Below are 275,202 nucleotides of genomic sequence, written 5' to 3'. Positions count from 1 at the left end.
ATCCAAACACCCACGACACCACTATCATCAAACTGCAGCACCCGGTGTGTCCCTCCGTCTTATTGTCTCCTCCCCGGGTCGTCCGTTCTTCTCTTCGCCGCCTCCAAAAGCCGCGACACTAAACACGAGCCATTCCAGCGACTTTGCGAGGTTCAGAAGTGCCTCCTCTCCTCGCAGCATTCTACGGCCTCCCGTGAATTTCCTCCTCAGCAATAAATAGTCTCTGTTCTTACAACCTTGATAAATAACAGCAGTGCTGAATCTCCACTGTTTCTGTTGCCGCTCACCGCTGCATCCAATGCGTAAAGAAAAAAAAGGAGAGAAAGTCCTGCTGGGAGACAGATAAACCTGATTTGTTGTGAGCTTTTTTTCCCCCTCCAGTTCTTTATTGCATCCAATATGCTGCAGCGCACAGAGTATAAAGCTTAAAGAATATGAAGTTATGCATCATAAACCAGTTGCGGCGTGTTTTAATGCGCCGCCATCAACTAACGCCGGGGCGCACACAGTAAAAAGGAGTTTTCCTCCAAATTATTGATCAAAATGTCCTTGAGCTGGAAATGTTGATACACACAAACACATACACGCACACACACACACGCACGAGCGCTTGGACCCACATAAAGGAAACAATTTTAGTGGTGATTTACTGCCAGTCTGGGAAATTAACACAGCCAGAAGCCAAATGCAGCAAAACTTTGACCGCCTCTGACGGAATTTACCTGAAAGCCTCAGCAACTCTGGCAGACGGCCAAGTGTTTCACTGTCTTTACCTTTCAATAACAGTTTGATGTGTATAAATATTGACAATAATGAGAGTTTTTGGCTTCAGACAGAGGTGGACTCTTCCTCCCTGTCCTCTCTCTTCTTCATCCTGGCCTGTGAACAATCTGGAGCAGCGTTTGGGAGCGAGCCATGAGAGATCACATCCCCTCTGAGCTGATGGGAGTGAAACACACAGCATGACTCATCACACTGACCTGCAGAGAGGCCGTGTGGAGATGCAGAGTTGAAACTGGATCGCTGCTTTATTTGACTCCATTTGGATTCATGACTCAAAGATACGTCGCTACTTTGAAGTCAGGAAATAAACAGATCTCTCCCGTGCGTCAGTCTCTCTCGCTCCCTCTCTCCTCTCTCCCTCTCTCCTCGCTCCCTCTCTCCTTACTCCCTCTCTCCTCTCCCAGCACATGTTTGCTATCAGAGAGCAGACAGATTGTTCCCTGGCTCCGTCCACCTTGCTTGTTGTTGCCTGTCAAGTTCGTAATCTAGAAATTAAATCTTACAAATCTGACAAGAAATGACTCAAAGTATCTCATCATCTTCTTACTGAACTCAGGAAGAGTTACAGGCCTGTGTGTCATTATAGGACATGATAAGACTGACTGGATTGCTCGCTCTCTCTCTCTCTCTCTCTCTCTCTCTCTCTCTCTCTCTCTCTCTCTCTCTCTCTCTCTCTCTCTCTCTCTCTCTCTCTCTCTCTCTCTCTCTCTCTCTCTCTCTCTCTCTCTCTCTCTCTCTCTCTCTCTCTCTCTCTCTCTCTCTCTCTCTCTCTCTCTCTCTCTCTCTCTCTCTCTCTCTCTGAATGGCATGAAAGAGGAGACCTTCATCTTCTTTCCTTTTCCTTTCCCTCCTGAAAGGATCTAAAAGAGAAGCCAAGCCTCGCTCAATCCGCTGGAACGGCCTTTTCTGCTCCGTCTCGGGAGTGACGCCGCATCCTGTGCCCCCTCTCCTCCTCTCCTCCTCTCCTCCTCCTCTCCTCCTCTCCCCTTCTCTTCGCACTCGCACATTTCCTCACATTAAAAACGAATCTGTGGCTCAGCCAAGCCAGATGCACTCTCCAAACTGTGCTATTTGGGAGGAAAACTGCACAAAGAGTTTTTTTTCGCCCCCTCTCCTGTTGAATAACTCAGACAGCTGGCCTCTTTTGTTTTGGGCAGCGTTTAGACTTTTTAACTTAGGGTGGTATGAGTAAACAACTCCCTCCTTCCAGTTTTTTATGAATAAGCAATACAAATCCATTCTGCTCTGCCACTTGCAACCACGGCCCAATCAGGCGGGCTGGCAGAGGGACACACACGGGGTGGGACTCTATGGACCTAATGGACCACTGCTCCGGTCCAAATGGCTCCGGCATGTGCAAGCTGCTCCTGCTCATTTGGACTGATGATCCCAAATGCATTCCCAAGTCTGAATCTTAAATTTAAACAGATAAATAATAAAAAGATGCAAATTTGAATCTATTATTCCTTGACTAAATCCAAATTCAGTTTCTCTGGATACAAGAGGTGCAGCTTCTCTTCTTCTCTTCTCCTCTGAATGCATGGACGTAATTCATCAGGTCAGAATTGAGTAATTATTCAAACCCCCTTCAAAGTGATCTATCCCTGTAAGCCCCCTTATATCGATGAAAATCTGTAGTCTTCCTCTAAAAACACTTCCAGACCTGCATTTTCTATTTCAAACGACTCATCATTCTTTTGGTGTGTGTGTCCTTATCATGGCAGCGTGAGCACTGACGGGAATAGGTGAGAACACAAACAAACAAAGACACAAACAAAGCACACAAGAATCAGCCCCAAACAGAACGTGCACCGTGCCTGTCGCGTTCCACCCATCACACACACACACACACACACACACAGACACAAACACACACAGACACACGCGCACACACACGCGCACACACACACACACACACACACACACACACACACACACACACACACACACACACACACACACACACACACACACACACACACACACACACACCACGAAGGCGTCAACCTTAAACTTTACATGATCATGCACGACAGACAGATGGACAGAGAGACAGACAGACAGATGCGGGGAGACGCAGCATGCAGCTTGATACGGAGGCGCACTCACCGCTGAAGGGCAGTAACCGAACAGCAGCAGGAACAGCAGCGGGTTCAGCACCGCGGACAGCGCCGGCATCCTGGCTCCTGTTTGGATTCGCTGCTCCGCCTCTGAACACCGGGGGGGAAAGACTCCCACGCCGAAGTTTGCGCTCTGCACCCAGCGGCCCCGTTACGCGTCTGCGGAGACCCGGACGGACTGGACAGGGCGCGTCGATCCACGCGTGGCCGTTACGCGCGCCATGTGTGCGGGGCAGCGGGACCGTGGAGGAAGGAGCCTCGTCACTGAGGCGAAGGAGGCGCGGCGGGCGGGTGGAGGAATGGATGGAGGAGGAAAAAGTTTTTCAGAGTCGCGGCCGGCGTCTGCGCGGATATGACGTCATCCGGCTGCACTCCACTCGGCTGGCATCAATTGATCCCGGTGATTGTCTGAGCTGCGCGCGCGCGCCGACAAAAGTTGCAGCTGGCGGTATAGAGGCGAGAGGCGTGTGTGTGAGTGTGAGAGTGTGTGTGAGTGTGAGAGAGGGAGAGAGAGAGAGAGGGGGGGAGAGAGAGAGAGAGCGAGGAAGGGAGAGAGGAAGGTAGAGAGAGAGGCAGAGAGGGAGAGAGAGAGAGAGATCATGGAGCTGTCCTCCAGACCATATATGGGCTTTGTGGGAGCTGTACATTAATATTTCATAAGGAGGCAGTGAGGCTTAATAAGCAAAGCAGGACCAGAGTCCATCAACATGCAGAGGAATCTGACATCCGTCACCTTATTGCAGCTAATGACGACGTTACACTCAAACACTCTGCGTGTGTATGTGTGTGTGTGTGTGTGTGTGTGTGTGTGTGTGTGTGTGTGTGTGTGTGTGTGTGTGTGTGTGTGTGAGGGGTTAAATGGTCGTGGAGTGACCACACATACAGATACAACTGTGCCGGACTGTTTGCTCAGATTTAGGAATCCAAGCTGCTTCGTGTCATTTAAGATTAATACAGGAGTACAGTGGCCAAAATGAAACACACACACACAGATACTGTTTGGATGAAGACGGAAGACAGAAAATGTGTTTTGAAAATATTCCTTCTGGCCTATTTCATTTGGTCGTTTATCTCCTTTTTCCCCCCCACAGTTATTTTTTGGCAGCGTTTTCTGCTGCATTTCAAGAAATAACACACCGACATCCTGGGGGAAAATAAAACTTCAACATGTGTGAGAATGATACAGTTTGCTTGATCAAACTGCAGGGAAATGAAAGGTAACCTCCATCTTTCCCCTCTGATGCATTCCTGGAAAACCTCCTCCTGAGGGGTCTTGAGTGGTTCCTGCTCTCTGGTTGCCTCCCACTCGCCTCTCTATGCACTCATGCAGCACACATGCAGGCAGGCTGCAGCTGGAGTTTGTCCTTGACAGCAGGAGTCACCTACACCCTACCTGGAAGCTTTCCCACTTTGGTCTGCCAATCAAAGTTCCCTGTCTTAAGAAGCCTCCTGTCAGGTTCTCATCCTCTAAGCCGGCGCTCGGTCGCGGTACAGGGGAGCTTCACAATTGAACTTTCTGTGGGAATGCTGCTGAAAGCTGAGAGTCAAAGAGCAGAGCCATTTTACATTTGTGGAGCAAAGGCGACGTCTCCACGGCTCCATCCTGAGCCGCGGGGCAGAGGTGGGATCTGACGGTGGGTTGGAGCAGTGACTCACAGCATACTGTTGGAGTCTTTCCCAGTGAATCACCAAGGAACGCTCGAGCCGAAAGAGCGTCTTGGACCGGGCACGGAGAGAGAAGTTTCTTGGCACACTTGAACAAAGGCCTTTTTTTTGTTTTTTATAAAGCTCTGACCTGCATTGCTGATGAGAATCTCCCATGCAGCAATAACGCCGGCTGCTGCTGCTCATCACAATCCGGTTCAAATTGGTTTCTACGCACGAGCGGCTCAGGCCTCCGCAATTCAAATCCTCCCACGGTATTGTTCCAAAGAATATATTTATTTTAACGGGTAATGCTAAATATATATGTGTATATAGCAACCTAGACATCGATGAGCTACCAAGGAGATGAGAGATAAGAGGCCTTTTCCTTTCTCTTGAATCCACTGACAGAGTTTCACTGCTGGGAGTTTTCTGGTCCTGCGGTCATAAAGCGGTTCTTCTGAAGCAGTCGGAGGTAAAGTGGCTCAATCAAGAGCAGCTTGACGTTATTAAGCTGCTCAGATCTTCCCTCCATCTGTCCATAAATTAAAACCACTCCTGCTCCAGTAACCACTTCAGACTTAACTCTCCTTTTCTTTCTCATGTAAGAACAAAAAGCAGCTCCCTGATATCATTTAATTTTCCTTTGATTTGTAAGGAAAAGGACAAAACCCAGGATCCATCCAAACTCCGAACCAGGAGTCTATCATGTGTGTGTGTGTGTGTGTGAGTGTGTGTGTGTGTGTGTGTGTGTGTTTTCTCCTTTAGTCCAAAAACAAACTTAGAGGAACCTGAGGAAATGTGGCTTTGTGTCTTGGCACGTCGGTCCTCAGACAGGAAGTAAACATCCAGGAAGCTTTCTTGCTTTCTGTCCAATGTATCTGTGAGGGTACATTCTACATCCTAACAAGACAAACTCTCCTCTCCTCTTCCTCTCCTGGTGCTTCTCCTCAGTATAATTGATGCAGCCACAGACACACACACAAACACACACACACACTCCAAATTGAGCGGGTTCAGACGCGGATCAGAGTCGTTAAGGTTATTGTCTCCCCCATTACACTGCAGTCGTGTTCTCCTTTTAACAGCAAAACTTGTTGTTCTGCCTACAGAGACAGAAACAGGTGGCCTTGTATTTACACAAATAAATAAAATCTGTTGTGACCATTGGCCATCAGCCCTCGCAAAAACAAATACCAGGCCCGCAAAGTGATTAGTCATCACCATATGTGCGCTGGCTGCATGGTGACAGCAGCGAGGGGTTAATAATCACATGCACAGATCCACCAGCAGATGTAATGACTCACACACACACACACACACACACACACACACACACACACACCTAAATAAAACAGGGGCTTTGGAACGTGAACACCGTCGACACCAAAGAGGCTTCGTTAAAAGTCAACTTTGTTTTCCTGCGTTGGTTCAAAGCGTTGCCGAGCTGCGACACATGACAACGCTGAGAAACACATTTACTCACAATTTGTTTACTAAACCAACAAAGACAAATACAGCTTCAATACTACTCACTTCCAATGTTTCTTATCCGGTATGAACACAACTGAGTGCAGTGATAATGTATTTAAATGTTATATCTGTACTTTCATAAACACAAAGAGAGCTGAAGTACAAAGCCTCAATAAGCAAACAACAGGCGCCACAACACTAGTGATGTAATGTGTGTTGGAACTAAACTTGCTTAACATACTGTGTCGAGTGTGAATGTATTGTTTAATGAACAGACGGCGAATTGCGCAATCTGGTCTGAGCATATCTCCAAAAATGTGTGTGGGTGTGTGTAAGGGACGTAAAGGAAGTCAAGATACCAAATTTTGTATTTCTGGACAAGAGAACAAAGCTTGTTGGTCTTATCAGCTTTCACCTGTCCAGAACCTCCAACACCACAAAATTCAGGTCTTTTGTTACTATTTTCCCTCTTTTAAAACGTTGCACTTACTTTTCCGGTAAATATGTTTGTGCCCCAAATCCCATTAGATTCACAGTTTGAATGATTCATCATCATCATCATCATCATCATCATCATCTGTTCCTGGCTCTTCCCTCATAGTAAAATGACAAATTCACCGTTAAGAATTCATTCAATTCTCAATTTGCATTTGCCGGAAACCCTTATGGAATTAAGTGGACATAATGAATGATTATGTAATGTGTCGTAGATTCCCTCGATGCCCATAAACGTTTCATTTCCCCTTTTAAAATTAAATCAGGACATTTAAAGGAAACTCTGAGATGGATGCAGGATGGCTGTATGAATGTTTTAAAGCTTAAATGCTAATATTGATACCCTGCGCTTGGATATCTGTGCTACAGGAGGCGTTGCTCCAGTTTGGGAGTGTGGAACAGGTTAAATGTTAAGTCTTTATCAGCCACTACATGCAAAGATCAAGCATGTATTGATCGATTTGACTCAGTTCCCCTCACTCATGAGCGTCATCTGTAATAGAATGCAAACCATTGCAATGTGCATTTGGCAAGGGACCAAACATTTATTTCTGCTTTACATAGATTTTTAAACATACTGTAGTTACACAGGTTTGAAAAAGCGGCTCGGCTGGCTGGCTGGCTGCAAGCAAAGGAGACGGGGATGCAAACAGATCAAAGTCAAATCTGAGTCAGAAAGAGAGAGAGGGAGAGGGAGAGACACTGGAGGAGATCACACTGCTGCCTGCGGTTCTGGAGAATCACACACACGTACAACCCAAACACTACCATGGAATCCTCCTCCTCCTCTTTAAGTTACGGTGGAAAGGAAAACAATCAGCATAAATCAGCATGGAAGCACAACAAAGCGCCGTGTGACTAAACTCCTCTGCACTCAACAATACAGACATTCAACCCAACATCTTTCAGAATCCAGTTTTAATCGTTTTGATTGAACAATCCAAGGCACATGGAAACATTTCCTCATTGTTACAAATAAAAAATATGAACAGGGCACTTTTCTCTTTTGTTTTGAAATGAATCTATGAAAGCAAACTGGACAAACTGAGCTACATAGACGCTTCTCTTCTCATCACTCACTGATATAGACTGAATTGTTTAATCCAGATATAAACATGTGTAAACACGTGTCCACGTTTGGAAGAGACTGAGGTATAGCAACTGGGTGGATAAAGAAAAATAAGGCCTCTCTTACTGCAATATTATATTACTATGTCACTGTTGCCATGGCTTCATCTCCTAATGGGCCCATCAAGAAGTGTGTGATTAAAAAATAAGAAAGAAAAGATCAATCGTTCTTTGAATCAGGCGTCGTGTTCCACTTTGGTTTTGTTCAATGATGAAGTGTTTATTATTTACAAAAGGAACTTTTTTATACGTACATATTTGATCTTTGTGTCAAATGAATGCAAATCAATAATCCTTTCAAAAAAAACAAACAAAATATATCTCATCAAATTCCATCAGAAGAGTTGTCAATATATTTATTACAAATTTCCTTCTATAAAGTTGACCAAACACTTATCTCGACCTTCAGGAGGGGCACATGCAGGTTTGTAGAGTGGATTCAGAAAGGAACACTATTGTACAAAATATTAATAATAATAATAATAATAATTACAGTTTTATCAAAAAGCACTTTTTTTGTAGCACCTTCAGTGTTTTGTGATTCGGCACAAAAGCACATCTGTGGTTGTATTCAGAGCAGCACCTGCAGCGGCCGGAGAGGGAGGCTGGGGGGGCGGGGCCAGGACGAGGGAGGGCGGGGCTCGGGGTGAGTGGGTCCTCTCTCCGCTGCCAGGAGTGCGCCACTGTCCGCCACGGCATCAAATGTCCTTTTCCTGATGTAACTCCCAAATACTAAAGTAAAAGTCATGTGATTCTGGCCCTACAAGGGCGAGGAGTAGTTTCCCCTGGTCAATGCTTCCGTGACGGGGCCGGGGGGCACTCTTCATCTCCAGCCCCCGACCTTCTCCCTCGCCAAAGAAAAACGCGGTGGGTTTGCTTGGCGAGGAGAGAAGGTGGAACGGTCAGATCTCAGCGTGGGGGTGGTAAGATGTACCCTCTGACCCCGTCCTTCAGCGGGGGGTAGGGGGTGTGTCTAGCCCAGGAAACAGACGGAGCCCACCTCAAAGCCAAACCTCTGGTTGGGGTCTCCAAAGTCATTCAGCATGACGTCGATGATGGGCAACTGGTCAATGCGGGGAGTGTTGATCTCCATCACTGTCCTAGAGTAGCCCTGCTTCAGCTGGGAGAGGAGGAGGAGGAGAGGAGAGGAGAGGAGAGGAGAGGAGAGGGGAGGAGAGGAGAGGAGAGGAGAAGAAGAGAACAGGAGAGGAGACATTTAACTTTAAAAGAAAAAAATCCTTTCATCATGGACCTCCCATTTGCGCTGTGGGGCCATAATAACATGCTTTATAATTTGATCAATAGCAGGTATCAGATGCACACTTGGCTCGGTGCCACGACCCTGAATAGAAACGAGCCCGCACGGAAAATGGATTTGTGAATGAAATGGAAGCTGTGCCGAGCATCCGGGAGCAGAGACGCCATGTTGTTGCAGCTTTATGTGTCTCACCAACCGCTGGAAATCTACTCATTTTTTACCGTTTTCAATTTAGCTCCTGTATAAATGTGAAGCAAAAAGCTGCAACCCTGTCAGACATTATACGGCCCCGCATCAAATAAAGGCCCTGACACCCAATCGATAGGAAACTACAGCAGGTTTGTTTAGGCCAGATGAGATTGAATCCGACCCCAAAACGACTCTGGCATGCTCACACACACGCCAACATTTGACTTTGTGCATCAGTGTGTTCTGTCTAGACACACTGGAGCGGAAAATAGAAGATAAAACTCTCCAATGACGAAAACAACAAGTGTTCCTCAAAGCACTTTAGGTGTGATATTGGCAAACGTGCGTCGATATTCCGGCGGCGCCTCGCGAATGGAGAATCGAGGAGGACGGCTTACCGAGCAGCCGTCCATCAGGGCCTTGATGAAGGGGTTGTTGTCGTAGGACAGCTCCTCGTCGTTGGAGCCCAGGAAACGCAGCGCTTTGTCATAGCTGTCGGCCTTGGCGTCGTACCAGGCCACGGACTGATGGCAGATGTAGGTGAAGTTCTGCCGCGCCGAGGAGCTCAGCAGCTTCAGGAAGGTCATCTGCACCGTGTTGATGGTGTTCTCGGCGGCGTCGACGTAGTTCAGCTGGAGGACAGACGGGGCGAGCGACAGGGGGAAGAAAGGGAGAGGGAAGTGGGAGCAACGGGAGAGACGGGAGGGGGGAGGGGGTAAAGAGAGAGAGGGAGAGAGAGAGAGATGAATAGCAAATGAGTGCGCAGATCAAATGATACAAGAGCAGAGTTGAGGAACGACGTGAGGCTGACTTACGATTTTACCACGTTTGAATTCGCTGAACCATGAGCCTGGAGCCTCTTTGGGCCAGTTGGATATTCTGACCTACAATAAAATAAAGAAACATTCATGAATCCGTCGCTAAAGCAAAGACCCTGCGTGCAAACATCAGCCGCCGCCCCCTCGTCCTACTCACTCCTGCTGACTTCTTATCCGGGTGGATGCAGGTTTCTCCTCCTGCTGTGAAGTTGCAGAACACTTGGATGGAGTCGCCTATGCACCCTTGGTTGGGATCGATCCAGTATTCACCTGGGGGGGGGGAACAACGAGAGATTGAGGACCGAGCGACCGAGCGAGCAAACACACTCCAGCCTTCTGATAAGTTCCTCTATCAGACTGGACAGGATATACTGAGGAGGCCACACACACACACACACACACTCACACACACACACACACACACACACACGAGTTACTCCTCCAATAGCTTTACTCGGTCGAAACTGCTCCAGAGGCTAAACTTTACAATGAATACACTCATACAGTGTGTGTGTGTGACCCGTGTGCCTGTGTGTGTTCTCTGGGCCCCAAAGGTAATATGTCACTGTGCTGGCTTGTGTCATGTTTTGTAATAAAGGTCCGTTCTGTGGAGGGAACTTCACACCTTTAAGGGCCAAACTCTGCTTCATTCCCACTCAGTTGATGATGATGATGATGAGTTATCCCACTTCTTATTAAAGTTATTAACACGTTTTTAAAGTGGCCACGTCAGACACATCTCTTCTGTGTGACTCACGGCTGCTAACATTTAAAAATAAGTGGACAAAAGCTACAATAGAGCATAATTGTGACCTTTTAAATGGCACTGAAGAGTTCTCACAAAGCTCAAACTCATAGTTCCTCTGCAAACTGGAGCTGATTTGCTGGTGGATAAAAATGATGTCATCAGTGTTTAAATGACTATAAGCAGAGGAAGATTATCCTTTACTGCGTCTCTGTCCTACCGTCTGGGTAGTCGGGCTGGCTGAGGTGCAGGTCGTTGCAGGTCCTGGCCGGGTTGTCTTGGGTGCCCATGGGGAACTTCATCCTCTCGATGTCTTGTTTCAGGTGGTTGAGGGATCCAAAGACGTCTCCCATCCCCTCCATGCCCATGTCCGCACCGTAGTCTGACATAGCCTCGTCTCCCTGCATCTCCGCCTGCCGCCTGGTCTTTCTGGAGCCCTGATGCATGGGCAGTGGCTGGATGACATCAGCAGCTGGACCCTACAGCAAAGGTCAAAGGTTAAAGGTGAAAGGTCGTAGCGATAGGATGAGATATTTGAGATAATGCTGGTCCAATATTAGTCTGTGATATGTTTCTTACCGGTGGTCCAGGCGGTCCGATCATTCCAGGATCTCCCTTCTGACCACTTCCACCCTGAGGACAAACACAAGTTCATGCACGTACGTTCAGGAGGAGCCGCTCAGATGAAGTATGAGCATCAAAATCATGAAATCAGATGGAGAGCTCACTTACGTCTGAGCCCTTGGATCCCTTCTGTCCTTGGGATCCCTGAAGATGAAGAAGAATTAAAGAGAGATGAACAACATGATGCCAAACAACGGGGGAATACAGTTTTGTGGTTCTGAGAGGAAGTGGAACTTACAGGGATACCAGGAGGACCAGGAGGGCCGAGAGGACCTTGGAGACCACCGATACCCTGAAGACGGACATTAAAGGAGACATCAGTCAGAGCAGATAAGCAGCTAGATGGATGTTCTGCTCCAAGTGATGATGTTTTAAAAAGCCGGTATGATCACAACACATCCTTACAAAGTCACCCTTGCCTCCTCCAGTACCCTGAGGTCCGGGCAAACCTCTGTCTCCCTTCTCTCCGGCCTCACCAGGGGGTCCGATCAGACCGATGAGACCTGGATGACCCTGGAGCGCGAAAACAAGAAGAAGAAGAAACAAACAAAGAGTCAAAACAAAAGTATCGCCCCCAAAAAAACTTACTTTCACATAAAGTCCAGTTTGTGCCAAAGATAACCGGGGACTGTTTCAAAATTAAACAAATATGCTAATTAGCCTGCAAGTTTATGAAATTGTCAAGGTCTTAGCTCTGCCTATAAATAATTAGTGTGTTTATAGAAGCTGTCATCTTTAACAATGGTGGTCCGCCTCGGCGCCCGCTGCCTGGCAGAGTTACGGCCCTCTGCGTCTCTGCGTCTCTGCGTCTCTGACTCTGACTGCTGCATGCTGGCGCCGGACCAACCATCATTACACAGATGATATTATTGGACTTATACATATTCATCCCCCTGCAATAAATCAACTGTGCGGAAAACTCCACACGGATCCAAAAGCGTTCCTTCATCTCCGCCGACACGAGGCCCCCCCCCAGATGTTTGCTCACTTTGGAAGCTCCAGATAAAAGAGCGGCAGCCGATAGAGAGAGAGAAACACACACACACACAACAGAGCAATTTGAGATTAGAATGGTAATAATGTCTTGCCTTCTCTCCCTTGTAGCCGGAGTCGCCTTTCATACCGGGAAGACCTGGGGGTCCCTGAGGAGAGAGAGAGAGAGAGAGAGAGAGAGAATCAAGTCAGTCAAGGCAGAGTGAAATGGATTGATATTACTTCCTGGTGGCAGAGCAGAACTCGGCTGCTCTCTCTCCCTCTCTCTGTCTCGCTCTGGCTTTCTCTCCACGTCTCTCAGGCAGGAACGTTGTAAGCAGTACTTGAATATTTTGTCGGGGACTTACCAGAGGTCCAGGTGGGCCGTCTCGACCGGAAGTACCAGGAAGTCCTTGCTCGCCCTGAGAATACACAAAAGCTCCTTATTATCTGCCAGTGTGAGAGGGATTTTCAGCGGTGAATGATATGAGATGTCCAGGTGCTGAACCGTACAGATACATAATAATAATACAACATAGGAACTTATGATTTGTCTTTTTCAAACGTATTCTTCCAAATCAAAACCCATCTACTCACAACAGGACCAGGAATTCCACGCAAACCATCGGGACCGGACTTCCCAGCGGATCCCTGAGGTCCCACTGGTCCGGTTTTCCCCACGGGTCCTTCTGCTCCAGCTTCTCCCTGTAGGAACGGGAGAGTTAGAGCGGGAAAACAACAGCGGCTCACACACTCTGGCCTCAGCTTGGGGGGGGGGATTTAGGGATTTGTAACACAGGAACGGTCTAAACATTTGTCACTTGAAGTTCTAAAGACGTCATATCAATTTAGGCGAGAGGAGGGAGGGGATTAAATCGTCCCGGCAACCAATTAAGGCCCGTGTTTGACACAGTGGGATCACAGCGTCGGCTTTGTCTCGTCTCTGTCGAGTCAACGCTAATCCTTTACCTCAGTGAGGATGGAATGTGGACTTGTGTGGGCGACTGTGTGTGTGTGTGTGTGTGTGTGTGTGTGTGTGTGTGTGTGTGTGTGTGTATGTGTGTGTATGTGTGTGTGTGTGTGTGTATGGGCAGCGAGCAGGAACTTAAGAAACCCACTGATTGGGAGACAGAAAAACATTTTCTTCAGGCTTAACAGATTTATTTTTTCAGATGTGAGGCTCCTCCGCGGTGTAAACAGCGGCGTGTTCCGGGTTTGAACAAAGCAACGCAATCCTCTGAAACCACACAGCGTCTCCACTGAGACTAATTAGCCAAACGTTGCCAATTACTAGCGTCCTGGCTGAGCTGAAACAAAGGATGTCAGAGGAAGAGGAGGCTGCTGCGGTCTTTATTGTTTGGACTCTTTTCATCACCACAAACCAGCGTGAGTTGTACAAACACAGGGCTGACGGCGGCGTGATCTCACCTTGGATCCCTTCTCTCCTTGCCTTCCCTCCTGGCCTGCTCGTCCGAGGGGTCCCTGAAGAAGAAGGGGAAGAAGAGTTACGACAACAAATCAAACGCTGTCGTAATTCTGCGCGATGAAAACTCACATCACTGCAATTAAACGCTTTATTTACGACTGGCTGGGTTCGACATAACAAGCCCCAAGTGTTGAAAATCAATACTGCTTTAATACTGACCACAGTGCTTTGATGCTAATGAGTCCTAGAATAACGCAGTTTGATTTCCTAAAACGTTATCGTGACTCACAGCCTGGGTGTCGACGCAAAACCCTGGGAAACGGAGGGATTATCTGCTATCTGCTGACAAGTGGCGTCTTTGTGTACCTGCTAATTGCCGGGCTGATGCTGGCTCTCACCTTGAGTCTTTGTGAGTGAGAGGGCGAGCGGGGCACCCGGGGACAGCGCCGCATCAGAGCGAGCCGGCTTCGGCCTGCATTCCGCACAGACGGAGCTAAAAGCACATCAGCGCTTCTATCAAACCGCCTCCGGGCCAAAGCTGCTACGTGCGGCGCCTTTAGAAACCCAACACTAATAGAGCCGACCGATGACTGACCTAATAAAGCCTGTGTGAGTGTGTGTGAGAGCGAGCAGCCGCCGCATGCATCAGCGAGCAAGCGAAGCCCCCCGAATCAATTCCAAACAGCGACTAAACCGGAATGCATCTGGCGGGAAGATGAAACCCTCGTATTTCTCTTCTCCCTCCTATCTCTAAGTTCATTAACATGGACATGAGAGCGGGGTCTAATTTGCTCGGCAGCCTCAGTCACCTGGATGCCGTCACTCAGAATGCAAATGCCGCGGCCTTGGAAGAGCTCGGCGCCCGCATGCTGTTTTTCAAAAATGCATGATCAAGCTATCAAGCCCCCTTATTTAAATCCCAATCCCGAGACGCGTGCGTGGAAATCATGCAGATGAGGCTCGGCTCTCTGCTCTGCTGTTATTGTGACAGACTTACATTAACGCTGTTCAAAAACACTGAGACCGCAAACGTAAAGGAGCCTATGGCGGTAAGATGAAGTCTCAGGATGAAGCAGCCGGTGTAACATCCTTCTCCTTTGCAGTTGTCGTTGTGTTTGTCACATTAATATTAACTCAACATCCCAGGTTTATGATAATATCCCCAGGTAACACTCTGCACTGGGTAACAGCTTAGTCAGACGTATTAAAAAACCAGAGAGAGAGAAGCTCAGGAGCCGGAGGGAAGCGTCGGCTCGGGCACACACTCACCCGTTTGCCGGGAGGTCCTGGTACTCCAGCTTCGCCAGATGGACCTGAAGGGCCCTAGGTAGGAGGAGATGGAACACTTGAGTCAGCTTTAGCAGAGATGGAGTGTTTTGCAGGATAATGAGACGCTCCTATATGTGTGTTATCCTTTTTTATGTAAATAGGAATCTGATGGTTGTCAAGGTTTAATAATAGTCTTACAGGTTGACCGGGCTCTCCATCGTCTCCTTTGTCACCAGCTGAACCGTCAATACCCTGAGAAAAATACAGACCAAAGATACAGATGAAATTATTCAATTACAGAAGTTGGAATCCTGTTTCCAGGTTTTTGTGCTTTTGATTGTGTTTACTGTTTGAGTGTAGCACTTACAGCAGCACCAGCCTCACCAGGGGGTCCAGGGTCTCCCGGGAAGCCGACGGGTCCCTGCAGGCAGAAGCGACACAGTGAGAGAGAAACTCAGACATTTGACACGCAGCATCGATCAACAGGAAGCGACGCAGCTGAGAGATCTGACATGGACACTATCACGTGTTGCGTGCGTGTGTGTGCGGCTGACGTACAGGGTTACCCTTGGGACCGTCATCTCCAGAGGGACCGCGGCCGCCGGCGGGTCCTGCAGCTCCAGGGGGACCTGACTCTCCCTTCTCGCCAGTCTCTCCTCGCATGCCCTGAGGGGAGAAGACCACATAGGGACGGTCGTCACGTCTAAATTAAGGCGCAAGACAGATGTGTGATCGAACGTGTCGCTCCTACTCGCATCAACCGGTGTCACCACATGCTGAGCAGCACGTAAACATCAGAGATCACGACTGAAACACGAAGCTTTCAGGCCAAACACACACACACACACACTCACACACACTCAGCAGCTTCCTTCTTTAATTTCATTCAATTCCATTTTTGATCCATTAAGCTTTTACACCAACAGCCTTTTGATTACAATCTTACATTTCTTCGCTCTAGTAACGGTGGAAGCAGCAACCTACGGTGTTGGCAGTGACTCAGAGCCGAGCAGCCGAGGCGTAATTACAAGCCCCCGCGCTTAAGAGAGATCGTTAGCCGGCCCATTAGAGCAGAGCTGTTCTCCGCTTGATGCCAGCGTGGCACCTTTCAAATTGACCTCAATGTGCCGGGCAAACGTCGAGTCTATCTGTCACTGTAAACAGATACACAGATACACGCAGGCACACGGGGACGTCAATACGAGCTGATGGACTGGGGGACGGTTGAGGGGAGGAGGGGGGGAGGGGGGCAGTGTGTACATTTAACTGAGGTGCTTCTCCTGCTGCACACAATCAGCTTCCCTCTCACGGATCGATGTCTCTGCTCCGATTTGAGATAAATAAGCCCGGGGTGCCAAGTGTGCGTAGTTTATTTTGATTAATACTAAACAAAACCAGCAGCTTTACGGTGGGCAAACACAATATGGCGCTTTATGAAACAGACGGACACTTAAATTAATGTTGTGTGTGTGAATTACAAGGAAGGAAACACATTTTTCTGAAATTAGCAACGCTGCGTCTCGCCGTCCGTCATAGACGATAACTCTGATCCTCTGATCCGAGCCTCTGTAAGGAGCCAGGAGAGGTTGATGAGTGACACCATCACACTTGGAGGTGGCTAATCATCATACTGAAAGCCCCCCCGGGGGTGCTGATTTTGCTCCACACCGGGAAGACCCAGAACAAACTGTCAAACTGTCAAACAGCACACAGATTAATTAGCAGCTGATATTCACAGACACGCCGTCGCAATGAATGTTAACGCCAGGGAACAAAGATAAACAAATATTTATGCTTCTTCCTGTTTTGTCAGGATGGAGACGAGAGCAGGAATCATCATTTCTCGTTTCTGAGTTTGCTTTACTTACTCCGGTACCGGTCTCTCCGGGTGATCCTGGGTTGCCGGCCTCGCCGGTCTCTCCCTGTTGACGTCACAGAGGAAACGCTCAGAGTGAACAATCTGTACGCATCAGCTGACCGATGAATGGATCGGTGCGTTCACAGTCACGTCTCCCTTCTTACCTTCTCACCAACGCCTCCCATTGAGCCGATACCTCCAGGGGGACCTTGTGCACCCTGTGGATAAGACACAGTGGAACACATCAGCAAACACACACAGACAGTAGAGAGCGACTAAAGCTCACACAAAGTCGTAATGAAGAAGGAGCAGTACTTACGCTGGCTCCGCCGGGGCCTTGGGGGCCTCTGGGGCCAGGAGGACCAGGTGGACCCTGTTAGGAGAGAGGGGATTTCATTTTCAAGCACATACACCTGACTTCCTTTATTTAATGCACAGAGCCAGACAGGATTCATGTTTGACCTTTCAATGAGAAAAATAAGGATTACACTTCCTCCAGACTCACAGTGCTCACACACAGCTGATACTATCGCTGTCTGTGTGTGTGTGTGTTAGGAAAGAAAATATCAACTTGTATAATATATAACTACTTGGGAGCGTCCTTCAGAATAGCTTGGTGTTGCCGCGGGTTACTGTGCATGGTGAGATGAGGATGAAGGGCAAGGCAGAGAAATGAGCACAAACTATTACATTTAAAAGAATACACACGTTACATCCTGTATTCTACTGAGTCATGCAGTTTGCTTACGTTGTGACAGCCTCAGTTCTTAATGCTGATTAAGGTGAAATCAGAGGTGATCTCACACTAAAATCTAAATCCTTTGAAGTATAAACTCAGATTGATGAGTTTAGTTTTCCAAGTAAATAATTTAAAACTCAGAACTTCAGAAACCTCCTGCAGACGGCAGGTAGAGATTCTGAGCCAAAACCTCAGAACAATCACAACCGCTGTGTGTGTGTGTGTGTGTGTGTGAGAGAGAGAGAGCAGCCACACTCACCATTTGTCCTACATCTCCGTTCTCTCCCTTCTCACCTGGGGGGCCGGGCAAACCCTGGAAACAGCAAAAACATTCTTCAGAACAAAGACAAAAGGTCAGACGAGGCGAGAAGAAAAAGAAAAGTCAGACGCACCGCCGCTGTGCTGCTCATTAGCAAATACTTCCAGGTGATTTGAAATGTGGGTCTGTATGCTGCAGTGTGAGGAGAATACATGAACACACCCCGAAGCCCGCAGCACAAACACACAATTACTCAAAAGGAACACCTATTGTAATTAAAGGGAAGGAGCCGCACGGCCGTAATCAAGCTTGTGTAAATTGCAGGGTGGGAACTCCATCCATCTGTGTCCAGGGGGGGAAAGTGGAAACAAAGGGGACAGTTTGGGGATTCAATCATGCCTGACTAAAACAGTCTGAATACAGCCGGAGAAGGTGTTGGATCATACGGGACGTTAATTGAAGAACCCTCGCTCTCGCCCGTCGCCTTTTATTGTCCGTGCGCACAATCAGCCCCGGCCTCATTGTTCTCTGTACTGTGTGGTTAAACTGCGGAGATGAGGCGTGCATAAAGTGGGCGGAGAGGAGAGGAGAGGAGAGGCGGCGGCCGTGATAAGTCACCGTGAAACTCAAATGACAAGAGTATCGATCAGCGCCATCACATGTGTGTGCTTTCAGACTACTCTGTTGATTGACTGTACCTGCAATGGCACAGACGGCCAATTCATAACATTCTGACTAGAGCCTCAGTCACCGTAATAAAGAATATGGGTACAAGAATAGAGAAATGAAGGGCACTTGTAAGGGAGGTTTGTAAAATTGTACGTACTGATGGATTAGAAGGCGGATTATGATATAATGGGAGGGAGAGAGAGAGAGAGAGAGAGAGAGAGAGAGAGAGAGAGAGAGAGAGAGACAGAGACAGAGAGAGAGAGAGAGAGAGAGAGAGAGAGAGAGACATAGAGAGAGAGAGAGAGAGAGAGAGAGAGAGAGAGAGAGAGAGATTTCTCTTTGGTAACACATAATTAGATAAGCAGATCAGAACAGATCAATATAAATGTGTACTTATGACTCGGCATTTTGGCCGTTTTCCTCCATTTCCCACATGAGCCTCCCTCTGTAAGGACGCTGATGTTTACTCTCCTTCACGTCCAAACCTTAACCTCTCAATCAGCTGATTTGCTCGGCCTTCAATACGCCACTAAAAACAGAGCTGGGAATGACGGAGGGCTTTCAAATCAGAGCTGTGCGTTACCCAGAAGTTCCAAAATCATTAATGCCACAGATAATTGCATCGAAGCGCTGAGCTCACAGCGGCGGCTGCCATGTATTGAGGGGCAGCTTAGCTAAACATAATTAAAAGAGTGGAGTTGGGAGTGCATTATGCCCAATTAAAAGCCAATCGCACTTAATAACAACGTTATCTGGCCCCATTGACCAGCGGGGCTTCACTCTCATTTCATCCTTAGTGAGTCCTTGGATAATTGACTTTGAGATATTCCAAAGTGTTCCATTTCTTTATCCACTGCCACCAAAGCGAGTTTCTTCAACTTCAGCTCATTGGCTTAAAATGGGCCGACCATCTGTCCTGTCGCTCGCTATTCACTCTGCTGCGGCGTGGAGGGAAGGAGATTAGAGTAATCCTGGGCCACATCCTGTTAGAGGACGGGGATTATATCCTCAGGAGAGAAGAGAAGAGGAGAGAGGAGAAGAGAAGAAAAGAGAGGAGAAGAGAATGGAATGGAATGGAATAAAATAAAATAAAATTCCTATGGAGTGGCCCTGACTCTAGCCTGTCTCGGTCTCTCATTGGGGTGTGTGAGGACTGCAGGAGAGCCGTTTACCGCATGATGATGATGTAGTATGAGTGGAAAACCAATGGCTGCCTTCCCGCCATTAACGCCGCGGCAAAATGCCAAACGCAAGAATGTGAGCAATGTTGATGGATTCTCAGCAGTGTCTACGCTATGGGAGCAGGCTGAAGGGGGAAAAAGCATTATTTGCCTGGGAGCGATACAAAACGTTATTAAGGAGGCGAGGCCGCATTAATAAATGATGTTTTGTTTTGATGTAAAGGAAATGATGTAAGGAGAGGAAATGTTGTGGGTTTAAGAGGAGCAGAGGAGGAAATCACTCGGCTCGGAGCGACGTGATTGGATTTCCACGTGTTCCGGCGGAAGAGAATGATCTGTAGCATGTGTACGTGTGTGTGTGTGTGTGTGTGTGTTAAGAGCACCAGGATGTGAGTTGGAGTCTCACCTGCAGTCCGATGGGTCCTGGTAAGCCGGGGAATCCTCTGGCTCCTTCATCTCCTTTCTGGCCAAACATTCCCTGTTGACCTCTGGGTCCAGACTCGCCATCGCTGCCCTGTGGGAGGTCAGAGGTCATCAAATCTCAGTTATAATCCCCATTAGATGGAGCCTAGGCGACCACTAGTCCATATACACACACACATCTGCTGTGTGTGTGCTTTTTCTTATGGGATTTTCTCTAAAAGGTGGATGGACAGTTTATATTTGGGGTCCTTTCATACCAGAACCCACTGCTCCTGGCTACCTCTTCTTCTTCTTTGTGATTGAGGTCATTAGGGCTCACAGCTGGCTGGTGAGGACACAGCAGCCAGCCTAGCAAAGCTCCTCATCGGGGGGATATAGGCTGCTCTCTATTACAGCACAGCCACAGGGCTACGGATGAAGGGTGGAGGGTAAAATATGCTGACTTCATCTGTGAAATTAGTGGTGCAATGGGGGCTTTAGAGGAGAACGCAGGGAGAGGAAGAGGAGAGAGTGTGAAGTGCTGACAAACTGGGGGTTTCAGTTCAAACATGTCAGCAGTTGAAAGTGCTTGTGGAGCTCTTGCTGAGCCGTGGGACGTGCCGCCTCCAGCCCCGGCCCCCTGAATGCAGAGTAGTTTAGGAAGGTAAGCTTAGGTGATTGCAGGTGTGAGTGTGTAAAGCTTTGAAATGAGGCGTTCAGGAGCGTCGGGAGGCGAGGTGGACCAAAGTTTAAAGTAACTACTGCAACTGAAAAGTCAGAAATGGGGCCCGGAGTTTGAGGCGATAAGAAGCAGGAACGGGTCTGGGTCTTGGTTGAGCCTGGTTGAGCTTCTATGATCTTAGCTGAGAGGAAGATTATCTAATGAATTCATCTTTTGTGCACAGATACACTGTAGGAGAAACAACTGCTTAATTGTTGTTATTCAGCCCGACTTCCTGCTAGCAGCGATCCATCTCTCCAGCTCTACTTCAGCCCCTGCAGACCGCCGCAGATGTAGAGTTCCTGCTCCAGAGGTTGTTAGGCTCTGATAATTTACAGCAGTGAGCCGCTAGTCGCCCTCAGACCATCCGTTACTACAGGAGCAGGACTCGTTGTCCCGTGGTGGTAATAGATGGACAAGGTTGTCCTTCGGAGAGGAGCAATCTTTCCAGCAACGTCTGCCTTTGCAAATCACAGCAAATTGCCAAACCTCACCTGAGCAATCCTGAGCAAATTAAGGTACACATGTGGATCAACACTAAAACTGCTCATTCCTAGTTGTTGTGCGTCCGTAGAACATCTGGAGACAGTATTCAGAGAGAATTGTGATACTTACAGCTGGACCGGGAGCTCCGAGGACACCCTGGAGACCGCTGGAGCCTGGTGGTCCCTGTGTGCATCCAGAGCAGAGACATGTCAACCTGACTGCTGCATCAAATTGAAAAATGTTAAAATTCCACTTCCACGATTTTCCGGCCCTTCAATCAAATCACTGAAATAAATGACATTTTCTGAAAAATATCAAATTCAATTTTAAAAAGAAGCCCAAACACTCCTGACCCTGGTTCATGTCAGTGTTTCTACTGTTTGGGGCCAACGTGACCTTCAGATGATTCATCGGTGTTTATTCTGTTTATTTGAGATTCAGCAGCTCGGTTGGAGATAAGATGAGAGTTCTGACTGAATTATCACGGATTATCTGCAATACAAACCCGTTGCCTCGGAGTTAAAGAAAGCAATTAAAGAGTCGAGAGAGTCAAAGGAAGGAAAAAAAAACATCAAACACTCACAAGTTCACCCTTGTCTCCTTTGCTTCCCTTCTGTCCCGGGCCGCCAACTTCTCCCTGCGATGAGAATCCAAAAACGCCACAGCTCAGTCAAAGTCCCAAACCTCATGATGTCACCTTTGTCGTGATCAGACGCTAAACATCACTCGTGCAGAATCAAAACCCGCAAAGAATTTCATTGATTATCTATAGAGGATGAGGAGTGAGGTGGAGAGCGAAGAGGCGTGAGGGTTGCCGATGTTAACACATGCAGATCTATGGACGGGGAGGATGTAGGATGGATCTGCTGGCCGGGGGGACAGACTGTTGCATATTTCACTATATTGTGTTTGTTTGTTTGTCTGCTTTCCTGTGAAATATGTTTTATGCATTCCAGACCTTTGCTTGTTTGTGTGTGTGTGTGTGTGTGTGTGTGTGTGTATTTTGGGAACCGGCTCCCCGACCTGTCATGGATAATGTGTTCTGTCATTACTGGCCTCAGGCTAAACAAAGTAACTGTACTATGCAAAACTATACGTGTGGGTGTGTGTGTGTGTGTGTGTTTCCTCTAGTATGTAGCCTCTTGTTCTGTCTGATGTCCATCATACATGTGGACAGTTAAACATGGCTCCTCCACATGCCTGCGCTCCTGTCCTCATTAGGAGGAATCAGATGTTAATGAGGACATTCCAGATCAAGTCCTTTAGTACTCCACCTTGTCACCATCCTCTCCGGGGGGACCCTGAGGACCAGCTGAACCAGGAAGACCAACAGGACCTTGGATTCCGTCTCGACCGGCAGGACCCATGGGACCTTTCTCTCCCTGAAGGTAAACACACACATGAAGGATGACATCACGGCTCCATCTCGTGCCTGAAAATCAACTTTATCAGAGAGATACTCACAGGTCCTCCTTTTTCTCCAGCGGGGCCTGGGGGTCCCTGGGGGCCGTTGCGTCCTGTCAGACCAATAGGACCACCTGGGCCAGCAGCACCTCTCTCTCCAGGAGAACCCTGTCAGCCAGCAACACATACCCATCAATCACTGCTGCAAGCCAGCTGGAGAAGTCACACTCACACTCTCATCAAGTAACAGGATTCTCTCAGACGCCATCTTGGAGCACGGCGGCCTTATGAGAAGTCTTCCTCACACTCATAATGTCTTGTTACCCGTCTGTGTGCCCAGCTGCACCTCAGGGCGCAGGAGGCCCAAATCACATCAATCCTGATTCCATTTTTGATGGAACAGACCATTACTGCAGCAGCGTCCTACACACTGGGGGAAGTTGCTCTCAAACACGTATTAAGTGTGTGCAGGACAGAGAGAGAGAGAGGGAGAGAGAGGGTGAGAGAGCGAGAGAGAGAGAGAGAGAGAGAGGGTGAGAGAGCGAGCGAGCGAGCTGCCACCTGGCTCTCATGTGCCCATTTCATGACAGACACTGACGATGACACAAACACACACACACACACACACAGCTCCAAACTGTCATCCTCAGGCTGCCAGACCGCCTGCCAGGACACACACACACAAACACAAAACCTACACACACTCACGTACACAAACGTGCATCACATTATATACCTCCACTAAAACTCGTCCTCTCACTCACTCGTTCCTTTAATCACTTTCTCCTCCACTTGTACAATAAGCAGGATTCTGGGATTCTTTCCTCATCATCTCACCTGTGTCTCCCTCAAAGACACACACACAGCGACACACACACACGTGTCACAGAGAGCGAATATGAAATGGCAACACAGAGCAGTGGCAGTCTTTCCCACAGCACAACAGCAGCTCAATCTCTGGCAGGAAAATCAATGGAGGCAAATAAGCGGATCTCGTGTGTGTGTGTGTGTGTGTGTGTGTGTGTGTGTGTGTGTGTGTGTGTGTGTGTGTGTGTGTGTGTGTGTGTGTGTGTCTGTGTGTGTGTGCCTGCATCACTCACTGGCCTCTTTTTCAAGGAGCTTTTCAAACAGTAGGAAATCACATCACACGTTTTCTGCCAATACCTCACTTTCAAGCCAATTTAGGGAGAAACTATCTCATTTTGCCATTGGAGCTTCTGTGGCTCCGTCAGTCAACGCCCCTCGTCTTCCTCTCTTCTTCTTCTTCTTCTTCCTTCATCATCTTTCAGGCGTGCGGCGCATATCCGCCGTCTAATGTGGCGTTCCTCTGTCTCCTCGCCGTGCCGGGGCAATTATCAGGAACACTCCAACAAAAATGTCAAGACGGTTCAAAGCTGCCTGTCAATCAAACTCCCAGCACAGATTTCGCCACCGCTGAGGAGGAGCGCCGAGACAAAGAGAGGGAGGGAATAAAAGATTCATTTGCTTCTGCTGCTCCATTTCAGGGACCTAAACGATGCAAGTGCACACACAGTTTGATACTGCAGAGCACACAGATAGAGCTATTAAACCCTGACGGGGCCTTTACCGTAATTATGGGTGTATAAGTGATAAACACGGAGTTATACAGGGTTGTTTTGTTCCTGAATGTAGGAGGCAAACAAGGAGAAAATGTCAAGTTTGTTCCTTATACTGAATCGTCTACATGAAGCAGCAGGATGCATTTACTGTCAATCAGCCTGTAAACTAAAGATCTATGAATAAATGCATCTTAAAATCATTAAAGTTCAACTATAGGAATCCAAAGTAAGTTAATTAATCTTTCCAAAAAAAGTGTTGATGATATTCCAAGCACATAGATCTGAAGGGATGGAACCTTCCTCCTCATTTGTGCTTCTTGTTTTGAAGAAATAAAAGGCGATTACACACACAGCAAGAATCTGGACAAGTGTGACCGTCAGCTGTGACTCGGAGCACTGAGAGGGTGAGTCACCGGCAGTACACACACACACACACGCACACAGAGGCACACACTCAGGGACTGAGTCACAGCACAGCAGGGCAAACTCACTCCCATCACATGAACCTGAACAGCACAGAACACAGAGCAACAAAAAGGTGCCGAGATGAAGATTACTTCTTACGTTTGTAACCGTAATCACCAATAATGTCCTCCAATGCAATTGTATTTTAGCACACTTGAACTATTTCTTTCTATTTCTTGACTATAACACCAATTTCAGCTCTAATCAGAGTCGTTTAGGTGTGTGTGGAGCTAAATGAAAGGAAAAAATTGCTCTGGACACAGCGTGAGCAGCTCCATCTTCCAAGAACCACAAGTCACTTTTCTCTGTTAACTCAGGTAGTGGCAGGAGAGAATGAGGTAACCATAGTAACGGGGCTACTTACAAGGGGGCCGGGGGGGCCCTGAGGGCCTTCTCCTCCCTTTAAGCCACCTGGACCCTGAAAGCAGAAGAAAGGAGAGGGTGAGATCTGCTGCTCAATGACATTCAAAAAGCACCGCTGTCAAATGGGCCCTTAAATGTTACTCTGCCTGTGTGTGTGTGTGTGTGTGTGTGTGTGTGTGTGTGTACCTATTTACAGGAGAGTGTGAGAGTGTGTGTGGGGATTATGGTATTGGATCTAGACAGAGATCTATACGGTACAGTGTAAGTGGCTCTATTTGCATATGATGACAGTTCATCAGAGTTTGGTCCGACGTTTGCATTTGAATATAAAGTAAAGTTTACTCTCTGTATATTTGTGAGCTTTGCTATGCATGAGCGATTGAGGCGCATGACACAGATTACACAGTCAGGTGTCGTCCATCCTTCCCTGGGCCCGCTGTCACTCCCCGAGCCTTGAAAGTCCCCAATCATTACACTGAATCATGGCACCGGGCGGCTCAGATTGCATATGAAAAACACAGCTCGCCAGAGGCTGCAAAGACTTTCATTATAATAACTAATTTACTGGCTCCCGACAGAGCCAGGGGGGGTTGCAGACGCTGGCAAGCAGGCTCGCCGCCGCCGCCCGCCTGCCGCCGCCCCAGCCTCCGCATTTTACCACGGCGCATTAGAAGGCGAGAAGGATCCTTCTTGCTGGGCACACAAAAAGTTATTTATTAGCTCATATATCTTTACTGTGACTTTGCCCAAGACTGAGAAATGGAATGAAACGTGTATATATGTGTGTGTGTGTGTGTGTGTGTGTTTGTGTGTGTGCAAGGCTAACCAAAAGAGAAAAATAAAACCAGTCTGTGTGAGATTGCTTGCACTGTGTGTGTAAATGTGTGTGTGTGTGTGTGTAGGTGTGTGAAAGTATATGATTTTGTTCAAATGTGTGTGTGTGTATTCCTGGTACGAAAACAGGTCAGTTTCACACATGGGACAATCGTTCTGTGTCACCTTGAACTTACACTCACACTGACCGAGCAGAGTGTGTGTGTGTGTGTGTGTGTTTGTTACACTTAAACAGAGAGTAAAATGTGCTCTAATGTTTACATCCAGGTGCCGTCCATGCATTTGGGTTACAAGTATGTCAACATGGAGGCTGTTAGGAGTTCAACCCATCCTGTTCCTCCTCTGTGTGCCAGCTCCAAACCCATCAAACCGCTCGCTCCGTCTCACAGCCAAGTCGGCCATTTGGTCCAGCAGCAGGTGGTTAGACTGCTAATTGGGGCTTCGGAGCTAAATTCAGGGTGTGTGTGTGCACAGGATGTGTGTGTGTGTGTATGTTACCATGCCCCCTGGAAGACCTCTTGTCCCTTGGAAGCCCCTGATCCCAGGAGGACCTGCTTTGCCGCTGTGGCCTGAAGGACCTGGGTCGCCCTGCAGAGGGAGAGAGAACACAGCACCATGACATCTGGTCCTACCTGCAGGCTGTCAGCTAATGTTGACTGACGCTCGGTCGAACACGCTCTCTGAGACGTGAGCTGCATCGCAAACCAAGAGGCATTCTTCTGCATTTTGCTTTACCTTTCCACCCTCCTTTCCAGCAGAACCAGGCAGACCTTGCTCACCAGGAGGACCAGGGGAGCCAGGATGTCCTCTCTCTCCGCTGGGTCCCACCTCTCCAGTTGGACCCTGACAATAGAGAGGTCAGTGTGAGGTCAAAAAGTGGCTTCCATGTAGATTTTAAACATATGCTCTATTTGTTTACGCTGAATTTAATTAATTTCCTAACACAGAAACACCACATCTCTCTCTCTCTCTGTCTCTCGCTCTCTCTGACTCTCTCTCCTTCTCTCTCTCTCTCTCTCTCTCTCTCTCTCTCTGTCTGAAGGAGTCCAAGATTCTGAAGCTTTTCTTAAATTCCATCCGGTCCCTTGTGATGTCTCATTACGCCTCTAATTTACTGTCTCTCAGTCTAAACCGGAGCTGAATCTGTCAGTATGAGATCAAGCAGCAGTTTGAATCTACCTGTGGTCCAACAACACCACCAGGTCCTGGGGGTCCAGTTTTTCCTTGGAAGCCCTGAAAGGGATACAAACACAGTACATCAGTCTGAGCTAGGTTACATGTTTAGTTTCTGTGTGTTTCTTGATCGAGTGTTGTGTGTGTGAGACGTTCAGGGTCAAACAACACGACACACAGAGTTTATTCGTGGATGAATCTACCCTACCGTCTCTCCTCTCTGTCCTGGGTGTCCAGGCAGTCCATCCTTCCCTGGTGGGCCCTGAGGGGGAGCAGGCAGGCGGTTATTTATAAAAATCAAGACGTGGGGCGATAACATGCATTAATATTTAAAAAGCTTATGTGTAAAATGTCAACACAAACTGGCTGCAAACTCAAAGACGGTTTTGACAGCAGGGGCAGCTTACGTTGGGTCCTTTAGGTCCGGGGAAGCCGACCGGTCCCTGTGGTCCTTGAGGTCCCTTAGATGAGAGGAAATGAGCAGAATGATGAATTAGTAAAGAGCGAGCGGAGCGCAAATCCATCTGACTTCATCCAGGAGGAGAAGAGATGAAAGTGAGGCGGGTACTGACCCTCTCTCCTGGTGGGCCGCCTGCTCCATCATTGCCTGAGGTTCCCTGAGGAGAAGCAAATGGCAGAGTTCAGTCAAACATGGCCGACCTTGTCACAAGAGTCACAACACGAGAATCAAATCTATACACTCCCCCAGGTGCTCATATGGGCATATCGATACAAATATAAATGAATGTCCAGTATAAAGAACACACACACAAAAATCTCCCTCACCTTTGCACCTGGCTTCCCGGTTGGTCCTCGTGCACCTCGCCCACCACGTGGACCCTGCAAAGCAAAACCAAATCTTGAATCTCTTTATTTTCTAATTAGAAAATGGACTATAACAGGCGAACAGACGTGTGTTGTTGCCTCTGCCACCTAGAATGCAGCACACAGCCGCACACGGCGATCGCATTTGAACACAATCTATCATTAATGTGCTGGAGCTGGAGTCGTCAGATGCTCAGATTGCTCACCGTGGGGCCGCGTTGACCTCTCGGGCCGGATTTGCCGGCGATTCCCTGAGAGAAGAAAAGCATTTCGATTTAGGAGAAGAAGAAGAAACAAAAACATCAGCTAACTTTGGTTCTATTGTTCAATTTTGCAGAAGGAGAAAGAAAGAAAACACACTCGGAACATCGAGGCGAGAACTCAGGCGGCTGGCGGTCGGATCAATCAGAATCGAAGGTGTTTGAGTCGGGAACGGAATGGAATTGATGCAAACATCTCTCGGCAAAAATAAAAATAAGTAAATAATCAAATTGCTGCGGTAGGTGGAGAACCAAATGCTCCCAGCAGCTCGGACTACCTGTCAGATCTGGAACGTGGAGGTCCAGCAGGTGTTTTACCTTCTCTGCATTTGACCGGGAGCAGAGAAGAACGCGTTTCTTCAATACTAACCCAGCAGCCGCTCCACGTTCGCCCCCTCAGACCCTCATCCATTATACTTTTCTGCTGGATTTCTCCTCTAATTGCACAACCAAAATGAGGAACAAGCTCTCTGGGCCATAATAAGCATGTTTGAGCACAGTGTTACCTTCGGAAAAATGCAGAATAGAATAGAATAGAGGTTCCTATCATAGAATCCAAAAAAGAAAACGGCAGAAAAACCTTGGTGTTTGTGTAAGAATCATTAAAAAACTGTCCGAGAAAGAAGAAACCTTGGATGCGTTGGTATTAAATTGCAGAGGAGAGCGCCGCCTCGCTTGTTTGTGCCTCGTAAATCCACACACTCATTAGTGCCCCGCAGACACACACTTAGGAAAGGCCCTCAGATGGATACTCTGTTGTTATTACTGCCTTCGTTTGATGGCGGAGGAGAGGACGGAGAGGGAGACGGGCGACACGCAACAAAACAACCCTAGCCACACCGCAATTAGGGGCGCCAGGGGCTCGCCGGATAAGATGGGTCAAAGCTATTGTGTATGGGGAAAGTCCAAACTGTGTAAACGCATCTTTAACAGGAAAGAGAAAGAGAGAGAGAGAGTAATTAAACTCGACTTACCCTCGTCCCCTTCTCTCCGTTTGCTCCCGGGAATCCAGGGAAGCCGTTTGACCCCTGTGAGCGTAAAGAAGAGAGAGAGAGAGAGAGAGAGTGAGTGAGGTGATTAAAGGTACGCAGAGTATAACACATCTGCCGTCGGCGAGGTTCTGTAATGAAATCACAAAGGCGTCCAAGAGAAAACAGCAGGATTTGCACTTTTTTCCTGACCGAAGCCTAATTAATGGAGAAGCTGAGATCTCCTTAAGTACCGTCAGGCTCTGCAGAGATGACGGCACATTATTACTACTGGGCTTCGGTTGAGCATTTTTGGATTCCCATATAGATACAGTATATATATAGAGAGAGAGAGAGAGCAGATATGAGCCACCTGTTCCACTAGAAACGCAAAGGAAAACACAGAGGGAAAAATGTCCTCCAAGCCACTTCCTGACTTTCTTTTGACACTTTTATTAGCGGCGTTACAAAGCGACAAACAGTAAGATAAATAAGGAGGCGAGCAAATAAAGATGAGGGGGATTGTGGGAGCGGTTGATCCTCTTTGATACCCATCAGCAATTTCACTTATTTGGCTTTCGCAGGCTTTTGCACTCCGGCAGCCACGGTGCCACTCAAACAAATACTGGGAGGGCAAATCCTGTTTAGAGCCAGGAGCAGGATATATTTATATAAATCAAGCCAAATCATTCTGTACACACACTGCACACTTGATGGAGAGGGATGGAGGTCACAGCTTTGACCTTTTTCCCCTCTGCAGGACTAAACAGAGAATTCTTAAAGCTGATGTAGTGTAAGTCTGTCTGTGTTGTGTTTAATATACAACTAAAAACACTTTATTTCTGACTTTGTGAACCAATCTTTGACAAAAGCGCACAAAGAGGAGACTTGAATTATAGATGGAACGTCTGAAGAAAACTCTACAACCTGTGAGCATTATAAGTTTGAGCACACGGCTTCTAAAATTCTAAACTCCCTCAAATGCACCCTGGGGAGAGTTAAGATGTCTTTCATCTTCAGAAAAAAAGACTGGGGTGGCGTCCATCAGAGGACAGGCTTTGTCTTTGTAGTGGCGTCGGTCGTCTTGTCTTTTTGTACAGTCAAGTCACCGTCCTCGCTACACACACACACACACACACACATACGCTGAAGGAACTGACTAAGAAATTATCGGCAAAAGAATCTAAGATGCTGCTGACGTGAGAGAGAGAGAGAGAGAGAGAGAGAGAGAGAGAGAGAGAGAGAGGGAGAGGGAGAGGGAGAGCACGAGAGTGAGAGTGAGAAAGAGAAAGAGAGTGAGAAAGAGAAAGAGAGAGAGAGAGAAGGTGAGAGAGAGAGAAGGTGAGAGAGTGAGAGTGAGAGAGAGAGAGAGATGGAGACTTTGCCGACTTACCCGCACACACACACACACACACACACACACACACACACACACACATTATTCTGAAGGTGCAGAGATAAGAAGTGGGTCGTACCATTATCAAAACATTTCTATCGAATCACGTCATTGGTTTGTTTGAACCTGTCTATCTCAGTAGGTGACGCCTCCTCCTTCTGTTTGTCTTATTAGTGTGTTATTTGTGTCGATGCAGAGAGTTTGACACTGACTTATTATCCACAGTGTGATTCCTCTGGTCCCGACCTCTGAACTCAGGCTGAACCAGAGGTGTGCATAAACAACACACTCTCTCTCTCCCTCCCTCCCTCCCTGCATGAGTCGGTGTATAATACATTATTAATGTCATCACCTACCTTGGAGCCTTGTCTTCCAGGGTACCCGGGCAATCCAGGCACTCCGAGTTTTCCCTAAAAACGAGAGAGAGAGAGAGAGAGAGAGAGAGAGAGAGAGAGAGAGAGAGAGAGAGAGAGAGAGAGCGAGAGAAGAGCGGAGATGCTGAAATTTAATTGTGTCACAGGAGATTTGGAGCCATGGTAAAGTTCAAGGAAGTATTGCAGCAGAGCAGAAAAACACAGTTAGACGTCTGGTTTGGGGTTTTTAAATAAATATTATGATATGCGTAGAGCTTGTTTTAGATTTAAATATGCCTGCTATAGACTCTGCATCTGATGTAACTATCACTCCTTCTTAAGCATCTCTGGAAAATGATGCACCATGTCGGCACTCAGTGGGATTAGTGTGTGTATGTGGGGAATATAAAGCAAGTATTAGTTAAAATATTGATCTAATTCTATGTTTAGATGTTTTAAACTGGTTTTAATCTCTCCTATATTGTATTCAGCGACTCAGTGGACTATGAGCCTTTTGCAGGTTCTTTACCTTTTCTCCAGCCAGTCCCAGGGGTCCAGATTCACCGTTAGGTCCTGACTTGCCCTTGGGGCCCTCGGGTCCGTCTTCTCCTCGGGATCCTAACACGCCGAGTTCACCCTGGATGTAGGAGACAAACACACACACACACACGCTGGCTGTGGTTTCTCCTTCACTCAGTAATCACTCTTTCTCGCTGTACAGGAAGGAGACGCAGACATCAGGATTCTCTTCACAGGCGCCGACTCACCTTGTCACCCTTCAGACCCATGTCTCCTTTGAAGCCGGGGAAACCATCTTCTCCCTGAAAATGAAAAGAAAACAAACGGTTGTAGTGTGTTTGTGTGTTTGAGCCGGTTTGGACCGATTTGTTGCCACAGAAACAGGCAGCTAATTAATCTCTGTAATTACATAATAAAAGCTTCAGATTATTATTTAAATACTGGCAGGATTATTATGGCAGTGATGGAAAGAATAACGCTGACATCTAGTGGACACTTGGCTCAATCAAGGGTTTTCAGGCTTTTCCTCTTTTACTACGTTAACAAATATGTGTGTGTGTCATTCGGCAGCACACGAGAAGGTTCGATTACGACATGCATTGCCGTTATACTGACATCTGCTGGTCAAAGCTCAGAAGGCAGTTTGCAGTTTTAATATTTGTGCTGCATCAATTTAAAAGGATTCAATTTTAATTAACATTTTCAGAATAAAACCAGTAAAATAAAACTAAAAATATAATAAGAATAGAAAATAAAATAACAATATACCCTTATTTAACTGTAATTACATTAGAGTATATTTAATAAATATTAATAAAAATAGTTTTTAAGATTTTTAGAGTTTTAAGATAATTTTGGTCACGTTTTTGCCTTCTCAGCACTTTGGCGTTAAATTGGCCCGATCCATCTGAGCCGCTATAAGCTTTATTTGACCACAGCAACCCACATAAACAACAATGGCAACAGATCAATCTCCACTCAAACTACCCTACAAACGGAACTCATTCTACTTTAATGTTCCACACTCCATTACTGCTAACTGGCACGGAGACTTTACTGCCAGCCTGATGGGCTTTTAAGAGTTTTTCCACTTTGCCTGGATTCAAAGGAAGCCTCATTTGAGAAGGAATTACAGCTATGATGGGTCCGTTTTTAGAGGAATGACATCTGTCAGCCATGTTGAGCGAGAGCAGGAAGCTGCCGAGGCGTTTACCTTTTCTCCTTTGCCACCTTTTAGGCCTCTGATGCCCTCAGCACCCTGGGTAGAGAGGGAAATACAGGCCAAAGTGAGGGGAAGTTGAAATTCATCATGTGCAAAGTGGCATGAGTGAGGGGGTTTACCTTAACACCACGGGGCCCAGGGTAGCCTATAGATCCCATAGGACCAGAATGACCCTGAAAGGATGAGAGAAAAAGCCGGTTTATGAAAACAATTACACATTTGACCTTTAAAACCAATTACCAAGTGAATCAAATGTTACTTACGCCAGCTCCTTTCTCGCCTGCAGGACCTTCCTTTCCTGGATGACCCTGAAAGACAAGCAGAGACGAGATGAGATGAGATGAGATGATTGAGGTTAGTTTGGACAGAGTCACAGGTAAAGCAAGAAATAAGAGAAACAGAGTGTGTTACTGTTACGTACAGGTGGACCATCAGCACCACCCAGGCCGCCCAGACCCTGTTTACCTTGAGGACCCTAAAGAGAGAGAGGGAGAGACTTGACTCGAACTGTAACAACCATCACCAGGTTCTTGTTCTATTTGGAAATATTTCCAATCGAATATCCGCAAAAACCACTGACACAATACTTTCAATGAGCCAAAGTAAGTGTTTGTACAGAAGCAGTCGTTGTATGCTTGTGGTGTGTGTGTGTGTGTGTGTGTGCGTGTGTGTCTTTGTCCTTCAACCCTGAAGCAGAGGAGCTAGTAAAAGCCTGTAGCTGCGTCAGACAGCAGCGTATCTGCAGAATCACTTATGAAGCCTGATGGGCTGAGACATTGCGGGGCTGTAGAGCAGAGAGCAGCACTTACTTTCTCACCCGGCGGCCCGATCGGACCTTGAGGACCGATGAGACCCTGGAAGAGACAATTGATAACAGATCAGGTTATGAGACGAGTCATTTTCCATATCGACAACTTTACAAAACGTCGACCCTGAGAGGAAATCATCGCCTAAGCCTGGGGAAGCCTGAGGAAGCCTGCATCTGATTTTCACCTTATCCTGCATTTGCAATTCATCTAATTTGTAATTTGCTCAGATAAAAGACTACGCCAACCGTCGGCTTTGTTGTTTGGCTGCATCACTCTTCTTCTTAAGGCCTTCTTCATTCAGCTGTGAAAACTGAAAAGGGCTCATATTCCAAAACTCTTTTTTACTCGACGCCCCCAGATGAGAATAAAGCAAAGCACAAACAGTCAAAACAAGCCAGCTGTGTTATTTTTCATTAGCACCGCTGGCTTCCCGGGAGGACTGGGATCTGCCTCTGGCCAGGTAGAGAAGTCGAAGGATGAATTTATATATTAAGCCTCCGTACCACCAGGATGGTTGCTAATACTTTCCAAAAGAGCCCGGCGCCGTCTAGGCTGCTCTGTGAGTGTCAGCAGGTCTGAGAGTCTCACCTGGCACCGATCGTTCACCCCTGGCCACAACACAGGCTGCACTGTTTTGTATTAATGATGATTCTAAAATGGAATATTCTCTTCGGAGCCATCGATCGGAAAACAAAATTGGGTTAAGTTGTATCAAATTGGTACAATGTGCGGCATGTGGACGGGACAGAGAGGATATTGTTGTGCGATAGCGAGACGGGGGCGATGATGTCGGTGAACAACTGTGATTTCAAGGAATGATTGACAGGAGAGAGAGGGAGAGAGAGAGAGAGAGAGAAAGAGAGAGAGAGAGAGGACAAAGAAAGGCGAGCGAAAGGAAAATATGCCAACGGAGGTTTTTGATTAAGAAAACAGGCGTGTGAGCGGTCATCTGAGCTCCGAGCTAATCCCCGAGGAAACAACGGACTTGCAAAGGGCAGCGAGGAAAATGGACAAAGAGGGAGAGAGAGAGAGAGAGAGAGAGAGAAAGAAAGAGAGAGAGAGAGAGAGAGAGGGAGAGAGAGAGAGAGAGACTGGAGGGGTTTGAACACAGATAAGCAGCAGAGAGGGTTGGAGAGAAAAGATAGAACATAAACTTACATGTGGACCAGAGAGACCCTGCTGTCCAGGAGGCCCTGATTCTCCTTGTGGACCCTGTATGGAGCAAAGAAAGAGAGGAGGAGATGCATTACTGCTTCCTATAGAGTCTTTCAAAATAGTCCTCGCAATTTAGAGTGTAAAGGTGAAGGAAGTGGAGATTTATGATGAATTCAGGCTTGAGACAGACGCGTCAAAACGGCGCCAAAACAGTGGTTAGGCAAGAGCTATGGAGCGATGGAGCGATGGAGCGATCTCCCGGGCTCGGCTGGATCATCACGTCCAACCGAGTCGAGAACCAAGAAGCAGAGAGATGTTGACACGGGACGACACTGGATACACTGGCTGCTGACGCCCGGCTCTCTCTTCTCTGGCACGCCTCAAAGCCTAGGTTTTATTCTTTATCAAACGGCGGCCCAGAATGTGGTGAGCTCTAAAATCTGTGTGTGTGTGTGTGGCAAATCTGTGGTTTGGATTTGGACAAAATAGCTAATGCGACGACCAGGAATGAGGGCTCATTTGTCTATCCCGTGCTGAGGAGTTGGTGCGTTACAAAGCAAACACCTCTGTGAGCGCTCGGCTCCAGCTGTTACAACAAACACCGCGTAAACACTCACTCATTCAGATAGTGTTTGGTTCCCTGACAGTGATTGTAAACAGGCCTCTGACAGCTAAATGCTAAATTGCTCCAAATGTGGGTGTTTTCCTCCAAGATTCAGGAACACAATTTGCTTCCTCACCAGTGTTACATGAACGCTCATCTATCAGAGGAATGTGGAGGTGCAGCTCATGAACCCTTCTGTGAGTCTAGTCGAACAATACGACTCCAACCAGGGACGTATTCTTAATTTATGTATCCTCCTGTCTTCAACACATGCTTGCTTCTCTGGTTGAGTGACTCAGCGACCACAGAGAGAGTGTGTGTGGGCTCGTCCAGCTGTCTGGACCAATGATCCATTATCCTCACTCACACATCCCACTGAGACTCTCTTTGGAGACTCTTATCTGTTACTCAAACTCCCGGCCTCGCAAATGAGCTTTGACCTCCATTCTTTTCTAATTGTGGAGAGGTTAAAGGTCACTGACTTGCAATCAGACTCAACCCAACTCGCATTCTAATTGCTTGGGTAAATGTGTGTAACAGACATCAACTTTCCATAAATTAATATTCATGAAAATGATAAACACTTCTTACCATATTTCCTTTAGGACCAGCTTGACCATCAAGACCACCAAGACCCTGCAGGAACAAAGAGTTTGACCATGAGAGTTGACATAACAAGCAACCAGAGCGCAACTATTGAGTATTTAAGCACACATATGAAGTGTTGTAGAGGAGGGAACGTACACGCTGTCCTCCAGGACCTGGAGACCCTCTGGGGCCGAGCAGACCTCTAGGACCCTGTATACCAAGACAATAACAAGTTAAAGACAAATAAAAGCCTCACACAGCAGCGTGTTTATGTATGATATGTTGTTAAAGTGAAGTGTGAAGGAATCAATAACTGCTATGATAAAAACTAGATGCACTGAAAATCCTGGGAAGAGTTTGAGCAAAGTTTGTGAAATGCTGACCTCGTGTGGTGAAACAAGGTCAGTGCAGGTGAAATCCTCTTATCACCAAAGTTTGAGTCAAGCTCTTAAAATCAATACATTTCCTGTGACATCTCACCCAGTGGAGTAGCTATGTGATGAAACAGCGTGGGACTTTTCCATTAAATGGGTAAACTAGTTTGTGTACGACAGGGAGCAAACTCTTCCTCCACGGTCCATTTGGAGCGAACCAGGCAGAATATAGCGGTTTCCCATGGGCGATGGCAGAGGAGCACATTCCTCGTTTCTACTTTCTGATCTATTATGCTCAGCCGTACTGTCTTGGCAAGGTTGAGATTCCAAACACATTGGGCCTCGCAGGCAGGAGTGTTGTTACACGAGTTACAAATACTGAAGCAGCACGAGGCCCCGTGTTTTAATCATTGCCAAAATCGGTGACAAGAGAGGGATTACAGATTTGGCCTGGAGCGCTTGTGTGTTGTGCATTGTGTGAGATTGTGCGCTTGTGTGTGTGTGAGAGAGAAGGGAGTCTCCAAATCTTCATCACACGCTTATCTGTGATGATGTTGAACAATCCTTACACTCTCTCCGGCCATGCCTCCCTGTCCAGTCTGACCATCATCTCCCTATGGATAAAGATGGAAAGATAAAAGAAAATAGGTTATTAGAGGATTCAGATTCAGTTTGGAGTCTGCTGAGAACACAACAGGGGTACATGTGAAGTGATAGAACACTCACTCTGGGGCCGTCCTCTCCTGGAGGTCCTGGAGAACCTGTAGGACCTAAGTCTCCCTAGAAAGGAAGGGAAGAAAAGAAGGAAATGATCAGCAGAGTATCAACAAAGTCTGGGAGTGGCTGTATCTCACAGCAGTTTTCAAAAAATCCAAAAAAACGAAAACTGACATGCTCTAAAATCAAAACTGGTCATGGCATGGGTCAAAAATGATGAAAATATAAAAACAAGCTGTAGAGGGAGAGAGTCAACAAAACAGCTTTAATCTAAGCACGGCCACCACCCTGGATCTGGACCCGATACTTACAGAGCTCTATAAGGACAAGGCTCCCTGTAATTACACACTATAGAATGGAGAATGGCAGCATTTTCTAGAAATACCTCTCTGTGATCTCTGTCCTCTCTCCTCCTGACCCCACAGTCCACAAATCACCCACACCCGGCAACTCCGCGTCGGGCCCCCTGTCTGCTTTTAAAAAGGCGGCCCGGGTGGTTCTGGAGTCAGTCCCACTTCTGGTAAACCGGCTTGAAATTAACCTAATGAGTCCCACTGGTTCAATCGCGTCCGTCTACTCTAGATAGAACACGAGATGGATGGGAGGCGACCTCGAGCGGAGCCACTAATCAGGCTTCACGCTGATGTAAAGACAGGCCGACTGTCATTAGTGGTGACGTTTAAGACGAGAAATAAGAGAGGAACTGATTCTGATCAATTATAGCCGTGCAGAGTTTCCTTACTCTGTGTCCCTTCTCTCCAGGAAGACCGGGGAGGCCGTCGAAGCCGCGATCACCCTGGAACAGCACAGGAAGGGAAAGTTAGACTCTCAGAGAAGATGAGGATGAAACGTATAGAATGATGTCTCTTTAAACACAGTAAAGTGAAGGCGTGGGGTCGTGTCTGCAGCACACACACTCTTACCTTGCCTCCCGACTCTCCTGGCATTCCTCGTGCACCGTCGGCTCCGTTGCGGCCCTACAGGACACCGAACGCATCACGTCAGGCCAGAGAAACGGCTTCAGATATACGTTAAATACATTAAATTAACTTAAATGGTCCCGGAGAATAAACACGGCAGCTAACTTGATCATTCTTCTAACTAGTTTACAGAGGGATAAACATGAGGCTTTATGAATTTACACTACACACAGAGATGATTATTGGATGCAGCTGAGTTTTTTGACATGCAGCCATTTTCAAACCAACACATGCTCATCATCTCCTCTCATTGGATCTGATGAGCGACAAAGTGAAGAGCTGTGCAAACTATGAGCCGGTGTGGAATGTAGTGTCTTACCCGTTTCCCTAATTTCCCTGTTGGACCTGTAGAACCCTGAAGACCTCTGGGTCCCTACAAGGGAAAAACCACAACGTTGGAATCTGATCAATACAACGTGTTTAAGTGGGAAAAGAGATGAATCTGTTACATCGTTTGAGTCTCACCTGTGGGCCGGAATCTCCACCGTCACCTTTCAGTCCAGTAGCACCAGGACCTCCCTATGGAACACACACACACACACACACACACACACACAGTGAGTGGGTGGGTATATACTGTATATCTTCACTCAAGCCAAATATTTTGTCATCGCAACATTTTTTTTTTGGCACTAAGGAATTCCTGGAGGAGAACTTAATGTAACTCTAAACAAAGATAATGTCAGATTTTAAAGTTGGAAAATGAATATAGGACAGAGAGTCGATCCAGAGCGTCTCTCTGTATACACACACACACACACACACACACACACACACAATCTCTCCAGTATATGCAAGAGGAGCAAGAAAGATGAGTCATTGAAGAGTTCTGAATATTTGTATTAAAATACCACAGAAGAAGAGTATGTGTGTGTGAGTGTGTGTGTGTTTGTGAGTTGGATAGAAATAAATAAGCCTTCCACCAACTCAGGCAGTTTCTCATCAGCTGTGACATGAATTGGGATAGTAGGTTGGAACAATTGTGTGTGTGTGTGTGTTAGTGTGTGTGTGTGTGTGTGTGTGTGTGTGTGTGTTGTTTGTTTTGGGGGCCTAGAGGTTTCAAAGCCACTCACCAGAGGACCAGATCTTCCCGTCAAGCCCGCCGGCCCCGGAGAACCTCTCATGGCCAGCTGCACATCAGACACACACACAGGGAACACAGTCAGTCAGTCAGTCACTTGAAAAGCTGGCGTTCATTCTTGTCGACACCGATTACGGCACAAGCGATATTTATTGTCCGCACAGCAGGAATTTGTATGATGCGTGTTTCAAATTAGCGGAGCGGCTCGGTCTGGACGCTCTGCAGCATCCTGTAGAGCGATGGCGGTCCCTGCATCTGCTCCTGCTCTGATTGAGACTTTTGAGAATATGACAGAGCTGCTAGTCTTGCCTGTCGCTCTGTCCCATCACTGCAGCATTCCGACGGACTTTCCTGTTCTTCCTCATCACCTGACACACTCCCCCCGCTCTTATCACAGCAAATTCTATCCATTTCTCTTATTAGAATGTGACTCCTGCATCGTTTCCTGCCTCTGCAGTACGGATGCTTACACTTCAGCACTTTGGTCTTTGTTGTCGTTCGTTAGTTGACCACAGTCTGGCCTTTCTTTGCTAATAAGGCAACACGCTACCTCGACCGTACTGCGCCATTAACACGCAATTAGCTCATTTCCATGGCGATGGTTACAGGCAGGAGGTGTAAGCCTGCAGCGTGGGAGCAGATGTTTACTTTCCAAACCTAACAGCTCTTCCTAATATGATCAACAAACACACACACACACGCCTCTCGGTTTGTCTCTATACTTCGCATAAAAACAAACTCCCAACACTTTTCCCGCCTGCTGCTAAACATCTGGAATACTACCAAACATATAAAGGTGACAAGTAGTTTCTAGACATTACTAAACGCTACTCTTGGCACTCCTCCAGCTTGACGGAGCCCCTTTGTGTGTCCCTAATGCTCTCCACATGCTCCACTGTACTCTCACCTCCTGTTTTCCCCCACGTTATTGTGCTCACCGAGGTCCCTGAGTGAGTGTGAACATCCGCCGCGGCCTTATTACCCAACCTGACACCTGTTAAAGGGGTTTCCAGTCGACGCCGAGGTCCTTATTTCGCAATATAAATGATTTATAGGATGCGTGAGACTTGTTAACGCGGAGAAATTGATGTAGTTACTGAAAAAATGGCATTGATCACTTTATTTGCTGTTTATTAATGAAGGCAGACTTACCTTGGCCTGAGACAGGATGGCCTGAGCTTGAGCCTCCTGAGCTGAAACCACAGGTCCTTTGTGCGACTCACCGCCAGCACGGAACTGTCAACACACACACACACACACGCAAAGAAATGAACTTGTGCCTTTTCTGCAGAGTGACACATCTAATGGCCGTCCCGCTACAAATGAGTGCGTACAAGCCTCTGCTGTTCTGTTAAATATGTAAAGCCGCCACTTTGTCACTCACACACACACACACAGACACACATGCTCAGACACACACTTTCAAAGGCTCAGTCGCCAGTTCCACTCCATCGCCCTGGCTGACATTTACAAGCCAAGTGATTTGTGACCCAAAGCAAATAAGGCGGCGATGCTTTGGGTCGAGCGGCGACGCTGAGAGGTAAACAGGCCGGGGTGAAGTGAGCTCATGCCTGTCAGCGCCGGACACGGAGGGACACGTGTGTGTGAGGGGGCGGGGGGACTTACCGGCAGCATGAGGATGGTACCGGCAGGACCGGGAATGCCGTCTGAACCGGGAATGCCGGCACGTCCTGAGGGACCCTGGGGATCAGAGGAGAGAGAGAGAGAGAGAGAGAGAGAGAGAGAGAGAGAGAGAGAGAGAGAGAGAGAGAGAGAGAGAGAGAGAGAGAGAGAGACATAGAGAGATAACATCATGGAGCTGAATCCAAACACATGACTCAACTGACTTTTCTAAATCACAACAGGGAATTGTTGCTATTTTGTGTGTGTGTGTGTGTGTGTGTGTGTGTGTATCTTCTTGAAGCACAGTGTACAATCACACAGAGGAAGAAAACAAGGCTGAGCTCTGAATCGTTACAATCGGACCTTAGCACCGATAACAGGGGGGTTTCCATGGTGATCAAAGGCCGTCGCAATCAATGGAAAGTTCCTGCTTAATTACAGGAAAGCGGGGAATAATGTAAACAAACTTTTCCTAAAGATCAAACCTCCATAAAGGCCGCAGTGTTGCTGCAGGCCTCTGGAACTCTTCAGCACGTTTGTCACATGCAAAAGACACAAACTCCGGCTCAAATCGATGCCATGTGTTCCATTCGCTTCTTTTCTTTTCCACTCAGAACTCCTCTGCAGGTAGAGCGCCATCTAGTGTTAATGACATTCTTGGCACAGGGGGGTCGGGGGGTGGGGGGGGTCGGGAAGAGGCGTGTTTGTGAGTGGAAAAGGGAGAAATGTGCTGATCAAACGCTGGATCCAGACGGATACTGCGCAACGGAAAACCGCAGGAGTACAGTAAGGAGTCGGCCGTAATGGCTCTGTCAATGCTCAGCGAGGGCCGCCTCTCTGGGGAGGAAACGGAGCGGGGGAGGGGAGGGGGGGAGGAGGAGATGATAGCCAACATGTTTTTTTCTTTTTGTTGATCACATTGACCCTTGTGGAACAATAAGAGGTTTTGTGTAGCAGCATGTGTCATCTTTGGGGGAATTTCAGTCTTGCTATCGAGTAAAGGGTTAACCCAGCAGCCAGAGCAGGACGAGTGATGAAGGAAGCAGAAGTCCAGCTTCATAAGGGGGGTAGGGGTGGGGGGGTCGTCCAATCAATCGCGCAAATGAGCGGAATGTTACGGGATTTACTGGAAACTGATAAACCTGGCAACCAAACTCGACACAAACGCTCCTCAAATGTCCTCTCTGTCTGTTTATTGACAGTTTATGGCTATTTATCATTCATACCCCCCTCCCACACACACACACACACACACACACTCCGTGCTAATTGCTAATCCCCGCGCCGCAGTAGCAAGATGTGTCCAATTGTATTATTCATTCCGTGGCAGCGACGCCACATTTTACAGCTTTCCAATAAAAAGCAGAAGAAGAAGGAGAAGACAGCAGGATCCCATAATCCGGACTGTTTATAGAAATGCTGACTCACGTCTTTTTTTTCAGAGGCAGATGAATGGATGAGGTTAATCTGGGCACTTCTGCTGCATCGTTTACGACCAACCAACACTCACATTTGACGTGTTTTGATTCCTGTGCGACATAGTTGGAAGATTTTCTCCCCACCTCCTCGTTCCAAATCTGCTTCTTTCTGCCCATTTTCCCTCACAAATGGTGCGAGACGAAACTCAGCGACGTCTTGTTACCAATTCAATGAAGGTGATACGTACACACATACACACACACTCAAACTTGAGCTAATGTCTTTGTCCAAGGTCTCACTTACCCTCTCACCAGGATCTCCTGGGGTACCCGGGGGACCCTGCAATCCTGGGGCACCGGGGCTACCCTGAAATCACACACAGACACAAACACATTGTAGACTTGGCAATATGATCTGAATCTCAATCTGCTGCTCACTAACATTTCACCTTCACGGGCGAGAAAAGAAGTTTATTTCAAAGCAAATGGGCTTCAAACTAAGACCAAACGTTCAGTCTGACTCTCTCTCTGTACACACACACACACACACACACACACACACACACACACACACACACTTCCACTGTCTCTCCCAGCTCAAGCCTCACTGGCGATCGGGGCTGACGCTCTTTCCATAAAGGCATTTTTTCCCCTCTTTAGCTGTTCTCCATGTGTGAGAGGCAGAGACAGAGAGTGTGGGAGAACCTGATACTCACTCCTTGGCCGGGGGCTCCTTGGGGTCCATCTATAAGCATCCCCTGCACAAAAAAAGAGAAGAGAAAAGGGTTAGACGTGGATACGGTAGCGTTATAGGGAAGCCTGCAAATCCACAGGCCGTGAAGAAACGGGGAAGAAAAGCCAGCGGGGGGAATTTTGGGTTTGAGGTCCGGGCGTTTACTTTTAGCTTGCAGCTAAAGTTAACAATGCTGCAGCTCACGCATATATACCATATTCTATAATGTGTGTGTGTGTGTGTGTGGTCGTGGATTTGGCTGATGTGCTGCGGCGATGCAGATGGCGCGGGAGGAGGGAGACATTGGAAGCAGCTGCCGGTTCGGCGGGTGTTTAGGGTTGCAGCGGTGCTTGCGTGTAGGAAGCGTGTATATACGATGAGACAGACGGAGGAGATAGCAGCTGTGTGGCCCCTCTTCAGGAAGGACGAGAGGGTTTGGGTAAACAAGCCGGCGGAAATTTAGAAATGGGGGATAAGGTACAAAAAGCGAAGACGCGCAAAGATATCGGTGCTTGAAGAGATGTTGAAGAGTTCACATAAGAGGACGCACGTGGACTCGGTGAGGAAATATGCTGAGTGTGATTTAAGGCGCATAAATCAGAGCCTGCAGCTCTTTGGTGTGAACGCCGTCCAGTCATAAATTTCACTTTGACGGGGGAGTTCTGCCACTGGGCCTGAAGCGGGAGCGTGTAGGTACGAAGCCTGACGTAACGTTTCAGCCCAAAGAACATCTGAGCTGGAACTGATCCTCTCATCCAGACGCCTTTTCTCTCCTCCATTTGGCTATTTAGCAAAAAGTCTCACGCCAACTGTATCCTTCCCCCCCGATTCCTCCAATGTGTTTCTAATACAGTTTGAGCCGCGGAATCTTCACGTCTGCTGGATCCACATTTGCGTGATAAGAGTGAATCTCACACAAACACACACACACACGGATGATTGGATCACGTAGAGGGAGTTTGGTTGCGGTCGGGGCGGTGCGATGGTGGACTTACAGGCTCGATGACGGCGGGTTCACCCTTCTCTCCTTTTTCTCCCTGGTAGCTCTGACCTCTGGCCACCTGCAAAACACAAGACAAAGACTTAAAAAGCAAACCAATGGACTTCTTCTTCTACTTCTTTCTCTCTTTTCGGCTTCTTAATACACCAATAGAACTGCTCAGTAAAGTGGAGGAATATGCTGACTCCTGCTTTCTATGCTTGAAAGGTTTCAGGCTGCACTTTAGGCGAAAAGCAACCTTTTTTTTTCTCCTCCTGCCTTCTGGAAAAATCAACCTCAACAGCCATTTTGCAAGAAGCTATAATTTAGTCTTTGGTCAGACTCCTATTTAATAAACTTCCTCAAAGCCAGTGGCTGCTGCCGCTAAAAGAAAAAGACCCCAACCGTGCGTGAATGTCGGGGTGGTTACCTGACACTATCCACACAATGACTTCACATGAGAGGAATTCACACACCACCTACGGCGCACCGCGTCCCCCAAACCGCCGCACCGCCGAGGAGAAAGAGGGCGGCGGAGAGCGAAGTGGGTCTAATGCTGCGGTGGGGGACTCAAACCGAGACGCAGACAGATCTCCAGCCAACATCCAGACTGGGATCGTGTCACTTCCTGACTCGGAGACGCTGGATCCAGACTGGGAGGGGGGGGGGTGGGGGGGTGAGACGTGGACCGGGCTGATCCGAGTGTTCCTGACCCAGATAGAACAGAAGTGTGTCTTTGGGTCTTTGATAAGACAGGAGAGTTCACTGGGGTCAAAGGGGTTATTGGTGAGGGAGGGAGGGGGGTGTGTGTGTGTGTGTGTGTGTGTGTGTGTGTGTGTGTGTGTGTGTGTGCTGACAGCTGGGTCACCATCTGTGTATTTGTTAAGACTTGGGTGGACAAGGTGTGTGTTTATGCTTGTGTGGGGACAACTTGATACTCTGAGAAGCAACAAACAAAGATGGCACCAACAAACATCCCGTTCCTGCCCCACCACATCTGTCCGCCCCCCCTCTATCCGCCCCCACCCTCCCCAACCGGCACTTACGTTGCTCTCACTGAAGTCCGTCTCCGCGGGGACGCCGGGGCCAAACTCCTCCTCGTACGTGGCGGACGTAGGTTTGCCGTCAGTGGGGCCGTAGTCTCCGTAGTCGCCGTAGTCGTACGGCTTCTCCTCCACCGCTGTGGTGTCGTACTCCTTCAGGTCGTATTCCCTAAATTCGTACGCGTCAGGGTTGACTTCCGCTTTGGTGTCCACGGCGGCAGTAGCTTCCACGGCGACGGTAGGGTCGGCACCGACCTCCTCCACGCCGGTGATGTAATCGTCGACTATCTCCTCCTCGTAGTTCTGGGATGAGGGAACACGGAGGTTTGGTTAGTTAAAGGAACATTTCAGGTGTTTGCTTTATGACCCGATTAACAATTAAAGCAATAAAACACAGCACTTTACTTAAATCTGTGCTTATTGGACCAAGTAAGTGAAACTTTCCTCAAGAATTTCCCGTTTACTCGTACACAAGTCCATGTGTGTGTTGTTAAACTGGTCTAATCTGACATTCCTGCTGTTAGAACAATTATTTAAGGCCCAAATGAGTGAATATCAAAGCTCAACGCGTAGAAATGGCCAAAGATGAAACGAAGAAACCCAAGCCAGAGTTTTTACGGGTGAAGGAATCTGCAGCTCTGCCAGGAGTTTCACAGCAATCTGAGGCGAGAAGTGAGTGATGGAGGCTCGTGTTTTCATTTGCACACGCTGTAAATCAGGTGCAGAGTTTGGAGCAACAACGCTTCGCAGTTCACAAATTCGACATCCATCCACACAAAACACTGGAGATACACTGAAGGAAAACCACTAATATCATGTTTGTGTTGCGTCCGTCAGCCATCTTGTCCAGAAAGCATCGCCGTCCCACAACTGATCCTCTATTTATGTTTCCCTGGTTTGCGCGTCGGCTTGTGGTTTTTCTTTTAACGAACGCGATGTCTCTCTCGCCGCGTTCTTCGCCCCCGAGGTGCATCTCAACGTCTGGCGGAGCACACAGCCGTATTGTTTTAGTTTAACCCCGCGAATGTTCCTCATTAGGTTTTATGTGATGGTTTAGCAGAAATTAAGACAGGATCTGCCAACTTCAGGATACATGCGGGAGACACTGGGGGAGGAGGGGTGTGTGTGTGTGTGCGTCCGTCTGCTGATTTTCCATCGGTTTACGGTTCGTTAGACGATGAAGCTTTATCCGGTGTCTCGTGGAAATCGAGGAATTGCAGCAAAGTGAAGCCATGTTGGATGTAGGAATGATGAAGATTCAAAGTGCAATCATGAAACGTATTCTAATTTTCGTCAGACATCGTTTCCAGTGAAACATGGCTGAACCCACAACCATCATCATGTATCTCACCGGGCCGGGTCCTGTAGACTCCGTAGGCGTCTCAGGCTGACCTCCATCCACTGTGTGGTAGTCGTACTCCTCGGTGTAATACTCTGCTTCCACATTTGTCTGAATCCGGGAGAGACACAGCCGGAAAAAAAGGGAATTATTACATCTTTGCCTGCAGAATTCCTCCAGAGTGTCAACAATCAAATAGCAATCGTGACACAGAAACAGAAGAATAAGAGACAGGAAGTGGAAGACAGTGGGGACAACATCCTGGTCGTCATGGTGTTGCAGTGTAAGGTTACCTCAGCCTTGGCTCCTTCAGTTGGAGCTGGTGGAGCCTCAGTGAATAGCTCTCCCCCATTGTAGTCGTAGTTGTAGTCGTAAGGAGCATACTGTGCGGGGAGAAGGGAAACACGTAAATAAGGGAGGACAGTGTCGGACACGGTTGCCTCGGTTCTGTCATCGATGGTTTGACACATGGATGAGCTGAGCGTGTGTGTAACATCTGTAACCCTGCAAACAGCTGTTAAGATCCCTGTTAAGATCCCTGTTTGCTTCCCAACAGGATGTGAGAGACTTAATGTGACGCCCGTTAAAACTCATCAGCCGCCAACGCTTAACCGCGTATATGCCAACAATGTCCCGCCAGCGTTCCTTAATGAGGCCTTTAAAGAGCCTGTCTTTACTCCAGCGATGTATATAACGTATGGGCCCGAGTTCCGGGGGGGCTGAATGATCATTAAACAGAGAGCAGGCAGGAGACAGACAGTGTGTGTATGAGAGGAACATGTGGGAACACTCTGGGAAAACACAGGGAAAACACGGGGAAAGAAAACGACAATTATATACCTTAAGTGAGAGACGCGATGTGCAGTATAGAATGTTTCAGTCTTTTATCCAGGCTAGGGGTTCGCAAACTGTGTGGTGCGACCCCCCAGCTCCCACTCCCGGGGTTAATGTTTGGACAAAAATGTGAGATGCTGGCCGGTAAAGTTCTTTTCTGGACTCTTGGATAATTAATGTCTGTATTTCTGCTCCATTGCTCTCAAACTGACGCCGTATTTCAGCCTTTTTCCGCCTTTTTCCGCCCCGTGAGTGTTGATTTCTGCTGCTCCGCTTGTTTGTTTAAGTTCTTTTAACACTGTTCAAATAGAGCGCGAACAGTCAAAACACAGGCCCAGGCAGATTAAGTTAACAGACCTGGCCGGCCCCCTCATCCCCCTCCTCCTCCTCCTCCCCCTCCTCCTCCTCTTCATCCCCCTCCTCCTTCTCCTCCCCGCTATTTATGCTTTTGCTTCTATCAGCACTGGGATGAATATGAGTCCCTGGACAACTGCTAAACTCATAAAAATAATCCAAAGAATCACGGGCCTGCTACGCTGCTGGCTTGGCCTCCATTCAGTAGCCTGGAGAGAGGTCAGAGGGGGGAGAGAGAGAGAGTGAGAGAGAGAGAGAGAGAGACAGACAGACAGAGACAGAGAGAGAGAGATTTATAGAGTTGAACTGCGTTGCGTGTCTGAACGCCTTCAGCAGATCAAAGTCTGCTTATCTGAGTCGCTCATCCTCTCTTAACCTAAACGCAGACAAAGCGTTGAGGTCGTTGAGGTCAAAGGTCAAAAGCAAAACATCTGTCCTAAGTACCCGTTTAGCAGAGAGAATCGAATCAAGGCTAAGTGTCGGACATATCCAGGGATTATTTACCTGGAATGTGGGGAAAACATTCTTGTAACAACTGCAGAAAAACAGACGTCAATAAAGTGGATTTACAATGTTCCTGCTGCTCCCTGCTGTCCCTCCTGCTGGAACCTAAAAGCAAACCTGATGTCGGAGCAACATTTTCCAGCGCTGGTACCGGCTGTACAGCCAAGGACTTTTTTTTTTCTCAAATACAGAACCGAGTTTCGACTCTTCGGCTGAATTTTCACGACCCAAAGAATCTAAGAATCGACTTTTCCAGGTACTGAGGAGTGAGGAGCCGGGGAAGGAAAAGCTTAGATTTCCCTGGGAGTCTGGGCAGAGCCTGCAGAACTCGTTAGTGATATAAATCACGGGGCCACTCCAAAGTGGGCTCAGACTTCGTGGCAGGGAAAAGGGAAAAGTTTCCAGTGTGAGCTCATCAGTTATTTAGCTGAAATACTGAAGGAAAATGTCAGCCGGCATGGAGGGAAAAAAAACAGAGGAATAACTCCCTGATGCAAAGAGAAATATCTTTTAAATGAAGCGATCTGAGCCGAGCGGGATGAAGCTCAGAGATGCACTTTGATATGCGAGCAAGTCTCCTTAAACAGAACGCACACACGCACACACGCACACACACACACGCGCACACACACACACACACACACACACACACACACACATGCAGGAGACAGATCGGCCCGTCGTTAAAATGCTATTTTGCCCGAGAATAGATTGGCTCTAAAAATATTACTGCTATCAACCTGCTGCTATTAACTCTCACGGCCCATTTGCTCACAAAGGTACTTTAGGATTAATGTGAAGAATTAAGAAGGAGCATTAAATCCCAAAATGGACAATCAGGCATAATAACAACTTCACTTTCACCTTCTCTGAGCGGGACTCATTATTTATTCTAGCTCAATCCCTCTCTTCCTCTCTCATATCGATCAGTTTGATACTTTTCTCTTCCTCTGTTGTAAACTTCTTCTTCTTCTTTTGTGTCCTATGTTCTATTGAGACACCGACGTCCCAAGGCATTTTTCCAAACTGCTGTTATCATCCTCACTACATCTCAAGCCTTCACTCCGGCTCGCACATTCTCTCCCTCCCCCACTCCCTCTCTCCCTCCCCCACTCCCTCCCTCCAGGTCTTTCTTCCTCCACCCATCTCTCCTTCTTCCCCCTCCAGATACTGACCTCTTCGTCGGGTTCCTGGGCCTGCGGGGTGTCTTGGTGGCTGGGGGTTTCACAGTCGGGGCTGTAGTGTTCACAGTAGTCGCGGGCCGCCCGGGGGTCCGCCACGATCAGCAGCTGCTGGATGTCACCCTGGAGGAAGAAGAAGAAGGAGAAGAAGAAGAAGACAAAGAAGAAGCAGGATGAGTGTGAGCAGCAGACATTGTCGCCAAACTTCTCGGGCGGATTGAGGCGGCAATCAGACAGCCTTTACTCCAGAGATGAACTGTCTGATTGCAAATAGAAACCAAATGTTTGTATCCGTGACCTGCGGCTCGTCCCTCTCACGCGCTCAGATTACGGCGGCACTTTGCTCAGAATGATATGTGACAGTGAAACAACGCAGCAGATGTATGGCACAAGTCACAGCAGTCACTTTAAAGAGCCACAATCTCAAATCAAGCTTTTAATATTGTCAGTTTCCCTTTAAACTTAAATGCAAACACTTCACTGTGTTTAAACTATAGGGGGTTGAACTTTGCACACGTTCAGAATGGAGCATAGGCAGCAGCTGGGAGTCTTTCCAGCGGCACTATTGTACAGCTCAGCCATTAGGGACAGCAAGTCCTATTTCACAGCCGCATCCCTCTTTACCACTGAAGGAATGGGAAGATAAATAACCAAAGTCTGCACTTATGCGAAATATCTGAGGCCGTCTGTTTTTCATGAGCTTTTGGAAAAGGAAATGAGATCCCCGCTCCCCACCCCTCCACCAGCCAAAGGCTCTCTTTGCATGATCGTCTCCCAAGGAATTTTTTCTTAAACCAGGAACTGCTGCACGGCACTAATGTGGAGAGTTTGACTGCAGCCACCAACCACACACGGGTACCTCAGCTGACCTGCGTCTACCTCACAGGGGGGTTTGAGTCTCCCTGGTATAGGGCGAGTAACAAAGAGGATGAACGGATGGAGAAGACGGTGGCCACGGCGGCGGCGATCAGGGTGGTCGCTTAAGAGGAAACACATCCATGTAGATTGCGTTAAATTACAAGAGGTAACATCTGCACCAGCTTAGTCCTCCGCTGGAACGCATTAGACAAACGACGGCTGGTGTTGCTATGATACATGGTTGGGAACGGTCTCAACGGGGTGTCAGACGATGCGAAAGGCAGCTACGGGTAGAAGGTTTGAGAGTTTAGACGAACGCGCTTATTAAAAGAGATCAGATGAGTCCAACAGCGTCTAACTGTGGTGTTCTTTCACTTCCTGCCAAGTGTCAAGAGGTAAGATAGCGAATCCGCAGGCAGGATGAGGACTTGTTGTTGGACGTTGTTGTCCCCCCGTTGTCTGTCAGGTCGGATTCGGTCTCTTGGAGCCTCTCAGCACATCACTGTGATGTCTTGGCAGGAAATGTGGGACACGTCAAATCCGGGAGAAATAGCTTCCGCCTGGTGGACGTGACATGAAGAAAGTTCTAAAGCTAACATTTAGTTTTGCCGAGAATAACACCAAACGGCTCAACTTTCCAGCAATTTGTCAGCAAAAAAGCCTTGTATGTAGTCCATTAAGAGCAGGAGGCTACGTGCAAACTGCAGACGCTCGTCGTTCTCACGCGGTTTTAATGGGATTCCAAGGTTGAGTGTAAGAACATCTCCCGGGAGAAGACGCCTACAGTGCTGCTGACCCCCTGGATTAAACCCAGACGTCCCTCTGACCCCCCTGCTACAACATCACAATGACAAACTGCAACCATAAACAGACGAATTGGAATTTATATAACAGACGCAAGGATTTACACTCACACACCCAAACGTCCTTCTCGTAATTTAACTCCAATGGTTCCAGTGTCACAGCGACATATGGAGGGCGAGCACATTCTGCTTCCCTCTCCATGTTTTCCTGTCTTCATATACAGGAAGAATTAGTATCAGTTAATCCCCCCCTTGATCGCCCCCTTCCTCCTCACCACTCCCTCCCTCTCCCTCCCTCTCTCCTTTGACCATTATTTTCTCCCTCATCTGCGTCCTGGCGGTCTTCCTTGACGTTATCGTCCCTGGATTGCTCTTTGGAATCAGCTGAGGTTCCTCCTCGGAATTCCACAAATCATCTACGGCAAAGTCCTGGCTCACACACACACACACACACACACACACACACGGATAAATCATCCGTCTCACCTACAGTAGGATCAATCTGTTATTGGGTTTGTAGGATAATAATGAGCTCGTAAACACAATGTTCCACTAAATCTCAACGTGTAACGATCACAACAAGAACGGGAAAGTTTTTCTACTCAAAAACGCAGATTTAGTTTCCGATTTGAAGCTTTGAGATCTACAGCAGCTGAGAGGAAACCATGGCTTCGCCGCGAGCTTGGTGACCCTGAGGTCGACTATGCATGGCGTCCCCTCCCAAGATCCCGACCCGCCCTCCCGTCCTCGCCCAAGGAAAACAACCGTCCGACGTCTCCATCCCCTAATTGTTGGTGATATTACACTTCCTTCAGCAGACCGTGAAATCTGGACTTGGAATAACATTGTCCACAACTCCAGCTTCTGAATGCCACTCGGGAGGATGGAAGTCGGAATGGGGGGTGCGGGGGAGGATGAGGGGGGGTTTGATGAAGGCGAGCGTTGACACAGGATTCTGAGCACGCCATTACCTCATCCCCTTGGACCCCCGAGACACATGGCTGACCTCACAAACCGGAGTGACTTTGATCAGATTCCGCTGGCTCTCGCCGCGCTCGGATCGGCGATGACGGGAGACGCAGGGGTTTCCATGTCCTCCGCTAATTGGACCAATGTTGGACAGTATAAACAAAGCTGCAGCGACATGGAAACGGAGACGGTTGCCGTACTTACGCCGGATTTAGAACGCTTACATCTCTCAGAGAACGCTTTTCGCTATTCTCTGGAGGAACGCCACCCCCTGGGTTTTGTTTTTCGGTTTCTCCCTGACCCGGTGGACTTTCAGTGACCTTGGTTACTTGTTGGCAGACCATGAAGCATCCACGGCCACAACACTACACTCACATAACCCATCCATGACTTCATTTAATTGGGAGCACTTGTTATGGGCAGCGGATGGAAATGCTACCTAAGTTGTTTAGTTCGGCGGCCTTCAGCTATTTTCAAAGCGCGCACATGCTCAGCGTAGCCTTTGGGATAAATGAAAGGGACAGACGGGATTTACGAACAAAGAACAGAACGATTCCCACATAAGCGCTTATGAGCAAACACATGAGAAACAGGCAGCGATGAAATATCGAAGTGCGTAAAAAAGCAATGAAGCAGAGGAAGAAATCGAAATCGCATGTGTGTGTGTGTGCAGTGTAAGTGTGTAATTAGCCGGGTGAGTTATTATTGTCTGTGTCCAGGTGCAGCGGCCGAGTACAGGTCAGTTTTTCAGCAGAAGAACAGCTGGTGGAGATTTGAATGCACCTGGAAGCCACATTTGGAAATCTGCTGAGAGCATCTGCAGTCTGACCCAGTGAAACACAAACGCATGAACGCACAAGCCAGACAATAAAACAACAACAAACGAGAGGAAATTACAATCACAGACTTTAACGTATTCATGCCATAGATTTATACTTTAGGGATTCCGGGTCTAGAGCCAAGTCCAGAGTTTCTACAGGCTTCAACTTCGACTAAAGGAGACGTTTTATGAGAGAAGGTAAAGAGAGAAATGAGGAGATGTTGTTCCTAGACAACCTATGTTCCAACCTTTACCGATGGTGGTGAGCTCTTAATATTGTACGAAAAGGAAATGAGATCATGGAAGAGGACAAAAATGAGCTCGAACTTCAGGAGAAGAAGTTCTGGAACGCTCCTTCAAAATGGAAAAAAGCTTAGTAGGATCCAGTTCCGGTAGATTCCAACTGGGAGGAGCCCGAGGAGCAAACCCAGAGAGAGTGCGTTTAGTCTTTACATCTTTCCTGTGACCTGTGTGTGACTCTGACCTCCCACCTCCCCTGGCCACATGCTGCGACACACACTCAGGTTACACAGATCAGCAGTTTCTCAGGTGCTACTCTCCACTCTTTACGAGCAGCAGATGTTCATTACTGATTTACATTTCATTCCTAACTTCCATCACCTGAAACGCTTCGGAACTTCGCGCATGTTTTCCTCATTTTGTTTATTTTATTTCCCTCGTCCAAAGTCTGCGCTAAAGAACCTGACACACTTCTCGTCTGGAGGAGATTTCATCCTCTTCTCCAAACTCTGGGAGGGAAACGAATCACGGAGGAAAACGAACAAACAGACGGATGGAATTTCAAAACTGTACAAGGACAACAATTAACCAAGCACCACAGAAGAAGACGAAGAAGAAGAAGAAGAAGAAGAAGAAGAAGAAGAAGAAGAAGAAGAAGGGGGAGAGGGGGGTCTGGGTGTAATACTCTCCAGATTTCTCGCAGCCTTTCATCAGATGCGGGCGGCGTGGTGGAGGGGGCGGGGTCAGGTTTCGTTTTAGTGGGGGGTGGGGGTGAAATATTAACAGTTCTGCCTGCCAGTAGCTCATAAAAGTGTCGAACTGAGTGAACCGTCTGCTCGCTCGCCCGTCTGCCCTTTCCTCACCTCTCTCTCCACCACTATTTGCCTCCCAACTTTCACTACTTCCACATCTCGCCTCTCTGAGGAGGCATCTAAGGATCCGCATGTTTGCAAAGAGTCGCATGTGCTCCCATAGCGGGCGGGACGACGTATTTGCTCCATCGCCGCTGCCATCAAATCCATATGGAATCCATATTGGAGCAGGAAGGGAATGCAGAAGCTGGGAGGAAACTCACAAAGCGTCAAGGCGAGAATCAGACAAAAGCTGAAGACTGAAGCGTTTAGCGAGGAGTAAAACAGACGGTGACAGACAGGGGGAACAAGTCGAGCAAACCATTCCCCCCCTGCCCCGCCCACCCCGCCTGGCCTGCCGCCGCCAATTTCGGCTATAAACATGATTCATATGGAGACGAAGGGCCCATCAGAGTCTCGTTCAGATTCATTCGCCAAAGACGCAGCAGCTCGTGGGACAACGTGTTGGATCGAGACATAAACAAACCATCATCGCCTCGCTCAACCCTCCCATCTCTCTCTCTGCACATATATGAACTCGTATCTGCTCGCCAATAATGCCCCAACTTACATAAAAACACATAAAAAGGAGAAAAAGGAGAGGAGAAGAGAAGAAAAGGGGGGAGATTGTAAGTTTGAGTCTCACTCATGAAGCGTACAGGATCTCTTAAACAGCTGTGCGGCCCGAGCCAAGGCTGGAGCGCACACATCATATCCCCCCAGCCCCAGCTTTCACCCCCGCGTTTCCAGACCTCCACACCTGCTTATATCATCTCAAGGTGGAAGCAGCCGAGCGCTCACAGCTGGGAATACCTGCAGCCAATCCACAGAATGAATTAGGCAAAGGATCAATAGTTTATCATGAGGAATAAACACACAATCTCTTCTGTTTATTGATGCACAGGTTTATATGTTTAATCCTCTGTGTGTGTGTGTGTGTGTGTGTGTGTGTGTCAGTCTTGAATTTCAGCTTTTGAGCTAGTCCAGGTTGTCGTCATTTGTTTGTGTTTCTCTTGTTTCTCTCTGTCAAACAAAACAACCCGTCTTTTCTTCCATCTGTTTTTTGAAACGACTTTTGACGAACAGTCGGTTTGGAATCGGCTTTTTGGAGAGAAAATATAGAAAATCTAATCACCCGTTCTAATCTAATCATTCCGTCCTTTTCACTAACTGATCCCACTTCAACAGTATTCAGAAACTCTCCAAACAAACAAACAGATCAGAATAAACTGCTTCTTCTTCAATAGCAACAATCCTGAAAAGGGTTCAAATGTACATTCAATCATAATCGCAGGTGCCTCGATGTCAAATTGATACATTTTGGCGTTAAAAAGATCTTGGAAAAACCTGGTCTGAGTTCCAGTTAGCGTGGCCTCAGAGGCGTGCTGCTTATTTATGAATGCAGCTGCTCATTTAGAGCAGAAACACATCTATTACAGCAGTTTCCATGAGAGCGTTGTCAACATTTTACAGGTCGCACCTTTGCGATCGATAAACCTACGGGTGCCTGTGATCCACTTTCAAACTAATGAAAAGCCTCCGCCCCTCATAGGCACAAAGGAGTCATTGACCTGGAGAAGAAGAGGAATACTTGCTCTGTTATGTCACACGTTCTGCCTCATAGAAGCTCAAACTAACCATTCAGCATTTAAAATAGCTACATTTTTGACACTAGAATCCTAAACTTGTCTCTCGCTTTCGCCCCCGTCGATCAATCACTCAACCGTCTCATTAGGAGCCGCTGCTGAGTGAGGAATCGATCAGTCAAACACCAGGGACTGTCCTCGCCGACCTCTGCGTGTCCACATGTTTTCACCTCGCCGCAGAGGAGCCGGCGGCCGAGACGTGTGCGATCTGATTTTTCAAGTGGCTCCTTTGTGGAAAGAAGTTTTTGTGAACCTGCAGGCGAGCGTTTCGCAGGCTGTTCTACTTAGCAAGCGCTCCACATGCAGACATCAAAGCCTCCTTATTGTCTCCTACGCTGACATTCAGCTCACATTTTTCCACCGAGCTCCACGTTACCTGAACCTCACAGCTCCGTCCTCCGCACCGGTCACCATGTTTGAGAATGATTGACAGCAATGTGTTTTCTAGGTTTTTTTTGATGGAATAATGACATTGCCTCATATTTGGATGGCTTAATAACTCCGTCTGTGGTTGTTTTCATGTCGCTCCAGTCAGGCAAACCTAAGTAGTTCTGAGTAAAAGGCGCTTTGAAGCACACTGTGATGCCTCTCCACACACTTTGCCCGCGGCTCTGGCTGGCTACACAAAGCCAATATTGTCGTTCTGGCCAATAAAAATGACGTTTACGCAAAAATCTAATGACATAAAACATCTCGCCCTGCAGCGCCTAAATCCGGACTATTAGACAGCTGAGTTCTCCCTTTCAAACAATAGTAAATGAAATAGAGCAACATGTGCGTCCGTTTACATCCGAAAATTATCGGAACGAGTTACACACACGCTTTAACGAGGCGTTTGCGTCCAAATCGCCTCAACTCAGCGGAAAACGGACTCAATGCATCGAGGAAAAATATTGCGTAAGTGACATAAAGCATCATTAAGACACACAAAGCTTTTGCCCTGAAGGTTTAAGCCGATTCACAATGAATGCTTTTGTCCCAAACCCGTGGAGTCTTGTGGTTTTCGACAGCTGTGATTCTGTCAAAACATCGCTAACGACCCTTCAAGCAAAGGCCAAATATTTCGTTACCAACCTGGCTGCAATAGCAAACCGCATCAGACCGAATTTGGCAGGTGGAGAAGACAACACAGAGATATGAAGAAGATGAAGAAGAACGAGAAGTCTGAAGCCAAAACAGACAAACATGGAAGAACCAAGAACCATCGCAGAAGAGAAGGAAACGAAATCTCTTTGTGGTTGCGGATCAACCGTACAAAACCACGATGGCGACTGAGCGATCCCACCCAGGAGAAGAAACATGGCCGCCCTTACCTCAAAGACTTCCTCATCCAGGATTCTGGTGCCGAAGACGGTGATGCCTTCCGTGTTGATGACGGCGCGCTCGCTCCTGTTGAGGGGTCGCGTCACCTTCTTCTTACAGTCCACGAATATGGTGACGCTCTTCTTCTCCACGCTGATGGCAACGCGATGCCATCTGTGCCGCACAAGACGGGACAGAAGAAGAAGAAGAGGAGGAAGAAGAAGTCAGAGAAATTAGCTTTTTGGAGTCAATATCTCACAAATCAACACTTCTTCTTGAGCGAGTGTTAATCAAGACATTGGCGAGACGACATTAGAACGGCGTAGAAACCCAATCAAAGCAAAAGAAGAAGAAATAAGTGGAGGTATTGCTGCTTTCAATCCCATCTGTCCTGCCTGAAGCCATCACAGACGGCCTCTTTTCATATGGAATCATTTTAGAGCATTTCACTTCACAATTGTTCCAATGGATCTTGGCAAGTGGGACAATGTTTTGCGTTACACTCATTAGACATCTAGACGACGTGACTCATGAGGGTCCCGCCCGTCAAGCTGCACATCAGTATAGCACCGCTGTAAATAATCTGGAAACTCCAACCCCCCAAAAAAAAGTAAAGGATCTGTCGTCAATTTGTTGCCAGCAATCTATTTTCCATTACTGTCTGACATGTTCCATATGGTACAAATGAGTGAGCAAACATATGAGCGTCATAAATCACCAAAGCCGCTTGGCTCAGAAGGCCAGAAGCTCCAGGTACAGATGGAATTCTTGACTTAATACGTAAAGTAGAGTGAGTTTGTATTAAATATGAGTAATAACTGCGATCTGGATCCGATCAGGAAAACGAGACAAACATGAAAACACCTGAAGAAGCCAAAGGTCTAGAAGAAGAATAAGGAATCCTCCGTTTTTCCATCACTTACTTGCCGTCGGCTAGGTTGACTGCGCGGAACAGAGGGTACTCCTCGGGTGGTGGCTTGCCGTTCTGGTCCTCGTAGAGGAAGACCGGGGCGCGGCCCACCTCCACCCCCAGCTGCTGGATGCCGTTCTGGTTGTACACGGACAGCAGGAAGGATTGGAGACCGGTCTTGGGCTTGATGGTAAACAGGATGGAGAAGTCTTCTGGGAAAACTCCCCCTTGAGAGGAAACAGAAGGCAGACATGTTGGTTGGTTGGTCAGGTTGGTTTGTTGTGGAGGAGCGTGTTTGAAAAGCAGGCGTGAGATTTTTGAGGATTAAAGCTGGATTGTGCTCCCGAAATACAAACGTTTTGAGGTTTGGCGTGTCTGATGAGGTCGCCCATAGCTGCACCCAGCTGATGTAGCCACCTGACCTCACGCCTCCAGTGTTTACACCTCCGTCTACCACAGATGTCATTAAACGTGTGATGGTATTGTAATGACTCAATTGAATAATGACACGTTGTTACCTCCCTCGTTTACTCCTTCGTGCGTTTAACACACACACGTCTAGACGAGCGGACTTGGAGAGCTTTTCTACCGAGGAAGCTTAGAGGAGCTGGCGTGAGCTGAAAGGCCTGGAGGCCCATGATGCACGCCACTTAAATATTAACGAGCGCTGTAAATAGAGCAACTCAAACCCAAATAGAGCTCCGCTTAACGACAAAATAACAGGCAATTGCAGATTAAATAAATATCAAAGTATTCTGACAGAGGACATTTTGACACCTTGTCTCCATGACAGCCGCGACTCCGCAGCTCTCCGCGTCTCAAGCTTAATTAAATTCTTCAAATTTCCACTAGCGCGACGTGCTGACAAACTTCAGCCAACACTCACAGGAATGACTTTCCTAATAACTCGGGCTAGTTTGCACTTTCTGCGGCGATGCGGTCCAACTTGACACACCTCCAAGAAACACACACCAGTACAATTTATTTAACAACACACACTCACTAATACATTTGCGAACGAAGCCTCTTGCCAAGTTAGGTTAAGTAAGCAACCGGGGACTTCTTGTACCGATGCGTCCTCGCTATAATAAGGAATTCACAAGGCCGCCGACGGTCGTGAGGGTTTACTGTTGTATTCTATTGTGCGTTTACAACTTCCTGCATATGGCAAGATTGTGAAATTGCTGAAAAAAGCTTTTTCATATCTGTCAACAGCAACAATAAAGTGTTTATTGTTCCATCTGTGGATTAGGCGCTGAGCAGTAAGCAGGCGGTAGCAAACCTGATGGCTGCAACTATCAAACGCCGCGCTGCTTCTCCTGCCTAATGCAATAAATATGAGTTTATTTCTCACAAGCAGACACTGTGACAGTTTGAGTCAGGCAATGTGCGTCCAATATGGGAACACTGCTACATTTCACCGCCTCAGCCAAACACGCAAAGCTGCCAGTAATCAAAAAGTGCAGCGAGGCGACTGTCCGCACAAACGTCACATGCAATATTCCCGTCACCGATGTCAACAATGATCCTTTGTTGTAATAAATTCTTGGTTTACCGCAAATACCATATGTCAAAATAAACGCCGTTTCCTTTCTCTCCTGACTCGTAAGTTTACTTTAGAATCGTACCTATAATCTGTAACAAGAGGCCTGGAACTTTAAGGCCTGGAATATTAAACACATGTGCGTCTTCTGGGAGGATTTCCGTCATTCTTCAAGTCTCCTGCAGGTGTTTGGAACCGAGCGGACCTCATTGTTAAACACGTTCCATCAGTCTGGAGGAGGGGGAACGTTGACTTGTGGTGACTTCATCTTAATGAAGTAGTTTGAGGTAGTAAACAGCCCGAGGAGCGTCGAGGAGCTTCACTTTCATCCTGACAGTTATTTATCTCAGCAGGAACCTGTATATTAGCCCCAAAACGTGGATTCTGCCTCTCTGGTTGCTTAATTTGACATCATTTGTCCAGATGAGACTCTTGTATTAACCAGGAAGGTCCAACTCAAAACCAAATAAGGACATTTTATGCAGGATTCTGTGCATTCTTTGTGTTACACGTGAGTTTACCTGGGAAGAACTGTTTGGTCGGAGCGCTAATCTGAGCCTTCTTCCCCACTCGGTAGGCCACGTCGGGTTTGGATCCTCTCCGAACGGAGCAGAAGCCCGTTGTTTTTCGTACTCCTTCAGGGGAGCTCTGGAAGTCTAGAACCTTCAGAACATCCACGGGTTCAGCTGAGGGAGGAAGAACAGAGAAGGAGTTAAAAAAAAATCTAATAATCTGCATCAACTCTGAATAAATGTAGAAATAGAAATGGCAAAATGAAGACGACGTGGGTTCTAATGAAATTAAAGGCTAGAATGACTTTAATATAACAGCATAATTAGAGTACGATATTGTAAAAGCTGAATGTAATTTTTAAAGTGCACTGTAAACATATTTCAGCTGTTAACAGAACATTTAATAGGATTTGGCATTTTGATGATAAGTCAACATTTACACCGGCACACACACACACACCCCCACGCGCGCGCACACACACACTCCTCGTCTGGCTGCTCACCGTCGGCCAAACCTGTCAGTCGAACCAGTTGTTATTTTATGAGCTTCGTTGGCAGAGGAGCAATAGAAATGTTAGGGACCATTCAGCACACATAATTACACCCACCCACACACGTACACACACACACACACCACCACCATCCACACGGCTCCAGCATGTATGGATGATAAAACCCTGTTGCTGCTGGTCACTGGGTCTAATGGGAACACGGAGGGGGGGCGGCGCTTTACAAGCAGCTTAACACCGCCAGCGCAAACACACTTTCTCCTATCAATGGAGCTGGAAATGACTACACACTACACACTACACGCACACACACACACACACACACACACACACACTCCCTCTCTCTCTTTTCAACAGGAGCCCCGGCGTCCATCGTGACCTCACTGTTGATTTAAAGCCTTGTCTGCTTGAGGTGCCTTTGCTGCTTTGAAAAAAGGAGTAGCGGCTATTAATTTGCGGCCATCATGGGCGCGGCGACGGATAGAAGAGTAATTGTAGCGCAGACAGATGTAGGACATCTGCGGACGGGCCAGGAAAAAGGTGCAAAAGCTTTATTTCTATTCTATTTCTGCTTTTACCTTGAAAACCTTTCCTGGACCTGGCAACTTGACTAGAAACACACAGATTCATCGCTGTTACAGCTGCAGATATGATTCCTACACGTACTCATAAACCACCAACCTCATAATCTGATGACTCCACCTCACTGTAATAATAATATACATAAATGAAAGCGTTATAATAGAAGTCATTGCTGAAATCTACACCCCTGGTAAAGAACTACAGTAGATCTATAAACCTGACAGCTGTTGTGTCACTGTAAACACGCTGGAGACAAATGTGATGACTCAGCATGAGATCTCCACTCGTAAACTCGATCCAAGTGCACAACAAGTCTTAAGAGCGACTTCTTCAACAATAGCAACAGACCACAGCAGCATAAACCAGGATAAACAGCGTCTAGACGTCAAGTCAAGTGTCACTTTCTCACTAAGTCACCATGACGCCCAGGAATGCTAAACAACCAAGAAATGCGGCTAATTGCTAATTGATCAATTAGCTTCATTCTGACACTTAAGACGGTAAGAAGGCCTTTAAAAGCGTCTCATCTGCCGTCTCTAACACCAAAGAGGAAGAGTGATGCGTAACACACAGGGTCTAATCTCTTCAATCTTCTCTGTAAATCCGTTAACATCAACCCACAGTTAAGTCTAATGGGATTTCATTAAAGAGAAAAAAAAAGTCTGTTTACATTTCATTTGTTTGCGAGTCTCATGCCAAGCCGAGACAGGAAGTGCTGATTGTGCAGTTCCTGTTCACTCGCGGCGACCGGGATGGAGGTTAGGACGGGGATGGAGATGGGCGGAGCTACGGCTTCCACATGCTGAACCCATTATGGAGCTGGCACCACTCCCTCAACCAGCCCCCCCCCCCAACTAAAACATACATCAGAGTAAGCTGAGAAGGCCTCATCCTATAGCTCTCTCTCTGGCTGTCTCTCTCTCCCTCTGTCTCTGTCTGTCTCTCTCTCTGTCTCTCTGATGACCAGGAGAGTAACAGCTGCGGATCAAACTCCCCTGATTCGAACGCGCACTTGGCAACCGCAATCTTTATTTTTTTCCTCCGATTTGACGGCGTGCAGATCTGCTGCCGAGGCGACGATGGAAAGAACTGGGAGTCATTTGCGCTGACATGAATCCAGCTTTTAACACACATCTGAAGCCACACATCATGAATTGAAATTGTTCAGAGCATTAGCGGCAAGCAAGCGAGCGAGCAGCGCCGCTGGGAAATCAAGCAGAGCTGAAATTTGTTTGTTTTTTTCCTGTCGATTCCTAGAAGATTTCAGTCCCACAGTGAATTTAACCTCCGGATAAAAGCTGTGGCTAGGTGCTGGAACAATAAACCTCACGACTCACTGGAGCCATTTGCACACTCGGGCTTCACTTTGTCCTGAAAACTACGACACTAGAATATAATATCACAAAATAACAACTAATTTTAGCCACATAACAGCTTTATTTTCTTTTAAACCTCAGACAAATGCCTCATAAAAAGGAGAATAGCCTGCGTCTCCTCTGAATATTGTCCCCAGTTCAGAGCTACTGGTTCCTGATTTTACAAAAACACACCCGGACTCTAAAGGTCTCTTTGTGAGTTTGAGAATGCCTTTCTGCATTACTGCATACCTCAAGGCCTCATATATTCCAGATGTGCTGAATAGGCCAGGAACAACCCTCCCTCCCTCCCCACACACACACACACCCACCCTCTCTCTCTCTCTCTCCCCCGCTCTCCCCTCATCCACCCCCGACTCCTCCATCCACCCCTCCACCTTCTACAACCACCATTTTTCACAGAAGCCCTGAAAAAACCGGCAATATCCCAAAACCATTAAGACCCCAAATGAGCGTGTGTGTGTGTGTGTGCGAGAGAGAGCGAGCAGCTTTTAAAAGCATTTGAGCCCCTCAGAGCCAGACTGCTGCGTCCACAATAGAGTCTGGAAAAAAAAAAGACCCAGTCGTCCTCAGAAGGAATCGACCGTATTTCTAATAGGGATGAAACCACAAGAGAGGCGGCGCTGGTTGGATCGGGGCCCCCTCTCCTCGCAGCACCGGCAGGATCGCAGCACCAGCAGATCCACAGACTCGGCGGCTCAGGGGGTAATTTGTCAGTCTGGCTGATTCTCAACGACACATTTCTCCGGCTGCTGTCGAGGACGTTTGATATACTATCTGCCGTGTCAACAAGTGACTAACACGCCGGAGATGTGCTTTGAAGCGTGTGCCGACATGTGAGACCTCTGCTAAAGCAATTAGAGGGGGTTTATCCCATCACAGACTGATGGGACTACAATTTGAAGATATATGTAGGCCAAATTTCCAGAATATTCCATCCCGTATTAGAAATCAGCTCAATATAGAGTTTCCTAAAAATCTGTCACGTTTGGACTTCATGGCTCTGCTGCGGCTTTCAGTTGCACCGTTGCACGTTGGCAGCATAGGCGGCAATTAAAGTAAATGTTTGCGAGCACATCATGCAATTATGGCGAGCTTAAATATCAGTCGGAGTGCGGCGAGAGGGGCAAGACGTGCCACCGTGGTATTCGCTTTTATCATCGTTTCATTTCTGATTCGGCCTTTGATGGGCAGATCGGTGATTTATGTCAGTGTGTGTGTGTGTGTGTGTTTAATGCTCAGAGCCATGGGTGGTGGCTGTTGAAAGAGGGCGGGGCTTCAGACAGGAAATGTCCACAAATGAAATTCCACAGATGACCTACAGTATTATTATCTTTGGTCACGTATGATCACCATCTGCTGAGGAAAATAAGAGAGACTGTAAAAACTGTGTACTTCCTATTTTTTATGGATTTCTTTATGACTGTATAGACAAAGAAATACACTAAAAGACTAAAGGAGCAGTTAATGTGACCCACATCTGTTTTCAAAGCAGTGAAAATACTCTGGAGGGCTTCTCTCTCTCTCTCTCTCTCTTTCCATCACACCCTTCTTGGACTTAATCTGGTTTGTACTTCAGGCCAGAATAGGAATTTCACTCTTAGAACTCTTCCAAATCCAGAGTGCTGCCTTATATAAAACACCTATATGCTCACTGATACGCTGAGCTACAGACAATTGATGACAGCTGTCAGATCAGATCGGTAAAGGAATCTGTGGATTTAAGGAATCAACAACTGTGGGGAACAAAGGCTACAAAGGTTTCAAGGAGAAACTCATTTTGAGGAAGAAACTTTTTAGTAATTTCACATCTTATTTTTTCCTGCTACATTTTAAACTCAGACAAATAAAGAAAACGTGAATTACACCTGCATCTTCACCTCTACAGAGCGACCTCAAGCTTTTCCTCTTTTTATTTACACACGCTCAGTAGACCACCAGAGTATTTAGGTCAACACATCAGCCCCTCTGACCACAGCTGGATGTCAGAGTGGACCCACGGTGACACAGAGGGCAAAGCAGAGAGGGAAAGAGGCAGAGAAGTGTGTGTGAGAGTGTGTGCGCGCCCATCACTCAGTTCAGGTTCTAACTTTCCAACTTTAAACTACAAAAAATGTGACAGTGATGGAAAGTTGGCCGGGCGCCGGCTCAGTATCTCTGTGTCATGATGTACTTGTAAATAAAGCAGTAGACGGACCGTGATGACCTCCAGTGCATGTCAGCGTTCAGGGGGGGAAAAGGAGTCTAACGTGTCAAATCCAGTGCTTAAAAGTCAATAAAAAAGTGTACACATTTGTTTCTGTATATGACAATTAATCGGGAGAGTGTGTGTCCTGAGCTGATGACTTAGATGTCCCCAAACTGTCCCCGGTGCCCAGGATTGGATCACCCCGCCTCTTACCTGCTGTGACACTGGCTGCTTGCTGGATTACAGTGAGTGTGATGAGCGCAGTGATTATCGTTGAATCCCATTGCCACCTTTTCGTTTTCCACCTGGTGGACCACCTTTGCATCTCCATGGTGATCGCCCAGCAGCTTCAACGGGGGCGAAACCGGGGGGCGAGTAGAAAAGGAAACAAGTAAAAAATAACCGGGGGTCCCTTTCCAAACAATCCACCCAAAAAAAAGAAAGAAAGAAGAATAAATTGTCACTACAGAGCCATGAGTGTGGACGTGTAGGATGCTTCTTTATAGCCGAACCGGGCCCCTGGAAGATCCGCTCCCAGCTTCAGCTCCAGCTTCAGCCCAGCACTCACACTGAAGCTGAAGGGCTTTTCGTGGAAAGAGGGAGAAAAAAAGTGCAAAGCATTCGGTTCCCTGAGAGTTGAGTTGCTGCACACAGGCAGGAGGAGGCTGGACAACACGCCGCGACGCTCCACCTGAACCCAGTCTGACGCTGGAAAAGACTCCGATCATCGAATCATCGCTCGGGAAAGTTGAATCGAGTCCCGCCCCCCTCTTCCTCCTTTTCCTCCTTCTTCTTTTTTTGGTAACTTTTGCAAAAGCTTCAATCGGAGCGCCGCCGCATCCCTCTGCTGCAGCTCAGTGTGGAAGCATCATCATCCCAGGGGCGCACAGGCACTTTCTTATTTACAATCTTATAAATGAAGCGTGCGATTCATGCGTAATTAATGAGGTAAATAAAGCAAATCAAGTCACATTTATTCCCTTTCTTTGCCAGGAAGTGGGTGATAGAATCTGGGATTGTGAGGAGGGGGGGAGAAGGGGGGCGGGGGGGGGGGGGGGGGGGGCACAGGCTTCTAAATTTAAATGCAGATGAAGCGGTTGGGTGGAGCCGTTAGTTTCTGAACATTTCCTGAAAGCCTGAGAAAGTGTAAAGTGAGAGTGAGTGGCGTCTGCATGTGGCTCACATATATGAAAAAGCATCAGTGGCCAAATTGAAAATGTCTTCCAGATTCTCAGAGTTTCCTCAAGGAGCCTCTCAAGATTTAGATTTTTTTTGGACAGCCAAGTCTCCCGAGGCCTAAGGATAATTAATAGTAAAGGATGACTGGAACCCAGAATGGAAGCACAGGTGGTAGCGATAGAGCCCTCAGCCCCTCCGAGTTGATTTTCCTGCGTCTCTGAATGATGAAAGAAGGATTCAGCAATGGCAGCCATTGTCACACACAAACCTAAAAGTGTTTGCGTGTGTTATCGCAAAGCAGGAATGAGAGCCGTCCTGAGGAGATGATCGGCGTAACGAGATTTAGATGGTGTTGGGTCGTTGCGTAAGGCTCATTTGGAGCCTTTGATGTTCAGAGTATCCATTCATATTCATGAAGAAGGCAAATCTGTGGTTAAGCTGCCTGGGTTTCATTTTAAAATATGGTTCTGATAAGTTGTTTTGGACTCTAGTGTGTACAGGACTAATGGTTTGATTTATCAGGGCCATGCAAACTTTAATCCTTTATTTATCTGTTGAAATATTGCTTTGAAAGTTTGTATAGTCCAACCCGCAGCCGAGCAGTTGCACTGGACAGAGTGCATGTTTGGATGATGAGCACTTTGGTGGCAGCTGCTGACTTAATGATTTTCTCAGATCACTTTTAAGGCCAATGAATCTCCTTGAATTATAGTCAGAAGAGGCAAAGAAGAAGATAACGCTAAGTGGAATAGAATGAGGAGCACAGCTGATAAACTCATTCAGGGACGTTGGGCTATATCGTATAAATGTATTAAGTTAACCATGACCCGAGGTTACGACCTTACACTGGCGCGGCCGGAGAGCCTGTTCCTTGAACGCAGCCTCGCTCTGCGCTGCGGTTAGCTGACTGACGGTTGACTTCATCTTGTTTTGTAATTTCATTTTTCGTTGTTTTGGTAGAGAATGTCCGAACCTCTTCTTCTTGTTCCTCGCTGGGATCGCGGCCCAAAATGTTTGGTTTAATTTCAGGATCCCGCCGCCTGCGTACGCTGGCACGAGAGGAAGTCTAAATAAGAGTAGCTGAAGTCTCCTTGCTTTGCTTTGAAACAGCTGTTTCCCCGACCTACACAGCAGACAAAATGTACCGACGGCGTCCAACTTACACTGCGTCGGCCCGCTCGTGTTTAGGGACGGTCTACAATTTTCAGGAAGATTTGACTTTTAAAGCCACACACTTTGTAGTTGAAGCATATTATTACAACTGATGCGTTTGCTGCCAGCATGTACCAAGAACACGTTGTATAATTATTCTATAATAAGTATCTCATCCACGCACGGCTCTGCCCAGAGCAGCTATAAAAACACAAACTTCTTGAACATGTTGCCCGGTGGCAAAAGACGCAGCTTTTAATTAGAGTTCTTTGAAATTTCATGAAAAAAAAAAACGCTTTGTACCACTTTCGAAGAAATAGTATAGAGGAGAGAGTGAGAGGTTAACGTTGCTATAGTTACTGCGCTTGATTTCCTCCAATTTTCCAGTTTGTGTGCTACATCTATGAGAGCATTGGTGAGCATCAGTGTGTGACCTCATTGATCTCATCAGTACAAAAACATCTGGACCATCAGACCATCGTCCTATCAGGTCACAAGTCCATGTAAACTCGAGAGCTCCCGTGTGTTAACATACATAATTCAGCCCTAAAGTGTGTGTGTGTGTGTGTGTGTGTGGCTGCTCGTGGGTGGAAAGGGGCGCACACTAGACATTACAGACAGCATAACCGCTGAGTGGAATGTGTGTGTCGTCTGAGCGTGCTTATTATAGGTGGAGGTGGTACCCAGTCAGGCTCACCTAATGGGACTGAGAAAGTGAGTCGGAGTGTATTTACCTTTAATTGCATGATTCATCAGTCAGGACTCTCAAAGGATAAAAGGAAACAGCAGACACCAGAGAAGAAGAAGACGTCTGGCAAGATACAAGTCAACATCAAAGTTTGTGTAAGAGCAAATTTGGTAGATCCATGGTTTTGACTCGACAGTGATTCATAGACTGAGCGGCGAAACTGTTGCAGTATTTCAAACATTTCGAGATTTTAAAAACAGCTGACACGACCGTAAATCCACACAACTTGCCATCCTTCTCTCTATTTATCCATCTATCTATCAAAATTGATTGATTTGGTGTTGTGTAGTTACAAATCTGAGGGAGTCTGCCAACCAGTACCAGAAGAGTGACAGTGATGAAGAGAATCCATCCTACTTTCATGTTTCTTGTCAAAGTGTGTGTGATGAATGCCTTTCCTCTTAGGAGTGAACACAGTGTTATGGCCAGTTAAGTGGAGAGGTCTGTGATAATGTAAACATGCCCCGAGCATCTCATATTTCACGAGCCAAAGTCTCCCCGAGCCCTGTCTCCAGTCGTCAGCAGTAAAAAAAACTGATAGCAGATCGGGACTGGCTGACACCGAGCGCACTGGAGCACAAACACAGCGCCGCCACGGACCAGCCCAGTCAAAGCCGCTTGCTAAGTCACGTCCTGTTATCATATTTGGAATTAAAACGATGTCAAGCAGCCAGTAGTTTTGCATGGGGATCTGCTGACTTAGGGGTTCTTCAGTAAAAAAAGAGATTAGATCAAAGCCGGAAAGAATGCGGAGAAAAGGCAGAGAAAGACGAGAGACGGAAGGAGTGGGAAGTCTGCGACCAGGACGAGACTCCGATAGATGAGTCATGTGAGAAAATGAGAGAAATGAAAGTAAATAAAGGACAGAAAGAGCGCCGGGGGCCGAGGGCGATGCAGACATCTTGGCAGAGCGCCTGTAAAGGGCACGCAGGCTCCTGCAGGGAAGATGTTGATCAGTGAAAGCCGTGAACTTTACGAGACTGGGTACACTTTGGGAGTCGGCCGTGGATGTTCCTCATTACTTTTTGATGTGGTGATGCATAAATCTCTGGCTCGTGTTTCCCACACTGAGCCTTTATTTACAGAAATCAGGTTCAATTTGTTATTTGCACACTAGTGACAATGAGCCCCAGTCTCTATTCTCTTACAGGCTTATACAGCAAATCACAGAAAATAGTAAAATGTCTGTGTGTTTGTGCTGCAGAGACGATTCAATGTTGTGGTTCTTTAATCAGATCAAGCAGGAGTTTGCAGGAGGGGACATCAACATTGTGGTTTGTCCAGATTCACAAGGAGGACCATGAGCCTCTGCTGCATTTACTAGACCAAGGTTAGTGACGAAGCACACGGGTAGATTCCCTCTGATATCTTAATAAGTGGGTTGTACAAGTGGGGTTTCCACTCGTAAAGTGACTCAGTGAGTGGAAACTGTTTTCTGACGATCCTTTTATGATAACAGCCAATGTCTGCATGAAAGTCTCCCTCTCCCTCTCTCTCTTTCTCTCAGGTGAAAGATGTTGGGTTTGGCTCTGGTTTAAGTTGCATTTTGGTCATTTTTGCAGATTTTCAGTGGCTGTGCTTGAATGGAAACACGTCCCCACAGGTCTGTACAGAGAACTGCACCAAACAGTAAAGAAGCCTTCATCACACAAGCCGTCCTATCACATGAATGCACAGTCACGGTTCATATTATGTGATTTCAGGGCAGACAAACTACAAGGGCACCAATCAGAGCTCCACGTCTGAACCTGGATAAGCCGAAACAAAAGTTTGGGTCCTCATCTGGATCGGATCAAATTGCACCTATCACAGGATCAATACATCGGTTTGTCTATTTTTGTGCTTTGAGATGATTGGTGAATTAGTCTAGAAGAGTTTCAGTAAAGTATAAACTAAAGTAACAAGCTTTAGTTTGCTGTGTCCCTGGATTTGGACATCAAAAATGAAAAGCAGCACAATCTGGACTCCAAAACAAGTCAACTGTGGTCTCCATAAAGCAGCACTAGAGCCCCTGATCCAAACGTATGGAGACTAAAACCCAAAACAGCAAGAGAAAGACTGAAACCGCTGAGTGATTACTGATTAGGACAGGATGAAACACAAGCTCTCTGCGGCGTTTCATCCTGGCAGCACGTCTCACTCACCAAACTGCCGCTCTGAGGGATTCACTTAGACGTTCTAATTCATCTCATTTGCTGTGATGTTTGACTTCGTCTGCTTCTGTCACACTCACAGGTCTGAAACTAAATGAACACTTCAGTTAGATGAAATAAAAGGTCAGCCACGACGTGCAGCAGAGGCTCGGAGCCGCGCTGGCATTGGAAGGCCTCCGAGGCATCAGGAATTTAAAATTGTGACTTGGCATCTGAGCGCAGCATGGATCACTGTCCAGCTCGGGCTGTGTGAGGAAAATGTTGCAGGTTTGAGAGTCAGATTTCTAAACTAATACTTGTAGTACATATGAAGTGGCATCAAACCGTCCGAGTCATCTCACTGCTGCAGGAATCAGTTTGATCCCTTTGTCTTATTGTGATGTTAAGCAAATAAGACACTGATATTAAGGTTAAAAGTATTAAACAATGAACCGTCAGGGACAAACTCACGTAGGAGAATTGTGGACAATGTCACAATAGAAAGTGTCCACAATGAAAACCAGGTTTGCTTAATGCCTTGATTATTCATGTGTGTGTGTGTGTGTACTGCCATGGAAGAGCAAAGAGGCAACATGTGGCTGAGGGTTTGGGAAAAACACATGAAGAAGATTATAATGGACTGAAATCATATCACCCACAACAGGGAGAATATGAAAGGGCCGTTTTGTTCCACTTAGAATGAGGCCCCCCGACCGTAGCTTTAGCTTTCACTGATGCCACTGTACAATGCTTTGCTTAAGTACAGAAGAAAACATCATAAATCAGAAAAATGGCCTCGCTGCAACCTGGATATTAAAAAGCATTTAAACGGACAGTCACAGTGGAAAAGGTACATGTAGTAGCGGCAGCAGCAGCTCGCTATTTTTCCGTGTTCATCACCTCCCTCGATTCAGGGATTGGGTGATATCCAACACGGTGGTTTGGGTTCCAGAAACCGCCAGCTGGCTGCAGCGCTGTTTCCATAGCGCCTGTAAGTGCAGAGCCCGTGCGTCCCTCTACAGACGCCCCTAACGAACCAATCACAAGCTCTCGTTCTGAGACACAGTTTGGGGGGGGTATGTATGTGTGCGTATGTACGTGTGTGTGTGTGTGTGTGCGTGTGTGTGTGTGACAGAGAGAGAGGGTGGAGTTTTCCATAGGTAGATGCCAAAGCAACTTCATTGTGCTGTCTGAGTATTGAACAACTCACTCACTGATGAAGACACTAACCAACAATGTTATCCCTATACTTAAAAACAATATTAAATTAACTTCATTTTTACGCTATTTACGTACATATAATAACAACATCACAGTGTATATTCATAACATCTTCATCACAAAGAAATATGAACTAAATCTAAAGGACAGGTCTTTGTGTGTGTAGTTCAGAACAGAGTGATGCTGCCTCGTTTGCCCATGGAGAGAGAGAGAGGTGTGTATCACCTAACACTGTTCCTGAGGCACTCCAGGCAGCGAAAACAAGAAGAGAAAGTTCCACCTTCAACATCTGGCTGTCAAATAATTCTGAATCCTGGCTGTGAGGAGAGAAAGCTGCTGGGTGGACCTCCCAATAATATGAAGGACCATTACGAACATTTTTGACTGACGTTGATCCATTGCCTTTTCCAGTGGAGGTACGGCGTTTCTGTGAATAAGAATCAAATAAGGAGGTGACCCAGCAGCTGAGTTTACATTTGCATAACCCTCTGTTGCTCTACTTATGGCTTAACGTAATAACAACTCACAGACAAGTGATGCTGCCTGTGACAAAGCGTCACGGCCCGCTCCGGCTCAGATCAGACGAGACCAGCGCCAAAGGTTTAGAGACGTACAGCATGAGTACGACGTGTGAGCGTGTGATTGTATACGTGCTGCGTGTGTGTGTGTGTGTGTAGAGGTGTGCACGTGCTCGCCTGTGCACTGGTGTAAACTGGATAGAGAGAGAGAGAGGAGAGCATGTCTGGAATCATTTAAGCGGAGTGAGAACACATTCCCGCATGTGGAATCATTTCTCCCAATAGGAGTGTCATTGTTTCCAAAGACGGCTTTGCTTTTGCCATGATTCAGGTAACATTTTTTCCTATACGTTTCATTCATCCTGTCAGCTATACGCATCTCTACCAAAAATTCAAGGAGTGAATGCCAGGAAGAAAGGAATTCTGATGGAGGATCCAGCCCTTGGAGTCGTGCTGAACACTAATCTATTTGCCTTATTGATAAGTGCAGAGTGTAGAGCTGAGCAGAGACTGAAGAAACTAACAGGGCAGAGACTTCATGTAGGAAAACCGTCAAGCAACATACATTTGCACTAAATTCTTAACCTTATATGCCTCGAGCTCAATGATGGCTTGGATCGGTTGTATATAAACAATGTATTGATGAATGAATACACTCCACACTCACAATCAGTCATAATATGCTGAGTCATACTAAGAGTGTAACTGTAAGTGCACCTGAAACATGACTGCAGTGTTTACATCTCCTGCTTCATCTTGGTTGTGCTGTCCTACTTAAAAAATCTGCCACAAAACTAAAACAAATTGGATGAAAATGAATATAAAAAACATGGAATCAAAAAAGCAGCGGAGGTGTGGAGTTCTGCTTCCATCTGTAGGCCAGTAGAGATTGCGAAACATGGAGACTAAATTGCGGAGAATGAAGATGTCCAAACAGGAATATTACATTAGCTAATTACATTAAAAACTCAACCAAAAAATTTGCAGCTCAAAGAGGCTTTGAAATCCGACAACGAAGGGGCCGAATGCAGTTAGCGGCCCTCTGCGTCTGGAGTTGTAGTAACCGGTCAGTGACTCACAGGAGGCAAATGTATGGCTCTGCTTGCGGCGGCACGGGCGGCCAGCCACATAGTTGCCTGCGGTGAATGCCACTGCTCAAGGAGCCCTGGAATAGAAGTTTATTACGGGCCCGCGAGGCAAGCCGGGCTCACCAAATTGATGCTTTGGAACAAATATAACGTAGAAAATCACATACGCGCATAAACTGTGAAGGGAACGCACACCCATGAGCGCTCCACACACAGGCACACACACACCGAGGCCGAGGCTATACTTTATAATTTCCTGTTTAGATGTCAGTGGGTGAGAAATGTGGGCACATTGTTCGGTGTCTAAGAAAAGAGAGAGGAGAGAAGACTATAATAAGGTTTGAGATTGGATGGGAAAGAGCAGGGACGAGGTCATCTGCACGTAAAACGATAATGGAAGAGGTCATGTGTGTGTGAAGGGAGCTTAGCGCTTATAGATTGCATAGAGGACAAGATTCATTCAGGAGAAAATAATGTTTCTGTTCTGTAGGATATCACTGAAACTAAAAAAAACGTCTAATCTCAGCGTACTTGAATGCATCTGCGTTTCTTTACCATCTCCATTCAACAGAAACTGCTGTTCCGCTAAGTTGCCAGCGTTGCGTGGTTTTCGTCAGGCCAGCTCCAGATATAGGCTACACACACTTAATAACGGTCCGCGCTCAGGTTTGGCTCTGCGCTCGCTTGGCTTAACTTCGATCACACTCAATAAAGAAGCCAACGCGTCTTGACTGACAGAAGCGTTTCATCGCCGCGTTCAGCACTCTGTAACAACGAGTAAACTCTGACGACTCCAGACCCCATTTGCGATACAAACCGTGAAAAGCTTCACACATCTGAAAAACGCCGTCGTGTGAAAGTGTCGCCTCCAATAAAGTGTCAAATAAACGTTCAGATTTGATGATATTCTCAGTGTGGGAGTGTGTGTTTGGCCGTGTTTGCACTCTGAGGGGGGGAAGAGATTAGGATTTCATATATGGGAACACATTGAATATGATGGATACTTTTATTAGCTGTAATATGTGAGTTTACTTTGGTTTGGATTGAGCTTAGAGGGAGAAAGAGAGGGGGAGAGAGAGAGAGAGAGAGAGAGAGAGAGACTTTCCTCCCTCCTGCTGTTTGACAACTTAAACATCTCATGCAGGCTTGTGTAATTGCTGGTTTGTCTGGTGAACAATTTGAATCTCATGAATCCCTAGAGAGCCCCCTAGTGTCAGAAACGAGGAAGTGCAGCCTCCATGCAGCTCCATGAAAAGAAAAGCCAACAAACAGAGTTTATGATGTGTGTGAGTGTGTGTGTGTGTGTGTGTGTGTGTGATGGTCCTCGGTGACAATGATGTGTTTAAGGATGAGCAGATATGAGACAGGAATAGACACCCGGGGACGTGTTGGACGGGGCGACTCTGGTTCAGCTGTGAACTCTCACAGCTCTGGAGGCTCTAATTTGATTTGGCTGGAGGTTGGATCTTTCCAGAATGCCTCGTGGACGTCCTCCAAAATTAACTTCCTGGCTATTCTACAGGGCCTCTGTGTCTACACTCATTCTCATGCCCACGCCAGCCAACTTTCTGGTGGTGGTTTGTGCATCTGTGCATTAGCGCCTGTGTGTGTGTGTGTGTGTGTGAGAGAGAGAGAGAGAGAGAGAGAGAGAGAGAGGGAGAATAAATGAGAGAGAGAGAGAGAGAGAGAGAGAGAGAGAAAGTGGGTTAGGAAGACAACAGAGGAAAGTTACAGTCCAAGGTGAAACATTGAGATGGTGATGATCAAGGATGAAGATTAAGATTTCACATTAGCTGTGTTTAGAGTTGCTCAGCTTTTGCCAAAATACGCAGTGATTGATCTGTGATGATTCATAAGTGGGTGGGGTTTGATGGCTAACATCTCCTCCACCCATCTTTCAAACAAATGCTCAGAATGATAAACATCTTTATTCAATATTGACACTACAAACTAACTAAAACATCACAGAGTGAGGTTTGGATGTTGAGCAGAACTCATTTGGAAATAAATAAATACAGCATATAGTAGTTTATAGTTGATACGTCGCCTCTATCAACGATGCTATCAGGCGACTCCAAGAAAAACTGGGTCGCTCTTTTTACAGTATGGAACTTTATTACTCCCCCTCCCCCTTCTCTCTCTCTCCTTCTCTCTCTCTCGCTCACTCTCTCTCTCTCTCTCTCTGTGTCTTTGTCTCTCTGAGAAAGACGGCATTGTGTCTTGATTAATACACGGCGGGTCGAGGGCAGATAGGACTACAGGAAGTGAAAGGGTGAAGTATTACGGCTGAGGAGATCCCAATCGTGGTTGAGTCACAATCCGTGTTCTATATGACTCAGAACATACAGCATGTGGTCATGTTCACATTTAAAGAGGAATGCTCACTTATTGGCACACATTCTATCAATTAAAACCCCACACATGCCAGAGAAGAGGAGAAAGGATACAGTTCTGTGTTTATGGTCGTTGCATTTCATCTGTCTAGATTTGAAAGGCTGGATGGACTAGTTACTGTCTGTCACACAGCACACACCCAGGATCAATACAAGCCTATCTGCCTCTCCCTGGGGCTTGTGGCGGCATGGTGAGCTCGCTTTACGGGCTGTCGGCCAATCAGCAGGGAGTGAGTGACCTCCCCGCGTGAGCTTGGCTGGCATTCATAAAGTTACAGTGCAGGGAAACCCACTGGGACTGGAGCCAGTGATAAAAGCTCTGCGACCATATATGGCAGTGGGGGGTGGGAGATTCCTGTGTGTGTGTGTGTGTGTATGTGTGTGTGTGGGACCCCTTTGGGGAAAGCAGGAGAGCGAGTGGAAACGTTTAAAAGGGGCTCCCTGTAGCATGCGTACCTCCATCAGGGCCCGACAGTCCTTCAGTTATCTCCGTGACGAAACGACGAGACGGGAAGCAACATCAGCTCGACTGCTCACATTAGGACCCAACGCCTTGAAATAAAAGAAGAAGGGGAAACGTGAAAGCTTTAAAATAAATCATCCACAAGCTAGATTTTACAGCTTCAGTGATACATCAGTGCCTAATCAAATGCAACTTACATCGTCAAAGCTACAGAAGGATGTGTGTGTGTGTGCCAGCGCATTGGACAGGGGGAGATGCTTGGCTACTGTTATGGCAGAGAATACGGGGTCGCAGCCAGCTGACGACAGGAACTCGGGAGAGATTTTGGCGCCTGCAGGGGCTACGCGAGTCATAACTGCAATCAAATACGTGAAGTCTACAGAGGACAAAGCGTGGACGCTGAGCTCCTGTGTACAAAAGCTCATTAGTCTGAGATCAGGTTGAGGTTTACACCCAACCTCTCCCCTCTAAGTACCGACTGTACAGCCTGTTATTATTTCACGTAGCCTTTAAGTATAAGCCCGAGACCGACAGCGCTGCATCCTCGCCTTTTAAAGACCAGTTTCTATTTTTTCTCCCCGGGATAAGAACGTTTTAAGAGATGATTTCAGCGCTGTAATGTAACGTTTGCCTCCTTGTGCCACATGCAGACATCTGTCCGGCAGATTGTGTACCCAGGATGTTCATCATCTGGTGAGCGTGCTGAGATCCCCGCCTATTAAACGCCTGGATTTTCTATTCAGCTAAATGTTTCATGTATGTGTGTGTGTGTGTGTGTGTTTGTGTGTGTGTTTGTTGGGAAGTAGGGGGGGGGACAACCAATCTGAGAATGCCGTTCAGAGACACACCTGGCAAGCCTGCAGAGCGAGAGTGAGAGTGAAGCGATAATGGAAGATGTGTTGGGGGCTAATGCGCCTGGTGGATTGAGACAGGGACTCCCACGTGTGTTTTGATGAAAGCGAAGTCGGTGCTGTGATATTTGAAAGATGTCTATCTGTGTCTGTTCTACCATCCCACCTCCACCTCCACCCCTCTCTCTCTCCCTCCCCAAGCCTCTTCTCCTCCGCCTCCCTTCGTTCTCACTCTGGAGCAGCACTGGAAAACAAAAGAGGCTCTCACTCTCTCTCTCTCTGTCTCTGTCTCTCTCTCGGTCTCTCTCTCTCTCCATCTCAAAGCCAACACGGTGATATCATGGAAAAGGTTGAGTGTTGTGAAGAGGCCTGGCTGACAGTTAGACAGGTGTGGGAGAGAGTCAAAGGGATTAGAGCGACTGACACAGAATTCTGATTCGGTCCAAGTTTATTTTTACAAACTCGTCCGTATGTGGAATTCTCCCCCTGTTATTCCACCTCAAATTTCTATTCTCACCTGAATCTGTGTGTACAAAAGAATCTACATTGTCGCACAGCTTCCACGCTAAAACCGCAGGGAAAGAAAGTAAAAGGTAGAAAGCATTTTGAAAGTACTTCACAGGGAGGTGTTCAGGAACATTTCTCACAGTGAAGCTCTTTGTCGGCTCAGAACCACGAAAGCCGAGCCCTCCTTTCCCGCTGACTACTGTGAAAGACGATCATAAAATTGGCTCCATCTGTAATTTTATGGTTCACTCTCCTGTCACAAACGGCATTCCTGCTATTCTGTTAAAAAGAAGGTGAGTATTGAGACTTGGAAAGCTTAAATCAGGGGAGATTTGATTAGAAATGCACTGTACCCCTATTATACTGGAGACCCTGTTGCCCTATTTGGTAGGAGTTGTTGACATAATTCACATGGCACCAGCTGTAAAGAACATGTGGAAGAGAGCTGTTTACGTGCGTTTGTTTAATGTCTCAGCATGAGAAGCCAGAGCGGGTGTGTATGTGTGTGTGTGTGTGTCTCCTCAGAGTGGATGGAGAGCATGTGTAGGATGGAATGAAAGAGAGAGAGAGAGACAGAGGAGAGAGAGAGAGAGCAAGAGAGCGAGAGGGGATTCGATGACTTGTCTTCAAATGCAAAGGTGTGTGAGTGCGCTTTTGTTTGTGTGTGTGTGTGCGTGCGTGTGGGTGTGTGTGTGTCTCCTGGGGGACTTCCGCTGCTGCTGTTATTCTTTGCAGTGAGATGGAAAGCTTTTCCTCACATCTGCACAACATATCATCATGGCAGAGAAAAGGGGGGGGGAGAGAGAGAGAGAGAGAGAGAGAGAGAGAGAGAGAGAGAGAGAGAGAGAGAGAGAGAGAGACAGCGAGAGAGAGAGAGGGCTGAAACTTTCCATTGGACGAGGAGCCTGTTGGATTTGACTTTATTGGACTTTTCCTTCTGGTATGCCCAGTTTAGCAGAGAAAAACCTGATAAGTTCCCAAAAACTGATTCATTTATTGAGACTTTGCGAGGTAAAAAGGGGAAAATGTGGTTGCATATACTTCTCCACAAACCAAGAAACCTCATTGAAATCATTAAAGAAAGCTTTGCAGGCAGTAAATTTTTGTTGTAGCCGTGCAGTGGAGCTGACAACGATTCTACTTCAGCCCCCGTTAGCACACTGTAAACATTGTTGTAGCGTTTAATCGACACCTTTTCATCCAAACATTTAAGGACCTTTACTAATACAAATGCATGGAAACACACTCATTCACGTTCTACGTCCCCTGAATCATTCATAGTCCTTACTGGAACATGTTGGTGATGTTATCCTGTTCCATTATGACTTTAAGCAGAGCTGTACGTCCAAGAATGCGACGCACAGTTTCTTTCCCCTCCTTTATGCTTTTTACTCCTCCCTCTTTTTTTTCACTCGCTCCCCGTTTTTCCTTGTTTGCACTCTGACTACAGCAGCAGCATCCCCGATTCCCACTCTCACGCTTTTTCCTTATTTTGTCCTCAACTGCTCAACACCACACACCCATTCCCCCCTGTCCCCTCTCTCTCTCACACACCATACACATCAATAGAACCCAGTGGTGACTCGACACCGCAGAGAAGGAACAATTTGTAAAATAAAGTTTCCCATAAGGACAGCATGACGGCACAGAGTTTGACAGGGTAGGAATGGGAGGAAGACTTTTGGCTATGGAGAGAAATGAATCAGCTAGATGAGATAATTGTACTCGTCGCCACAAACGGGTGTCTATACAAACAATTTTAACTTCAGAACACTTTATCCTAGAATGTGGGACATGTCAGGGCCGCCTCCTTGTCCCTACGTTGGTTGTTGAGCTTCTGGCCATCTCATTAAAGTTCTCCACTCTATTTAAAGATGTAAGTCAAAATGGTGTCAGATATCGATTACCATTCTAAGCAGACTGCAGCAAACTGACCCTGCCTCTTGTCTCTCTGCCGTTCTGCCTATCTTACAACAAGTTCTCCATAAGGGGAGTCCGTATGGAATTCTTTTTGTAGAAGAAAAAGGGGGAGAGGAAAATTGGAATGGTTAAGGGTGCAGTGAGGGGGGAAAGGGGGACAGGGAAAGTGGGTCGAAGAGGGAAGAGGAAAGGAAAAAGTGAAAAAGAAACAAGAGGCAAAGAGAGGAATGTTAAGTGGAAAAGGAAAAAAGGGAAGGAACGGAGAACGTAAAGAGAAAGGGGGGAAAAGGGACATGAATGCACACACACGCACATAACGCACACTTTTTTCTTCCCTCTGTCTTCAGTCAACACTCACTCCTCCCTTCTTCACTTTCTTTATTCTGTTTTCCCATGACAGAGCCGTGGGCAGGGATCGAATGACCGGCTTCTCTGCCTTCACCTGTGATCCCACTTTAGGCTGTGAAAGAGAGCTTTGTGCCTCAAACCCTTCATCCCCTCTGGAGGTGTCCATCTATTTTCTACACATACTCAAGGAAACTCACCAACTCTGTAATCAAAGTCACTTAGGCTGGAGCTGGAAGGACAGTCGCATCATTACACACACACTCTACTGTGTGATCAGGTCCTTACTACATAAATTGAGTGTCGGCAAATGTTGTCTCGATTTGTTTCCACACAACAGGCTGGTTCTTTTCTGCACGGATTAAATGGATTCTGAGGCTGGATAAATTGTTAAAGCTCTGTAACAGATATGCCACATTTCTGAAGATGCAATAACAGAAGCAGTGGGGTGTTTGGCACATTCACATTCTCATCTTAGCCAGTAAGGTCACACGCCTCATATTTGCCTGCTTTGACTCTACTTTGCTACACAAGGTTGAGGAACGTGTGAGAAAGAAGCAGCTGTTTCACAACAACGATGATTGAAAGCCTCCCATTCATGGCCGTGGCCGGGGTTTTGAGATTGCTTAAATTTGAAGGTTGTTTTCTGTATTTCTGGATGATATAAAGACAATGTAACACAATATGAAGAACACAGACAACTAAATTAAACTACACAGTACACAGACTTCCCCATTCTGTTCATTATCCCAGAGAGAAACTTCTTTCACATTCTTAACAACAACTTATCTTTACCTTCTACGTGATCTCAGGCCAGAAAGATGGAGGAAGGTGCAGCGGGAAGCAGATCCAGGTTGGGGGTGACGGCCACGCCCACTTCAAGATCAGCAACAGAGATGAAGACTTATTAATGCTGATTCCAAGCTGTAAACACCAATTAAGACTTTCAATAAAGCTTATTAAGCAATTAGATATTTGTGAGCTGAATGAGACACACTTGGCTTTTGCATCAGTATTTTCAAATCTATGGTAAACATTAGGAATACTGTGGGAACTTGCTGGCCATGCGGGAAGTCCATGTTCTGTTCTTTTAATGGAAAAGGGAAAAAGAGAGGAGGGTGGGAAATGGGAAGTGTAAAGGGAAAAAGGAAAGGACAAGGTAAAGAGAGAGGAGGAGAGGGAATTTAGGAGGACAAGGATTTCCTGATGACGTGTGTAAAAATGCACATGCACTCCATCAAACACACACACACAGGCGCATGCGTGCAGACTGTCTTCCTCCCTCATGTCTTCAGTCAACACTCACTCCTCCCTTCTTCACTTTTACTATTCTATTTTCCCATGACACAGCCATGGGCGGGGATCAAATGACCGGCTTCTCTCCCTTCACCTGTGATCCCACTTTGGGCTGTGAAAGAGAGCTTTGTGCCCCAAACCCTTCATCCCCTCTGGAGGTACGTCCTGTGATGTCCATACAGGAAAAGGTCCTCAAGTCTGGCTGGAAATCTTGAGGCCCAGGGGAAAATGTGAGCAGCAGCCGGTCCAGAGTCTCCTGCTGACATGTCTCCCCACAGAGAGAGCGCTGTGTCATCAGGGTGGGAAGCTGCAAACCTCACACCAGAAACAGGAAAGGAGTCTTGATGTTGTAGCGTTGTTGCTTTAACACAGCATTTAAATTCCCCCAGGTTTTTCTGTGTATATATGCTGCCCTACAGAATGACCAGCTTCACCCTGTCATACAAGAAAAAAAAAAAACACACACACACACACACACACACACACACACACACACACAAAGGGAAGGTTTCAGATAATACAGCCTCTCTATTGTCTGGACAGAAACTCCCACCTGCGCCTGTGGAGAACGTTAGCGCATACACTGCAACAAGCGCTGTACTTTGAATAAAACAATCTTTCCCCTATTAGTCCTTCTGTGTCACCGCTCGCTGTCTGCACATTGATGAGGTAATGAGACTTTCCACCATAAACATGTCAGCGCTCTGTCACGTCTACGCGACCGTGACCTAGAGACTCGCTGGGAGAAGTGACCCGGAACGACACCCGGGAAGGCAGATCAATGTGTGTGTCTGACACGTCCTCTGTGGGGGAGTGTGTGTGTGTGTGTGTGTGTGTGTGTGTGTGTGTGTGTAGGGAGGGGGGAGGTAGGGAGGGTAGCAGGAGGCAGGGTCAAGATGGTACACAGGTGTTCGCCCTTATTTACAAAAGCTTCTACATCTTTTTTTGGCCCGTTTATGCAAAATACCCACATTGTCACAACAAGTACAATGTTTTCATTTAATGAGGTTTGCTCGTGACAAACTAATTGTTGATATAGCAGTAATTAAATTAGAAGTTTAGAAGGAAATATGTCTACAAACAAGTATGAATACCAGTATATGCGGTATTATTAGAGTTTAACTGCATAATGCACTCCAGGACTCATTTCACAGAGACATAACAGTGGAAAATTGTTTTCTTTTAATGTGTCAGTTACTCTTTAAAGCCATTGGGGGAGCTGGTGTCACATGGAAGCATATCCCATCAAACCAGGAGTTCTCTGTCTGATCATTAAATTGATCACTGAAGAGGCAGTTTACGCTGCAGACAATGGGACGACCTCAAGTCTGCATCTATACAGGATTGATGCACGGGAGACGTATGGACAGAACAACACACACCAACAAAATGGAGCACACAAGCAAGTATTAAACCATCTGATTCCACAGGTAGAGCTTTTCATTCACAATATCTGCCATATGTGCATGTATTGCTGGACATATATGGAAGTACATGTAGTTATTAGTGTGACTGTGTGTGTGTGTGTGTGTGTGTGTGTGTGTGTGTGTGTGTGTGTGTGTGTGTGTGTGTGTGTGTGTGTGTGTGTACACCTCATCTGTGGCAGTGTCAACATGACCCTCCACCCACATGCCTAAGCTGAGGGTCAGATCGATGACCCCTATGGGAAAGGGCGTGTTTTGTCAGAGCTGGTTTAGTTACCTTGTTTTACATAACACATTTGACCTCTTGACCTTTTTCTCTGGAGTATGGCTTATCTGTATTGGTTTTCCCTGGATGTGAAGCTGACAACAACCCTGTTAGTTATACAAGTCACACATCTACTCTATGTTATGGAGATGGGAGATGTGCCGCTACACGTAGGTTAAGAGTTGAATTCATGTCAAGGACAAGCCGTCGTTATGTAACCACGCCGCTGTTTGATCGGGTCGTTACTGGAGGAATTGTGGGAAAGTAAATGTTGTTGGCTTGCAATGCCTGATGTGTTCACACAAGGGAGTATTTGTATCTGACGTGAACACACACACCTTTGGAAATCATAAAAAAAATCTAAGTTTTATTTCCCACAGCAGGTTGATCATTTTCAGCACGGATTAAATAGATTCTGAATCTTGGGAAATTGATAGATATTTACAGATATGCCACATTTCTGAAGATGCTGTAACAGAAGCAGTGGGGTGTTTGGCACGTTTGCATTCTTTTTTAACCAGTACTTTCACACGCCTCACATTTGCCCGCATTAAATCTATTTTGCGACACGAGGTTCAGGAGCCTGTGAGAAAGAAGCAGCTGTTTCACCATCAGGATGATAACTGGAAGCCTGCCATTGGTCCAGGAGATCAAGGACCGTGTATAAATATCACGGGTGGCAACAGGTTTCTTTGTAGGGTTTTCTCTCTCAGCCGGGGAAAGCATGAAGTTGTTTATTCTTGTGGCTCTGTTTGGGCTCAGCCTGGCCCAACATAACCCCCACACCAGGCACGGGAGGACGGCCATCGTCCACCTGTTTGAGTGGCGCTGGGCAGACATCGCTGCAGAATGTGAGCGCTTCTTGGCTCCCAATGGCTTTGGTGGAGTTCAGGTATGTATGTATGAATGCAGATGTATAGAGGACAGCAAGTGGTAATGTGTTCAGTTTTTGAGCTAAACCAATATAGCAAGAATGGGAAGATTGTATTGTCACCTCAAGACAAGAAGGTCAAAGGTTGGCACACTCCCTGTTTCACAAAAATGTTAATTACAGTGCAACGTTCTTACCTTTCTCCTTGCTCAGATCTCCCCTCCAAATGAGCACATCGTGCTGAACAACCCCTGGAGGCCCTGGTGGCAGAGATACCAGCCGACTGGATACAACCTCTGCTCCCGATCAGGCAACGAGAACGAGCTGAGAGACATGATCACACGATGCAACAATGTTGGGGTAAATTTGAGGCAGCAGCAACGTCGCTCTTCTGACTTTAATGCTTTACTACCGTGAAGAATCCTGCTTCCCTTACGCCGGCTTTTAAATAAGACATTTGTCCGGAAAACTCTCACCTGATTTCCCATCCACCCACAGGTCAACATCTATGTGGATGCTGTCATTAACCACATGTGTGGAGCTGGTGGTGGGGAAGGCACCCACTCTTCATGTGGAAACTGGTTCAGTGCAAGTAAGAAGGAGTTCCCCACTATTCCTTTTTCCTACAGGGACTTTAACGACCACAAGTGCAGGACTGGAAGCGGAAATATCGAGAATTACGGGGACGCCAATCAGGTACTGCATGGGTGTCATACCCAGATCCACAAAAGCTGCTCTTTCATGCTGTGAATTGTGATGTAAACGCCTGTGCGTCGCTCTAGGTGCGTGACTGCCGTCTGGTTGGTCTGCTGGATCTCGCCATGGAGAAAGATTATGTCAGAAGCAAGGTGGCTGATTTCATGAACAAGCTTGTTGACATGGGTGTGGCTGGATTCAGAGTGGATGCCTGTAAGCACATGTGGCCCGGTGACCTGTCAGCCATCTACAGCCGTCTGCACAACCTCAACACCAAGTGGTTCTCCGGCGGCTCCAGACCTTTCATCTTCCAAGAGGTGATTTGGGAAACAATGTTCTCATAGATTTACATAGGAACGGATCCTATATCCAACAACTGACTGAAGAACAACTGTAGGCAAAAGTGTGCAATTATTTACAAATTTTTTATGAGTACTACGTGAAAACATCATTGTTACTTTGGTATGAACGCTTTCATTTATATGTTGTCTTACTAGGTTATTGATATGGGAGGTGAGCCTATTACAAGCAGTGAATACGTCCATTTGGGCAGAGTGACAGAGTTCAAATATGGAGCCAAACTGGGAACAATCTTCCGAAAATGGAATGGGGAGAAGCTGTCTTATACCAGGTGTGTGTGCATCTACAGTTGCACTTAAACGGCTGGTTTAGAGGTGAACTCTCACATGCAATTATGTTCTTGTCTCCAGGAGCTGGGGAGAGGGATGGGGTTTCATGGCCAATGGCAACGCTTTTGTCTTTGTTGATAACCACGACAACCAGAGAGGCCACGGTGCCGGCGGTGCATCCATAGTTAGCTTCTGGGACTCCAGGCTCCATAAGATGGCCGTGGCCTACATGCTGGCCCACCCTTATGGAGTGACCAGAGTGATGTCTAGCTTCCGCTGGAACCGCGACATTGTGAATGGAAAAGTACGTTCACTTAAGCAGGATGTATATGGATGCTGAATTTGTTTCTCCATTTATTGGATGATACTGTATATCCACTCCTTCCATTACTTCCCAGGATCAGAATGACTGGATGGGCCCTCCCAGCCACGGTGATGGATCCACTAAGCCTGTTCCCATCAACCCTGACCAGACCTGTGGAGACGGCTGGGTGTGTGAGCACAGATGGCGTCAGATCAAGTGAGTCCTCAGAACACAACATGTCTACTTCTCTTGCGTCTACTTCCAAAGACTTCTGACATACAGTGTTTGTTCTGTTGCTGCTTAGGAACATGGTGATTTTCCGTAACGTGGTCAATGGACAGCCTCATACCAACTGGTGGGACAACCAGGGCAACCAGGTTGCATTTGGACGTGGCAATCGTGGCTTTATCGTCTTTAACAATGATGACTGGTGAGGAATATTAACTGGGATTTACAAAGTCCAATCTTAACCTGCTTAAGTATTGTAATAAAGCATCAACAGTGCACAGACTTCCCCATTCTGTTATTGTCATTACCCCAGAGAGATGCATCTTTATTCAAACTCTTTATTTACTCTTACGACAAAGTGTGGAATTAATCATCTGCAGCACATTTGTGTGATAATCTTCTCATCAAATTAAACAGCCTTTCATCTGACGCCCCATTGGAATACACTTGTAAATGATTTCCTCCTGCTTTAGCATAATTTAATCATAATAAGAATAAAAAGCTTAACAACAACTTATCTTTACCTTCAGGGATCTGAATGTGACTCTGAACACCGGCATGCCTGCTGGCACCTACTGTGACGTGATCTCTGGCCAGAAAGATGGAGGAAGGTGCACCGGGAAGCAGATCCAGGTTGGGGGTGACGGCCGCGCCCACTTCAGGATCAGCAACAGAGATGAAGACCCATTTGTCGCCATTCATGCCGACTCCAAGCTGTAAACACCAATTTTTAATAAAGCTTATTAAGCAATTTAATAGCAATTGGATTTTTCTGAGCAGGCTGAATGATATAAGCTTGGTTTTTACATCAGTATTTTGAAATCTATTTTTAACTTTGAGAATGGTGGATAATGAACCCATTGCTGTCATGTTTTAAGTATAAAGCTCTTAACTCTGTCCTGTGTGACTGGTAACTAGTGATCCACTATGGTTACAGCATGTAGGAACTAGAATCACTGACGTCTTAGGAGTCATAGATTTTCTCTGACAAAAGGCACACATGTCAACATTCATCTCCTTCTCCATCTCTCCTGGGAAAAGGATCAAACCTTCCAGATGTCAGAGTGAAAATGTGTCTTAATATCCAAACAGTAATATACTTTGCATGCAATATTGCTAAATCCATGGAGGAACAACATTTTGCAACAAACATTAAACTAGCTTTTTAAGTATGAACGGCAGTGAAAAGGTGTGACCCACCTCCCAACAGGCTGCACAGTCATGCTGGGTCAGAGAGAGTCCTGTGACAGCGGCCAGTGTCCTTCCTGCTTTGTACGTTTCTCAGATCTTCAGGGAAGGACTCGGCGTCACACATGCAGCCACTTCAGTTTCACCTGAGTGGCATCCGTCATCAGGGCGGCACAGGGGCCCCAGAGGACCGCCTCGCCAGCTCTCCATCCTCGCTTCCTCCCTTCCTTCCTGTCCCATCTCCGCCTCTCTCTCCCTCTCCCTCTCTCTCTCTCCTTGCCCACCTGCTGAGTTGATGTCAGCAGCTCTGGACTCGGCGATGCTGGAGTGCCATCCGCCAGAGGAGAGGCAAGCAAAGGTTGATGCCTGCCACAACATTCATCTCATCCTGGTTGTCATGGCAATGTGACCCGTGAAGGCACAAAAGCTTGGCAATTATTTCTTGATTTATAGGACAATAAAACACCCGAGGAAGAGGAAGGAAAGTGGGTCCTCTGAAACTGTAAACAGCGTGATTACTGCAGGTCACGTAGCCTAGAGTTCATAAAATCAGAGAAATAAAGACAAGGAAAGATTGCGATCTTAATGTTGGACCAGTCACAACATATTGCACCTGCTAAATTATTGACCCTCTCTCCATCTTTTGGTGCGGGCAGCTGTGAGGGCCTGTACCTTCAGATTAGCCGCTGAGATGTCAGCGGGTAGCAGGCCTGAGTCTTCGCTCCTGTCATCTCCACTGATGCCTTGTGACGCAGCTGTCAATGGTGTCCCCATCCTGTTTCATATTTCATATGGTGGGCCAGAGCTGCCTGTCAGAGCCGCAGAGAAAGACAGCGGCCAAGTTAGAAGATGAAACACACAAAAGAGTTTGGAGCTGGTCGTCTCTCTTTCAACAGCGCCCAGACGCTTTAAAGGGGAAAGTACGTGAGGCGTGCAAATCAACACTTAATTTGTGAGGTGATAAAATGTAATTTGGGCTTAGTTGTAGCGGAATCAAGTCATGATTTGCGTGTAAAAATGTTTTTTGTTTTAAATAATTTGAATATATTCATCAAATTCTTTGAGTGCTGAATGTTTACTTAATTACTTTCTATTGATTTTATTACTCAACTGATCCCTGAACAGAGCTTTGAAGCAGCAGATCACATTCAGCTCCTCATCACATGGGGGCAGTGTTGAAACAGAAACTATGGCACCGTCACAAAGTGAATCTAAAAAAGGCAGACGGGACGTTTTGCTCTGTAAATCTCTTGCTTTTTTAAATATCAGTTCTTAAAGATGAAGAAGAAAATTGATTGACGCTCGAATGTAAGAAGTGGACATGAATTAAACACCGCCAGCGACAATATGAAAGAGGTGAATGATGCATGACCTCATCGCTCATACAAAGTTTATACATGTAAGACTGTGTGATCTTAAGCTATCACTGTTATCTCCGTCTGATCCAGATTCCTGCTGTTAGTATACATGAATGTAATCATCACTTATGTAAGCATCCCCACTGTTGGAATTGATGTGATATGGCTACATTTTCAGCGATTCAGTTTAGTTTAAAAAAAACATGGATGCAGTGATGATCCCAAGGCCGAGATAAACTATTTATCTCTACAATCTCTGTTTGCTGCCAACGTCCTGTCAAGTCTTCAGCTCAGCTCTCTAAGGCACTTTCACCATCCAATACAACAGACTGCAGAGGCTCGCTATAATGAGTGACATTAAATCAGTTGTTTAAAAAAAGGAAATGAATTTAATATATTGCATGTCTATTCAAGTGGATGCTCTGTTCTGTATTGATAATCTGGGGAGCCCAAAGTGATGAACTGCATCCATGGAGGAGAGAAAGTGTCCTTACATACACAAACAGCTGTGGGGCTGCTGAATGAATGAGTCAAACTATTATTTTATTTATTTTCTGTGTTGAAAATGCTGGAATATATATTAATCAGACAAGATCCATGGTCCAACTGGTGCCATGATATTGTTTTTTTATCATGCTTTTGTTTGGGCTTCTTACCATATTTGGCAGTAGGACATTACATCTTTGATACTATTGTTGTTTACTTAACCTCCAGTGGAAACGTTGGACATCACAATATATTAGTTGTTATTCTAACCATTACCCAGCTGTGAACTGTAGAAGTTCACCCCTGTTTTCTTATAGAGTTCTCTGGGAATCATTTCCATATTTATGCATAATTAGGTTTAGGTTAGGTTAGATTATACTCACTGTTTATATTGAAAATATACTAAATAGAAAGCATCCACACTCATGCACATCTATTTCACAGAATTATCTTTCTCTCTATTCCCATATTGGTGCAGTGGCCTGTGTCACAGTTACACCTCTGCTGTCCTTGCAGTGATCGTATTCATACCCCCCACCAACAGATTATACGGCAGCACACAGAGCAACATGGAGGTTGGCCTTTTTTGTCCCCATACTTTCCCTTGCTTTAGTCTTTAATGATATCATTGCCTGGGTCTGTCATCTTTTACAGCTGACATCCCACAGGGTGGCAATATTTGGTCCGTGACTCTCTCAGTATGTGTATGTGTGTTTGTGTGTGTGTGTGTGTGGCATCCACAATGTACAGTGAGACGAGCCCTGCTTAGCCCTGAACGCTACACAGCCTCTGATGTGAAGCTAAAAACACCACAATGTGAAACGGGCACCCAGCACATCTTCCAAATAATTGAGACAAACTCATTCAGTCGCGGCTCATTTAATATAATGAGCAAAGTGAGCTGTTCAATTTGCATACTGATGGGATGCCTCCATCAGATTACGTAGCCCCTTGTCGTAGATATTCACCACGGATATTACGTTTAATCAGTGCACTGATTTCCTTTACAAACACACTCAAAGAAGTGCAAACTAATCCTTTACTTAGCCTCATGCCAGGCTTTAATCACCTGAAAGGGTGATTGGAAAATGGGTCAACAATTTCCTAAGTCAAGCTGCCAACACACTACAGAGAAGAGAACACAGAGTTTAAAGCTGATTGAAAACCTTGGACATACATTGCACACTTTGGTCTTTGGAAAGGTGTTCCAGAAATAAATTCCGTCTGTTCCGGCAGCATTTATATTTCATGTGCAGCCATCTAAAATTGGCTTTTGGATCCTCTGTGATGACCCCTTTCAGCTGTCGCCCTTGTGCTATTTTATTGATCTGTGTTATTGCTGTGGAAGTCCCCTGCTGCTTATGTTTGCTCCTTTACACCGGCAGATTCCAATTGCACAGGTGCTCTGTCTGGCTGTTTGTATTGTGCAGACTGGTAGCTGAGACCAAAACAGAGAAAGAGCAGCCATGCTGGCTGATCTAAATCACGTTTGCAGTGTCTCCAAGCACTGCTGGAAGAATTGGACTGGGGATGCAGCCCACGGCCGGGTTCCAGAGCCCACGGGCCTGTGGAGCAAGACTCTGTGAAAGGGAGCAGATGGTGACATGAATAGTGCAGCAGGTCCGGTCCGCCCCCGCCTATCGCCTCGCGTGCTGCACATTACCTCAACAAACGCTTCTCATAATTGATGTGCTGGAAGGTCCCATCAACTTTGGATTTTGCCGAGTGGCAGAAACATCAAGGTCATTACTGCTACATGCTCGTGTCTTCTATCGCACTGCTGGGACTTCTTCTGAGGAAATCCACTTCTTGAAACTACTGGAAGGAGTTACTATGTCTGTGTGTGTGTCTGTGTGTATCTGTATAATGGTCAGTGAGGGTGTGTGTTTGTTGTAGCATTGGTGTGGAATTTCTAAACTATTTAACTGGCCATAACTGTATACAAATTGTGGTTTTAGGAATTAAATAGTTTTCCTTGGAAGTTTAAAATTCTCCTTCATGTCACGATACTGCTTCAAATACATTTTTCCCACCTAAATCCCTCTCTGTCCAGCAGCTATAGCAGGGTGGGGTGTGTGTGTGTGTGTGTGTGTGTGTGAGGGCACTGGAATATCTTAATTATACATGACAGCCTTGAGCAACACATACCATTAAACTTGTATGGCTTGGACCGCTTGGTTCAGACAGATTATGTCCAAACCTGTTTTGCAGGCCAGTGGTCTGCTGCCGTACTCCCAGTTTCATTTAGAAAAATCGGTTTGCTTAGTGGTTTTCATTAACACCAACAGGACAGGACGATTAAGGTGTTTGAAGTCCATTTGCATTCCTTTGCAGGGCACCAACTCTTGCTCACAGAAATATAAGTTCATCTATGAAGATTCTGTTATTGTTTTTACAGATACAGGTTTTATTGAAATTTAAATTGCCTCTGGTCTTTAGACGTTCTTCACATATAATAATAATAAAATATAAATTATAAAAAACAATAAAGCACTTGAATATGACATTTCTTCTGTGGTGTTTCTTAGAGTAGGTTGCTTGTGGGTGGGGCAGTAATCACACCTGTAATGTAGGTGTGTCCCGTGGGAGCTGTTTGCTTTAAGTCTGCCACCAAAAGTTAATGAGTCTCCTTTCTATCCAACAGTTAAACAAAGTCAAAGTTGAGTATGTAAACAGCAGAAAGCTCATTCAACAGCAGAGTAAGCAAGTTCTTCATAACTTTTTAAAAGTTTCTCAGTCCTCCTAAACAGCAAAGTCCTCCAAACATTGACTAAACTCTAAGATGACTTCATACTGTATTAACCCAGGCTAAGGTGACATACAGTATCTCCCAGTGTTATTTAGAAGCGTCTCTAGATTTAATTCTGCATAGGGAGAAGCAACAACAGGCGACTGGCCTCTCCAAGGTGAAACCCAAGTGTTATTTTATTTATGCCCTACCCCCTCTTCCCCCTCCTCTTCCCTTGTCTCCTCTCCCTGGGGAGCCTGGCTGCCGTGCCCCAGAAAGCTGACTTGCCCAGGCTGAGGTGAGACAGAGCAACGGGAGGGGAAGATACAGGCAGCTTCATGGACGCCCCAACGGACTCAGGCAGCACTACTTCAGCTACGATGAAGAAAGATTCAGAATTATTAGGGTTATTGGTAATTATTGGTATAACAACTTTGTTTAACATACTATCTAATACATATTGGGCTTTTCTTTTCTCCATGCCCGTATTCTCACAAGGAGGAAGCGATGGTAGGCGCCATAAAGCCTTTAGTACCGACTAACCCTTACTCAGAAATATCCCATTGCCTGCTAGAAACAACAAAACCTTTACCAATATTCTCTGATTTGCACAAAATTTTACATAAAAACCTAAATCGTCTTTTTTGAAAGTGAAGATGTGTTTTTTTGTTTCAGTTCTGATTTCTGTCTCAATTCGCCAAGCTGTACTGAACAATCTTCACTGAAAAACGTTGCAAAATGATGTATAAGGCACAAGTGTTTAAAGTAAACAATAGTTAGTAAATAATAGTTAATAGTAGCATTAGTTTTTGATGAAGCAACTTTATTTTCATACTAATCCAAGTTCCATGAGGTGCATTTCCTTAAGCTCACTCCATTCTCTATGCATTGGAACAGAGGTGATGATAAGGTAAGCTGCACCAAATCCAAAGTGACAGATCATGCTCCTCCCCTCGTACTCTTCCCCTTTCTGCCAGAGATTGATTGGCCGGGAGCAAGATTGACACGTCAACGACAGCTGCCCACCACACTAACCCTGTTAGGTCAATGCACCTCGACAGCTCGCTGACATCCCAATTTCCTGATGCGCCGCCTGCTGCACGCTGCCTCTTAGGGTAAAGGAGAAGACGCCGTCTCCACAGCACTACACATCTCTCCTTGCTTAATGCCTTTCCCTCATTTGTCATCTGATTATGCAGTTGTTCACTATGTTGTGTCAGCAGAGCGGGGAAGAGTTAGTAATGACGGGAAGCAGCAGGAACATACCACCTGAGAGCGTCTAATGGATGGAAAGCATGAAGAGAGGGAGTTTTACATGTATGTGCATAGACGCTCGACTCAGCTGGGTCAAATATTCAAAATATGTTGATTTTGTCTGAAGATATAACACAAAAAACCCAAATGTGCTGAATTTCTAGTGGCACCCTTTCCTCACAACACATTTTAGAATTCTTAGTGCATCTGCATGGATCATATTTGTTTTGTAGCTTTAGCAGCTTTTATGCATATTCTGCCTCACACTGCTATCATAGTGGGTGAAAGATGGAAGCAGCAACCCTGTATACAAGTCCTCGCTTATATCATCATCATCATCATCATTTTGAAGAATCCAGTAAGAATGCTTTTGAACGAAGGTTTTTGTTTGCTTAAAATGTTTAAAACAGAAAATTGAACATAATTACTTTGTTTTTCTGAACAATGACACATAAAACCTGAAAAAACATTAACTATATTTATATTCTGCCCTTAGAAAAACTGAATCAGCACAACAAATTCAGCCAAGAACACCCTGAACATCATCTTGTCTAAGGTAGGTTGGGCGGTGAATAAACCCCATTACCATCTCTAGCAAGATGACATCATCCTCTTATCGACATGATCTAATGAACCAGCATAACAAGCTTTTTACACCTCCAGGTTTAGGTCTGATTAACACCATGCCACCGTGAACACACAAACACTTCTGGACCTTTCCTTGTTTTCCCCGGAATGAATTCACTTCATGGCGTATAATGAGAGTCAGTATGGGGTCCATATGGTTACAGCAGGATGGGGAGGAAGAGGAGGGAGAGGAGGTATGGAGACACGAGGGGGAGGGGGGAGGGTGATGCACGATATAATGAGATAATTTTTTTTTTTTTTTTTTAAATAATGAGATGCGAGTCTCTGTGGCGCACCTGCACTCCAGCGATGTGTGAGGACGGCTCCATAGAGCTCTGGGTAAAGTCCAATAGGAAAGCCTCAGAGTCTCTGAAATGTGACACATTCTTCATTAACAACTTCAAAAAACATAAAAAAACGCATTAACCTTCTTCATTTTGACAAGACTCCTCATATGTGGCACTGCTGGATTCTCCCTCAGCTGGCAGTGAGCAGCACGGTGAGCAAATCAGGCATTCTTCCTAATCCCCATTGGCAGGACTTTGATAATAATCAGAGCAGGCACTGGCACTGGGCTCTGTGTGTGTGTTACCATACTAACTGGATGTGACCCATCCCAGACTCTGACTCACGGATGGGTGTGTGTACATACATACATGACTCAGGAGGCTTCCATTGTCTACAGCAGCCGGGTGGGCAATCACCAGCCGTATGGGCTAATGCTGAGGGATGCAACTGCTCGTGTCACATGATGCAGTTGTCACGGTGATTCCGGGTAGGGATCTACAGAAGTGTTTTATCTACAACACAACATCATGAGACAATAGTAGTAGGTTTATATTTGACTTTTGTGTTTGCAAATTTAAAATGTGTAATTAGTTTAATTATAAATCATAATTGATTCAGAGTTTAACAATTAGCATTTTTTCTTGGTTTCGTCCAGTATTGTGTTTCTGGGTTACAGATGTAGACGAAAGGAGAGTTACACTGAGACATTTGAGGACATCAGGATTATGATTATTAATTCCCAGAGAGCTACAAAGTAGGGGTGCAACTCCCCCTCGTCATATCTAACAGCGCCCCCTACTGTACAGGAGTGTGAAGTGTGAAAACAGCAGGGAAGCGTTCGACTTAGGTCTCGTTTCATAGAGTCGTAGAAAAGGTTAGGAATAAATACTTGGATCAATACAACCCCAGATATTAATGTTGTGAAAGCAGTGGATTTGAATTTATGGACTTTTACGGACTTTTTCCGTTGCTGAGCAGCTCAGGGATCGGAGAGTGTGTGACGTTATGCGTGCTTGAAACATCTCTGCTGTTGAATGAGCTTTCTGCTGTTTACCTTGAGACTAAATAGGTTTATTCCTACAGTAAGCTGTTCATAGTGCAGTACCAAAGACACAGAGCTCCTCCTGCTGCTCATCAATACTCATAACAGATGACATTTCTTATCACACACACACTCCTTCCTCCATGTCTGACATTATTATTAAGAGACTGCTGAACCAATACTAGAATTACTGGATGTAACAGTATATACATAAGAGGTGAAGCAGCGAGAAAGACCTGTAAAGGGGAACTAGAAGCTGAAAACGTTTTGATGGAGGTTCAATCTAATCTGCATGTTTTCTTTTAGAGAACAGAGGCAATAATCCAAACGAGCAGGAGAGAGAAGCTTGCGCATGCCGGACACTTTGTGTTTTTAAATATCGTTATGACCTTGATAGAGATTAACGATCAAACTCCCTCAGTGACACGGCCGAAAGAGCACCGAACACTACCTGCAGCATTTCTGCCCACTTACCGCCGCACTGTGATTCTGTATTACAGGGCTAACGGCGGTGAATTATCATGTTTTGACTGGGAAATGCTGGCGCTCAAGGTCAAACTAAGACAAACACGGCGCTATCCCGAGCCTGAGGGGGGACAGGGCCGACTGATCTCACACCAGACAACCGCACCGAGACCACTGGGGGCCTATTAGGGACTGCAGATTGTAGGGCCTTGGCGTGCATTCACTCTATTTATGTCTCTCAGATGTCCTTTAAATAATGCATTTCTGTTTAAGCAGTTCCTTGCTTTTTTTCCCCCTCTTTTCTTAAACACAGAACCTGGCACGCTTTGGTATTCTGCAGTTTGCTCCCTCCTGGCGGGCGGGCGGGCAGGGGGGAAGGGGGGAGGAGGGGGGTTTTATAAGGCTTTGTGAGGGGCCTTTGGTTCCAAGATGTGAGGGGAGAATATGACTGAACTGGGAGCCGCTGCATGACAATGATGTTAGTCGGAGGAACGGCTGGTTTGTATTGTGTATAGTAGATGGAACACACGGTGCATAATCAAACAGGGCAAAGAATAGGTTACAAGCATGGGGGGGGGAGGGTGGCAATCGAACAAATCATCATTCAGCGAGGATTCCTGTTGTTCAGTGACGGTTAAGAATGTTCACGATTCAGAGAATGCAACTCAATTTTGAGATAATTTGTTGCAGTGTCGGTGTTTCTTAATGCAGTCAATGGGTTCTTCATTTAACTGTCTGGCTTTGCTGCAGTTTATCAAAAAAGGAAGAGGCTGTGAAATCATCAGGGTGTTTGTGGACTTGAAGGAGGTATTTAGCAGCGTTAGGCGGAGGGGCTCGTATATTAGTCTGTATGTCACACACTCACATAGGTCATTAGCACCGATCTATGCTGGCATGGATTTTTTTGTTCTCACTTGCAGAATTCCTCGCCTTCTCTATTTGTTATCGCTGCCCAAGCTCCCATCCATAACTGTCCACGCATTCAAAGTCCAGCAAAGTAGCAGAAGCAAGAAAATAAGAGTCTCCAGCAACAACGCATGGAGACAGACAACAGATTGAAACTGGCCGGGTAGAGCACAGGTCACCAGAGATTACAATGTTCTGGAAATGACTCCTTTGATGTCATCGGTAACCTGCAACTCTAATTTGAACAGTGGGGATCTTATTATTACATTTCCAAAACATTTCAAAAGCTTCATTACGCGATACTCCATTCGCTGGCTGGGTGATTAATTCTGAAAATCAAAAGGAAACCTCCAAATTCTTGCCTCCCTCGGTCGCCGCACAGCATCGCTATGCGCCGCTCATCAGAAGTATGTTTGCTGGGTGACAGACGGCTGTGCGGTATGCAGCCACCCGTCGCTGCGGCGGCCCTGAGACCTGCATTGTAAGCTGGAACACGGCGCAATTAAACAGTGTCTGGCTTCATTCCAGCTTCTCCAGAAATATTTGGTGAAAAACATGGACTCCAGACTGCCGGTAAGCACTCGACGGGAGGAAGCTGAAGTCTAATATGATCACAACAACTATGGCTGGTGTGTAGTTGCAACAATTGCATTCGTTGAAAGGCACAGACATGCAAGTATAAACAGTCAAAACATCGCTATCAAGGAATTACAAGTGAATTGAATTTTGAACAGCAGGTGTCACCAGAACCAACAGTTTCCACGGATACTTACAAAAGTTTGAGCAGCTTTATGTCTTATTTGGAAAAGCCAAAGCCCATCGGAGCAAAACCAACAATTAGCTATAAAGGTGTTGGTCATTGCTGATGATAGAAACTAATCTAACACATTTATTTGGATTTAATGGCTGATAGATGTTCCCTCTCTCTCTCATTAATTGTAAAAGTCCTTTAAGTGTGGCTACAGACTCGCTCCTGGTATTCTGTGGACGAGCTCGGCTGCTCTTCAGAGAACCTCTGTGGAACAGATGTTTAGCATATTGAACACCCTAGGATCGATATGTTGTCCGGGGAATGGCGTCTTTTGCACTCCGCAATTAATTCACCAATGTCAACGCCCGGCTTGAGTTTTAGTGAGGCCAACATCATCGGTCTGCTGATGGCGCAGAGAGGGACACAAAGAAAATGACCTGTTTTAATGCTCCTCATCACCGCCCACAATAAAAGATCAAATGGGACAGGAACAACGTGGATCTCTCACACTGACCTTAAAGTAAGATGTTAAACACGGTGTAAGTCGTGACAAAGGTCAGTCTGCTATCGATCTGTTCAGGGCCGCACCTGGTAATGTTCCTTTTCATGCTTTGATGGGTTGCGATGCGAGTGTGTTAGGTTGACTTTTTAAAAAATAGTCCATTATCTTTACATAGTCTATTAAGGCTGGACATGCACTTATTTTCATTTATGGGTCCATTTGGAAAGCTTTGCAATGCTTTAATGTCCAAGAAACATTTGTTCTTCTACTGTTCCTTGTTGCACACAGATAGGAAACACACTATTAGGTGATCTCTTTGTATACCTCAACCCAGAATGTGCAACGGAAGCTTACATTTAAGGTGATTGCTCAATTTGAGTTCAGAGGCTGCGTCAGAATGAAGAGGAAAACTAAAGACCAAAATTGTTGAATATAACATGAATGAGTTTTATTAAATTCCACTGTCAGCTCAACTCAGAGTACTGAAGACAACCATCATGCTGCAGAGTTTTCTGTGTGATAGACTGGACTTGCTTGGCTCATGGTCACCCCACTGGTCCAGTCAGCTGGTCACCTTTACAGGAACGCTCCCAGAACTGCAGACAGCCAGCTGGCACCACGTTACCAGCAGCATGTCTGCTTCACTTGCACGGCTTTGAGGTGGAAGTAAGTTCATTTTATCAAGCTCAGTTTATTTGTCAGAGCAAAGACACATTACTTTTAAATAAGATGTTGGCTCATACATCCACTAAGTTACCCGTTTTTGTAGTTGTGTAGTGAAGTCAGTCCATTTAAAGCATTAACTCCCCAGTCAGTCACTGTTGCAGCTATTTTAATGGCAGGTCTGCCCCTTTTTCTTACGTTGGGATCATCCACTGTGCCTTTAAATTGAATCCCCGACACCCTTCGGTAGTAAATCCGTGTTGGCCACCACCTCTAGTCATCAGCGATCCGGGGCTTGGCCTCTGCTGGTTATCAGAAGCCACAGATGACAGAGATAGAGAGGAGCAGGCAGATTGTAGAAGATTTTTGTAGTCCCTGATCGGGTGAGCGAAATGATGGATGGACTAATACCTGCCCACGTCATTCTCCTCTCCTGGCTGGAGCGTTATTGAGGTCTTTAGATTCACTTATCTTCAGGCCCGCAGGTTATCTCTCCCTGCTCATCCAATGACAAGTGCCACCTCGGAGAAGCCCTGCAGACGCTCCCTGCTCCCTAAACACAGGGATTCAGATTCCTGCATATTCTCCCTCTGCCTGGATACAGATCAGGCAGCTGCAGTTTCCTTCACTTTCCCAAAGAAGTAATCAATTCTGAGGAGGAATGAGCGATTTCTAAATTGCAATACAAGCCACTGCTCAGTATACAAAAGCTATTGTTTTAATATTCATGTATTCTGTCAGTGTGTGTTACAACATCTCACTTTTTATTGTAGTTTCTATGACTGATAGTCATTGAGGTTACTTTTATTTTCTTATCTTATTTAGCACATTGGACCATCACCAAATATGCAGCAATACCTTTGCACGGGTTTGAACATCTGTGTTTGATGATGGCTCACGTTGTGCCAGTCGTCCTTGTTCTCTGCTGCCAGTGCAAACACACAAAGAGCAGAAACTCGCGTGGCAGTTCGATGCAGTTTGATTTGAGTTTATCCTTTTGACCAGGCTGTATTTTAAACAAACAGTGTAATCTGACTGTCTGGCGCCTGTCAACGGGCGATGCTACACAGTTGTTGCTCACATCTCAACTACCAGAATGACTTTCACTTTGGACTTGAATTCCCTTTTTTTATTGGGTTGTATTTGTATTAGGATCATATTAATGTTACAGTAGTTGCAGCCGTTTCCTTTAACCTGCCGATGCCATTCAGTCTTTGGGGAGCCACACCAGCAGATGCTTATCTAGCCACTCTCCTTCTGCCCCCAGGGAAAGGAACTCTACTTTCCCCCTCGTATGGGGCCGGATGGTGTCATTATCCCTGATCAGCACCGGAGACTCACCAACACCTCCAGGCATGATTTGATGGAGTATTGACAGCACGGATTGCTGCTTCTCCTTCCCAATGATAAACCAACCGGGTGACACATCTATCATGTAACTAAACATGTCCCACTACGCCACACACACACACACACTGTCCATTTCTATATATTTTTATTCATTGGAGATATAACCTGATATAGAACTGATGGAAAGGGAAATACAGAAATAGGGAAGAATATCAGCACAATGTATAGAATGACAAATACAAATATATGCTGAGAAAATAAGGGCATATACATATATTCATTGTAATTTTTCTGTCCATGACCTGCTTAACACTGCAGGAAGTATAATTTGATGATGATGAAACATCTGTGGAACCCTTACTGCACCGCTATACTGCAGATGGTGGAGAAGCGAGAGTAGCTGGTTACTGTAAACTTGAAATGAGTATTGACGCCCGGTATGTCTAGTATAGAATAATCGATGAGGTTTGATTGATTTAAGAGTGAAAACTGTTTACTGTTGTACAAGCGAGCAGAAACTGCTGGAACGTGCATACTGAAGGTTCAGCTCTGGAAGAGGAGCTTTTTTTCTAACCATCTGTCAACTTACATCCCTGCACTGAATGCGATGGCGTGTTCACCCCCACGGTGTCAGGCACTTAACAAGAGAGAAATAATCATCTTAAACTGTGGAGTGCAGTCTTATTCCACTAAGATTGATGAAATTCATTTATTCGCCAGAACAGGTGTTAGACAAAAATGATAATTTCCACATATATATGCTTATAGGTGCTGATTTCTTAAGTAATTAGTGACTGACTGACGTAAACCCTTGTAAAATCCCCTCAATACCCAGTCTAAGAATTTCAACCTTAAAATCATCATGACTTGAAGGACAATGGCAGATGAAACATTAAGCTCTCCATCTGTTCTCCTTCCACTTGCATGTCTCCCTGTGCCTCTCTCCTTCTCTCCCCTGGTGAGGTTGTGGCAACCTGCGCATTACAAGTAGAAGGCTGATGATTACATTGTTGGACTGAGAGCGATGCTCATGGTGCTGTAATCCCAGCAGTAATCAATATCTCTGGCCGCTTCCCTGTCCCATCCCTCCTCCTGCATGTAAAATATCCCCAAGCAACACTTAGACCCGCACTTTAATTATTCTCACAAAGTCATCAGTGGCCGGAACCAATACTGGTTTTGAGCATACTACAGATAAATCACAGTTTTGGTTTGGGGGTCGGTTTACATCAGGGGCGCCAGAGACTGCGCCGTGAAATGATCGCCGCTGTGGGTTTTGTGTTATGTTAGAGGCAACAGTGTATACATATTAGAGACCTCTATTCTAATACAGTGTGTGTTCCGTGTTCTTGATTTGGCCAAATGTGTTGCCCACAACTATATCATAAGATGCAAATCTACTTTTGGCCTATTTTAGGTTCAATCGTTTACATTTAAAGGCTTCTTCTGCCTCCGTACGGAAAGGAAAGAGATATGGAAGCGGTGGGCCTGTAATGTACTTTGGCGATGATGATGAGTCCAAAGAAGTGCAGAGTTGGAAAGTGATGATGGAAGAGGAGGAAGCTAAAATTAGACGACTGCCTTCTACATATTTTATCTCTGCTCATCATGTAGAGGGAAGCATGTGAGAGGTCAGCGGTCCAGAGGAAAGCTTCTATACCTCCAGCTGTCACCAAATGTTACACTCAAGATTAACACACACTTCCTGGATTACCTGAACCTCTTCTGCTTTGGTGTCGTTTGAGTAAGAGACATAACTCGTCTGATTACATTATTCTTATGACAGAAGAAGAAGTAGCTCTAATTGAGGGTTGCGTAACAAGCATAAAGCTATTACTTAGGTCTTTGGCCCCGGTGCTCCGACCGAACAAAATCTCTTTTCTCGCAGCATTCATTTGTGTTGAAGCTGCTATTGATCATGCTCAGAAGGAAATTATGTCTCTAGGCTTCAATGCCAGTAGGTGGGCAAGGACATTAATCAGGAAATCAATCGTCCTGTCAATTGGCCGGGCAGTGTTTGGAAAAGGATTGCAATGTGAAGACTCAGCTGGTTTGAAGTGAGAAGCAGCGTCTGCAGTTACACAGCACTATTAGTTTATGAATTTCAATTGCTATCAGTTGAAGTGCTAAACGGTTTTCTTGCCCATTATCTCTCCACTTATATCATATGGCAGCGACCGTCTTTGAAATGATTGCGTATAAACCATTAGACATTAGACACTATTTATTGGCTTTCTCTAGTCTGGCAAAACTTTCCTAACAGCAAAAACACACACATATATATATATTTATAATTTGTTTATGTGAAATGCTCCACACTTTATTTCAATCGTCTCACTTTACCACCAAGAGACTGAAATCTAATGCAGCCTTGGATAAGCGAGCACCTTGGAGTAACAATAGTCTGCAGGATTTCATTCCAACCAACTATGGCAGCATTAGCACTGCGTACATCCACATTGGATTAATGTGGAAACAGAACATAAGCTGCTAGTTAATAGCAGTTAGTTAGAATTCATTTCAGCACTGCGTTTGTTTTGTTTTTTTTGGGGGGGGGGCGGTTAACTTTCAGTGCTCGCTGAAATTCAATTCCACCAGCCTTTGTTGTTGCTTGTTACAAATTGAGATCTAAGGTGCACGGGTTCAAACAGTAAAGCCACATGGCATCAACATGTACGCCACATGTGGTTGGAATAATGATCAGCGAAACAACAATGCCACTGTTCTCGTGGCGAGACTGAAGTTCCCTCTTCTCTCCTCTTCTGTTTTTCCTCCCTTCACCATCATGCGGCTCTTTGACATGCTCTGAATCACCGCCGTCTCTCGTTCCATCTGTCAATCTGTCTTCTGTTTCTGTCTTTTCCCCCCTCCCACCTGTTTCTCTCTCTCTCTCTTCCTTTGGACAACATCAAACAAATCATCTCCTGCTGACAGCTACATCTGTCTTTGAAGGAGTGGTCATCAGGACACAGTCATAATAAATAGTAAACTTAGTGGGAAAAGCAGACAGGACTCAAAACAATCGACTCTGCCGACTTAATATACTGTAGTTCCTCAGCTGTCAGTTGCGACATAGCTCGACATTTCAGAGTCCTGCTTTTATTCTTCGTCTTTTTTTGAAGGAGCTGTGAAGTAATTCACAAAGTCGTGACAATCTCCCAGCATTATCAGCATGTCTTTTTTGACTTTCTCTTACACACAAGTTTCCTCCCAGTCGCACACCTTCTCACTTCCCGCCTTTGAAAATGTCCTTGTTAGGGTGGAGAATGCGCAATGAAAGAATATGCAGAAACAACTCTGATTGCACCAAATCTGTCAGGGAGGATCATTATCTCTGGAAAGTTTCCCACAGTGAGCAGCTGGGAAATTGTCAAAAACCATCTTGTTGTGGATGCAAATGAACCCCTTTGAACTCCACTTTATGTATGTAGGTGTTTACGGCTGTCAATCACCATTACGACTTGGAGAGTCTCGCAAAGTGCATCAATTTTCATTTACAGTCGCACTGTGATTTAGATTTGCCAACGCTATAGAGAGATTTTACTTCCTGATTTCCATTTTCTTTAAACTCCAGCAAAAATCATCACTGCCTAACATTGCACCACTCTGGAAAAAAAGTTGAATGCAGGAATTGTTTGACTTTTGTTTTCCTAATAACACTTTTAAGTGTTGGGGATGATTTTGACCATCAACAGGCGAGTGGTTACACAAAGGGTCAAGAAGATTTGGAATTCTAGCCTAATCTTCCCTAATTGCAGCTGAAAGAGCCAGGAGGTTCAGGTAAGTCAGGGAATTCTGAGTTTGTACCTGTTCATGCTGCACCTCCACTGTAGTGAAACATTGACTGACAGTGATTCAATTACGACAACAAACACATCAACTTCCAAACAGCAGGCGTAAACACTTGAGAAAAGGGTTTGAACAACTTATTTCACCACAACAAACTAGTTAGCAACCTCCCCTAGCACAGCAATTAGTGTTTAGCTTAACATCATACACACATGTCGGTAGAGCCACCGGACATTCTCTCAACCATAACACCACTAGAATATGGAATATTTTTGGACACTCACCGCCATTTTGAAGATTAAATAGTCCTTCAGCAGCAATCCAAAGCACACAGACATCAGAGCTACGTCGGCTATGTGCTCTCCTATCGAACACATGCTGGTCGGGCTGACAGAAAACTGACCAATCACTTCCCGCGGCCATAACTCTCTCCCGCCAATTCCGTTTTGTCCCGACTTTGGTTTCGTCCAATAGTAGAGCTTCTACGCTTTCCAACACTGTCTCGCGCGCCCTGATCGGATGTTGTTTGAGCGAGCTACGAGGCGTGACAGCATGCTTCCTGTCTGAAATTTAAAGGGCCAGCGCCAAGTGGTTTACCTTGAAAGGTAAGATATGAATTAACATTTTATATAAATAAGACATTTTATCATCGTAGACATCTTTCTGAAGAGGCTTGACCACTACTTCTCAGAAAAAAGACCACTTGGGACCAAAATACTGCCTTTTATGGATATGAGACAGTGTGTGACAATACATGTGTTTTTATGATAAATCTTGTGATTCAAACTCATGGATTCTCATGGTAATGGTGCTACAACTATTGTGAGCTTTTTGTGTTTCTGTGATGTGTTGATAGAGATTTATGAGCACTAAACAAGGGAAAAAATATAGGCAAGCTTTCTCAAAATTGCGCTTCAGAAAGAACAGTGTTTACACCGTCCACTCAACTAAACACAGCCACCACACGATTCACACTGAAAAGCAAAGTTACCTCAACTGCCTGCATGATTTTTAAAGTTGTTTCTCTCTAGTTTGTCTACGTTGAATGTTTCATTCCAGAACCGAGCGGGTGTGCACAAATTTTTAACAGTCTCTCTTCTTTGCATAAATCCTCCTAGATCATTTTTTTAGGGAAAGATGTGTTATCTCTCACGCAATCATTTATCATCACGTATTCTTCCAGAGAAAAACCTCTGCTTCTGTCGCTTCACAAACTGACAAATTTACACAGCTTCCCTGTAGTTTCGGTTGACTGTGTGTGTGTCTGTGTGGGAGATGGATGTGACGATGGCTCCCTTGTGTTTTTTTTCCGTGCCTGTGACATATTTGGAGCACAAGAGATGAGGAGATTGGTGAACTCTGAATTATAAATTCCGCCACCTTGGCAGGGACTCAATGGTTTAGGTCAGAGGCAAGTCGCTAGTGTTCTGTTAAACTTGGCCAGCTTGTATGTTGGTTTAAAAAGAAATACATTTTACCTTGGATGAGCCACCTGAAGTCAAAAGGATGCTGTGAAAGTGCTGTAACATTTCAAACTTACCTAACGTGTCTTCAGAGGATCATGTTGAAGGTTAACTTGTTGTTTTATGAGCCTAATATGAGCTCTGTCGTCCTTCTGATGTCTGTAAACTGTCCGTCATGCACGGGACCTTATAGACATATCACATCCATATTCACGGCTGTAAGTGTTCTTTCATGCTGGATAAACAGAGGGCAGATATGGTATAGTGATACACTCTGATACACTCGGCCACTGAGTCGCTTTGCCCTGGAACAGAGAGAATCAGCAAGTGGCATTTGGGATTTTGGGAATATCTTAAATGAATGTTTTTCTGGCTGCAGTTAATCCAACAGAGACAGAGCATTGATTTATGAAAGTAATAACTGTGCTATATTGTGCTTTGATTTGCCTGTCTGGGCATAGATTTTTTTTTTTAAGTATGACCACAGAATTATAGACCGGTCACTCTAACCTCAAACTCAAAGAACTCAAACCTTTTGTTAACCCCTGCTGTCCTAAATTAAAATTCACATCATGACAGTGCATAAAACAAACATTTGTCACCAGGAAAGAGTGCTTAGCTGTGTGTCTCCACACCGTCTTCCCTATCAATAAAGGCCACCGGGGGGGATTGTTTCCTTACCTCCTAATGTGTAACATCACTCTTTAGATTTAAATATCTCATTAGAATTCAATAGATGGGCAGGGCAGAGTGGGGGGGGATGAACATCTGAAGGAAATGCACAGGACCTGCACGGGAATACTAAAGAGATGACACACACACACATGCTCGGGGGCCAGCACACCTCTGTCAAGCTATCAGAGCGCCGGATTCATCCAAACGCTGTCGGAGGCATTTTAATCCAGTGTGGGGATTAATGCAGTCGTCAATCTCCATCCTTCAGTCGACTACCCAAAACTCTATCTATCTATCTATCTATCTATCTATCTATCTATCTATCTATCTATCTATCTATCTATCTATCTATCTATCTATCTATCTATCTATCTATCTTTCTATCTATCTATCTATCTATCTATCTATCTGATGGCAAAATGCACTTTGCTTGAATTTATGTTTATGGAATGAAGCCTTAATGTCTTTGAAAATGTGTTTTAATATTGCCAAATAGTTTGAGAGCTATTACAAAAACTTCCATTGTTTACAAAAATAATGCATTAATGATCGTGTAAAGGAAAGCGTGAGTGCTAACATTAGTTTCATAATTATCTCAACACAATTGAATAAATAGAATAGTTTCATCCTCTGTATGCAAAGTGCAGTTGTGCATACATATTGTACAGTTTGCATCTTGTTGCCTATTATTAATTATTACTAACTTAAGAGTAATGAATGCTGGAATGTTGCCTGAAGTAGGAAATGACTTGTTATGAGCAAAAGAGGACTGAGATGATGATACATCTCATCCAGGCTAAACTGTTCCTTACTATGTATTAAAATACAACACAACAAAATGGCTTACGATGCACGCAAAACATATTTGAGACGAAGCGTAAATGTTCATCTTTGATCTGTTCTGTCTCTTTGTGTCATCGTCGGCTCAGACAGGGGTCAGGACGGCAAAGTTTCCGGGAGGATTACCCACGGCCTTTGTCAAACAACCTAGGACGAAGAATCTCTCCCACTAATCCGCCTCGCTCATGTGTGCTCCACAAAGCGCCTCTTTCATCAGCAATAATTGAACACTGCAGATTTGCTATTGTGTGGCGAGTCCTTTCCCGTGCCCTTAGCCCGGACCAGTTTCAACATATTTCGCCAGTCCCCTGCCACTATACGGAGCTTGATACGCCACAACACCAAGGTACAATATTGCCTCTATGCACAAAAACAACCCACGCAAATCAAACTCAAAGCTTATGGATACAGATCAGGTATATTAATCCACTTATCAAGCACTTTCAGGCTTTTCCGTCTGTCAAGTGTAGCGTCTCAATTCAACAGCACCTGGATGTACGCCAGCCCCAAACTGCTGCATTCATCCATTCTATTCTCCACTGCTTATGCAGGTGGCACATTCCAACCTGACTTAGTTAAATGTCAGAGTTGGTTTGAGCAGCGTTGATGCTTTTCACAAAGAAGGACAGGGTGTTAAAAGTTTATACATTCAGTCTCGGTGTGCGTTGTCTGTTTTCCCCAACAGCAGCGCCTCGCCATCTTCCCACGTCATTTGGCCTGAGGCGCTTCAATCTCCCCTCCACCTCACACAGACACACACACACGCACACACACACGCCATCTCTCTCTTTCTCTCTCTCTCTGTTTCATGGCTTCTTCCCTTCCTTGGTGAATCCCTCAAGTCTAAATTCTGCGCCGGACCTCTTCTGTTGACACGCGGAGCAAACGCCTGTCTGTCAGGTGCTGCACTGACAGGATGAGGCCAAGCGTACACACACGTGTGTACATCATTGTGCCGTGTGATTACATTCTGTCCTTGCGTGCTTCTGCGTATGCATGGAAACGCTGTCACATATTGAAAGGTGTTCTCCAGCGCTTGCATGTGCGATTGGTCTTATTACCTATCACATGACTGCGGCTATTGTTTCGCTTCCCCGTCTCTTTTCAGGTCCATTACCTTTGTTTATTTCTCCTTTCCCTGTTTCTAGATAAGGCAAACAAGCTGCTAAGAACTCATTTTCTCACCTCCTTGTTGCTCCCTTGTTGCCGTGTGTGTTCCTCGCACACTTTATTGCAGCTGTTTTTGCTTTTTCTGCTCCCTCTTCAGTTTTGATATGTGGCGCTAATTAATGAACAAAGCTGCAAGTTAGGAAAGATATAGATACACACACATTTGTATGCAGCGGCGTTTCTATTTTCATGTCATGTTGTATCTAGCTGCAGTGAGTGTATCCATTATGCATGTGAATGGCATGAGTGTGTGCCACAAGCAGTGCTGGGTGGTGCAGATTAGTATTCATTATGGATAACATGGACTGAAGGTATATAACAATATATAGAAGGGACCAGGAGCTTCTCTGACGGTAGAGTAAAATGTTAGTATGCATACATCTTACAGTATTTCTTGAAGAGTTCAGTCAGAAGTATAAATGTAGGATTTTCTGACGTTTAGATTGCAAGCCAATCCCAAAATATTTCAAGCCTGCAAGAGTTGTGTAAACCTGCTTATTGATTATTTACAGTGGTATTCTCAACGCAACAGACAACTTCATATTCTCTCCCAACTTTGTTTTGTTAGACCCCACAACCTCTCGACAGGAGGCGACTCAGATGTTGTAGTCAAAGGAGGAATTGCGACGATGATTGACAAAATATCCATCAAAAGATAAAGCAGATCAAGGAATGTCTATCAAGATCTATCACATCTATCCGCCTCCTCCAATGTCAATTTTCAAAAGGAATTGAGATCATTTCTGTCTGGGCAGTTGGTTGCTCTCCTCTGACAGCGTGAGCGAGGTCAGATCGTACTCACAGGCCAGATTTTTAACAAAGAAGTCATGCTGGCGTCTCCAGCACGTTGCATCACCGCTGCAAAATACTCCAGGAAACTGGTTCGGCTTGGACAAATTGCCGGGTTGACTTTGCTCCTCTTGTTCCAAGGGCGTCCGCTCTCCATCCTTACCTCTTTGTTTCCCACAGGCTTGACTGGCGCAGTGGAACAAAAAAAACAAAAAAAAGGAGAAAACGTTGACACCTTGTTTCAACAAATGAGAAATGACAAATGCATAAATCATTCAGGCTCTGCCGCATAGAGATTTGGTTTTGACACAGTCTCAGGTTGTTTGATGCTCCTGCTGATGAAAACGTCTCCTCCCCCCCTCCGCCCTCCCTCCCCCCCCAGCGGGAGCACTGGTCTGGGCGCCAACATAAACTGGTCTCCGCAAATGTGTATGTAATTTTGGAACGAGCTCAGCTACTCAGTCATGCAGTGTATCTTAGATGGCCCCGGTCAATACAATATAAAAGTGGAGATTGTTAACAAATGCACTGATGTAATAATACCTGAATAATTCAATCAATAACACATTATAGGTCCATTGTGTGTGTGGAGCCACTGATATTGTGTTTGACCTCAATAGCGCGGAGGCTCCGTTCTATGTCAAAGGTCAAGATTCCTCAATGAAAGGAGACAATATGTTTCATTTCCATAGAGAGCACATCTTATTGAGTCTTATAGAGATTTTACAAATTGCAGATGTTACAGCAATAGTGCTTGTATATATTCTCTATTTTTCCAAGACGCCATTTTTTAAAATAGCTAAATTCAACAGATGCAGTAATCTATCTTCCAGCCCATCTAATTATCTATTGAGCCTAACACATAATTGCTCGCGTCCGTGCCAAGAAGTGTTTATTAGAATTCCTTACGCGCAAATTAAATCGGCCCATAAACAATTTAGGAGCCATTAGAGCGTCTCAAGGAATGATTGGCTTAATGAGGAGGGGCGGGGTGGGAGCGCTCAAACGAGGAGACGAGGGATCGCGTCGACATGCGCAGCACCCGGCGGCCATTTCTCCTGTGTGTTTGCAGTCAGATTACCATTTGACAGCCGATCCGGCCTCGATTCCAGAAAAGGTAAGTTGGATTTTAAACTACAGAGGTTTAGAATGTAGATCAGCATATTTACATAGTTTTAGCTTTGTTATTCATTACTTAAGGGGAAAATCTCCTTTAATCTGATTTCGTGCTGACCAGGATTTGTTGTGTTCTGCGTTTGTTGAACTTCTTCCAAAGCAAAAATCTACAAGAGTAAAACTTTGACCACAAGGGGCACTGTCTGACCGTCTGTCATGACTTATTCACCGCCAGCGTCCGGGCTCCGGCTTTGACACCCGACTTCAAAGTGTCTGACTTCTCATTTCATGTTGGTGTTGCAGGAGAGAGTGGAAAGGATGCTGACTGCCAAATCCCTCGCCAAGGTCAAAGCCACTTCCCAAGATGACGAGGTCGGCATCTCGTCGTGACGCCACCTGTCCTGGAAATCCTGTTTTTAAGCTTTGGCTTTTGTCTCTTCATCTGGCGTAAGCAGCCTCGCTTGCCTCTCTATCTGCTCTTTCATGTGTTATTTAATGGAGGGATTGCCGACATGAAAGAAATGACCACTTTGCCTTTCATCACAATGACATCACCCCTCTGGCTGTACCTGCAGAAGTCTTCAGGAAAGAAGAAAGAAAACATTTCATACGCTCCATTTAGGTTTAAAGGGGGGAAACCTGATCGAGGCCTTAGCAAGGAAAAGCAAAGAGATTGGAGAAAAATATGTATTCTTGAAATACCTGAGGATATTCTAATTACTTTTGATGCCCAAACAAACTTTACTTTCCAAAATTGTTCTCAGTTCCTAATTACCTTCCTTACTTACTAATTTCCACAAAATCCCCCCGATTTCCAATGATGAATGACAATTTGTTTCCTGGATTTTCGGTTCCTTCCTAAACAACAAAGCTTTCTGTGATCAGCCATCACTTTTCCTGCCAATTTGCCACACACACACACACACACACACACACACACACGCACGTCTTGCCTGAGCAGCAGCGTTTACTGTCACACAACTCACTTGCTTACACAACTGACTTTGAACTAGAATTTGTTGTGTGGATGTGTGGAGAGGATAAATTGATTGATTAGTTTTAGATGATACTTTTCTCATCTTCAGCTTCCCTTTGATTGGTATTCAAACTCCGCCGTCGTCTTCCTGCATATTTTAATGGCCTACAAGTATTTATGTAAGAAGAAGAAGAGGAAGAAGAGGCATCATACATTTCATCTGTGTGTGTCTGGAGGAGGGGGGACGAGGGTGTGACCATGTGACAGTGATCTTCATCCTCATTAATCACATTCTCACTGCAGAATTTCACAACAGAGAACACCTTGAACTCCAGCGCTGGATAGAGCAGAGCAGCGTTCCCTTTCTTTTTGTCTGTTACTGAAGTAGCAATGTTTAGCTGTACACGGCCCCCCGGAGACTGTGGAGACATCTTCAAAAGAACACCTGCCCTTATCAGCGTGCTTGACCTATTTCGCCGGCTCCTCCGCCTCATCCCTCCCCTCCACACGGCGCCCGGGCTGCGGAGGACAGGTAATCCCATTGACACCGGCGGAGAACGATGTAGTGCAATCCTGTGATCTGGTTATCTGGACCGTGGACGCACCTGCAGCAGAGGAAGCAGCGACCGAGCAAACCCAAGCGTAAACAGAGCGGCAGAGTTAACGATGGTTGCGATAACCCTACGGAGAAGCGGGGAGATATGAAGGACGCTGTTACTGTTCAACATGGATGTGTTACGTGTTCTCGTTATGTTCCAGCAAATCCGGCTGTGATAGAACAAGCAGGGATCTGATATGATGAGGTGATGAGGGGAATTCAACACTGTGATCTAAAAAAGGAAGAACAGGAGTATCGAACGAAAATATGAAACACAAACAAGCTTAAATATGGATGGGAGTAAAGGCCTGCTGCGGTGCCTCGGCGTCTGTCCGAGCTGTCAGAGCGGCAGTGAAGTACCAGGATGTTCCGCTGCTTGAAGATGCGTCCAGCAGCGAGTGTAGTCTCTCATATTGTTGGGCCTCTGGGTGCTTAACTCATTTTTTTTACTCGTTTTAAAACATAATGTGCACTTTGTTTTATCACAGCGGTGTAACTGGATCCGTGCGTGAGTTGTCCACTCATTCGATTAATCGATTTTGCCGTCAACAGCCACTCTCTCAACCCTCCCTCGCCCCCGCCGCCCTCGTGCAGTCTCTCTCCCCCTCCGAGCCTCTCTGCGGGCGTGCGATGGCGGCCATACAGTCGCGGTGGCATAAGTCCAGCAGGTATTCAGGCTTTCAGCGGCTCGGTGTAATGTGCCTCTAGTGCACAGAGCTAAAAATGTAGCTACTCAGGACTCCCTAATTCGTTTAGAGGAGCCCAAGGAGCCCGGGCATCAGATCTGCACAATCCATCAGCGACCAAAGACTGTTCAGAGCGGAGAAGCGCCACTTCAAAAAGCTAATATGAGTGCACAGCCCGGCAGAGGTGTAATCCCGGAACAATAGCTGCATCAAATCAGATAGGGGACTGATAATATATTGCACTTATAGTAAGCTAGGAGTAACAAGAAAAGGAAGTGTTGATTGGTGCCGGTACAATCAATCTGAAGTACAGTTGATGTTGCAGATTGGTTTTGGTGTGACACCTTTTTTTCCCGCTGATTACTACAGCCAAGCAGGTTTCGTCTTTGTTCCGAGGTTGTGCAGTAAGATGATCATCTTTCTTGCCAAGGAAACCACGGCAACCAACCTTCTGACAACTCCCTCGACTCGCCGCGGCTTAAGGGAGTCAGACGGCGAACACGTGTGCGCACACAAGGCACATGGCGACAGATGCTGCAGGCGCCGACAGACATGGAGCACTCACGCCGATGCCTAGAGTATAAGGTGAGAGGCACACACACACACACACACACACACACACACACGTGGAGATCCTGGTTGAAAGATGTGATCGGGAGGCGAAGTAGACAGATAGAAACAAATGGGCTCCGAGCTCAATTCTTGTTTTACTCTGTGTTATTAATCACACAAATCTATTACCTTCAAAAATGCCTCTTTGTCAGTGAGATTTGGTTCATTAAGTCAACACAAAACCACTCTAATTGAAAAGTCACTGCACTGGATGAGTCCTACTGTATATAAATATATATATATATATACTATATAGTACATATATTACAGCCAACCTGCAATCATTCATGTCACAACTCTGAATATGGGAGGTTTATTAAAAATTGATCGAATCTTGTCTCCCCACTTGTATTTGTTCTGTGCTAAAGAAAAATGTCATCCGCAAACTTTTTTTTAATATATTCACATTCTCGCACCAGAGGTACGGAGGCCCGCCTTTGACTGATGCGCCGTGGCACACGTTGTCTTCGGCGGCGACGAGGACTGCGCAAGGTTTTGACAGTGTTCACTCCAAACATCCTGCTCCGAGCCAGGGCTGATCAGAATAGACGCGTCTCTCGGCGAGCGCAACATCACAGTCTGTCACCACTGTCAGAATCCGCGGGACTGCGGTTGGATGCTCAGTTTACAACATGGCGATGGCCTGTAACATCTTGTTAAACTCTCAAATATGTCACTTTTTCCATTTCTTTTTCGCGTCCCGCCCGGCTTTAAGAATAGTTTTGTATTTGTTATTCGCTAAGATATAAGGCGAGGCTGAATGGTTTGGATATGGCGAGGAGGAGGAGAGCTTCTGCACGTGATATGATCAATATAAGCAGACCAACATGCTTGCTCTCTCCAGGTACAAAATACCAAGCACACACTTCCATTAGAAGCAATCTGGAATATTAATAGCTCCCCGTATTGCTTTATTACTTACTCAGACATCAGAAATAACTTATTGTAATGGAGGAAGTGCTGAATGTGAACTCCTCACCTGAGTGTTCCTTCTTCTTCTTCTTTCTGTATGACCTTGACAGTCATAGTCTGGCTTTTACAGAATACATCCGTATTTTACGTACATTTCAGCCTTCCCACCCCCCTTGTCGCCCCATTAAAAAGACAAGTTAAGCACATCTCTCCCCGTTCTCCTTGCACCTTATTTGAGATTCCGTTTGTGTGTTTGGCTGGTGGGCAGAGCGGCCAAAGAGAGCCCACGTCAACACTCAGGTGAAGAGAAATCTCGGAGTGACGGCGCTCTCCCTGGTGATTTAGCTACATGGCTAATGGCCTTGCTCGGGGCCTGCCAGGCATGGCTTGTCGATACAATTCTCTCTCGCATTTCCCACTTGCCACTTCCCATCTGGAGCCAATTCATGAACTGAGATGGTGTGTACCTTTCCCACGAGGTCACCGCCCGTCTCCGCATAACACTTAGCCCCAATCCTCCCCTTCACATCCCCTCTGGTCCTTTCTTCGCTCGCTCCACTGAGCCGCTGGTCACTGTGACAGACTCTACAGTGCAGGTGCATTACAATAAGTCCGCTTCCTCACTGTAAGGGCTTCATTTTAACACCGCTACTGTGGGCAGCCATGACAGACAAAGTACAGATTCAGAATGTTGTATATCAAAGGTAAAGAGTAAAAGAGAATTTTCCAGATGTATGGGTTTTGTTTATCCTATTCCTTTTAAATTAACTGTGAATGATGAAATATTAATAACAACTTGAACGTAATTAGATAAAACTGCTTGTAGAAATGACTGATATCCAGGAAAACAGTACTTTATAGTGATATTATATAATGTGTGATGTACCTCAAAGAATTCCAGTTTGATGATGTATTACTAAGATTAGTTTTAAATACTTTCCTCTAATTGTGGCCTTGACACTCATATGTAAAAACATCCACACACATTAAAAGAGTCAATTAAAAGAGTGAGTGTTGGTCTGCGGGGAGCCGGAGTGCTGCTGATTTTTATCCTGCCAACTAGACAGATAGTGTAAATCAGTCCTCCGGTTTCTGGCTCCTAGGAATGAAACTCGGAATAACTGGATTAAACAAACAGAGAAAATGATTTTGTTGCAAGTGCAAATCACTTCCCTGTCAGTCCTCCAAATAATCAATAAAGAGCCCAGGGAGAGTAAGCTACCTACAACAACTCAGCGGAAAAGTTTTGCTCATCTCAGTGCAGAGAGGCTTAGCTCGTGATCCACCAAACCACAGCATCCATAATAAAAACAAAAACTTTGTATGATGGCACAAGTCAAGTGGTGAACAGCAGGAGGCTGTCAGGCAGCCGTGCTGAGGGGGTTATGGGCTCAACTCACCCAGTCAAAGTGCATATTCATTCATGCTGCTCCGCTCTAGTTCAGTGCTGAACTGTTCAACTGTGTCTCAAGGGTGAGCGTCAGACAGGCATTTCAAGGGCACGCACTGTTGCTCTCATTACTATTCGGGACCATATTTACCTGTTTTACCGAGACACAGAGAGAGAGCGCGCGGGCAAAACTGAATAGAGCAGTTTAGATATTTGGTATTAGAACCTTTCAAGTATGTGTGTGACTCATAATCCCATGATAATAAATACTTATTATGGGATTATGAATTTCTCCTGTTAGCATTTCAGCATCACGTGGAGACCACCCAGGAGACAGAGCCAGCAAACACACACACAAATACAGGACTCACATCAAACATCAAACACAGAAACACAAAAAGACTCTGACATGAGACTGATAGCGGAACTCCTCAATCAAAGTCCTCTCAACAAAGTTAAAGCAATTGAACACGGCTGTTTCATTTAAAAAATATGATTTCACTTCAGGTGCATCTCTGCAGCACTAAAGTTTCACCCTGTGTTTGCTTAGAGACGGGTGGTAATTTGGGTAAATCATTCTTTCATAGAAAAAATGACTTTGCAATGGTTTCAATTCATGCCGTTTCCATTGATTTCCAGCAAAAACAACAGAAAATACATCAAAATGTCCATAGAAACTTCCCAAACTGCGCCTGTTCTTCCATTGGTGCCAACCACTCTTTCCTACCTAATGAGCGTGCTCATTTAGAGTGGAACTGAACACTGGATGAATGATGAAAGATGGAGTTTTTGGAAGTTTGTGCACATATGCCAGCATTGCTTCTAATATTCCTTTGATGATCAACTAATCCAATGTGATGGTTCAGCATTAGTATTCAGTAGTGAAGCTGGTGAGAGGGTCCGTCTGGATTCATATAAGTAGTGCAACAATTTGTGACCTTATTTTAAAATGATATAGGCTCCAAATTGCTATAAAACGTACTCATGTGCCACCCGAGAGCTATTGGACACCAGCTGCCATTCTTGACCCCAGAAAGAAAGAAAAAAGCAGGGAGGAATGACATCACCACACTCTGGCTTCAGCTGCATGAATGATGGCCACTTTGACACTAAGTCAGCCAGAATACTTGACCAACTCCTAATGCGATGCAGAAAGCAGTGAGTTGACAGCGTCGGTGTGAGTGCAGCACGATATGCAGCATACGACACAAACAACAGTCGCTCACACTCCCGGGTTCTTCCTAGTGCAGCACGTAGACCTGCCACACACCAACTGTCGGGGGAAATGTGCCCACTCGTTGTTGGCACTCGGTGAAGGTGGTGGCAACACAGATCAAACGCTCGCCACAAGACTCCCCACCCAGGTCCCCTCCTGGTCCACAGGTCCCCTCCACCTCACCCACCACTTGCCCATTTAACATCACGCACTTAAGATGAATGCAAAAACTTGGAAGTACAGTAAATGTGTAAATGTTATTATTATTAACATACATATAACTTTTTTTTTTGGAAGCCCTGAACTGGTTGACAAAGAAATCACAAAAATAAATCATATAAGATAATTATTATATTTGAACATTGGAAGTTAAAACCACAAATGAGTGTTGCTTGTGGTACGCAAGAAACGCCAGCAGCTTTGTAGCTAACTGTCAGACACATCCTAAACTACAGTACCTGTTGGGTACCAGCTAACTGTTAGCCGCTAACATAGCATCTCAGTTAGGAGCAAAGACTGAATGATTGCTGACATTTCAACATGTAAAGCGCTTTCTTCACCTGGATTACACGACTTCTTAACTTTCAAGAAACCAATTAAGACCCCTTTTATGCCTCTGTGAAGGCGAGGCGACATGTTCCTTTGGGCCCCTGTACCTCAGCTACACGGCTACACAGCTACACAGAGGGCTAATTATGGAGCCCATTATTCCAACACTTTGCTGTCACATAATCTTAGAATCTATGGTCTATTTAATTAATTTCGTGCTCTTGACAACACAAAAGCAATCAGACAGTACAAGTCTATCAATCAATTCAAACATATGCTGTGGATTCCGTCTGAAATAAAACAGGTGCGTGGTCACGTCCCTCTGTACGAGGCGTCGCTGCGACTCTACCCGCCAGCCTCTCTGAGGTTGGATTATTACACGGCTGCTTTTTTAATGTTCTCTGTAAATCCTGTGGGGAAATTACCCGAGCTCGGTCACCACCGTTTGTGACAGATGGAAAACCTTTCCAAAGGGATTATGATGCCCTAGACTTGCTCTCATTCTCATTTCTTTTAAAGCCCAGGTATCAGTTATCTGTCAGCAGAGCTCTGGATTGCCCTGACAGAGGTGAACACGTCTCAGCTCGCCCATCATCAGAGATCGGATGAAATTTCCCGTTATGACCTCTTTGTCTCTGCCATTCACAGCTGTCAGGACACACAATGACATGATGGCAGCATTTAAAATGCATCCTAATAGCACCCTGTTGGGCTTTGTTACTACTATCAGACCTGCCCAAGAAAAGGCCTTATTGCCCATCAGCACTGTGCCACATTCACAATTGGCCCTCTAAAAGGGATTAACTTCTAAGAACAGATCTAGGAGGACAAGGTTGCTCGGGAAATTGTTACACTGCTCCATTAAAGGGGATTTTGTTGACTTTTCTTTTATTGAGATATAACATACTGATGGGAAAAGGGGAAATGGTATTTCTTGCCACAATGCTTGTGAATCCAGTCCATTGTCTACTTTCCAGACTGCCTTTTTTATTGTTCTGTCTCCGAGGGGTTTCTGGAAAGCCTTCTTAGCCAAACACATATGCTCGCAGCATTTTAAGTGTTTATGGTTTCCCTCAAATGTTGTGAGCGTTCGTCTTCATCTTGCAGTTGTTTGAAACAGGAATTGCTTTCTTTCTGCTTTTCCAGCTGGAATTGCTGTGGATGGATAATCAATATACAACTGTCCCTCCCAACTGAGATGATTTTCTTCTCTATTCTACTGTCTTCCCCCCTCTCTCCTTCATAGTGTACGTAGAAAACAGACTGTACTATCCAAGCTTAAAACGGTGTCAAATGTAATAAAATAAACTCCTACTGAATAATGTATTGATATTACATGAAATCTGATCCCTTTGCTTAGAGGACAGACAGAAACTGTTTATGTAAAAGTAGAATGGAGATGATTTAAAATGTGTCTATTATTAATAAGTGATACTGGTATGTGGTTCCATTGAAATCCTTATGTCACTTTGATCTGGCTTAAAATCTCTTCGAACTACCTCCATATTTCTAGCTGAATAGGCTGATGTCATATGTTTAGTTTAGTGTGTCCTGTCTATACATGCACTATATCCACATGTGTACATATCTAGAGGAGCTCTCAGCAGATGTAGTGGAGAGATGGAGTGGAGTTCATTCACCTTTACATCAGAAGCTCCCTGTCCATGTGGGAATCAAACCAGTCACATAAAAAGGTTAAAAGCCTGCTGCTCGTTCCTGCATGCTTCCGTCTCCTGCACAATGCCACCCTGGAACTGTTTTAGATCACATCTATCAAAGTGTCAAAAATCCATTATTTAACTTCCTGTGACATGTAAGCAGGAAGAAATAGTGGATACAGTAAACAGCATGGACACATCACCTTGACCCCAAAGGTCACAGGACGCAATTCAGTGCTGGTTGAAAAAAAAATACCTGCACTTACTGTACGATTTTTGTTGCTTGACATTCCTGCTGGTTTCCAATTCTAGTCTTCCTACAGCATTATAGCGAAATAATGCCTGGAGGAAGCTCATTTCCATTTGTTACCCTCCTTGTCCCTGTACCAGCTGAAAGACTGTTGGTAACTATGATTCATTGTCTACAGCTTCACCGGTGGTATTGGGACACACGCTCACGTCTTTGACATTCAGATATGTGACACTTTCTGTTCCAGAGCCATCAAATCTCTGCGGTCCATTATTTCTCCTCTCTTATTAGCTCCAAGAAAGACAAAGAGGGTTCCACGAGGAATTGTTCAAATAACAAACTTTAAGAAAAGAAATGTCTCAATGCACAAGACACAAATTGCAAAGCATTCCAGTCTCACTGAGATATTGAATGTTAGACTTTAAAGACTGAGCGGCAAGGTGTTACTGCAACAATTCGTCGCAAAGGATATTTGCACTTAGCAGCTTTAATTTATTTTCAGGAAACTGACAAAGAGCCTTGAATGAAATTTTCCATTTCACATTTACTACAGTTGCTGTCATTCTCTGATTATAACACAGAATATGAAAGATTTACACAAACGCTTTATTTCACGAGTGCATCAGTAAATTCAGATCTTAAGTCCTGTAAATGATCAAACAGCAGAAGCGCCGAGGAAAAGAAAACATTGGGGAGGGAGGACGGTAATCTTTGGAGAAAGGGTTGTAATTTTACTAAGTGAACCACCAAAGATAGATTTAATCCCACATCTGTCCCAGAAAGGAACAGAGAACTCTTTTGATCAGGAAATGAGGCCAACGCCAGGCCTCTGGAGAAACACCTAAGTCCATTTTGGGGATTGAAGTCAATTCGGGAAATGAAAAGATCAACAAACTATCAAATCCGATGGCTTTTGTTCATATGTTTATTTAATACGTAGACACAAAGCACTGTTGCTGCACAGTAACTGCATGTTTCTAGGAGAGTTTTAAAAAAAGTAAATTCATCCTCAAACTGACTGACGTCCAGGTATTTCAAAGACAGTAAGGATGTTTGAGTCCTGCTTGCTTATGTTCTCTCTCCAGCCATTAGAATGCTTGGTGAAGTCCGTTATCTATAGTTGAAAGCAGGGAGCGATGAAATAGAGATGAATACGGTATCTCCTCCACCTGAGGAGAGAGTAGGGTCACTGCACAGCCTGTGTGGCCACAAACACACTGGTGCATTAAACTGGATACGGTGCAAATAATGTCTCGGTCCTGGATGGTTGGATAACTCAGCAGTGGTCCACTTGAAAACATGTATACACCATTTAATGGTATGCAACCATTTCGCTCAAACACATAAAAATATCATGGCTTTGACAGCTGTCCTCTATTATTGAAGAGAGAGAGAGAGAGAGAGACGGAGAGAGAGAGAGAGAGAGAGAGCGAGAGAGAGAAACTGCAGGTGGTTGCCGTTTAATATTTAAGAGGTTTCGCTGGATTCCAGTGCCTGCCTTGCATACTGAAGTGAAACAGAGGATTTCTCAACAGGCCTGCCCTCTAGACCCTGTGGCCTCCATACCGCTCTCCACTCCCTTACACCCCCCCGCCCCGTGCACCTACCACAGCATCCCTCGACCCCGTCCCCCGTCTCCCTCACAAAGCCTCCCCTGCACCCAAACACTTCGCCCTCATGCCTTATTCATTTTCCATAACATGAACATCACAAGTGAGTCTCTGTCTGTCAGCTACTCTTTGGATTCTGGGATTAATGAGAATCCTGACAAACAAAAGAGGATTCACCACGGTGGATGATAATGGATAGGTGCTATTTGCATTGTAATATGAATTCATCAGAGCTGTCTGTCCGGGAGACGCCAGCCTATTTAAGCGCTGATGTGACGTTTTGTTTTCACGGGGAAAACAATGGTTGCTTCAAATGAGGGGCGGAGATGGAGGTGTCCTTGTTCATCAGAGGAAATATTTATCATGATTCATACACGTGCTTCTTCCCTGACAAACCAGCCGCAAACACCTTTACACCAACATTTGAAGAGATATGTTGGAACCTTCCCGAAGGACTTCCAATCCAGGCGCGTCTCATTTCTGTCCTCTCCCAGACTCGCAGCCAGGGAGGAGGCAATGTTTTATGTCTAAAATGAATAGAGGCGTCACGCGGCAGCGCTAAATGCACTGGGACTGTGTTTGATTGCTTCACTCTGGTGTAAAGGGCTGTTCTCGTGTCTTTTTGGAGCCTCTCACTTGCCGCCGGTTTGCCTCATCATAAATAATGCAGTCTCCACCCTGCCCATCTAACAAACACCTAAATGAAGGCAGGCTGCATTGCAGATTCACAGAACGAGAAAGGTTACTTCAAGGAGCACGGCGGAACCAGAATGCGACAACAACAGGGGGAAAACGTGTCGCGCCTGCCTCTGTTTGCGGCTCTGTTTACCATATTTTTGTTGGAACCAAGTGCGCGGCGAATGTGTTTGTGCTCGCGTGTTTGTGTTTGTGTTTGTGCTCGTGCTCGTGCGTTTGTGCATCTGTTTACGTGTGAAAGTGGGTGGGTGGAATAAATTAAGAGATTCCAAACACGTCAAGAGTGGTATAGGAGGGAACGGAGAACTCTATGGGCGAATACGTCTGTACAGTACAGCAGGATATATATATATCCCAAAATATCATGTTTTTTGGGGGAGACGAGATTGGCAACACAATGACAGCATACCAACGCATTAAAGTCTGCTAGAGCAATGCCCCAGAAATCCTGCGGCTGAGACGTTCCGACAACTGAAAATCTGCTTCCGGAGTTTCTGATGAAATACCTTACATGGAGGTGCGCCGGTGCCTGTACTTATACTGGGAGGGAGGACAAACCAGTTTAACATGCAGAGCACAAACTATCCAATGAATTGAACACAAAACCTGCAGACCTCCAGTTTATCTCTGTTAATCAGAACAAGTCTCTCACTCAAATCTTACATATTTTTACATTTAAACCCATTATGGATCATTACTTGATATATAATTAGTTATATTTAATTTTGGGAACTGCAATTCATTTCCCTCACAAATGTGCAAAACTGTAAACTCAATAAGAAGACATGCAGTACAAAATCTATATTCTGCTTTGAGGTAAAAAAAAAGAAACAAAAATAATTGAATGTGACTTAAGTTTTAAATATTATTCGAAATTCAGCGAAAAGAAATTAAGGATTCTAAATATGTTGACTTGCCTGCAGACTTCAGAGTGGATTTCAGTTAAACAGTGTTGCCAAACTGGAGGGCAAGACAGCTTAGTACTCTTAGTTAATGTCTCTCTATTTACAACCATTTTGACTGAGAGAAAAATAAACAAGGACACGATAATACAACCTAATGTTCTAATGAATCAGCAGCGCTCCGTTTTAAAGGCAAAACCATCCGACCAATGAGAGGAAGTCTGTCCTGTCAATCACTCACACCTAGATAAAGCCCATTTCCCCTCATCAGCATCTGTACAGAGCAGATGTGGCTCTGCTGCTTGACTGCGACTGAACAGCTACAAATACTGTTTCAACTCCTGTGCAATATTATTGATTGGGTTGTTATTGGCCAGTTGTGAACCTGAACACCATTCACGAAAATCCGGCGTGCATCCTGTTATCATGAAGGTCATCATTACATCAACAGTGTTCGTACAGCACCCACAAGCCATTTCTGCTGTATTCACATTAATGCAGGCAGAAATGTAGAAGTATCTACACATTCAAAATCCTTCCACTGATCACGTGGAAGTGAGATGATGGGTAAAACGTGCACGTAGTGTAAAACAGGCCTGTGGGAGGTTGGAGCCCATAGTAGTAAGACGTTATTCTCTGTGCTGGGTGGAATTCTAATTGTGATTTCTTTCCCCCTGAACCTACAGCAGCTTTGAGCCACTGAGCTCTGTTTATTAGCAGCAGAAGTCCCTGCAGTTTTCAACATCCCAATAGGTTTCCCTCAATGAAAAGTAGATTAGGCACGGGCCAGTGAATACTTAGCCGCGCATTAATACACACACAAATCAAGATATGGGACTTTATTTTAAACTGTGCTATATTTGCCCCCTGAATCAATATTCACTAAGTGCAGAGAAACATTAGTAAACAACATGTTTATGTTCTTTTGTGGGCAGCAAGAGCTTCAGTGGTCTCCAAATCAAAATATGTTTCCCTCAATCAGGAGAGGTCATTGCCAGTGATCCATGAGGAATAATGAGCCGCTTAGAGCCTCACAGACACAAATAGCATGATGTACGAGCGTAACATGCAGAGCACAGAGCAGGCAGGCTAAATTGATAATTGGGTGATTAATAAGGCATAAAGCTTGAAAACACTAATCAATTAATAGTGTTATGTTGGCAAGACAGAAAGCAGACATTACCTATAAAATTGTGGCATGTATGTGCTTGTGAGTAAAGAATAATGAATGGCTGCTGTGAATTTTAATCAAAGACAATAGTGACATTTGTCTGTGCAAAACTGTGTTAACATGCTCCCAGCGTTGGTTGGTTGGTTGCAGTCTGTCGACTGTCTCCTGAGTGCCTGTGCGAGACATATTCAGCATTGGTGTTCTCTGTAATACAATCCAATTCATAGATAATTGATTCTGGGATAGATTCCATCCTGGGCTGCCTTCTGGGAAGCAAGCTAGTGGCCACACATCTACTGAAAAGACATGAATGTCGAGCCAAGAAGCAGCATCTTGGCATAATAAATGCATTTAGTTCTAATGATTTTCTTTCCATTCCCTCTGGTGTGGATGTGATTCAATAAACTTTACAATATGCTCCAAAAACTGACCCCCGTTGCTTTTCCAGTAATCAGGTTCTCACCAAATGTCATCTTGGCCATGATCACAGCACAGAGCAGTTATTATGGTGTTGTCCCGTAGTTCATCTCTACCTGAAATGTAAATCTATAATTAAACCTCAGACTGTTGTAGTTATCAGCGTGCCAGCTCACCACAATTTCAGCTCCTCGTTTCACCACATAAAAAAAGTTTCAGCCGTGCAGGATTCAGCAAAATGGACCTGAGGCACCGTGTGGACTCATCAGAGTGCAGATATCCACCAAGGCTGAACAAGCTGAGATGTGTGTGGTGGTGATAAAGCACTGGCTCTGGAAATTACAATGCAAAACCTGTAAAAGTGGAAGAAGTGCTTAACACAACATCACAATATTCTACAAGTTATGAGTGTGTGTTTGAATTTCAAACCCTTTTGTCAGTCCTGCTAACAAACCAACCAACAGAGTAAATTGAAGCTTGTGTTAGTATGTAGAAGTCTATTAAACCTTTATAGGTATTAGAATAAGCCTCTCAAACATCATGGCCGCCCCTCTAGTGCTACATTCATTCTCATCTCCAAAGTTAGTATTGACTTTTGGCTTGTTGTGTGACACCTCCAACACTTTGATTCCACTTTAGGAGTTCTTCTTTTCCCCACCGTCACCTTGTTATGATGATTTTAACAAGCCTGTGGCAAGTATGAGCCATCTACATACAACCACAATTAAAACGCCACCAGCATCAACCCATCTGTCTGTAGAACAAGAAAGATGCCGAGTGTGTCACGCGTCTCCTCGTCTGAATGAGGAGATTTTTTCCAGTTTATCACCTCATTAGACTTTCTTCGCCCGCTTAATCCAAAGGGGAACACTTTTATCTATTCTAAACAGTGAGGAGAGCGGCTGATGCTCTGATTTGTTGTTACGGCTAAAAACGACTGGTGTCATCCATCACGTGAAATATAGCACAGCTCCCAGAGAGGTTGGCGCCATGCCCGCTCCCCTCAACGCGGCAGGGAGATGCTGCCGGGCTCCAGCTGCTTACGTGTCCTGGTTTTGGCACAGCTGAGGTGACACCCGCTTGTTCTTATACCTGGCAGAGAACGGAAGTGTGCCACCCACTCAATGAGACTCGCGTTTCCACCACAGAGCACCCAGAGTTTATATAGTCTATATCTCTCTATCTAGCAACGTATAACTACTTCACCTGATGTGACATCTCATACGATGTCAAATAAGAGATATTCCACAAAGTTACAGAGACATTTTCAGTGTTCAAGTGACATTTTCAGATTTACTACTTTACTAGTGTCATTACTTTAGATAGACAGGTTAAAGGTTAAAGACTGGAAGGACGTCTTGATTTAGCTTTGTCTTTATATATAAACAAGTCCTTGCAATGATAATTTACAGTAAATTAAACAAACAAAATGCTAATTGTTCTTGTACCTTTCCCTGCACGCACACACACACACACTCGTGAGCCTACACTGGAGTTGCCTTCTAGTTCCAGTGAGAGTGTATCCTGAGTCTCCCTTCGTGCCCTGATCACCTCCTGTTTCGAAAGCCTCATTGCAGTGGCTTTGGCATGCTCTCCAAAATAAGTGTCACATACTCCTTGTACACAGTCACTTTCATGTGTCGTAACAACCCACTCATATTCACAGCTGTGTGTCGTCGGGTGTAAGGCTCCACTGTCACATGCCACCACACGCCGGCTCAACTTCTCACCTTAACCACCAAGTTTCCCTCTAATTATCTGTAAGTCTCACTGATGACGCAATCAGCACAATGTAAACAGTTCTAACAGCCTCACCACGACTCTACAATGAGTGAGTGATGTTTGTCAGGAGGGTTAGGGAGCTTCTGCTTTAATTACAGCCGGCAGCACTGTGAGATCTTTATGTAAATCACCAATACCTGAAAAAAAACAACTTTTGGGTTAACTTTGGCAGGGACGGGGAAGTTATCTATTATTTATATCTTCTCTAATTGCATGCCATAATTACAACCTTGGCCTTAAGAAAGGCTTTGGAATAAATTGAATTAATTAATTGGCAGACAGAAGTTGTGCCTGCATGCTGAATCACTTTATTCCATCTCTAGAGGAAAATCTGATTAAACACACTAATAATACATTTTAACCGCAGAGAACAAACTTTCGTGCAAAAGAATCCTAGAGCTGGCTGGAATCAAAACATAGTTACTCCGAGGGTTCAACACAAATGCGGGAAATATCTCAATTCCCTCAAGGTTTGATGGAAAATGGCGTCGAAAAAGTCTACGTCTCATCCGCGCCGGTCTTCGTTTTCATCTTTGTACCTCTCTCTCTTCTTTTTCTTCTCTTCCTCTTGACACCTCGCACACAAGCTATGCATACATACAAGCGCCTGATCATCTCTCCCTCCCCCCTCACCATCCCCCTCCCCCCTCTGCGCTCTCCCCAACATGCAGGTGGGGTCAGGGATGATTAAAGCAGTGGCAGGTGGACTCTACTTTGAAACTGTCAATAGACCCCCTGGGAGCCGAATCAAACAGCAAAAGCCTCCACCTCGGGGCCTTGCGAGCGGCTCTACGTGGCTCTGAGGGAGCGGACACACGGAGGGGTGAGAGAGGGCAGATACCACCTCGCCGCCCTTCGCAAATGCACATTATCCTACAGCTGAGAACCAGCGAGAATCTATGAATGCCTCCGGTGTGATTTTAAGTGGGTTTGTGGATTCATCCAGCTGACCCCTGCAACCTCAGACGAGAGTGGACTTGGGGAAGTGGAGAGGGTATCTATCGATCAATCTATCTATCTATCTATCTATCTATCTATCTATCTATCTATCTATCTATCTATCTATCTATCTATCCATCCATCTCTCTCTCTCTCTCTCTCTCTCTCTCTTTCTCTCTTTCTCTCCATCTCTCTCTCTCTCTCTCCCTCTCTCTCCGTCCACCCGGTGGCTGAGCGAGCACCCTCATGTCCGTGGCTGTCAGGTCTGCGTGGTAGTATTGGTAGTATTTCCAGGAGCAACGATTTAATGGAAATGTCAAGAGCAGCAGTTGCTCCAAGCAAAGGCTGAACCCTCTGATACACTGAAAGCCACTTAGCTCTGTGGGATGGGAAACTTGTTGTCATTCAGCTCCCGTCCTGCACGGCCAAATCTGCCTTTATCAGAACAAAAATGCCACTGTCACATTTTAATGGGATTACAGGTCTTCCGTTGCATATTAATTTGCTCCAAATCGATCCAGCTGCGGTTCTGTTTGTGACCATTATTACCACTTATCTGCTTATGTTTGGCCAAATAAAGAGGGAGTGAGGACGAGAGGGGAGAGACGTGAAGACTGTTAATTCTGGTATGGTTTAGAATTAATTTAAGTCAAGAAAGATGGAAGGAAATGGTGGAAGTGTGGATAGATGGATGATTTGTGACGGGAGGAAAGGTGGATGCAAGAATAGAAGAAGGTAAGGAAGGATTGGTGGAGGAAGGGAGGGGGTTAGTATGGAAGGAAGGAGGATTGAAGGACTAAAGGGAGCGAGCAAAGAAAGATGGTGGGATAGAGCAGAGAAGGATGGAAGGAGATGTGGTAGGAGGTGAATGATTCATCAGATACTTTGCTTTGTTTTGGCTTGAATCCCCTCTTCAGATCCTTCGAGAAAGGAAGGAACCATAACAGAACTTACGTCATTGCAAATCAATTTCCCAAACAAACCCTGAAAAAGTGCTTTCAAAGTAACATGTTGGGGGGAGCAATCAAAGCACATCTAATCTGCTTTATCGATCATCGATAGCTGATAGATGGAACAAGCCAAACTCAGCAGCGTCCCTTCTGTCGACGCGCGTCCCCCTGCGTGCCGCGTGCGCCTTCCCAATCAATAACTGCGTCATTTTTACGCGCGCATAAAAACAAAACAAAACAACAAAAGTATGAATGGAGCAGAAGTTCACTGCTCGCTCCACTAACTAACCAACCAACCAACTAACTAACTAACTCGGTGTCGTTTCTCCTTTAATGAGCCGCTCCGGGACGCGCCGTGTTACCGCCGGGGTGACCTTCAGCTCATGGGCGCGGTTGTTGCTGCTGCTCATCGTCGTCGTAGTCGTCGCGTAAATCCCCACCGCGGTTGGCAGAGCACCAAAATTAAAAATGCGCGTTCAAAGCGAGCCGTCACCGCGGTGGCTCGGCACCCTGCAGCGCACTGGGTGACATCTGTGACTCCTCGCCCAGGGAGCCCAGCAAGCGCACCTCAACTCCACTTATTCTTCCAAAATAACACCCGAATATCGCATCAAAACTCCAATTCTGGGAAGTTTTCTTTTTTCATCTCAGCCCCCACAACACAATTCCAGACAGGTAAGCTCTGTTTGCTTCATTAGCATTAATATAGAGGAAATACATGAAATATAATCTGAATATTGTCATAAAAGCATCTGTTATCTGTGTTTGTATACTTTGCTCTGGAGATTTAACGAAGTTTCCGTGGCTTGACTCCCCTGCTGCACCTTTAGTCTTTTGGATAATAGAAACTAATTTAGCTTAGCACTTATTAAATAGGTATTAACTCTTGTACTTTATAATAAGCTGGCATTTAGTCATCTCCTACGTGTGTTGGGCTTCAATTCCAAGCGTTACGTTTCTCTAAATGCAATTATAGGTTGTTTGTCGACGTTGCAGCAGCCTGTGTGAGGCAGAGACACACACTGCTGGAGGTGATGCAGCTTGTTATACTTTCACTTTAGAACGGGAGATAATTAAAATACTTCAATATTCAATTATTTCCTTTCTAGAAACGACGATATGTAAATTCTGGCCACACAAAGTCAAACAATTCCGGGTATCAGTGTCTACGAGTATACTGTATGAATATTAATATGTTTTTAAAAAAAAAGACTTTATAATAAATTAAAAGAGGTTTTGAAGCTTTTGTATGATATGTTGAAGATTTAATGAGAAGCTCCGTTTAGTTAGAGTGTGCAGTGTGCCAGAGCCCGTCGGTGTTGCCTTTAGGACCCGGTGGAGCGCTCAGATGTGTCCGGACACAGCGGCTCCATCTGAGGCAGATCGCTTATCTCTCCCTCCTTCTCTCCTGGTCGTGTTAACAAACGCACCTCTCCACACACCCGGCAGCTCCAATCTGTTATTTTTAATTTTTTTCCCCCTAATGTGATGGACTTTAATGAATTTTTCGATCAGCGTGAACCACCGGTGAACTATCGCAAGTGTCCCCCCCGCCCCCCCCGGGCGCAATTCCGACGAATGCTGCGCCAAAGAGCAACGGACGCTGCGTAAAGTCGCCAGACGAGACTCGGAGGTGTGTGTGTGAGCGTGTGCGTGTGTGTGTGAAGTGCTGGAACGTTATTTGGTAGAAAAAAGCTGATTTGGAGAGGAGCAAAAGTTTTATTTTTGGAAGTTGAGAAGGAAAAAGAGTGTTTATCTACGCTGGAATGTCCATCCTTGTTTTTGTGACATCTGATGCGAATTTGGAAGAAATAGAGACAGAAAAATAAATCAGAGACGTAAATCTTTCTGCAAACACGCCTTCGGTTGTTAATAACTTGTTGAAGGTCAGCTGACTGCACGTACATGTGAGTATTCTTGTGTTTATGTAGCGTTCATGGCTCCACAGTTTACTTTTTGTCGTGTGTGTCGCTTTGCATGATGGTGACAATCGTGACTAAACGCTTTGTAACGGCGTGATTACGGTGCGTTGATTCGTGGGCGAGTCGTTTACGGCAATCAGGTTTGAAGGAAGTGGAGTAAATTAATAGAGAATGAAGGTCTCCTGTGTGTGTGTGTGTGTGTGTGTGAGTGTGTGTGTGTGTGTATGTGTGTGTGTTTACGACTTCCTGCTGTGATGAGTTCGCTTTGTTTTGTGCCTCTTAATCAATGTTTACATCTCACAGCGTTCATCTGGCGCTGCTCTTATTTAAATCGTAATTGGCTTCGTAAAAAGAGCAAAACTGAGACTTGGACCTGTTGCGCAGCAGGTTAGTGAAGCTTAATGTAGGTGTGCCTCGCCCCTGCGTAAAAGCTCCTGCGTAAAAGTTCTCCTTTCAACGTTTGGTTCCTTATGGGCTTGTGGGAAACGTGTTTAAAATGTTGACTTGCACCTTTGACGCTTCTCTGATCCTGGTATGCTGCAATGTATTTCTGTCTGCAAGTCTTTAAGAACTTTGAATAATGCATATAGCTGCTGTCAGGGACCTTCACAGGTTTCTCCCACCTCCTCTCCGTCTCTGCATAAGGGCACACACACACACACACACACACACACACACACACACACACACACACACACACACACAGCCAGTCTGAGTGGTAACTAGAAAGCATAACTACAAAGTGCGTGTGTGACTCATTACCCACGCTCATCCAGCTAGTCCTGAAAAGACAGTGAGAGACAAACCATCAAGAGAGAAAGAGAGGGAGAGAGAGGGGAAGAGGGGGGCAGTGTGATAAAAAACAAGGGACCAGGGATGAGGAGGGAGGGAGACAGCCAGAGAGAGAGAGGGAGACGGAATAATGGAGATAAAGGGCTGCTAACATGCTTCTGTTTGCCAGTGGATCCCACTGTGAGGCATGTGGAAGGGTTACGTCTTGGCTATAAGGATGCTGGAAGAGTGTTTAATGTTGCACTCTTCAACCAGCCACACAGCAGCAGGCTGCTCCAACTGGCTGTTGATCAGGAGATATTGGTGGGAAGTCAACAAAATCAATAAACACAATAAGGCGGCATTGTGTGTGCAACATCCCCAAATCCTGCCCAGGTGCTTGATGCGAAATGGAGAGGCGACAAAATAGTAATTGTTTCAGAATCAACCCCAGATGGAGGCTGAATCAGTGTGTCAGTGTGTGAGTGTCGTGGGCCAAGTGGGGGGGAAAATACAGCCCCAGTGTGCTGCGTGGGAGCACTACGGACAGCAGCTCCACCTGAGTGTAACACGGAGAGCCAGGAGTCAACCAGAGAGCCACGCTCACAGACGAGGTAGACGAGGACAGAGAGACAGACGGAGGACGGCCTCGTTCAAAGGCTAAGGATCGCTAAAGGAAACACAAATGGGACACATCCACGCTGCGGTCCTGAGGGTCTAGCCGGGAGTTGGTAACCGATAGAAGCAAGCGGGCAGTGACTTTTAAAACACTCTGCCATGCTTGAGCGGCCCGTGGGACGGAATGCAAGCGGACACAAGGGGGTGTTTCAGAGGCTTCAAAAACAAGAGAGGGAAAAGACACACACACACAGAGGGAGAGAGAGAGAGAGAGAGAGAGAGAGAGAGAGAGAGAGAGAGAGAGAGAGAGAGTGAGGAGGGGGTCACCCTTGGCTCAGAGCTCTCTCTCTCTCTCTCTCTCTCTCTCTCTGAATATGGGGAGCTGCTCAAATATTGATGACTTTTAATATATAATCTGACCTCGTATCTTCCCTCAGTGAGATTATGATGTTCCTGGATCTCTTCTTCATATACGTATGGCTGGTAGATGCTCCACACCTTTCACACAACCTTTAACACAACAGTGGATTGCTGTTTTGCAGTCTATGTTGTCTATACTGACCACTGATAATTGACAGACAGGCAGAAAGACAGACAGACTCCATAATTGCACATAAGCCTTTTTTTGTGTGATCTTTGCACATAAAAGCTTCCTGAATGCTGTCAGACTACATTTATGACACTCAGACATAATGTCTTCGCCACAATAAAGACATTTTTTGCTCTTTTCCTCTCCGCGCTTGTAATTCCTCCCGAAAAAAAGCCAACACTCGTATCTCTCCAAGGTTCAGTGAGCCGTGCTGACACCTCGCTTTCATGTGTCTGGATTCCATTACTCCTTTTTTTGCCAGCGAATTAAATCTAATATCCTGGTGATTAGTTTGGTTTTGCTGTCGCTTATTAGCTGTGAGTGTTCCCTATTAAAGAGAAATAAGATAAGCCACCTCCACCACCCTGCTTGCTCACACACACCTCATTTGCCTATCTTTGTAATGAAAGTCAACCTCTGTGTTACGGACGGTGGAATTATTTTTTTAAGGCGGTATAAGAGTGTGTATGTGAGTGTGTGAGTGTGTGTGAGTGTGTGTGTGTGTGTGTGTGTGTGTGTGTGTGTGAGTGTCAAGCGCCTGTGTGTGTGTGTGTGTGTGTGTGTGTGTGTGTGTGTGTGTGTGTGTGTGTGTGTGTGCGTGCGTGCATGTGTGAGTGTGTGTGAGAGAGAGAGCGGTCCATCCCGTGACGCACCTCTGATCAGGTTCCTTGCATTTATATTTATGAAATGTGACACACACACATTCCCCCCTACTAAGGAAATTGCTCATTCATCACCCGGAGTTCGGTGTTATCATTTTTGCAATTGGCTTCTTCTTCTTCTTCGTCTTCCCTGAGTCTTGGCTGATTGACACAGGCACGTTTAAAGAGAGTGAAATTCTCTCCTGAAACATGTTTTTTTCTCCGGTTTCCTCTCCGTCTCCAGGCAGAGGTCTGTCAGACGCAGCTCGCCGTCCGTACCTCCGCACGCGGCTTCACTTTGAAGCCTCTGCTGTGTCTGAATCGCAGTGCGAATACTTCGTCTTCCTCACATGAACTGATCTTTGGTGGTAGTAGGAACATATTCAAGCCTCCCAAGCTTTTCTCTTTAAGCCTCTTGTTGTTTTTGGAGAAGAAGGACTGCAGCACTTGGCTTTGATGTGTCAAAAAACATTCATATGACACAATTCTCAGTCCCAAAACAAACTTAAAACACTGCCTTCTAATGCCTGAGCTATAGATGCCATGCAGAGATATACAAACACATCAGAGCGTGTGATTCCTTCCCTTGATCTGTCCCGGGAAACTACTGATGTGACCTTGAGCAGGCGAGGCATTTAGAGCGGCTCAGTGACAATGTTCTCTGTAACCTTCAAGTTAGCATTTGCATCACTCTACACTTAATGTGCCTTTGCCAAATTGTAACCCGCTTTAAAAGCTGCAAGACTGTACCTGCTCGTGAAAACGCTGCCCTGCACCGCTAAAGGTTCAATTGCAATACAAGTACATTATTTTGTTCCTAACTGCGTCTCCCAGGACATGAATAGACGACTTTATCACTCAAGGCAAAACCTCAGGCCATCTCAGCACGCTGACAGTCAACACTAACTTAACTCTTTTCACAGTCTCATTACGTTGGACTCAGCTGTGTGTGTGTGTGTGTGTGTATCTGCATTGAGGCTGTGGTTGAGACGTCAGGCTTGTGTGTGGGTCTCCGCTGACTGCTGCCAGGTGCCATTACCTGAGGAGTTCAGCCGGCTGACTGATGGCTCCTGATAGCTCTGAATATTCCACAATCCCTTGGATGGATCATTTCTGTCTCCCAATTTTAGTTTAATATTTCCCAAACGCCTCTGAAGACATCGCTACAATATAGAAACACAAGTCTAGATTCAGTGTGGAGATGCAATCATTATGAAAATGATTTGGAATGGAAGTTTCTGGCTTTGTGAAAACGTTTCTGTTATTCTCCTCTGTAAATACTGCAACGTTTCAGATGTGTTAGAGAGTTATTTACCACAATTGTCTGTTTCTTGTGTCTTTCAGGATGCTGCATGGCCAAAACCATCATTGAGAGCAGACCCAGCTAAGGAGTGAGCGTCCTGCATCTTGTCTGACCCTCTCACAGACTCTGACACCTATCACTTCCCGGTCGCTGACACACACACACACACCCCAGTCAGCCAGACAGAAGTGGCAGCAAGAAGAAGACAAATCCCAGTCACACCAGAAGTGAACTGCATGTGCCCTCTGACGCAGCTAACAGAAAGCTAACGAGATGCCGCTCCAGCTCCGTTGCGCCTCTCAGAGCTGCACTTCACTCTGAGCAATTTCAGCGAGATTCACGTCTTCTGCGTCTGCAAAGAATAACAAACACACCGCAAAGACCCAAAAAAGGAGATCAGCAATGCTTTGGTCTATAATATTCACTCTGCAAGCTGTGTGTACCAACCTGGCACATGCCATGCAACATTACCCAGCAGCCTGGGGACACTATGACGTGTGCAAGTCCCAGATCTACACAGAGGAGGGCCTGGCGTGGGACTACATGGCCTGTCAGCCAGAAGCTACAGACATGACGAAGTACCTACGAGTGGCCCTCGACCCCCCAAATATCACGTGCGGGGATCCGCCAGAAACGTACTGCGCTTTGGTGAGTCATAACCTCGACTGTCCCCTGATGGAGACAAATGAGGGTGGAGGCAGGATCACACGGTGTACTGGGTCAGGGAGAGAGAACGGTGCATTCAAGGGAACACGCCGCTGTTACAGAGATGGATGTGTGAGGATAGCGCTTGTATGTGGTCACGCGGCAGCACTCTCACACACACACAAACACACACACACACACACACGAATATACACATAAGCTTGGACATGCAGTCGATAGAACAACTGATAGAAGACACACATGGTAGTGCGTTGACGATTCTGAGCTAACTGAACAGAGAACGCGTCTGTCTGAGTGTGAATTATAAGCTTGGCAGACGGCGTGAGAGTTTAGTCATTGTTTACATTGTGTTAACTCACACTACGCTTTGGAATCTCTGGTTCCGTCCGCTGTCCTCGTCCTCTTGGCTACGTCCCGTTGATTATGTTATTGTTGACTCGTGCTGGCTCACTCCGGTAGCTGCAAACTGAATTGTGGGGGAAATCAGGCAGCAGACCTGCTCGCTCGCTCTGACAGCCAAAACCTCCTCACATGCCAGAAATCCATCCAATCACTTGACGAACAGATTGTTGAATGTTTGGGGAGCTATTCGGACATCTAGACCCCCCAGACTCTGGGTCACAGGACCTCCTGTTAGCCGGAAATGTAGCCTTAACAAATTGGGTTAGAGTCTTATCCACATTAGTCTTGTTTTTGTCCTCAGCATTTATAAGGACATATAGATACATAAACACTACGCTTATACTCGTCACTGCACACACACACACACACACGCAGAATTACTGGACACACACGTAAGAGTGTGACAATGACACGCTTTTTGTTTGGCTTGTTTTGATTAATTTCATACTCACTGCAGTGTTAAGCATCATGTTTCATTGGCACTTATCAACCATTATCAACGGTTCAACCCCAGGTTGCCTTTGTTTGGAATGGCACTCAAAGGAAGCAGCAAGAGCCCATAGGCTTTAAAGTGGCTCATTAGAAGTCGCGTGTGTGCCCACTGAGAGCTCCTGCAAGTAAATATTTACCAATTAAAATCGGCATCTTTAAAAGGAGTTTTTATTCTCCTGGCTCCAGATGGCATTGAGACATTTAATGCCACAGTAGGATGAAAAAAGAGTGGGGCTCCAGTGGTGTGTGAGGCGCTGTAAAGCATTATCTCAAAACAAACTGTGAAATGCTCATCAGCCCAGTCAATGATCCTGAATATGCAGCATTTACACAGAGCTGCAAAGAGAGAGAGAGAGAGAGAGAGAGAGAGAGAGAGAAAAAGAGAGAGAGAAACAAAGAGAGGACGCGTGCCTCAACTGTTACATCATTTCACCTCTTTCATCGTCCTCAGAGGAGGCAGAGGAGGCACCACATCCTGATTTTGTCTTCAAATCAACACAACAAGCTCCAATTCTTAAAAAATATTCCTCCTTGATATTTTACCCATCCAAGGTTTCTCTCTGACAGTGATGAACTGTAAAGCCTCCGAAATGTTCATTTGTGTTTTGTGGCATTTGTGTAATGACTTACACACCCGGGAGACACACACTGATTATCTACACATTATTGCTACACGGTTCTGACATGTGACTGATCGCAAACATGTCCTTCATCACCTCCGACACCAATCGGAGGTCACGGGCGCACAGGTGATGGGCGACACGGGCTCCCCCCCCCCCTGCACCTGCTTAAATGGCTGTTGTCCGTTTGATGTGTTTACACTCTCAGCTGGCAGACAGGCAGAGTGACACCGCTGACCTTATCCACCGGTGCTTCCTGAGAGTTGGGTGGGAGATAAGAGGAGAATGCAAATGAGCTCTCTGAGCCGATCACTAAGTTCCCCGCGGTTGTGAGCTCAGTCTAATCAGCATCCCCGGGAGCTGGCGTGCCTCACAGCCAACGGTCAAATAATTCTCGACGGTTTGTTTTTCCGCTCTCCGCCTTGTGCTTATGATTCCCCTCACTATTGCTCAAGGATGTTTTGGGCCATTCTCTGATCTGCCAAGTATACAGTAGTTACCAGGGAGACGGCGCTCGCCAAATGCACATCGGTCCGTCGACGTGTTTGGGCACAAACGCGATGTTTGAATGATATAAATATTTAGCCTTCTGCTTTTTTCTCTTGGATGTTTTGGGAGGAGTAATAAAAGGAGTCAGGGATAAACAGAGTCTAGGACAGGAGTTCTCCATCAGGGACTTTAAGCCCTGTCTGTATTTTTAGCCGCAGACCTTCAGGGGTTCTAGAGAATGTGCTGGTATTAAGGCTGTCCTCCTGTGGTGCAGTGTGGCGCTGTCACTCACTATTATTCAACACCAGTTTAAGGTCATTACTTACATTACCTAATGGGCAGTCTGCAAGTTAGAAATCAGGGTTTTATTACACTTTAGTCAAACTGTGCAGATTGAAATGCACTTGCACTTGCACTTGAAGAGGGCGGTCATGCCTGTGAGGTTGAACTAATTGCTACATCGGCTCCTGTTATCCCTTTTTAAATGCATTATAATACTATAATATTAAAAGTACACTAATAATTAATTTAAAAGGTTGTTTCTTTGGGTGATATTCAGCATGTTTAACACACATTATCCGGTTAGATTTACATGATTCGTGCTTAAGCAAGACAGGCATTACACTATTGCACCTCGCGGCTCCGGCGGAACAATGGGCGCCTGAAAGACATCTGCATCTAAAACCCCCCCCTAATCATTTTGATATGGTGAGCAGACATAAGAGTGTTTTAATTACCGCACGCTCGCCCCGCTCTCCCTTTTCCCAAAGCAGGGTGGCTTTCGGCGGATTTAATGGCGATTCACGAGAGTGGCAGGGCCATTTCTTCGTCTTTAATGAGAAAAGTGGGCTTCATTAGCATGCAGTTCATTTCCCATCCAGAGCTAAAGCGAATCATGTGTGGTTGTGAAGCAAATATAAACAAAGCTTCAGCTTAAACATATCACAACCTCAATATGCAGCCTTTCTCAATCTGTAGTTCAAGGACTAAGGGTGTTGCGTCTATTTCCATTCTACCCGGGTGGCGGTAAATCTTCATTCCGATAGAATCTTAACAGACACCATCAGGCGCGTCAACAGCCCTGGCAGAGCACACACACCCGCTGAGCAGAAAGCAGGTCAGCACAAATGTGTGATTTGTAAATGAAGGAGTGGAGTGAGTTTTGTGCACACGTGTCATTCTCACTTTGGTTGCGTCGCCTATTTGGTTAGATTTTTGGGTGCGATAGGTGTGAATTTATTTGGAGCTGATGGCTTATTAGTGAGGTAATGCTCGGGTGTTTTGGGCTGTGAGGAGGAGGTAATTGGTTCAGAAAGTTTGAGAGCCACCCGTGTAGCAAAACCAGCTTGTTACCCCAAGGTGCCAAGGAGATTGCTTGTTGTGTTTGTTCAAAACTCTCCCTTAAATTTTGCACTCTTGACCTCTAACTGAGCGAGTGTGAGTGCTGTGTTTCAGGCGTACGTGCTCTCGTATCTGGACTAGCAGTAGTATCCGGGGTAGTAGCCGTGGCCGATTCGTCCGCGTAGCATCCTACGAGCATTTCCGAGTTACTGATTCAGTAACAATGATTTTTTTTCTTCCCAGCCCCTCTGAGTTAAACTGGGTGGATTATTGTAACTCCTCTGAACTTTACTCAGTTCTCTCCGAGTGTATGAAAGGAGCGACGGCTGCCAGTTCACCACACGGCCGCCGTGATGTTTAGGAAGAGAAGACGAGGCGAGAGCTCCCACTAAGCTGCTTTGAGCCTGCCACTTTATTGACAGTCACTGCGGCAGACTTATCTTTCCTGGCAACGACGGGAGGCGTTGTGAATTTTGGAATGTTTGTCTTTAGATGCCCACAACTAACTTAACAGACTTTGGGAAAAGCAATTTGCGGACTGGAGAGAGTGAAGTCTCCTTTTCTACGGGCTGTAAGGAGGTAAGAAGGGTCAGACGCTGCTGCTTTGATCGCTGTAGAATTAAGAGATTATCACTGTTCTCCACTCGCTAAACCACCGTTTTGAGCCTGTATGAAGCGGTTTGAATATCAATGTCATCAATAGTGTGTCTGGCCGAGGTTAGATCTGTTGTTGTAGATTAAGCTCAGTGGTAAAAAAGTGTTTTTGACACCGTCTGAGGAGGGTTTCAAAGGAAACCAGGTCAGGGACTTTACTGTGGTGCAGAGCAACAGGAACTCTAGCCTGTAACTGACCTGAAAGCATGAAAATACCCCCAAAATCATCTATAGCCATTGTTGAAAGTAGCCCAACTCGTGTAGATGATCTATAGGCTCTTATCAATAACCACTCACAACTATAACTTCCTCAATTTCACAACAGCGCACACACATTTTTCACTTTAAAGAGTTTCAACTTGACTTAACCTAAGGAAAGGATTTCAATATCCCCCCCCCCACTCATGGCGAGACGGTGAAATAACCACGCAATTCCGTAGTCAGAAGAGGAAAGTGCGATTGGCCCTCTTTGATCCCGTCGCCCTTCCTTCTTGGGAGAAATCCACTCATACATAGGTTTGTTTGGAGACAGGGAACAGTTGGAGCGTTTAGCTTCTCCTGTCACCCGGTGCCCTTGACTTTGTACTGGACTGGCCCTGCCCAGCACATCATCATCGCACCACTGCGCACCAAGACACTGAGATGACATGCAACATGTCCCCTGACTCCCGGAGATGGGGGGTGTCATCATTTATTCTTTCAGCGGGCTGCCACCTCTTTTGTCGCCTCGCCTTTTAATTTCCCTGTGCCTTGTTTCCTGTCAGCCGCTGATGCATAATATCCATGCCGTGTTTGAACATGTGCAGGTTGGATGCTTCATATGAGGCGAGCGCATGACAGATAGAGATATGTCGGCATTATTCCCCCGGATGGTGTGACGGGTTCATTCTCTGAGGGCTGTGAATACAAAGACAGGTGAATTATGCACGGAGATAGAAAGGGAAGTGATTAGACGAGACAGAGCTTAACGTTTACATACATGTAGGTTAGCTTTGAATGGAGATATAATACTTGTGAAGCCAGCTGGAATACTGTGGTAAGAGCACACGCAGGGCTGTTATGAAGATGACAGCGTTTTCCATTTGTTTGCAAAGTCCGTTTACAAAAGCAATACGCTCACACAAACTCTGGCTCTCTGACATCTATACTGAAAACAGCAGAAGAGTTGGAAACCGTCCACATTCCAGACATTCCTACACTATATTAATATTCGGTGTCAAAGCTATTATTGTACTTCACTCTCCAGTCCCACATTTTCATTGCTATGAAATCAATGAGGTGATTCCGGTTTGCCAAGCTGGCCTGCATGAGTTTGCTTTCTACTCAAAGGGCAAATCTGCGTCACTGAAGAGCCTTTAAGTATCTTATATAGTTTCCTTATGGGTGAGGATGTATCCTTACCCGACACTGTGGATTCATTTTAGGATGCAGAGCTCCAACAATACACAATTGTGACTCACTGTTCCTCGTTGCAGCCTAACTGAGATTTTATTCAATTTTGCTTCTGCGTTTCCGAAATTTACATTGTAAATGAGCAAAGCGATTCACCTGCGTATCCTCCTCTCCATATTCTGTGCTTGAGAAAGTAAAAAGGCTTTAAATCCTCCATAATAAAGCAGACATTAAAGCCTCTTCATCCCCTTTAGTATTGGATTTGATGGCAGAATGTTACAGATTGGAAGGCATTTGTAGCCTGAAAGGAAACATTCTCCCCCCTCCTCTTGTGACTCAGCGTCATCATGAGCCACATTTAACTAATGCCAACACATCTCGGCTTGAAATACAAACATGCCACGGACATTCCATCGGTGAATCACTGTTTATCTGTCATCTCGGAGGATTTCACACAAACGTCTCTTGTTTGCCGTCAGAACCAATGAGGAAGTACCGACCGGAGCTTTTGTCGGAGGCAATTTTGAATAACAGATGCGATGACGTTATCGCTGTGAATCCACGAGCCGCTGCTGACTTGAAATTAAATCCCCCCCTCAGAGATATTCACGTCTCTCTCCCTCTCTTGTGTCCGTCTGAGCTATTCTATTTCAATAAAGATAAAGGAATGAAAGCTTGACTGATCTGTCCATGAGGCAATTTTGAAAGTGAGAAATAATTCACAGCTTTTAGCGCGTGCAGACATATTCAACTTTTCATTTACACTTGTCCAGCTGAATGGATTTCTTGTACATAATATAATAACAGAGTCACCTGATAGCTACTCCATGTGCCGGCTCATTGTTGTTTGCAAATCAACCAGTCAGAATCATTGCTCAAAGGCTTTTAAGAATGGAAATGCATGAATGGGGCTCACCGTTCCTCAAGGGAAGTGTGTGATTTTAGATAAACTGTAGAATGTGAGTGAGTCAAACAGGAGGCACTGACGAAGAGCAATTTGAAAATGTCACCCTCAGTCGTTGAGTCGTTCCACTATCAAAGCCCGAGTTTCCTCCTCGCTCAGTGGACAGGATCCATACAACTACTACTACTAGTGCTTTTTAAGAATAGGTTCCTTTTTTCTCCTGGGCTGTCAACGTCACACAAATGAGTCCCTGAGCCAGACCACACCTGGATATCTGCTCTGGGAGGTCAGATTGCTCCCAGATCATAATGCGTTCTGTGCACATTTACACCTTCCATCCTCTATCTTATCTGGATAACACATCTAGATACAGATCTCCTGTTAGTACAAGGTGTAAATAAAGCAGATCTGTGTCACAGGAGCAGCCACATGGTGTATTCATTACCACCGTCGCACAACAGACAATCTTCTCCGGAACGACATTTGTCCTAGATTTGTTGCAATTGTTTGTTTTTGTCAAGTGAAAAAAAAAAAAAAATCAGTGCACCAGCAGTTAACAAGCAGCCAGTTAAGCTGAAATGACAAAAAATGTTTACAACTTTATATCTGTTTGGGCTGAGCTTTTTCCTCTTTGTTGTTTTGTTGTGCTTCTTATCATGGAGCCGCTCAGCTCGACTCACAGCGCAGCATAAACTTAAAGCTATTAATATGAACACAACAGCAGCTTAGAGGTGATAGCAGTGTTATTGTAAAGGTCGCACACACGCATTACAGGCCAGAGGTTTTTTTTTTACTTGGTTTCTTTGTTTGTTTGGGGTTTTTTTTGCTGATAGGAATAATGCACTGGAAGTTGAAGGGTTGAAAAAGAAATAGTGGCAAGATGACAGGCAACTGTTGTGACCTGCCTCCCCTTAGGAAACCCAGCCATCATGTTGTCAGGCCATTATTGATCTGCGAGAGGGAGTGAAAGAGACTGTGCCAGGGAGAGAGGGAGAGAGACAGAGAGAGAGAGAGAGGGAGGGAGGGAGGGAGGGAGGGAGGGAGGGAAGGATGCCCTCGCTCCAAAAGTGGCTGGTGTGATTTTATCATGCTCAGTGAAAGGGTGACATTTCAGTAATGCTTTATTCCTCAGTTTGGCATTTCAAATTAATAAAAGCCTCTAATAACTATGCAGATTGAAAAGATGGAGGATGAGTTGACACACTGTGAGCTAACACGCTGATGAACAATGCAGCCGTTCCATTCTCTCTCTCTCTCTCTCTCTCTCTCTGTTTCTTTCACTCCCTCTCTTTGGTTCTCTCAATTTCATCCTATTCTCTGTCTATTCCTCTGCGGTGACCCCTGCATCTCATTGTAAATGGCTAAGAACTCAGCCGGTGTCCTTTGGTTTCCTTCACAATGAGGGGTGATGGAGGGGGGGGCGGTGTGTGTGTGTGTGTGTGTGTGGGCGAGGGGGGAGAGGGGGGGGGGCACTCAGAATATCCCAGCGGCACATTTTGTGTCGTTAAAAAGCCGCTTAGACGAAACTAGAAAGAGTCGGGAGTCAACGGTGCTGCAATATCCTTTGAAAGCTTATTAGTGTGGAAGCATTGTCGTGTAACAGCAGGATTATTACGTCTTTAAACAGCTTCAAAGTACCTGCAGTAATGGGAGTTAAACAGAGTTGATTACCAAAGAAGATGGGTTGATGTTAAGAATTCGGGGTCATTCCACGACACCTGTCCGAGTCTAGACACACGCTAAGTTCCTATGCATTCAGCTTTTCTTCTCCTTTGATAACAAACTGATGCACATTGGGGGGATTGTGGTCGTGGTTATTTCATGTAGCACACACACACACACACACACACACACACACACACCTTCCTGAATGTTCAGAATTGGAGATGCAGATTTTTTCCATGCGGCTGAGTGAAAAACTGTGCATATGGAAGTGTTGATCACGTTGCTCTTGACACTAGCTGATGCATATTTCAGTGTATTTGTTTGCTGAAGACTCAAACATGCGGAGAAAAACAAACAAGTCTCTTTGGCGCAGGCTCCATTCTGTGGAAACAGCATTTAGGAATCCTGAACGCCTCCACATGTCCTGCCGGCACGGGCGTAGACAGTGGGGGTGTGGAACCTACAACCATAGAGAAGGAAAGGGAGCGTCAGGGGCGGGGTGGGGCGGGGGAATCAAGATAGCATTAATGAGTGACATAAACTACAAGTCCTGCTGGCAGAATGAACGTGAGAAGCTTCTGTTGACGGGTTCTGTCTATGAAAGGGTCACAACTTACAAGAATAAGACACACACACACAGACACAGACACACACATAGACACACAGACACACAGACACACACACACACACACACACACACACACACACACACACACACACACACACACAGGATAGATGGGTTTAGATATAGGAATGACTGAGCTGGTTTGTTTATCCTACAAAAGTAGTGTTTGAGTAAGGGCGTCCACATAAAGTATGTTGACAAGAGAGACATCAACTTTCAGCACACAGGCTTGCAGTGTGTGTGTGTGCGTGTGTGTGTGTGTTTTCAGTGGGTGCTCTGGAACACAGGGTGCTGCACAGAGAGCTCCAGCAAAGAGAATTAAACATCTTCTCATTAAAGCAATGTTAAAGCTTTTTATTGAATCCTGACATCACTGTGTGTCAAATCCCACACGCACCCGCAGTCTATCTCTCTCTCTCACACACACAACCACATACGCAGACCAAATGCGCTAACACACTCTCTGTGTTTGTACCAGTTCAACTGTAGAAGTCACTTTGTTTCATTTCTCTGTGGATAACACACACAAGCAAGCAAACACACACACACACGCATCATTGAAAGCCAGCCACCATCCCCATGATAATAAGGCAGCTTTAAATTTTACCCCCAGTAGGATTCTGCCACATGGGACAGATAATGAGGCCAGGTGTTAATTAATGTGGAGTGCATTTCCCCTCGTCTGTCGACGCCCCGTGAATCCCAATCAAGTCTGCGGCCGCGGATCACGCCGCAGCTGATTTGCCAAGCAGCTCACTTCAAAAGGCGAGACTGCTTGTGCTGCAGTCCTCAAAGGGGCGGCTTTGGCCAGGGCTCACACACCAAAAGGCGGAGTTGTTGGCATGTGGCAAATTGAAACACGAGTGCAGGGAGAAATATTCAGCCGTTTAGTTTTGACCTGATATGTATGCGGAGTGAAAGTTACAGTTTCTTGATTCTTTCGTGTGTATTTCCATCAAGCTATTACCGACAAAGGAAAAATAAAACATGCCTGATATCCGCTTTCAAAATTGTGAAACCTATATGATGGAACATTCTGGGGTTCTATTTGCAATCATCCTGCTGTTCGTCTCTCTGAAGGTCAGAAGAACGTAAACCCCCGGCTAGGACGTGAGCCACTGCTAGTCCCGACTCCAGGTCATTAAAGCTCTATTGAGTTTCTGCTAAAGCTCAGACTCTCTCAATATCTCAGCATCGGCTCGTCTCAGCTGTCTCTTCCGTCAGGGCTTTAGACCAAAACCCTGACAGGATCAACGCTCAGCCTCTATATTCGCTCGAGCGTTCCCTCTTCAAAAAGCAGACCCCGATCCACCTTGATCTCTCGCTTTTTGGTCCGTCTCTCCGTGCGTCACCACAAACATATCTACTCTCTGTGATCTCAGCCGGCCATGAGTGCGGCGCAGAGACCTTGCCTCTCGCGACTGATTGGAGGTGAGGGATTTATCGTGCTCTCTGTGGGCTTCTTGCGATTTTGTCAAGTGCTGCTTCGAGTTGGATCATCATCACCGTTGCTGCTATCCTCGATCCGCTCACCCGACAGCAATATCGGCAAGTTCTTCTTTTTTTTTTTTTGTCAAATCTTCCCCTTGAATGAGGTTGGACGTGTGTAGGTGTGAGAGACGAGGTATGGGCCAGCGACACGTCTGTAGGTGTCATGAGACAGAAGACGGAGGTGTAAGGCCGAGCAGGAGGCTGGACTGATTACTCCTACAACACCTCAGGTCCTGAGGGTGGAGGGGGGGCTTCTCACCGTCAGAGAGGCCTCCAGGTAGAACAAACCTGAGTCACCCCCTAATATTGAGTCATCCATTCTAGATCCATCCATTGTGAATTAACTATTCGGGCTCCCACAAGAAGCTGATGCATAAAGTGTACCATGTATGCACAATGTATGTAAAGGTTAGGTAGGTAGGTATTTATGGAGATGCAAAGATAAAACTGCATTTTATTGATCATACTTTCTTTTATTTAACTCTTTAGCAATGGAATTTTTAGACTTTTCTACCGTTTTGGTACCTGGCAACAACTCTGTTCTTCATGATCACTTAAGATTCCTTACACCTCCTTTTGTTCAACTACTTCTCCTTATTTCCTTAAAAGGAAGCAAGCAAGCATCAGCCGTATGAACCCAAGCCAAATTCACTTTTAAATCATTTTTGAAAACAGTCTATTTGTCTCTGAGTGCTTAAGGAGAAACAAATGACGCCAATAACTCCATGATGATTGCCTCGGTGACAAAAAGGAAATGCTCTTAATGGGGCAGGTGTGGGAGGCGGTTCAGTCTGAGCCATCTGAGCCTCACACACAGCAGGCGGCTCCCAGTGGCAAAAACACTGGTTCAATCTCTGATCTGCGATACGAGTCCAGAAATCTGTCAAGACAAACTGATTGGTTGGTTTGCCTCTGCACATCCTTCAGCCGGACCTGTCAGCGGCCAGAGAATTCATCTCCCCAAACCCCGTCTTGTGTCAGAAGGGTGCGTCACGTGGGGGGTTAGACTCGTCTCCTGGGCCCTATGTCACTCACTCTTAGTTCTGTGCTGCCCAGTGACTTTAAACCATTATCAACTCCTGGGTGGACCGTAAGATTAAGCAATCTGCACCATATGCCCTCATAGAAGTGAACGACATTACAGTAGAAGGTATTCGTCCCTCCTCAACTCGAGTCTCTCTCTCACTCTCACTCTCCCTCGTACTGTGACACCCTGATATTGGATTGACCTTATAGGCTGCAGAGATCGAGACATCATTAGCTGCGACCTGCCACAGACTTGCCACTATAAGCCACTGCCCCGGACGGATCATATAGCATCGATAGAAGCTAGGCGCGCCGGGTTACACAGCAGCTACAGCAGGCGATAGAGATATCCGCACTGCCAATACGAGACGAGGCCATTAGAAGCACTCGCGCCATTGTATTAATGTCATAATGTGATTAAAGTTCAGTATCTGGAGATCGATTAAAAGAGGAAATTCAGGATGTAGGAATTATAACAATAAGAAAAGTAGTAGGCGTCTTAAGAAAGTGCTGATATTACAATAACTTATGATATATAACAAACCTCTTTCCCCCTTCTTCCCTTTGCAGTGGCCTTGATCACAGGTAAAGGATCAAGCTGCGAGTGCTTATTGTTTTTCAATAGCTGCCCCCGCGGCAAAGCACTGAAGCTCTGCGTCTTAAATGACCACAGAGGCTGTTGATCTTCATAAGGCTCTGCTTTTGTTGTTAAATATCCACCATGGGAAATCCAATGAAAGGTCCCGACCCTTCCCCGCGTCGCTATCATTCCACCTACGCCCGGCTGTGTGAAGGTATTCCGGCGGGGGCGGGCTTCGCCGGGGAGGAGAATAAATACAGATAGATGTCACTTAATGTTTGACTGGAAAAGAGCCTTTGTGTTACTTGGTATTATTAATGATGGAAGGGGGTTTTATGAAAGGTCTGTCCCCAGCCAGCTCCCCGTACTGAATGGGCTCCTTGGTTAGAGTGATCGCTTCCCCGAAGGCCTAAAGTCAAAGCAGGTAGTGAGAGAATGGTTATGGATTGAATTTATGACTGCTTTTTCCCCCCAGTCTCTCCAAATGCTTTTTTTTCCCCCTCATTCTGCCATGCGTGATGAAGCAAATTTCTCTCTCTTAAAAGCTTTTATTTACTCTGGTCCTCACTGTTCAGCCAGGAAATCGTTTTTCTCATTATCCACGCACGCCGCAGCCTCAGCCAGTGCTTCATATCGCCTGCGAATAAGGGCTGGGGTTGTTGTTTTTTTTTTGTAGAAGATGCCAAGGCGGCCATCCCGCTGACACAAAAATAGAACCGTGACAACAAAATGAAAGAAATATATGTGGGAAGAGAACGCTCTGAATGATAACAGGGAAATCACTCTATGTCCCCATCAGTCTGTCCCTGTCTCATCACGGAGACAGTGGGGTACACTTATAAACAGGCAGTCAACATGGCCCCTCCCCCTAACTTCTCTTTGAAGACACACACACACTCTCATTCCTGTTGCCTCCAAGCCATCTGTGCTGGTGTGTGGTGTTCAGGGGCACAACAAGTGAAGTTTTAGAAGAATTTTCAACTTAAAATCACATTGCAGACCGACTTTCTTCCCCATTGTCTCTCCCTCTGCCCGTCTCTGTAGCACCACCCTCCCTTATTACCCTTCTAATTGGATCATGCAACATTCCTTTGTGCCCGTCTGGCGAGCCTAGTGACCCACAATCCCTGTCATGTTCTTCCTCATCGCATAGTTATCTCCTCTAGCTGAGGAGCGGGTCGCTCGCGGGGAGACCACGACCCCCCCACTCCTCACCCCGACAGCGGCGTATCACGGACCCGCAGGAAATCAAATGGACTGACATGATCTGTATCGCAGAGCAGGAGGCCACACATATCTCCCCGTCAAGAAGATAAAATGCCATTTTCCGGTTCGTTGAAGGGAGCGTCTTTATATATTTTTTTCCTTTTAAGTAAAGCATAATAGGGTTTGCTTATCGGTATTTCTGCCAGGAGATGAAGAGTAAGTACCAAGTAGCAGGCTGAGGTGGATGTGTTGCTATATGCCGGAGATAACAGAGCAGAGCAGCAGATCTCGCTCCTCTCACCTTTAGATAATTTTGCGTGTAGAGTGTCAGATGATTGCTGATTATCGAACCGCTTTACAGTAGCTGTGAATCTCATCAGCACTTAACCTCATTGTTCCTGGAGCAGAGGTTAGAGGAATGTCAATTGGAGTGTGTCTTATTCTCTGCGGCTCTCTTTAGTTCTGCCCGTCTCTCTCTCTGTCTCTCTCTCTACCCACTCCGTCGCCCACTCAAGCACACACATGAACACACACACACTCACTCACATTGAGATAAATTAAAATCTCTCTCCATTTCTCTCACACAAATATATATATTGAAGCATCAATATCTCCTCTCATAACACACACACACACACACACAGATACACACACACACATGAGCACAGACAAACAGAGTCAGCGGGTGTCTATGGTACAGGACAGACACAGACCCATTAAAAATGTATGTCCCTTTGTGCGTTTCATAAGAAACTGCTCATCAGGATTCCGTCGCCATCTCGGCTTGAAGCACCGCACAGGAATATCAATTACACAGCGGCAATTTGGGTGGCAGGGATGGCGGTGAAGGAGAATATTGGATCCACGGTGTAATCTTAATGAGAGGGTCACTGTGTCTCTGGCAGCTCAAGGCCCCGATACTGAGTGTGGAGATTATAAGAATACACACACACAGGCAACTGAGCGAGACATCAGAGAAGGGAAATAACATTGATTCAAAGCTTTAGGGTTTGTAAATTTGACACTTAGAGTTTTACTGGGCTAAAGATGTGTGATGACTCCGTCAAACTCTGTCTGCTGGAATTAGTTCCTATTGCAAATCATCTGGAATCTGATGCCTGGCTTTTGGGCAGAATACTGTGTGTACTATTCTGTGTTTGAATAGATAAAGAGCAGTTCCCTTGACATTCCTTTGACGGTATATTTATCAAGAAGCTGACATGTATTTATCTGTATTTTCCTCTAGGAGAATCCTTACATGTGCAACAATGAATGTGATGCCACCACCGAGGAGCTGGCTCACCATCCCGAGCTGATGTTTGACTTTGAAGGTCGCAACCCCACAACTTTTTGGCAGTCGACGTCATGGAAGAAATACCCAAAGCCCCTGCAGGTCAACATCACGCTGTCGTGGAACAAAACCGTCGAGCTGACTGACGACATCGTCCTGACCTTTGAGTCCGGCCGGCCAGAGCAGATGGTCCTGGAAAAGTCACTGGACTACGGCCGGACCTGGACCCCTTACCAGTTCTACGCCACCGATTGCTTAGACGCCTTCACCATGGAGCCCAAGACGGTCGGCGATCTCACACAGCGCACCCTGCTGGACATCATTTGCACCGAGGACTACTCCCGCGGCTACGTGTGGAAGAACGACAAAACGGTGCGCTTTGAGATAAAGGATCGCTTCGCCCTGTTTGCTGGGCCTCGTTTGCACAACATGGCTTCACTGTACGGCCAACTGGACACCACCAAGAACCTGAGGGACTTCTTCACCATCACCGATCTGAGGATTAAGCTGCTGAAACCAGCCACTGGAGCCACCATGGTGGACGAGAACAACCTGTCTAGATACTTCTATGCCATCTCCGACATCAAAGTGCAGGGCAGGTAAGACACTTGGCTCAGAAATCCCACAGGGTTCTGATCAAATAAATGAAACCAAAGCTTGATTCAGACATCTGACTAAAGTCTTTTGAAGCAAAATCATGTCTGATCTGTTCTGATAGCCTACAGTCCGACGATTGAAGGTCACGAGAAACACTAACAAGGTTGTACTTTCATAGTTTGCAGGATTAAAATAAAAGTACATGAAAGAACTTGTTAGAGGAGCATGTCGAGCCTCCACAGCTGCAGCACATAACAATCAATTACTTCTAATTGTACTGCCTAAAGCGCTGCGCGGAGGATCTCTCTCCTTCTTAGAGACTGCACTCAATTATGGCGTAGTACTTAAACGTCTATCTAAAATCTAAAGAGTGTTAATCGTCAGCAAAACAAGATGAATTTTACACATTTACAATTTAATATCTGTCCTCACTTCCCATAAATTATTAAAACTTTGCAAGCATATAAAAGACGTGAAATGCCTTATGGAGGTTTACGAACACGCAATGTTTGCATCACCTCATGTGATTTTACATATTGTATTTTAGCACCATGTCACTCCTTAGTCATTTGTTTTTCCTTAGATCAGTCTGAATTTGAGTGCAAAAAAGGCAGCAATGGAATGTTAATCGCAATTATTTGACAAGGACAAAGGTTTAAAACCCCTGTTCTCCTGATTTTAAATGCTTGTCTGAGTTTTTATTACAACCACACATCAAGATTAATTTGACATCCTACTGTCACTTCATATAACGTCACCATCATTGTGTCGTGTAGTGTGTCAGCCCGAGTGTGAGGCTACAGAGTGTCACATTAGAAAAACTACTTAATTGGTTTCACCTGGTGGTCCAAGTTGCTCTCAGGAAGCTGGGTTACCAGGTGAAAGTACTTCATCTGATAGGGTTAACGATCGCACGCGGGCTTTGGATAGTTTATAAAAGCCTCTAACCCCTGAAGCCCGGCGTCCTCATCCTTAATGGGGAAAGGAATTCAAAGCCATAGAGTAAATAAATACTATTATGAGCAGAAATCGTCTATAGTAGGTGTGTATCTATATATTAATAGATATGTGTAATGCATATGAAGCCATGCTATGTAAAAGGAAAGCTATAAGAGGGTTTATGCGACAGTTACACTTTGTTGGTTAAGTTTACTTATTCTCCTGCTTGGTTGAGCCACATGTTTAATGAGCACAGCATCCAGTGTGTTGCGCTGTAACAAATTTCAATCACCGAGTCATCAGAATGTCTCTGTATTTTCCACAAATGGAAACATTGTCATTTGATGATGCATGGAAATGGCCCTAATGGCAGCCATAAAGCCTCTACAGCTGCTCTCCAAATGGGACCTGTGTTGCTTGCTGCAGTTGGTTTATATGAGGATAACTACGTTGGTAATGACCCATCAGATGGGCCCTAGGTGGATTGAAACAGTTAGATCCTAATTAGAATTCAGTAGACTTCAATGGCAGATTAGAACCATTAGCACGTTGGCTAATTGGTGGGAGACTAATCTTGCAATTAAGAGCATTTGCAGCTGATTAAATGGCGATCATCAGAGACAAATCAGTGAAGGAGGGGAAACTTAGAGGCCGTGGCTCCAAATTTATCCTTGTCCTGTTTATTAATGACTAGATTTATGGTTTAATCCACAAGGTTGAATGTTAAAGCAAGCTAGTGTTTTGGCTTTAACACACAACAGCAACACGTGTTCTCAGACGGATCCGTTTTGCATGTTCTTATTCATCTTTGTGGACCGGTTTCAAAATAAATCAGCCATTGAACAATGATCAACAAAACATTTACAAAACTTGATGATGTTCGATCACCTGCTGCTTTCATCATGTCAGCATGTGATGGTTCCAGTTCTGCTCTATCAGACGGATATACATATTGCACAGTCAGACATATTCCTCCAATATCTACGCTCATGCTGGAAACATAAATTGATGGTTTTTAAATTGCGATGTCGGATACCGAGCGCAAAATACTATCTCCCACAGATATCTAATTTTGCCATTCATTAGAAAGAGTAGCAAAAGGTGGGACGGGAGAAAATAAGCTATTTTGCCCAATTTTCCACCCTGCCCTTGGGCATCAAATTCAATTTTCCACCAAAAGTTTGCAGTGAGAAAGAAAAGAAAATAAACATGCGATTTCTGTCCAGAGGTGGATCACTAACTCACTAGAAAGGCAGTGATGGCGGCGGGCGGGGACAGACTAGATTAGAGTTTCCACTAGCCTCAACAGCCTCCTGGCTACATCCAAATGTGAGAGCCTTATCATAGAGTGGCCATCCTGTCTGAGAATTCCCAGAATACTCCACAAACACTGATAAAACTTTCAGTCACAGGGATAACCAGAGGATATGTTCATGAATGTGATGTGATTGGATATAAATATGCCACCTATATTTCTTTAATCATCTATACTCCATGGTCTGCCTCATTTTGCACTTCTGCTTTAGAAAAGAAAGCTAATATTGTATAATCACCTTTTCAGAGTTCACAAAATGCCGCACTGGATAACAACACTGTGTACAAATGAGTGAAACATTAATTAATACCCAAGGGAGGATGCTACAAGAGGAAAAAAAGATTGCGAAAAACCTTTGAAAGCTTCTATCTGTTGTGTATTTTGCACTTCTTGGCCAATTTGACAGTTTCTCAGACAGCCAGTTTGGCTTCGGCAGCATGATATCACAGCAAGATACTTCCAGCACACATCTACCGTCTACAGCAAGTTCGTGTTCAGTTTCTCTAAACCAAAGGGAACAAGAGGCAACATTTCAAAGTGAAATCACACATAAAAGAGGAAGAATGGTGACAAGTTAGCAGAGAGGTTTCGCCCAGAATGTGAGGTCCAGAACACAGTGAATGGAGAAAGGGAACCAACTCACTGGCATCTCCTTTTTCCTCAATGTACTATTTTGGAACTATTTTGCAGAAACAGTCCATGAGGCATGTTAATTTGTCAGAGATCATTGTGGGAAACGATACAAAATCCGATCTTAAATGTTTTTAAAAAAATGGCCAAACCATGCTCACTTCCTGCAACACTTGATGACAAAACATGCCTTATCCGCAAAGTAATAGCCTAAATTAATGTGGCAATTATAATAGTAATTTTCTGACGAAATGAGTGGATATTGCTAACGTTATCAAGTTAGCTAGTGCTCGGACTAACTAACTGTCTAACTTGAAAAATAGTGGTGAGGACAGACAAACACGGCGGAGACCAGATGTCCCCCTGTTTTCCACACACAGTCCCTTTTTCCAGCGTTGCGTCCCCAGCTGTGAGTGGTTTTGTTAGCTGTTTAGTTGAGCAGACAACACGAGATGACGCTCGAGTTGAATCTGATGAGTCACTCTAAAGTTGTGGGAAACTAGAAATAGCACCACGGCTTTTTAACACAGTTGCTGCTGTGAACACCAACAGAGAATCAAATGACTGATGAATGAATTTTCATTTAAGAGAAGAAAGCTTATGAAAAAAGCTTTAATAATAAAAAGACATTTCTTTTCTTGTAACGTAGCAATGCAAAACAGAAACAAGACGTTGACAGATAAAGCCAGCGCACACACCATAAACAAGTTTGAGACATGGTGACAAAATAAATACAAAATCTGACAGACACTAGCTTAATAAAAACTGAATTAAAATCTGAGAAGATTTGGTTGGTAGAGGATGAAATGGAAATAAAGTGATGTGTGAAAAATAGTAAGACAGATGAAACAAAATGTCAAGCCGCTCACGGGTCGATGTAAGAGGCTGTGAATAAATGTGTTTTTAGGAGGTTTTTGAACAAATCAAGGGCATGTGGCCAGGCGAGGCGTTCCATAACCTTAAGCTCTCCCACCCGTGGTTCTCAGTCTGGGTCGGAGCCGCGGCACAGAGGAAAGAACTGTGATGTATGTTTTGATGGGTGAAAGCAGAAATAAAGCAAGGTCTTATTTTTTTTCCTGTCCTCTCCTGGGTGTAAGGCCATCAGAGCGGAGCGCGGCGTGGTGTGGCGTGGCGAAGCGTCCGCACTATCGATTTCTGATGTTATTCCTCATTGACGGGGAAAAAAAACAAAACCTTGAACCATGCGTGCTGTCCCACCTTTCACGTCTCCCTCCCCATAGTTCCTCGCGTATTGATCAGACGTCTGCTCGTTAATTAAGACACAAGCGCTACCGGCAGGCCGCGCACGGTCAGAGCTGTACGTCTGCAGGGCTGCAGCAGGTCCTGGGAACGAGAGGCAGCTAATCCATAAGTGCTAATGTGCTATTTCTCTCATCCCTCATGTCATTCTCTATTTTTCCTGAACCCTACCGCTCTTTTTCTCTGTGTGTCTCTCATTGAGGAACGTGTAAGAGGGTGGTAGTTATTTTTTTCTTGTATAAATCGGATAAATAATTAAGCATTTGTGTAATGAGGCTGTGTTTTAGGGTGAAGTTTGGCTTTGTGATTACAGAACAAGGCCATTTAAGAATATTCCATTAAATGTAACAGGCCGTCGTTGCTGCAAGCGATTCTGTGCGCACACTTTAAGTATTGCTTTCTTACACAAGAATCTTGTGTTAGAGTCTTAACGGAATTACAACTTTTGACCGCAAGCTAAGAGAGGTTATTAGTCTGTCTTTAATCTTAACAGAGGTAATTGAATTCCACACAGATTTTCTGTGCTGATAAATGTTACAGGAGCTGAATATCTGAAAGCAAAGGCAACAAAGGCTGAAGGTCAATAACATGGATTTGTAGTGATCTTCAGTTACTCAAAAACACTTTGGAAATAAAAGTTTGGCAGCAAAAGAGCAACGTTCTTTCATTTCATGCTATTTTGCACTCAGTGTTCCCTCAAAGCCACAGACAAATCCTGTACCTCCATCTCCAGGTGGGCGCTGACAGGAGCACACTTGCATCCAACACTTTAAGGGCACTTTAAAGGAGTCTAAGTTTGAAGCGCCCTACTGTGCAATGACACTGCACCACAGTCGCTCTGCACCTTGAGAATATCTCTGCTCTCCTCAGCCGTCACACTCTGGAATTCATGATAACACCGTGCAGAGATATTACACCGTATTATCTACTGTGTAATGTGCTCGGCCATTTCTCAACCGCATTCAAACCACTGACATTTGAATTGTGTTTGTAAAGTCAGTATTTTCCGTCGCACTGTAAAAAAGATAAAGCAATCGCTCTCTGGCTTATCTTTTCTTGTCTCTGCCTCTTACTTGCTGAACCTGCAAGGCTGAACAGAAGGCAGCGCATGCAAATAAATCAATATTCCTTTTTGAGGGTTTGAGTTAATGGTGTCGTGGAGAAGATCTTCATAGATCTCTTTGGTGAGTGACGGTGGAGTGGGAGGGATTCCACCTGATTTATTCAGATGTCTCAACATGGTCTTGTTAAAACCTAAACTCTTCATCGTGAAAAAATATGGGACGTAAATTAACTATTTAATTGCCTTACAAAGCACACACAGCAGGAAACTGTGTGAGGAAAATATGATTTATTCAATTGTTAAATGTAATTATTATAATTAATTGATTGCATGATACATATTATTACAATCACATTTATGGAAGAGATTTTTTTCCAACAAGATGTTGTAAATGTGAAAATCTGCTTTAACAAATGGTGGAGTGAGAATCTCACATTCAGACAGCATGTTCATAACATATGGTTACATGTCCACCATTATAGAATCTGTTGAAGGATCCTGTTGCTAGTAGTGACGGACCTACAGATTTGCATTTATCAGGAAGGATGAAGGTCTCGACTCCAGTGTGTTTAGACTCTTCATGGTCTTTTGAATTAGCTTGTTGAGTCTATAGTGAATGTGAGTAGAGACAGAAACCACATCCAACATAAACATCCAGTGAAGAGAAGGACAGAGAACATCTCCCTAATTGTCCTTGTAATAGTTCCATCTCACAGACGCACGTCACCAACTGCACATGGACACAAGCCTGCAGAGATATGCTGCCTTTATCCACTCTACAGTGGGCACACACACACACACACACCGCGCTCACTGTGCTCTTTTCCTCTAAGCCATGGCCTGTGAACCATGACAGCTGTAGCAAGCTTGACTGACAGAGTTTGAAAGTCAGGTTCAAGTGCAGGTTCAAATGACCCCCAGCATTCCTCTGCTGCCGCTGTACGGTTCTATCCGGCTCTGCCAGCGCCTGCTCACTTATCTTCCACCAGATGTCTGTCACATGCTGCGATGTTTTCTGCCAGTCATCTCCCAGTCTCCAGCGTTTAATTAGTGCTCATTAAGGCCCAGGATTTCTTTGTAAATAATATATGGGTGCCAGAACGTAAGCTGTCTCCAAAGGACCAGCAGCTATGTCTAGTAATGTCATCAACATGTCCTGCGCACACTCACAGTGTAACAGAAAAAGACGATGAGTGTGTTCACGTGTGTCGCACTTGAAAAGCTCAATCCTGTTGCGTTAATGAAGAGTTAATCCTTCTTTTCTGAGAACTGATTTTCATTCATTCTTTCCCCCTTCACTTGCATGCTTTTGTGCTCTCACACACACACACGCACACACATACATACATACATGCAGCCAAGCCCTTATTTCCATTTTAATACATCCTCCTATTGCTGATTCCTCCACGGTTTCCTCCTTGCCTCAGCGGCTTACATCATATGAATGAGCAGGCCCTCCACCAAGAGGGCTGTGGTGGGATGAGGGGGCAGACATTACCATACTGTACGCCTACATCAATGCACAAGCTCAATAATAGGCCCTGTCATTGAAACAAATCACACACTTTCACTGTCGGTGGCCCAAGCCACACAAATTCAAATTTCATTTTGCCTCAGCAGAAAATTGGAGTCGGGGGAATTAACTTGTGATCCATTTCTAATATTTCTCGAACAATTTGGGAGGCCCTGGCGGGGCTACTTTATATCTCCACTGGAGATGCAAACAATTTGCTTGAGATGTATTACATTACACCCCGAAGAATGACAAAATTGGCCACAGCAGAGAGCAACAACAACAAGCCTAATCGAGCCCTTCAATTTCACAGTGACACAGCCGGCTGTAATGAGGCGACTCAGTGACAAGTGCCCTCATGAAAAACTTCACTGCAATCTGAGACGTGGAAAGAGTCGATATCAAGTGACACTGTCAAAGCCATGATGCTATCTTAATTTATCTTGTTCTGTTCAAATGACTGTGGAAGATGGTTTGTCCTGTTTTTCCTTCCACAATGTTACACAGACTTTGGGTCTCACATTACACTAAATTATAGATACTATATTGATAGATATTGAATTCATTTTTGAGCTCTGTAACTTAGTTGGACCTAAACATCTAAATTAAAGCTGTTTACATATAAAAGTGGTTATCAATATCAGCACATTTACAACATTATTCAGCATTACATTATGTTGATGTAATCCGTATTTTTGGATCAATGTATGACATATCTTGCATTATGCATACAACATACATAAATAATCGATTTGATTCCAAAAGAGTGCAGAATGCGTTTGTTGCAGTGTTACATTCAGGGGTATTCAAGCTTCAACTCAACTTATGTTCAGACGAATCAATCAGGGGGGAGTTTGCATTGAATTGCCTCAAAGCTGAGATTGTAGAGAAATGCAGAAGATGCAGATGTAGCCTGACATCCCACGCCCTGTGTGTGTTTGTATGATATGAAACTGGTAGATTGGTGCTGAATTAGACTGGAATCTCTGATGGCAGCAACACCATTATTTTTAAATGAAATTCTCTCCCCCTGGAGTTCACACACGCATCACTTCCTCTCCTGTGAAAGACATCAAACAAGCTTTTCTTCCTTTGTGAGGTGTAGCGGAGGTCCATCCTGCTAGCAGCGAATCAGCATTCATCTAAAACTTCAGCAGGCCAGAGGTTTTGCCAACATCCTTGATCCCCTCCATATGTGTCTGAACCATCAAAGGTCAAGATATGCACGGCTTTCCCGGTGAAGGTATCGCGGAAAGTTCTCATGAAATCTCAGTATGTATTTATACAGCATGGAGGTACATTACAGGCACCGACCGTGGAAGTGTAGTGTGCTGTGATGGCTGAGAGGGCAGCTCTCACACTGCATCCATCTCTCAGGTAAATGCTTGTGTGTTAGGGTACCACATAGAGGAAGAGGAAGAAGATTACAATTTCAAAATGCTCGCAACACTCTCATGAAAGAAGAGTTTTATTTGATATTTTGTCGCAGTCACTATTGAGCAAAACAGATTTGCTAATTTACAAAATTAAACTAAATCATTGACGTAGTTAAGCGACCTTGTTTTCATTTTGGCATCAAACACACTGAATCTCCCCATTCAAACAAAATTAACAAATTAAACCTGTTTTACATCACTTAGTTTTCCACAGAATAGCACAGCAACACTTCAAATATGAGTGTTATGTAAGAAACAATCCTTAAGGGAGCCAGAATTTGGAAAATAAACCTTACCACATCTAAACCATGCACATCATCAAAATAAAAAAGTCCCTCTCAAGCTTCTCACCGTTATTAATATACCATCATTTTGGTGCATTAAAGTTCAACTTGAAGATGATCCGGTAAAGTTGGTAAAATCTGTGTAATGAGGCACTTTCACTGAGTTCCTAATTTAACAAGTTCTGTGCTGCGCTCTTGTTTTGAATCGGCTGGTATGAGCTGTCACAGGGAAGAGGAGCCGTGTTAGACATACTGAGGCTGTCAACACAGTGTGAAGCAGCCAGGAGAACACCAAGGTTAGGCAGCAGCCAAGACGCAGGCTTCTGCTGCTGTCTGCTCCCCAATATCAACATTCACTCACCTAGCCTTACTTCACTGCCAATGCCTTTCAGGAGGTTTCCTGTTTGTCGGCCAAAATTAATGACACACCGAGGATTAGAATCTATATGTTCAGTGCTCTGCAAAGCAATCAACGCAAAGAAATGTGTTACTTTTTCAAAATGATGACGCACGGGGGGGGAACATGGGCTTTAATAGCGTAACAACCAACCAGCTGAGATCTGATCACACACTGAAGGTGGAATGCATGTAACAAGGAGGCATAGTGCACATGCAAGCGTCTGACATCAGATGTCGTTATGCAGTAACCTTTACAGAGATCAACATGTAAACTGGGGCCGAAATCCCAGCTCCTAATGATGAAGTATCATGCATTTATTCCACGTGAAGCTTATGGGAGGTCATAGCAACACTGGTAATTACAAGAAACATCAATTCTGACCTGTGAGATGTTAAGTAGAGGCTCCCACTGCTCACACACACACCTAAACAACAACACACTCCATTCATTAGAGTGTTCATTTCATCCAAGAGCAGGACAATTTTACCCCCAGCTGAAAAGAAGCAGAATTGAGGGGAAGGACAGAGGAGCTAGATGATCTCTGGTGTATCCTCAGGGAGGGTCACTTGTTTGGATAATGGATAATACCAATTGCTGGTTGTGCTGAACACGGGAGAAAAGGGTCATTAAAACTTTATGAAATGTGTCTTTGTAATGGTGCCGGTTCAAAAGGCTGGACATACAGGGATCTCTTGCCTCTTGCGACCAAAACTGGGAAACATTAAAACTCTCTGATTTCACGATGACAATGCCAGCGGCAAAAGCATCACATCCCAGATATCCCCCCGGGTCCTTATCCTCCACTCTATCGGCCCCGCTAGCCACAAAGGCTGGGTCTGATGATCCAGATTTTGCTGGTTTTTAATTAAGTGGAAGGTCAAATCTCATTGCTCTTGACTTCAGGGAGCCGCTGCTGTCTGTGTGGCGGGAGGAGCTACACCCAAGTCATTAATTTTATGGAGCAGGGACTTTAATTGATTAAAAAGTGAAGGACCGCGGGGAATTTGCGGTGAGAAGCGCAAGCATTTATTTGCTGTGTTCAGGCACGTCCATTATGGCAGCTAATGTTGTAAAGAAAAGCACTTAACCAGAAGAAAGGTGGTGATTTCACTTCATAGACAAGAGTTCAATGTGACGCATTACTTCTCTGCTGATATTCTGAGCTTTTTTGTTTTCAAGTGAGCATTGCTCGTAATGGATATTTAGTTTTCATTCATTTATGTGTTTAATGAATCAACAAACCTGAATTTGTCCCATGATAGACTATTAATACATCAGGCAGACCAGGATATGTGTTAATATGTGAATTAGGTTGCTGCACGGTAACAAATAGGACTAGAAACATGCAATAACAATGAATGTGTAGCTGAAATGATGCAGATTTGATGTATGTTTAATAGTTATAGTGATAAATCCAGAAATAATGCAATAATCTAATCTAAATGTTATTCATTGAGCATTTGCTGGTGCTCACATCAGCCCATACTTCCCCTTGCTTCCTGCAGTGATCCGTCTTTAATGTGAGATGTCACATAAGGCCAGGAAGTCAATTAGAATGGATGTATTTCTGACTGCTGCTGTAATTTCTCAGGCTCGTGTTCGCCGCCTTCGCTGCAACAGATCCCCGCCCGCTCGGCCTCCAATGAGAGAAATCTTTCCTCGGAAGCACTTTGTAAAAACAAACACAGGCATGATGTGAAACCCTGAGCTGCTCAGAACCCTGGGGAGGGGTAGGGTGTCAGATCCACTCAAAGGTCTCCCGCCCCTCATCCCCGACTGTTTATGCTCAACCCCACCCCCCCGTCTCACCCCCCAAGAAGCTCAGATCACTACTTGTAACCTTTTACCCCACTGGGAGTAAAATCAAATAAAGAGAATTATATTTGGAATACGTATGGAATATGAAACTGTAATTTCTCATATGACAACAAACACATGCTGTTCTGCCGCCGATGGAGCTCAATACCTCGCTAAATACAATCCTCAGCCCAAAAAAACGTTACATTCCCTCCAAGACCAGTTTACTCGCTGTGTTAAACACACATACACACACACACACACACACACACACACAGGCGAGACTCACACTGTTACCAAACCGTGCTCTTCTCCACAAGACTGGAAGTACAAGCACGCTCGCTTCATGTGGTCAAAAGTTTAGTTGAGTGTCAAGAGCTGTCAGGGCTTCTCCTCTCTCCTGTCAGGAGCGTCTGTCAGGTCCGCCTCGGTTCTGTCTAATAAACCAGCACCGCCGACCGGTCGGGTTTACAGCCTGAAGGTTCTTTTTCCACGTAACACCGTGGTAACTGTGCAGGGAGAGAGAGAGAAGAGGAGGATGGGGGTTTCTCAGGCTGTGCAGCTTCTTTTCAGGCTATCCTCTCTATCACATCACTGTTTTCTGCTCCAATTAGGGAATCTTACAGAGTGCCTTTTATTTTGCTCCTAGAGTGGCAGAAGTGACCTTATTTGTGTCACATTCTCTCCTCGGCCCCCGAGGAGAGAATGTGACACAAATGAGTCCTTGTGTTTTTTAAATGTGTGAGGACAAATGAGTCCTTGTGTTTTTATAAGGAGAGCATAATGAAGCTTTGTGGGGCCACGGACCAAGTCAGAAAACCCAGCAGGATTTCAATTTACCCCTGTCAAAAAATTTGAAAGGGACAAATAAATCCCATAGCAAGGGCAAACTTTGTGCGCCGCTGCTTACAGAAGGTATTGATTGGGGCGAGCTCACAGCCATGTCTCTTCACCTCTCCCCATCTTCTTTTGTTGTCTTTCTATCTCAGGTGCAAGTGCAACCTGCATGCCAACAGTTGTGTGTTTGACAAAGGGAAGCTGGGCTGCGAGTGCGAACACAACACCACGGGGCCCGACTGCAGCCGCTGTAAGAGGCACTACCACGGCCGCGCCTGGAGCGTGGGCTCCTACCTCCCCATACCCAAAGGAACCGCAAATATATGTAAGTACTTTCTCTGTGGCATGCTGCAGATCACAAGTAAAGATCGCTGCTGATTTACCAAGTGACTCCACCAGCAGGGAAGACATTCTGTTTACAACACACACACGCACACTGCCAAATGTGATCGCAATGTAGCTCCAAAACATATTCGGAAAAAAGCAGGAATGACTTGATGAGCTTTCTTAAACCTGACGTACAAGTCTGGCCCCAACAAAACTCTCTGACTGTAGAATTTGTAAAAAGATGTAAATGTGATCAGATCTGACTTCTTTCTCATCAGCCTCAGCTAAAGCGACTGAATACTTCCGACACATTATAATGGAGCTCAATCATTACAGCAGACTTCCTATTACCCCACAACTTGCTCACATTCCTTCGGCGTTAAACAAATCTGATTTTAGCATTCCTGCCAATACCGGGTTTAACGTTCCTTATCTACCTCGGAGAGCGAGCCGGCCCCTTTTTCTGCCTCTTCATGAGATATCTCTGAGGCAGAAGGTGCTCTTTTGCATTATCCCCATTATAATCTTGGACGGGAGTTGAGTCGCATTTATCAAATCCCACGCCTGAGGCAGGGGGCTCATTGCCTCAATAAATCTAATTCAGCCACGCAGGGCTGAGATGGTGGATGGCCAGGCTGGGCCAGATGGTGGAAGATCTCGCCCCTCGGTCCTCCGTCGGCAGCCATTCAGCCCCGCAGTCAGAAACTCTCACGCCTGCACTCCGCCGGGACCGACGGGGAGGTTCAATTTGATCGTCTGAGCTCTCCGACGGCGAGCTGTGATTAGATTTGTACGGAGATGTGATATTGCCATTGATCTGCTGATTTTGTGTGAGAACATTTGTGCGGTAACAGTGCTTCTTTGTCTGGCTCTTTGCTGGGTTATTGCTTGATGATGACTAGGAGGAGTCATTTGTGTGAATTGTGTGTTTTATGAGTCTGTACTTACCCGCGCATTTATGTCCAGTGTGTGTGTGTGTGTGTGTGTGTGTGTGTGTGTGTGTGTGCGTGGGGATGCATGTGTGTGGGGGAGTTTGTTTGTGTGAATGTTTGAACTCTAAGGAGATATTGCCGGCTTTACCCCTGCACCTCTCTCGTGTTATGAGTCTCCCTGCAATGTGCTGCTCACCGGCAGATTGACAGGCCGTTATTAAAAAATCCAACACTTGGACGCATCTGCACGGAACTGATGAAACCAAGGTCTCGCCGTATCCAGAGCAATATTAGCACTTGTTTGGCAGCGGTGTAAAATGCAATAATGTGGCATATGGAAGTGACGTAACAATATTGGTCCCCCAGGTGTGGAGCAGACACACTTTTCTCTTAAATTATTCTTATTTCTCTCATAAGTGAAGCCCGGGCCCATAACATGCCTTTATCTATTATGTGAAGCTCGTATTTCCTATGAGGATATTAAACATACAGCCCTCGTATCAAGACAAATATGCTGAACGTGCAAAATGTAATTATGGTGTAATAGCTTTCATCTGTCATCAAGTCTTCCTCTTTAATCATGGAAGTCATTTGTCTCACAGGTAGGAACAGGGTGAGGTCTATTACATATTCAAATCCAGGCACATGCAGATATATGGACAGACGTGACCCTTCATCTAATGAATTAGTGCCTGAAATAGAACCCCGGGTTGCTACGGGCGAGCGAGCGAGCGAGGAGAGAGCGACTCCGCAGCCAAACCCAAAGTTTCCCTCCAGCCAGCGATAGAGAGACGGTCTTTAAGTTGCCTGGCACAGAAGAGAAATCGCTTCTAGAATTATGTTGACAGTCCACTTTGCGGGGAGCATCAACTCATCTCGTGTTCCAGAGCAGGTTCACGGGTTAAGAGGGGTCGCGGCGGAGAGTTTGACCAGACTGCAGAATGCGTCGGGGCGGCTTAAAGGCCACTATTGTTTGTGCTCAATTACAAGCGGGTTAAGAATTGCACCTTCCTTCCTGCTGATGTCTCTCATGGGAAGCCGATACGCTGCGTTCTCCATTTAGCCGCAGTAATGTGCAATTAGCAGCCGTTGTTGTGACAGCGCCCAAACTGGTGATGAGGTGATGAATGGGATGCAAACAGAATGAAAACACAATGAAGCGTAATCACAGACGACCGGCCCCTCATTTGCCTGAAGACAAAGCAAGAAAGGAATCCTGTGGAAAGGATCAGAAATTGGAGTAATTATAGGGCAGGAAGCTTCCTGATGATAATAACACAACACAAACAAGGAGGTTTGTTCAGTTCACAGATGGTGTCTGGGCTCCTGTGAGTTGGAGTTAGTTACCTCCGTGTTTAAGCAGAAGATCTCTGAGAGTTATCAGCAGATTTCAACAGAACTTGGAGGGCACCTGAGACCAGATCCAGGGAATAATACGTTCAATTTAGGCAGAATTTCCATCATTTCAAATCTCTTACATAATAGTTTTTTTTGTATTTTCTACAACAATTTTACAATCTTATCTTCCTCGTCGTTTTTGCCTGTAATTGGCTGCAGAGGTTGAGTGGGCGTGGCTCATTCTTTAAATAAACTGTTGTATCTCATCAATGAATCAGTCTAATGTAACCAAACTCTGCTGATTTGCGAGCTCGACCACAATAGAGCCTTTTATCATTCAAACACGTCTGCAGCCAGGAGGAGAAGACTGATGAAAAGACGCTGGCGGCAGATGGAGGTTTGATTCTGTTGACATTTTGTCTGTCCCAAGCATGTGATTATGATCAGAGTGAGGCGGGTGCTGGACCCAGCACTGGTCCTCATAATCAGCATTAGTGGGTACTGAATTATTCAACGCAAACAAAACAAAAGATTGTTTAAGGGAAGTTTGCAGAGATTTGCAGTGATTGAATGAAAGCCAGTGCAGGTTTTAATGGCAGCTTGTCTCTTCTGTTCTGTTCTCTTGCAGGTATTCCCAGTAATCACGGACCAGTGCGTAAGTCCATCCAATATTTTTTTAAAGCTGGCATGCAAAACTGACTTGTTTCCCCATTTAGCGATGGCTTCTGCTGTACATTACATCACCATTAATATTTCTTAGCGTACAAACAAATCCATTCTGACAAGCCACTTTAATTAGAACTGAGTCTTAATAATATCCTACATGTGCAAGTGAACACAAGCACGGGATGAGACGATTTGCTCGCCCCGTCTCTCTCTCTCTCTATCTCTCTCTTCCTCTGTTTCTCTCTTTTGAAAATATCCATTTAAAATGAAAGCATCTCATAGCGTGCTGTAAGATAATGAAGGTTGTTTCTGGAAAATGCCGAAAATAAAAGAGAACGCATTGGAAAACAAGTGGAATTGGCTCATCCCCACTGTCAGAAAAGTGCGATTTTTAAGAGGGAATATGAGACTAAATGACTTTGCTAAAATGGACACTCTGGCTGTGCACAGAGCAGGACGCCTGCATTGTCGGGGGGCCGGCGTATCGGCTGGCACGAGCACTATTGAGACTCATTTCTCCAACCCACACCAGAGTATTTGCCCTGCGCACACAAAGATATTTGCTGTAAGCCAGACGAGAGAAAACATTTTTATGAAGGCACGATTCCCACCATGCATCCCTGCATGCAGATGCCTGAATCACTGGAGAACAAGACAACAACACACGCACATGAATTTCTCTGCCTTTGTCTTGTGGAAAATACATTCATCTTTGCCGCATGCAGCCGACGTCTTCCTGCAATCTACTGATCTATTGATTATTGGAGCAAACCAATCTGTGCATGCATCACAGTGTGAACTTCTATGACGACCCAGTGTGATATATAACCTCTCCTATTTTTACACAGATCGGGCAAATGCTTCATCTCTCGGTGTTGCAAATCGTAACCAAGGTAGGATTATAGGCTTTGTAACTTCAAAGTGAAGCATGGTAGCAATAATGCATAGGCTATTGATTTGCAGTTAGGATGAGTATAATGCAGAATCAATTAGCAGCCTGCAGAATGTTGTTTTTCAAAGGCGAGGTTTCTTCATCCCACACACGCGCACACACACACGGCGGTCCGTACGAAGAAAGTCTTTGTTGTGAGAACACTGTCGGGAACGGACCACATGCCTCGCCACGGCCAACTCTGCAACCCGCTCACCTCTTTGATCGCGGCCTCTCTTTAATTACCCAAACTGCTCTCTGGGGACCGACCCGCTCCTGCCACGCTCGCGTCGGGGAGAGAAAAAATGAACGAGGAGAAGGAGAGGAAAGGAGAGAAGTGGCTCCAGGGGGGTTTATGTAGATTGATCTCCAGCTATCTCCAGCTAATCCTCAGGCCCAGATATCCTGTGTTGTGAGTGTTAAGTCGCATCTGCACCACTGCTCCCACAGCCAGAAGGGAGACATTTTTTAGAGAGAGGACATTCAGGATTTTCAGTGATGAAAGGGAGCCACATCCTCTCCTCTCCTTCTCCTCATGGAGGACAGGGATGATGCATCTATCCTTTCCACCTCTGACTGTTTGCAGCAGTCAGAGGTGGAGAGTGAGCAGTTACAACCACATCTCATTAACAGTAACCAATCACTGCAGATCCCACCTGCTATAATGCCCTGAATAGCTGCGATATGATCAAGCATCCCAAAACATCTTATTATTTATAAGAGCTACACCCACGCAGGGAAGCGCTTCATTGTTATGCACACTCACTCAATGCAGTCATTTATATGAGGACATGCACTTCAGGCTTCCTTCACCTTTGTTCTTCCGTCACTGATGCAACATTGGATCACTGTGCTGCTGTCAAGTGTGACTATGCAGCCAACAATTTATAGAAGTTTAGAGCCTTTAGTGGTGACTAATGGGAAGACTTCACGTTAATATGATAACAGGAGGCAGGGGCGAACTTGGGTTTCAGCTCAGGCTGACATCATGGCAAAAGATATTGATCGGGTGTAATTGAGGCAACACTATTCTGTCTCACAGCATATCATTAGCAGATCCTGTATCTGAAAACTGCCTCCACTTATAGTAAATTGCACGGGCGGATCCATAGTAATTAAGGTCTAAGAATTTCACTATAAATATGATTTCAAAAAATGGTTTCTCCCATATCAATTCAAATAGTTTTTTGTAGAATTGATCCCTTTCAGGCCTCACGTTTCTAACTGATACCTTGACTGTAATAAAACTCAGCCATTCCTGTAACAATAGCAGAAGCCATGATATGAGCTGATACTTTAAGGAGTCGGCTGTTCAATAGAATTTAGTGCTACCACATCTGATCTTTAGAAGTTGACAGCAGCTACGGTCCAGGACATCGATTTATAACTTTCAACCTGATATCAAGCTGTGAGGTGTCATATCGCCCACATATCAGTCACAAAGCATACGAGGACGCCCAGCAGTTCACCCAGATGAAGGGATCAGAGACCGTTCTGGGTACGTTTGGGTCATAAATAGCTTGCCGGATCCTCTAAAAACCACAAAAGAAGGAACAGCGCCACTCAATATATATTAGATTATACAATATGAAATGTGTACTAATGGACACTCTGTTCCATTTGGCAGTCAGCTGTGGTGTGTTCCAGTTAAGGTTGTACAAGTAAAGACTGAAAAGTACTTACAGTGGAGTTCACTTGCATCACAGCATTGACTGTAGAGCCAGTAATCTCCAGCTAAGATAAGAAGTAGAAGAAGAAGAAGAAGAGGACCAAATGAATCCAGAATGCTAAACAAAACAACAACAATATGATCTATTTAAGATGTAAAATATCTGTGAATCAGTCTGTATTGCTTTAAAAGTTTAAATGAGCCGTATTTATACTTCATCTTGATATTTCTTTAAGTTCTATCCATTTTTAAGATGTATTTGTACATGCACGAGTCTGTTTTGCGGCTGACCTTGTGTAGAATCCGTGCGGTAGAAGGAGCTGATTGCAGATATGAACAGCTCCTCTCCACACAGTCTCCAGGTGTGGCTCCATGTGAGATCTGGGCTGAGTGGCAGAGAGCAGCTGATTTATTTGACACGGCCGCCTTCATAAGAGTCATGGCTGCAGACTCCACAGAGACACCGAGGGCCTGAGCGTCTGGGCTACAGATGTTGTGTTCCTGGGGGGTTCCTTGAGCTCACGTCGATTATCCTCCTGTCACAGGCAAACAAAGAGAAAGCTCATGTGTAGACTCAACACTTTTCCACCGGCTGCACTGTTACTGTTACTCACGCTCGCTGCTAATATTAGGATCTGCCCTCATATCGCCTGTGTTGACTGAGAAACTACAGCAAATCTGCCAAAACAAGCTATTTTCATGTTTTGATTGGCAGAATTGCACACAAAATCACGCAAAGTCCGAACTAATTTAACAAAGATAATAGTTTTTAAAGAAATATGTACAATTTTATACAAAAATGTAAAGGACACTTAGACGATTCTTACCCATAATGCCATGCAGAGTTGCTGGTGCGATGAATGAAGGCATGGATGGAATTAATGGGATATTATTGGCTCATGACAGGAAGGAGGCGGGTGAGGAAATAGCCATCTAGAACGATCGTTGACATGCTTGAATACATCGATTTACTGCACATTTGCATAATCTATGTATACAAAGATCGATTTCAATCTGATCGCACCGTTTGAAAAAAGAATCCATACTGTATGTCGTCTTCACCTGATTGGAATGGAAGTGTTAACCTCTGTGAGAGACGTGACGTAGGAGCATTCAAGGGTGGAACTTTCCGTGGAGAGTGCATCCTGGAGTAGACGCGGGCGTGCCAGGTTAAGAGTTTAAGTTCGTTAAATGCGGTACCTAAACCTTTTTTAATCAGTTTTGCCTCACCCGATGATTATTTGTGGGGTTGGTCCTGATGCGTGAGCCACATCACTGCAAACCAAAAATGTGATTACTATTTATGCAGGCAGTGATATCCAATTACAGTGGAATCTCTTGGCAAATATTAACTCTTCCTGGATTCCACCTCTGCCAGCACACAGGCTTCCGAGGATAATTGAGTCGTGTGTGGGTTTTTTTTCCTTTTGTTTTGATTTCTTTTCCTCTCTCTCTCTCTCTCTCTCTCGCTGAAAATGTGAATATTTGTTTATTTCAGTCCCAATCAGACAAAACAGTGGAGTCCTGCGTATGTTCTAATTCTATTTTATTAAGCGTTACATTGTTTGCGGTGAGGCTGCAGAGGATCAAACGACACTAATTGCTGACTTAATAAAGAGCAGTTGCATGTAAACAGTACAATCAGATTCAAACCGGCATCAATCCGCTCCGGTTCTACTGCCAGTAACTGCGGGTCGAGTTGCTCAAGCGACTAAATGCTCCATCAGCTTATATCAGCTTCATAATCCCATTAAGCACTGAGTCATGTAGCGTATGTGCAGAATCCTAATCAGTCTTTACGCCGCGGTCTCGCCCCCGAGTACAACCAGTATAATGAGCGTGTAACACGGAGACAAGGTTTAATTCAGCACAATAATACTCCTGCCATCCCCTCTCTCCATCCCCTCATCGCTCAGCTCGCCTTCATCGCGGCCTGGCTGCGTTCGCTCTTTCCTTCTCGACTGGATCGCCTGCCGCACGCTCCCTGAAGTATTCCCTAAAATATCCACGCGAACTCTGTGTCACGAACGATCATTCACACACACACACACACCGGCACGAAGGGAAGGCTGTGGTCGTCTCACATTTGTGCCAGCATGCGGCCTGGATATCTGCCTCCTCCTCCTCTTCCTCCCCACACCCCTCCTATCAAAAGAAAAAAACAATCCTCCTTGGCTTCACCCTTCACGAGGCATCAGCTGTGTGCTTTAGAGACGCAGTCAGCACGAGACGAGGCAGCTTGTGACCCCTGTGACCCTTGCCTGTTAATGTCCGCCCCCGCCCGCCCTCCCAATGTCCCAGCCATCTATTAATCAAGTCTCCTCCCCGCCACTCCTCTGCTTTTTGTCTCTCCGCAGCTCGAGTGTGCGACAACGCCATGCTGCGCTGTCAGAACGGCGGCACGTGCCACCACCATCAGCGGTGCCACTGCGCCCCCGGCTTCACGGGCGTCCTGTGCGAGAGGGCTCGCTGCCAGGGCCCAGGGGAGTGCGGCGACCAACCCTCCGGACAGTCCTCCGTCCATCGCTGCCTCTTCTCCTCTCAACACGCCGTTTCCCTTGTCGTCCTCCCTCTGTTGATCGTCTCCCTGTGCTGAGAGGCCGAGCCGGTGTCCCGTCATCACAGACACTCAACCCAAACCCCTCAGACTCCATGTACGTTGGGAATAGACCCTCAACCCAAAACACATGACGGATAAGGGACGATATAAATAACTCTTTTTGTATATCCAAGGTCACTGTTGTGGGAGACGGCGTTGTTAGTGCGACACGTTGCTGACACGCTGTATCGAATGCTACAGAATGAACAGACGGACAGATAAAAGGCTCACACACCTGCCTTGTGTATTCGCTGCCGTCCTTTAATCTCACGACGGGAAACAGTCGGAGTGCTCTTGTTCCAATCGGGACAATGGCTCACACTCGCTCAGAAGCGCCACCCTCGTCCCGGGGCAGGCGGACTGGAGCCTGGAGAGACTCCGCCCACGTTCCGGAGAGCAAAACTGTACAAAACCTTAACACACGATTTCTAAGTGTCAATCAAAGTTAAAACGAGAAAAAAAAAAAGATATTGTGAAGGGGGGGGGGGAATCTTCAAACATCTCACCTCACTGCCTCCTTCCTTGTTATTGTGTTCTCTCCTTCCTTTGCTCCCTCGTCCCCTCCCCTCCTCCCCCACCTGTGCTTTGTTGAACCTGGTAAGTTTAGTTGCTGGCGGGTGTGTCTGTTGTTTTGCCAAATGCTGCACATGTATTATTACTAAGAAGCCCCCCTCGACAAGTAGCTCTAGCGTCTCTTCTTCTCCTCTCAGAGGCTTCATAGTCAGGCTTGAGCTCACTTGGACGGGGGGGAAAAAAGATGTAAGATAACTGTAACTGTATTTAATTTTTGTATAAAACAGATATTTTCATGACTACGCAAAAAACAAAAATATGTATTACTTGTTTTCTATTGCGGGACCGCCTGCCCTGGATGTGGACGACGACCAACCACGCAAGGACTTCAGTTGCATTGTTTCTTTGCTCTTGCGGCACAGTGTTCTCTTCATCGGAGAGCTGCTGACAAGAATATGTTTACACACACACACGCGCACACACGCACACACACACATAATACAGTTCCACCAAAGGGAAAAAAAAGGAAAATGTCTTTGTCTTGTTGTTGAACTGCAGTGATTTAATGAAGGAGAAGCGTTTGAGAGGAAACATTATGTATGGAATAAAGGTGTATTTGTGGATACAAGCCAATGACAGTAGATGAATGTCGCCGTAAAAGGTTTAATTTAGTTAACGACTAACTTTCTGGTTCTGTGTTTTCTCTTCTAAACTGTTGTAACCCATCTTTCCCTGCATGAAATGTGGAAGAACGGCAGGATTTTCAAGCCAAAAATCCCTTCGGCTTTATGTAAATTTCACTCCAAGCCGCGGCGGCGACGGAGCCCAAATCTGTAATCGCCTCTAATCCTGAAATCAAATGGGAGGAGGGAGACGGTTTGCTGAGCTGGTACAGTTCAAAGCCCACCGTGTCGCCCTGCTGCGGGGGAGCCTGCACGGAGCGACACGTTCAGGAAATGAGCTCTAATTCACAGAGGGTCAATGAATAGAAATGAAGTCGCGTCCCACTGGGTGACATATTGAGCACCGAGACCAATTTCATTTAAGAGATTAATTTTCCTCCTGAGGTTTGTCGTGTAAAACCTAATTGTGTTGGAGTCTACTGTAAGTGCCTCTCATTAAATGACATTGTCGGCGCCAAAAAAAGAAGCAAATGGAATAGCGTTTAGACAGCGGCTCGTCGAGGAGAGGAGTGTAAATTTTGAGACAACGAGGGGAAAGAGGGGAAATGGAACCTAAATGGAGGGGAATGAGTTTGATTGATTCGGCAAAGCAAATAACGACTTTTCGGAGGAATAACATTCGTGGCGAGCACAGATGTGTGTCCTGTTGGAGGAAAGCAGGAAGCCATTCAAATCATACTAATTACAAAATAAATCAGCGGCGGCGATAAAACACGGGAGGAACTGCCCTTCTAATCTTGGCACAGGCGGTGAATAACACGCAGCCATAATCATCGCTTCTACCTTCGCAAACACCAAATCATTCTGCCATTACAGTTGCATTGCCTGCTATGATTTAACAGTGTTGTTCAAGGTTCTGCTCCATAAAACGGCTCTGCGGCACGCTGGGGAGACTCTTTGTGGTGACACTTTGAAGAAGAGATGTTTTAGAGGGATATTTAAGGGCCAGGGTATGTGTGTGTGTGTGTGTGTGAGAGAGAAACACAATTACGTTTGAGGTGTTAGTGTAATAAAATCAGTGTTTTATGAGACGAGCTCCTGGCTTTTGGCTATATTTAGCGGTATAAACCAAAAAAAGTTTCATTGTGAGGCTCAAATCTGTTTTGATGGCCCGATAAAAAAAAAGATCATACAACAAACGTCCATCCTCACCATACAGATGCATTATGGGATCAATCCTACATCTGGATTGTGATCAGATCCCAGTGGGCTGTAATGCTATCTAACCCCGTCCTTCCTCCTTGCTCACGTTTTATTCTCGGGCCGTCGCTGTTGCATTTTGCCAGGTCAACCAATCACAGCAGGTCACAGCGGGGCGACGTTTACAATTTGACCTGTGATCGACCAGATTGCATAGTGATCTGATCACAATGGGTTCGGCGTCGGCATGTAATCACGTTATCAAGACGGCATATCCAGATCACAAGGTGGAAATAGACTAACATCTCTACGACTCCATTCACCCGCGCCAATGAACCCCGCATCCCTGCCACCTGACCCCCAGAGTCACACTTTAGTGGGTAACTAGAGATTTTGTCACTTATGTTCCATATCAGTAGCTCTGTCTTGTCCTTCTTCCGTTTCCTTCTAAGACTGGAGGAGGAGGAGGAGGAGGAGGGTGTTAGCAGTCCTTGTGTTCTGCCTCTGTCAGCACCGGTAGCACCAACAGAATGTTACATAACATAAGACGAGGGGTATTCAGTATCTGGGAAAGACGAGGCTCAGCAACATGACTGGAACATTCAGCTTATATGGAAATCCAATCTCCATATTCAGCTCAGCAGACTCTTTGACATGTCCAACATTAGACAGAAAAGCTAAACTTCTCTGTCAGTCAACATTGTAAATAAAACCATCAGCAAACCCACAGTATGAATCCCTGCATTCAAATTTCCTCTGGACTGATTGAATATTAATAGTGTTTATGCTAAAAATAATGATGCAGAGGCTGGCACAGACGCGTTTCTGCCTCAAGCACCGAATCATGGATTTCAATTATATACAGAATTACAGCTCAACATCCATGCAGTGTTCACACGTGGAGCTTAGTGTTTGTTACAATAAGGCGACCTTGACCTTTTCACTGCGCAGACTCCAGCTGCTGGCTCCACTGTCACTGTAACAGAAGACATGAAGCTGCAGGCCTGTGGCTCCATATGGAGACGCTGAGCTTCCACAAGGGCCGTCTCTTCTTTTAAAGCATCTGTGTTCTGGCAGAGCCTGGCGGCGCCTGACAATGGAAAAGTTATTCTATTATTTACTTGCTTGTGTCACTTTGTTTTTGATTTTGTCCGGTTTTGTTCAGAGAGTTTTTGCTTTGAGAGATATCCAGCAAAGTTCACACAAAAGTTTACAAAACTGATCCCAATCATTGAAAGACTGGAATTGTTTTTGTTTTTTTTATTCTTTTTGTATTTTAACAGTTTATTTCTAAGGGATCGTGTACAAAGTTCCATTGTACCAGATTATCACTATAAACTACTTCCCATGTGTATTCCCTGGACTGGAGATTATGACATCACATTAAAACAAATGAGACACGCAAATGCACGTCTGAATTAAAGACATAAAAACACAACTTAGACATCATAAAAGGAAAGAATAAAAGCGTATTTACCTTTATCTGCTGCTGTCACTCATGACACTCAGTCTCACCCTGTAATCTGCCCATGCTGTACAGTAACCTCTGTTTTTTCTTGGCTCCTTTGTGAGAAGGTGCTATAACTGAACAGGTGTGGACGAATGATTAAAATGTTTCACGGGAGGAAACATGTTCTTTAATACAGGGAATGGTGTTTAGATTAAAATAGATGCAGCGGCGCAATATTGCTCCATAGCTACTTTTACATGTTCAACACATACAGTGCAAGCAGACGCAACACTCACTCTCACACGGACACACACACACACACACATGCACACACACAAGCATCTATAGGAACTTATGTCGCCGTCTAATCAATTTTTCAGCCCTGGCAAGTAAAAAATCATTCCGAGTCCATTTACTGTACGCTGCAACACATCAGGAATGGCACTTATGGAGGGGTGGGACAGCACGCCATATGTGGCTTTATCAAACTTCTATTATTCACATCCTTGACATTGCAAGGGCAGCTGCTGTGCGGTGACGTGGCGTGGTGCGCAGAGTTAGAGAACACTCCGATCAATGGAAAAGAACAAAACCAGTCTGAGACGCCTCTGCTGGATCGTCATGGAAATACCTTTCTCCCCCGCTGCCTTTCAGAGTTCTTGGAGGCGACTAAACAGGAAGCAACATTTCTTCACAGCTCCATATCTATTACTGCAACACAGGCAACACCAGAGGAAACATAGTTGGAATAGAAACTCTGCAGGTGGGCTTTATCGCTTTGACTTCTTCAACTTCCTGCATCCTCATATGAGGACATTACATTCTTCCTTCCCCAAACCTTATACAACATTGTGCTCAACTTAAACCTGTTCTCCTCATGTCTGGACATTTCTCTCTGGACCCTAGTGGTGTAAATACCACATTTGCAGACAGGAACAACAGTGTTACACTCTTTGTGATCACACTCTTCCCACTAATCCCAAACAAGCAAGGAGAGATTAAAAATACATACAAAATAAATGTCAGAGTCTCAGGAGGTTAAAGTGAGCGGCAACATATCTGCAGACTTTCTTTGAAATGAAACGTGGAGTTTTAATTAGTGATGTGCATTGCGAGAATGCAGGAATCTAGTTCCAAAGGAAAGAAATGAGAATCTGCTTTCGTGTCACGTCCAGAATCCAATCTGATGTCCCTTCATTTCAATACAATCTGAGGGAGCAATCGGCTCTCGGGCTACACATGGTAATCCCTTCACTTCCCCTTCAGTGTCACACGCCATCACAGCTCCTGTCTGTTTTTTTTCCCCCCTCAATGCCAAATCCCACAGTTTCCGGCCTTCAGCGCCACACCTAAATTGCAAATCAGCCCTGGCTGGGATTGGCACAGCGAGCTCCTGACACACTGTCGGAGAAATTATTTATGTATCACACCAACGGCATCCATAAATAAAAGATAGCACTCGCAGTCTGCCCCGGCGTTTCTCCTGAGCTTGGAAGAAAACCGTTTATCCTTATTTTTAACATCTGCTGGGAGGAAGAGCGAGGTGTGTGGCCATCCGTAACCATTATCACAAACAACATAAGGGAGACAAAACAGGAAGAAATCAGCATTTTCTAGAAGGGACAGCACAAACCAGGTGTGTTAAAAATCAAACCAGGTGAAATTCCTTCTCACTAATGGGTTGGATTGGGAAAACAAAATCTCTAAAAGAAAAGTATTTGTGTTAATACTGGAAAAGTAGTTCTGTTTTGGTCCACATTAATTTATAATCTGTATTTTGATTCAGTCCAAATGTAACCAGGTTCATTCCCGGGAGCGTCTTCTTCACTTCTACATATGGTTGTGTGAATTAATAATTATGTTTTTCATGGAAGCACCCTGGCCTTCATTTATCTGTGCTTTTTCCTGTATATTAGTATTTCACCCTCTTGGATCAGATTTTGTCACTGGCAGCACTGACACAATTATCTGCATTGTGTCACCATGGTAACTGCTACCAATCTGGATTTTAGAGCCTCACAAAAACAAGAATTCTTCAAACACAAGCTTTGTTTATGTTAACATTTAGTTTTTAGTCTCCAATGAATTATCAAAGGCTTTGACTGTAACTCAGACTAATCCGAGGGGTATCGTCACGTGCGTTGTGGGAATGAGGAACAGGTGGCGGCGCCAGAGAATCCCTGAGCGAAGATCTTTTAGGGAATATAAAAAACAAACCGACAGATAATCAAAGACAATGGTCCGACATGATGAGAGACCAACAGCAGGCGCACAAAAACAAGAGATTAAAGTTACAATGGAGAGACATAAAGGAGAGGAGCCAGAAGCCTTCATCACTAAAGCCAACCGCCAAACAATGGCCCCCCCGGTGGAGAAGAGGCAGCGGTAAACACCGACGCCAGCCCGGTGTGTGACGCGCCCGGAGGACACGGCGGGCAAACAGAGACGGGGAGACAGAGACGGGGAGAGGAAGAGGAAGCGGGGAGTGTGACAGACAGACAGGCCCGCGCCAGAGCAGCCCCCATGACGAGCGGCGGCGCCACCTCGTTAAACCCGTCCCTGGGAGTCACAGGCAGATGCTCTGCTTTTCTATGATAATGGCCGACCTGCTAGGCGGCTCGGCTCGCGTGGCTGCGGCGGCGGCGTCACGCTCCTTTGAACCGCTATTGACCTCAAATCTGTCACTCAGAAGTTCTAACTCAAGATTGTCGTTAGTTTTAATATCGCTCGCTTTCTAACATCGTACAAAAACGCCTTGGCTCCCAAAAGTTTGATGTCGGCGGCCTGTGCCCTTCTGCACGGCATGCGGGCGTCGGATGGAGTGATTAATTAAGTTTTGAAGAGCTTTGAGAGAGCGAGCCCGGCCTGTGCAAATGAAGTTATAAGATGTGAAAGCGTTACTCATTAATGCGCATTTATTCAGCGTTTTACAATTTTGGCAGACTGCACACGCCACCGTCTTTAAGCATCAAAGCGGAGGCCAGGCGGCTAAAGGAGCCACGAGTCAAGAGGAAGAAGCTGGGGTGAGAGAGAGCGAGAGGAGAGACGTGGAGAGAGACAGACAGGGGAGGGGAGCATTGGCTCTCTGAGGATTAGCTCATTTAGTCTGCTTTGATCTGTGAGATCTTAATTGCTGGGTAGCACTGATAGAGTCCTCACAGAGAGGAGCAGCATGGAGGAGAGAAGGGAGGAGGGTGGTCGTGTTCTTACCTCCTCCTCCTCTTCTTCTTCACGTCTTTCGTGTACTTTGTTTGTGCTCATTTCAAGTCCCCGGCCTGTATCATGCAGAGATGAAGTTATGACTCCGTCCCCTCAATGATGAGAGTGAACAGACTGTTATAGCGCCACCATCAGGTCAATTGATGTTTTGGAAGAATGAGCCACGCCCCCTGCTCAACTAGGGGTCGGAGAGAAAAATGTCCAGATATGAGGACAACAGGTTTAAGTTGTTTAAGGGTTAGAGGAGGAAGAAACCTAACGTCCCCAAATGAGGACGCAGCAGGAGGAAACAGAACTCAAAGTGATACAGACGACTTGCAGGGTTTCTATTCCAACTATGTTTCCTCTGACGGTGCCTGAGTCACATTAATGGATGGAGAGCGGTGAAGAAATGTTGCTTCCTGTTTGGTCGCCTCCAAGAACTCTGAAAGGCCGCAGGGGAGAAAGGTGAGGAACGTCGACAAATAAAGCCCAAACTTTTGTCCGGCTTCTCCCAGCTTTATCGCAGCATCTTCGACATTATAACGTACGTGTAAAACGCACCTGAAGAAGAATCTGTGGCTTTGGGAACGGGCGAGTTATTGCTTCCCTTCCTCTTCCTCAGAAACATAAAAACTCTGTAGTTGTAGTTTCATGATTTTTCTAAGAGGGGCTCACGCTGGTCACAACTCAGCAACTGAATATAAATCTGTCAGATATAAAGTCTTTTGGGGAGATCGAAGCCCCTCTGAGCGACGGCGCCGGGAGGCTCACGGTAATCGAGGGCAGCTTTGGATTTTGTGAAATCCCTGTTTAACCCCCACATAGAGAAGCAAAGGGGCTGACTGGCGAAGACAAAGGGGTTAAGAGATCATTCAGGCCGTTGAAGATGATGCACGGTTTCCTTATCTCTCTCCGTCTGTCTTTCGTCTCTCGCGCTCAGATCTGCGCACACCCACACTTCACATCATCCTCTCTGCCTCCGCGTACTTTATCTTCTTCATCCAACCTTGTACTCTCATTTCTCTCTCGCTCGCTCGCTCTCTGGCCACTGTCCAGCCCCACTGTTGTCACCTTTCATCTCTTTGGCTAAGACAGGAACAGGCAGATTAAGGAGAGGAAGAGTATTAGGAGAGCCGTTCTTTGTGGCGCGCTGACAGGAGGGTTAGTGTCGGAGCGGCCGAGTCGCTCCTCCGCTGAGTCTGGCCATTAGAGAGGCTGCAGGGCCGCGGGGGGAAACGTATGAAGGAGTGTATACACCACCAGAATACTGAATACAGGAGGATCTGCTGTATAAAAGAAACCTTATTCTCAAACGTTTTATCTCTGTTGACTGATGTTTTAAAAACTGCGGCACACAAATGCAATTAAATGAATGAGAACAGCAGAAAGAGAACATTAAATGTAAATAAATCTCACACCCACCACCATGGTTTACTGAAAAATGAATAAGTTAAGGAATTTATTACAAAGCTGCTAGGAAAATATGCAACAATTCAGTATAAATGATGTGGTTGTAGATATTAGACAGTAGCTGCATTCTAAACTTTGCGTTTCATTTGGTGATTGACTTCTTAGTACAATGAAAACTCCAGAATCAAAAGGAAACAGTTCTATAGGATTCTTTGTCGTAATTTTTGCAACCACAGAAATGAATTAACACCTTCCATCCATTGTTTTGCTTTGCTTGGAAAGTGTCAAACCAAAGTGAACCCCAATGGGAAAATGCAACAAGTAGAATGTAAGGAATCTAAGAAAAGCTTCACATTTATCTCAGTATCTCTTTCCTATCCTGTGTCTGGCTCAGTTGGGATTCTGATGCAACTTGCAGCCTTTTATTCCTGCAATGTCAAATTAGTCTGAAGAGGAAAACAAGTCACCATCTCAAAAACAATTTAAAAAGAGAATTCTATTAACTATTTACATAGCGTCACACACTCTCTCTCTCTCACACACACACACACAGCGGGCGAGGCGTTTGTGCTCGAGGGGGAAGCGGCTTTGCTTGACGCCCTTGTATTACCTTGCACTACAGTGAACAGCTCTTACATCACCATTGAATCATTCAATCTGAGAACAGAAAGAGTCGAGGTAAACACAAATCTGGGGGATGTAAAAGTCCTCTCCGCTTTCCATATGGAATGAGCGGGAAAATGAAGGAGGGCCAACACACACACACACACACACACACACACACACACACACACACACAAAAGTTATTGAGCTTGTTGACTATTCTGTGCACCAATTGTCTCTTTCATGAGTCTGTGTGTGTGTGTGTGAGTTCATACTCCATCTGAGAAACTCAACTTTGGAACATTTCTTCACCAGAAGACAGAAGATATTATTGCAGAATTGGAACAAATGTGTCATGATTCATCAGTGGTCACTCATGTTTAAATATCACAGTGTAGACTACTGATTTGAACTTCTACAAATAAAATAAGGTTTAACCTTAAAAGCTGGTGAACGTCTGTAGTATTCCACCAACAGGCAGAGGCTCCTGTATTCTCCAGCACTGTGAGGTACCTGGGAGGAGGTGGAGGAGGTGGAAGAGGAGGAGGTGGAGGTGGAGGAGGAGGCGGTGGTGTTGCGCTGTCAGCAGGAGCCGCGTTCCAGTTGGGTGACCGAGCCTTTCCAGTATCAAAACATGATGACAGTGAAGGCAAGTCTCACACCAGCCAATGGAGTCATCAATAATAAGACAAGGTGAGTGGAGCTTCTTTGGTTTGAGGTCAGTGTTCAGGCGGCAGGAGGAGGCGGGGGCTCCTTGGCGCTGAGGATGGCTGGGCAAACAGAATAGATGCTCCTGAAATATTCATGCGCCCACTGGGTTGGGCCTGTAGAGGGTGAGGAGAGGTGTGTGTGAGTGTGTGTGTGTGTGGGAGGGCGAGGGTGGAGTTATCTGGGCACCGCCGCACATGCCCTCCTCCCCAGCCGGCTGCGGGGCAGACAGGGCCACAGAGAGGAAAGATATGGAGTGACGCTCCTGGAATGTGTGATTTGACATCTGCTCTGTGTGGGAGTCTGTCAGAGGGCAGGCGAGCGGCTGAGGGGATGAGGGGATGAGGGGATGAGGGGATGAGGGGCTGAGGGGCTTCCTCTTAAGTGCAACTGGCTAGATTCTTATCAAAGACATCTGACTGGCGCGGCACAGAGAGCGGCGGGGCGGTGCAGCTTCCATCGGCAGTGGTCAGCACTCAGTCCTCCTCTTCCACATAGGTGGAGGGAAACCAGCCCACCTGAAAAAAAACAAGAACACTCATACAATTCATGTACAGCTGAAGAATATACAGATACTAAGGGAACACTTAACTTATCCTTAAACAAAGACCAAACAAATATCTGGTAAATGACTAAACACTGAATGGAACAGGTGAACCCACCCTGCCATCAACCTCCCCCCGCCACCATCCGTTGGCCATCTTGGAGTAGATCTTCACCGTGTCGCCCTCATGCAGGGAGAGCTCCCGTGTGTCTCTGGAGCTGAAGTCATAGCGTGCAACTGCAACACCAACCACCCTGGGAGAGAAGACTGGAACGGGAGACATTCAGTCAGAAGACAGGAAGTCAAAACACAAACAGTTGGCGTTTATATTATTACGTGTGTTTTACTGCTGAAGATGAAAATCGAATGACAACTTATTAGAAATCCTGACCTACACATGTATTCACCTTTTCGTACAATTTCCGCTCTGAGACGCAGGATGCAGGAGTTTATGCGGCAATCAATGTCTTGTGATTATTAATAACATTGTAGTCCATTCAATCATTTTACCTTTAATAGTTGGTCACACGAGTCTGATAAGCTGATTTGTATTTCTCAGAGTAAGTCTATCTAAAGACAGCTAAATAGAAACGCACAGGGATGAGAGTAATGATGACATGAACATCCATTGTGTCGCAGTGTGAGTCTTTAGAAGAGCTATAATTGTGAATCGCTCAGCTCCTGGAGAGATGCAACACACGCAGATAAAGGATCTCACTGTAATGTCTCTGATGTAATGTCAAAACAATATATAACCTCTCCAATCAGCAGACTAACATGACTGTGATACCTGTACTGTGATACAGGTACAATTGATCCTTTTTAAACTACGCTGCAATCATAAACATGGCATCTTGCTACAGTGTGGCTCAGTGTCTGAGGCTTTCTGGCACAGACGGGTTTGATTTTATGTCATTCTAAAACCAGAAACGCAAGAGCAACAATGAATAATGATCGTTGGTGGAAGAAATGAAATATACAGTATAAACCTGAGGCGGTGGGTAAGCATGCAGGTGGAATGAAATGTCATGGGTAATCATTCATGCACACATGCATACAGCAAGTACACACATGCCACACGATACACACACACACACACGTCACACAAAAACACATGCAAGCACTATGCACTTGTATTGTATCTCTACACACACACACTGTACGCAGCATTGGACAGACAAAGCCGATATTGGACCTTAATTATTACACACTAGCATTTAATAGAGAATGCAAAGTCTTCCAAGACACCTGGAAATGTGGGGATAGAGGAAGAATCAAGAGTGGGACAGAGAGCAGAGAAGCTGTGCCGTTACCTGACCAGAAAGGCGAAGAGGAAGGAGGAACAAAGCTGCAGCCGCCAGCAGAAACTACAGAGGAACCGAGTGAGTGATGGGGGTGCAGGCCGTAGAGGGAGCAAAGAGAGAACATAAGCAAAGTAAACACAAGTTTGACAAAGACAGAGAGAGAGAGAGAGAGAGAGGGAGAGGGAGAGAGACAGAGAGAGAGAGAGAGAGAGAGAGAGAGAGAGAGAGAGAGAGAGAGAGAGAGAGAGGGAGAAAGAGTTGGCAAAGTCAAAGAACAAAATAAAAAAATCAAGGACAGGAGGGAGAGAAGAGAAGAGAGGGAGAGGAGGGTGAAATGGTGAAGGCATCGTGCTCGTCCTTGCATTAGATTCAGGACTTTTCTTGGATTGTTAGCACAGAGAAAGGTCGGTTTGTTTTGCTACGCAGCAGTAATGAGTCCACTCCTCTCTCCCATTCAGCCTCTCCACTGTTCTCCAGGTCAGACCCAAAAGCAAAGGTCAGCACAGGTCAGCACAGGTCAGCACAGGTCAGCACACGGGTCAGCACACGGGGCAAGACAGGTCTGTGAGTGAGTCCACATCCTTTACTGCTACCCTGAAAATGTGGAGTGCCCCAAGATACTGTCCTAGGTCTCCTTTGATTCCATATGGACTGTATATGCATAAAATAAAATAACCTGTTGTCACGGTTGCAGTCTGATTCATACTGATATAAAACCTTATTTGCAGTTTGTTGGTGATTGTTATTGATGTGATGTTTCTCTTTCTTTTTCTCTCACATAACTTTACTCCATTTTTCCCTGCTCCAAGTCTATTTTCATATTACTGTGATTTCTCACAGCAGTACGGTTCAAACTATCACTTGTTATTTTCCTTTTACTGTTCCGGCTGTAAAGCACTATATAACTCTGCCGTACTCGTAGACGGTACAGCACAGCAGACATTTACACTGTGTAAGAATAATAAACAAAGACCCTTTGCCGCTCGGTACCAGGTGAGGCCTTGAGCCGAGCCCCGGCAGCAGCATGGGGTACGTCTGTGCACAGCGAGACGCCCTGTCAAGGCAGCGGCTGTGATTCCACTCCGCAGAGCCAAGCACGTCTGGTCACATCTGAAAGCCCATCTGAGCCAACAGACCCCTCGTATTGAGTAAACCACCTCCTGTCAACACAACAATATGGTTCCATGCCTTTTCCCTCCCCCAACAGGGATAAGTAAATGCAGGCCAATATGTGTCAACTGTTTGCCTGACCGAACAGCACACACACGCACACACACACGCACACGTACACCCACGCAAATACACGCACACACACCTGCAGGGATGACTGCTACTGTTACATAGTGCATATGTGTGTATACACTGGATTAAAGCTTGGTGATGTGGAAAAGGAAGATCTGATTGCCAACATATTCAAAATCCCTGCCTTATTATCGTCACATTCACTTTCATTACAGTGAACGACTTAATTGTCACAATTAAGAACAATCAAGCCACTTCTCAAAGTGATATTCTGCAGTGCTTTTGGCAGCACATTTTGACAGATTTTGATTGATATCTATGTGTAAAGATGAGCTAATTTGATTAATTTTGCTGTAATTGTGTTTAATGACGGCCAGATAATAAATGATCATTTTAAAATTAATTCTCCATTTTTTTTTAATTTGCCTCAGTTGGGAGGATGTTGGGGTTTTTAGTTCTTATTCAACCACAGTCTGGACGGCCTCATTGTCACTCTCCGATCGTCATCGTGCGATCATTTCCTCGTACTTCCCCTCAAACCACATTGTGTAGGTTTCTCTGTATTTCCAGTCGTGACATCTGTCTTTCGGTGGAGTGTGTTTACCAGACGCAGTGCGCCGTGCCCACACTGGCTGCCTGTCTATGGGAGGTGGGCGACTTAAGGCAATAACAGTCTATCCCAGAATGCACCGAGGCAAAGGTAGGTCTGTCAAGGCTCTCTCAATAAAGGAGGCGCGGTGAATGGCAGCGTTACTCAAACACACCTATTGCAGAGGAAAGCTTTGAAGCCTGATGCTCTGGGAGAGTGATGCAGCCGACGGAGGCAGGGGACAGAGATGTGGCAGAATTCTACATGTGAGCAGACACAAAGGGCCAACTTTGACTTTGTTCTGGCATTCATCTGCTTGCCTCAGCTGCTGTTGCGGTGGCTGTTCTTGTTTACACGCACACACACACACCCGGCTGTCACACAATTTCCTCTGCTGCCAGCCCGAGTGAAATGTCATGTCCTGTCAGGAAAATTGTGAAGCCATCTCAGAGCTAAGCAGCGTGCAGAGAGTGACGTTTTGGAGTAGCAGGCTCCCAGTGCTTGCCTGGGGCATCGGGCCCTAACTGGGACCTCTCTGCTAAGCCCGGTGAGCTGCCGAAGCTCCTCCTTTCTGTTTCTTACTCTTTGCCTTCCCTCCCCCAGTCTCTCCCTTTTTTCTCTTGCTCCTTCCCTCCTCCATCTCCCTGCATCTGTCATCTGTCATCTGTCCTCGACTTCAATCTCACATCCTCTGCTCTCTCCCCGCCGCCGTCGTTTCCCCCGTTCTCTCTCTCTCTCTCTCACCACATCTTGCCTCTCTTCACCTTCCTGCTCACCCCTCTCCCCTCCATCTCTATCTCTTACTCCTTCAGGATAAACGGTAATAACCAATCGCATTTTTAGATACATATTCCTATCCTTCTTATTTTTCAGTCGCGTTGGATGTTTTCTTTTCATAAACAAGACTCAACTTGACTATAAAGTATAAAAATCATGAAACCTAATTTACATCCTTTGTTTTCAAACCAGTGCAACATTTGAAAGCACAAATTCCAACTCCTTTGATTGATTACAGCATTTAGAAACATTTCACCATGCGACAATTTATCAACATGTGACACCAAGGGAAACGTGACAAACATGAATTTACATCAGAAAGTGGGAACGGATGATTCAGGCTATTCACATAGAAATAAACAAACCTAATATGACAAAGATCTGAATCCTGTGTATTGTGGACGAAGCGGAAGAGGACGTATATTTAAATCTAAATCTCTTGCGCAGAAAAGTGTGTATTTGACGTTATGACTTAATACACACAAGAGGATGGACCCAGTAAAGCAGAGGCAGCAAGGAAATCTGCTTAGCACACTGCAGTTTACTAAATACTTCAAATGTATGATGACTTTGTAAACATACTTAAGCTCCCAGCTGACTTTAGCACCATGATGTCGACTTTTTACAGGGAGTTCATTTGTAAGCTCTCCCTCACACCTGAATGCATCAGAAGAGGCCTGGTAGCAAACATTCGCCCTGAGACCCCGAACAGGCACAACAAACACTCAGGAAGGCTTCCAACAGTGATTAAAACCCCGATCTGATCTGAACTCCTGACATTTACACCTTTCAAGACAACAGGTTTTGTAGAATCCCGGCTGTTTGTGAAGCAGACTCACCACTTGCAGCCTTGGTGTTGGCCGTGGGCTCGTTGCCATTGGACGCTTCTCTGTAGGGGGCCTGCAGAGTGGTGTCAAGACTGCTGAAACCCTCCTTCAAAGAGTGCTGCTTGTAATACTCCACCAAGTCCTGCATGGAACAAGAGAGCAACATACACACACACACACGCACACACACACACGCACACACACACACACACACACACACACGCACACACGCACACACACACACACGCATAAATCGTCACTTTCTGATGAATGATGATGTTTGGCGATGATGTTTGACATAAATATGAAGCTGACGGAGGAAACATCACAGCTAGACTGATATTGTTTGCATGGAAATGTAGCCAATGTGTGTGTATCTGTCCTGAGGCAATAATAAGCAGCTGATTACAACACCAACCCTGGGAACAAATCTAAAAATAAAACACAACTTAATCAGTTTATTATCATTTTGTTAACAGGGCAGAATCCTCCTCCTTAAGGTGGAATTATTACCAGCACGGATTTGAAGAGTCGACTCTCAGCGATGTAAAAGCAGCCGTCCTTGGTCAGAATCTTAATGTGTCTGACTTTCTCGTTGAACCTGAGGAGGATGAATAAGACATGGCGGTGAAGATCAACTACACCGATCGTTTCATCCACCATCACCAACTCATACACGGAAGGAAGATGAAGGTGGGGCGTTGTTCTGCAAAGCCAATCACCGCTCAGTGCGTGTATGTATTGCCAAACTACACACTGGAGGCAGATCCATATTCTAAATCTCCCAGTGCAGCGCGTAATGGATGCGACAAATATGGTCATGTTGCAAATTCACTTATACATTATGAATACATGGTGAGCAATACATTATTGATGTGCGTTGAGTTATATGGCGCATAATGGAGATAAAACCCTGTAGGCTTGGTCTTCCTCCAACTCATGTACGCTCGAACGGACACACACACACACAGGCGGAAACTTCCTTTAACACACAAACTTGACCACTTGTGACACAGTTTCAGTGGATTATTAGAAGCTCTCCCTCTCTCTCTCTCTGTGTCTCTCTCTCTCTCTTTGTGTGTGTGTGTGTGAAGCTCCATTATCTCAAACGACCATCCTGATAACGATCTTAAGCAGTAAGACAGGCAATTAGGATTGGAGTGTTCAAACAGCGGCCCTGTACATCATAACACTGAATGAGAGTCCAACAAACCAAATGGTCTGGAATGGCGTGTCACTGACTAAACACTCTTAAGATCCAAACACTATTTCACAGCGCAGCCTCAATGGTTATAATCGCTGCGAGCCAAAGCGCCAGGTCAGGAGGACTCCACGCTCTCAGCTCTCAGCTTTCAGCTTTTTGAAAGACTTGACAAGATCCTCTAGTGAAATGGACAGTTTGTATTTTAAAAGAAGGATCCTCGGCCCGGCAGATGAAGCGGCTGCCTATTGAGGCCCGGAGGAGCGGATGGATGTTTTTTTGTTATCGATGATTCAAGAGCGCGGCTGGCCTTCTTTTGAAACGTCTCTCTAAGCCCGGTCGGCAAAGTGCAGCCGACGTCGGGCGGAGAGGAACAGACAATAAGAGACGAAGCGTGGCACAAAGTATACAGGCGGTACAGATAAACTGAAGTTAAGTGTTTAAGTTTCTGCGTCCGTCTGCAGAATGCTCCATTTGTAATGTGGACACGGCGAGGACGAGCACGCAGTCTGCTCTTCCTCCCCTCCGGCAACTTTTCCCACTCTTCACTTAGGAGGAGGCGGGTTCGTCGGTTAATTATGCAAGTCACTCTACCTTCCTGACCTCAGACGATTTGCATGGGACACAGCGCGTCCTCCTTCTGTCGCAGGCCGGACACTTTGCCATCTGATTTATTTGTTCCTTTTGAAGGTTCTTTGCCGCCACCGCAGCTGTGCCGAGCTGTTATCTGCATGTGGTAAACGCATTTCGCCGGAGTGAGTGAGATCTTTGCCATCCTCCTCTCACTTCACCTCAAAAGCCAGCCGCCGACTCGTACGTGTTTGTTTATGCCGACATTCTCTGTAAACTCTAGACACTGTAGTTGCTTGAAAAATAAAATCCCAGGGGGGAGGCAGACGATGAAAAGTGTAGAGAGAGAGAGAGAGAGAGAGAGAGAGAGAGAGAGGATTGAAAAATGGAAAACAAGCTCTGGTGTCGCTTACTTGATACTGATGGCGTATTCGGTGCAGACTTTACTTCTGTGTCGGACCAGGTAGGTGCTGTTCCCTCTGTCCAGGAGCTCCACCTCAGCCTGGTATCTCTCCATCAGCCCGGCAAACCTTCAACCGCACACACACACATAGGCAAATACTGCACTGCGCTTCAAATCAATGAAGCTGAATAATGAGGACGAGACGCGCCGATGCGATCGATACCACAAGATGAGCGTCACTTTGGTCGATCATGAGAAATCTACACTAATTGGATTCCATCACTTACCAGACCTGGGCGGAGTAATCGACAGGTTTTGGGACCTGGGGGTGTGTAAAAGAGAGAGTTGATCCATTTTCTCTAACGGCAAAAATCAAGATTCTACGGTATGAAAGGAGTGTGACTGACATGAGCAGAGGGCAGCATAGACTCGACTGTAATCACATTAAACATGCCTTAATGATGATGAAGATGATGAGGAAGGACATGTGCACTTACACAGGGGCATGGCCTCACAGCATCACTTGGAAAAAAGCCAATCTTGCTTGTCGCCAGAGTTTTACCCTGCAAAGGCAATTGGCTGTTAATCGCATTACAGTTTGTCTGGGAGCAACCACACCTCTCCCTCTCCCTCTCCCTCTCTCTCTCTCTCTCTCTCTCTCCCTCTCTCTCTCTCACTGTCTCTCTCCCCCTTTCTCTCTCTCTCTCTCTTTTGCTTCCATAAATCCTCAGCAATTAGTGCACAACAAGCAGTGCATCTAATTTACAGCCCAAGTTAATTATGGTTCAAACTCTGCCGGCAGTTAGACTTGTACTGCATCAAAACAAGAGCCTGGTTGAACACTAAATAATGGATCTTATTCAGGTCTTTGAATACCCAAACAGCGTGAGCTCCCCCGCCTCCCACTAAAGACTAACAATTACATTTTGGCTAACCCGCCTCAAGCCAACACAAGTTTTATATTCAAATCATTAAATCCCTCAACAAATAAGGAAAGACAGCAGAGTAAATCACTTGGGAATAGCAAACGACCTCATATTTCTCTAAACTTGTTCCGTCTGTTTTCTATCAATCCCATAACCTTTAGTGGACTAATTGTGCAGCAACATTAAGCTCGGAATAATGAGAGTTTATTGTTTGATTTGGAGGTCAAGCTGGAGTCCATCGGAGCTGACGTAGATGTTGAGGGGGTGTGTCTGTGTGTGTGCGTGTTTTGGTTGAGCTTCCTGCCCTGTTCACGCTCTCCTCCTCCTCCTCCTCTTTATCACATTATGAAATGCTTTTTGGGACCATGCGAGCCCTGGCAGTAACTAGATTGGAAAGTAAATCTTTACCCATCTCTATGATTCATTCTGCGTAATAACATTTCATCAAAGGTTTTTTTCTCTATTTGTTATGCCTCTGATAAGCGTATGATAAAGATTAAACTTATTACTCTGTTGGCGTAAACAAGCGGCAACCAAAGGATCAAATGAAATTACAGTGATTGATTGTATTGTTCTGCCAGAGGGATGGGGGATAATTGCCTTCTGGGTAACAGGGGATATGAATTCTCAATGTTCTGTAATTCCATCCTCTGGCGCCACTGGGGACGCTGAAGATGAAGTAGCCTTATTACCATGTCGTTATGCATAGCATCAGAATAAACACATAAATGTGCATTATCATTCAGTGCGTTTTAATATCCCCCTCCCAAGTTGCAGGGTAACCATGGTAGCAAGCAATGCCCGGGATCCCGTCTGCGCCATGACAGTCCGCTAGCAATTCTACCGGCTTAGCAAGAAGTCTCCTGGCATTTCTGTCCTCGCTTCCACCTTGTGCTCCGTCGGAACAGAAAAGGGAACCGTGGTGCGGGAGAGAAATCGGGCTAACTGCCTACTCCCAGCTGGGCCGTTGGCACAGGCCGCCGTCTGATTGGAGCGGGACCAGAAGGAGGGCGAGGCTTTAGTGCCGCTGTAAAAAAAGCCGAGTGAGAAACGGCGAGGGAAGCTCCCACAAGACTCCAGATAAATCACCATCCTTTCAAAAATAGATAAAGTCAAACACTCTCAACCGTTGGCTGACCTCATGAGATGGTTGCTAAATGTGCCGGTACACGAGGTTGTGCACCGCCATTAAGACGTCCTCCCGGGGCCAAAGTGTCTGCAGCTTTATTGCCTCGCTATGGCACTCAATTAATCAACCAAATCCACTAATTGGTTAGATCATCTGATGTGGATTCTCTGATTTAATCTGCAGAGTGTCAGAAAAGACACATAGCCCATTTGTAATGTAACTGGGCTACACTGGAGTTCACGCAGACCTTCAGCTGATATGTTTAATTAATGGTTAACCTCCTCGTAATGTTTCTGTAATATTTATGACTCACCCGACCGCACACTGAATCACTGTAGGCCATAAATCACCACACAACAGGTCCTGAGCTATGAGACTGCTGATGGCGCCTCTAAACTGTGTTTGGGTTCACGGTTCTGAGGCACTTCTGTTAAACCTGAGCACTTCCTTTTTGTACTGTTTTCTTCCGCCGCATCATTTCATAAAGCCCTAAAGTACAGATATCACAAATTATCTGATGGCTGCAATGATACTTTAATTTGCAAATTCCTTCGTATCAATCTGGCACGTATTTGTAAAAGTATTGCTGTTGTCATGGTGAAATATTCTTGTTTTTTTTTCAACCACAGGGACACAGATGTTGAGATAAGATGAGTTATGAACCGAGCAACACACACACCCACACCCACACACACACACACACACACACACACACACACACACACACACACACACGCACACACACACACACACACACACACACACCTGCCACCAGGAGCTGTGCAGGTCAGCAAACATCAGTTCAATGACGTCCCCCGCCTGAATGCATAGCGGGGGTCCGCGCTGAGGAGACGGGATGCCACTGTAGTCTCTGATCACCACCATCTTAGGCAAACCTGCCAGACAGGGAACACACAGGGAACACACACACGTGAGCGGGAATGAGTCCCACATGCTCCATCATGATCGCTTACAAACTAGAATTAATGTTGCAATGGTACAGGTGCTGCAGCTCCCCGACAAGACGGGCTACACTGTTGACATCACTGAGAGGTTAAGAGGCTCAATGCTACAGAATATACTGGTGGGCCACTATGTGTGTGTGTGTGTATGCAACCGTAATGCGAAGGTTTCAGTATGATTGATGCTGTGACAATCTGTGAATGGAGCTTTAAACGTGTTGGTGCCTTTGACTCTGCATGTCAAGTGGATGCACGGACACACACACACACACACACACACACAGACAAACACACACACACACACACACACACACACACACACACGCGCACACGCGCACGCGCACACGCGCACGCGCACACGCGCACGCGCACACGCACACAGTCATTCACATTGGTGTTTTGTGTCACACTGGTGCAGGCACATGTCTGTCCACTGGGGGGCAGCGTCACTTTTCGTCAAACACAATGTAAAGAAACCATAGAAGAAAGCATTTTTGTAAACCAGACGTGAGATAATTGCGTTGTGAGCCTGGAGGTTGGCCGGCTGAAGCGACTCCATTGTTGCGACGCTCTGCTGGGGAGCGCACACAGCTCCGCCTCCACTCTGCAGATTGTGACTCCAGTTGTTCCTCTGAGTGGCAGACAAACAGCCAGGAGCATCCAGCTAAGCCCCAGACTAAACACTCCTGCCAGCTTCAAAGACAGAGCCACTTACTCTCTGCACCCCCCTCCCCCCTCCCCCCACCCCCCTCCGGCTACGGCCCCCCTGCAATCCAGCCCCGGGAAACTATTAGCTGACGCTGACCTTAGATAAACGGAATGTTTTCATATTCATGTTTTTAATCAGAACAATAAGCACGGCTGTCTTTCTTATAAAGCCTCTTGTGGAAATTGATTTATCACAAAGGCTCAGCTCAGTGGGCTGAGGTAGAGGCACATAGAGCGCTGGAAGTATTTTTGTGCCAGCCGCTCTCTTAATGATTCCACCCACTCCAATTCATCGCTGTGCCGTCCTGGGTTCAGGCATCGCGGCATGTGGTGAGGGGAAAAGGCTTTTTGTGCTTTGGTTAAGGATTCTTTCTGCATCCTATTATTAAGTGCTTATTCTTACTCAAATACATTTGCCAATCAAATAATAGTGTTTGTATTTCCTCAGTATGTGAGACCTTGAGAGTGGCCAGCGTAAGGAGTCTAAGGAGGGTTCTTAAACACAGAGGCATACTGACCTGGGTCCTGCGGCGTGGCGGCTCCCTGTGGCGGCAGGAACAACGTGAGCGAGACGGCAAGTGAGAAAGAAAAGAAGCAAAAACAGAAACATGGAGAGAAAGGAGGTGAGAGACAAAGAGAGAGAGAGAGAGAGCTCATTACTAGACCTGGGACAGGGGCGTCCCAACCTGAGGGATGAGTCACACTCTGCATGCACGGTTACAAAGTGAAAGAGTAACAAAGAGACGCTTCTACCCGGAACAAAAACAGACATTTTGTCAACAAAGGAGAGGAAGACAATGCTGCCTCACAGCTTCTACACTCATGGTAGTAAAATAATAAGCACTTATTCTTAAAATCAGATGCATTTTTGATTTTCTAAATACACACAGACAAATGCTTCACAATAACAATAATAACAGTGTGTGTGTGTCTTACCGGGGGGCTCGGCTTGGAGGAATCTGCAGTCAGGTGAGACAGACACAAGGAGAAAACAGTATGAGTGACACATACAGTATGAGTGTGTGTGTGTGTGTCTGACATACAACCTCAGCCTGTCAACCTCTGCTGGCCCTCACAAGGCCACACAGTGCATACAGACCACAGAGCTCCTCAACAGGCCTGAGCTTCAACTTCAACACGCTAACACTCCACACAGGCAGTGACATCATCACAGGAATTTAGACATAGACATTTGAAATATCTTGTCTTCAAAGTTGAGTTGATTTTTGGTCTGAAGGTGGCGCTGTAACTGAACAGAGCATCCAAAACGTTTGAAGAGGTGAATGAGGGAGGTCTCGTCTCTCACCTGTTCTCCCGCAGACTCCCAGGCGCCCCAGACACTCTTTGTGGGCCCCCAGGCCACATTTGAGGCAGAGATAACCCTGGTTAAAGATGCCCCTGGAGACAATAACACACACGCACACGCACACACGCACACGCACACACACACACACACACACACACACACACACACACACACACACACACACACACACACACACACACACACACACACAGCCAATTTCGAGTATTACAGCCTGCTCCAGAGGAAGACCTCGGGCTTCTGTCAGACGTTCAAGATGAAAAATTATGCAAGCTACATTCAGCTGGTAAAACCCATTTGCTTCCAATAAAAACACAAAACTAAGAAGCCGGTTGAGCAAACTGAAGAGCTGTGTGCAAAAAACCTTCCCCTCTCCCTGAAGTCCCTGAAGAAAAATGTCTGAAGCTTGGAATTCAAAATGTCAAGGTGTTCTACTCCAAACTTCAATCTGAGAATGATTTAAAAAAGACAAGATGATTTACAACTGCAGGAGAACGACTCTTCCTCTATGTGCCGCGTCGCTCAGAATGAGAAGAAGCTGCGGCGTAACAGTGAAAGCACTCTCCAAGAAATTTCCTCAACCGGTACTTTGCCAAATCTTCCTGCTTATCCGCAATCTCACCTGAGCAGGAGGCGACAGAAGCGGCAGGTTGTGATGCGTTCAAAGGTGTGCATCTTGAACTGATGGCCGTTGTGGTCGGCATGATCTGGACGGATGTTTGATCTGTGAGGGTAGAGGAGAGAAGAGGTGAGAGGACAGAGGACCGAGGAAAGAGGAGAGAGGGAAAGGGAGAAGAGAGTGGAGAGGTTAGATGGGAGATGGGAGAGAGGACAGAGGAGAGAGGAGAGAAGGGAGGAGAGAAGAGAGAGGAAAAGGGAGAGGAGAGTGGAGAGGGGAGATAGGGGAGGAGAGAGGAGAAAAGGGAGGACAGAGGAAAGGGGATGGAGTAGAGGGGCGAGGGGAGAGGACAGAGGAGAGAGGAAAGGGGAGAGAGGAGAAGAGAGTGGAGAGGGGAGATAGGAGAGGACAGAGGAGAGAGGAGAGAAGGGAGGACAGAGGAGAGAGGAAAGGGGAGAGAGGAGAGGTGCTAGTGCTCAGTTCATTATTGACCATAATAATAAAACAGAAAGTGAATGTTGTGACCAAACCAATCATTGAACCTACCTCACACACACACACATTCCCATGTCAGTGTACACATGACCAAGAGACCAAACTGTTTGGCTCTCAAATACACGTGTAAAAAATAAGCATCTGTGAATGTGGAATGGAAAAGTGTCTCTCTGAGTATGAGCTGCAGTCTGCGGCCACTTAGGCTGAGTGCAGCCTGAGTGAGGCCCACATGCTCCCAGGTACAATTTCCACCTCCTGAACGGCTCCGTCTGTGTAATTCACCAACACAAACTACTGCCACGCAAGTAGACATTACACACAGCGGAGAGCTCTGGAGGGAAATGCAAGGGCCGAATCGTCAAACGAATCCATCAACGTTATACGGCACAAACTCTTTTTCCTCAATTCCAGCTGAAGATACAGAAAGTTGTGTTTCAATGGATTTTCTGTTGTGTTTTGCTTTATCAAACACACATTCACACCATGTAAGAGTGAGGAAGAGTGTCTTCAGCCGGCGCTACAAGGGGGGCCTCGCACAGACTTTGTTTTTATAGATATCAACCCGCAAACACAAAAGCATTTGTTCAGTCAATCAGAGTGTCAAAACAACAACTGTATTCTCTCAAATCAACATAACAAAGGAGGCAGGCGGGAGATCTGCCTGGAAAACCAAGAGAAGACAAGAGAGAAATCTCCATAACGCACTGACGAGGAGAAATATTGAGGCAGAGTTGAGTCTTTGTAGTTCTCTCTCTCTCTCTCTCTCTCTCTGCCTCCCTCTCTCTCCCCCCTCTCTCTGTGTGTGTGTGTGTGTGTGTTATCTTACTGTTGTCAGCGGTGTGTGCTTGATTACAGCTAAGACCTAATCAAACATTGCACATGAAAGAGTCAACACCTCTCTTGGCCTTGCAATGAGACATAAATAAACACACACACGCACACACACACACACACACACAGGCACACACATATATACACACACACACGCACACACACAGAGGTTGAGTATTTCTCCTCCTGCTGTACTTACATAGCCATTTCAAATTGATCCAGCCATTTCTTCTTCAGCTCTTTGGTCTTGAAGAAGACCTCGAAGCCAGTGTGTCCCTGCTGGTGAGTCACGTAGAATCTGTAGCACCACTGTGGAGGTCAAAGACAGAGTGAGTGTGTGTGTGTGTGTGTGTCATGAAGGTGACATCGCTCAAAGGCATTTATCAAATCGTAGTATTGACCAGTGTGTCTAATATTTTGGTATTTCTGCCATAAGAGTAAAATGTCCTTAAAAATGAAACCAAAACAAAAACACGACCATAACATTGGACTTACATGACCTCAGCACACACTCATCATGTAAATCCACACCTCGCTGCATCGAGGCAGCATGTACAGGTTTACAGGTGTCCCTAATAAACTGACAACTCTTTATGTCACTGTGGCAGCTGCCCAACACACCCACCCACACACACACACACACACACACACAGAAAGAGAGTCGTCAGCCACAGGCCACCCAGCATCTCTGTTGGAGCCGTTATGGGTCAGAATCTCTGGGGTTCGGACGCATTGTTCTGGGGGTCGCTGACCTCTGGGTCTGCGGCCCCTCCTCTCCCCTCCTCTCCTCTCCTCTCCTCTCCACTCCACTCCCTCCACTCTCCACTGCGCTGGCTTGTTGTGTCACATCTGATGACAGAAACGTGACAGGCTTCACCAGTCAGCCATTGGCCGGTCCTGAGTGTTTTAAAGCTCTGCTGAGTACTAAATCATTGAGGACTGTGTGGGCGCACGGTGGTGCCACACACACACACACGCACACCCAGACACACACAGACACACCCAGACACACACAGACACTCTGAAGTTTCATTTAGTAGAGAATGATATATGGCTATAAGCAGCCTTGAAGGACCAAACACATTCATCACCCGATATTAGCATCTAGTGAGTGTGTGTGTGTGTGCATCATATGTGTGTGTTTTGTAGACGTACAGTATCCATCTGTGACTATGTGCTCCTCTGAATGTGTGTGTGTGTGTGTGTGTGTGTCCAAAAGTGGCCATCAGATTTACATGTTTGTGCCATCGAATGTTCAGCAGCAAGATCATTAATGCTGAAATTACCTCACACACGCAGACGCACCATACACACCATCACCACATACTGTCGGTACCAATCAAGGAGACGTACATATCATAAACAAACACACACACATACACACACACACAAATACACCCTGTCGCACATGCACACCATTGTTGCGCAGTAGCATAAACGAGCATGACAAAGGCTTCGCTTTGAAACAAAACCACAGCACCGTCTCTCTCTGGCAAGCTGTCACTTTCACATTAGCAATCAGCGGTGAAGTGAGAAGACACCATCTGTGGGCATACATCAACAAGACATCAACAAGTCCCCTCCACTACAATACGGCCTGTGAACGCTCCCACACGGGGAGGGGGGGGGGGGGGAGCAGCATACTGTATAAACTGAGAGACACAAGTGGGCCTGGTGGGCTTTTGCATCAAAATGAGATTCTGCAGGAACGAGGACAAAACGGATAAGAAGTCATTTGTCATTTCTCCTTTTAGGCATCCATTAATTCTGCTTTACACAGATCAGATACAAGTACAGAAGGTAAAGACGCCACAAAGGATGGCAGCCTGACCTTTTTGCCTTCTCGGTCAGAGATGGGATTGTTGGTGACCTTGAAGACGTTGAGGTCAAGCACGTCCTTCATCTCGTAGTTGTCGCCGCGTCTCTTGCAAACGACGGCGGCCATGTCGAATAAAAAGATGTGCCTGTAACGACACGGAGCCGTTCATCTCGTCACATTACCGTTACGACCAATCCATTAATAATGCATCGTGTTGTTCCGGCTGTTGATTCATTTTCAAGACTTAAATGTGCGTGTTTGATATTTTCCTGCTCTCTGGTATCGAGCGTGTCTTACCTGTCTTGTTTCCTCTTGTCCAGGTTGGAGACCAGGCGGACCTCCCCGTCTCCTTTGGGCCTGCCGTAGCTGATCAGAGGCTGATTCTGTGTGACAAATAAGAGCAGGGGTGGAAATAAACACCTGCAGCTAGGAAGTCATTCATGTCATAGGCATCATTTCCACATACTGCGATGCCCCGGCGTTCATTCAAGTCACCGGCCCCAGTTGAATGAAGAGAACGCGGTGGTCTCTACGATGTGACAGGCTCTCACTCACGACACGGCTGATGCTTTGCTCCAACCTGCTGTTACTGCCTGTGTCAGTTCATTCGGCTCCTGCTGTTCTCTTCGACTTTCTTATTACCATACTTACCCGTGGCGGCTCTTGCCTCTGTGCATTATGTGTATTCCACCTCTCACTCATATGCAGCGGCTCTATGCCGGGTGATCGACCTCCAAATGATGTGCTGCTTTCTCTGAGATTCACATTCAAGGCCTGTGCCGCCAAAATCAGTTTATACAACAACACGGACCCTCGTCTGAGTGGATTCCTCCGCCAAGGCCGAACAAACCTTGTCTAATAGTATATTTTTGTAATGATTTAAAGATCAGACAGAGATGCTACAAAAAGACTTAGAGCAATAGGATTTAATGGCTTTATTTGTCATAAGAAGCGGTGGCACAGGCACAGAGATTTAAGGGGCTCCCCCTGGGCCGCATCCCAACTTTCTACCCAGTGTCTTCAAAAAGCTTTTTGGAGTAATCCTTCTAACAAACAAACACACAAAGCAACATAACATAAAACATAACCTCCTCAGTAGAGTTCTTCTGTTCCAATTTTTGTAAATTGGTACCAAAAGATGTTTTTATGTGGGCGCCATCTAAAGATTTACTTTATTATCTCTCAGAGGAAACTTCAGAGCAAAGAAATCTAGTATACAGACAAATGCACAAGGACAGAGGAGGAAGAGGAGGAGGAGGAGGAGGAGGACTGGGCCATTCGAATCAAACGTTACATGTAAAACTGATTGTCTACTGAAAGAAAATGTGCTCCTGACATTTTATGCTCTCGCAAAATGGACAATAACAATTGCAGAAAGATAGCAAAGACATTTGGCTTTACCAGGTTTTCGATGGACCTCTGATATTGGTCAATCTCCCTCAGAGTCTCATTGTCTCTCTTCACCTCGTTGACATACTGGGCCAGATCCTGGGCAACACACACAGACACACAAACACACACAGACACAAACACAATTTATTTCTTTAATTTTTTGTTAAAATTTAACATTAAAGTCTTGCAGATTGAAGTGTGCATTTATGTATATTGCCATGGAAACAAAAATCGGAGCAATCCTTGTCTATCTAATTTGGTGGTATGTGTACAAATACAGTTGAAGTGTGTCTTATAGAATTATAGAAATAGCTACAAAACCATTTCTGTACAATTCAAACCTTCCAGGCTGTCAAGAGTTATTTCCTGTATTTTTGATGACGAGTTGTCAAATCATCTGCTTCCCTCAGGGGACTGGGGGAGTGAGAGGACAGCACTGACTAATGTAATGTAAATATCATGATTTCTCTATTCACAGCCATTTGGAGCCGTGAGACATGAATGTTTAAAAACCTTCCTCTATCTAACAACACTTGACAGTAGAGTGGCGTGGACGCTTGCAAAGGATGTGCCAAAGCAGCGCCTGGTAACAAGCTGGAATCAAAATGATTACCGACCATTTACCACAAGCACTGCACTTACTTTCATGGCATCACAAGCCATCTTCAAGTTGCTCTTGTCAGCGGTGTCATGAGTGTGTTTGACTAACTCCTGTTGGGGGAGGACAGAAAAGAGGAGATGAATGAGAATGACACGCATGCAAACACGCGTATGCGCACCATTCTGCTGTCTCCATGGATTGCTGGCATAATGAAGATGACATTCAAATCATAGCTTCTGCCACAAAAAGCTTTTTCTTGCACTCATTATTGGTAGACAGACAGTTTTATTAAATTAACCCTTATTTCAATGGTAGAAACGTGTATTTAAAGCTACAGGTTGATACGTGTGTTCTTAGTTTATTGTAAATGTAAAGAATGTTCTGAATCCATACATTGACCACGCTGTAAAAAATCAAATAAATAAATAAATCACGTCTCTGTAGCGCCTCCCACTGATGGAATATGATTTTGTTTCTGTTCCTCTCTTCTCTCCTTCTCTTTACCACAGCCTACGGTACGATTGGTATTAGCCTACATTGCTGTTCGACATCATCCTGTAAAAACACTATTGACCCTAAGAGATAATCGCATCAACATCACTGATGTCATTCTGAACTCTGCGCCCACTCTACTGAGCCATGTTCTCACAAACCTCCAGCAGCCATGGCTTCCGGCTGTTTCAATTTCAATCTACTTGTACCTCATATTGCCTATTTTACTCCCCCCCCACCCTCTTTCTGTATAAAAATGATCTCCAAAATATCCTATAATTGTATGCGCAATGTCATGTAAAATGTTTGCTTCTATAAAAACAAAATGGCAAAAAAAAGGAATACGATTTGGGAAAAACATTTCAACCCCACAAAGTACCATCATTTACCACAAGGGGGCATTGGTGTGTCAGCTGCCAGTCATGTCTCATATTCTCAGGTGGCAGGACTGAGGGCCAGCAGCTATGACGGGGAGGAGGGAGTCGATCTCATTGTCTTTGTCGTTTGTCATAACCTTACAGACTTCTGCTTTAACTGTAATTTGCACCATACAGCAGGTGGACGTAGTGACTGAGCCCTGTGAGGCTGCTTCCCTGGAAAACAATATTCATATCCACTCTGGATCCTCGTGGTGCTCTGCTGCAGCTTTTCACACTTGTAATATTATTTTAAATCGTAAGACAGACATCCTTGAAATACCTCTGGAAGTACTTTGTTGAGATGTGTAATAAATAAAAGGCATAAAGGCATAAATGACTTGTCACAATCGTCTTGACAGTCTGTGCAGTGTGGAGCTACAGAGGGACGCCGCGGAGCAAATGTGTGGAGAATGTCGCCATCTAGTGGTCACTTTTATAATAGCAACATGAAACTTGACTTCAGAATTTAAATCTGCCAAAGCTGAATATGAAAAAAAGACTTTGCACACACAAGATGGCCTGGCTTGTCTGAGCAATCATTGCATTTGAATTTTAGGTATTCAGAGTGATTATAGAAATATTGAATTCATATTAATATTTAATTCACATCATCTCTACCTGAAGAAGCAGATGGTACTTGAGGACTCGCTGCATGGGGACAACAAGAAGGTCCCTCAGCGTAAACTTCCCATTATTGGCCCTCTTGGAGCATTCCTAGAACAAATACAACATTCACAACAACATCAGGTACAGTTCATTATCATACACACATTATACACAAGCATGGGGCCAAACAACAGATGATCAGATAATCCAGTGTGATGTTTAAGTAGTTTATCCATAAATTATACCTTCTGGTTTGTTAAAGCAGTTGTGGGTGCTGAAATGATCAGAAACCCAGCATTAGACAGCTTTTTATGCCAAGATGAATATGATATACTCTACTCGTTATTCTCTTATTTATTCGCATTAATCACCATAATTGTTTTTTCGAAAGCATTTATACGATTAAAAACGTAATAGCAATACATATCCATGATGTACCACATGTGTAGTGTACAAAATAGACACTAGAGGACACTGGGAATCTAGGAAACACTCTCCCCCTCTCTCTCTCTCTCTCTGTGTGTTTGTGTGTGTCATTAAAGGGCTTCTTGTTCTGTCGGGTGTCTCACCTCCAGCTTGAGGCGAACGTCCTCCTTTTCTTTGGAAATGAGGTCTAACACAGCAATGGCAACCTCCACTCGACTGAGGTAAATCCCATAAATGAGCAGTCTGCCAGAAAAGAAACCAGGTCAAGAATGGCAAATTCATTCCATCAAGCATTTGTTTCATAACACTACTGACTGGCTGCCAAGTCTGCATTTCAGTCCAGGCCTTCCACAGACACTTTGTCCTTTCTGGGAGTCTAACCTATATCTATGTTACAAGTACAAGCATTGTGTACCTCTCTTTGTAGTTGATAAATATCTGGTAGAGATTGAGGGCGTTGTTATTCAGGATAGAGTCCTGCACATCAGCCATCAAGCTCTTGTGGACCTTGACGAGGTCCTGCATTAGTAAAAGAACATAATCAGTCTCTCAGTTATCTCTTCTTTATCATTATGAGAGAATTATGAGACTCACTGGAATGTTGATGAAAACTTTGTCAATCTCTGCTGGAGAGAAGAATTTCTTCAAAGGATTCAGGAAATACTGTGAAAGCAAACGAGTGGAACATTTCAGCGTATTACAAAAAAAAGGGCTGAAGCCACTAAAGCAATACCATACGTCAGATGTAAGATATGCATATACAATACTGCTGCAAATTAATGTCAATTTTTTACACTTATTTGAGGATTTACCCCTTTCCCATATAGAAAATTAAATGTTTTGGTTCTCAGGGGAGGGAAATATGTCTCAAACATTAAAAAGCAATTGGGTAAGATAAAACAAAAAGAAATGCATAATTTACGTTTGTCACAACAACATGTGATCTGATGCTCCTCCCCTTGCAGAGGATCAGCGGCGACCTTTTACCTTTTCAATCGACTCCAGAGACTCTGTGTATTTCTCCTCTGTCTGTTTGATTTCTATGAGGCAGCAGCTGCGAACATCTACCTCTGCCTGCTTCTAGAAACAAGACACAAACATTAGCAAATGCAACTTATCATTACTGTCTGATCAAGCAAATGTGTGTATTCTTTCTGCGATTGCTTCAGGCAAACAGCATCACATGTGAATGGGCCTCATGTCTTTGATGACATCACTTTGATGCGCCTGGCATGGAAGGTGGAGTGGCGTCTTCATGATTGTGTCATGAGGAGACCAGGCTGATTGCTAGAATATGTTTGATGACGTAAGATGCGATGAGCCTCATGCCTTTATAAATACAAGAACTGGAGCTACAGTGGGATGAGAGCACTGAGAGAGTACTGACATGGAGCCAAAGAGGTCAGCGAAAGGACTGAATGCAAAGTTAAGGGCGAGTGAGAGTGAGAATGAAGCCTTGAGACTGCGCCTGGAGGAAGCCATGAAGCAAGCTCTGGACATGGAGCTGACATGTAAGAAAAAGTGCGAAGATATTGAAAGCAAATCTAATTGTGATGCCTGCGAATGGAAGGAAGAACTCGTGTCAAAGAAATTAGAGATTGATTCGTTGACAAAGAAAAATGATTGCCTGCATAAGGAAAACATGGAGCTGCAGCTGGAGGCTAAGAAACCAAAGACCTTCTTTGGAAATAAAATGTTAATGTCATTGCACCATCACATTTTTTTTTTTTTGAGTTTTTTATTTCTTATTTTTTATCTTTCTGTGAAATATTATTGTTGAGGAAAACATTTGACAGGACAATGACCATGAGCTATGGGACATTGAGATTTTTTTTTTTTTAACAAAGAAGGGAAGAAATGAGAAAGAAAGGGGAAATTTAAAAATTTGATTGGGACCTAGGAAAATTGATACAAATGTGGACAAAATGCAGGAGACGAGGAAACAGAGTTCGAGCGAATGACTTTTACAACTGGGTTGAGTGGAGTAGCGTTGTTGCTGATGAATAATTGTGTTCTGTACCAGAGTGATGAGCAGACAAAAACAATGGGATGACAAACAGAGCAACAGGTTGTGTTGAAATGACACAATATTGAGTTGCAGAGTTTTCGATGACGTCAGTGGTGCTAGTTTGACAATCTCATATGCAGTTCTTACAGGATGACAAACAGCAAACAGCATCACATGTGAGTGAGCCTCATGTCTTTATACATCTTTGATGACATCACTTTGATGCCTCAGGCATGGACGGTGGAGTGGTGTCTTCATAATTGTCTCATTAGGAGACCAGGCTGATTGCCAGAATATGTTTGATGACATAAGATGTGATGAGCCTCATGCCTTTATAAATGCAAGAACTGGAGCTACAGTGTGATGAGAGCATTGAGTCATTGACATGGACTCAAAGAAGTCGGTGAAGGCATTGACTGCAAAGTTAAAGGCAGAAAAGAGTGAGAATGAAGCCTTGAGACTGCGCCTGGAGGAAGCCAGGAAGCAAGCTCTGGAGATGGAAACGGCGTTAAAGAAAAAGTGCAAAGATATTGAAAGCAAATCTAATTGGGAGGCCTGCGAACGGAAGGAAGAACTCATGTCAAAGACATTAGAGATTGATACGTTGACAAAGCAGAATGATAGCGTGCATAAGGAAAACATGGAGCTGCAGCTGGGGCTGCAGGTGCAGGCTAAGAAACAACAGAAACTCGTTAAGGTTATTGAACGGAAGACCCACTTTGTAAATAAAAAGTTAAAGGCAGTGCATTCTCAAATTGACACCTTGAAATGGGACAATGAAGACCTGAGGAAGCAAAATCTGGAGCTTCAGATAAGACTGTGCAAAGACGCTACAACTATAAATGAGATCCAAGAATTGAATCGAGACACTGTTCCAAAGGAGGGTGACAGAATAAGACATGAGCAGAGAACTGGTGAACAGAGCTACGAGAGAGAGAGGCTGAGGTCCCCTGAAGTGAGCATCGAGTCGTTGATGAAGGAGAATGCCATCTTGAGATCGAAGAATGAAAAAACACAGAAGCAACTTCTGGATCTACAGTTGAAATATCGGGGTGTCCCTGAGAACTCAAAGACCCGGGATGTGCAGGCGAATCTACTCAACAAGGTGAAGGTGATGAAAAGCAAAGTTGTTGAAAAATACGGAGAGCTGACTGATAAGATCAACGTGAAAAAACCATGAGCATGTTTCTCTTTTGGGTGTTTGGGTTTCCTCCACCATCTAATACATTCATGTTAGATGGCTCTTCTTTCCAAATGAATAAATCTTACTATGATATTTGTTTATGCGTGCGTTTCTGTGTGCTTCACCCCCATGCATGAACAGAGCGGAGGAGCAGTAAACCGAGCAGGAGGTCGGCTCCATTCCGAGAGTGTGAGACTAAACCTTCACCCATCAAGGAGAAGTTTACACTAAAACCGACAGGAATTTGAGCTGATTTTAATTTGGGCCGTTGCAGGATACAGGAGTCACTCACAGAGAAGCTCCCATCATTATACGCGTCCAAAACATGAACTCAGAAAGTCTGAAGAAAACATTGTAATGATTACAATGAGTTCACATATAGAATTGAATGTACATTTTTAAAATTAAAGTTGAATTAAATATTTGTCAAGGACTTTTGTTTTTAATAGTTTATAATTTCATTTTATTATTCAGATTTCAATGTTCAAACTTTAAGCTGTTTAGCATAATCAGGAAATTATAGGAATGACTTTTTGTTTATATCTTTAACAATTTTTAGTCCTAGTCTTCATTGATGAAGTTGGATTTTTGTTTGAGATCACAATTCTCTCGCTTCCGTCTGCCTTTTCTCCACTGTCACATCAATTTCCTGTTTCAGAGCTTCATCTCCAGATCCCTGAGCCTCATCTTCAGGTGTCAATGCGCCATTTTCACTTTTCAGAGATTTATTTTCACGTTTCAGATCGTCATTTTCACATCTGAGAGAAAGATTTTCCTGCTTGTATTCTTCCACCATCTTCCTTTTTTCGTTGAGCTCATTCATTAATTTCACACCGTACTCTTCATAGGTGGTTTGGTTTTGGAGGAGATACTGTCTGTCTCGCAGCAGAAAGTCATTTTCCCGGATAATAACAATAACTTCTTTCTCCTTGAGTTTCTGCTTTAACTCCTTCTTTTCCTTTTTTTTATGCAAGCTTTCTGAAGTGCTTTTCTTATGGCGAGAATCCATTATGGAAATTCAAACACCAGTAAAAGAAAAGGTTTGTAAAGAGTGCACAAGTGCTACGTGTATAGTTTAATTTAACCAATCACAGATGATGTAATGAACACACACTCCATAATGCAAATGTTAAAGATTGGTTCATAAGATCATGTGCTGACATCACAACTGTGTGTGATGTCAGCACACACATGCGTGTGTGTGTGTGTGTGGCAGACTCAGTGCGGTACCGGTGGGGGAAGCTGCTCAGTCCTCATGAGGTCTTCATAGATCGCTCCACCCGCGTAGTCATCTTCAAACCCATAGACGACTGCATACAAGTCCTCCTCATCCTCAGGAGCATTCTCACTAGGAGAGACACACACACACACACACACACACAACACACACACACACACACACACACACACACACACACACACACACACACACACACACACACACACACACAATTGCAAATCATTTCTATCATCTGTGGGGATTCTAAAGCTTCTCTGTTTTATGGAGCTTTTAAGGAATGAAATGGGAAATAATCTTTAATGTGCAGTTTTGTTTTTCCTTTCTATCTTACTCTGTCTTTCTTTCCTTTGGTGTCCTTCTAGACATCAACTTTGTCAACTTTGACAAGGAAAGTACCTGAATTTCAGGTTGTATCTACTGTATTCAAGACAGATTAAAGATAGTATGTTGTTAAAGCAGAATGTTGTTAACTGCTATTTGATTTGTTTGGCAATTAAATCAATTAATTGTATCCATATCTAAATGTGTATACTAATTATTGCTACTACCTCTTGGATTCCCCCTAATTATTAGGGGGAATCCAAGAGGTAGTGGCAATAAGCTGTCAGGACTGATTGACAGATCATCATGTATTAGGGCCTAATACATGATGACAGCACCCATTAAAAAGCTGAATGTGGGTGGCATTGCAAGCTTGCAGCAACAACAGAATTAGCGATTGGTTTCCTCTGACAGTAACAGAGAAACAGAGCCAAGGCTTTTAACAAAACATGTGGGTGTCTGGACCCCTGGGGAGCATTGATGATGAGCACAATAATCATGTTTTTATCAACAGCAGCAGAGGGAGAGAGAGAGAGAGAGGAGCCTCATACGCACTCAATCAAGTCCTCCAGATTGTTGTAAATGTCTTCGTCTTGTAGGCTGTCCTCAGTGGGAAACGGCCTGGGAATGACAGCAAAGCAGCATGAGCGTCAACGTTTAACAGGGGGAGAAAAAAATGACAATTATTAATGAGGCAAGATACTAACTTTTTTTAAACATTTATGACTTACAGCTGAACTAAGGGTAATTTTGTAGACTGGAAAATAGAAATGATTGAGTATGAAGTGTGATGTGTGTGTGGGTGTCAGGAAGAGTTGTGGAGGAGGATGTGTGTGTGTGTGTGTGTGTGAGCATATTTCAACAAAACACTCCTTTGGACAACTTGACATTCTCACTGTGACTAAACCAATTTTTCACTGACATCCAATCTAGATTCAGACATCCCACACCATTATTGACGGCAAAAGGAACATTTATACCCAATTTCATTTATTCATTCATTTATTCGTCCATTCATTTGATGCCACTCTTCTGTGACTTACTTGAAACCTCCTTGCTGTGCAATTGCTGTGTAGGACAGCTTGGAGAGAGTGTCCATAACCTGGTGGAACATTGGTGTGACAATGTTAAATAATGGTCTCAAATGTCACACTGAAAGCCTGGAGACAGTCAGACAGACAGGCACTGACACACTGGGAGGCAGACAGACAGACAGACAGATAAGAATAGTCCCTGCAGGAAGTAGTCATGCAACACAAAGCTCTTACAGCGATGCATTGTTGTGTTTGCGCATGAACGATAATGAACATAGAAAAGGAGTCATACAAAGAATATTTAATGAATTCCCATTTTCCTCTGCCTGCCATAATAACAAATCGAAAGTAGAACTGATTAGAAACAATTAATAATCTATCTAGTATGCAATATTAGTAGTATTAGTAAAAATCCTAATTAGCCTTAATTTAATCCGCTCCATCTCTCATCAATCTACTGAGGAGATGAATCAACACCATAATAAGAGTCCATGTTCTGTACTGGCGGCTCACACGTCTACATGCATGTCAGCTGAAAGTCTGCTTCCATATTAGAAGAACGCCAACACCGTGTAATGTGTATTATTACTATCATCAAAGCAAATTACCCCATTTTTAGAGAACGCTGTTGGAGTGGCGTACTTGTATCTGCACTTGAATCTCTTCTTCCTGTGTGAATGGGTACTGTGGCTTCTCTTCAACCCAGGTGGGTCCCCTTGACTTAAATAGATAGTGCTCGTCTCAGAGACCAAAATGACACCACTCACTTGTAAAGCACTTGCACAACATCTGCTGCTATCTAATCAGCACTTGTCATCTCTAAATGATCACTGAGAGATCAACAGTTTCAGCCTCAGAGCTTTTCAGGGAGGGACGGGTGAATTAATGCATGTTGCAAAAATGTGATCAGAAATCATCTGTGCATAATAACAAGAGTGTTTGGCTTATTGTCCCACTAAACACGTCATACACACAATCCCTGAACCTGCACACACACACACATATTGTAAGTAAAGTAACGGGGCAAAACTCCAGCTGTTTCTGTGGCAAACGCCTCTTGAACATGACTGAGATCATGCCGTCCAGTGTGTGTGTACATACATATTTGCGGGCAGCACCTCCCCTCTAGGATTATCATCAAGCAGATTAACTGGAAGCTTCTTTACAACACAACACACTGAAGTGAAAGAACAGAGTGTGAGCTCTGTACACAGCTCAATGTGGTTCTAGCAGATCTACAATGTTTACTTTCTTCTTTTTTAATATTAAGCCCATATATATTTAGATAAATAAAAATAACCCCAAAAGAACAGAAAACATACTTGACTGACTGAGTTTATGTGCTTCGCTCATTTCTAAACCAAAATGCCAGATAGAACCGAATGATACCGAGGTCACCAAATGCAAACAAACAAACTAAATTGTAAACTATGAGGCTCCTGTGTTAAGACGAAGACTCCGCAGAGCCGCTAGGAGGGGAAGAATACAAACCAACTGACCTAGTAACTGTGTGTTCACACCGGAATGAGCTCCCACAATAACACAGCAATAAAAAGAAAAACGCAAAGCGAGGAGGCCAAGCAACGAGTGAACAAATACTGAATGCATGTAACCTCACAGGCATGGGACACACACATACACACATACACACACAAGCACAGAAATTAACACTTTATTAACCTCTGACTGGCTCTAAACCCCATAGGTCGGATTATGTTACAGATCTGCTTCCTTCATCGTAAACTGATTCAACAGGCCTAGATTGGGGGCACTGATCAGATTTATTATGACAAACTATTGATTAGACTGCATACTGACAGCCAGGGAGGGCGGACCACACTGACCCCTGACAGAGAGGAAGAGAAGACAAGACAAGACAAGACAAGACAAGACAAGACAAGACAAGACAAGACAAGACAAGACAAGACAAGACAAGACAAGACAAGACAAGACAAGACAACATGTAGACTGTCTCACAATGTTGTGGCAGACATGGGGGATGGCAGATATCAGATGTTACCTTTCCAAAGTCTCGAACGTCAAACAGATCGAAGGCTTCAAATAGGTCACTTTTCTTCATGCCAAACACATCGCAGCATGATGTTAGGAAGGTCCGAATGTTCTTCAAGCACAGGAACTGCAAAGAGCAACAGTTAGAGCACAAATCAGAACCTAGTAACCTTTATCATACTGAAGATGATGAAGCCACACACCTGCCAGCTGAAAGTGAAAACGGAAACTTTAACTGCGCCAAATGAAAACATCATGGTGTATTTTTACTTTTGCCATTCGTACAAAAATATAACTGAAAACGTGATGATAAAACAAAGCTGTGCCACAATCTTTGTTTATCACGTGAGGTCATGGTGGAGACGCCCGTAATCACTCCAGTGCCCCCTGAGGCCCTGATGGAAGAGCCAGAGATCAACAAGATGATTAGAAGATCATATAGTTCTTAGTATTCTGAAATGTAGGATTTAGTAACGTATAGATGTGACACATCTGTTATCTTTGGTTTGGTTTGGTTTGATGACATCACTGAGTTAGTTTAGATCACATCACAGTTGTAAGTTTGTTTGTTTGAATGGCATCACAGTTGTACTAAAGGAGGCTTTAGAGTCTAATACTGTCGTGATCCACCTGAGAGGCGACTTAGCTTTTAACTGCAGAAAGTACAGTTTAAACGTACAATTGACTTTGTAATTTGGGGAGTAAATATAAAGGTAAAGTTACATAGACACATCCTGCTCGTGTGACAAAGCCAGGCTGACCCGAGAAGTGGCAAGTCTACACTGAAGAGGACGATGACGAGCCTCTAGAGAGGAAATGGATGAGTTTAGTGAGTTTCAACTCCTCAGTCTCAACCATGTGCGTCACACACAGCTCGGGTGAATATTCACACTCTTTACATCTACTGTTAGCACATAATATTCATAATCACAACATAAATATCTGCATGTATCCCTCAAATTTGATGATGATGAAGTTATGTTATGTAATTTAAAAGTATATTTATTAAGTAAGTTATTAACAATATATTAATTTAAAATTAATTTATAGCCAATTGTGTAGCGTGAAAATGTTGTGGTACCACATTTCATGCATTATTTATTTATTATTTATTTCATATGATATTCTGCATTAGCAATAAGCCAATATCAGCCAGGACATGTACAAAGTATCATTCTAGCTCAAATACTGCAAACTGTGTACGGAGGTAGTGAAACATTTGAAGTGTCTGTTTAGTCATATTTCATACATGGATGAATTTGACTGTTTACCCCACTAAGGGTGTTCACTGGGGTAAATATAGTACATCTGGATACATTTGAAATCACAGTACACTGCACTGCACTGCACTCCCAGCCTGCCTCTCCATTCCCTTCATGCCCTTGCTTCCTTTTACATGATCTTGGGTCAGAGTGGCACAATGAAATAGCCATTTACAATCTAGAGCCCACTGACACACAAGGCCTTTTCACTCATACTTCCATGACCTACAGCTGCAGGCTACGGCCACCCATTGTTTGACAAGTTATGCCTTTGGTTTGCTTTCACTGTCTACCAGGCAGATAAAGGATGGATGAACATGCACACACACCATTAGAGACACGACTGAGAGCAAGCCTGAATTTGGTGAGGCAATGTAATAAAAGCAAAGTGTTCTGCCAAGTTAGTAATAAATGTTTCTAATATTAAATTAATGAACCAATCTACTGTAGTATATTGGCATCTTGAGAAATGTCCAGATCCAATCACGTGACAAACACCACATTAACTATACATTGGCCATTACATCACATTGTGCAATCTAAATAATTATCTATAATCTAAAAAATTACAAAACGTTTTCTTTAACCATTTTCTGATCTTGATGCCTCATGCCGGCTGCTCACATTGGTTACAATGTTTCAAGCTTAGTCATAAGCAGTTAACTAGCTGAGGTTAAATGAGTGAGTCTCATTAAAGGGTGGATCAAAGCCAGGACCTTATCTGTCCTCTCTAGTGGCACTGGGAAGCATTTTAGTCTCAGACTATTCCCTGGAGTTTTAGAGGATGAGGAAGTTCATTGCTCACTCGCTTAATCATAAGAGTTTCAAAAGTAAAAAAAAAAATAGAGGTCATAAGACAAAAACATAGAGACAGGAGCAAAATAGAATGAAATTTAAGTCTTAGTGGTCACGAGCATTTTACAAGAAGTACTGGTGATGGTTCTAGATCAGATGAGAATCTGTAAACGATTGGGTCAGAGGTCAGTGTGTGGCCTTACTCCAAAGTGTTTACACAAGCACTTCATCTGTTTGACTGAGTGCCAGACTGGACTGACTGGCTGACTTTGTGTTTCCAAATACAATCCAAATTCAACTCCTGATTTGAGAGAATCCCAGATTTTAACCTGGTGTTGATATAACACACACACACACACTGTAGATCATATGATAGTTATGACTTCTGGCTATTCATGTTTCTCGTTAAAGTGCTCACACACCTCCAAACAGAAGGAAATAATAAAATAAGATTTATAGATGTGAACTTGAAGATGACCCACATGCAAACAGAACACAAGTCTAAACTAGAATCTGAAATAACGTCTATAATTCTACCATTATGACACGATTTTAGCTCAAATTGACAAAGATTGAGACTTTAATTTGTTTCCAACATTATTATCTCTAATGTCTTAGCCTACATTACCATACGAATAATTTTAGTAATTTTAATAATTTTAGACTCTATATAAATGTGTCTGCACTCTCTCACTTTCCTTATCAAGTCTGAGCACTTCTGAAGTTCTTCTAAGGAGCAGGATTGTCCGCACTGTGTCTACCTGAGACATCTGCGGTCTGAGGTTGATCTCCTTCAGGTTGATGGTCTGAGGTCTGATGTTGTTGAGCAGCTGGCACAGCAGCACTCCGTCCCTCAAGGTTTGCGCCAAATCGAAGACCTGTGCCGTCTCCGCAGTTACTCGGTGTTTCGCAGACAGCACTTTGCAGCTGATCAGCCACATCGCGCATTGCTTCCAATACTCCATGCGAGAGAACGATTAAAAGAAAGACGTGCGGAAAATGTCAGAAAAATAAAAACTTTATCTGGGGTTTAGAGCTGAGCGCGGCATGACATCAAGTCAAGTCCCCTAGAAAGATGGCAGCAGCTCTCTGTCCCCAGACGCCACCATCGCCCCTGATGGCTTCACACACGCGAGAAAGCGAAGCTGAAGCTGAAGCCGAAGCTGCTGCTGCTGCTGCTGTGAGCGATCAAGAGCTCTGAACCCCCCTGACAACATGCACTTCCTCTTCCTTCTCCTGTTGTTATACTCCGAACCAAGAAACCCCTCTCCCATTTTAAGAGTGTGTCGACCTCAGCCAACAAACAGAAACATGTTTCATATTTGACAGGTGAATATTCTTGATATTCTTGGATTTCTAGGGGCTTGTTTGCCTTCTTTGATACAGTTATTTCAGTAATTCCAATCAGTCTGCTTACTGGACTGCAATGCACAAATTAAGTCTTTTTCTTTGACATTATATTTAAAAATTGGATGCTTCGTCTCAATTACAAGACAATAGGTTACAATTATGATCTGTCAAGTTTATTAAAAAGAGAGCTGAAAAGGACCAGAGCAATCAACAGACAATGTGTGATCAGGCTAATTGTAATTATGAGATAATGATATTAATTTTGGGCAATCGACTTTTAATTGTGACAAAAAAACACACACTAATTAATTCAAATTAGGCAGAATTTGCCTTCCACGCTTAAGGGATTTCTGCCTTTAAGGCGAATGTGTGAGGCAAATTATTAACCTCACAAACAATAATCACAGGATATCAGTTGTATTTAATCATTCACAGAATATCCCTGTGAGAGTAATCTTATCCCCTAATATGGTCACTGTTCTCAGCTGACATTCCACGTGGATTATAAACAGCTTTAAAAGGTGAATATAATCTGCCTTATGCTGGAAAGAATATAATCCTGTGTTTCAGTAAGCAAAAGTATAAACAGGAGGAAAACAGCAGTGGAAATAATAACATCCTCCTGGGATTTAAATCACTCACCAACATTAAGAAACATTTCAATAAGCAACTATTGTTTCAACAGGCCGGCGACATAAAACAGGAAGGAAGCTGAAGGGTCCCGGCATGTAGAGGCTGATGTTCTGTTGCCAGTTATAGTAGCAAATGCAGGAATACTTTAAAAAATTTAAATTGGTAGTAAATAGACATTGAATACTACTTGGGCACTACTTTTTCCCCGGGGGAAAATAATTAATCTGTAACACGTTGCGAATCCAGCGTTAAATCTCACAGTAACGTGCGAGTCATTTTGTTTAGGCGGTTAATAAAAAGGCTAAAACAGACATTATTATTATTATCAAGTTGTTGTTGTTGTTGTTGACTGCACACTTCCGGGTGAAGCATATGTAGCCGGAAGTGGAATCAGGAAAAAAAAAAAGCAGCTGAAGCGTCAAAACATAAACAGAGCCGCGAGCTTGGTGCACGCGCAGCTACAATACAGCTTCGTGTCGTCGGCCCTGATGTTCTGACAGCTGCTTCGCCTTCGAGTCTGTTAGCTTTGCTTTCTCTCCGAGCGGCGCGGCGGAGACATTAACGCCGTGACAAACACACGGACTGAGCTAAACTAAGCGGTGCGCCTCGTCGGGCCTTCGAGCAGAGGTAACGCCAGCTACCAGTGGCTAGGCTGCGTGCTGGGAGACTGACAGCGATGTATGGCTTTCTGACATATGGCGGTCCAACACATATCTTTAACTCTAGTCAGCGCGGAGACTTGTTGAATAACCGAGGGGTTGGTGTTTCGCAGACGACAATGAATATTCACAACAATGGGAAGCCAAACCGGGCATTAGTCAGGCCCGTACGCTAGCTATCTGGAGTTATATGGTTGTGACGTTGCACAGGTAGTAAAATTAGCCTGGTGGTTAGTTTGGCAGCTACTCAGCTGAACAGGCAACCAGTACCCCGCTACACACACTGCACACGCTGCACACGCACACACTGCGTGGCTAGTTCGCACAGGTCATCTAGTGCAAGCAGGGATCTACCGCTGTCATCATTGGTTTGAGTGCTTCTATACTTGTTAACAAATCACAACAATCCAAGTGTGTGTGTGTGTGTGTCAGGCTCTCCTTCGGGGACGCAGGACAGAGGAGGCGGGATGGCAGACACTGATGGCAAATCCAGTGCGCTTAGCGGTAAAGGCTCAGACAGTCTGTGACCATACAGATCATATCTGTGTAAGCTCTCATTATGCTCCTGACCCGCTACTCACACCACACATGCTTGTCCTAGGTGGCTCCGAAGAACAGGAGCCGGGAGAGGAGCGACGTGAGGGAGATCCCTGTGAAAGTGAAGAGGGACAAGTTCCTACTGGAGATGGTAACAACAGTTTTCTAATCTATGAGGTCACAGGTTCTACAGCTGATGTTGCACAATATCAATAGTCTTGTAGTCCTGATATGTGTTCAAGATGGTCTATGCATGTACAACTTGAGTAGAAATTGTGCCTGATCTTGTCATCTACTACTTTTGCTTATTTTTGTGCCTTCCAAAGGTGTAGGAGAGTCATCTGGAGATAAGCCTATGCCAGATGTGGAGGGAGGAACAGAGGAAGGAAGAGAAGGAGAAGAGGAAGAAGACACTGACAGCATGGATGGCGGTGGCCTCTACTCCCTGACTGAGGATGGAGAAAGAGAGAGCGAGGGAGGCAGACGAGAGAGAGTCAAGAAGAGAGATGCTGGAAAGAGGGCTGCCAGAAAGAGGAACAGACCTGGCGGCGGCGGCGGCAACAACCACCCCTCCAGCTCCGACGAGGATGATGATGAAGAGGACGAAGAAGACCAGAAAGATGAGGAAGATGACGACGACGATGAGGCAATGGAGGCGTGGCTCGGAGCCGAGATCCGCGACCTCAGCGGCCCCGTCTGGCAGGCGGTGCCCTCGCTGCGCTCCAGAGAGCTTGGCAGGCAGTCGCACCAGTTTGTGAGGCGCGTGTGTGGAGCCCGCGGCCTGGTGCAGAGGCTGGAGCTCCAGGGGCGACTGGAGAGGCACACGGGATGTGTCAACACGTTGCACTTCAACCCCTCGGGCACACGCTTGGCCTCGGGCAGCGACGACCTGCAAGTTGTGATCTGGGACTGGGCCGTTCGCCGCGCTGAGCTGGAGTTTGACAGTGGACACAAGAGCAACGTCTTTCAGGTGAAGCAAAGGGATGAAGGCTGTGAACAAAGCTAGAGTAAATCAAACAGGACCTATGTTTCTTACAATTCTTCCATCAACCACATCTCTGATTGTGGAACTAGAATTGATGGAAGGAAAATCTGAAATCATAATAATCCAAGGTTTAGAGATCAGAGTAGATGCAGATTAAAGTGAGCAGTTGTGACAAGAAGTTAAGAATGCGTCTCCTCTGCTCTGATGCTCCACAGGCAAAGTTCCTGCCACACAGCGGAGACTCCACCTTGGCCATGTGTGCTCGGGACGGTCAGATCCGAGTGGCTGAGCTCTCTGCCACGCAGCGCTGCAAGAACACCAAGAAAGTAGCACAGCATAAAGGTGCAGCACATAAGGTGAGCTCTGTGTGCCACCATGTATAACTGTCATGAAGAAGGGTTTTGATGGAAGACACAAGACGGCCTGATCATGAAGTAGCCATATTAATGTGTGTGTGTGTGTTGCAGCTGGCCCTGGAGCCAGACTCCCCCTGCTCCTTCCTGTCAGCTGGAGAAGACGCTGTGGTGTTTGGTATTGACCTGCGCCTTGATCGTCCAGCCAAGTGAGTAACCAGTTACCGTTGGTAGTAGATCTTGTGCAATAAAAGAAATAAAGTATAATAAAAGTGAAATAACCCTCATACTTTGACACTTTGACTCATTCCACTGTTCCAATTTAACATGTGGTTCAGCTAAAACCTGTGTTTCCCCCATTGTGTCTCCTCACCTCTATGTGGCAGTAAACTGGTGGTAGTAAAGGAGGGCGATAAAAAAGTGGGTCTGTACACCATCTATGTGAACCCAGCTAAGACACACCAGTTTGCTGTGGGCGGCAGAGATCAGTATGTGAGGTAGGAACCAGGTCACACAGCTGTACAGGCATGGCGCTGTGAAAACAGTGCCGAAATTTGACCTCTACCTTTTCTCTTCTTCTTCCTGCTCGCTGTAGGATCTATGACCAGAGGAAGATTAATGAGAATGACAACAACGGAGTGCTGAAAAAGTTTTGTCCTTCACATCTGGTTTCCAGCGAGTCCAAAACCAACATAACCTGCCTTGTGTACAGTCACGACGGCACAGGTAACGCACTCACAACCCCCAGTAGGAAGCCACATTACATGCCCACATTGTCCCAAAAGTTCAATTCATTTAATAACTCTTAACAACCAGCGCTCTGTTCTTTGTCTAGAGCTCCTGGCCAGTTACAATGATGAGGACATCTACTTGTTTGACTCCAACCACAGTGATGGTGCCGACTATCGTAGGAGATATAAAGGACATCGCAATAATGCCACAGGTATGACAATAACAGCATTAAAGTCTTACGCTCTTACAGCACCCACCGGGGGAAAACAGGGAAATATGTTGTACCTCTTTGTCTCAGTGAAGGGAGTGAACTTCTACGGGCCGAGCAGCGAGTTTGTGGTCAGCGGCAGCGACTGTGGACACATCTACCTGTGGGATAAGCACTCTGCTCGCATCGTGCAGTTCATGGAGGGCGACAGAGGAGGAGTGGTGAGTGCAAGAACAAATAAGAGCAGAGAACATGTCACAGTTGAGCTCAGATGAGACTCTTTCCTTCATTATGAGGCCTCAAAATACCTCCTGCCCACTGCCGCCCCCTGCAGGTGAACTGTCTGGAGCCACATCCCCATTTGCCAGGGATGGCGACCAGCGGCCTGGACCACGACATCAAACTGTGGGCCCCAACTGCTGAGACCCCGACAGGACTCAAGGGCCTGAAGGAGGTATTTTGTTGTGGTTTATCCCAAATATGTCATTTATTCCAATTTAGTCCACATTCTTTCCTAGACGGCTAATTAAAGCTCCACAAGGCACTTTCCAGTTACAAACCTTTGAGAGATAAGACGCTTCAGTGACCACACAGTTGCAATTACAGCTCCAGTTCCAACCATTAACACAGCAGAGAGAGCTAGAAAACGACAATACACACACACACACACACACATCACACTAACAGCAGTGCCGCAGGAATGTCATTACGTGGAGCTGATGTGCTGAGCATTCGTGCCATTGTTGCAGTAATTCCCCGCATTCCAACATTCACACCAGTGGTTGCAATAATGTCAACATTGTTGTCCGTCGCCCAGGTGATGAAGAAAAACAAGCGGGAGCGCGACGAGGACAGCGTGCGCCATGGCGACCAGTATGACACCCAGCTGCTGTGGTTCCTGATGAGACACATGAGGAACAGACGGCCCCCGAGGGTGAGATCACTCTCTGACATTACAGCTTAACATGATGGGGACGGAAGGGGAAGCTTACACCCTGTACGTTCTGTAACAGAGACATTTTAAAAATAATCCCTGAGACGATTTTTACGAATAATTAGATGCAGGGACTCCTGTCTCACCTCCTGTTCATAGTTCCTGTCTTCCCTCTCTGTCCAGGCCCGTCGTGAGGGTGGAGATGTAGACACAGACGAGTCCTGGAGCTCCCCAGATTCCTCCGATGAAGATGATGGCGGTCCAGACCATGTCCAGTGCATGTCCTCCTGAGCCACACACATACAGTACACACACACACTCGCACATACACACACTTTATTGCCCTTGAATTGATGCACATAGGCAAGCACTATTGACACACTGGCAAACCCAAACACAGACAGGCCGCAGACTTGTTTTTTGTAGACAAACACACACACAAACAGACCAGTTAAACAAACACACACATTCAGACATATTGTTGAAACAGAGTGACTGAGGTGCTCTTGCCTGGTTTCTCTCCAGAGTGCAGACGATGCACTTGGAGAATATTCATTTTGAACATGCACCCTGAGGTCTCATGGGTGCTTACATCCCTATAAACCACTTGGAGGCCCCTGCTTGTTCATACATTACCTGTATGCTGCCTGCCCCTACAACAATGTACTGTGTGTATGTCAACAAGCGCCTCCTCCGTGTAGGCACCCTGTAGTAGCCTATACGTCACCCCCCTCCCTCCCCCCACCTTAGCAACTCCTTTTCTTGGTGTTTCCATAGTGATTCAGAGCCGAGTTGAGTTGAGCAGGCCCGGGATGATGCATCGATCACGTTTGCTCACTGAGGACGACTACGTGTCTACATGCTGCCCTCAGCTGAACTCCATCCCATCCTCCCGACCCCCCTCACTGCTGAGTGCACTTTGAATCAGGGATGTTAGTTTGGGAAGCAGACGAATCGCACTCGTGATTTTGAGGTGGGGAAGGTTTGCTCGTCTAGTACGTTGCTTTGGAATTCACAGTGAAGTTTAGTTTTGCCGTTTTTCTTTCCTGAGTGGGGGATAATTTGCACTTACTGTAAATGCTTCTTGAATGAGTTTGAGCCAAGAGGAAGGTGGTTTTCTTCGCTACCAGCAGCCTTTCCTTCTCTCCATCCCGACGCCCGAAACTTCAGTTCAGCCCTCTCACTGGACAGGACAGTGTAGAGATACGAGATGGTGTTACGCGTGTACATAATCTATATGAGGACTGGTTTTGGGCTCACTTGGGGCATTGTTTGATTCTTGGAGCCAATCTGATCCTCCAGACCTGGATGGATGCAGTTGAAACGCTGCCTATGAGCCGATAGAGACGGCACTCCTTTCTGTGGTTCTTCACACGGTTAAAGTAGTTGCCGATTGGTAAATTTCAGAGCAGATTTTTTGAAATCAGACCTGATGTTTGCAGCCAGCTTAACATTAGTTAGTATTGTGTATCTGTGCTGTATTACTCTGGGCTCCAAGAGGAGGATGGGGGTCGGTCGGGGGTCAATTTGCTTGCCAGTTGTTTGTTGTGAGAGCGATAAAGTCCAGCTTTTCTCATTTTCTATGAGAACTCTAGTAAGTTGAATTTATTTGTACATATATAAATATATATTAAAACTGTAAAAAAACAACAAAACAAAAACATCTTTAGCAAATGCTGTTTGAATTAAAAAAAAAAAGTCAAAACATTTGATTGGTATTGATGCAGAGGTTTATATTCTATATGAGGACAAAGTACTTTTCAAATCAAGCAAAAAGCTGACTTGAGGCACCTTTTTCAGTTTTTCCCTTTACAAACAAACAAACATTGTCGACAGTTTCATCCTTTATGACGTTTTGATTCCTTCTCCTTTTCAAAACTAAAAGACATCCTTTCTACATCTTAACCATAGTTTGACCGTCACACCCCAGGTGTCCCTCTGGCTGTTTTTGGCTCTTGTATACATGAGGCTTTTGATGAACAATTTTTTCCTTCACACTGCCCAATATTGCATTCGACCAGTTCAGTTGGAAATATGTACGATTTATGCAATAAACAAAGACAGTGCTCTTGATGTTGTTGTGGTCTTTTGACTTGTCCCTCCCAGAAGCGAAACACTATATTACAAATGTCATCAACTAACCTACCTTCAATCTGACTGTGTCCGTCTTTATACACAACTATTAAAGAAAAGCAGAATTAACACTTGACTAAAAATGACACTTCAGGGAGCAGCGGCGCATTGAAGTAGAAAATTCATCTCAATTTCTTTACAAAATGTTTTTATTAACCTAAGCTGAGAGGGCATTCAAACTCAATGCATTTTGGTTGGCAGTGACATTCAAAACATTCACACTCCATCCCACATGTATGACAGCCTTAGAAACATGGCTGTATTCCACAAACAGAAGTGACAAAAACACTGACCGTATACAAACAAATCTATTTACAGTGCACGTCCAGACCGGAGCCCTGAGCTCGGAGCCGAGGGAGCGGAGCTGAGCAACCGTCCTCCAGGCTGGTGTCAAGAACAGAAAGTAGCCTGTGAAAACCAATACTGGGCCAATGTGTTCTCTCACAAACGTGTGAAGTTGAAAGCGTTTTAACAGAGCAGAATCCTCGCTGGCCACTGAGACGTCTGCAAGCCCACAGCAAACCGTATTGGGATGACCGAGAATGGAAACCAGTCAACGGGTGAAGCATGAAACCAAACCAGGACATTTTAATGCAAATAATCCTGAATAAATGATCCCAGTGAAGTAAAGCAGCAAAGAATGACTTGCTCTGATGTGAGCATGAAAAGGTTCATTCGTGGAGAGAAATCCAGTAATCTATATCCTGAACACAGAAGACGAGAGACTATTCCAATGCATGAGGATGACATCATCCAGCCAGTGAAATACAACCCACCACAAATAATGCAGACATAAATATTAAAAGAGGCACTATTGTGGGATTTCACACATAACCTCACTCAAAACATCACACGTGCACACCCCGCACGGATCTGAAGGCACCACAGCTTGGTTGTGTGTGTGTGTGTGTGTGGCTGTGTGTATGTCTGTGTGTTACTCCTTGTACTCCAGAAAGTGCTGCAATCTCTTCCGGTGCTCTGCAGACATCTGAACAGCACTGAGGGGAAAGCAATGTGTCCAAATTAGCATCCCGGGCACCACTAAGAGTTCCAGTTGTTATATTCTAATGTTTATTATTTGGTAAAAAAGGCGGCCTTACTTTAAGTGATCTCCAAAAGTGGAGGTTATCCTGTAGATGGCCGTCTTCAGCGTGGCCCTGAGAGCGAAGCGCATTGTTTTGTATGTGGAGTCTCCCATGCTGCTGGAGGATCTGAGGGATTTGCTGGATGCATGGGGCAGCTTGAAGTGTCGGTCTACTGCCTGGAGAGAAAGTGTGTGTGTTACCGTTACCACTCAAAGAAAAGTTTTAGTTTTAGTGCCCCCATTGTAGTTGCAGTAACCCCTGATGTCTCACCTCCTGTAAGGCCAGTATACAGCTGAGAATGCTGGGTAATGTTGTCTGTACAACACCGTACTGGTCTTCTGAGAAGGACGCTTGAACGAGGTAAGACAGCCCTGGAAGACACGGGAAGAAATAATGAGAATGTTTGAGATTGGGAGAACTGCGTCGGATCAAGGACAACACCGCCAATAAGCTCCTCTTACCTTCCAGTGCCCAGATGTGAGCCTGGCTGTCTGCAAACAGAGCCTGACTGGAGGCTTCTGGAAGCTGCGTGAGACACATTAGGTTTTAGAACAGGGAGGGGAGACCTTGAGATGGAAAAGGTTTACAGAGACACTGACACTCTAACATGCACACAGGGTTGATTAAAGGAAGATCCTCAAAGCTCAGAGGGCAGTCAGTGACAGATCCCATGGTAGCCCTACTTGGCACTTCAAACAGGATTTGACTCCTCTAAAAATCACACCGCTGCAATAGTAGTCAAGTGACGAGCGTTACGTGATCTTTCATTCAAGCTTTTAAGGTGATTAGTAAGGTGAATTCCAACAGCTAGATGAATTAGTGATACTGAAAGGCTGGATGAGGCTAAGTTTGTGATGTCTGCCATGAAAACGTGCCGTGTTCACCAGCCTTCATGCACATGCTTCACACACCCTTACCTTGTTAAATAAATACATTATCAGCACCCGCTTGGCCAAGAAATTTTTAACCTGAATAGGGCAATTATAAAAAAGTATAAACACAATTTTCAGTTGTTTTCATGTCACAATGTAGCAAGGAAACAAAACAAGACAAAAGAGTTCTCCAGTCAAATCTCAACCTGCTGTGTGCTACCATACTTCAGGTCGGCTCTTAAATACTCATTACATCATAACTCTGGATAGTAAGGATCAAGTACCTGTTCCTTGCGGTTCTGGAGAAACTGAGAGAGGAGGCTGGGTTTGGAGTCTGCTGGCTTCGGACTGGGGACTGAGGCAGGGGATGGAGGAAGGCTGCCATTGATCTGTGAATCTGCAGAGACAGACGCTGAGTGACATCACATCTGGGGAGCAACAGCTACAAACAGCTGCAGACGTTTATGGGAGAAGGGATTGCTGGACTTGACTGACAGAACCTATCCTACATCCTACATCCACCATAGGACGCCTCTCTCACCAGTGGAGGTGGACCAGAGTTTGGGGGGCCTCCTCATGACGTGTGGGCTCTGCACGGTGCCGTACCAAGGCGAACACTGCTCCACCGGGGCGGTGAGCCGGCGCAGAGTGGGAGAGAAGGGGCTGTCCAGGTCAGGGGTAAAAGGTGCGGTCCAGGGGCTGTGGACGCCGCCGACATTGGCGCGGGCAAAGACAGAAGCAGGAGTTTTGAGGAGAGCAGAGGGCCTGGGGGTCATCACGTCTGGGCCAGAGTTTACTTTCAAGGGATAAGAGGGGAGAGAGTGAACAACAACACAACATATCCAGTTTTTATACATTTTAGAATCAGCTGAATTCAGTGATCCAGATCCTTCATGTCATATGATGTCATGTACCTGAGCTCTCAGATGAAGTCTTCCTCTCACTCCCAGTCGACTGTGATTTTGCTCTGCCATTGGTTGCCACGGTATCATGGTAGGCAACGAGTCTCTGGGTCAGATCGCTCAGCAGAGACACACACTCCTTACTGATGGCGTTCCAGTTATGAGGATGACCGCCTTTAAAGTAACAACAGTCCGTTATTTGACGAGTACAATAATCTATTTTACATCAGAGAAAGCACCGACCCACACATGTGGTTGAAGCTGAGACACACCTGGCTGACTGAGACTGAAGACTTCGTCGCGCCTCGATGGCGAGTGTTGGGACAGCAGAGCCAAATCCTGCAGAGCTAAAAACTACAATGTGGACCAGAGACAGAGACTGATCATCAGAAAACAAAATCAAGTGTGGGCTGAGGACAGATTCATTATTACGTGCAGCTTTGATCTACCTTCAGTATCATTGGCTGCTTTCCAGTAAGAACTTTGGGAAGACACTGATGGGCTTCCTCAGTAAAAGATGACTGCACCGGAAAACTGTACACCTGTAGATATCAGATGACATATATGGAAACATTGGACTTCAACGCTGCCCCCTTGTGTTTCTACAGATGAATGGCAGATTGGTTGTCGTTTGGACGGTATAACACATAATCATACCTCAGTGACAAAGATCCTGAAGAGCTGCAGGGTGATGTACCAGGTGAAGAGGAGGAAGGTGCCACTGATCCACAGGTGGTAGAGGAGGGAGACGTCCAGCAGTCCAGCTACGGTGTCCAGAGGGTGCAGCGAGCTGGAGGGAAGAGATCGTGCGGCGTATTCATCTCACGTTACATTTATGCACCACTTTAAATCTGCTCAGGAGATAACGCTGACCTGCTTAGATGAAGATTAAGTGTCCTACAGGCCCAGGCCCTCGGAATATAGCCTGCAAAGATTCAATTAAATATTTTTAAAAAGGAGAAACACAAGAACAATATACAAGCAGGTCCATGAAAGTGTTTGAGAGTCTCTTTGGATTAAGATGTTTATTTGTGTAGCTTGTTCATGATCAGGATCTCCAACAACAACAGGTCTAATCAGCCCTGTTCTTCCTTTTCAATCTAAACCTCGGATACCCTTGGTTCAGACCACGTCTCAGACAGTTAAAGAAGCATGACACCGGCCCAACCACATAAATCATTCATGCCACCACGACAAACAATCTCAGACTGTATTGCTTAAGTTTCATTTGTCACGCGGTCGCTTACCCAGAAAGAAATACACGACAATGAAGTTCCTGATGGAGTAGAGAGCCTGGGTGGCGCTGCACTTCACCACCAAAGGCAGGGATCCTTTAAAGCGAAGGTATTTGTATTGCTGCGGGGAGAAGAATCAAAAACTTAACTTAACTCAACGAGTGCCACTGAAAAGATACTGCAGGTTTCCTAAAGTGGAGGTCAATGATTTAAGGCTGTAAATATGGAGATCTCTACTTAAAATGCCAGATGAAAGCTTCCCTCCGCAGCTTACCTGCACCGTGTGGACAGACACGTAGTTCATGTTGTGGATGACGCCTGATAGACTGTGAGCGAAGCCAACAAACGCTCCCGCCAGCAGAAGGACCAGATGATGCTCGTTCAGACACGTCTGGAGGGTTCTGCCATGGCATCGTAAACAAATCGGGTTAGAGACGACGCAAATACGCAATCAATGCGACAGTGGCGTGTGTCAGAGGCTTACCCGTCGCTCTGCATGCACGGGGAGGCCAGTGCCTGATATCTGCCGTCGGCGGTGACGGCGCAGCACCAAGCCACTACAACCCCCATGATGCAGTGCACCACGGAGTTCAAAAACTGACGAGGGTGGAGGAGCTGAGCGAACAGGGCGATTTTAGAGCAGGCAATCGACGGGACGACTGAGGAGAAACAGGAAAGACGCATATACAAGTTAGTTCCTTTATGAACTTACATATCACAACACACAGGCATTACAGAGGGGTCAGCGCAGCCCTGGAGCAGTTTAGGGGCTCAGTGCCTTGCTCAGGGGCACCTCGGCAGTGCCATAGAGGTAAACTGCCAACTCTCTAGCTGCCAGTCCACTTTCCTGATCCATACAGGGACTCCAACCGGCGACCCTCCGCTTCCCAAGCCGAGTCCCCCTATGTACGGACCTACTGCCGTTCATTTACCGGAGATGTAGATCTGTACACACTGAAGCCATCAGCTGGAGCAACATCTCACCTGTGTAGTACTCCAGGTTGAGGAAGCCCACCTGGAGGATGACACCAAACAGCAGGATGAAGGCGAGGAAGGCGGTGGCGCTGGTTAGGAAGGAAACACATTCTGCAACAAGAAGAAAAAAAATCACACAAACACTGTCAGAGTCACTCTCTATCTAGTCACTAATAATGACTTCTATACAGGCATCTCCGTGGACGCGCAGTCTGACCTGACATGGACTCGATAGGGTGGAAGAGGCTGAACCTGCTGAGTGTTACAAACACCGCGGTGGTGGGAGGCAGCAGCAGGACGGCCCAGGCGACGCTGGCCGCGGCTCTCCAGCAAACCACCTAAACAACGTAAGCGGGACATTGTTGTTAGTCGGAATGGCGCCCTGCTCTGCTGTCTGTCACCAAGCTAGCTCGTGTTAGCTCCTCGTAGCTCCGCGTATCTGAGCTCAATGACGTTAGCACACTTGTACTTGCGAAACATGTTTCTTTTATTAATACAGAGTTGAGTTAAGAACTCACCTTGCGGACAAACCAACAACTTTGCTCTGCGGAAAACATTTTTCTACAGACGGGGAGCCGACAAGCTCTCAGACTAGCACGGCTCCCATATTGCGCGCCAGATGCATTCAAAGGACCTCTGTAAGGAGGACCCCACACCCGACCCGAGGCTTTCCTTCTTCCTGCCTGTTGCCAGTATTTCACAGCCTCGATTGAAGCTGATTTCGTTTATCTGATTTAACAGGATAATCATGTGTTTGACACCATTCTGTAAAAACTGTACCTATGAGATCATCGCATCGTTTCTGTTTCAATTCACTTGAACATTATAGTGTCTATTTTGCCTCGGGGTCTTAGTTCTCATTTCTTCTCTCTGGCTCTGTGCCTCTCTTCGAAAAAAGTTAAACAACAATAAAAATAATGCATATACAACTTTCGTTCTTTTCTCTTTCTCTCTTTACTCCCCCCCCCCCCCCCCTTTTCTGTATAAAAAATACCTTCAAAATGTCCCATAACTGTAAGTGCAGGTGTGTCAGGTCAAATGCTTGCTTCAATAAAAATGTACAACAAAGGGAAATTGAATTTGAACTGACAGGGTCAAATCTGCTAAACTGTTGCTTACAAAAATGGGTTCCCTTGTGTTAAACGTCTGTGGAGTTAGTTAGCATGTGAGTGATGGAAAAATAAACAACACAGGATTAAATTACACCAATAAATCAAACTGTCACAGACGAGACACAAGCCAGCTTTCACTGTTTTGTTCACATTTATCAAAGTCCCCCTCACATACATATATTTTAAACATTAACATATAATGTTTGTGGCTCTGCTTTGCTCAGTACAGAGTATTAAAGTCTCATCAGTTTTGGATTCCTCTTGTTTCATCGTGCATGAACACTTTCTTGTCATATCCATTTCCCAAAGTTGGAAAACTGTGTTTATCCAAAACGGATTTTCTGTCTAGTTCTTGTGATAGTGGCTTGGTCTCGAATGCGCTGACTGGAAGCTTTTGGGATGAACTGATGGACATCTCAGTTTGAACTCCTTTATGGCTAACAGGTTTCTGTCCGTGTCTTTGAGTGATAGCAGGAAGAGCCAGTTGCTCCCTTTGTGCCTTCTTATCTTCCCATAACTTGAGTAAACGCCTCTGGTTATTGGTCATATCTTTGAGATTCTGTTGCAGTGACAGCACTTGATCTTCCAGAAGTGTTTTAGAGGTGACGGTATTTGCCAATTCTGATTTCAAATCATCAATGGTCAGACTCAGTTTCCCTGCCTTTTCCACCAGGGCACTACAGTCACGCTCCTTTTCATAAAAATCATTGATTATGTCCTTTGTGGTCTTTCCGTTGAACTTAGGACTGCACTCCAGCCCGATCTCTGTACGCAGAGCCTTCACTTGTCTCCTCAGCTCTTTGTTGTCCACAGTTAACGTCTTCATTTTCTGTTTTAGAGCATCAGTCGAACGCATCCTTGTCTCGTACTGCCGGAGTTTTTCTCTGAGCACATTTTCCCTTTGCATGGCATCATCTCTCTCGTTTCTACATTTCTCCAAAAGCTTCAAGGTTTCAAATTTGGACACTTTTTCACCTTTGCCATTTGATGTGGCCATCCTTGTAGTACGTCTCAAAGTCAAAATATGTAGAAAAATAAGATCAAAAAGGCATCATCATTAAATACTTCCCTCTTCTGCAGACATGGCTGATTAAAACCGTTCTCCTTCCGCACGCTGTTGATAAATCCACTTCACCAGAAAGCCTTGCATGCCCGGGACTGAGGCATGTGACATTGCTCGGCCAGAGTTATCCGTTTGAGAGGCAGCTCCTGTGTAACTCAAAGCTGGGGCTAGAATGACCATTAATTAGGGCGCCACGATCCCTTTGACACCGTTTCAAGTGACACACATTTCTTTCCTATTTTGTTAATTAAGATAAATACAAAACCCTTTCATGTATGGAAACAATAAACAGACTTTACTTAGGTTGCTTGCACGTGCGGTGCTGAGCAAAGGTTTAAGTGTGGAAGCTTCTTCTGCTTGACTGTAGATGATGTTCATTCCCCTACAATGACAAAGCAGATTCTATCAGATAAAGGGTTAAGCCACACAGAGCTGCTGCAGTGAGTTTGGACGGATGTGTTGGAAAAACAGTGTTGGTAGCCAAATGTCCTCTTTTAAAGTTAGATGTGTTGATAAAGCGCTGACGATACGTGGTTACAGCTTTCAGTCTCGCCCTTAAATATTTAAAATGTCACTGTTCAAATGTACTGGCTGGTATTAATGCACCCTTAACTACACAGTGTTGTATGGAAGGGACCTGTAACCTTGTGGTCGTACGTTATCACTGCACTAGAACTTGATACACATTTCTAACTATTAAAAAAACTCCAAAACAAATGACAAAATCACAAACTACAATTATACTGTTGTGTTCTGTGGGATTATAGCTTCAATAATGACTTCAATGAAAGCAGTGGATTCCACACAAGACCAAAATTTATTTTACCCATGTACCACTCATTGAGTTCAGTTGGCATATTAATAGCAATATACATTGTAGTTACAAACGCAATATGCATAATAAAAACTTAAAAGTCTTGAAAAAGATAGTTACATTTGATTTACTACATTAGTAAATCCCTTAAACATTTAGAATGGGCCTTTGGCATTCAGTTGAGGGCACTTATGGTCATTTCAGAAGGATATACATTAATTTGTTTGTGCATATAACCTTTTACTACATCTTATACAGTTTTGTTGCCAATACAAAGACTGCATATACTGCATACTAACCAGCCTCCAAAAGGAATTTATAAAAATGTACATAGAAATTACTTAAGATGCCACAGATGGCAGTCCAAAGCGTAGTTATCGGAATATCTTAACATAAGAACTATTAAGTAGAAAATACAACAAATCAACCAAGGATTTCTGTGCTGAGAAACATGATCCCTCATTTATATTTCAGGAAGTTTAGACCCCATCCCATTAGAAATAACACACTTGCTGCCAGTGTTCCTTTTCAGAGGTCACGCAGTTGAAACGTGCATACAAACTGGGTTTTAAGGTCTGAAGACAGAATGTCAGAGCGCAGGCGAAATCCACACGTGCCATGACTTCATCACTACGGCAACCCGATTCTCTCTAATAAGGCAACAGGAGAAGCTGTAATTCAAAAAAAAGAATAACACCTGCTGTGGGAAGGAGAAATCATGTAAAGGATGTCCGGTGTCAGATGTTGTACTCCAGCAGGATGAAAATACTCCTCACACGACACAGACCCTGAAACAGACCCAGAATATGTATATTGTTTTATATTACATATACATGTTAGATAATTAGTGTATTTAAACAAGTGACTGGTATTTACCTTCAGACAATGAGAGGTTTCATTTGGGATGAGTTGTCTTGATCCCCTCGACTGTAACAGCATGGGCCGCGTCTGCCACTTCTGGTTTGGTAAAGAAATAGGTCTGAAAAACCAAACAAAATGGAGAGGGAGAGAGAGGCGGAGAGAGAGAGAGAGAGGGAGAAAGTGAACTTGACAAATAAGCGACTATTACGTATAAGGACTACAGAAAGTAGTCTGTCTAAGCTGCTTGTTCAAAAAATGAAGTGTTCCAGGGAAAACCTGCGTTCCTCCTATCGATTCATCTTGGTCAGCCCTCAGACAGCAGCTAACCAGGTGGACTAATTGGATAAATGTAACCGGTCATACGATACACTTGTAGAGGCGACTACATTCACTCACATTAACAAGTGCTTAACAGCCCATTTCTCAGGACCATTACCAACTGTGGTCATAGTTTCCGAAGAACAGTCTCCTCAGAGGAAGCTCATTTGACACTACAGGAGACCAGGATTTTCCAAACACACACACGGAAGACAATGCTGTGTAGTGTGCTTTCTGTGATTGACAGAGGCAATTGGGTCAAAGCACGGTGTTGCTACTGAGATCAATGTGTATGAATAAGACAAAGTCAATCATAGCCGTTATCTACACCAAGATGTCTTACAAAGACGCAGTTTGCCAAAGCAGAACAATGAATCTTGTATCTTATTGCTAAGTGGGGATACTTTCCGCATTATTTAAGTATGGGATTGCTCTTACCAGAAACATTATCAGACAGGAAAACCATGACAATAGCAGGTACAATTACCTTACAGCCAACAGCAAGGAGGACATTGAGCACCACGATGGTTGACATGACTGCAATTATAACTTTGGGCTGGTCGTCCCGAACTGCAGGCCAGAAAGTCAACGCCAGAACGGAGCCCGAGAGGCAGAGTGCGACCATGATGGAAAACCATCTCAGCCCTTCCAACGGGACAATCCACAGGACCTTGTAAAGGGAAGCAGAGAATTATTAGCCGGATTAAGTCACATATAATAGTTAATTCTCAGGGACTCATTTGTGATCTGACAGATTTCAAGTCTTACCACAGCAGGTATGTAAATAGCTAGGGAATATCCGTAGACGCAGACAATCTCCATGAAGGAGTACGACACCAGGTTCATGATCTTGTTGTTCCTCCACAGCAGGAATCCCCAGAGGCCGAGAGGCACGAACCAAGCGTAGCTAAAGATGGCTGTTGCAGCGATGCTCACTGCAAAACAAAGGCAATTCAATTAAGAGTGAAAATGTAAGTTTCCTCTCGCCTTGAACCTGAGTCAGTGGAGCATGAATAATTAAACTTACCTTTCCGGAAATCTGGTACATACTTTCCGTTGGGGTTGCCTGAGTATACCAGGAAGCTGGATAGGTTTCCACTGATTGCAATGGCAAACACAAGAGTGGTACAAATCCAGAATGGCCCTAAAGGCACAGATTTCAAGTATTAACATTTCATTAATATTCTCTAAAACAAATAAGACGCTTTATTTGGATGTGATGTTGACACTGTTAGTGACTAACCATAGAGATCAGGATTTCTCCGAAGGTAGGTATGGATAAAGTTCTTTCCAGGCCAGGGCAGCACTGAGCCAATGATTCTTTCTTTCACCTGAAAGAGAAATCATGCCATATGTTTGATCATCAGATTAGCCACATTTGTAATTAAGTGTTTTTCACCTGAAACACTACAGGATTATTTATCATGTTGCTTTACAGTGACTGAAACCAGGACACACTTCTTCTTTTTCTATTTTCTCTCTTTTTCTCCACCACACCATCGACCTGTAGCTACCAACACTGCTGTTTGACATCATCCTGTAAAACCGTACCTATGAGATCAACAAACTGACAACACTGATGTCATCCAGGACTCTACCCCCACGCTTTTGTGTCATTTCTACACAACCATCGGCGGCTGTGGCTTTCTGCTGTTGCCCTGTTTGTCACCCTACTGTCTTAATTTACACTTACATTGCCTAGTTCTCTTCAGGGTTTCAGTTCTCCTTTCTAACTCTCTGCCGTCAATAAAAATATACAACAACAAAAAAATACAGTGAGTGAAATGGGTAGTAAATACATTACATGATGGGTCTCAATGTCAAAGAATTGTTGGTAGTACTCAAATGTCCAGAAAGGCACACTTTTCTTTTGCCCGGAGAGAAGCTTGGAAAATGAAGAAAAAACAAAATAAGCTTAACAACAACATTTCACAGTCTTGTAAAAGTCTAAGGTCTCTTCCTCACCTCTGCCCTGTCATCACTGGCAAGTGGGTCCTCATCACCATCAAGTGCCAAACCTGCAGCTTCTCTTTGCTTCTGGGGTTTGGCGTCTTCATCCTCGATGCTGATGGTCACTGCATCTCTATCGGCTTCTAATAGATCGCCAGCTTCTTCGAATTCTGACAATGTGGATACAAAGGAGATCTCCTTTACAAAGTTCCCAAAGAACTTCGAACGCTGAATATAATCGTTCTATGATTGTCTATCCCTATACAAAGAAAGAAAACTATCGATAAACTTAAAAGATGTGAGACAAATTCAGTCTCCCAGATGCGTGACAGTGGGATAAGGAGACTTACCTCGAAATTCAAAGGGATCGTTTGTCGACGCCATTTAGAAGACGATTACAGAAGTGACGTTGCACAAAATAAAGTCACTTATCTGTGAATGGCATAAAAGTACATCAGTTATTCCTTATTACAATTCCTTATCTCCGTTAATGACTATTTAAAACGTAATAAACTATTCATAATACCAAAACACAAGTCCAGACTAAGTTAGCTGCTAGCTAACACGTCTCCTAATTTGACAGCACATCATCAGCTGATCATGCAAACGTAAACTGTTCAACTGGGATGGTTCAAACCCTGCAACAGCCTCGGATTTAGTCTAAAACAAATTGGGTTATTTTTTAAATCGATTGTATTACCAGATTATCTTCCAAAAATCATTTCACTTCTCTCAGTTAGGGTTGAGTTGCCTGGAGCAGGATACACAGTGCCAGCCATGTAAACAAGACGTTTTCCTGTTAGCATTACTTTCAAAATAAGACATTAACATTTAAATATTGACCACGTTACTAATCCCGTTATGATATAGTAAATTAATCACAATGTTTGTGAACCATTATCCATGTGAAAAGTGTGACGTAATTGAAAATTCAATCACGTGGGATCGTTGTAACCAATGTCTATTAATAGTCGACTCTTATTTTGACATGTATATGCTGAGAATGTGACCTAGAGGTATTTAGTGTTTTAGCTTAACACGAGGAAGGGAGGCGATCTATCAACATTCACTCAGCTTGCAACTATATCGTCATATTTTGCGGAATACGCGTATAAACTATAGCGCCGACATATTAACGAGTCATTACAAAGGTGGAATTTTGTCCGCAGCCCTCTCCTTTAGCCTCTGAGCTAACTTCGTTCGGCGCTACAGCTTCAGGGAGGTTGCCAGGTTAGCTTTGCATGAGTTGACAGTTTCGTCATTCTTTACCGGTAAATATGTGCGACCCTGCTGCCGGCAACGGCGCAGTGTATGTCCGAGAAAGAGGCCACCTCCGCCGGGCCAATGGCATCGTGCTGGCCGAGGCAAAGTCGGTGTCATCCTGCCGGCGGACTCACCCGTTTGTGCTGAAGAAAGAACACTTCATGTTCACCTACAATGCAGAGGGAAGCCTGAGGTACTCTGCTAAATCTCTCTTCGACGTCACTCTGTTATTCATAGCTGACAACATTCAGCATGTGGACTCATTAATTGACTTCCCTGAACAAATTGGAGATAAGCTATTTGCTGCAGCAGAGGAGAAACAAGTGTTTTCAAACCAAGACGTCGCTCCAAAAGCTCTGAAGTTATTCAATGACGCGTATGGGGATACGGTGCTTGGGTCGCTGTGTTTACGAAATAGGTAATTCCTGATAAATTGCTGCGCCACCATTTTGAGTGGACCAACATTTAGTTTCTGTCTTTCCTCTGAAGCCAGCCTAACATGTCACATTCATCCGTGTAGGTGTCCACTCTTGAATGAGAGGATGGAGGAAATAAAAACATTCCACAGCCTGAAGTCTCTGGATCTCTTTGGCTGTAGACTGGGAGATGATCATGATATTTTCCAGCATCTAACGTCCAGCTCTTTGGCGAGGTAATACCTGACCTTTGACTCCTTAATACATTATAAACTGTTTAGGATTTAAATGATCTTCCTTTGTTTTTTGTTGTAGTAACCTGATAAGGCTTTTCATTGGAGGCAACCGTCTGTCAGATGCTGGTGTACAAAGACTGACAGCACCCATCAGGATGATGAGGAAAGGACTGGACTGTCTCCAGTTGCTCGATGTTTCCTGTTAGTTAACTAAATATTATGTTTGTCTATGATGTTGTGGTAATAAAAATAGTTTAGATCGGCACAGGATTTCAGATGTAGGGTCATTACATACATGTTCTTCAGCTGTAAGCTTTCCTCTTTCCTGCAGACAACCCTATCTCCGAGAGGGCTATCAGGTATCTAGCCTGCCTTCCCAAATTAGAAAAACTTGATGTATCTGGGACAAGGTTGATGGTAAGAAAGGAATGTTATTTGACACATTTTATGTAGCTTATGGGAATGTTGAAAAGTAAACATCTTTTCCTGTTTACCTTCAGCCGGGGGTGACGTTGAAGACAACTGTATGGAACCTGTTGGGCCTCACACACTCTGAGAAGCCGCTGGACGACTTTGATCTATCGAAATGTAAAACAGAAGGTTGGGCAGAGCAGGTAAACATGAAACTTTGTTGCCGTTGACTTTTGTCCTTTACAACTGACCACACACCTTTGGATATCTCTGGAATTTGTCATTTAAATCAAGTCACTTACCTTAATTTGATAAACAAATGGCGGCCCTTGCTCACTTCATGGTCAGGCTTAGGACTTAGCAATCGACCCTGGTCTTAAAGTATAAATTAAATGTGCTAAGTGTATTAATGATTGACACTGCATAAGCAAAATATTTGACTCCTCCAGGTTATAAGCCAATGGGAAGCCAGCAGTGCACAAACGCAACACAAACAGAAGAAAATAGAGGAATCGAGAACATCAGCACTTCGCTTCTGTGAGTTAACTTTCATTTTATTATATAATTGTCACAAGAGGCCATTGTATACTCCCAGCTGAGCATTGTCACGCGTCACCTACATTTTCATGAACGTGCTTGTGATCTCCAGTTGGCAGGCAGAAGTTTGTCAGAGACGTGCTCAATGCGACGCCCCTGGTGTTGGAGACGGAGGAAGAAGCCGCGACAGGGAGGCTGCATTTCTACAAACCTGCAGCAAACACGCCAAAACCGGACTTTGAAACACCAACAATACCAACAGCAAATCAAACGTCAAAGGTCTTCCAGGTCAATAGCATGAAAAGACCGCGTCAGTCAGACTCGTGCGACGGTTTGGATCGTAACCCACCACCAAAGCGAGTTCTCACAATAGAAGACTTTGACCTGTTGAACAGCTACTGAGGCCTGGCAGAGGAACAAGCAGGTGATGTGCAGGCTCAGCACCCAGAGTGAGTTCAGTGAAGGTTTGCACATTGCCTTCTGTGGCTTCAGTTGTGTTTTGGATCTTTTTAAATGAATAAAGTTCTATATGGCGTATGTGTTGCATTTCCCTCTTTGGGCCTAGTTGTGTTTACTCATCAGATCAATCATGACAGTAGTACTGTCGGCACAAGCACAAGGCTGCTATCCCGAAATTAAAATAGAATTGTCTTGTAACATTTACCAGCTTTAGGTAAAAGTAACATTTCAGTGTGTTACAATAACCCTATGGCTCTGATCACTGGGTTCTGATAAACCATGACTAGCAGCAGCATGTTATTGTTAAAGAAAATGTAACACCAATGTCATAAAATCACTTCATTTTATTTCTGAAACATCTTCGTTAGGAGGAAGGATGAGTGAAGTTATAAAAGCCTATGTTACACGCCTGTCCAGACCAAGAACATAGAACTTTATTGTAAAATTCAACAGTATCTGGAAAACACTGCAGAAGAAAAAAAAATTAGAACAAACAGGGAGTGACATTATTGTTATTATCAATAACAAATCCAAGATTTATTACCAAAAGTTAAGGGGCCACCCACTGACACTTCAAGTCTCAGATATTAGATTTGCACAGTACTCAAAATTAGCACACCAAGGGCTAAAATAAATGCCAAAGTGGAGAAAAATCCCAAAATGTATTTGACTTTTAAGTATACTGCCATTGCTACACTATAATGCCTCAATTATACCAATATACACAGTACGCTTTACATTGCTCATGTTTAAAAAGCTTGAAGACACCACAGCAGTTATAGAAACTATTCAGACCACGAGAAGCAAAGGTCTTGTGTCCGATTCATTAAGGTGGACGTCTCTACTCTGCTACAGCTTTGGCTTCTAGATGTTGGACTGGTCAAGGTTCACTTTGGAAGGGAGCGGACCGGCTTCCTCCTCCTCCATCCCTTTGGAGGAGATCACTATCAGAGACGACGCTGGATACGGAATCAGCTTCTTCTCGTTAATGTAGTCGGAGTCGCCATAGATGCTCAGTTTCTGAAACCAAGAGAGAAAAGGAGGAAAGACTTAGTGTACCGTTTTACCATGACGACATCTAAAGAGTTGAGTTGATGCTGTTACCGTGAGCAACTTGCAAAAAGACGTAGAAGGCGGAGGACTTACCTCCGCAGGCACATACTGGTCTACAGCAGTGGCCACAGTGGCACAGCAGATCCAGATCAGGACCAACACAGAGAGGCTTAGAGTTATGGTTAGAATCCACCCTGGCAGCCAAGAGTTCCTAAACAGCAGCAATAGATTCATAAACCTTTAGCTGGGAACAAAACCTTTGGAACAACTTTGCACTGTTTTCACCTCCTTGTGCCAACAAACCTTGAAAGACAGCCAAAGAGGTTGTAGTCGTCATAGCTGCGCTCCCCTGTCAGATCTCTATCCCGTTCCTGGATTAAGGAGCGGTGATACTCTTTGTAAATTGGGCTGTTGAAACTAGGGACTTGGAAATGAGAAAATGGGAGTTACACAAGCTGCACTGACTCTACGACACAGCGTCAGGGCAAATAGTTATTTTGAGATTATTGCTGTGTTAGATAATTGATGAAAGGTAGCATTAACTGGGTCTAATACCACTGAATCTCAGAGAGGAAGGCTTACATCTCTTTTGTTGCTCCTCTAATCCGTCATTGTCCGGTTCCATTGGTGGAAAATACTTGATCTGTGGCTCAGACTGTGCAACAAAGACAAACACAAGTGGTTTCAAATTCTCTTTACATTGACATCATGATAACATAGATCTTAAGTTACTCTGGCCGCACCCCTGCCAGCACGAGATGTTACCTGGAATATGACAACTTTGCCATCGTCAACTTGGAGGTAGAGTGTCCATGAGGAAGTGATGAAGCTGTGAGCCTGACTCATCATGTCGTCCCACATCCCTCTGACCAGAGCCAAGGGATACAGCAGATGGATCCTGGGCATCATGGCCTCCAACTGAAGATAAATAAATGATTATACAGTGCCTAGGCAATATATTGTTCAAGTAAAATGAAACAGAAACAGCAGAAAGCCACGGCAAAGAGAAGATATCCCACCCAAAGACCTGACCCATCCCAACAGTCGCACAACCCCGTCCTGGCCCGTCTGGGAAACAAAATAAAAATGCTGAGGGGGAATAAGACAGAGTGGGGCCTTTGTCTCTTACCTGCTCCTGTCGGCGTTCAGCAAATGGAAGCTGACTCTGACATCCCAGGTCGCATGCATACTGCTCATCTGAATGGCTGTAGGCTTCGTGACACGCTGTGGAGGTTTGAATGTGGTGAGAGGAGACAGATGGTAAAATAGGATTATGTATGACAAAGCACAAAGCGGACTATAGACTCGGGAATCGAGAATGTAATCATGCGGATCGCCACTGAGCATGCGTTAGTTAATTGTCCAGAGCTTACTACAGGTGACAGAGAGAGAGCAGGGGGGTCGCTTACTTGATTCACAGTCAGATTTGGTCTGATTCAGGTCTTCGCTGTCACGGACAAACTGACAAATGGAGAAGAGACGACAGCCTCTCTGGCATGCATACAGTTCCTCCTCCTAGAAAACAGGTCCGAAAAGGAGTTCAACCACTAAACAAACATCCGTGAAAGATGACGCACTTTCACATAACTTCACTGGTAGATGTACCGTGTGCAGATGTCTTGGAATCTCAGTTAAAGGCTAATTTCTCTCCAAAAATGCAATGCCGTGACGTTAAAGTGAACAGGCAACTGGGCCCATTGTTGTGTGGCTAGCTAGCCCCTGTACATATTGTAGCGAGATGAGGACTCACCCGTGGATAGGTATGCAAACTATATGTCATTTCACACGACTTGTGACAAGATACTGTGTTCCCCAAGACGCTGTCGAAGACATCCGAATTTGCTGATGCGCAATAAAGCGCAGCGAGCAGCCCCCAAACGCGGGCAGAGGATGAGAGAGTCCCCATTTCGTGTCCGACAAACCCAAACAAACAACTACACGCTCTTCTTCCTACTAGTCCTTAAACGGGATCTGTCATCCCGCGAGAACACGACACTGTCTCGCGCGAAACTGGGGCATAACGTCGTGCTACATTGATGTGTTGTTTGTAAGTTTCATTTCTCTGACATGCTGTTACAACCGAACACAATATCCGTCGACATAACATAGTTGACAGGGTAAAAGAAGAGTAACTTGCACAATTATATACATTAAGAATTTGTAGAATTACGACAAGGAGAGCCAGAAGTGATTTTTGTAGTCATAGAATATATATATATATATAAATGATAAAATAAAATATAAAACGCATTTTCCTTCCTGACCTCAAGTGGATCGGAACCTGTAGTGCAATTCACAAATTCATGCTCTCCAAATGGTTTTCTACGCCACCTTAAATGTCAAATCTAGTAACATTTAAACCCGCTGTCTTTCGTTCCGACACCACTGAAACGCAACACGCGTGCAACCATTATTTACTTCCCAAGCCACCAGCCTGATGCTAGGTTTAGCAACTGAGAAAGTTTGTCACATTCGCCACTGGTTACCAGTTTCTGCTGACATGCTAAGGATTACACACAATACAGTAACTTGTGAGATTTTGCAGTGCTGAGTTTAAACCCGGGAACGAACGTCGAAAGAGACCTTTGCTACATAACACAGAGGTTAGCACCAGAAGCTAAGGGAGCTACCGGACCTGTGCTATTGGTCATTGAACACAACGCACAGTGCTCCAATTTCAATCCACCTTCAAACTCTCTTCATAAACTGTAAAGTGTTTAGAGATGGACAAATTTGTAGTCCGTATACCTAGAGGAGAAACACCTAAAGAATCAAAGAGGACGGAAAAGGTTTACAAGCAAACGACAATTGAGTCTTTACGGGTGAGCTGACACGTTTACACATCGACAAACGGTTTGGTTGGTTAGTTATGTACAGTAGTAACTATCATAGCAATGTCTTTGTCTCATACAGAGAGTGGTTGTGATAGAGGACATCATGCGCTACAAAGCCATGCTGGAGCTGCCAGAACAGAACAGAGAGAACCTGCTGGAAGCCCTGACAGAGCTGGGCAAGAAGATCCCATCCAGAGAGGTGCTGAAGTCAACCAAGATAGGTAAGATTGGGGAGGACACCGCTATGATGTCCAGCAGAATGCCTCAATCATGGTGATGAGGCCTCAACCTGTACAGTTAAGATACACAACCATGTTAAACCTATATATAAGGTCCCTGGTTTTATAAATTCAACGCATTGAGAAATGAGAAATGTCTCTCTTCAAAGGTCACACTGTCAACAAAATGCGGAAGCACCTGGACCCTGAGGTGAGCGCCATGGCAACAAAGGTTTACACTGACTGGAGGACGTTCATCGAGGACAATTCCAATAAGCCGTCTATTGAAGTGCGCTCTGACAAACAATCAGAAACACTCAGGAATAAGGCCAGAACACTAATGGCTGAAGCACTTGAAGTCAAGGTGAGGAACCCTCTTTTAAGCTGAAGTCATTAATTCCGTCTTTTTCTTTTTGCATGCGGTTAGAGATGACATGACACTGACACAGTTGTAACATTTTTCTTTTTTTTTGGTTCCTTTCTTATCAGAAGACATAGGTAGTAGAATGTTATTTACAGTAAAACCAAGACGTAATGCAGGTCAGCACAAATGTTGTTCACCAAGCAGCTCCTTTTCATGTTTTACATATATTTCACAAGTTGAAAAAATACTCAAGACAGCAAAATGAATTGGCTGCAAGTCCATTTGTTGTTTTTTTACACAGTGTATTTTCTTGCTTGGAAGACTTTGTATATTTTCTCAGTAACTCTTTGGTGACTGTAATATGTAACCTGTGTATCTTCTGTCTGCTTCTCTGACCTGCAGGAGGATTGTGGCCTTATTGACAACATTGAGAGAGAAGTGTTCCACCAGAGCTCCCGGCTAGTGAGCGTTTCATACAGACGGACTGTCAGAGCGTTAGTGTTCGCCTTCAAATATAAACCTGAGATCAGAACTCAAGTGAAGGATGCTGACATGTCAGTCAACCAGCTAGTCTCCAAATACAAGAAGTAGCTGAAGCTGTATTCAGGTGAATCTCTACACACTGAAGACTTCTGGGGGTTTTACTTGAAATGTGTATATATTTCTATTTGTATTTTAATTGTTCTTTTAAAAATACTTCTTTGTGGCACATCGGGATAGGTGTACTGTTTTATCACTGCATGTCATTTATTGCCAAGAGTAGTATGAAATTTGTTGTTGTTAGGGACGACGATGAGGTACTGGAATAATGTGAAGTTAACGGTTGCTCTTTTTATACTGTTGGTGTTAATTGCGACACAAAAATCTGATGATTAAAATACAGCAGTTGTAGGGTTAAATGTTTTTTTCTTTGTTGGATTTGACCAGAATAGAGTATATCTAAAGAAGCACCAGCCATATGATAGCAATCACCATGAGAATAACAGCCAGAACACAGATGCTTATGAAGACAATATCACTCAAATCGTGAGCCTCGGCGTCCTTATCCCCTCCTTTGCCATCATCGCTGTTGTCCGTTTGCTGGGCCTGTTCCTCCAGACGATGGCGCTCCTCTGCTGAGATGATGGACACCGTTGCTATCTTCCTCTGGGCGTCGCACTGCACCTCGTATTCTTGCACGTTCTGCTGCTTTCCATCGGAGAAGTCAATGTAGAGCGTGTTTACCAGCATGGTGATGTTCCGCCGTTTCTGCAAGAGAATATTAAACATTGATAGCGTGGACTTGAAAGTAAGGTGTTGATAGATTTAAGAGCTGGCGTAGGTTAAATTACCTGGCCAGCTGTGCCGCAGTTGACAAAGCGTGCCAGTATTTTGTAGGATGTGGTTGTTAACTGGGCCGCACAAGTTGGATTTCCCAGGTAGATGCTGTCACGCTCCAAATGAGGTAAGGAGTGCAGGGGGATCAAAATTGAGAATTCTGACCTTGTGCAGCTAATATTCACTGGCACCACTTGGATTGGAAGGAAAAAAGACAAATAGTTCAGACTTATTTAACTGCAACATAAGAATCACACGGGAAAGAGTGGTAACAGCTGAACTGGTTAAGCTTTAAAGCACCCAGAGGATAGAGAGAGAATCAAACCTCCTGTGAAAGTAGAATAAGACGGTGTAAGGAAGAAGAAGAAGCAGTATTTCATTACAGAACTGAATCCAGGGCAGATTTACCTCCCACGTAGGAGGCGGTGAAGCCCTTGTGAGCTTCATTTCTGTCTGTGCTGAGCACGACCAGCAGCTTGTTGCTCTTGGAGATAAGCGAGGGAGGCCGCTCTCTGCCGCACCAGCGTCCCAGCAGGGCGTCATCCTGGCTGTCCCCGTCGTGAACTGCCACCGAGTCGTAGTCGCACTCGTCTGACAGGCTGTTCCGGTCCTCCAGGTCCATGAACGGGAAGTAGAGTTTAATCCGGTATCCGGCAGCCAGATTGATGCTCCAGTGGCAGTTGATGTTGTTTGGGTAAATGTTGGGGAAGTGCGGGCTGCTGAAGTTGCTGCTCACAGACGACAAAACCTGCTGACATTCACCTGGGAAGTATCAAATTGATCAGATACGGTTGGATATCATTGCAAAGTGCAGTGAAGGATGGGATCATTCACTGTTTTTTCGGGAATGTGAATAAAGATGCAATACAAATTCTTTCACATGCTTTCAAAAGCGATCTGTGGCCCCATTCATTCCATTTCAAGGCTGTCTCCCTTTTCTTTTTTCTGATTGCTTTGTACATGACAAGTTGAGCTGGAAAGAGTCTGAGAGCCGCTGTCATTCTGCAGCTTTTCAATTGGATTCATGTCTGGACGGTTTGGTCGGATACCACTCGAGAACCTTCACTTTGTCATGATGACCTGTGCCCAGTGTGTGTGTGTGTGTGTGTGTCAGATAGCACTTTGCATTGTGGCTCAAGTGTCCAATTTTCACTTCATCAGATGACAAAATCTTTTATGACATACTCTTTCATGTGCAGATATGATGTTATTTCCTCTCTTTCTTTCTAGCAGCTGTCACCGACTCTTGCTCGTCTCCAAACAAATCAAAGGAACGGCTTATGTCAGCCCTAATGATAGATTCTGTTGTTCTCTATTCAATTTCAAAGACTTGAGAAATGTGTATAGCTATCATCAGTTCAGGTCAAAAGTGTGATTTCTTCTACAGATGTTGTATTAGATTTCCACAGACATTTCATTAGATTTTGTGGTAGAGTTTCTGTTCTCTGCTTAGGAAAGTTGTCCAAATGTCAATTATAAGCCAGCGTTTACCCACCACCCTCAGTTAAAACCACAAAAGCAGATTCTGTGTCACCTGAGTAATAGTACGCCTTGAACCCGCGTCCCCCAATATTGAAATCGGACTTGAAGACGACCAGAAGCTGGTTGGAGGTGGTGACGGTGCTGGGGGGTTTCTCCCCCCCACAGTATTTGCCCAGGTGTCGGTGGGTCACTGTAGAGCCATCAAACAGGGCGACAAAGTCAAAATTACACCCCTCATTGTTTTCCAGCTGGAAGTCCAAGAAGACCAGACTGACCACACTGGTGTTGGACACGTGGATGGTCCAGGAGCAGTCAGCGTTATTGCTGTACTCCCGAGGGTAGCCTGGGCTGGAGATCACGCCTGACAGGCCAGTTAGCACGCCGCCACACATATCTAGAGAGGACAGAAGAGAACGCAGACTTGTGAATGACCATCTTATATAATGAGAAGTAGGTTTGGTAAGAAGTTGCCATATCTTTGCCAACTCAGTTTAATTTCTGTTAATAAAGTAAATGGATTTCTTTTAAATGTTTTAGATTGTTTGGCCGTGGCGTTACCTTTCCTGTAGCCCACACTGAACCCTCTGTTGGCCACATGGCGGTCTGAATGGAAGATGATGGACATGACGTTCCAGGAAGAGGTGAACTGCGGCGGGGAAATGTCTCCGCAGAACGTGCCGAGGAGGTTCCCCTCATCCTCAGAGATGCCGTTGTAGATCTTGATGTAGTCGTAAGTGCAGCTGGAGTGATACTCCAGCTCAAAGTGGTGGAAGGTGAGGAGCACAGAGGAACCTTCAGCCACCACGATCAGCCAGACGCACTCAATGTTGTACGGATACCGGCCTGGGAAGTTTGGACTGGAGATGTTGCCAGACGGTGCCGATAGGATCCCTCCACATTTGACACCTTTTGAGGTAAGAGAACATGTGTGGTATGAGTTTCATCTATTGTTAGGCAGAAGAACAAAGTGTATGGATATGTTGTTGTTTTGGCACAACCAGAGGAATTGAGGAATTGACTTAATAAGTACAGACTTAATAAGGACAGGCACTGCCATCAACTTAGGCTCAGCTCCGTCCAAACAATAAACAAGCAACTCACCTTTCTTAGCGTCAGCAAGCAGCAGTAAATGAATCAGCAAAGCCGCCGTGAGCGTCATGTTGTTATTGTTGATTCGGCTTTTGTCACGCATCGCCACACAAACGCAGAGGCAGACAAAACGGCAGCGTTGGTTAGTTTGTGTCAGAGCTCCAACAGCCTTGAGACGTCGTCAGGGACGGTGCAAGACGGGAAAGGACGTTGAAAAATTAATCCACAAGCCCCAATGCGGGAACCCGATACCTTGGCCCAACCTTTGCCCTCTTCGCTAAATTTTAATGACTGATATCCAATGAGCAAGAGTGGCTTGTCAGGACACTGTTTGGGAAAAGATGCTGTACATTTTTAATGACCGTCGCCAGCACTGAACACCAGCTGTGGCGGGGGTTGATAAAAGAGACATCAAGAGACGGAGGAGGTTGATTACATTTGTCACTTTTATAAATGGCTTCATTAGGGAGACGTGAGGGAGAGGAGAGAGCCAGGAAGTTTTGATGTCACAGAGGAAAGGAAAGGGGCGCTGAGGAGACGTCGCTTTGCTGCCAACCACTCAGACGACTTCACTCAGGCCCAGAGGTAAACACACAAACATATAACATCAAATGAGGAAGTGTATCAATGAAAACAATACAGATGTGTCAAAAAACACATTTAGATTTAAATAAATACATCAAACCTTTCATTAAAACTATCGCAGTCCTAAGCAAAGTCAAAAAACGAAAGATTTACATCAGTAAAATGTATTTATAAGGTAAATTTCAAAGTGTATACTGACTAATATGCTGCAGTAGTTTTTGCTGTATTTACCAAATTCCCTTCATACCTCGAGATTCAGTCTTCTTATTTGTTTTACAACACAACTGGCTGAATAGAGTGTTTAACAGACAGGGAGATAAAATAACATTTTGCCGTTCCAACATATTTTTGTTTTTAGGGAGTATCCAGTGAATATGTCATGGCCAAAGCAAACTCATTAAATACTTCCACAGACCTGCTAGATGGCGCTGTTGCACTGTGGAAACCCCACGAAAATCACCACTGGGTTGCAAAAAGTCATGTCGAGCTCTAAGCTGAAATAAATAAGAATGTGATTAAAATCAGTCAAGTGTTTTCCACACAGCAGTTTCCTGGAACTAAAATGAAACGCCTCGCCTTTGAATTTTAATTCTGTCCTCTCTGAAAGCCTGTCATTGTTCAAGGATGTGGGTGCTGGGCAGTGGTGCAATGTGTTTCAGAAAGATATCGTTTGTTTAGAGGAATTAAATCACCTATTAGCAAGTAAATACCACTCATTCACAAACAAATACGGTTAAAATTACGGGAAATTTCTGGCAGAAAAGAAGGGAACTTCAGTCAGACAAATAAAAGCCCTATGACCTGTGATACCTCGCAATGCTTAATTGAATTATTTTGGTCCAAAAACACATACAATGGGTGTTTTGTTATGATTGGTTACACTCAGCAGCATATATAATCCATTATTAATACCATGAATCAGAGGTGGATGGGATTTAGCTTTTCTGGCAGGTGTGTGTATGTGTGTCCTAGTGTGTATGGGGGGGGGGGGGGGGGGGGGACCTGGCAGCAATGTAGCTCTATGTGCATTTTAAAACATTTAAATAAACCTTAATATCTTTACAAAAACACTTTTTTCCCCCACATCAACAGAGATTATGTCGAATTCTGCCCTGAGTCTCAGGAACTGCCCACTCTGATGAATGCTGCGTAAAGCTGCTGACAGTGGAGGGGGGAAATGGAATGAATATATAAGCACATATGTCAAAGGACAATAAAAAGTTAATGTTTCTGACACTGCCTGCAGCTTATGTCGTCGCATTTTCAAGTGTCCCCGGTGCTGGGTGGTGTCTTGCTTGAATGCCTGATTTGTTTTTAAATATAGGAGATACTGTATTTACGCTGCAGGATTTGACCGATCACCTCCAAGGTTTTATCTCTATTTTGCACGCTGCCATTGTTTGGATTTTTGACTGCCAGTTCAGCTCGTTTGCAAATCCAGTTGTGATTACCATTCTAGATACTTAGTGATAAAATGTTAATTCCTGACATTAGGCTTCAGTGGCTGATGCTACTCGCTGTGCTTGATTTTTTTTCTCCGTCATCTGTTGCAGCAGTTGTGAACCATCCCAACCTTTATTCTCTCTCATTTTCTTTCCAACCGTGGCTCCGTTGCTTTATTATTCTCCCTATTTTGCACCATCAAGGGCAGATTGATGCGCCATTGTGTTGTGAGTTTAGGGATTGCATAGATTGGATTATGGACACTAATGAGCCTAAACCCTCCCCCTCATAATTCTGAGTGCTGTGAAATCAGTTATTTAGGTTAGAACCGGAAGGAAGAAGAGAGAATTGACTTCCTTTTGGTAACTGCTACTTCTGCCTTCACCACTCTGGACATTAGATGGCCTTCATAATGTTGCCTTTGTCCTGAATACAGAATTAAAGAGCAAAATGGAGCCAAAGGCATCGCAGGAATCCAAGTGGTAGATTTGAACATTTCAAGGAAACATTTTTTCTTAGATAAATGTTTGCACTTCATAAAATACTCTTGGCAAACACTTACTACTAATTAGTTGTCATAGTTGCTTCATTCTTTCAAATATTCCAAATCTTGATTTAGATACATTGCAGTGGCTACAAAATCTATTAGCCTCATGTCACAAAGATTGACTGTGGAGTTCTATTAATTAATGTTTAATTAAAAGAAATCTAAATTAATCTATGATTCAAATGTAAGTGAACTAACTTTATATCACTCTCAAGTTGATTGACTGGTCTTTTGCTATGCAGCCTGGCAGTTAAATGGAGCCTTTGGTCAGGTATTTTACCATTCTATCCTGTCTACTATTAGATTCATTTTAAAGTCAGTCATTAAAGCCGGTTGACACTGTGACATTTCCTTTGAAAAAGGTCCCAGAAATGTAATTATATATCACAATATTTTATAATATTATATATTTTGGTTGATGATTGGTTGAGAAAAGTATAATAATAATGATCATAAAATGTTTGATAGCTTTTCACAGTGCAAACTCATTTAAAGAAGACTTTCAAAGTCGACCACCATAAATCAATTCCAACTGCGTAGTGTCAACTGCTGTGCTGTTTGGGGTAAAAGTGACAGCATTTTAATTAATCATTCACATACTGATGCTGCAGTGTAAATACTTCAGATAACAGGAACCCAAAGGGGGGTAGAGAAGAGCACCCTGGTAAACAAACAGAGTACAATTATGGCCCTTGGCAAGAGCACTTGATTAAGCTGTTTTAGTACCCTTTACTCACTGGGTACTAAACATCTGACTCATAATTCATCGTCTCTATCAAACGCTTGCTCTTGCTATGATCCTGCATGAATATTCACAGGAGTAATTAAAAAAGCAGAGTGATGAATTGGACGGGGACAGAAAGAATTGACACACTAAACGTCTTAGTTATTGGAAGACAAATAGAGTGCAGATTTGTCAGGTTTAGTTTATTTTATGACCTTTTAAAGCAAACAGTCTTCTAATCATTCACTTGAGCCTGTGAACTTAGCACATAGCCTGAATGTAGTCTTAAACACACTGTCCTTGGTGGTTTGCTTGCTTGACTCGAGCCACAGGGGCGCGATGTACTAAATGCCAGAATCCCACCGAGGTAGCTGTTATAATGGCGTAGTGTTCGGGGCCTGGGAGCTGCTGAGTCACGGCCTCCTATTCAGTCTTTGCGATGTCAAGAGGATTGATAGAACTTTTATCACAGCTCAAGTTGAAAGCACGAAAACAACAGATGTCGTCACAGTCTCAGTGACGCCCTGTGTTCCATCTCTGGGCCACAGTCCTCATCCCCGCTGTTCCACCGTTTGGCCTCGGTGGCCTTTTTGGGGCTGGAGCTGCTCTTTGCTTCCTGACAGATGGCCCTAGTGCTGGTCAGCCATTTCCAGTTCTATGGGGGGGCACCAGCTGTATGTACAGACTGAGTACCCGTGATGCAACCTCTCATTCAACTTTCCAAATATACCCAGTTGTAAATAACATAAGATAATCCCGCCGTCCGCAATCGGAAAATACTGAATTATACAGCAACAAACCGGCGTAAAAACACTTTAGACGGCGATATTGCTCTCTTAAGTGTGAAATACGGCAACAAGCCAAGTGGAGGAAAAGACTTCAAAGCAAAACAAAAGCAAGAGATACTGATTCATAAAACATTCCCGGACTCATGAGAAATAATCCACCCAGCATGAATAAATAATTGGAGATAATCAACCCCTTGTTGAGAGCCAATGAAAATTCCTCCCAGAAGTCATTTGGAAATGATGCCCACCAGTATATTAATGGTTAAGGGACAGCGGCTGCAATACAAGCGGAAGGTTAACAACTATTGGCCAGTCACACCCCTGGGATGCAAAATGACCAATTACTGAGATTAATAGAGGTCTAATTAAATAGCTTCCCTTCCCAAAACATCGCAAGGAGTGTTTTCCGTATAATAATAATAAAGCCGGGGGTAGACATTGCTTATTCTTTCCCTCATTTTATTACTCCTGTGTTGTCCATATCTGTGAATCACAGTGTTGTGGGTGTACCATCAAATGCCTCTCATCACACATTATCATTCATAGCATCCAGACTGTAGTGTGTGTGTGTGTGTGTGTGTGTGAGCATGGGGTTGTTTGTGCTGTGTTTTCTCATCTATCAGTGGTGTGCCCTTGTCTGATGGCTACTGAAACCCTATTAGTACCCACAGGCCTGATTGATGTTGCATGATACTGTGTTGGAAGGCTCGGATTGTTGTTCCGAACCAGAAACAGGCTTATTTCAACACCTTCACACTGCACAGTGGGAAATTGCCGTGCCGAGGTTGCCAGGCTACGATTTGCATTGGTGGTGAGCTCAGCAATGTGGTAAACATCTGAAATTATTCACTTTTAAGGAATTTGTTTGCAAATGTACCGTGTCTTGGACGAAGAATAATCTGCCTTATGATGTTTGTGAAAAGTAGGCACTTTAGCTAATGGGGCCTTTCTTCAATTTGAAGAAAACATTCTCTCATCTGGAACACTTCTGTCCTCTGACTGTTCCCCTGATCCTGAATGATTACTAGTATGTGGCTGCAATTCAGCAGGTGTGTTAGCTACTGATGCTCACATCGGCAGGAATGGAAGGATTTAAATGAGCAGTGACAGGCAAGATGAAATCCTATTGATGATTCTACCTACATAGGAGGCACAATAACATTAACGTTAACACAGTAATGTAGAAACAATGTAACCACCATTAACGTGTGTCTGAGATGATGCTGATTCAGTTTAGATGTAGCTCTGATAGTTACAGAGAAAGATCCCAAAATGTTCTGTTCATTATAAGGGATTTTTCTCTTTAGACTGTTATGTTATTAGAACAGGCGTCTGTATTAAACGTTCTCCTTTAAAATAAATGAAGCAATGTTTGAATCGCTGTAATCAATCCAGTTAATGAGACTGTGTGTGTGTACAGCGGCACACTTCCTCTTGTCTGTTTGACTTCATTTAAACATACTTGCTTTATGGGCTCCCCCTCCCTGCTGTCACTACGTTTTAATTCGGCCTCCCCAACAGCACCACCAGGACCGTGGCCAGTTGCCAAGGCGTCCAGCCTGGGAGACAATGAGGGAGCTAAGCTGGCTCGGGCCTGCTGACAAGCACACAGGCCAGCCGCTTTTGTTTCTGAACTCAACCGAAGCTCTTAATTGGTCAAAACATTTTCAGAAATAGAGGTGAAACTAAAGCTATTAGACGAGACGGTTGGTTGGCTTTCGTTCTCTCTATGGCGTAAGAGATTGTTGTCGATTGTCATAAAGGTCGTTATAAAGATCATTTTCTAATACACGTACGGGAATATGAAGGGGGGCAGACAGGAAAGGCTGAGTCATATTCAAAGTGACGCACACACACACAGACACATAGACACAATGACTTTTCTTTGCACTGCTGAATTCACACGGTTTGGTTCATGGTACACAGTTCTTCATCCTCAATGTTTTGCCAACAGCCTGATGTCTCACATTTGCCTCGATGAGACGATGACATGCCAGAAACTATAGCGATTGCTTTTTTTTTTTTTTTTTTTTGCATATTGAGCATTCTATTTTAGTATTCAGCACATTATTACACCACCGCTTCCACGCATTAACCTTTGCTGAGTTCTTCCCTTACCCGTTGAGCTCATGTGTGCCAGGGCTATGATTAATATGCCTTTGCGCTCGTGTGATAAAATCTTGCCAATCTCCCTCCCTACCTGCAACTCCAGTCACCTTATTATTTTCGAAAGGTTGTATGGTCACTGGGCTTAGATTATTCCATTTTCAGCTCTACATCTCGTGCCCCATGTGTCCCCTTCCTTATTCAAATGTGTTTTGTCTGCAGAATGGAATATGGAAATGTGTCTCAGCTTATGTGCGGATGATGTTTCACTGTATCGTATAACCATTTCATCAACTCCCCACTAGGGCAGCATGTGCAGATATCCTTATTTTGCCAGTATTTTCCTTTTTTTTACTGCCTTCTTTCTTTGCTTTCTGCAAGGTCCTTTGAGACTAAATTGTGCTTTGGCTTTTCCGGTGATCCAGGGAGGAACTGGAGCAGAATCTGTTTTTGAAGAATAAAGGGAAAATGAGGCTGATAATGTGGCGTTTATGTTTGTGTTATTAGCTCCTTGCACTGAGAGATTTTGCCTTTTTTATTGCACTGGAGTGCATTCGGGTTTAGAAGGTGACAAGTCCAAGTCTATAACAAATCATATATTATCCTACATATTGGATCTACAAATGTGTTGCTGTGCTTCCTCTCTGAATCAGATCTATTGCTCCCGATCAACCTGTCCACTCTGTTTATGACAAAGCTGCTGTTAGATTTTCCCCCTATCAAAGTTGATTTGGCTCAGACGCCATTAAAGAAAAAAAAGCTTATTTAAAAAGTCATGGAACGTGCAGAAACTTTTCCATACGCTGTCTGGCGCTTCATGTCACTACAATAAACATGAATAATTGACAAGACTCAGCTTGTATAAAATATTCATAGGAATTTATCAGCTGGATTTGTTGTTTGTGCTCGACAAACATCAGACCTCTGAAATAAACCATTATTAGAAGTGAATAATGCACAAATAATCTTTTATACATGACACCATCAATTATTTATTCATTTTGCTATTTTCCTACATGATAGGGGGGAAAAAAATCAGTGCTCTCTGGAGCTACACTCATTACTAAGCCATTAGCACATTTCAGTAAACGGAGCTGTTAGACTGTCTTGCTGCATTAATCACAGTATTGGAACAACAAAGTTTGATCAAAGTGTCACATCATTGCTTTTTTAAAAACTAAAATATGTTGTGGAATTCATGTGATGTTTCATCTTTGTACAAACTTGTAAGGCAGAGTTATTTTTGACCTCTTGCTCAGGTAAACAGGAATAAACTTCCAACTTCCCCAAATGTTGTTCTCTATATTCCCTGGAGGAACATGATAGGAACAAATGTGAGAAACACCTAAAGCTAAGTAGGAAGCTCTTAACCATGCATGACAGGAGCAACATCTGATTCAGTGTATATCTATAAAATCAGACACTCAGACAATCACAGTGCAGTAAACAGAGTTAAAAGCCTCCCCTGACCATGGAGCTGAATATCCTCTGATTCTGTTTCAATTAGCATAGGAGGAGACAAAGAGACGGCATCCATTATGGCCCGCAGCGTGTTTTCAAATGTGGCAGATCTGAGGTATGACGCCAGGAGGAGGAGCAGGAGGAGGAAACGGTTTGCGGTCTACTGTAGTGTTACTCTGGAGACATCGTTTTTGTCTCTCCTTGAGCTTTTTTTGGCGGATCAGTCATTTCGCATCTCCTCAAAGCGTGCAGTTATTTTCAGAGTGAGCTTGTGAAACATTCAACATGTTCACCATCCATCTTTGCTGCAGTGTGCCGCTCTGCACCGCAAGGTCTCAAAGTGGCAACCTAAAAGAGTGTAAAGTTTAAGCGATGTCTCACAAAAAGAGAAGGGGGGGGGGGGAGGAAAGGAAAGGAAAGACTTGAGGACATCTGCAGCAGCAGGGTGCCAGTGCTGCTTTAAACTTTTCAACTCATCACGTACAAACTGTTTGTCCTTCTTTCCCGTGAGGGCACCTTGTACTGTAGTGTGTGTTTGTGTATGTTGTAGTAAGAGGGGAGGGAGCCTGTATGCTACTGTGTGTGTGTGTGTGTGTGTGTGTGTGTGTGTGTGTGTGTGTGTGTGTGTGTGTGTGTGTGTGTGTGTGTGTGTGTGTGTGTGTCTCTCGCTCTCGCGCTCTGCCATCCCTGACATCCCTGATCTGGGCAGTGGCCATTAAACCATACTCATGCTGTGCAGATGCCCTTTCCATCATGGCGGGGTCTTAATGTCACCTGTGTCACTGTGAGTGACAGCGTCTGGGGGAGTCACCTGCTCCCCGACCGAGACAGAGCCAGAATACCACCACAGTGTTCCAGATCCACTCAGAAGCACTGGACTTCACTTCAAGGATGTTTTCTTCATATAAAACCAAACAATGGCGCCTTCATTAGCTTCATTAAGGCAAAGACTTAACTGACCTGAATAGTGACGCCCTGGCGCTGGACCTCACCTGTGGGCGTTCTCTCTCTCTCTCCCAGCACATGACCTACATTTACCTTTACAGGATTTTATTTGCCTGAGCTGGGTGTCCCCCTGCCCCTCTCGTGTTTCAACGCATTTCTTATGTATGGCATTACTACCCATGATGTCACTTTGTGAGGTATTTCCTTGGGACAGGTGGTCCCCTGCTTCCATAGGATGCTCACTGAAGTAGGAAATTGAAAAAGGTGGAGCAGATTTGGAGCCCATCACCTTTATTAAGCCTTGTTTGCGCAGACAGAAAGGTGTGTGTGTTCATTTCACGCTTTAAGTTGCAAGTGTCAGCCGTACCAACCTCCTATTTCACCTTAAAGTAGAGCTGAGACAGATCTGCAGCTTTCATCATGGAGCTTTATCAGCCTTTATGGTAGATCACAGACCATAATCGCTGTACTGTGCATGCAATTATCAGAGCTGGGAAGGAATTGATATTGATAAGGGGACTTAAGAGGCAAAGGGTTCATCGCTTGTTGGAGTGAACTTCAGGTTTTACGTAGAAATGAAAGCCTGTGTCGAAACGGTGACCCAAAATGAATGAATTCACTTAGAAAGAGCCAACATTCATAACTCTGGTGAAGATACAGGGTGGTTTTACATTACATTACATTACATTACAGTTTTCATGAAAGAATGCCAGCGTTAGAAGGCTTAGGTTGTGTTTTTGTTTTTGTCTCAGTGGAGAGGATATGCAAAATGGCACCTGAGTGAAAACGCATCTATTTTCCTAATCTTTCACCTGGCAGCAGCGTCATTGTTGATATTGCCTTTCCTGCGTTCTCGGGCTCGCCTCTTTCTCGCCACGGATTTGGTGACACAGTGACACAGGTTGCAGTCACTAATATGGACAAGATGAAAATAGCCACAGTGCTTCTGAATCTCGACGGAACACTGATGGCAAAATCACCACTTTTCCCTGCACTGACCCCAGAAGTCCGAGCGAGCAGCTTAAACAAGAACAGGAGGACTTTAGGAACGAGCCGAGTGTAGCAACGGAGACACGCCTGTGCTGCTGAGACAAAAATGGGTCATGAAAATACATCTAAAGGGACCGCTGTGAAATTGCAAAAAAAGTCATTTGCTGGGAATTGAATTTCTAATGATGCTAAATGAAAACAGAGCTGTGAAAGAGCCCCACTTTCCACAGCCCCACTGAGACTCCGAGGCGACAAGGGAGGGCAGTAAAGGCAGGGGCTTATGGAAATGAATGGCACTATGTGAAAATCACATTTCATTGTGCTTTGTTAAACTTTATGGGCTGCTTGATGAGGCCCCGGGCTCTTACAGATGATATCATTAGCGTACAGTATTGGGGTATGAAAGCTTTTGTTCTTCATTTCCATATTCAGTAAATATTTAACTGATCACGTTGATGAAAATACATTCATGTGTCCTGAGGGAATGTATGACACAAGGTAAAGCTGTTCTCCTATATGCACCTGCAGGAACTCCAGCAGAGCCAGCCACATCCCTGAGGTTGTTAATGCCAATGTTTCCTGCTATCGGGACTCAATCTGCTTAGATCATCTTATACTCGGCTCATTCTGTCACTCATCATCAAACACAGCTTGTCAGTGGACTTTCAATCTTGAACATTTTGTACCATTTGTTGCAGTCCACGGTCCTTTTCCTTCATAGCAGGTCTGCAGGTCTTTGAATGGCCCCTTGTGGATCTTTGTGCCAAACACGTTGAAAAGTTTTGTTGGATACAAATATCTTCCATGTTGCCTCAGAAAGCTTTTTTTCCAGTGAGATTTTACCTTGAAAACTCCTGTGTTTGTAACTCAAACTGGTTGAGAAAATGTTGCCAAGTGGGCCTGTTTGTGGCAGAAGCAGCACCAGGAAGCCTCCACTAGATAGTCCCACTTTGCCCTCTGCGTTTACACTCACTGTGACTGAAATGTACATCTACTCCACCTGCAAACACTTTCTCATCACGGTTTGGCTTTATCCCTCACAGCACCAGGCCGAGCAGGGCAGTGACCACGGCAACCTTTCTCTCCTTTCCTCTCTCCTAATCCAGACCGTGTTACCTGTGTTTTCTCTGCTCTTTCATAACGCCACACACATACATAGAAATCCTCCGAGTGGCACTAAATCAACATCTGCTGACCCGAGCCGCCAAAATTCCTGTCCCGTCTCCTATTCCTGTTTTTAGTTTGACCTTAACTTTATTGGGGGCACGATTGTGGAACACTGGACGTGCCTGTGCCTTATTGCAATCAGCAGCAGATCCTGTGTGCTGATGAATTCAGAGGGGAGTTGCAGTGTGTTGTGTGGAAGGCTATTTATTTGATTGAGTATTTACTGCCTGGTGTGTGGAATAATATGCATTGCGTGGAGGTTTCTTGTGTCTTCATGTAGCCCAAGTGTGCATCCTAATTTATTTAACCAAGTATTAGTAATGTCAGGAATGGTGATTGTACTCAAACTTAAGTGTTTTCGTGATCATACAGCATTATTTTACATTAATGTATTATTAATGCATTGATAAGAAACACAAACACTAAATAATTTAAGTTCCATTTAAGGGTCTGTGGACCTGGGTACATTAAGGCCAAATATGTCCAGATTGCTGCAAGCTATAAAAATAAAAAATACAAATAGGAAGTGTCACTTTAAGAAAGAAGGAATATCTTCTTCTGCCTCATGATTTCTGAAAAGGAAGCAGTATCAATGGCCCAGAAGAAGAAGAAGAAGGAGAAGAGGGTGACTTCACAGCAGTAGCTCTCCCAGGCTTTTCATGCAGCTCTTGTGCTTTGCTGGTCAAGGAGCAAACAAATTGAATATGTTTGGCAGTGGAGGTGCTTAGTAAGGATGTTGGTAATTGTGGCTTTTTGGCTGTTCTCCACATCAACAACCTTTGCTATGTTTTAGTCTGCATGGTCTCATTTTCCCCTCCTCTCACAAGCTCTGTCTTTCGTACGCGCTCCAGCCTCAGTACCTCCGCTCCAGATTACATACTATTGTGTCAAAAACATACATAAACAAATACACATGACGAAAGCAAAACTGTCTCATTCCGACCTTTGTGAAGAATTCTCCAAGAATTTTCCAATCTGATTATCATTGAAGTGACGATCATGCATAGTAATCCTGATTTATGTTAATGTGTTGTTCCTCTTGTCTCAAATTGAAACTGAAGCTGGTGGCATCTGCTGGTTTTGTGAGTTTGAGTGTGTGTGTGTGTGTGTGTGTGTGGCAACTGAGAGTCTAAAATATGAAATGAAAATGGACCAGTATGCTCTGTTGCTCTTTGTCAGTTTGTAAATGCGCTGCCATGGCTGCTGCTTATTGGTCTAATGGTAGAGAGGCTAATTAACAGCAAAATCCTGCTGCTTTAGGTTGCCAACACCAGCAGAAGGCAGTGTTCCAGATGCCAGCTGGCATCTTCAAAGTGGCTGCTTTTAGATTTATGGAGAGCTCATCGGCATTTGGAAACTAAGTTTTACACTTATTCCACACTGAAAGGTTAACAGCAGCAAACCTACCCCATTACTAGATTTTGTGTAGTGGTGCTCTAATCTACCTGAACATAGAGATGAATTACCATGAGGATTTAATTGGTTCTTTGTGACACCTCACTTGTACTACAGAAGCACATTTCCGTACACAGTGCACATGTTATATTATGTTTGGCCTCAAGGGGGCGGAGTAATTGCAAAGGAAGCAAACTGATCATTGCCTTGGCTAATGTGCTTCTATTTTCAGCAGACAGCATCATTAGTGCCATGTTGTGTCCAGTGCCCATTCACCAGTTAGCCATTACCTTTGAAGTAGCTACAGTTTGCTGTTGAGGTATGATATGGATCAGTGCTGGAGCTAAAAAGCTAAAATCTCCTGATTTGAAGTAGTTCAACTGTAGCCAAACCACCAAACCGCCACACTCCTGCTTAGACCTATAAAGATAATGAACGCTTTAAAAACACGACACAAAACAAAGCAAAAACAGGATTGTCGTCCCTGGTTTGCATTGTTGTGTTCCACCTGTTTGTCTGCTAACATTAGAGTTTCTTTTAACTTTGTCCTCTGCTGTGTCGCTTGTCTGGCTAATGATGACAGCTCAGCCTACACAGAGAGGACACAAGTCTCGGGTGGTCCGCTATTGATCATGCGAAGAAGGCACAAATTCTGTCTTTGTCAGCTGAAAAAGACATTTGCGGATCCTCTGGGTGCAGTCGGGCACATCTAGCTTTTTATGTTGGGCAGATCTGTGGCACTTCACCTCTAAAACCACCCAGCTGGTTTAAATGTTAAGTTTAATGTACTTTGCAGTCTCTTTTTGCATTTTTAGCCGGACTCGTGAACATTTATCCCCCCAAAAGAGTGAATACTGTATCAATAGACACGTCAGCCCAATGCGAGAATATTAAAAGTGTATTTATCTCTTAGCATTTAAAAAGTTTGAAGTTTTTATTGATATTATAAGCCGGGGGCATGGAGTGCTTTAATGGCTTGGCTGGCTTGATACCTTATGAACTTGACTGTCACATCTGAAGGTTCCCTATTTAATTTAACATCCGTTTTGCATTGTGCCATTTTATTTGACATCTCATTTCTCAGACTATTGGTTTACAAGGTTAAGGAAGTAATGCATTTGCAGTTAAGCTACTTTACTTGCTGAAATGTGTTCTGACAGACACGTTGTAAGAACGAACCGAGGTGGAGCAAAGTTCAACAACCCAAATGATCTGACTCCATGTGTTAAAGGGTTAAAAGGTAATAATTTAGATTCAATTGTCTGAACCTATTTAAGATTAAAAACGAAAATCATTATTTAAATAGTTTGAATTAGAATGTATACATTTCAATTCTCTGTTCAGGTACAAAGGCTTTATTCATTGATTTATTTATTGTTAACCTCCATAGGGGTGACATCACTCACTCTGATGTCCAGCACTGTGAAATCTCACTGTTCTCGAAAATTCCGGGGGGGAAATGTTGGCGTCTCCTTGTGTTGTGCATCAGTTTAGTCATATAATGAGCAACCACAATGTTCACTGCAGGATCAGCAGTTCACTTAACTGAGCCTGTAGCAGCTTAGAGTAAAAACAATCCGTAAAAAAAGGATATTTTATGGGAAATTGAATCACTGTTGTGAATGAAGTGCAGCTTGTATTATCATTCCAGGTAGAGGAGCCGTTTAAGAGAGGCTGTACCGACTGAAGTGTGTGTAGACTATAATATAGTATAGAATAGGGTGCAGTCATTATGAGCAGTGCAGGGCGACTGGCCATTGACAAAAAAATCTACAAGAAAAACAAACAGATTCTATTATTAGATTAGAATATAATGATGGATCTTACAGTGCTTCTTCAGCATTGAGAGTAGTGACAATCACCTCACACTGCACCCCTTCATTAAATGTACAGAGCAGTAAAACTAGTTTGGGGCGTGTCACCAAACAGCCTCAGTGCTTTGCTTATTTATGAATGAGAAGTATTTCCTGGCTTGTAGCAGAGATGAAGTGAAGCATAAAGAACAACAAACTTTAAGACAAACTGGAACTTGTATTATTGGTTCATATGAATTTATCCTTCAGAAAAGTCATCAATCACTCTGAGCTTTCTGGTGCTAAATGCTGATGGACATAATAAAAGCAACAGCAAGTCAACATTAGAACATGTGCAGTGACACAGAGTCTGTGATGAAGGGAAATCAGCTCCCAGCACAGAATTGAATAATAATCTAATTAATTAATCCACATTTGTTGATTATTTTCTACAGTAGGTTTGATAGAATCCTTGCGATGACAATACAGATATTATATATAACTATATTTAAAGAGCACACAGGAGAACAGACACCAAAAAATGCTCCACCTAGTGATGAAACCTTAAACAGCACAAAATAAGGGAAAGAAAAAACATCCTGGGGAAGCTTACACCGCTTGATTGACAGCTGATCTCTGTGAAGTTCACTGCAGGAACTTCACAGTGATGAGCGCAATATTGAAACTCTTTCATGGCTCCTGTCTACTTAACCTCAGCTTTGGCTCCAAAATCCCAAACACCAATTCCAGCATAGAGCGGCTGAGTGAATGTGGTCTGGACTCTGTGGAGGAGAGTCATGGTGTCAGAGACGCTGTAGAAGGACAGACAACCTGCAGTGTGATCCAGGTACACTCCTATTCTGGACGGAGAGACGGAGAGGGGAGTTTCAATACTGTTATGTATGAAAGTCCAACTGTTGTTTTGATAATTTAATGACCAAGACTTCTCATTGAATCCAAATCGACTTATATCCCCTCTTCTTGTAATATCCTTGTATGCCACTGCTACTCTAACTCCTCTTCCGCTCCTCTTTACCTCCCAGTAACATCGTCCAGGCAGACTCTCTTTGCTCAGGACCTGAGACCTGTCGTTGAATCTGTATGGATGAGCAGAGTATAGCTGTTTGTTCGGCACACATGTTGCTTTTCTGTTCCCCTCAGAGAGTAACAACCATTTGTTCACTGTGTTAGGATCCATTGTGATTTCATGTGAATGTTTTAAGAATCCAGCTCTGGTCTTGGGCTCTGCTGGTGACAGTAAAACATCCACATCAGCCAGTGTCAGTGATATCTTGGTCCATTCCTCACTCAGAATGTCCTGTAGTTGATCTCTGACCTCTGACACAGCTGCTGTCACATCCTCAAAGTACCTCAGAGGACGGACAAAGAAGCTGCTTAAGTGTGTAGATTCACTGAGAACTGGCAGTGAGGGGTAACTTTGTAGAAACTGGATGTGATCCTCAGTGTGTGACAGCTGCTGCAGCACAGCGTCTTTCCTCCTCAGCTCAGTGATCTCCTGCTCCAGCTTCTCCTGAAGCTCTTCAGCTCGACTCACCTCAGCTTTCTGCTGGGATCTGATGTGCTGCTTCACCTCTGAGCTTCTTTTCTCTATGAGGCAGATCAGCTGGTTGAAGATCTCCTCATTGTCCCTCACTGCTTCATCAGCAGAGTGATTGATGGCCTTCACCTCCTGCTGAAGCACCTTCATGTCTTTCTCTCTGTCCTGGATGTTCTGCTGGACTTGTTGCTGAATCTCTGCGAGCCCTCTCTGCCTCTCAGTCCATTCTGCTGCAGCTGAGACTGTGTCATGGCCTTTATGTTCCTCCACAGAGCAGAGATAACAGATACACTGCTGATCAGTGCGGCAAAAAATCTCCATCACCTCATCGTGATGACAGCAGATGTTTTCCCGAAGATTCTTGGAGGGGTCCACCAGCTTGTGTTTCTTTAATGGAGCTACCTCATAGTGAGGCTGGAGGTGTTGCTGACAGAAAGAGGTCAGACACTGCAGACAGGACTTGATAGCTTTCAGTTTTCTCCCAGTGCAGAAATCACAACCAACATCTGCAGGTCCAGCATAGCAGTGATCAGCAGAAGCAGCTTGGACATCTGTCTTCTTCAGCTCCTCCACTAACTTTGCTATCATGGTGTTTCTCACCGGGACAGGCCTTGGGGTGAAGGTCTGTCTGCACTGAGGGCAGCTGTGGATTGTCATGTCCTCCTCTCCATCCCAGAAGCTTTTCATACATCTCATGCAGTAGCTGTGTCCACAGGGAATAGCCACCGGATCCTTCAGTAGATCCAGACAGGCCGAGCAGCAAATGTTTTCTTCATCCAGTTGAATTCCTTGCTGCGCCATTTCACCTCTCAGTGACAACAAACGTCTGATTGTCACCTCCTCTGAAGTGAGAGCAGTTTGTGCTCAGATCCCAAACCAAACTCCTCCTTTCCTTTTGTCCTCTCTGATCTGTAGTGAATGTGGCTTGGCAGCTCTGAACTCCAGCTCTTGTTGCTGCTACCATCTTAACAGCTGCAGATCTGTGAAGGGGAGGAACAGGAACAGGAACAGGCTGTGGTTGTATCCCAATGTGCTGACTGAAGGGTGCAGCCATGATTAGCAGCACAGGGGGACTGTTATTACTATGGATTGCTTGTCAAGGCCTGAACACATTTTGCCATGCACCTCAAATGCTGTTATTAGATTAGAATTTGATGATTGAAAACTTTTGTTACAGTGCTTCTTCAGCATTGAGAGTAGTGACAATCACCTCAAACTGCACCCTTCATTAAATGTTCAGAGTAGTAAAACTAGTTTGGGGCGTGTCACCAAACAGCTTCAGTGCTTTGCTTATTAATGAATGAGAAGTATTTCCTGGCTTGTAGCAGAGAGGATGTGAAGAACGACCAACTTTAAGACAAACTGGATGTCAGTTGTAGTGAAAGAAGTACAGCTTGTATTATTGGTTTTTATGAATTTATTGATCAGAAAAGTCATCATTCACTCTGAGCTTTCTGGTGCTAAATGCTGATGGACATAATAAAAGCAACAGCAAGTCAACATTACAACATGTGCAGTGACACAGAGTCTGTGATGACGGGAAATCAGCTCCCAGCCCAGAACTTAATAATAATCAAATTACTCCCCCCTTTAGCTCTTTAAGTTAATTGAAGCCATGTTTATTGAATCAGAGTACAAATTCAAACATATTACTTGTAAAAGCAACAAATGACAGAAGACATGAAGACTCGGTTCTCCTTGACAAACCTGTTTGAGTCGATAAAGAAGAGCGCTGCAGAACCCTCACAGTGATGAGCACTGAGCAACCAAGATGGAAACAACAATAATGTAACTCTTTGATGCCTCCTGTCTACTTAAACTCAGCTGTGGCTCCAATATCCCAAACACCAATTCCAGCATAGAGCGGCTGAGTGAATGTGGTCTGGACTCTGTGGAGGAGAGTCATGGTGTCAGAGACGCTGTAGAAGGACAGACGACCTGCAGTGTGATCAAGGTACACTCCTATTCTGGAGGACGGAGAGACGGAGAGGGGAGTTTCAATTCTGTTATGTAAGAAAGTCCAACTGTTGTTTTGATAATTTAATGACCAAGACTTCTCATTGAATCCAAATCTACTTATATCCCCTGTCCTTGTAATATCCTTGTATGCCACTGCTACTCTAACTCCTTTTCCGCTCCTCTCCACCTCCCAGTAACATCGTCCAGGCAGACTCTCTTTGCTCAGGACCTGAGACATGTCAGTAAATCGGTCTAGATGAGCAAAATATGACTGTTTAACGAACACACATGTTGCTTTTCTGTTCCCCTCAGAGAGTAACAGCCATTTGTTCACTGTGTTAGGATCCATTGTGATTTCATGTGAATGTTTTAAGAATCCAGCTCTGGTCTTGGGCTCTGCTGGTGACAGTAAAACATCCACATCAGCCAGTGTCAGTGACATCTTGGTCCATTCCTCACTCAGAATGTCCTGTAGTTGATAGCTGAACTCTGACACAGCTGCTGTCACATCCTCAAAGTACCTCAGAGGACGGACATTGAAGTTTGTAGATTCACTGAGATCTGGCAGTGAGGGGTAACTTTGTAGAAACTGGATGTGATCCTCAGTGTGTGACAGCTGCTGCAGCACAGCGTCTTTCCTCCTCAGCTCAGTGATCTCCTGCTCCAGCTTCTCCCGAAGCTCTTCAGCTTGACTCACTTCAGCTTTCTGCAGGGCTCTGATGTGCTGCTTCACCTCTGAGCTTCTTTTCTCTATGAGGCGGATCAGCTGGTTGAAGATCTCCTCATTGTCCCTCTCTGCTTCATCAGCAGAGTGATTGATGGCCTTCACCTCCTGCTGAAGCACCTTCACGTCTTTCTCTCTGTCCTGGATTCTCTGCTGGACTTCTTGTTGACTTTCTCCAAGCCCTCTCTGCCTCTCCTTCCTCTCTGCTGCAGCTGAGACTGTGTCATGGCCTTTATGTTCCTCCACAGAGCAGAGATAACAGATACACTGCTGATCAGTGCGGCAGAACATCTTCATCACCTCACCGTGATGAGAGCAGATGATCTCCTGAAGATTCTTGGAGGGGTCGACCAGCTTATGAATTTTAAATGTAGGGGAGTCATAGTGTGGCTGGAGGTGTTGCTGACAGAAAGAGGCCAGACACTGCAGACAGGACTTGATAGCTTTCATTTTTCTCCCGGTGCAGAAATCACAACCAACATCTGCAGGTCCAGCATAGCAGGGATCAGCAGGAGCAGCTTGGACTTCTGTTTTCTTCAGCTCCTCCACTAAATCTGCTAACATGGTGTTTCTCACCAGGACAGGCCTCGGAGTGAAGATCTGTCTGCACTGAGGGCAGCTGGGTATTTTCTTCTCCTCCTCTCCATCCCAGAAGCTCTTAATACATCTCATGCAGTAGCTGTGTCCACAGGGAATAGCCACCGGATCCTTCAGTAGATCCAGACAGATCGAACAGCAAAACTTTGCTTGATCCAGTTGAAATCCTTGCTGCGCCATTTCACCTCTCAGTGAAAACAAACATCTGAGTTTCACTTTCTCTGAAGTGAGAGCAGTCAAACCAAACTCCTCCTTTCCCTTTTGTCCTCTCTGATCTGTAGTGAATGTGGCTCGGTAGCTCTGAACTCCAGCTCTTGTTGGTTGCACCCATCTTCACAGTGGCCGATCTGTGAAGGGGAGGAACAGGAAATGAGTCGTTGGAGAGTAGGAGGAGCGGGAAGAGGGAGGGCTGATCAGGCAGTTACTCATTCCAGGAAGAGGAGTGGTTTGAAACCGGCTGTGGTCTATCCTAATCTGCTGACTGAAGTGTGGAGAGATAGTGAGGGAATAGGGTGCAGCCATGAGAAGTCAGAGTCCAATTCATGAGGTGATTCATCAAAAAACAATTTCTCTTCCATATTTCCTTCTTAAAAATAGAATATGACTTTCTTTTAACTTTATGTAAATGTTTGTCATGAAAAACTTCCTCAGCTAAACAAGTTTGACATTGACAGATTCAACACACAGATAAATACAGTAAGTGTTCTTTGTGCCGTTTAAGGAAAAACTTTTCATGAGCAGATCATATCTAACAACATGTGGCAGAAATTTTATTTTTTCCTTATTAATCTTTCATTTAAAGTTCCACTGACTCCCACTTATAACCTCTTTTGGCCAAGATGAGCAGCATAACTAGTCGTCGTCATAGTTTCATGAGTAGAGCAGACACACAGAACAGAACAGGAAAATCTCAGTTGTAGTGAAAGAAGTACAGCTTGTATTATTGGTTTTTATGAATTTATTGATCAGAAAAGTCATCATTCACTCTGAACTTTCTGGTGCTAAATGCTGATTAACATAATAAAAGCAATAGGAAGTCAACATTACAACATGTGCAGTGACACAGAGTCTGTGATGAAGGGAAATCAGCTCCCAGCCCAGAACTTAATAATAATAATCAACTGAATCCACATTTTCAGCTCTTTAAGTTAATTGAAGCCATGTTGACTGAATCAAAGTACAAATTCAAACATATTACTTGTAAAAGCAACAAATGATAGAAGACATGAAGACTTCCTTCTCCTCGACAAACCTGTTTGAGTCCATAAATGGATGAGAAAGTGATCAGCAAATGTTCCTCTACTCTCACCACCAAAGCTTTGCACTTTTTCATGTTTTAGCAGAATAATCACCTCAGTTCTGTTGTTGAATCAGCTTCACATTTTCTACAGCAGCTTTGATAGATTTCATGGACTAACAATACAGATATTTCACAAATAATTACAACTACGTAAAAAGAGCAGACAGGAGTAAATAACCTTTCATCAGTGTAAAATAAGGAAAGATAAATGCATCATAGTAAAGCCTACGCTGCTTGATTGACAGCTGATATATGTGAAGACCAGTGCAGGAACCTCACAGTGATGAGCACTGAGCAACAAAGATGGAAACAACAATAATGTAACTCTTTGATGCCTCCTGTCTACTTAAACTCAGCTGTGGCTCCATAATTAGTTAGACCAATTCCAGCATAGAGCGGCTGAGTGAATGTGGTCTGGACTCTGTGGAGGAGAGTCATGGTGTCAGAGACGCTGTAGAAGGACAGAAGACCTGCATTGTGATCAAGGTACACTCCTATTCTGGAGGAGGGAGAGACGGAGAGGGGAGTTTTGATTTTGTTATGTATGAAAGTCCAACTGTTTTTTAGATCATCTAATGACCAAGACTTCTCATTGAATCCAAATTTACTTATATCCCCTCTTCTTGTAATATCCTTGTATGCCACTGCTACTCCAACTCCATTCCCGCTCCTCTCCACCTCCCAGTAACATCGTCCAGGCAGACTCTCTCTGCTCAGGACCTGAGACTTGTCAGTAAATCGGTCTGGATGAGCAGAGTATGGCTGTTTCTTTCGCACACATGTTGCTTTTCTGTTCCCCTCAGAGAGTAACAGCCATTTGTTCACTGTGTTAGGATCCGTCTTGATTTCATGTGAATGTTTTAAGAATCCAGCTCTGGTCTTGGGCTCTGCTGGTGACAGTAAAACATCCAGATCAGCCAGTGTTAGTGGGATCTTGGTCCATCCCTCACTCAGAATGTTCTGTAGTTGATCTCTGACCTCTGACACATCTGCTGTCACATCCTCAAAGTACCTCAGAGGACAGATATAGAAGTGTGTATATTCACTGAGATCTGGCAGTGAGGGGTAACTTTGTAGAAACTGGATGTGATCCTCAGTGTGTGACAGCTGCTGCAGCACAGCGTCTTTCCTCCTCAGCTCAGTGATCTCCTGCTCCAGCTTCTCCTGAAGCTCTTCAGCTCGACTCACTTCAGTTTTCTGCTGGGATCTGATGTGCTGCTTCACCTCTGAGCTTCTTTTCTCTATGAGGCGGATCAGCTGGTTGAAGATCTCCTCATTGTCCCTCACTGCTTCGTCAGCAGAGTGATTGATGGCCTTCACCTCCTGCTGAAGCACCTTCACGTCTTTCTCTCTGTCCTGGATGTTCTGCTGGACTTGTTGTTGAATTTCTCCGAGCCCTCCCTGCCTCTCCTTCTTCTCTGCTGCAGCTGAGACTGTGTCATGACCTTTATGTTCATCCACAGAGCAGAGATAACAGATACACTGCTGATCAGTGCGGCAGAACATCTTCATCACCTCATCATGACGAGAGCAGATGTTCTCCTGAAGATTCTTGGAGGGGTCGACCAGCTTGTGTTTCTTTAATGGAGCTACCTCATTGTGAGGCTGGAGGTGTTGCTCACAGTAAGAGGTCAGACACTGCAGACAGGACTTGATAGCTTTCAGTTTTCTCCCAGTGCAGAAATCACAACCAACATCTGCAGGTCCAGCATAGCAGTGATCAGCAGGAGCAGCTTGGACTTCTGTCTTCTTCAGCTCCTCCACTAAATCTGCTATCATGGTGTTTCTCACCAGGTTAGGCCTTGGGGTGAAGGTCTGTCTGCACTGAGGGCAGCTGTGGATTTTCATCGTGTCCTCTCCAACCCAGAAGATTTTAATACATTTCCTGCAGTAGCTGTGTCCACAGGGAATAGCCACCGGATCCTTCAGTAGATCCAGACAGATTGAACAGCAAAACTTTGCTTGATCCAGTTGAATTCCTTGCTGCGCCATTTCACCTCTCAGTGACAACAAACGTCTGAGTTTCACTCTCTCTGAAGTGAGAGTAGTCAAACCAAACTCCTCTTTTCCCTTTTGTCCTCTCTGATCTGTAGTGAATGTGGCTCTGTAGATCTAAGCCTCAGCACTTGTTGGTTGCACCCATCTTTACAGTGGCCGATCTGTAGAGGGAAGGAACAGAAAATGAGTCGTTTGAGAGTAGGAGGAGCGGGAAGAGGGTGGGCTGATCAGGCAGTGACTCATTCCATGAAGAGGAGTGGTTTGAAACCGGCTGTGGTCTGTCCTAATGTGCTGACTGAAGTGTGTAGAGATAGTGAGGGAATAGGGTGCAGTCATGAGAAGTCAGAGTCCAATTCATGAAGTGATTCAGCAAAAAACAATTTCTCTTCCATATTTCCTTCTTAAAAATAGAATATGACTTTCTTTTAACTTTATGTAAATGTTTGTCATGAAAAACTTCCTCAGCTAAACAAGTTTGACATTGACAGATTCAACACACAGATAAATACAGTAAGTGTTCTTTGTGCCGTTTAAGGAAAAACTTTTCATTAGCAGATCATATCTAACAACATGTGGCAGAAATTTTATTTTTTACTTATTCACCTTTTATTTAAAGTTCCACTGACTCCCACTTATAACCTCTTTTGGCCAAGATGAGCAGCATAACTAGTCGTCGTCATAGTTTCATGAGTAGAGCAGACACACAGAACAGAACAACAGGAAAATCATCAAATTGATCACAAACTAAGTACAAATGTAAGTAGCACCTAACTGGTACTAACTGGTTCCTATCAAGGTCCTTTAGCAGCGATTGAAAGTCACCCAGGGAGACAAATGTGTCCATTTTAAAAGACTTCTTCTTGCCTTCTTCCCTGGCCCTGTAAGAGCATAAGGAACAAGACAGCAGGAACAAATCCAGAGACCATAACCTGTATTTAACAGACCTTTATGTTCCTCCACAGAGCAGAGATAACAGATACACTGCTGATCAGTGCAGCAGAACATCTTCATCACCTCATCATGATGAGAGCAGATGTTCTCCTGAAGATTCTTGGAGGGGTCGCCCAGCTTGTGTTTCTGTAATGGAGCTACCTCATAGTGAGGCTGGAGGTGTTGCTGACAGTCAGAGGTCAGGCACTGCAGACAAGACTTGATAGCTTTCAGTTTTCTCCCAGTGCAGAAATCACAACCAACATCTGCAGGTCCAGCATAGATGTGGCAACGATCGTCTGAGCTTCACTTTCTCTGAAGTGAGAGCAGTCAAACCAAACTCCTCCTTTCCTTTTGTCCTCTCTGATCTGTAGTGAATGTGGCTTGGCAGCTCTGAACTCCAGCTCTTGTTGGCTGCAACCATCTTAACAGTTGCAGATCTGTGAAGGGAGGCAGTGGCCCAGTGGGTAGTGCTTCCGCTTGGGAACCGGAGGGTCGCTGGTTCAAGCCCCTGCCGAGGTGCCCCTGAGCAAGGCACCGAACCCTCAATTGCTCCCCCCTCTGCGAAGGGTGGTAATGTAATGTAAGTCGCTTTGGATAAAAGCGTCTGCCAAATGCTTGTAATGTAATGTAATGTAATGTGAAGGGGAGGTACAGGAACAGGCTGTGGTTGTATCCCAATGTGCTGACTTAAGGGTGCCACATATTCAGCTCTTTAAGTTAATTGAAGCCATGTTTATTGAATCAGAGTACAAATTCAAACATATTACTTGTAAAAGCAACAAATGATAGAAAATGTGAAGACTTCCTTCTCCTTGACAAACCTGTTTGAGTGATAAATGGATGAGAAAGTGATCAGCAAATGTTGCTCTGCTCTCACCACCAAAGCTTTGCACTTGTTTATGTTTTAGCAGGAGAATCACCTCAGTTCTGTTGTTGAATCAGCTTCACATTTTCTACAGCAGCTTTGATAGATTTCATGGACTAACAATACAGATATTTCACAAATAATTACAACTACCTATAAAGAGCACACAGGAGTAAATAACCTTTAAACAGTGTAAAATAAAGAATGATAAATGCATCATATTAAAGCCTACGTTGCTTGATTGACAGCTGATATATATGAAGAGCAATGCAGGAACCTCACAGGGATGAGCACTGAGCAATAAAGATGGAAACAACAATAGTTTAACTCTTTGATGGTTCCTGTCTACTTAAACTCAGCTGTGGCTCCATCATACAAAACACCAATTCCAGCATTGAGCGGCTGAGTGAATGTGGTCTGGACTCTGTGGAGGAGAGTCATGGTGTCAGAGACGCTGTAGAAGGACAGAAGACCTGCATTGTGATCCAGAGATTGTGTAGATTCACTGAGATCTGGCAGTGAGGGGTAACTTTGTAGAAACTGGATGTGATCCTCAGTGTGTGACAGCTGCTGCAGCGCAGCGTCTTTCCTCCTCAGCTCAGTGATCTCCTGCTCCAGCTTCTCCTGAAGCTCTTCAGCTCGACTCACTTCAGTTTTCTGCTGGGATCTGATGTGCTGCTTCACCTCTGAGCTTCTTTTCTCTATGAGGCAGATCAGCTGGCTGAAGATCTCCTCACTGTCCCTCACTGCTTCATCAGCAGAGTGATTGATGGCCTTCACCTCCTGCTGAAGCACCTTCACGTCTTTCTCTCTGTCCTGGATTCTCTGCTGGACTTCTTGTTGACTTTCTCCAAGCCCTCTCTGCCTCTCCTTCCTCTCTGCTGCAGCTGAGTCTGTGTCATGGCCTTTATGTTCATCCACAGAGCAGAGATAACAGATACACTGCTGATCAGTGCGGCAGAACATCTTCATCACCTCATCATGATGAGAGCAGATGTTCTCCTGAAGATTCTTGGAGGGGTCGACCAGCTTATGAATTTTAAATGTAGGGGAGTCATAGTGTGGCTGGAGGTGTTGCTGACAGAAAGAGGCCAGACACTGCAGACAGGACTTGATAGCTTTCATTTTTCTCCCGGTGCAGAAATCACAACCAACATCTGCAGGTCCAGCATAGCAGGGATCAGCAGGAGCAGCTTGGACTTCTGTTTTCTTCAGCTCCTCCACTAAATCTGCTATCAGGGTGTTTCTCACCAGGACAGGCCTCGGAGTGAAGATCTGTCTGCACTGAGGGCAGCTGGGTATTTTCTTCTCCTCCTCTCCATCCCAGAAATCACAACCAACATCTGCAGGTCCAGCATAGAAGTGACAACGATCGTCTGAGCATCACTTTCTCTGAAGTGAGAGCAGTCAAACCAAACTCCTCTTTTCCTTTTGTCCTCTCTGATCTGTAGTGAATGTGGCTTTGCAGTTCTGAACTCCAGCTCTTGTTGGCTGCAACCATCTTAACAGTGGCAGATCTGTGAAGGGGAGGAACAAGAACAGGAACAGGCTGTGGTTGTATCCCAATGTGCTGACTGAAGGGTGCAGTCATGATAAACAGCACAGGGCGACTGTTATTCCTATGGATTGTTTGTCAAGGCCTGAACACATTTTGCCTTGCACCTCAAATGCTGTTATTAGATTAGAATTTGATGATCGAAAACTTTTGTTACAGTGCTTCTTCAGCATTGAGAGTAGTGACAATCACCTCAAACTGCACCCTTCATTAAATGTACAGAGTAGTAAAACTAGTTTGGGGCGTGTCACCAAACAGCCTCAGTGCTTTGCTTATTTATGAAGGAGAAGTATTTCCTGGCTTGTAGCAGAGAGGAAGTGAAGTACAACAAACTTTAAGACAAACTGGATCTCAGTTGTAGTAAATGAAGTACAGCTTGTATTATTGGTTTACATGAATTTATTCATCAGAAAAGTCATCATTCACTCTGAGCTTTCTGGTGCTAAATGCTGATTAACACAATAAAAGCAACAGCAAGTCAACATTACAACATGTGCAGTGACACAGAGTCTGTGATGAAGGGAAATCAGCTCCCAGCCCAGAACTTAATAATAATCAAATTACTCCACATTTTCAGCTCTTTAAGTTAATTGAAGCCATGTTTACTGAATCAGAGTACAAATTCAAACATAGTACTTGTATGTTGCTCTGCTCTCACCACCAAAGCTTTGCACTTTTTCATGTTTTAGCAGGAGAATCACCTCAGTTCTGTTGTTGAATCAGCTTCACATTTTCTACAGCAGCTTTGATAGATTTCATGGACTAACAATACAGATATTTCACAAACAATTATAACTATGTCTATAGAGCACACAGGAGTCAATAACCTTTAAACAGCGTGAAATAAAGAAGGAAAAATATATCATAGTAAAGCCTACGCTGCTTGATTGACAGCTGATATATGTGAAGACCAGCGCAGGAACCCCACAGTGATGAGCATTGAGCAACAAAGATGGAAACAACAATATTTTAACTCTTTGATGCCTCCTGTCTACTTAAACTCAGCTGTGGTTCCAAAATCCGAAACACCAATTCCAGCATAGAGCGGCTGAGTGAATGTGGTCTGGACTCTGTGGAGGAGAGTCATGGTGTCAGAGACGCTGTAGAAGGACAGACGACCTGCAGTGTGATCAAGGTACACTCCTATTCTGGAGGACGGAGAGACGGAGAGGGGAGTTTCAATACTGTTATGTATGAAGGTCCAACTGTCATTTTTATAATTTAATGACCAAGACTTCTCATTGAATCCAAATCTACTTATATCCCCTGTCCTTGTAATATCCTTGTATGCCACTGCTACTCTCACTCCTCTCCCGCTCCTCTCCACCTCCCAGTAACATCGTCCAGGCAGACTCTCTCTGCCCAGGACCTGAGGCCTGTCAGTGAATCGGTCTAGATGAGCAGAGTATCGCTGTTTGCTAGGCCACCATGTTGCTTTTCTGTTCCCCTCAGATAAATCCAGGCAGTCATTCACTGTGTTAGGATCCATTGTGATTTCATGGGAATGTTTTAAGAATCCAGCTCTGGTCTTAGGCGCCGCTGGTGACAGTAAAACATCCACATCAGCCAGTATCAGTGAGATCTTGGTCCATTCCTCACTCAGAATGTTCTGAAGTTGATCTCTGACCTCTGACACAGCTGCTGTCACATCCTCAAAGTACCTCAGAGGACGGACATAGAAGCTGCTTAAGTGTGTAGATTCACTGAGATCTGGCAGTGAGGAGTAACTTTGTAGAAACTGGATGTGATCCTCAGTGTGTGACAGCTGCTGCAGCACAGCGTCTTTCCTCCTCAGCTCAGTGATCTCCTGCTCCAGCTTCTCCTGAAGCTCTTCAGCTCGACTCACTTCAGCTTTCTGCTGGGATCTGATGTGCTGCTTCACCTCTGAGCTTCTTTTCTCTATAAGGCAGATCAGCTGGTTGAAGATCTCCTCATTGTCCCTCACTGCTTCATCAGCAGAGTGATTGATGGCCTTCACCTCCTGCTGAAGCACCTTCACGTCTTTCTCTCTGTCCTGGATGTTCTGCTGGACTTGTTGTTGAATTTCTCCAAGCCCTCTCTGCCTCTCAGTCCACTCTGCTGCAGCTGAGACTGTGTCATGACCTTTATGTTCCTCCACAGAGCAGAGATAACAGATACACTGCTGATCAGTGCAGCAGAACATCTTCATCACCTCACCGTGATGAGAACAGATGTTCTCCTGAAGATTCTTGGACGGGTCGACCAGCTTGTGTTTCTTTAAGGGAGCTACCTCATTGTGAGGCTGGAGGTGTTGCTCACAGTAAGAGGCCAGACACTGCAGACAGGACTTGATAGCTTTCAGTTTTCTCCCAGTGCAGAAATCACAACCAACATCTGCAGGTCCAGCATAGCAGGGATCAGCAGGAGCAGCTTGGACTTTCTTGGCTGTCTTCTTCAGCTCCTCCACTAAATCTGCTAACATGGTGTTTCTCACTGGGACAGGCCTTGGGGTGAAGGTCTGTCTGCACTGAGGGCAGCTGTGGATTTTCTTCTCCTCCTCTCCATCCCAGAAGCCTTTAATACATCTCATGCAGTAGCTGTGTCCACAGGGAATAGCCACCGGATCCTTCAGTAGATCCAGACAGATCGAACAGCAAAACCTTGCTTGATTCAGTTGAATTCCTTGCTGCGCCATTTCACCTCTCAGTGACAACAAACGTCTGAGTTTCACTTTCTTTGAAGTGAGAGCAGTCAAACTAAACTCCGCCTTTCCTTTTGTCCTCTCTGATCTGTAGTGAATGTGGCTCGGCAGCTCTGAACTCCAGCACTTGTTGGTTGCACCCATCTTTACAGTGGCAGATCTGTGAAGGGGAGGAACAGGAAATGAGTCGTTTGAGAGTAGGAGGAGCAGGAAGGGGAGGGCTGATCAGGCTATGACTCATTCCAGGAAGAGGAACAGTTTGAAAGCGGCTTTGGTTGTATCCCGATGTGCTGACTGAAGTGTGTAGAGATAGTGAGGGAATAGGGTGCAGCCATGAGAAGTCAGAGTCCAATTCATGAAGTGATTCATCAAAAAACAATTTCTCTTCCATATTTCCTTCTTAAAAATAGAATACGACTTTCTTTTAACTTTATGTAAATGTTTGTCAAGTTTGACATTGACAGACTCAACACACAGATAAATGCAGTAAGTGTTCTTTGTGCCGTTTCAGGAACAACCTTTTATTAGCAGATCATATGTAACAACATGTTGCAGAAATTTTTTCCTTATTAATCTTTTATTTAAAGTTCCACTGAGTCCCACTTATAACCTCTTTTGGCCAAGATGAGCAGCATTACTAGTAGTCGTCATAGTTTCATGTGTAGAGAACAGCAGACCATAACAACAGGAAAATCATCAAATTGATCACAAACTAAGTACAAATGCAAGTAGCACCTAACTGGTACTAACTGGTTCCTATCAAGGACCTTTAGCAGCGATTGAAAGTCACCCAGGGAGACAAATGTGTCCATTTTAAAAGACTTCTTCTTGCCTTCTTCCCTGGCCCTGTAAGAGCATAAGGAACAAGACAGCAGGAACAAATCCAGAGACCATAATCTGTATTTAACAGACCTTTATGTTCCTCCACAGAGCAGAGATAACAGATACACTGCTGATCAGTGCAGCAGAACATCTTCATCACCTCATCATGATGAGAGCAGATGTTCTCCTGAAGATTCTTGGAGGTGTCGCCCAGCTTGTGTTTCTGTAATGGAGCTACCTCATAGTGAGGCTGGAGGTGTTGCTGACAGTCAGAGGTCAGGCACTGCAGACAAGACTTGATAGCTTTCAGTTTTCTCCCAGTGCAGAAATCACAACCAACATCTGCAGGTCCAGCATAGAAGTGACAACGATCGTCTGAGCATCACTTTCTCTGAAGTGAGAGCAGTCAAACCAAACCCCTCCTTTCCTTTTGTCCACTATGATCTGTAGTGAATGTGGCTCGACAGCTATGAACTCCAGCACTTGTTGGTTGCACCCATCTGTACAGTGGCAGATCTGTGAAGGGGAGGAACAGGAACAGGAACAGGCTGTGGTTGTATCCCAATGTGCTGACTGAAGGGTGCAGCCATGATAGCAGCACAGGGCGACTGTTATTCCTATGGATTGCTTGTCAAGGCCCGGACACATTTTGCCTTGCACCTCAAATGCTGTTATTAGATTAGAAATTAATGATCGAAAACCTTTGTTACACTGCTTCTTCAGCATTGAGAGTAGTGACAATCACCTCAAACTGCACCCTTCATGAAATGTTCAGAGTAGTAAAACTAGTTTGAGGCGTGTCACCAAACAGCTTCAGTGCTTTGCTTATTTATGAATGAGAAGTGTTTCCTGGCTTGTAGCAGAGATGAAGTGAAGTACCACAAATTTTAAGACAAACTGGATCTCAATTGTAGTAAATGAAGTACAGCTTGTATTATTGGTTTACATGAATTTATTCATCAGAAAAGTCATCATTCACTCTGAGCTTTCTGGTGCTAAATGCTGATGGACATAATAATAGCAACAGGAAGTCAACATTACAACATGTGCAGTGACACAGAGTCTGTGATGAAGGGAAATCAGCTCCCAGCCCAGAACTTAATAATAATCAAATTACTCCACACTTTCAGCTCTTTAAGTTAATTGAAGCCATGTTTACTGAATCAGAGTACAAATTCAAACATATAACTTGTAAAAGCAACAAATGATAGAAGACATGAAGACTTCCTTCTCCTTGACAAACCTGTTTGAGTCCATAAATGGATGAGAAAGTGATCAGCAAATGTTCCTCTACTCTCACCACCAAAGCTTTGCACTTTTTCATGTTTTAGCAGGAGAATCACCTCAGTTCTGTTGTTGAATCAGCTTCACATTTTCTACAGCAGCTTTGATAGATTTCATGGACTAACAATACAGATATTTCACAAACAATTATAACTATGTCTATAGAGCACACAGGAGTAAATAACCTTTAAACAGCGTGAAATAAAGAAGGAAAAATATATCATAGTAAAGCCTACGCTGCTTGATTGACAGCTGATATATGTGAAGACCAGTGCAGGAACCTCACAGTGATGAGCACTGAGCAACAAAGATGGAAACAACAATAGTTTAACTCTTTGATGGTTCCTGTCTACTTAAACTCAGCTGTGGCTCCATAATCAATTAGACCAATTCCAGCATAGAGCGGCTGAGTGAATGTGGTCTGGACTCTGTGGAGGAGAGTCATGGTGTCAGAGACGCTGTAGAAGGTCAGAAGACCTGCATTGTGATCAAGGTACACTCCTATTCTGGAGGAGGGAAAGACGGAGAGGGGAGTTTTGATGCTGTTATGTATGAAAGTCCAACTGTTGTCTTTAGTACAATTTAATGACCAAGACTTCTCATTGAATCCAAATTTACTTATATCCCCTGTCCTTGTAATATCCTTGTATGCCACTGCTACTTTAACTCCTCTCCCTCTCCTCTCCACCTCCCAGTAACATCTTCCAGGCAGACTCTCTCTGCTCAGGACCTGAGGCCTGTCAGTGAATCGGTCTGGATGAGTAGAGTATAGCTGTTCGTTCTGCACACATTTTGCTTTTCTGTTCCCCTCAGAGAGTGACAGCCATGTGTTCACTGTGTTAGGATCCATTGTGATTTCATGTGAATGTTTTAAGAATCCAGCTCTGGTCTTGGGCTCTGCTGGTGACAGTAAAACATCCACATCAGCCAGTGTCAGTGAGATCTTGGTCCATTCCTCACTCAGAATGTTCTGTATTTGATCTCTGACCTCTGACACAGCTGCTGTCACATCCTCAAAGTACCTCAGAGGACGGACATCGAAGTGTGTAGATTCACTGAGATCTGGCAGTGAGGGGTAACTTTGTAGAAACTGGATGTGATCCTCAGTGTGTGACAGCTGCTGCAGCACAGCGTCTTTCCTCCTCAGCTCAGTGATCTCCTGCTCCAGCTTCTCCTGAAGCTCTTCAGCTCGACTCACTTCAGTTTTCTGCTGGGATCTGATGTGCTGCTTCACCACTGAGCTTCTTTTTTGTATGAGGCAGATCAGCTGGTTGAAGATCTCCTCATTGTCCCTCACTGCTTCATCAGCAGAGTGATTGATGGCCTTCACCTCCTGCTGAAGCACCTTCACGTCTTTCTCTCTGTCCTGGATGTTCTGCTGGACTTCTTGCTGAATCTCTGCGAGCCCTCCCTGCCTCTCAGTCCATTCTGCTGCAGCTGAGACTGTGTCATGACCTTTATGTTCTTCCACAGAGCAGAGATAACAGATACACTGCTGATCAGTGCGGCAGAACATCTTCATCACCTCATCATGATGAGAGCAGATGTTCTCCTGAAGATTCTTGGAGGGGTCGACCAGCTTGTGTTTCTTTAATGGAGCTACCTCATAGTGAGGCTGGAGGTGTTGCTCACAGAAAGAGGTCAGACACTGCAGACAGGACTTGATAGCTTTCATTTTGCTCCCAGTGCAGAAATCACAACCAACATCTGCAGGTCCAGCATAGCAGGGATCAGCAGGAGCAGCTTGGACTTCTGTCTTCTTCAGCTCCTCCACTAAATCTGCTAACATGGTGTTTCTCACCAGGACAGGCCTCGGGGTGAAGGTCTGTCTGCACTGAGGGCAGCTGTGGATTTTTTTCTCCTCCTCTCCATCCCAGAAGCCTTCAATACATCCCATGCAGTAGCTGTGTCCACAGGGAATAGCCACCGGATCCTTCAGTAGATCCAGACAGATCGAACAGCATAACTTTGCTTGATCCAGTTGAATTCCTTGCTGCGCCATTTCACCTCTCAGTGACAACAAACGTCTGAGTTTCACTCTCTCTAAAGTGAGAGCAGTCAAACCAAACTCCTCCTTTCCCTTTTGTCCTCTCTGATCTGTAGTGAATGTGGCTCGGCAGCTCTGAACTCCAGCTCTTGTTGGTTGCACCCATCTTTTCAGGGGCAGATCTGTGAAGGGGAGGAACAGGAAATGAGTCGTGTGAGAGTAGGAGGAGCGGGAAGAGGGAGGGCTGATCAGGCAGTGACTCATTCCAGGAAGAGGAGTGGTTTGAAACTGGCTGTGGTCTATCCTAATGTGCTGACTGAAATGTGGAGAGATAGTGAGGGAATAGGGTGCAGCCATGAGAAGTCAGAGTCCAATTCATGAAGTGATTCAGCAAAAAACAATTTCTCTTCCATATTTCCTTCTTAAAAATAGAATATGACTTTCTTTTAACTTTATGTAAATGTTTGTCATGAAAAACTTCCTCAGCTAAACAAGTTTGACATTGACAGATTCAACACACAGATAAATACAGTAAGTGTTCTTTGTGCCGTTTAAGGAAAAACTTTTCATTAGCAGATCATATCTAACAACATGTGGCAGAAATTTTATTTTTTACTTATTCACCTTTTATTTAAAGTTCCACTGACTCCCACTTATAACCTCTTTTGGCCAAGATGAGCAGCATAACTAGTCGTCATCATAGATTCATGAGTAGAGCAGACACACAGAACAAAACAGGAAAATCATCAAATTGATCACAAACTAAGTACAAATGTAAGTAGCACCTAACTGGTACTAACTGGTTCCTATCAAGGTCCTTTAGCAGCGATTGAAAGTCACCCAGGGAGACAAATGTGTCCATTTTAAAAGACTTCTTCTTGCCTTCTTCCCTGGCCCTGTACGAGCATAAGGAACAAGACAGCAGGAACAAATCCAGAGACCATAACCTGTATTTAACAGACCTTTATGTTCCTTCACAGAGCAGAGATAACAGATACACTGCTGATCAGTGCAGCAGAACATCTTCATCACCTCATCATGATGAGAGCAGATGTTCTCCTGAAGATTCTTGGAGGTGTCACCCAGCTTGTGTTTCTGTAATGGAGCTACATCATAGTGAGGCTGGAGGTGTTGCTGACAGTCAGAGGTCAGGCACTGCAGACAAGACTTGATAGCTTTCAGTTTTCTACCAGTGCAGAAATCACAACCAACATCTGCAGGTCCAGCATAGAAGTGACAACGATCGTCTGAGCATCACTTTCTCTGAAGTGAGAGCAGTCAAACCAAACTCCTCCTTTCCTTTTGTCCTCTATGATCTGTAGTGAATGCGGCTCGACAGCTCTGAACTCCAGCACTTGTTGGTTGCACCCATCTTTACAGTGGCAGATCTGTGAAGGGGAGGAACAGGAACAGGAACAGGCTGTGGTTGTATCCCAATGTGCTGACTGAAGGATGCAGCCATGCTTAGCAGCACAGGGCGACTGTTATTCCTATGGATTGCTTGTCAAGGCTTGAACACATTTTGCCTTGCACCTCAAATGCTGTTATTAGATTAGAAATTAATGATCAAAAACCTTTTGTTACAGTGCTTCTTCAGCATTGAGAGTAGTGACAATCACCTCAAACTGCACCCTTCATGAAATGTTCAGAGTAGTAAAACTAGTTTGGGGCGTGTCACCAAACAGCCTCAGTGCTTTGCTTATTTATGAATGAGAAGTATTTCCTGGCTTGTAGCAGAGATGAAGTGAAGCATAAAGAACAACAAACTTTAAGACAAACTGGATCTCAGTTGTAGTGAAAGAAGTACAGCTTGTATTATTGGTTTTTATGAATTTATTGATCAGAAAAGTCATCATTCACTCTGAGCTTTCTGGTGCTAAATGCTGTTTAACACAATAAAAGCAACAGGAAGTCAACATTACAACATGTGAAGTGACACAGAGTCTGTGATGAAGGGAAATAAGCTCCCAGCCCAGAACTTAATAATAATCAACTGAATCCACATTTTCAGCTCTTTAAGTTAATTGAAGCCATGTTTATTGAATCAGAGTACAAATTCAAACATATTACTTGTAAAAGCAACAAATGATAGAAGACATGAAGACTTCCTTCTCCTTGACAAACCTGTTTGAGTCCATAAATGGATGAGAAAGTGATCAGCAAATGTTCCTCTACTCTCACCACCAAAGCTTTGCACTTGTTCATGTTTTAGCAGGAGAATCACCTCAGTTCTGTTGTTGAATCAGCTTCACATTTTCTAAAGCAGCTTTGATAGATTTCATGGACTTACAATACAGATATTTCACAAATAATTACAACTACATATAAAGAGCAGACAGGAGTAAATAACCTTTCAACAGTGTAAAATAAGGAAAGATAAATGCATCATAGTAAAGCCTACGCTGCTTGATTGACAGCTGATATATGTGAAGACCAGTGCAGGAACCTCACAGTGATGAGCACTGAGCAACAAAGATGGAAACAACAATAATGTAACTCTTTGATGGCTCCTGTCTACTTAAACTCAGCTGTGGCTCCATAATTAGTTAGACCAATTCCAGCATAGAGCGGCTGAGTGAATGTGGTCTGGACTCTGTGGAGGAGAGTCATGGTGTCAGAGACGCTGTAGAAGGACAGACGACCTGCAGTGTGATCAAGGTACACTCCTATTCTGGAGGACGGAGAGACGGAGAGGGGCGTTTCAATACTGTTATGTATGAAGGTCCAACTGTCATTTTTATAATTTAATGACCAAGACTTCTCATTGAATCCAAATCTACTTATATCCCCTGTCCTTGTAATATCCTTGTATGCCACTGCTACTCTCACTCCTCCGCCGCTCCTCTCCACCTCCCAGTAACATCGTCCAGGCAGACTCTCTCTGCTCAGGACCTGAGACCCCTTGTTGAATAAGTCTGGATGAGCAGAGTATGGCAGACTTTTCTGCAGACATGTTGCTTTTCTGTTCCCCTCAGAGAGTAACAACATTCTGTCCACTGTGTTAGGATCCATTGTGATTGCATGTGAATGTTTTAAGAATCCAGCTCTGGTCTTGGGCTCTGCTGGTGACAGTAAAACATCCACATCAACCAGTGTCAGTGAGATCTTGGTCCATTCCTCACTCAGAATGTTCTGTAGTTGATCTCTGACCTCTGACACAGCTGCTGTCACATCCTCAAAGTACCTCAGAGGACAGACATCGATATGTGTAGATTTACTGAGATCTGGCAGTGAGGGGTAACTTTGTAGATACTGGATGTGATCCACAGTGTGTGACAGCTGCTGCAGCACAGCATCTTTCCTCCTCAGCTCAGTGATCTCCTGCTCCAGCTTCTCCTGAAGCTCTTCAGCTCGACTCGCTTCAGCTTTCTGCTGGGCTCTGATGTGCTGCCTTACCTCTGAGCTTCTTTTCTCTATGAGGCATATCAGCTGGTTGAAGATCTCCTCATTGTCCCTCACTGCTTTGTCAGCAGAGTGATTGATGGCCTTCACCTCCTGCTGAAGCACCTTCACGTCTTTCTCTCTGTCCTGGATGTTCTGCTGGACTCGTTGCTGAATCTCCGCGAGCCCTCCCTGCCTCTCCTTCCTCTCTGCTGCAGCTGAGACTGTGTCATGGCCTTTATGTTCATCCACAGAGCAGAGATAACAGATACACTGCTGATCAGTGCGGCAGAACATCTTCATCACCTCATCATGATGAGAGCAGATGTTCTCCTGAAGATTCTTCGAGGGGTCGACCAGCTTGTGTTTCTTTAATGGAGCTACCTCATAGTGAGGCTGGAGGTGTTGCTGACAGTAAGAGGCCAGACACTGCAGACAGGACTTGATAGCTTTCAGTTTTCTCCCAGTGCAGAAATCACAACCAACATCTGCAGGTCCAGCATAGCAGTGATCAGCAGGAGCAGCTTGGACTTCTGTCTTCTTCAGCTTCTCCACTAACTCTGCTAACATGGTGTTTCTCACCAGGACAGGCCTCGGGGTGAAGGTCTGTCTGCACTGAGGGCAGCTGGGTATTTTCTTCTCCTCCTCTCCATCCCAGAAGCTCTTAATACATCTCATGCAGTAGCTGTGTCCACAGGGAATAGCCACCGGATCCTTCAGTAGATCCAGACAGATCGAACAGCAAAACTTTGCTTGATCCAGTTGAATTCCTTGCTGCGCCATTTCACCTCTCAGTGACAACAAACGTCTGTGTTTCACTTTCTCTGAAGTGAGAGCAGTCAAACCAAACTCCTCCTTTCCCTTTTGTCCTCTCTGATCTGTAGTGAATGTGGCTCGGCAGCTCTGAACTCCAGCACTTGTTGGTTGCACCCATCTTTACAGTGGCAGATCTGTGAAGGGGAGGAACAGGAAATGAGTCGTTTGAGAGTAGGAGGAGCAGGAAGAGGGAGGGCTGATCAGGCAGTTACTCCAGGAAGGAAGAGGAGCAGTTTGAAACTGGCTGTGGTCATATCCGAATGTGCTGACTGAAGTGTGTAGAGATTGTGAGGGTATAGGATGCAGTCATGAGAAGTCAGAGTCCAATTCATGAAGCAGAAAACTTTGTTTTTTGTGCCATTTAAGGAAGAATTAGCAGGTCACATCTAACAACATGTTGCAGAAATGTCATTATTACTTACCTTTTATTTTACCATGAAAGTCCCACTTATAACCTCTTTTGGCCAAGATGAGCAGCATAACTAGTAGTCGTCATAGTTTCATGTGTAGAGAACAGCAGACCATAACAACAGGAAAATCATCAAATTGATCACAAACTAAGTACAAATGCAAGTAGCACCTAACTGGTACTAACTGGTTCCTATCAAGGTCCTTTAGCAGCGATTGAATGTCACCCAGGGAGACAAATGTGTCCATTTTAAAAGACTTCTTCTTGCCTTCTTCTCTGGCCCTGTACGAGCATAAGGAACAAGACAGCAGGAACAAATCCAGAGACCATAACCTGTATTTAACAGAATGTTTTGGCAAAATAAAGGCGCTCAGATAAGGAGGAAGCAAACCTGAAACGGCCTTATAGATAAAACATAACAAATGAACGTGTCCAGGAGTGGCCGAGCCGGGCCGGGCGACTCCAGCATACAAAGCGCAGAGATGAGTTGTTGCTTTATCATTGGTTATAAATCTCAAGGCGTGGTTATATACGGTACAGTATCTAAAGCACGGAGACACTGAGCTGATGCATTCACATGGAGACCATCGCCGGACTCAAACACTGACACAAAAGTCCTATTTTAAGAGTTTCATTTCGGTTTCTCAACAAGGAGCTGTACATGAATCTTACTGTATATGAAGAGACAATTTCAAAACCCTAACCCTTAAGCTCAACAGTCTTTGGTAGCTTTTAAAGGCTTTTACCTGCGTCGGTTTGGTGTTACCAGTATTCAACCAGCTTCACTCGACGGAAATACGAGCACGCAAAGGTTTAGAGATTTGAGAGAATAAATGAAAACACACTCTCTGCTTGTTTGCTTTCCTTTTCGTTGATGACTCTCCGTTTATCTGACCCAGGAGATCTATAATGTTGTATGCTGGTGGGAGTGCGAGCGCTTACAGTATGCAGATGTAGTCACGGGTGAAGCCGGGGGCCTGCCTGTGTTTA

At 45.0% G+C, this 275,202-nt stretch overlaps 18 protein-coding genes across 24 annotated transcripts; 5 read left to right on the top strand and 13 right to left on the bottom strand.

The window, feature by feature from the left end:
- Positions 1–7,036: 7,036 nt before the first annotated feature.
- Positions 7,037–64,703, bottom strand: LOC142997694 (collagen alpha-1(XI) chain-like). Its single transcript, XM_076148295.1, has 67 exons — positions 64,260–64,703; positions 59,401–59,565; positions 57,350–57,563; positions 56,438–56,600; positions 48,932–49,060; positions 46,358–46,447; positions 46,077–46,175; positions 44,729–45,028; positions 43,699–43,764; positions 42,687–42,728; positions 42,275–42,337; positions 40,556–40,630; positions 40,082–40,165; positions 38,922–38,978; positions 38,314–38,367; positions 38,168–38,221; positions 37,792–37,845; positions 37,611–37,664; positions 36,878–36,931; positions 36,721–36,765; positions 35,934–35,987; positions 35,781–35,825; positions 34,589–34,642; positions 33,431–33,475; positions 33,043–33,096; positions 32,885–32,929; positions 32,741–32,794; positions 32,613–32,657; positions 31,648–31,701; positions 31,410–31,517; positions 30,884–30,937; positions 29,138–29,191; positions 28,110–28,154; positions 27,865–27,918; positions 27,651–27,695; positions 27,486–27,539; positions 27,287–27,340; positions 27,085–27,138; positions 26,641–26,748; positions 26,404–26,493; positions 25,073–25,126; positions 22,724–22,831; positions 22,534–22,641; positions 21,843–21,896; positions 21,389–21,442; positions 20,057–20,164; positions 17,801–17,854; positions 17,122–17,175; positions 16,967–17,020; positions 16,813–16,866; positions 15,503–15,610; positions 15,312–15,365; positions 15,143–15,196; positions 14,945–14,998; positions 13,678–13,731; positions 12,847–12,954; positions 12,618–12,671; positions 12,366–12,419; positions 11,683–11,790; positions 11,516–11,569; positions 11,386–11,421; positions 11,233–11,286; positions 10,874–11,132; positions 10,066–10,178; positions 9,906–9,974; positions 9,489–9,722; positions 7,037–8,763 (listed from the first exon to the last, which is right to left on the bottom strand). The coding sequence occupies exons 1-67, from the start codon at positions 64,375–64,377 to the stop codon at positions 8,617–8,619; spliced, it is 5,466 nt and encodes a 1,821-aa protein (XP_076004410.1). The 5' UTR covers positions 64,378–64,703; the 3' UTR covers positions 7,037–8,616.
- A 17,532-nt stretch (positions 64,704–82,235) lies between these two features.
- LOC142996583 (alpha-amylase) lies at positions 82,236–85,027 on the top strand. The gene is made up of 9 exons (XM_076147545.1): positions 82,236–82,440; positions 82,633–82,779; positions 82,918–83,115; positions 83,202–83,432; positions 83,613–83,746; positions 83,826–84,048; positions 84,143–84,264; positions 84,353–84,478; positions 84,807–85,027. The coding sequence occupies exons 1-9, from the start codon at positions 82,273–82,275 to the stop codon at positions 84,994–84,996; spliced, it is 1,539 nt and encodes a 512-aa protein (XP_076003660.1). The 5' UTR covers positions 82,236–82,272; the 3' UTR covers positions 84,997–85,027.
- Positions 85,028–126,461: 41,434 nt separating this feature from the next.
- On the top strand, positions 126,462–167,356 carry LOC142996632 (netrin-G1-like). 2 transcript variants are annotated; one of them, XM_076147632.1, is made up of 7 exons: positions 126,462–126,673; positions 130,926–131,532; positions 145,684–146,327; positions 157,952–158,124; positions 161,025–161,051; positions 161,911–161,955; positions 166,020–167,356. In XM_076147632.1, exons 2-7 carry the CDS (start codon positions 131,287–131,289, stop codon positions 166,256–166,258), a joined length of 1,374 nt encoding a protein of 457 aa, XP_076003747.1. In that variant the 5' UTR covers positions 126,462–126,673; positions 130,926–131,286; the 3' UTR covers positions 166,259–167,356. The 2 variants fall into 2 exon arrangements, with proteins under 2 accessions (XP_076003747.1, XP_076003738.1); XM_076147623.1 differs by having other exon boundaries at positions 126,462–126,947.
- A 7,543-nt stretch (positions 167,357–174,899) lies between these two features.
- On the bottom strand, positions 174,900–207,211 carry LOC142999305 (guanine nucleotide exchange factor VAV3-like). 2 transcript variants are annotated; one of them, XM_076148804.1, is made up of 27 exons: positions 206,790–207,211; positions 203,982–204,098; positions 201,971–202,029; positions 201,483–201,548; positions 200,597–200,714; positions 197,163–197,255; positions 196,770–196,838; positions 196,591–196,694; positions 196,319–196,418; positions 195,762–195,857; positions 194,274–194,342; positions 193,641–193,727; positions 192,537–192,622; positions 192,252–192,384; positions 190,620–190,729; positions 189,098–189,199; positions 188,458–188,549; positions 188,088–188,110; positions 187,670–187,694; positions 186,247–186,377; positions 183,924–183,989; positions 183,714–183,748; positions 183,437–183,553; positions 181,766–181,853; positions 181,265–181,394; positions 176,632–176,780; positions 174,900–176,487 (listed from the first exon to the last, which is right to left on the bottom strand). In XM_076148804.1, exons 1-27 carry the CDS (start codon positions 206,991–206,993, stop codon positions 176,446–176,448), a joined length of 2,511 nt encoding a protein of 836 aa, XP_076004919.1. In that variant the 5' UTR covers positions 206,994–207,211; the 3' UTR covers positions 174,900–176,445. The 2 variants fall into 2 exon arrangements, with proteins under 2 accessions (XP_076004919.1, XP_076004910.1); XM_076148795.1 differs by having other exon boundaries at positions 197,163–197,252; positions 206,790–206,999.
- A 1,200-nt stretch (positions 207,212–208,411) lies between these two features.
- On the top strand, positions 208,412–214,492 carry dcaf8 (DDB1 and CUL4 associated factor 8). The gene is made up of 13 exons (XM_076148294.1): positions 208,412–208,638; positions 209,103–209,174; positions 209,272–209,358; positions 209,534–210,177; positions 210,408–210,548; positions 210,660–210,754; positions 210,932–211,042; positions 211,141–211,271; positions 211,381–211,488; positions 211,576–211,706; positions 211,820–211,939; positions 212,303–212,419; positions 212,603–214,492. Exons 2-13 carry the CDS (start codon positions 209,138–209,140, stop codon positions 212,708–212,710), a joined length of 1,830 nt encoding a protein of 609 aa, XP_076004409.1. The 5' UTR covers positions 208,412–208,638; positions 209,103–209,137; the 3' UTR covers positions 212,711–214,492.
- On the bottom strand, positions 214,191–220,258 carry ndc1 (NDC1 transmembrane nucleoporin). 2 transcript variants are annotated; one of them, XM_076148292.1, is made up of 18 exons: positions 220,140–220,258; positions 219,839–219,959; positions 219,631–219,732; positions 219,131–219,305; positions 218,921–219,047; positions 218,659–218,767; positions 218,285–218,336; positions 218,069–218,201; positions 217,861–217,953; positions 217,684–217,765; positions 217,424–217,585; positions 217,051–217,305; positions 216,794–216,906; positions 216,555–216,605; positions 216,099–216,162; positions 215,908–216,008; positions 215,653–215,813; positions 214,191–215,550 (listed from the first exon to the last, which is right to left on the bottom strand). In XM_076148292.1, exons 1-18 carry the CDS (start codon positions 220,176–220,178, stop codon positions 215,487–215,489), a joined length of 2,004 nt encoding a protein of 667 aa, XP_076004407.1. In that variant the 5' UTR covers positions 220,179–220,258; the 3' UTR covers positions 214,191–215,486. The 2 variants fall into 2 exon arrangements, with proteins under 2 accessions (XP_076004407.1, XP_076004408.1); XM_076148293.1 differs by lacking the exon at positions 216,555–216,605.
- Positions 220,259–220,977: 719 nt separating this feature from the next.
- On the bottom strand, positions 220,978–221,730 carry LOC142996202 (uncharacterized). The gene has a single exon (XM_076147106.1). The coding sequence runs from the start codon at positions 221,728–221,730 to the stop codon at positions 220,978–220,980; it is 753 nt and encodes a 250-aa protein (XP_076003221.1).
- An 864-nt stretch (positions 221,731–222,594) lies between these two features.
- yipf1 (Yip1 domain family, member 1) lies at positions 222,595–228,454 on the bottom strand. 4 transcript variants are annotated; one of them, XM_076148288.1, is made up of 12 exons: positions 228,368–228,454; positions 228,149–228,232; positions 227,950–228,054; positions 226,090–226,171; positions 225,755–225,909; positions 225,594–225,674; positions 225,033–225,120; positions 224,817–224,933; positions 224,558–224,724; positions 224,277–224,459; positions 223,487–223,589; positions 222,595–223,398 (listed from the first exon to the last, which is right to left on the bottom strand). In XM_076148288.1, exons 4-11 carry the CDS (start codon positions 226,121–226,123, stop codon positions 223,506–223,508), a joined length of 909 nt encoding a protein of 302 aa, XP_076004403.1. In that variant the 5' UTR covers positions 226,124–226,171; positions 227,950–228,054; positions 228,149–228,232; positions 228,368–228,454; the 3' UTR covers positions 222,595–223,398; positions 223,487–223,505. The 4 variants fall into 4 exon arrangements, with proteins under 4 accessions (XP_076004403.1, XP_076004404.1, XP_076004405.1 ...); XM_076148289.1 differs by lacking the exon at positions 227,950–228,054; XM_076148290.1 differs by lacking the exons at positions 227,950–228,054; positions 228,149–228,232; positions 228,368–228,454 and adding an exon at positions 227,137–227,223.
- On the top strand, positions 226,754–229,143 carry lrrc42 (leucine rich repeat containing 42). The gene is made up of 7 exons (XM_076148286.1): positions 226,754–227,420; positions 227,523–227,654; positions 227,734–227,855; positions 227,986–228,071; positions 228,155–228,268; positions 228,515–228,602; positions 228,715–229,143. Exons 1-7 carry the CDS (start codon positions 227,017–227,019, stop codon positions 229,002–229,004), a joined length of 1,236 nt encoding a protein of 411 aa, XP_076004401.1. The 5' UTR covers positions 226,754–227,016; the 3' UTR covers positions 229,005–229,143.
- Positions 229,144–229,385: 242 nt separating this feature from the next.
- tmem59 (transmembrane protein 59) lies at positions 229,386–232,089 on the bottom strand. The gene is made up of 8 exons (XM_076148726.1): positions 231,865–232,089; positions 231,524–231,629; positions 231,244–231,338; positions 230,880–231,032; positions 230,697–230,769; positions 230,418–230,538; positions 230,208–230,325; positions 229,386–230,081 (listed from the first exon to the last, which is right to left on the bottom strand). Exons 1-8 carry the CDS (start codon positions 232,018–232,020, stop codon positions 229,926–229,928), a joined length of 978 nt encoding a protein of 325 aa, XP_076004841.1. The 5' UTR covers positions 232,021–232,089; the 3' UTR covers positions 229,386–229,925.
- A 401-nt stretch (positions 232,090–232,490) lies between these two features.
- On the top strand, positions 232,491–234,582 carry tceanc2 (transcription elongation factor A (SII) N-terminal and central domain containing 2). Its single transcript, XM_076147253.1, has 4 exons — positions 232,491–232,936; positions 233,028–233,169; positions 233,337–233,530; positions 233,933–234,582. The coding sequence occupies exons 1-4, from the start codon at positions 232,838–232,840 to the stop codon at positions 234,119–234,121; spliced, it is 624 nt and encodes a 207-aa protein (XP_076003368.1). The 5' UTR covers positions 232,491–232,837; the 3' UTR covers positions 234,122–234,582.
- Positions 234,444–237,488, bottom strand: cdcp2 (CUB domain containing protein 2). The gene is made up of 6 exons (XM_076147095.1): positions 237,431–237,488; positions 236,888–237,235; positions 236,382–236,723; positions 235,256–235,609; positions 234,862–235,040; positions 234,444–234,778 (listed from the first exon to the last, which is right to left on the bottom strand). Exons 1-6 carry the CDS (start codon positions 237,486–237,488, stop codon positions 234,470–234,472), a joined length of 1,590 nt encoding a protein of 529 aa, XP_076003210.1. The 3' UTR covers positions 234,444–234,469.
- A 14,137-nt stretch (positions 237,489–251,625) lies between these two features.
- On the bottom strand, positions 251,626–253,838 carry LOC142997573 (tripartite motif-containing protein 16-like). Its single transcript, XM_076148285.1, has one exon. The coding sequence runs from the start codon at positions 253,719–253,721 to the stop codon at positions 252,066–252,068; it is 1,656 nt and encodes a 551-aa protein (XP_076004400.1). The 5' UTR covers positions 253,722–253,838; the 3' UTR covers positions 251,626–252,065.
- A 489-nt stretch (positions 253,839–254,327) lies between these two features.
- LOC142997541 (tripartite motif-containing protein 16-like) lies at positions 254,328–256,541 on the bottom strand. The gene has a single exon (XM_076148283.1). It carries the CDS (start codon positions 256,378–256,380, stop codon positions 254,731–254,733), a length of 1,650 nt encoding a protein of 549 aa, XP_076004398.1. The 5' UTR covers positions 256,381–256,541; the 3' UTR covers positions 254,328–254,730.
- A 606-nt stretch (positions 256,542–257,147) lies between these two features.
- Positions 257,148–259,655, bottom strand: LOC142997557 (tripartite motif-containing protein 16-like). The gene has a single exon (XM_076148284.1). It carries the CDS (start codon positions 259,490–259,492, stop codon positions 257,843–257,845), a length of 1,650 nt encoding a protein of 549 aa, XP_076004399.1. The 5' UTR covers positions 259,493–259,655; the 3' UTR covers positions 257,148–257,842.
- Positions 259,620–262,797, bottom strand: LOC142996180 (tripartite motif-containing protein 29-like). The gene is made up of 4 exons (XM_076147084.1): positions 262,710–262,797; positions 261,763–262,639; positions 260,281–260,376; positions 259,620–259,659 (listed from the first exon to the last, which is right to left on the bottom strand). Exons 1-4 carry the CDS (start codon positions 262,795–262,797, stop codon positions 259,620–259,622), a joined length of 1,101 nt encoding a protein of 366 aa, XP_076003199.1.
- Positions 262,798–263,141: 344 nt separating this feature from the next.
- LOC142997525 (tripartite motif-containing protein 16-like) lies at positions 263,142–266,717 on the bottom strand. The gene is made up of 2 exons (XM_076148281.1): positions 266,496–266,717; positions 263,142–265,673 (listed from the first exon to the last, which is right to left on the bottom strand). Exons 1-2 carry the CDS (start codon positions 266,501–266,503, stop codon positions 263,843–263,845), a joined length of 1,839 nt encoding a protein of 612 aa, XP_076004396.1. The 5' UTR covers positions 266,504–266,717; the 3' UTR covers positions 263,142–263,842.
- A 560-nt stretch (positions 266,718–267,277) lies between these two features.
- Positions 267,278–273,931, bottom strand: LOC142996169 (uncharacterized). The gene is made up of 3 exons (XM_076147074.1): positions 272,125–273,931; positions 270,447–270,502; positions 267,278–269,788 (listed from the first exon to the last, which is right to left on the bottom strand). The coding sequence occupies exons 1-3, from the start codon at positions 273,768–273,770 to the stop codon at positions 267,969–267,971; spliced, it is 3,522 nt and encodes a 1,173-aa protein (XP_076003189.1). The 5' UTR covers positions 273,771–273,931; the 3' UTR covers positions 267,278–267,968.
- Positions 273,932–275,202: the final 1,271 nt, after the last annotated feature.

The sequence above is a fragment of the Genypterus blacodes genome, unplaced genomic scaffold (genome assembly GCF_046128005.1).
Source record: "Genypterus blacodes isolate CSIRO-AG114 ecotype Tasmania unplaced genomic scaffold, CSIRO-AGI_Gbla_v1 ptg000005l_1, whole genome shotgun sequence".
Classification (NCBI taxonomy): Eukaryota; Metazoa; Chordata; class Actinopteri; order Ophidiiformes; family Ophidiidae; genus Genypterus; species Genypterus blacodes.
Note: the sequence above shows the minus strand (reverse complement) of the source record. Positions and strands in the feature narration are given on the sequence as shown.

Coding starts and splice junctions, on each gene's coding strand:
- LOC142997694 (XM_076148295.1), bottom strand. CDS start 64,377: ATGGAGATGCAAAGGTGGTCCACCAGGTGGAAAACGAAAAGGTGGCAA. Junction 17,855..20,056: donor CAGGACCCATCGGACTGCAG/GTGAGACTCCAA, acceptor TGCTGTTTCCAG/GGTTTGCCCGGCCCCCCAGG. Junction 9,975..10,065: donor CGGATAAGAAGTCAGCAGGA/GTGAGTAGGACG, acceptor ATTTTATTGTAG/GTCAGAATATCCAACTGGCC.
- LOC142996583 (XM_076147545.1), top strand. CDS start 82,273: ATGAAGTTGTTTATTCTTGTGGCTCTGTTTGGGCTCAGCCTGGCCCAA. Junction 82,780..82,917: donor CACGATGCAACAATGTTGGG/GTAAATTTGAGG, acceptor ATCCACCCACAG/GTCAACATCTATGTGGATGC. Junction 83,116..83,201: donor ATTACGGGGACGCCAATCAG/GTACTGCATGGG, acceptor GCGTCGCTCTAG/GTGCGTGACTGCCGTCTGGT.
- LOC142996632 (XM_076147632.1), top strand. CDS start 131,287: ATGCTTTGGTCTATAATATTCACTCTGCAAGCTGTGTGTACCAACCTG. Junction 158,125..161,024: donor CAAAGGAACCGCAAATATAT/GTAAGTACTTTC, acceptor GTTCTCTTGCAG/GTATTCCCAGTAATCACGGA. Junction 161,052..161,910: donor CAGTAATCACGGACCAGTGC/GTAAGTCCATCC, acceptor ATTTTTACACAG/ATCGGGCAAATGCTTCATCT.
- LOC142999305 (XM_076148804.1), bottom strand. CDS start 206,993: ATGGAGTATTGGAAGCAATGCGCGATGTGGCTGATCAGCTGCAAAGTG. Junction 202,030..203,981: donor ACGTTCGAGACTTTGGAAAG/GTAACATCTGAT, acceptor ATGTTCCACCAG/GTTATGGACACTCTCTCCAA. Junction 197,256..200,596: donor CTGAGCAGCTTCCCCCACCG/GTACCGCACTGA, acceptor TCTTGTTTCTAG/AAGCAGGCAGAGGTAGATGT.
- dcaf8 (XM_076148294.1), top strand. CDS start 209,138: ATGGCAGACACTGATGGCAAATCCAGTGCGCTTAGCG. Junction 210,178..210,407: donor ACAAGAGCAACGTCTTTCAG/GTGAAGCAAAGG, acceptor GATGCTCCACAG/GCAAAGTTCCTGCCACACAG. Junction 211,940..212,302: donor GACTCAAGGGCCTGAAGGAG/GTATTTTGTTGT, acceptor TCCGTCGCCCAG/GTGATGAAGAAAAACAAGCG.
- ndc1 (XM_076148292.1), bottom strand. CDS start 220,178: ATGTTTTCCGCAGAGCAAAGTTGTTGGTTTGTCCGCAAG. Junction 218,768..218,920: donor TGTCTGTCCACACGGTGCAG/GTAAGCTGCGGA, acceptor TTCTCCCCGCAG/CAATACAAATACCTTCGCTT. Junction 217,586..217,683: donor CTTCAGTCTCAGTCAGCCAG/GTGTGTCTCAGC, acceptor GTTACTTTAAAG/GCGGTCATCCTCATAACTGG.
- LOC142996202 (XM_076147106.1), bottom strand. CDS start 221,730: ATGGCCACATCAAATGGCAAAGGTGAAAAAGTGTCCAAATTTGAAACC.
- yipf1 (XM_076148288.1), bottom strand. CDS start 226,123: ATGGCGTCGACAAACGATCCCTTTGAATTTCGAG. Junction 225,910..226,089: donor CGATCCCTTTGAATTTCGAG/GTAAGTCTCCTT, acceptor CCACATTGTCAG/AATTCGAAGAAGCTGGCGAT. Junction 224,460..224,557: donor CTATTTACATACCTGCTGTG/GTAAGACTTGAA, acceptor TCCCTTTACAAG/GTCCTGTGGATTGTCCCGTT.
- lrrc42 (XM_076148286.1), top strand. CDS start 227,017: ATGTGCGACCCTGCTGCCGGCAACGGCGCAGTGTATGTCCGAGAAAGA. Junction 227,421..227,522: donor TCGCTGTGTTTACGAAATAG/GTAATTCCTGAT, acceptor TCATCCGTGTAG/GTGTCCACTCTTGAATGAGA. Junction 228,072..228,154: donor TATCTGGGACAAGGTTGATG/GTAAGAAAGGAA, acceptor GTTTACCTTCAG/CCGGGGGTGACGTTGAAGAC.
- tmem59 (XM_076148726.1), bottom strand. CDS start 232,020: ATGGGGACTCTCTCATCCTCTGCCCGCGTTTGGGGGCTGCTCGCTGCG. Junction 231,630..231,864: donor GTTTGCATACCTATCCACGG/GTGAGTCCTCAT, acceptor CCTGTTTTCTAG/GAGGAGGAACTGTATGCATG. Junction 231,033..231,243: donor CTGAACGCCGACAGGAGCAG/GTAAGAGACAAA, acceptor ATTTATCTTCAG/TTGGAGGCCATGATGCCCAG.
- tceanc2 (XM_076147253.1), top strand. CDS start 232,838: ATGGACAAATTTGTAGTCCGTATACCTAGAGGAGAAACACCTAAAGAA. Junction 233,170..233,336: donor GCTGAAGTCAACCAAGATAG/GTAAGATTGGGG, acceptor CTCTCTTCAAAG/GTCACACTGTCAACAAAATG. Junction 233,531..233,932: donor CTGAAGCACTTGAAGTCAAG/GTGAGGAACCCT, acceptor TCTGACCTGCAG/GAGGATTGTGGCCTTATTGA.
- cdcp2 (XM_076147095.1), bottom strand. CDS start 237,488: ATGACGCTCACGGCGGCTTTGCTGATTCATTTACTGCTGCTTGCTGAC. Junction 237,236..237,430: donor GCTTGCTGACGCTAAGAAAG/GTGAGTTGCTTG, acceptor TTACCTCAAAAG/GTGTCAAATGTGGAGGGATC. Junction 236,724..236,887: donor CAGTGTGGGCTACAGGAAAG/GTAACGCCACGG, acceptor TGTCCTCTCTAG/ATATGTGTGGCGGCGTGCTA.
- LOC142997573 (XM_076148285.1), bottom strand. CDS start 253,721: ATGGCGCAGCAAGGAATTCAACTGGATGAAGAAAACATTTGCTGCTCG.
- LOC142997541 (XM_076148283.1), bottom strand. CDS start 256,380: ATGGCGCAGCAAGGATTTCAACTGGATCAAGCAAAGTTTTGCTGTTCG.
- LOC142997557 (XM_076148284.1), bottom strand. CDS start 259,492: ATGGCGCAGCAAGGAATTCAACTGGATCAAGCAAAGTTTTGCTGTTCA.
- LOC142996180 (XM_076147084.1), bottom strand. CDS start 262,797: ATGGTTGCAGCCAACAAGAGCTGGAGTTCAGAACTGCAAAGCCACATT. Junction 262,640..262,709: donor AAAAGGAAAAGAGGAGTTTG/GTTTGACTGCTC, acceptor CTGGACCTGCAG/ATGTTGGTTGTGATTTCTGG. Junction 260,377..261,762: donor GATCACAATGCAGGTCTTCT/GTCCTTCTACAG, acceptor ATGCTCTTACAG/GGCCAGGGAAGAAGGCAAGA.
- LOC142996169 (XM_076147074.1), bottom strand. CDS start 273,770: ATGGCGCAGCAAGGAATTCAACTGGATCAAGCAAAGTTTTGCTGTTCG. Junction 270,503..272,124: donor GGAGCCACAGCTGAGTTTAA/GTAGACAGGAGC, acceptor ATGCTCGTACAG/GGCCAGGGAAGAAGGCAAGA. Junction 269,789..270,446: donor GGACACATTTGTCTCCCTGG/GTGACTTTCAAT, acceptor TCCCCTTCACAG/ATCTGCCCCTGAAAAGATGG.